Below are 287,428 nucleotides of genomic sequence, written 5' to 3'. Positions count from 1 at the left end.
TCAGTGCCTGAGCAAGTTCTCCAGCCAAGCCTTCTAATTCCCTACCTGGCATTTCTCTTGGTCTTCCAGACTACTTTTATTTTAAGAACCTTAACATATTTGAACAGTTACAATAATAGCTTCCCCAAGGAATGAAACTAATTTTACATACAATGTTTTTGTATTTGTAGATGATAAAGTGCTTCCCAGAATTTACATACTTCATTGAGTCTCTCTCCCACTGTCAGCCCAGTAGCAATTCCCTGACTGTGTATTTTTTGCTGTGTAATCCAGGGTGCATTTGGGGGGCTATGCTCCTTGTTCTGTGATCTAGGTTTGAAAAGTCTCTCGCTCATTAGTGTCCTGAATGAACCACATAGATATAATAAATGAAACCTAAGGCCTTACAGCAAGTCATGTGAAGCCGCTCAGTCGTGTCTGACTCTTTGCAACCCCATGGACTGTAGCCTACCAGGCTCCTCTGTCCATGGGATTTTCCAGGCAAGAATCCTGAAGTAGGTTGCCATTTCCTTCTCCAGGAGACCTTCCTGACCCAAGGATTGAACCCAGGTCTCCCACATTGTAGGCAGATGCTTTACTGTCTGAGCTACCAGGGAAGTCCAGCAAGTCATATGTCCCCTCATTTGGACATTTGTATGATCACTGATGGAGAAGGAAATGGCAACCCACTCCAGTATTCTTGCCTGGAGAATCCCATGGACAGAGGAGCCTAGTGGGCTACAGTCCATGGGGTCTCAAAGAGTCGGGCATGACTGAGCGACCTTACTTACTTACTTAGTTATGATCACTGAATCCTTGGTGGTCTGAGTTTATTTATCATGAACTCTGGTCTTGACCATTTCAGTCTATGAACATCTCCATCCTCCCCAGACTGTAAGGACTGGCCTTCCAGGAACCCAACAATCAGAATTAAAAATCAGGTGGAAGGCCAGGATCTACATAGGTAGAATTGATAGATGTTTAGTCAGACATGAGTGGGTCTCTGCATCGTTCTGGATGGAGTCATCTTCCCCTCTCCAATCCGTACACTGGTGATCAAAACATGCCCAGAGTTCCTCCCCTTTTTGTGGTCCAGGACTGCTAAATTTCCAGCTTTATCAGGACCAAACAAGATAAAACCCACCAGCACAGGTTGGTGGAGGTGCAGCAAGACCTAAAAGGTGACTCAAAGTAATCCGGGGCTCATCATGCCATATTTGTAATAAAGTAGCATTGTGGTTTTTGACCACCTCCATGGCTTTCACTTGGGTGCTTATGGATAAATGCCCACATACAAGGAGAAAACATATATCGTAAACATATAACGTAAAACTGTCAGTCACCTTGTCAATCAAATGACCCGGTACAGAGGGAGGGACTTTCTAACACTCAGAGAAACCTACTCTACCCCCATTGCCGGGTGCGCTCTGGTATCCAGACAGCCTGTTCTCATCCTGTTTGGGGAGTACACTATCACTTTGCTTCATACTTAATACTTAATACTCTTGCTACTTGAAACTGCTCTATGTGTCCCGTCTGAATTCTTTCCCTCCAGAGGACAAGAACCAAGGAAATCACCATTCTGCCAGTAACAGCACAAATGTCAAGGAATATGCTGTTGCTGGAGGTCAAGAATAGATCAGGAAGCTGGGGGTGGGGCAAATCACAAGTTAAAGGATAGGCAGAGTCTCAAATCCAAGCACATTGGAAAATCAGGCCCAAAGGCCAGCACTCAGAACACTGTGATGGAAACCTCTCCCTGGGGCAAATCAGAAATCTAGGTGTATACGGGCCTAAGCTTGAAAGTCATTTGTCACTGTCACTACCTGGTCAGAGAGGGGATCAGATTCTTGGTAGGGTCTGCTGATAGAATTAGAGAATAGCTTTGAAAAATGTCATACTTCCTTCTAACTGACTAAGGAAAAAAGTCTATGGTGATACTTACAATACGTGCTCAGTTGTGTCCGACTTGTTGTGACCTTTTGGACTATAGCCCACCAGGCTCCTCTGTCCATGGGATTTTTCAGGCAATAGTACCGGAGTGGGTTGCTATTTTCTACTCCAGGAGATCTTCCTGATCCAGGGATCGAGCCTGTGTCTCCTGTACTTCCCACATTGCTGGCAGATTCTTTATCTATTGAACCATTAAGGAAGCCCTGATACTCATAATACTTTGTGATTACAGAGTACTTCTTCTAGAAACACCATTTAATTCATTCCCTTAAATTTCAATTGGAGAAGGCAAGTTCATTCTTGGAAAGTAAAGGGCAGTTGTGATTTTAAATTCCTATGCTGCAGTTTTAGGAACAGATGGGGCAAATTTCAAAACAGCTTTTCCTGACCATCAGAAGTAAACCAACACTCCTAATAGCAAGGTCCTGTTTTTTATCTTCTCCTTTCTCTTTGTCTGTAGGTAAAAGCAGAATAGCACCAATCTTTTTGATTGGACAAAGGTCAGGAGGTTACAGTAGAGAATAATAGTCAGTGAGTAATAAGGAGAGACTAAATATTAATTCCTTCATGCGCAGGATGGGTGACCACAGATGAAATGCCCTGTAACCCATGACCAGGCCACGGAGTCATCCTAGCTTGAAATGACAGGCTTCTATTAAAGTAAATCACACAGTCATGAAAGGAGACCAGAAAAGCAGCACTGACCTTCTTATTTATAAACCTTTCCATTTTCTTAGCTTAGCCTCATTTTAGGAAGTATCATTGTTCCTCTCGATCCAATCAAATAAGAGTTTCTTTTCTTACATTTTTGGCAAGACTTGAATATGCTAACCTTATCCTAGGAGACTTCCTGATTATCTTTGAAATGAGAGAGGGAGGCAAACGTAAGAGAATTAAAAAGAAAAAACCCAGTGGTTTGGAAAAAATCTTAGAGATTATTTAATTGAACTCTGCTACGTAGCAGCTTCACTTGAAACCTGAACTATTTCAGGAAATAGAATTTATTTTCTTAAAAACTCTCAAGGAAAGACTTATAACCATTTTAGGCACTTAGGCAAGTACTTAGGGGTTAGGTTTCATTTAAGTTCATCCCAGTGTTTCTTGCTCCTATAAAGGATTAAACTCAGTCATAATCTGTAGAGCCCTTTTGGTTTTAAATGATTCCATAGGGAAATTAATTCTTAAAGCTACAGGTTGTACTACTGTCCTGAAATTTTCACTTGGAACTCGTTTTAGTATTTAAAGTGAAGTGAAGTGAAGTTGCTCAGTCGTGTCCGACTCTTTGTGACCCAATGGACTGTAGCCTACCAGGCTCCATCCATGGGATTTCCCAGGCAAGAATACTGGAGTGGGTTGCCATTTCCTTCTCCAGGGGATCTTCGAGACCCAGGGATCGAACCCTGGTCTCCCGCATTGCAGGCAGATGCTTTACCATCTGAGCCACCAGGGAAGCCTTAGTATTTGTAGTACACTTTAAACACCAGCCCTAGGGCATTCATACAATGGGCATGGCAGGTTACAGATGAGGAAACTGAGGTACAGAGAGCTCTGGTAACACTATTAGACAATCTTGCTTTTACAGCAAAGATAATTCTTTCTGGGTAAAGATTTGTCTAGACAGTGGTTTTTGTTAATGGAAAATGAGTTCAAGAAGAGCCTTCAGCCTTTCATTTGCTCCTTATGATCAGAATCTAAGCTGTCAACCTGGCAGTGATGAGTGAGGCTTGCTGTTCACTGTTGCTTGGAATAAATTAATATTTCAGGGAATTTTTCATGATAAAGGTCAATAACTGACTTTGAAAACATTAAGTTAAAAAAAGGAAGGAAAATTGCCCTTAAATGTGATCAAATAGCAATGGAATTTTCCGACCAACTGCCTATATTTGGGATGGTTTAGTGGTTTGCTTAGGTTGTAACTTCCTTCTCATGTTCTCTTATCTTTTACTTCCTTTCAATGTGTGTGCTTAGTTGCTTAGTTGTGTCCCACTCCTTGTGACCCTTTGGACTGTAGCCCACTAGCCTCCTCTATCCATGGGGTTCTCCAGGCAAGAATACTGGCGTGGGTTGCCATTTCCTTCTCCTTTCAATATCCTCCCCAAAAGATGGCATGAGGAGACTTTCTGGGAGGTGAGAACATGTTCATTGTTTACTATGAGCAATCTGTCTCTTACAGAGGGCTTCCCCGATAGCTCAGTTGGTAAAGAATCTGCCTGTAATGCCGGAGACCTGGGTTCGATCCCTGGGTTGGGAAGATCCCCTGGAGAAGGGAATGGCTACCCACTCCAGTATTCTTGCCTGGAGAACTCCATGGACTGTATAGTCCATGGGGTCACAAAGAGTCAGACACAATTGAGCGACTTTCATTTTTCTTTTACAGAAGGCACTTAGATTTTCTTTTAGGCTTCTGAAGTTATTGCCACCCATTATCTTTTTACTTTATTTTATTTTTAAATTTTATTGAGTTTCGTTGATTTACAATTTGTGTTAATTTTTTATGTACATCAAAGTGACTCAGTTATGCTTGTGTGTATATATACATATCAGTTCAGTTCAGTCACTCAGTCGTGTCTGACTCTTTGCGACCCCATGAACTTTAGCACACCAGGCTTCCCTGTCCATCACCAACTCCTGGAGCCTACTCAAACTCATGTCTATCTAGTTGGTGATCCCATCCAACCATCTCATCCTCTGTTGTCCCCCTCTCCTCCCACCTTCAATCTTTCCCAGCATCAGGGTCTTTTCCAGTGAGTCGGTTCTTTGCATCAGGTGGCCAAAGTATTAGAGTTTCAGCTTCAGCATCAGTCCTTTCAATGACTCTTCAAGACTGATTTCCTTTAGGATTGACTGGTTTGATCTTCTTGCAGTGCAGGGGACTCTCAAGAGTCTTCTCCAACACCACAGTTCAAAAGCATCAATTCTTCAGCGCTCGGCTTTCTTTATAGTTGAACTCTCATATCCATACATGGCTACTGGAAAAACCATAGCTTTGACTAGACAGACCTTTGTTGGCAAAATAATGTCTCTGCTTTTTAATAGTTTTTCTTCCAAGGAGCAAGCATCTTTTAATTTCATGGCTGCAGTCACCATCTGCAGTGATTTTGGAGCCCCAAAAAATAAAGTCTCTCACTGTTTCCACTGTTTCCCCATCTATTTGCCATGAAGGGATGGGACTGGATGCCATGATTTTAGTTTTCTGTATCTTCTTTTCCATTATTGTTTGTCACAAAATATTGAATATAGCTCCCTGTGCTATACAGTAGAACCTTGTTGTTTAATAATACTTGCCACTGCTAAGTTGCTTCAGTCGTGTCCGACTCTGTGCTACCCCATAGATGGCAGCCCACCAGGCTCCCCCATCCCTGGGATTCTCCAGGCAAGAACACTGGAGTGGGTTGCCATTTTCTTCTCCAATGCGTGAAAGTGAAAAGTGAAAGTGAAGTTGCTCAGTCGTGTCCAACTCTTCGAAACCCCATGGACTGCAGCCCACCAGGCTCCCCCATCCATGGGATTTTCCAGGCAAGAGTACTGGAGTGGGGTGCCATTGCCTTCTCCGGTTTAATAATACTTAGCCTCTGCTAATCCCAAACTCCCATTCTTTCTCTCTCCTCCCTCTTAGCAATCACAAGTCTGTTCTCTATATCTGTGAGTCTGCTTTTGTTTTGTAGATATGTTGATTTGTATTGTATTTTAGATTCCACATATAAGTGATATTGTACATTTCTCTTTATCTTTCTGATTTATTTTGCTTAGTATGATAATCTCTAGGTTCGTCTATGTTGCTGCAATTGGCATTATTTCATTACTTGTGATGGCTGAGTAGTAGTCCATTGTACATATTTACCCCATCTTCTTTATTTATTCCTCTGTTGAAGGACATTTGGGTTGGTTCCATGTCTTGGATATTGTAAATGGTGCTGTTATGAATATAGGGGTGCATGTATCTTTTCAAATTATAGTTTTGTTGGGAGTATATGCCCAGGAGTGGGATTGCTGGATCATACTCCATTATCCTTTTTTCTTGGCTGTCCTGGGTCTTTCTTGAGGCCCACAGGCTTTTTTCCTCTAGTTGTGGCACCCATGTGGCACTAGGGCGCAATCTCTTGTGTGATGCCTGAGGTCTAGAGCATGCAGGCTCAGTAGATATGGTGGGCCTGCTCAGTGGTCCCCGCAGCATGTGAGATCTTACTTCCCAGATCTGGGATCGAACCCACGTCCTCTGCACTGGAAGGCAGATTTTTAACCGTTAGACCATCAGGGAAGTCCCTGTAGTAGAATGTCTTCTGATGTATGGCTAGGTTCACGTTTGCCTCTTTTTGGCTGGAATAGTACGGGAGTGCCGGTGCATCCTGCCAATTGCATGATGTGGGGAAAACTCAGACTGTCAGTTTGTCCCACTAACTACTGGTGATGTCAACTACTTTCTGGTGTTTTGATCATTGACCGACACAGGAAACACTAAGGGAACAATGACTAATCAATATGTTGGAATCCACTTAAGCGGAAGACTTCTTAGACTAATGTCATACGTTTTCTGGAGTTTTTTGTGTGTCTGTTTACAAGTTTCTCTTTGTACACATCTTCCAGTTTTCAATTAGTTCAGAAAAAGCAAATAATTGTGGTGCTGTAACAGGGTGGATTTCAGGAAAGAGGATTTGAAACACTATGAGGCTGGGAGGAGATCAACTAGAGGGTTGATGGGTTCCCCACCTTTGAGTGGAGAAGGTGTGCTCAGGTCCTGGGACTCATCAAAGCTGTAGATGGACCTGAAGAGTGGGCCTGACCCCCCCACCCCACCACACACACACACTCACCTCCCGCAACTTCACCTCCTGTGTGATTGGTGCTTGCCATCCTGCTCATACTCCCGAATTTTACACAAGTGTGCCAGTTCAGGTGGATGAGAAGGGAAGGGACTGATGTTTACTGAGCTCCTGCTATGATCCATGTACTTTGATGATGCAGAATGAAAAGCTGAGTCATCGGGAAGTTGAGGTCAGTAGAAAGAGTAATCAAACAAAAGCTAAGATAGTCATGTGTCAACATCCAGAAGTTCCTTTCCAGAGAGACTTTCCTGTCTTTTTAAGGTCTGTCTTTCTTTCTTTCTTTTTTTTAATTGACTGTATTGGGTCTTCGTTGCTACTTCTGGGCTTTCACGAGTTGCTGCAAGCCGGGGCGGGCAGCTCTTCGTTGCGGTGTGCAGGCTTCTAATTGCGGTGGCTTCTCTTCTTGTACAGCGTGGGCTCTGGGTGTGTGGGCCCAGTAGTTGTGTATAAAAGCTTCCATCTGCTAATCCCAACCTCCCACTCCATCCATTTTCCCAACCCCCTCATAAAGTGTATTTATCTTTGGGAATCAAGTGCTACTTTATTATGTCTAATAATAAAATATATTGCTGTGTTTCTGAAGATGAATTAGAGAATATGCTAGGGCAAACGGGTGGTTTTCTTGTCATTAAGTACTAAATCTCTATCACTCATATGCAGTAGTAATGTATCCTACACGTGGCATTTCCAGGGGAAAGATAATAGAGAGAGGTGTATTGATTGAGAATGACAGAGTGATTGAGAACCCTGGTGAAGATGAGCGGAAGCAATAAGATTAATAGGAAATAGCGATGCTAAACCAGGAGCCAGTAAGGTGCTTTTGTGCACATGGAAAGGTGACCAGAAAGTGGCGGTGAATCCAAGTCCTACTTAGCTTGTCTTGCTACCTCTAACCTCCAGGAATCAACTGAAGTGTAATTCTCCAATGCAGCCACCAGGTGGCCATAAACTCCCTTGGGTGTGCACAGGCAGCCACACTGCCCTTGGTGCCAAAGGTGGGACATCAGTAACCCAACTGAAAAATTCTCTCCTCTGCTGGTACTGACCTATTGCTGTGCCCATCTGCTCCTCCCTGTTCGCTCGTAATGTCGACCAGATGGATGGACTCTGTCTTGAGACCTGAAGCAACCGTTCAACCATAACCTAATGAAGATTTCATTATAAATTGTTTCCACTCCTCCACACTCATTTTAAAAAATCTTTGACAATTCCTCTACATAGGCTTATGTAATGATAACAAATGTTTATCTACTATTTGGTTTTCTGTTTTTAATTCATTGTTATTTCACATATTCAAATTAGTATTGTCTACATGCATACATTTTAGAAAGTTAAATATTGTTTCAGTGCATTTCACAAGTTTTCACTATTATAAATAGCAGGAGTAAAAACACGAGCATTTTGATCCAAAGTCGTTATATATTGCCAGGTGACTTTACAGGAAAAATTTTTTTTCAACTGTTGCTTTCCCTGAAGCCTCTAATTCCTGATAAAAAATAGGTTGCTGGTATCTTGAGAAGCTAAAAAATACTCCCTCACCTTTCCTGCATTATGTATGATCTGCCACCTTCTCTACTCAATTGACTGTGAACTTGCTTCTTCTGAAAGATTAGGTAGGATAAGAAATGTATTTCAGCCGATACATATCAGCTTTGGGGAAAAGTGCTCAGACACCATTTGAATGATAGAACCATTTTGAAAGTTCCAGGTTTTCGTCTTTGATAGTATGTTTTCTGCTTTGCCTGAATCTTTCTTTCTTTCTTTGGTAACACGAGTTGGCCCTCCCTGGCAATAATTACCTCTTTTCTACTTAACTGTCTGAAAATGACTCACTGGCTCTGACCACTCATTACAGGAAATCTAACCACCAACATTATTTGTTTTTTTAAAAAAATATTTTGTTGATGTTATGTTTTATACCTTATATTCCTGACTTTCAATTTTCATCAAAATTTTTAAGTTGCATTTTTCTTGGGAAGGAGCTGTTTGAAATTAAATAATTCATTACTCTCAAATAGGTTAATAAAATCCAAAAGTATTCATAGAGTATAAGTAAAAAGAAAGTGTCCACCCTTCACCAAGTCTCCCAATTTATTTTCCCAGAACCAACCACTGTTCATGTTTTTTTTTTAATATTCCCCAGATATAGTCTATGTATAAAAACATGTATATATTTGTATTTATACATTTAAATGGGCTTCCCTGGTAGCTCAGGGGTAAAGAATCTGCCTGCATTGAAGGAGACTTGGGCTCAATCTCTGGGTCAGGACAATTCCCTGGAGGAGGAAATGGCAACCCATTCTAGTATTCTTGCTGAGAAAAATCCCATGGACAGAGGAGCCTGGCAGGCTACAGTTCATGGGATCACAGAGAGTCAGACATGACTGAGCACAGCACAGGAAGTCTATGAGTAGCAAATCTATACATTTAAATATGTGCTTTTGTTTTTAAATACTGAGAATAACTACATACACATGATTTAGTTTCCTGCCTATTTTTAATTTTATGCTATGTCTTGGAAATCTTCCCATATCAAGATGTTTGACCTGTCTCATTGTTTTAACAGCTACATGGTATTTCATTGCATGGCTATATCATAATTTATTCAACAGTGTCCTTTGGGTATACATTCATTTTATTTCCAAACTTCTATTACTAAAGAATCCATCTGCAATGCAGGAGACCCCGGTTCGATTCCTGGGTCAGTAAGATCCACTGGTGAAGGAATAGGCTACCCACTCCAGTATTTTTGGGCTTCTCTTGTGGCTCAGCTGGTAAAGAATCCGCCTGCAATGTGGGAGACCTGGGTTTGATCCCTGGTTTGGGAAGATCCCCTGGAGAAGGGAAAGGCTACCCACTCCAGTATTCTGGCCTGGAGAATTCCATGGACTGTGTGAATATCCATGGGGTCGAAGAGTCGGACATGGCTGAGCGACTTTCACTTTCATTACTATAAATAGTAGTGCAGTTAGTATCCTGGTATTTATGTTTTACATTCACTTGCAAGTTTAAATGTTTAGAAGAGGAATTGCTGGGTTAGAGATACGAATTTGAAAATTGATAGCTATTGTCTGTTCCCCCCACCACAGAGAATTTTTAATTTGCATATATAACATTATAAGTAAGGTCAAGTAGCTTTTGATAAATTAAGAAGCCACCTGTTTTTTCTCTTCTTGAGAAAGATGTTTCAAAAGAAACATCTTTTGTTTTCTTTTTAAAACATATTTTTTTGGTGTGAAATTCACATAGCACAGAATTAACCATTTTAAGGTGAACAGTCCAGTGGCATTTGGTGTATTTCCAATATTATGCAACCACCACCTCTGTCAAGTTCCAAAATGCTTTCATCATCCCGGACAGAAGTCTCAAACCCAGTAAGGAGCCACTCCTCACTCCCCTTTCCCCCAAGCAGTCCCTGGCAACCACTAGTCTATCTCCTGTCTACGGATTTATCTATTCTACATATGGCTCCTTGTTCTTTTTCAAATTTAATATATTGGAATTCTTTAAATATTAAAGAAATTAGTTCTTTGTCTCATGTGTTATAAATATTTTCTTTTGTTTCTTGCTTGTCTTTTGTCTTTGTCCATCATATTTTCCTACAGAATTTTAATCTATATGAAATTAAGTATGTGAAATTATTACCAAAAAGTGGGATCCGGCTGCTCAGCGCTCAAAAGCCAATAAACAGGCCAGGTTGGTGGGAAGGAAAGTTTGCTTTATTTCAGATGCTGGCAGCTGGTGGGGAGGGCAGACGTCTGTCCAAAGACCAGCTGTCTGCCACTGACAACCGTGGGCCAAGAGCTTGTATAGGCCGAGGGAGGGGGCTACATGCAGAAACAGCACAGTCAGCTCTGACAGTTGTCTTGAAATCTGTCCTTGGCGGTCTGACCAACGTCATCTTGATTGTTTTAGGAACAGTTAATCATCACTCCCAGGGTCAGTTTGTTTCCATTTCTTTGAGGCCAGTTCTTGGAGTTGTGGCAGCTTATGTCGTGGGTGCAGTCTGGTCATCGTGTAGTTAACTTCTTCCACCTGGTGGGGGTTTCAGTATCAATAAGACCAGCTCACGGGATGTGGCGCAGAATATTATCTATGGCCCTTGAGAAGGAACTAAAGGTCCTCAACTATGCTCAGTGACTACATTATTTTTGTTTGGTCTCCTTTGTTTTCCTTTGTTTCCGCATGTTTTCATGTCTCTGATTAAGCTTATTCTTTGACTAAAGTTTTCCACAGCAAAATGCAGGCAGAGGACATGGGGGGCAAGGACCGTAGGGTCCTGCTTCCTTTCAAAATTAAAATACATATGTACATATATATGTATATGTATTATGTATATCGTGACCATTGAAATCTGACATCACAAGTTTTTCCCCTGCCTTACCAGTTTCTCTATTGTATCTCCCTTTTCCTACAGAAAATCCTGTTCCTGAAATAGTAAATTTGCTCACCAGTAAATTGACTCATTGCCCTACAAGGCAAACAAAATACCTTTGGATGTATCACCAATGCAACTACTAAAAATAAATCTATTAATTAAAATTCAATGTTTGTAGTTCTTTTTGTTCTTAGTATATGTCCCACTAATGATGTATTGTGTTAGTAATTACTTTCAACACATTCCTTTCTCTGTGTCCAATGGGATCACTTTTAAAAGATGTAATTTAATTACTCAATCTTTAAAAAAAAAAAAATGGCATCTGAGTTTTGTGTTGCTCCCACTAAGGTTATGGAGAACTTTCCCCATGTTTCTTTAAGTACTTTTAACTTTTTATTTTACATCCTACTGCTGCAAGGAACAAAATTTAATAGACTAGTAACAGAGGAAAAAGAGAATTTAAAAAAACAATTACTAATAGAGACAGAAAAGTAGAGCCAAGGCAGACTTCCAGTCTTGCAGAATCCAATGTGGTGACGAAATGAGCAGAGCGTGGATCTAGGGTTGGGAACCAGAGTCTGCCTGCCAGGAGAAGGGGCACAGCGAACAAGCCCTGTCCCAGGAATGGATCAGGCCTGGGAAATGTGGTATCATTATCACACAGGTATGACTTCTAAGCATTCTGATGTGTAAAAGGTTTTTTTTTTGAGGAGTTGATGGGGAGAGAGGTGGGTGTGGTCGTCACTGGTGGGAATCCAGCAGGTCACACTAGGGGCACCTCTGAGAGATCCCTAAGGTCAGGACTCAACTCAGTCCTTGGTTTTTGGGTCCAGTACCCAGATTTTCTTTGGCCAGCCGGTGATAGATTTATGCTTGTTAAACATTATGTTGTTGCTGTTGTTGTTATATTTCAATAGGACAGTGCTGTCTACTCTCTCTCTCTCTCTCTTTTTTTTTTTTTTTGGCTTTTTTTAAATTACTTATAAAGCTTTATAGAAAGAACACATCTGAGTATCATTCTATTTGATGATGACAATTGAACAATACTCATAAAACATAACTATTCTTGAGTAACTAATAATTATCAAAGATTGTAATTGACTGGAGTTGTATCAATACATTTTTAGAGAGTGATGCAATTAACATCACTGCGTGAAGTTGATGGAGCTTAAAATAGCTCAAGGGTTCATCACACAGCTTACGATTGTGGTTATCATTCACATTTTGCTCTGTTAGGGTTTTGTTCCAACCTTGTGTATATTATAAACACAAACTTACCGTACAACTTTAAAAAAAAAATGACACGTTGCAAAATTTTGAGTGAAGAAGAATTTTTTGGTGAATTTTAAGCAGATACTTTACCCAATATATATACTAGTGTCTCAGAAGATGATAGTTCTTCGGAATATAGTTCTGATTCAGACGATGTGAATATTAGACCCACAAAAAGACAGAAAGCCTTAGAGATTCATCTTGATAAGGAAAGTGAAAATGAAACTCATGGCTCTGGAGAAGACTTTACAGCTGTGTCAGGTGTAACTGTTGAATGGAATAACCCACAAAGTGTTATGATATAATGGAATTAATTAATATCTGGCCGACCAAAATAAAAATCACCAGCCACAGGTATTAGTTTCTGCAAAAATGCCCCGGTCAATAATGAGTTAAACTGACGGTGGACTGACTTGTTCATTAGAATTCAGCAAAATGATCACAACAGGGTTTCCCTTTGCAATGACCAAGATGCCTGAGTCTCCAAGCCTTGCCTATGGGAGCAGAACCATCATTTGTAATAGAAAGGCCATTGCTTCTCGGCCTTCTGGCTAAGATCCAGTGTAGTAATAAAAGGGCCCTGGGTGACCAGATTATTAATCAGAAGGCTGTTTTCTGTGAACAGAGTATAGATAAGAAAGCATTCCACCTGTGGGGAACTCTTCATCTATGTTCCTATAAAGCCTGATGAAAAATCCTTTCTCTTCATCAGAAGATACTTCTCCGGTGATAAGGCTGTTTGTCCAGTGACCCCAGAAGCAGGGTCTTGGATAGAAATAGACGCTACTGGTTTCTTTTGTCTCCCTGAATCCATTCTTTCTCCCTAAGTCACCTCCTCTCTGACACTTTCTTCTTTAGGCGGTTTTAGTATCATTCATTGAAGCTACCATCGAGGGCTATTTCTGTCAGCCTGGCACATGATTCTGGAAAGCATATCAAGCTTTCCAGAATTTGAGGGGTGGATTTCTGTCTCAGTTAATAGTGTTTGTTAGATCAGGAGTTTGGGAAGAATTTCAGCTACCCTGAATTTTTTTCCGAATTGACTAATCTGTTGTTTGTGTTGAGAAATCTACATGACTCTTTTTTCCCAGCAGCCTTGACTATTCTCTCTGCAGCTCCAGTAAGAGGGGATAAGCCAGAGGGATGGGACATTCTGGCTTCTACACCAGCTCGTAGAACACAGCTTGGATTCACCTCCACTAATTTCCCATTTCTTCATCCGCAGGAGGAATAGGTGGCTTCGCTACTAAGAGGGGTCCCACACATTTCTCTGGACCACAGTTTCCATCTTTAGCTCATGTTACTCTGGCCCTGTTCAGGGGCTCCCAATGAAATCCTAACCTTTGACGCCTCTTCCAGCACCCCACTCTGTTGTAGGGTGTATACGTGAATGTTATGGTGGAAAGACCCTTCTTCCCACTGCAACCCTCTCACGAGCACCAAGCAGGGAGCCTGCAGTGAACACTGAGGCAGAATGTCTTTCAAGTGGAAATTGCAGGGCGGGGAAGGAGGTGCAGGTCATTGGATGAATGCCTTCAGGGTTGCTGGCAGGTTGCTACATGGATGAGGACCAGAGAGGATGAGTCACCTCAGGAAACATAATCCATGGGTGGAGACGGGCGGTAATGTCACACTGAGCACACTTGTTTTAGAGTTAACTTATTAGTATTGATCCCCAGGGATTTAAGGAAATCATTTACCTCTGTTTTTCTGGAAAAACATGGAAAACCTCATATAATCACAAGAATGAGATTAAGGGTCATTGACCCAAAGAAAATAGTGCTGATCTGTCTTCTCTTTTGTGGCCTATCACTCTCGAGCTACCAAGACCCCAGGTAGGTCAGGATTATGTAGCAGAAAGAGTGGGATTTGACATCAAGCAGACCTGGGTTTTAATTATATTTCCACTTATCTGGCTCACATTACTGTACCTTTTTGAGTGTTTGTTTTCTCTGTGAAATGGAGATCTAATAACTACTTCATGAAGTCATGAGAATTAAAAATAATACCATAAAAGTTCTTGATAAATTGTAAGCACTCAAAAAATGAGAGCCCTCATTATTTGAAAGGCGTAACAATGTAATTTTGTTCTTTTGGTTAGCTGGGAGAAAAGACATTTGGCAAAACTTGAGGTTTTAAAGTGAGAGACTTTATTTTTTGGGCTCCAAAATCACTGCAGATGGTGACTACAGCCGTGAAATTAAGACACTTGCTTCTTGGAAGAAAAGTTATGACCAACCTAGGCAGCATATTAAAAAGCAGAGACATTACTTTGCCAGCAAAGGTCCATCTAGTCAAAGCTATGTTTTTTCCAGTAGTCATGTATGGATGTGAGAGTTGGACTATAAAGAAAGCTGAGTGCCAAAGAATTGATGCTTTTGAACTGTGGTGTTGGAGGAGACTCTTGAGAGTCCCTTGGACTGCAAGGAAATCCAACCAGTCCATTCTAAAGGAAATCAGTCCTGAATATTCATTGGAAGGACTGATGCTGAAACTGAAACTCCAATACTTGGGCCACCTGATGCAAAGAACTGACTCATTTGTTAAGACCCGAATGCTGGGAAAGATTGAAGGCAGGAGGAGAAGGGGATGACAGAGGATGAGATGGCTGGATGGCATCACCGACTCAATGGACATAGTTTGAGTAAACTCTGGGAGTTGGTTATGGACAGGGAGGCCTGGCGTGCTGCAGTCCATGGGGTTGCGAAGAGTTGGACACGACTGAGAGACTGAACTGACTGACTGAAGGTTTCATCTTTGATTCTATTAGAATCTTGAGGACTTGGTTTTGTTTTTGTTTCCACACAATTGAGGTTAAGTTATAATACAACAGTTTTGCTGGAGGCTTGGAAAACACACACTTTTTGTTCTTCTTGTTATTTGTTTGCAAGTAAGAATAAAATAAAAATCTTGCATCTTCCTACCTAGGGAAATAAGCTCTTCATTGGTTCTAGCAGATTGTGAAAAGTCTGGTGCTGGGTACATTGGTCACATATTAGAATTCCTCTGGGCACAAGACAGTGGGAAAGACCAGGGAGGATGTGACCACCATAGGCAAAGCCACCGATGTGGCCCATGGAGGTGTGTGATATTTTAAGAGCTACTGGTACCATCTGGAGCTTTTTTCTGTACCCCAACTCCTTTACACAAATAACAGTTGGTATCTATGACTTAGTATTTTACGACAAAGAACAACAGGATATAGGACATAAAACATGACATTAATTATGGTGTATGGCTCTATAGTTTGTATATATATATATATATATTGATGTTAAAATAAATGTTGGTCCAAGAACTGCACAAATTATATGTTTTTACTCCATAGTTGACTTTTCTGTCAATGACCCTCAGGTTTGAAGCCTTGGTATCCTCCTGGGCTCGTCTCTTTTTGTTGTCTTCACATCCCAAGGGTTTGGTCTACTGCTCAATTAGCCATGTAGTGTTTCTATCTCTTTCTCATCCACACTGCCAGCCTGGATTCAGCCCTCTTCACCTGGGTGTTTTAGTGTGGGTTTTCCCCACAGAAGAGCCTGACATAAGGACCTGGGTACAAGAAGCAGGAGTGAGGGGGATGGGAGAGAGGGAGAGAGGAAGGGAAGAAAAGCCAGTATTGGGGTGTGTTACTGAGGGTCCAGATCGCTTTGAACAATGGAGATGTGATCCCACTGGGACCTTTTAGAAAGGTAGAGAGTAGCTACCAGAAGAGTCCACCTAAAGGACAGAAGACAGACATTTATTCAAGGCTTCTGGGCCTGGTGGACTCTCAGAGACTTATAGAAAGCCTGAAACAGTCACCTGAAATTGTTACCGATAGGTGCGGCCTCTGGTGGCTCACCACTCAAAAGCCAATAAGCAGGCCAGGTTGGTGGAAGGGAAAGTTTGCTGTATCTCAGACGTCAGTAATTGGGGAGGAGGATGGACATCTATCCAAAGGCCCACGCCACCCCTGACAAGCAGCGGGTGAGAGTTTTATAGGCTGAAGGAGGGGGCTACATGCAGAACAATGCAGTCAGCTCTGACAGTAATCTTGACATTGGTCATTAGTGGTCTGACCAGTGTCGTCTTGGTTGTTTTAGGTATGGTTAATCATCAGTTCAGGGGCTTCCCTGATAGCTCAGCTGGTAAAGAATCCACCTGCAGTACAGGAGACCCTGGTTCGATTCCTGGGTTGGGAAGATCTGCTGGAAAAGGAATAGGCTACCCACTCCAGTATTCTTGGACTTCCCCATTGGCTCAGATGGTAAAGAATCCACCTGCAATGCGGAAGACCTGGGTTCGATCCCTTGGTTGGGAAGATCTCCTGGAGAAGGGCATGGGAACCCACTTCAGTATTCTTACCTGGAGAATCCCTATGGACAGAGGAGCCCGGTGGACTACAGTTCATGGGGGTCGAAAAGAGTCAAACATGACACAGCACAATCTTCAGTTCCAGGGTCCATTTGTTCCCATCTCTTTGAGGCCAGTTCTTGGAATTGTGGCAGCTTATGTTGTGGGTGCAGTCTGGTCATCATGTAGTTAACTTCTTCCACCTGGGGTTTCAGTATCTATAAGACAGCTCATGGGATATGGCTCAGAATTTTATCTATTGCCCTTGAGAAAGAACTAAAGGTCCTTGGCTGTGCTTAATGACTACATTATTACTACTTCATCTCTTTTGACTGCTTTCCTTTGTTTCTGCATGCTCTCATTTCTCTGATTAAACTTATCCTTCGACTAATGTTTTCATAGATAAAAGGCAGGCATAAGACATAGGGTGGGGAGCTGGGCAAAGGCCATAGGGTCCTGATCTTGTTTCAAAATCACAGGTGTGCTGAGGGGATGGGATGTGGGCCCCATGGTGTCTGGTTCTCTGGGCAACTGTGATAACTTCCTACCTCGGCATCTCTACCTCCAGTCTACCCCTTCCTGTGATGTCAGCTTCATCTTCCTCAAGAACAGTGCTTATCATGTACTCCTCTTCATCTTCAATGTCTCCTTACGACATCCTGGAAAAAAGATAACCTTCTTGGGATGGCATTCTGGATCCCGGGAAAGTGACTGAAGAGACTTCAGCCTCACAGGAGGCCTGGCAGCAGCGTTATCGGTGCCTTCTTGAAGACTTCCCAACACTTCCAGCTCTCACCTTTGGCTGTGCTCTGCCCTCTGCCTGGAGGACTTTTTCCCCCTCTTCTTGAGATTTTGAAATCCTATCCCTCCTCAAGGGAAAGTTCAAATGTCACTGTATTAGTTTTCTACTGCTATGTAACAAACGCAATGGTTTAAACCTACAGCCATGTACTACCTCCTGGCTTTGTCAGTCAGAATTCTGAGCAGGCTCAACTGGATTCTCTGCTCAGGGTCTCACAAGATGGAAACTAAGGTGTCAGCTGGAGTAGGCATTTACCTGGAGGCTCCCAGGTAGAATCTGTCTCCAGCTCATCCAGGTTGTTGACTGAATTCTGTTCCTTATGTTGTAGAAAGAAGATCATTTTTCTCGCTGGCTATTGGCTGAGGTTGCTCTGACCTCCTAGAGGTTGCTCTCGGCTTTTTCCACGTGTCCTCCTCCATCTCAGCTACAGAAAACCTCCCTTGAGTCCCAAGTTGCCCTCATGTTTAAGTTTTCTTCTTCTAGAAGATTCATGTGATGAGACTGGGCCCACTTGGATAAACTCCGTTTTGCCAAAGAAAGTAACATGATCACGGGAATAATATCTCAACAGTTCTGCCCATACTCAAAGAGGATGAAATTATAAAAGGGTGAGGATCACTGGGGTCATTCTTTAAATTTTTCCCATCATACCACCTCTTTGAGAAATCTCTTCTGATCCCTTCAAATGAATGCCAGACCCTTCCTCTGCACCTCACAGCATGTTGTGACAATGAATTCACTGTCTGCAATGGAGCTACTATGACCTGTTCTTTCTCCACAGAAAATAAGAGCCCATTGGTCTTCCTTACCTCCTATTTGTCTTTCTTAGTCTTGGCTTTTCAAAGCCCCTGAGTTATTTTTGTGCCAGAATATATTTTGGTATTGTACTATATTTAAATACTGAAAGACACATGAAGGACTAAACCTTAAAATGTTAAAAAAAAAATGTACAGAGCCATGAAATAAATAAAGTTCTAGAGAAAAGGAAGTTCTAATATAATTTTTACAAGGGTTTTCCATGACATTTTCAGTTATGTCTTCTTGGTGGGTTAAGTATGAAATACCCCTCTTTATTTCTTTTATTGCTATTCCCTTAAATTCTATAATGTTTTAATTAAGGTATTAATTTTCTTTTTATAAATAGTAAGCTGTATGTCCTAAAAAGAGTTGGAATTTTTAAATCCAGTCCAAGAGTCTGTCTTTTATTTGGTGTGTTTTACCATGTACATTTATCATGATTACTAAGTAGACATGTTATGCTGCTGCTAAGTCACTTCAGTCGTGTCCGACTCTGTGCAACCCCATAGACGGCAGCCCACCAGGCTCCCCCGTCCCTGGGATTCTCCAGGCAAGAACACTGGAGTGGGCTGCCATTTCCTTCTCCAATGCATGAAAGTGAAAAGTGAAAGTGAAGTCGCTTGTCGTGTACGACTCTTAGCAACCCCACAGACTGCAGCCTTCCAGGCTCCTCCGTCCATGGGATTTTCCAGGCAAGAGTTTTGGAGTGGGTTGCCATTGCCTTCTCCGGATATGAGATGACTCAAGCTTAAATCTGAATTAGCACTTACATGCAAACTAATCCCCAAAGTTAAAGACCACTTGACTTCAGAAGTGACTTTCGAAGTCACTTCGAAAGTCACAATAAAGTTATAATGGCCCTTCTTGGAAGACTAGAGTAAAATACCCAGCCATAGTTGTAAGAAATCTTTCAAAAAATGCAGCCCTTTGTGAATGACACCTCAATTAAAAAAAAAAAAAAAAAAAAAGGGCAGCCCCTCAGAAGCAGCTCTGGAAAGAGAAAAAATATATAACTTAATGTATCTTAAAGACCAATGTGAATATAGGTTCAGAAGATAGTTAAAAGAGATATTTTTATAAGGCTACCTAGGATTAGGCTTATAACATAGCCTAGTCTTTCAACTTTTGCTCTAAAGTAGACATGTTACTACCATCTAATTTTGTTTTCTTTTTTCTGTGCTTTTATTTACTACTTTTTTCCTTCTTTCCTGCTGTCTATTGTGTTGACAAATTTTTCTTTATTCTTTTTCTTAGAACTACACCAGTTTGTTTTTAAGAAGATTTATCTGTTTTATTATTTTCTTGACGGCGCAGGTCTTCGTCACGCACGTGGGCTTTCTCTGGTTGCCGTGTGCAGGTTCTCACTGTGGTGGCATCTCTCGTTGTGCAGCACAGGCTCTAAGCACCTGGGCTCAGTAGTTGTGGCCCATAGCTGCTCTGAGGTATGTGGCATCTTCCTAGACTAAGGATCAAACGGTGTCCCCTCCATTGCAAGGCAGCCTCTTAACCACTGGACCACCAGGGAAGCCCTCTTTATTCTTATAGCTCTGGGTGAGGTATTTTTGTGATGACCTTAATTTTTAACATGCATATCTAGTTTTTTTCCAATAAAGTTTGAAGTTAATCGGTGTTTTTATCCTCTTCTTGCGTGAGGCAAGAAGGCCCTTGAGTTTAGTGCCTAGATCCCCTGGAGAAGGGAATGGCAACCCACTCCAGTATACTTGCCTAGAGAATTCCATGGATCGAGGAGCCTGGCAGGCTACAGTCTGTGGGGTCACAAAGAGCTGGACACGACTGAGCGACTAACACTAAAACATTGTATCACCTTCTTGAATGAGGCAAGAATTTAGTGCCTGTCAACTTCTTGCAAACTCTATACCTAGCCAGATATTGGTGTTTGTTTTAGTTTGTATTTAAACATTCAAAAACTATTTTTATTATTACTATTAATGATTTAAACTTAGTTTTAGATTTAGATGTATTACCATATACTACCAATTTCTCCCTTCAGTCTTATTTTTTATTTTATTTTTTTTACATTTTGGCCACCCTGTGTGGCATGTGGGATCTTAGTTCCCTGACCCTAGGGATTGAACCCATGCCCCTGTGGTGGAAGTGCAAAGTCATAACCACTGGACTGCCAGGGAAGTCCCCGTTCTTATTTTTATTTTCTACATCTTCCTTTATTCTTTTGCATCTTTTGACATTTTTTCAGTGAGAATTTTAGGCAGTAAACTTTCTATGTTATGTATTTTAAAGTATTTATTTTTTGTTTTGTATCTTAATTTTTATAACACAAAATTTCAAACATGTACAAAGGCAGAGAGTTTTTTGTGTCATGTTTCATATGTTCATCACAACTTAAACAACTACCAATGCATGGCTAACATAATTTCATCTGTGTGTCTTCCCCCACTTCCACTGGCTACTTCCTCTTCTGAAGCAAAGTCCATGTTATTATCAAACTGAAGATAAACAGTAATTCCTTAGTATCATAAAATATCCAGTCAGTGTTTAAATTTCCCAATTTTCCCTTTTTTACTCTCTCTCTGTAGTTTGATATTCAAATCAGTATTGCTAAGTCACTTCAGTCGTGTCCGACTCTGTGCAACCCCATAGACGCAGCCCACCAGGCTCCCCCGTCCCTGGGATTCTGCAGGCAAGAACACTGGAGTGGGTTGCCATTTCCTTCTCCAATGCATGAAAGTGAAAAGTGAAAGTGAAGTTGCTCAGTCATGTCCGACTCTTAGCGACCCCATGGACTACAGCCTACCAGGCTCCTCCATCCATGGGATTTTCCAGGCAAGAGTACTGGAGTGGGGTGCCATGGCCTTCTCCAAAATCAGTATTCATACATTACAATAGACTGATACGTCTCTTGTCTTGTTAATCTATAGATTCTCCCCCTGCCTTACCCTTTTTTCTCTGCAGTGTATTTTTTTTTTAAGAAATAGCATTGTTTGACCTATAGTTGCCCGTAGTCTGAATTTTGCTGATTGTGTTTCCTGGATGTCATCTAACCTGTTCTTTTGTCTCCTATATTTCCTATAAACCAGTAGTTAGCTCAGAGGCTTGCTCTTCTAGGTACAATTGATTTTAGCAAGGATTTATATGCAGAATATATAAGTAATTCTCAAAACAATAATACAAAAAAAAAAACCCCACTCAATTTTAAAATTGGGTAAAAAATTTAAATAGGCACTTCACTAAAGAAGATATTTAGTTGGCAAATAGTACATGAAAAGATCCTCAATATTATGAGTCATTAGTATTTTAATTTTAACTACAAGCAAATACCACAAATTACGCCTATTAATTAGTGGTCTAAATTAGAATGGCTAAAATGAAAAAGAGGGTCCTTGCCAAGTGTTGGTGAGGTTGTGGAGGAATTAGAACTCTCATACACTGCCGGTGGAATGTGAGATGTTACAACACTTTGGAAAGCAGTTTGGCACCTTTTTTAAAAGGTTAAGCATACATCTATTATACGACCAAGCCTTCTACTCCTGGTTATTTACCAGAAATGAAAACATGTGTCTATACAAAGACTTGTATACTAATGTTTGTAACAGCTTTATTTGTGATAGGCCCAAACTGGAAACAACCCAGATTTCCATTAACAGATTAATAGGTAGACAAAGTGTGGTATAACCAGACAATGGAATATTACTAAACCAAAACCACAGCAAAAAATTAGGGTGAAACATTGATACACATAAAAGCATAGGTGAGGACTGCCCTGGTGGCATAGTGGAAGAGAATCTGCCTGCCAATGCCGATCGCACGGGTTTCTTCCCTGGCCCGGCAAGATTACATGCACCTTGGAGCAACTAAAGCCTGTGTGCCACAATTGTTGAGCCCGTGTGCTCCAACTATTGAAGCCTGTGCACCCTAGAGCCCGTGCTTGAGACAAGAGAAGCCACCAAAATGAGAAGCCTGCACACTTCAATGAAGAATAGCCCTGGCTCACTGTAACTAGAGAAAGCCTGTTCACAGCAATGGAGACCCAGTGCAACCAAAAATAAATAGATAAATAAATTTTTTTAAAATGCTGCACCTTAAAAAAATAGGTGAATCTCAAAATAATTATTCTGAGTGAAATCACACCACTCCCCCAAAAGCACATACTGTATGATTCCATCCATATATAAAATTCTAGAAAATGCAGACTGATCTATCCCAACAGAAATCAGTCTGGTAGCCACATAGGGATGAAGGGGGAAAGGAAGAGGAAGGAAGTAGAGATTATAAAGGGGCACAAAGAAACTTTTGAGCGTGATGGATATGTTTATTATCTCTTAAAAAGATGTTTTATTTTTACTTTTTTGGCTGCACCATGCAGCATGTAAGATCTTAGTTCCCTGACCAGGGATCAAACCTGTGTCCATTGCATTGGAAGTTTGGAGTCTCAGCCACTGGGTCTTCAGGGAAGTCCTATGTTTATTATCTTGATTGTGGTGACATTTTCAGAGATTTGCACATATGTTACAATTCATGGATGGTACGCTGTAAATATTGCAGTTTTTAGTATGTCAATCATATCTCAATATAACTGGCAGAATAGTGACCCTCTCAGAACCAGTGAACACATTACATAGCAAAAAGTAATTATGGCTGCATATAAAATTAAAGTTATTAATCAGCTGACCTTAGAATAGGGAAAATTATCCTGGATTATATGGATGGGCCCAGTGAGATCACAAGGATCCTTAAAAATGGCAACCCTTTAAATATTTGAAGACCTTTTCTTACCTTTTTACAATATTGTGGAAAAATTTAAACGTATACAAAAATGTAGAGAATAGTATAGTGAATTCCCAGGTACCTATCACTTTTCTTTTCTACTTCAGGCAAATCTCATTTCAGTTATACTCTCATCTACTCCCCCTTTATTATTTGAAGCAAAAGTCAGATATCGTATCATTCTATCCTTATCTATTTCAACATGTATAATTAGAAGATAAGGACTTAAAAAGATAGCCACAGTAGTATCATTATCATTCTTTTTCTTTTTTAAAAGACCTTTGGATATGAACCATTTTTTAAAGTCTTTATTGAATTTGTTACAACATTGCTTCTGTTTTCTGTTTTGGTGTTTTGGTGGTCCTGAGGTATGTGGGATCTTAGCTCTTCGATTGAATCCCATGCCTTAGAAGGTGAAGTCTTAACCACCAGATCACCAGGCAAGTCCCTGTCACTCTTAAATCTGTAATGACCTCATGATATCATCAATTATCCAATAACATATTCTTAAATGATAGTTTGGTTGGGCATGTCACCTTTTTTGGGGAGGAAACAATTCGCATGAAGATTTTTTTAAAACATCAGACACTCAGAAGAGGGGTACCAGCTCCACCTCTAAGTTGCATGTGTGACAAATTTTGTGCAAGTAATAGTGGAAAACGCCTCACCTGGAAAGCTGAAGAACCGTGTTCACTTTGGTATATGGTAAAATGTTTATTCAGACATGTGAAACAATCATGTTAAAATTTATTTTTTATTTTTAAAAATTCTTTTGAAGTAGTGATATTCAAATTTAAATCTAACTCCTTTACAGAGTTCATAGTTACATAAAATGTCATTTTTCATTCAATGAATGTTGAGTTTTGCAAATGTTTTATTATTGTTGTTGTTCAATGGCTAAGTCATGTCTCACTCTTTGGGACTGCAAGAACTGCAGCACACCAGGCTTCCCTGTCCTTCACTGTCTCCCAGAGTTTGCTGAAACTCATGTCCATTGAGTCAGTGATGCCATCCAACCATCTCATCCTCTGTGGTTTTATTAAGTTATAACATTTGTTAATTCCATTTCTTATAATCTGATGGAAACTCTTTGTAGGATCTGAAAACATTTACAAAGTGTTTCTACATCTGGTGCAGGTATTTTCCTGGGCTCCTCAGCCTCCAGAGGCACTCAAATTGTGATATGATAAGAAATCTCTTATTCCTGGGGGCGGTCTTGCAAACCACCAAGTCCTACACATCCTGACATGCCTCTTAGCTGCTGAGTCTCTGTGGGGTGCTCTCATTGCCCCTAGATTACCTCTGTCTGCAGTGCCGCTACTGATGCTGGGAGCATCTGTCTTTGCACAAACACCACACCCAGAGGTTCTGCCTGCCCTCTCTGCAGCCCCTGTGTGGGGCAAGCGCCTGTGCTTTGAGGTACAGCCAGCAAGCAGCTGGATGAGCTTATTCCCAACCTGCCTGTCACTTGCTTGGGTCTCAGGACTGAGCTGACTGCCTCTCACACATCTTATCTTACTCTCGGGCCATGTTGATCATTGGGAATCAGGTTATTTTCTTTCCCTTTTCCAGGTGGCCAGTCTCCTCACTGGATTTTGCTCACTCACTTGTCCTTTCCTAAAAGCACCCTTTCCTTTTTGCCCACCTCTTCCAGCTGCTGGTTCTAGAGCTGAATCAGTCATTTTGACCTAAACCTCATGTTTCTTGGTGAGGTTTCACTTCATCTACAGAGTCATATGGGCTTCCCTGATAGCTCAACTGGTAAAGAATCCACCTGCAATGCAGGAGACTGTGGTTTGATTCCTTAGTTGAGAAGATCCACTGGAGAAAGCCTAGGTTACCCACTCCAGTATTCTTGGACTTTCCTGGAGGCTTGGACAGTGAGGAATTCGCCTGCAATGTGGGAGACCTGGGTTCAATCCCTTGGTTGGGAAGATCCCCTGGAGAAGGGAATGGCTACCTACTCCAGTATTCTGGCCCAGAGAATTCCACGGACAGAGAGCCTGGGCTACAGTCCATGGGATCACAAAGAGTTGGACACGACTGAATGACTTTCATTTTTTATAGAGTAGTATCTGATCCCCATGGCAATCTCATGAAGTAGGAAAGGCAGGCATGATTATCTTCACTTAAAGACAAAACTGAGGTTTAGAAACAGTCAAGCAGGGCTTTGAGGGAGCATAAACCTGTGAAGGAACAATTGGAGTCAAACACTGAGGTAAGACTAGATAGCCACTTTGCTTGGGACATGAAGGGCCTGAGGAAGACAATCACAGAACTGGTCCTCTGAGCTGGAAGAGACACCCCTCCTCCACCTCCCCCCCACCCCCGCCTCCCCTCCACCCCCCACCCCCACCTCTACCCTGACAGAGACATGCAGGTCAGATTTCCCTGGAGGGTTTGCAGGCTTGCTCTGTATAATGAGAAATGACAGCTGTGGTTGGGGAGCACAAGGTCTGATTTCGATACTAGGTAAAAATATGTGTAACCCCCTTATTGAATGCTTACTAAGAACCGGGTTCTGGGCTAAACCTTTTTTTTTCCCCTTGGACTTCCCTGGTGGCTCAGATGGTAAAGCATCTGCCTACAATGCGGGAGACCTGGGTTCAATCCCTGGGTCTGGAAGATCCCCTGGAGAAGGAAATGGCAACCCACTCCAGTACTCTCGCCAGGAAAATCCCATGGACAGGGAATCCTGGTAGGCTACAAATGGCACCCCACTCCAGTACTCTTGCCTGGAAAATCCCACGGATGGAGGAGCCTGGTGGGCTGCAGTCCAAGGGGTCGCAAAGAGCTGGACATGACTGAGAGACCTCACTTTCTTTCTTTAGTTTTTTTTTTTTTGGTTGTGCTGGATCTCAGCTGCAGCTTATGGGATCCAGTTCTCTGACCAAGGATTGAATTCCAGCCCCCTGTGTTGGGAGCTCAGAGTCTTGGCTGCTGGAACACCAGGGAAGTCCCTGAGCTAAATCTTTTGCATGTACTACCTCCCTTGATTTTCACAGTATTGTGAGAGCAAAATAATATTGTTCTCATCTTAAAGCTGAGAAAACTAAAGCTTCCAGAGGTTTCAATAACTTCTCTGATGCGACACTGATAGCCAGTGTCAGAGATGGCTTCCAGTATGGTCCTGTGTGTGACACCGAGTCCATAATTCTAGTCACTCCGCTATGTTTTCTTACAGGAACTGAAGCCCCTGAACACAAAGTTGGCTTTATTCCAGTGGTAGTTAGATAGACTCAGGCTGTCTCTAGTTAAAGAGACTAATTTTCCCTTGCTTGTGGCTGAGAAACAGTTATGATCAGAGACTCAGTGGCTCTTAGATTTCTTAATGAATCAATCTTTTGCTGCATGGCAGTTCTTGGTGCCCTGGAACCAACATGCTCAGTGGAGGTTTTCTTTTTAGCTTGTTGAAATTTCTTCTATTTATGTTTACCCTGTGCACGTGTGCTAAGTCTCTGCAGTCGTGTCTGATGCTTTGCGACCCTTTGGACTGTAGCCCACCAGGCTCCTCTGTTTGTGGGATTCTCCAGGCAAGAATACTGGAGTGGGTTGCCATGCCTTCCTCCCGGGGATCTTCCCAACCCAGGAATCGAAATCTTGTCTCTTATGTCTCCTGAACTGGCAGGCAGGTTCTTTACCACTAGACGTCGATTGCCCTGTACCCCTTTGAAAAAAAAGACAACGAAACTTATTCTCAGACTGACTTAAGATTCATGACTTAGGCTATTGGTGTTAACCAGAAGGATCCATTTACTTGATCGCTGTCCATGCAAACATCTCTCGCTGTCCTCAGGTTTAACCAGTTTTTGGTAACATAGGCCCAGCTTACTACTCAGCTTGGTGTTTAGACTTGAGACATCTCCCCAGCATTTCCCTTTCAGGTTGTCTTCTCTGAACCTTATCCCGGCCCCAGACATCCCCGGAGATGATGGTGTCAACTCGCCTTCTGCTTCTCAATGTAACTGTGAGGTCCCAGTTTTATCCCAACTTTGCCATCTGGGGGCATCCAGGCTGTTTTCTGGTTCAACAAGTTCTATCAGTGAACCCCAGGTCCAGGATGGTACTCCTTGCTGGATGCAGGTGTGTTCTCCAGGACTCTTCTCAAGAGTGGTTTATAAACCTTTTCGTGGTCACCTAGAAATTTTGATGACCTTCAATTTGGAGACAGCATCTGCTAGTTAGTGGATACCTATGCATTTGTGTCTATATAAAGAATCAGATAAGCTGATCAAAAGAAGGCCTCATATAATTCCAAGAGATGATGGAGCCCTTCTTGAGGGTTTGATGCATCATCTTTGTCCTAATGGCACATTTCAGTTTTTGCAGCCATGAGCTACTAACGAAAGTGACAGACTTGAGGGTCTTCCCTGGTGGTTCAGTGGTTAAGAATCCCCTGCCAATGCAGGGGATATGGGTTCAATCCCTGGTCCAGGAAGATGCCACATGTCACAGGACAACTAAGCCCATGTTCTGCAACTACTGAGCCCGAGCTCTAGAGCCCACGCTCTGCAACAAGAGAAGCCACCACAGTGAGAAGCCCACATATCAAAGCTGGAGAGTAGCCCTCACACTCCTCAACCAGAGAAAGTCTGTGCACAGCAATGAAGACCCAGTACAGCCAAAAAAAAGTGACAAAATTCAGGCCCTCCCACGGCATTGTAGCTGCTGCTGTTACTGCTGCCATGGTTGTCGCTCAGGTCTTCCTCCAAGGTTTCTTTACTTATGGTTAGCAGTGTAGGCTTTAATTCTGCTTCTGGCCAAGATGTACTAATTGGTACTAGCCTAGCCAACCTGCCATAAATAAGCATAAAACTAGGCAAAATATACGCAGCAACTGTTTCAGGCATTTAGCAACAGACACTATAAGGCTTGCACTCATCTCACATGCTAGTAAAGTAATGCTCAAAATTCTCCAAGCCAGGCTTCAATAGTACGTGAACTGTGAACTTCCAGATGTTCAAGTTGGTTTTAGAAAAGGCAGAGGAACCAGAGATCAAATTGCCAACATCTGCTGGATCATCAAAAAAGCAAGAGAGTTCCAGAAAAACATCTATTTCTACTTTATTAACTATGCCAAAGCCTTTGACTGTGTGGATCACAACAAACTGTGGAAAATTCTGAAGGAGATGGGAATACCAGACCACCTGACCTGCCTCTTGAGAAATCTGTATGCAGGTCAGGAAGCAACAGTTAGAACTGGACATGGAACAACAGACTGGTTCCAAATAGGGAATGGAGTATGTCAAGGCTGTATATTGTCACCCTGCTTATTTAACTTATATGCAGAGTACATCATGAGAAATACTGGACTGCATGAAGCACAAGCTGGAATCAAGATTGCCAGGAGAAATATCAATAACCTCAGATATGCAGATGATACCACCCTTATGGCAGAAAGTGAAGAAGAACTAAAGAGCCTCTTGATGAAAATGAAAAAGGAGAGTGAGCTTAAAGCTCAACATTCAGGAAACATAGATCATGGCCTCCGGTCCCATCACTTCATGGGAAATAGATGGGGAAACAGCGGTAACAGTGGCTGACTTTATTTTTCTGGGCTCCAAAATCACTGCAGATAGTGATTGCAGCCATGAAATTAAAAGACACTTGCTCCTTGGAAGAAAAGTTATGACCAACCTAGACAGCATATTAAAAAGTAGAGACATTACTTTGCCAACAAAGGTCCATCTAGTCAAGGCTATGGTTTTTCCAGTGGTCATGTATGGATGTGAGAGTTGGACTATAAAGAAAGCTGAGCACAGAAGAATTGATGCTTTTGAACTGTGGTGTTGGAGGAGACTCTTGAGAGTCCCTTGGACTGCAAGGAGATCCAACCAGTCCATCCTAAAGGAGATCAGTCCTGGGTGTTCATTGGAAGGACTGATGTTGAAGCTGAAACTCCAATACTTTGGCCACCTGATGTGAAGAGCGGACTCACTTGGAAAGACCCTGATGCTGGGAAAGATTGAGGGCAGGAGGAGAAGGGGACGACAGAGGATGAGATGGTTGGATGGCATCACCGACTCAATGGACATGGGTTTGGGTGGACTTCGGGAGTTGGTGATAGACAGGGAGGCCTGGCGTGCTGCAGTTCATGGGATCCCAAAGAGTCGGACACGACTGAGCGACTGAACTTAATTTAATGATAAGGCTGTGATTCTTGAGAACAAGGAAGCTCATGGGGTGAGCCCCACGTGCCCTGCATGTGTGTGTGCTAAATTGTTTCAGTCGTGTCTGAATCTTTCGACACTATGGACTGTAGCCCACCAGGCTCCTCTGTCCATGAGATACTCCAGGCAAGAATATTGGAGTGGGTTGCACGCCCTCATCCAGGCAATCTTTCTGACCCAGGGATTGAACCCGCACCTCCTGCAGCTTCTGCACTGAAGCAGATTCTTTACTACTGAGCCCCTGGGGAAGCCCTCCTTTGCCCTGATTTGGGCAAACTGCATCTGGGGATAATTTGTATGGCATCATGATATAGAGCCCAAACAGAGTCTGGGGGTCCCTCTGAGCTGAGGAAGCAGAGATCAGAGTTTGGGGCTGTGAATGTGGCTGGGAGGCAGGAACTATGGGACATCGACAGGATGGAGTGGAAAGCCCAGAAATATACCCACACATATATAATAAGTTGATTTTTGACAGAAAAGCCAAAATAATCAAATGGGGAAAGGATAGTCTATTTCACTGAAGTCAACTGAATAGCCACATGAAAAAAAAGAACTTTGACCTTATTTTATCTCATACACACTATAGGTCATGGGCCTAACTGTAAAAAGTAAAATTATAAAATTTCTAGAAGCAAATATAGGAGAGAAATCTTTGAAAGCTTGGGTTAAGCAAGATTTCTTAGGACAGAAAAAGCACAAAACAAAAGCATGATAAATTGAACTTCATCAAAATTATAATTTCTCCTTTTTGAAAGACACCATCAAGAAAATGAAATGACAAGCCACATAATGGGAGAAATAGTCTCAATGCACATGTCTATCAAAGGGCATTTTCCCAGAATATACAAAAATCCTTACAACTCAATAATCATAAGCCAAACAGCCTGAGTAATGGGCTAAAGACTTGGACAGATACTTCACAAAAGAAAATATACACATGGCCAAAAGCACAAGAAGATATTTACCATAAGAAATGAGGCAATATCAAGAATCCTTTTTTAAAAAAAATAATTTTATTTATTTATCTATTGGCGGTGCTGGCTCTTAACGGCAACATGGGCTTTTCTCTAGGTGTGGCCAGCGGGGGCTACTCTCTAACTGTGGCGTGTGGGCTTCTCACTGTGGTGGCTTCTCTCATAGTGGAGCACTGGCTCTAGGGCACTTGGCCGCAGTAGTTCCAGCACGTGGATCCAGTGGTTTCAGCTCCCAGGCTCTAGAGCACAGGCTCAATAGTTGTGGTGCCTGGGCTTAGCTGCTCCAAGGCATGTGGGATCTTCCTGGATCAGGGATTGAACCCGTGTCTCCTGCACTGGCAGGTGGATTCTTTACCGCAGAGCCAACAGAGGAGTCCAATACCAAGTATGCTCAAATATGTGGAGCAACTGGAACTCTCGTCCCTTGCTGGCAGGAGTGTAAAGTGGTCTAACTACTTTGGAAAAGAGTTCGGCAATTTTTTATAAAGGTAAACACACAGTAACCAAATGACCCAGCAATTCTATTGCTAGATTTCGAGATATTTACCGAAGATAAATGAAAATACTTGCTCAGAAAAAGATTTATAAATGTTCACAGCAAGCTTATTCATGATAGTCGGATCATGATATAGCCCAAATATCAATCAAAGGATGAAGGGTTTGACAAATAATGGAATGCTACTCAGTAGTAACAAGAATGCACTATTCATACATGCACTAACATGAAGGAATCTCAGAAATATGCAGAACAAAGGAAAGCAGACATGAAAGAGTTCAATGCTATCTCATTTTATTTCTCTAACCTTCTAAAACAAAGCCAAAGTACCTTTTGGTATAAGAAAATAGATTGGTGGTTGCCAGGTGTGGGAAGATTGATGCAAAGATATAAGAGGCAGGTGAAGAAATTATTAACCTTGATTTGATGGCATGGTGGGCTGCCATCTGTGGGGTTGCACAGAGTCGGACACGACTGAAGCGACTTAGCAGTAGTAGTAGCAGTGCATGGTAAAGAATCTGCCTGCCAATGCAAAAGACATGAGAGTCAGGTTTGATCCCTGGGCTGAGAAGATCCCCTAGATTAGGAAAAGGCAACCCACTCTAGTACTCTTGCTTGGAGAATTCCATGGACAGAAGAGTGTAGAGGGCTACAGTCTATGGGGTCACAAAGAGTCTGACACAGCTGAGCAACTGAGCACGTATGCATGCATACACAAGAGTTTACATATTTGTCAAGACTAAAATGACTGCTCACTTCAGGTATGTGCAATACACTGAATGCAAATTATACCTCAATAAAGTGGACTAAAAAAAATAAAGAGCACAGACCTAGCCTAGGTAAGGAGACCTTTGGCTGTTTCTCACTAATGAGTGATCTTGCATGAGTTAGTTATCTAAGTCCAAACTTCTTTATCTGTAAACTGGACTATTAATAGCATCAATTTCATAGGGTCATGGTGAGGATTTCATAAGATATAATGTGTTGTTTTAGGATCTGGCATGAAATTTAAAATCAGAAGTATTGGGCTGGCTGAAAAGTTTGTTTGGATCTTTCTGTAACAGCTTACAAAGAAAGCCCAAAGAAACTTTTAGCCAACCGAATAGTTCCTACTACTACTATTCATGGATTGTTTTTCCATGAAGTTTTTTTTTCCCCTCTAATCAACTCATGAAAGAATGTGGTTCATGATTCATCTCGTTTTTAGAAGGGCTGACTCTGTAGATCTCAGAGGAGATCTGTATCTTTGCCCACCACCCACAGATCACACCAGCAGAACATACAAATCACACCCTGGAAAAGCACCTTTTTAAAAATGCCAACTATCAGCAGGAAAATTAGGCTAATCTTCTTCCCCTGGCTGAGCTGGAATAGAACGTTCTGTGTGCCTGGATACAGAGGAGAGGTCCAGCCCTTCAGGACTAAGTGAGATTTCTTTGGGTTATGCCATTAAACCCAGGCTGACCTGCCTTACAGTGGGCTTATTTGACCCAGCAAGGTGTTAGAAAACTTGTCGCTCTTGGATTCACAGGTGGTGTTTCATTTTGATGAAGTTTTCTGCCCTCTGTCTATGACAGCTTGCTTGGCAACTTGAGCCTCCCCTGCCCACAATTTGGCTCTCTGCCACTTACCCGATGATGACTATCTCAGCAACAGCTCCCGTCTACCACCCTCTCCCGTGCATGCACTGGTTTCATCACACCTGACCAGCCAACCCTGCACGATCTCCTGCAGAAACTCTCACCCAGATGGCTCCTGCCTGCCAAGGGCTCGTCTCATGGAGCCTCCAGAAGTAAGGGGCCCTCCACACTGAGTACTTCTCTGCTGGTATCCGTGAGAAACTGGAAGAATTTTGGACATTAAGTTTATCTGAGCTCCTAATCTGAAGTATTAGAGCTGCCTCCCATTACCCCCAAGGGATTTCAGTCTGCGATAAGAACTGTGAATGCATAATGGGCTGAGGTTAAGATCAGGGTTAGATGAAGCTGGGTTTGATACAGCTTGTGCAATACAACGCCTTGTTTGTCTTGGGACCTCCTCTCTGAGAGAAGCCTTTCTGCTTACGAGACTTCTATTCTGACTTTTGTATTCCGTGTGTTCCTTTTTCTTTGGATTTTCTTTGGGTTGTTCAAGTTAAAAACACACTTCTACATGTTGATGACAACAGGTAGAACATTTGATTTGTTCCTTCAGGCAATTAGTTTAGTGGTAGTATGTGGGCTGTGGCTGTAGGCAGAGCTAGATTTGACTGTCTTCTGTGCATCTGTGCTGGTTGTTGTCCGTATGACTTGGGGTAAGATCCCCTGCTTCAACCTCCCTGGCTTTCCTCTTGCTCATCAAACATGCCAGGCTCACTTCTTCCTCAGGGTCTTTGCAGGGGTTCTTTCCTCTGCCCGGGACCCTCTTCATTCAGATCTTCTGAAGATAGTTTCATTTACATCTCAGTTCAAACATCATCCCCTTTAGACAGAACTTTCCTGACCACCATTTCTAAAGTGCTCACTCCACTCCAGTCACTTACATTGTCTTAATTTCTTCATAACATCTGTCCTATGTACTTCTTTATCATCTGCCTCCTCCATTAGAACAAAAACTTCTAGAGAGCGGAGCAGGTACTTTCCTTCCTATCACTGTATTTCTAGAGCTTAGAGTTGTACTGACAGGACTTCCCTGGCGCTGCAGCAGATAAGAATCCACCTGCTGATACAGGGGACACAGGTTCGATCTCTGGTCGGGGAAGATTTCACATGCTGCAGGGAAGCTGGGCCTGTGTGCCGCAACTACTGAAGCCCACGCGCCTGGAGCCTGTGTTCTGCAGCAAGAGACACCACCACAATGAGAAGCAGGTGCCCTGCATTGAAGAGTAGCCCCCACTCACAGCAAAGCCCCTGCAAAGCAATGAAGACCCAGTGCAGCCGAAATAATGACTTGTACCTGCATATACATAGTACACAAAAGACTCTACACATGGACATAGCCAGATGGTCAATACTGAAATCAGATTGATCATATTATTTGCAGCCAAAGATGGAAAAGCTCTATACAGTCAGCAAAAACAAGACCGGGAGATGACTGTGGTTCAGATCATGAACTCCTTATTGCCAATTTCAGACTTAAATTGAAGGAAGTAGGGAAAACCACTAGACCATTCAGGTATGACCTAAATCAAATCCCTTATGATTATACAGTGGAAGTGAGAAATAGATTTAAGGGATTAGATCTGATAGAGTGCCTGATGAACTATGGATGGAGGTTCGTGACATTGTACAGGAGACAGAGATCAAGACCATCCCCATGGAAAAGAAATGCAAAAAGGCAAAATGGTTGTCTGAGGAGTGACAAGTAGCTGTGTCACTTACAAATAGCTTACAAATAGCTTACAAATAGCTATGTAAAGAAGAGAACCGAAAGGCAAAGGAGTAAAGGAAAGATATACACCTACCTGAATGCAGAGTTCCAAAGAAGAGCAAGGAGAGATAAGAAAGCCTTCCTCTGTGATCAATGCAAAGAAATAGAGGAAAACAATAGAATGGGAAAGAATAGAGAGCTCTTCGAGAAAATTAGAGATACCAAGGGAACATTTCATACAAAGATGGGCACAATAAAGGACAAAAATGGTATGGACCTAACAGAAGTAGAAGATATTAAGAAGAGGTGGCAAGAATACACAGAAGGACTATACAAAAAAGATCTTCATGACCCAGATAATCACGATGGTGTGATCACTCACCTAGAGCCAGACATCCTGGAATCTGAAGTCAAGTGGGTCTTAAGAAGCATCACTACGAACAAAGCTAATGGAGGTGATGGAATTCCAGTTGAGCTATTTCAAATCCTAAAAGATGATGCTGTGAAAGTGCTGCACTCAATATGCTAGCAAATTTGGAAAACTCAGCAGTGGCCACATGACTGGAAAAGGTCAGTTTTCATTCCAATCCCAAAGAAAAGGCAATGCCAAAGAATGCTCAAACTACCGCACAATTGCACTCTCTCACACGCTAGCAAAGTAATGCTCAAAATTCTCCAAGACAGGCTTCAACAGTACGTGAACCGTGAAGTTCCAGATGTTCAAGCTGGATTATAAAAGGCAGACGAACCAGAGATCAAGTTCCCAACATCTGTTGGATGATAGAAAAAGCAAGAGAGTTCCAGAAAAACATCTACTTCTGCTTTATTGACTATGCCAAAGCCTTTGACTGTGTGGATCACAACAAACTGGAAAATTCTTCAAAAGATGGGAATACCAGACCACCTGACCTGCCTCCTGAGAAATCTGTATTCAGGTCAAGAAGCAAGAATTAGAACTGGACATGGAACAGCAGAGTGGTTCCAAATTGAGAAAGGAGTACATCAAGGCTGTATATTGTCACCCTGCTTATTTAACTTATATGCAAGGTACATCATGAGAAATACTGGACTGGATGAAGCACAAGCTGGAACCAAGATTTCTGGGAGAAATATCAATAACTTCAGATATGCAGATAACACTATACTTCTGGCAGAAAGGGAAGAACTAAAGACCCTCTTAAGAAAGTGAAAGAGGAGAGTGAAAAAATAGGCTTAAAACTCAACATTCAGGAAAACTAGGATCATGGCATCTGGTCCCGTCATTTCATGGGAAATAGATGGGGAAACAGTGGAAACAGTGACAGACTTTATTTTGGGGGCTTCAAAATCACTGCAGATGGTGACTGCAGTCATGAAATTAAAAGACACTTGCTTCTTGGAAGAAAAGTTATGACCAACCTAGACAACATATTCAAAAGCAGAGACATTACTTTGCCAACAAAGTAGTCTAGTCAAAGCTATGGTTTTTCCAGTAGTCATGTATGGATGTGAGAGTTGGACTATAAAGAAAGCTGAGTGCCGAATAATTGATGCTTTTGAACTGTGGTGTTGGAGAAGACTCTTGAGAGTCCCTTGGACTGCAAGGAGATCCAACCAGTTCATCCTAAAGGAAATGAGTCCTGAATATTCATTGGAAGGACTGATGCTAAAGCTGAAGCTCCAATACTTTGGCCACCTGATGTGAAGAACTGACTCATTTGAAAAGACCCTGATGCTGGGAAAGATTGAAGGCGGGTGGAGAAGGGGATAACAGAGGATGAGATGGTTGGATGGCATCCCCAACTCAATGGACATGAGTTTGAGTAAACTCCGGGAATTGGTGATGGACAGGGAAGCCTGGTGTGCTGCAGTCCATGCGGTCGCAAGGAGTCGGACATGACTGAGTGACTGAAGTGAACTGAGCATTTAGTAAGTGCACAATAAATGGTGGACTTAGTTATTATAATTTCTACCCACATTTCCCCCTTCACCAGTTTCACCAGTTTCTGATCAAGGGCCCAGATCAAGTCTATTGGTATATTTTATACTGCTATGCATATAGTAGACACTCAATTTCACTTAGTTTAAATGAAGTAAAATTTACTATTTAACCAGCGATTCAAATAAATGAAATAGAAAATACAAACCCTTCAGGTAAGTTCATCTTTTAGACTCAGCTCCTGAGCCCTTCTCTCTGAGTGTTTTCCAGACTGTCCTAACCTGGGAGGGTCAGGGGCTTAGGTACAAACAGTTCCCCATGCCAACTTCAACCATTGCACCTGTGTGTTAGATTTCATGCATGGCTCATAAGGATGCACATACTAGGCTGTATATGCTCTGAGTCCCACTTACCTTTATATCCTCACTGGCTGGTCTGGTGCCCCAGGCACTCAGGGTAGAAGTGCTGAAGGAAAGGAGACCATAAAGGAAAGTAGGTTAAGAATGCAGACTCTGGACTCAAGTACCTTGGCTCAAATCCTAGCTTCTGCAGTGCACCCTGCTGTGAGGCTTCTGACAGTTTACTTAAACTCTCTGGGCCTCAGACTCCTTGCCCTTAAGACAGGATAACAGAAGTACCAACTTCACAATTATTGCGGAGATTAACTAGTTTAAGATTCCCCTATGTGTAGCTTTCTGGAGAAGGCAATGGCACCCCACTCCAGTATTCTTGCCTGGAAAATCCCATGGGCGGAGGAGCCTGATAGGCTGCAGTCCATGGGGTCGCTAAGAGTCGGATATGACTGAGCGACTTCACTTTCACTTTTCACTTTCATGCATTGGAGAAGGAAATAGGAACCCACTCCAGTGTTCTTGCCTGGAGAATCCCAGGGACCGGGGAGCCTGGTGGGCTGCCATCTATGGGGTCTCACAGAGTCGGACACGACTGAAGTGACTTAGCAGCAGCAGCAGCAGCAGCAGCATGTGTAGGCTTCAGTCCTATATCTGTATCTCATTTCATTGTATCCTGTATCCCAGACAGTTCATGGCTCATAGTAGACATTCAGTAGTGTTTATTGAATTAAACAGAAAAGCTGTGTGTAAATTGAAAGGTATAAATACCTACCTGTTCAGGAGACAAAAGAGACTAGGTATGAATCCTGGGTCAAGAAGATCCCCTGGAGGAGGGCATGGCTACCCACTCCAGCATTCTTGCCTGGAGAATCCCATGGACAGAGGAGCCTGGCGGGCTACAGTCCATAGGGTCACAAAGAGTTGGACACGACTGAAATGACTTAGCACACACACAAAGGCATGTTTAAATGGACTACGAGACCTTGCTGTAGTTGGTCCCGCAAGCATGCCTTAATTGATTTTTTTCAATTGCATGTTTATTCTATTAGATGTGGTAAATGTGAAGTGTATTTGAAATGAGATTTCCACTTTTCCCCCAAACCAATTTATAAACACTTTCAGAGAACAAATTACTTAAAGAAAAAAAATTAATCTTTAGTGCTTACAGCTTGGGGATTCATTAATTTGAAGTGAAAATTCTCTCTAACCAGATAATACTCTCTTTTTTCAGTTTTATTGTCTTCTAAGTATACCTTCTCTGTGGGTCTTTTTTAAAGCTTCCTCTGGGGCTTAACAAGAGCACTAAGAACTGAGTTCAGCCAAGACTTTTAGAAATGAGTGTTCTCAACTGTCAATTAATAACTAACTTGAGTGTTGCAAATAATTGGTACTGAAACTGAGTTATGGACTTCACATAAATGGGGTTTAAATGACAGTACAGAAAATCCAATTCATTTCTCATTCAATTGGTTATCTTTAGCTATTGGCAAAAAATTTATAGTAGCAACATGATTGCATTCATTCAATACTTGACAATGAAACACTGTGTGCTAGGCTAAAAGGAATATCAAAAACTTTAAGAATTGGTCCTTTCCCCAAAGGAACTTTGGTCATGAATCTGTAAAACCACAGTGGTTTTCATGGGCACTCTTGAAAAATATTTGAATAAATCCCAAATTTAAAAATCGTTTTAAACAGACCATTTAAAATGGTTTTAAATAGAACTGACTAGACCTCAGTTCATTCTGGGCTAACATAGAGTATTTTAATAAAGACCAAGAGGAAATACATGTACTTTTCTCACAGTGAAATAAAAACCCATCTGCACTGGGGAGAAAGCCACAGCAGGCTCTGTTGATGGCCAATGTCCTTGGTGACATCTCAGCACTTAAAAGTGTCCATTTTCAGCATTTCAGGCTAGACTTCTCTTGCTTGCTCACTAACTTTCTGAAATCTCATCAGGTGGACTGACTTTCTTTTCAAATGCTGTGCAGTAATTATCAATAGAGTCATTCTACGGATGATGACGTCATAGACAATCAGCAGAAGGGCAAGCACCTCAGTTTGTTTTTCAGCAATGGGTTTTATTTAGTTCCATAGATCCTTTGACTCTAACTCAACTGGAACATTTTATAGGCATTTATGAGATGGCTTTTTGGGGTGATGAGTATACTGTATGGCCATAGGATTGGAAAACTGTACAACTATGGCTGTTACAGATAGTTATGTACTGAATTGTGTCATCCCCTCATTCGTATTTTGAAGCACTGCCACCCTCCCTTCCACACTCCCATCCCCCCCAAAGCTCCCCTCCATGTGATGATATTTGAGGGTGGGGCTTTGGGGAGATAATTAAGTTTAGCTCAAGTCTTAAAGGTGGAGCCCTCGTGATGGGATTCTCCCTCTTATAGGAAGAGACACCAGAGAGTTTGCTTCCTCTTTCTGTCTCTGCTGTGTGTGGATAAATGCTAAGACATAGTTTGCCAGCTAGGAAGAGGGCCCTTACCTGGAAACCAGACTGGCTGACACCTTGGTCTTGGACTTCCCAGCCTTCAGAACCATTAAAAAAAAAAAAAAAGTAAACTCCTATAGTGTAAGCCACTTATTCTATGCTATTTTGTTATGGCAGCCTGAGCTGACTAATGCACTGGCTTTAATCACATGCACTGCAGACAAATGAACAATTCATTTATTCACTCTTTTGTTCATTCAAACACACTGGGCCCTATTTTAAGTACTGAAGAATCAGTGGTAAACAAGGATGAGTTGAAATTCCTACCCTATGGTTCAAAGTCTTGTGAGAGAGAAAGCATTAATTGAATGACACTTGAAACACAAATCATCTGAATATCCTGTGGTGACACATGGCATAAAGGTGAGGTCCTCGGAGTATGCTGCCATATGTCCTGGAGGAAGCACAGAGGGGGAAAGGGATTGAAAAAGGATGGTGCGGCTGAGTCTCAGGAAGGGAGGGGACTGTGGTACCTGTTAAGGAGAGGGGATGGGCGGGGACAGACAATCAGGGCTTGGAGGCAATGTTAAGGAAAGACTCTAAGTAGGGCTGTCTATGATAAGACAAGTGAGAAATGGTGGTGGCTTTAACAGGGTGGTGGTGGTGATGGAAAATGGGGAGTTTGAAGAAATGTTTAAGAAATAGAATGAACAGGGGACTTCCCTGGTGGTGATCGAGTGGTTAACACTCCATGCTTCCACGGCGGGGGATATGGGTTTGATCCCTGGTTGGAGAATAAGATCCTACATGCCACATGGCATGGCCCCCCCCCCCAAAAAATATATATATATCCAAAAGCGGAAACAGAATGAACAGAGTTTGATGACTGAATACATGTTGGAGATAAGGAAGAAATAAAGTTAAGCATGATTCCTGAGTTATTGGCTTGAGAAAATGGATGAACACATGTGCCATTCACAGAGACAGAACATACTGGGGAGAAAGACTATACCTTTGGTTTTAGAGCAGTTGAACTTGCAATACTTTGAGACAGCCAAGAGGAAACATCTAATGGACAGCTGGATATAACTGAATATAGATATTCAGCACTCTTCAGTAGAACTTTCTGTAATGATGGAACTATTCTGTATCTATATTGTTCACTATTTTAATCACTACTGGCCACTTACATTTGAATGAATTAAGGTTAAAATTTTAGTTTCTCAGTTGCACTAGCCACATTTCAAAGGCTCAGTAGCTATATATAGTTAGTGACTTTGCCCCTGGATAGCTAAGTTCTAGAGCCCAGAGAAGCAGTCTGGTTTGGAAATACAAAAATTCACACCATGTGTATATGAGGTTTAAGACTGAGGATAAGATTGTCTAGGAAGAAGGCAGTCAGTGAAAAAAGAAAACAGCTAGGATTGAGCCTTAAGGACCTTCAACATGTAAAGGCTGGTAAGGAGGAAGGAATCTTCAAAAGACACAGAGAACAGACTTCCCTGGCAAACCAGTGTTTGGAGTTTGCCTTCCAATGCAGGGGATACTGGTTCAACTCCTGGTTGTGAAGCTAAGATCCCACATGCCTGGTGGCCAAAAAACCAAAATGTAAAACAGAAGCAACATTGTAACAAATTCAATAAAGAATTTAAAAATGGTCCACATGAAGAAAAATCTTGGAAAAAAAAAAAAAAAGAGAAGAAGCAGGGAGAGAATTAGGAGGAAAACCACGAGAACACTGTCCTAAAAGGCAAGGGAGAGGGGTGTTTTGGGGTTTCCCAGGTAGCTCAGCGGTAAAGAATCTGCCTGCAATGCAGAAATCACAGGAGACATAGGTTTGATCCCTGGGTCGGGAAGATCCCCTGGAGAAGAGAATGGCTACCACTCCAGTATTCTTGCCTGGAGAATTCCATGGACTGAGGAACCTGGCAGGCTACATTCCATAGGGTCTCAAAGAGTCAGCACAACTGAAGTGACTTAGCATGCAAAGAGGTGTTTTGAAAGGGAGAGAATGAGCCATGGCTCCATGCTGGTGGAAGATCAAGAAAGAGGAAGACTGAAAATGTTCATTGCATCAGTGGAATAGAGGTCACCAGTGACTGCAGCAAAAGCTCTTTCAGAAGAGGGATGGAGTTGGAAGGCAGACTGGGTGCAGGAGTGGGAGGTGGAGTATGGAAAGAGAAATGACAACAGAAGCTAAGAAACCCGGAGCTCCTAGTTCCATGACTTTCAGTAAACAAGGAATTATTTAAACCAAATCAAGGTACACAGATATATGTTTTCAAAGCTCTGAGTTTATCTTGCCAAGTTAACAATGGAGAATATTTTTTCCATGTATTTGGGGAGGTATTGTTTCTCCTTTCTACCCTGACTGTCTTGGAAAGTAGGTATGAGTTGCTGCTGCTGCTGTGTCGCTTCAGTCATGTCCGACTCTGTGCAACCCCAGAGACCGCAGCCCACCAGGCTCCCCCGTCCCTGCAGTTCTCTAGGCAAGAACACTGGAGTGGGTTGCCATTTCCTTATCCAGTGCATGAAACTGAAAAGTCAAAGTGAAGTCGCTCAGTCGTGTCTGACTCTTAGCAACCCCATGGACTGCAGCCTACCAGGCTCCTCCGTCCATGGGATTTTCCAGGCAAGAGTACTGGAGTGGGGTGCCATTGCCTTCTCCTAGGTGTGAGCTAGACCAAGCAAAAGCTGGGAGGCCATGTATGGAGTATTCTTTACCCTAATAGCAAGAGTAAGCAATGGAAGGGTTTTCTTAAAAACTTTTTTATTATCCAGAATTTAGAGTAAACACAAGAAGACAGAAAAGCATAATTAACTTTGATGTGCATTTATCACCTGGCTCCAATGTTCTTCAGCCCTCAACTCTACCCTATCCATGTGCCCATCCCCTTGGATTAAAGACTTTTAAGCATGGGAGTGACACAATTACACTTCTGTTACAAAGATCATCCTTATTGCTCTTAGAGCAGGAGTGGCAAATTTCCTCTTTAAAGGGCCAGATAATATTTTAGGCTTCGCAGGCCATACAGTCTCTACCACAACTACCCAACTCCCCTGTTGTGGTGTGAAAGCAGCCACAGACAATATGTAAACAAGTGTGACTGTGTTCCAATAAAACTGTCCTTAAGGACACTGAAATTGGAATTTTGTATAATTTTTATGTGTCACAAAGTGTTCTTCTTTTGCTTCCTCCCCTCTGCCCTGAGCATTAAAAAAAAAAAAAAAAATGTAAAAACCATTTTGCTCATCGGCAATACAAAAACTGGAGGAGGATAGATTTGGCCAGTTATCTGCCAACTCCTAGGGTGGAGGGTGGACTGGAGGGGCCAGGGCAGAAAGCCCCGCTGAGGCTATTGCAGGGGTCAAGAACACAACCTCACTATGCCCAGCAAAGAGAAAAGAGAGCATGGTAAATACTGACTTGTTTTGTGGTTTTGTTTAGTTCGTTTAGTTGCTCTGTTGTTTCCGACTCTTTTGTGATCCCGTGGACTATAGCCTGCCAGTCTCCTCTGTCCAAGGAATTTTCTAGGAAAACTAGAGTGGGTTGCCATTTTCTTCTTCAGGGGATCTTCCTGACCCAGGTGTCAAATCCCTGTCTCCTGCATTGGCAGGTGGGTTCTTTACCACTGAATCACCAGGGAAGCCCAAACACCGATTAAGTACCATCAGTTTTACATTTATTGAGTACCTGTTATGGCCTAGGCACAACATTAAGGATGAAGATACACAGATTTGCCACTGAGTAAATAGATGAATAGATTTTGCCACTGAGTCTAGCTGGAGAGACAGATATATTTTTCTATATCATATAGTAAGTACAACAATACATACATTTTATATATACATATATAGGGCTATGGAATATAGATGAGATATTGATTAATTCTGGTGGAGAAACAGCAAACATGAGCTGCAAGAATGACATTTAGGTAGGCACTTAAAAGGCTAGCAGAAGTAGGATGAGGGGGGAGATAGTCAAAGCAATGAGAAAAGCATGGATGGCATTAAGGAGGCTTGAAATGGAAGCTTCTGTCCCATCTCTGTCTTTTGGTTACTGTTAATTTAAAGAGAATGCAGGAGAGAACCAGATAAATTTGATGGGAGTATCTGAGGTTTCAAGAAGGAGCATAATGGGTAGAACATCAAATGGTCCCACATGATACATCCAGACCGTGGCTACATCTTCTACCTCCCTGACCACTCTCCTCCTCACTCACTCAAGGCCAGGCACATTGGCTTTTGTTGCTGTTTCTTTAATTGCACACTCTATGGGGTCACACAGAGTCAGATACGACTGAAGCGGCTTAGCAGCAGCAGCAGCAGCCTCAGACTCTTCCACTGCCTAGAGTCTGATTTTGTCCTTCACTTCATCCATAAGAGGGCTTTTCTAAGCACTCTATCCAAAACAGACTTTACCCTCTTTTGTGTACCTAGCTGTTCCCCATCCCTGACCCAAAGCATTTATTATAACCTCATTCATTTATTGTCTAACTCCCTGACGTGAACACAAGCTTCATGAAGGCAGAGTCTTTGTTTTGTAGGCTGTTGTAGCTCTAGAGTCTAGAACAGTGCCTGGCAAAATACAGGCACACAGTTGTAAAGTGAATCCACAGGAACTCCCTTGGTGGTCCAGTGGCTAAGATTCTGCACTTCAAATGCAGGGGGCCTGGGTTTGATCCCTTTCACTTTTCACTTTCATGCACTGGAGAAGGAAATGGCAACCCACTCCAGTGTTCTTGCCTGGAGAATCCCAGGGACGGGGAGCCTGGTGGGCTGCCGTCTCTGGGGTCGCAAAGAGTCGGACACGATTGAAGTGACTTAGCAGCAGCAGCAGGGAACTAGATTCCACATGCCACAGCTAAGAGTTTCTTTGCCTTCTGCCACTTAAGATCCTGCAAAGAAGATAGAGGGTCCTGAGTGCTGCAACTAAGATCCAGTGCAGCCAAACAGAATAAATAATTTTCTTTTTTTTTAAAGGAAAGAATCCACAGTAGGAGAGGGAAGGAGAGGAAGAACGCAGAGAAGGCCACATAGGTTGGAGGTGGAGAAAATGATATTGCAGGAGTGTAGTGCAAGCCCCAGTAGCCTCAATATCATTGGGTAAGGAAGATGGGAGTTCATCTCCTGAGGGGGAGAGAGAGGGATGCAAGGTTTGCGACACTGTGGGAAACGGGAAAGAATGTAACATGGGGAGGAAGTTGGGAACACAAACATCTGAACTCAAGCCAAACAGGTAATTGTACTGTGCCTGGGGGTGAGGTGAGATCCAAAGAGAAGACAACAGCTCCCCACCCAGCGAGTGGTGATTTATCTTTCTCAGAGTTGACTGCAGAATTATCGAGTTAGGAGAATGATAGGTTCTCCACGAATAAGCAGGTGAGAGTGGGCATGAAGAAAGAGATGGAAGGAAGAAAACAGCTTATCTGAGAGCTCAGTATGATGGCACAGAATTTGAACAAATGAAACCAAAGCACAGACAAGGTTTCTTTGGTTTCATGCTTCTATGCTAAAAAAAAAAAAAGAGGAGAGAAAGAAAACAAAACAAAACCCTCAAACAGAAACATACCTGCTCTTTGGCAGCAGGGAATTCTCAATTGGCTGGAAGTAGGTTTCGGGACACACTGCCAGGTGCTATCCCCTTTTCTTTCCTGTTCTTGGGAGAAACAAGCAGCAAAACAGCCCGTTCGTGAAAAAAAGGCAGTAAAAAAATAGACCCGGGCCATCATATCCCAATTCTCTCCTTTCTTCTACTTTGGTTATTATTTTATTAATAAGTCAGGGCTGCCAGTGCTCCCTCTAAATATAATTTACTATTGTGTGTGACCAGTAACACACAGTGTTTTTTGGATATGAAGGAGAGATGTTTTCTCATTGTTGAGAATGGGAGGTTTAGTGATTGATACCCAGAATTCTTCCTCTGGATGACCTAGATCGTGGTCGTTTCTGAGACTTTATTTGTAGTTGTTTCTGATATTTCTTTGCATGCAAGAAAATAATGAAAGTCAGTGGAATACGAGATAGGTTTTTTCGGTTATATAGTCCCTGCAGGTTGCCAATAGGCAGTCTTGGTTCCCATAAATGTGCTAAAATCCAAGATTAGGGCTTTTTAAAATTAAGATTCTCAAATTTAACGATTGCCTCTTCCTGCAACATGCTCCACTCAGGGTTTTTCTCAGTCTTGGTGGGTAGCAATTTCCATTCTTTAGGACAAAAGCCTTGGACTTCTCTTTGACTTTTTACTTTCCTATTCCATATCTACCTTGTCACAAAATTCTATGAGTTTGACCTTCAAAATACATCTCACATCTGACTACTTTTCACAATGTTCACCATTACTGCCCAAGCCACTTTCATCTTTTTCTTGGATTATTGCAAGCTCTTCCTACAGGTTCTCTGCTAAACTTTCAGTCTGTTTACCACAGCAGCTAGTGTGATTCCATTAAAACAGAAGTCATATCATGGTAGCCATTGGTTAAATTTTTTCTATGACTTAACCACTTCACTCAGAGTAAGAGCCAAAGTTCTTATAATGGCTCGTAAGGCTGTACATTATCTGGCTCTTTATTTCACTCTACCTCATCTTCTGCTTCTCTCTACCTTATCCAGTCCGCTCTAGCCATCCAGGCTTCCTTGAGGGTCCTGGAAACACCAAGTAGGCTCCTACCTCAAGGCCTTAGCACTGGCTGTTCCCTCTGCTTGGAAGCCTTCATGAAGGCTGTAGTTTACTCCTTCAAGTCTGTGCTCACATATCATCTTTTCAGTGAGGTCTACCTCGACCACTTGATTTAAAATTTCACCTGCATGCCTCATCCCCTTAATTTTTGTCTTATATTTGGTCATTTTTTTTTGGACTGGCTGAGATAATTGGTAATTTATGTAAATATTAATTATTAATATACTCAGCTACTGATTTTACTGTCCACCTAATTTTGTTGTCTTCATTAATGTATCCCTATACTTAGAAGAATACTCAGCATGTAGTAAATATTAGACAAATATTTACTGAATAAAAGGATGAATTTCCTTTACAATTTAGGACAATCCTCTTAAAATAACTAGGCTTTACACTAGATTTTTGGAGAATTTTTGATTCTAATTGAATTAGCCATAGCTTAATACATTAGTATTTCCAGATATGTAGCTGGGATAAGAAGGCTAAGAGTTTGATGATGGAGATTCTGGTTAGTGATATATTGGACTATAAGACTCTTGAGAGTCCCTTGGACATCACACCAGTCAATCCTGAAGGAAATCAACCCTGAGTATTCACTGGAAGGACTGATGCTGAAGCTGAAGCTCCAATATTTTGACCTGATGTGAAGAGTCAACTCATTGGAAAAGGCCATGATACTGGGAAAGATTGACGGCAGGAGGAGAACAGGGCGACAGAAGATGAGATGGTTGGATGGCATCATCGACTCAATGGGTATGAGTTTGAGCAAGCTCTGGGAGCTGGTGATGGACAGGGAATCCTGGCGTGCTGCAACCCATGGCGTCCCACAGAGTTGGACACGACTGAGCGACTGACCAACAATATTGGACTAAGAAAGATCTGTCCATGCTTGAGGCTAGGTGAATGCAGGGGCTTTATTCCACTTAATCTCGCTCACAAGGACAATTTAAACAGAACTACAGTTTCCTGTAGTTAGGGTTCCAGGAATCTGTGTCCTTGGAAGGTGGAAGAAGGTGCCTAAACCAGCTCTGCTGCTCTTTCAAAATGAGCCACTGCAATTCTCCTAGGCAAAGGGAGCAGAGTGTGTGGCCATTTCCGAGACTGTCCTGAGGGTGTAACGAGTAACCTTCAGAGAGGAAATCCAGGACTTTTTAGAATAGCAGAAAAAGAAGCTCCTCGGAAAGCTGCTTCAAACTTTTTTTGGTTTTATTTACTTATTTTTATTGTGGTAAAACAAACAAAATTGATCATTTTAGTTATTTTTGAATGTTCGGGGTTTTGTTGTTTGTTTTTAGTTACAGAAAGTCACACAGAGTTCTAAACTAGAGTTTGGGCGATGCAGAAGAGAGGGAAGGCGACAGCCCGAGGACTCCTCCACCAGGAACTCTCGGAATGCAGTGCCGGCTGAGACGGACCCGCCGATCTCCATTTTGCTGGGACCGGGCCGTCGCCGGAGCCTCCAGGGACCTCGGCCACTCCAGCCCCGCGGCTGGGTCCTCCCAGGAGGTACGGTCGTCTGGCTCCGGCCGAGGCCGGCGGCGGTGCTCCGGGGAGGAACCGTCCAGGTGCCGAGTTTCCGCCCAGGATTCAGCCCCCACTCCCCCCGCTTTCCCCCACCCCGACCCAGTTCGAAACTGCGGGGAGGTGACGGCCGCAGCAACACGGGGGTTCGTCCGGCGCTTTCCTTATTTTGTCTTCCAGAGGCGGCCTCAGAGTCCTCGGCTCCGCCTGCGGGCGCGCGCGCGCTCTGGTGGCTCCGCCGCGCGCGCCCCCGGTAACTTGTCATCCCGAAGGCAAATAAAGGCGGCGCGGCCCCGCCGCCCCGGGCGCGCTCCCGCCCCCGGCCTCCCTCCCGCCGCGGGCCCGCGCGGCTCCGTCCCCGCGGCCTCCCCTCCCCCACCCCGCCTCGCGCGCCGCGGGCGGGGCCCCGCGCGGGGGGCGGAGCCGGCGCGGGCGGCGGGGGCCAGGCCCGGGGATTAGTTGGTTTCGGAGCCGAGGAGGGAGTCCGGGCCGTGGCGAGCGCGGAGCAGACAAAGCCACGTACGGGGGGGCCTGGCCGGAGGTGCGCTCGGGGCTCGGTGGCGCCCCAGCCCGCACTGAGAGCTTTGGGGACCCGCACGCCGCCCCGCCACCCGCCGCCTCTTTGCAACAGGTCCGCCGCCTTCGGGCGGCCTCCCTCTGCGCTCCCCTCCCCCGCACCGTGCGACCCCCACACTCCGGGGTGCCTCCGCTTGGCTCCGGGCCGTCGTCTCGCCACCAGCTTCGATGCGGTTCGGGTCCAAAATGATGCCGGTAAGCGGACGGGCGGTAGGGGCCGGGACCGGAAGTGTGCGGGGTCGCGGGCAGGGGTCTGGTGCCCGCCTTCGTGCGGGTCCTGAGCAGAGCCCGGGGATGGCGGCGGCGGGGGGCTGAGTCCGCGTCGCGGGTGGTCCGTGCATAGCTCACCTCCCGCGAGCGGCTCCATCCTCCCCACCCCAAGCTCCCGCGTGCGGGAACGGGGAGACCCTCACCGAGGGTAGGGGTCCCAGCAACTGCTCCCGAGCCGGTGCGGCAGCCACTCTAAACTTTTCTTTTTCTGTCTGGCTGGGTCCTGACTTTTTTTTGCAGTTCCTGAAGGTCAAGAACAAGGGAACCGGGAATCTTATTTGCTTTGTCTTAAAAAAAACAAGAAACAACTTCAAGTTGGCATGAAATACACGTACCGAAAAGCGTACCTTTTGTTTTTAGTTGAATTTCGATCTTGATATCGGTGATGGCCAACTCTTTTTATCTGGAAACTGATTTTAATAAATGAAGCCTCAAAGTTTTTGATAGCAGTAAAAACGCATTTGCCTGGCTTCCACCGTTTCCACAGCTTGTTTAGCGAGCCCTCGGAGAAGGTTGGTGAGTTCTTTATAGACTCCGTAGGCTTTCGACGTGTCCACCAGGCCACACAGGTGAACAACAGGTTTGAGACGTTTGAAATGCCCTTTTTCTTCAACGGTCGCAGAAGCTGGAGGGTTGCAGTGGCTTATGCAGATTTCAGTAGCGTGTTTCCTCGAGGAAATTGTATGTACTTTACACTTCTGCCACTGAAGCAGGATTATCTTGCAGTCGAGCGATGTTTTCTTATGGCTTCATTTGTGGAAACAAAGAAATCACTTTTCTTTTACTTTTATAGAGTCTGTGGAATGAGTGAGGACAAATTTTGTGTATATGCAGTCACAGATGCAGAATACACTATCTTCTGGCCCCTTAGCTTGTGTTGTGGGAGGGTTTCTTAAACTTTCACATACTGGACACATTTGATTGATTGGTTTTGATAATTCAGTTTAGATGGTTTGGGATATTTTGTCCTGCCAGGATTCAGAGAATTTGAAAGTGTTAATAGCATTATGTGTCCTTTTTTAGTTTGATACCTGGTTATGAAGTTAGGTTTGTGATGTGAATGACCAATATTTAAAATATGGAGAAGGGTGAGGGATTTTGTCATTAAAATGTTTCATTCCTTGTATTTACATTTCTTTGCCTAAAAATAACTTTCACAGTTTGTGATTTTTTTCCTTAAAAATAGGAGCAAGACAAGTGTTTGTTGTTGCGGTATGCTTTCTTTCTTAAAGATCAGTTGTATGTTAAGGTATTCTTTGGCCATTATTAATGATGATGAAAGTTTTCCTTCTTACATACCAGATCATCACAATGTATAGAAAGTTATATAGCTCTTTAGGCTATTGCGTTTCCTAACGTCAGTAGAATCTTTTTAAAAAAGATTTATTTTTCTTAGACTGTGCCGGGTCTTCCTTGCCGCCCGTGGACTTCGTCTAGTTGCCGGGAGCGAGGGCCACTCTTCGTTGTGGTGCGTGGGCTTCTCATTGCAGTGACTTCTCTTGTTGTGGGCACAGACCCCAGAGTGCTGCCTCAGTAGCTGTGGCACACGGACTTTGCTGCTCCTTGGCATGTGGGATCTTCCTGGACCGGGGATCAAACCCGTGGCCCCTGAATGGCAGGCAGATTCTTAACCATTGGACCACCAAGGAAACCCTGTCAGTAGAATCTAACAGGACTCATGATGTGGTGGCATGTGCAGTATTTGCTCAGCTCCTACCTTTGTGACCATAGCCTTTTTTCTTTCTTAGTGTTTTGTTTCACCATCTGTAAAATGGGGGTTTTAGTAGTAACCTAGCTTTAGGATGTTTGTGAGGATTAGAGTTATTGTTTATGAAACAGTTAGTGCCTCCTTGCCTCTCTCGGGATAGTTGCTAGATAAGAACTTCTCTTGAATTTGTAACATTGGTTAGGTTAAACTGGAGATTCTTATACTGGTGACACATAAAAAATATGAAAAAAAATTTCATTTATTAACCTCTTGTTATATCTTTATCCTGTAATAGTTGGGATATTTGAAAATAAGACTGTTTTCTTAAATATATCTCTTCTCTTTAGCTTTTAATATGGATTTTTATTCCATCATCAAGTGAGGTTTTAAATTTATTACTTTGAAAAACTAACCAATTTATCAAAAAAAAGCACTTTGCTTAATAGGGAAAAATGGATAGTCTCAGAATGTAGACAATTACCTTGATATGCTTTCTTGTTGAGGTGAGATGTTCATAACATAAAAATGACAGTTTTAACCATTTTAAAATGTACAGTTCTGTGACATTAAGAATACATTTTTAAAATTGCTTTTACAGGAATGCTGGAGATAACAACTTGCTATTTAGACTGCATTATATTAAAGTTGTGCAAATAAATTATGTTCATGTGTTTTCTCAACAAATGGTAGAGAATCAAGTGAATTTCTTTCATGTGGGACATGAAGTGATAATTGGATCCCAAATCAGAAGGGGATGATGCATTTTAGTAGGCTAACTAAAAATAAGTAGGCAAGTGCTGAGAATCACAGTAGAGATAATGATAGGGTACTGCAGAAAAGGGTGTAATAATTACACTCATTTTGAGATACCTGCCATAGTTGGTATGTCTGGTTCTGTGATATTTCCACAACTTGGTGAGGAGAAACTGATTACTCCTTCCTACTTGACACTGTATCTTTTTCTTCATTAAAGAAACGTTATTTGTAGTTTGGCAGTATGGCTGTTTAATGAGGCATTCTCATGTTGTATTTATCAACTAAAGGGAAATCGTCATTAAAAGCAACATTTCTCAGCTGTTTAAAATTATATCAGATATCTTTTTTCATTACTTTTCATTTTGTGAAGTGTTGTATTCAAACAAGAATATTTTTATGAAAGAGCTTGCTGCTGCTGCTGCCAAGTTGCTTCAGTCGTGTCCGACTCTGTGCAACCCCAGAGACGGCAGCCCACCAGGCTCCCCTGTCCCTGGGATTCTCCAGGCAAGAACACTGGAGTGGGTATGAAAGAGCTTAGCTAACTCTAAAAGCATTCCCTGTTCTTTTTAGATACAGTTTGATAACAATTTCTGTTTGTACCTGCTGCTCAAAGGTAAATGAAAAAAACCTGCTCACAAAACCACACAGTGTTCCACAGTGCCGTGTGGAAGGCCAGAGGACTTGAATTTGCCTGTCTCAGTGGTTGATGTCATATATGTGGCATTTATATTCAGCTGTGATAGAAAATGAACTGTATCTGTGCTGTCCAGTGTGGTAGCCACCAGCCACCCGCAGCTACTGCACTTAAAATGGGACTAATGAGACCAAGGAATTGAATTTAAAAAAAAATCTAATTATATCTAAATAGCCACATATGCCTGATGGTCACTGACTGTATCGACAGGGCAGTTGGTTTGATGAAGGGGCACAAAGGAGCATTTTACATTTGAATCCCATATTTGCAGCTTCACATTTACGTTAATACTTTAAATGAAATTGTAATGGGTCGTTTATCCCTAATGACTTGGAGAATGGGTTTTCCGATTATTTAATTTAGTGTTCTGTTTAAATGAATTTCACCACAAAACCCTAATATGGATAATATTTTGGAGAAAATAATAGCTTATTTTAAAGAGCTCAGTTGAACTAATCATGATTTATTTTTAGGTTTATGGCATTTTATCTTTCAATGCTACAGAGGTATCATAATTACGCCTAGCAATTTCATTATGCTGTGAAATATCATCTGATTATTGGAACTTATAATTTTGGAAGTCTGGGACCAAAAAAATGGGATATTGCAGTAGCTCCTTTAGAAGTCTCATTCTTGGTCAATCAGATTTATGTATTTCTAAAGGCAGCTTAGTCAGCTCCCCAGCCTGAGAGCTTAACTTCTGCTGAAATACTTGTATTATTTTCATGTTTTAAAGTATTATTTGTATTATATACTGGTTTTATTTGCACATACTTTCCCAAACTGAAATTGTGTTTTGAAATGACAAACCTTTTCAAGTTGTAGCTTTGGAACATTGTATTATTATGATTATACCATGTTCTGAAAGAATTCCTTTTTGTTGTTGAGAAGTAATGCAGTCCATTAGCTTAGGTTTTATTTCAGAATAAAGTTTAAGGTAGGTTCTCTATAGAACTATAATTCTCAAAGGCTGTTAAACAAATCATCTATTTAAAAGAAAATGTGCAAAGTATCTCACATTTCCTGTGCTGTAGTGAAATTTGTTTCTTGTGACTTATGCTACACTAATTAAAAGCCGAAAAGAATTTTAACAATTTCTGTATTTTTACCTGTTTGAGAGAAACTGGATTTAGACTTTATAAAGAACTGTAGCACAATCATACACCTGCTTATATTGTAAAAATTAACTTAGAATTTATCTTAGAGGGACACAGAGGGTCATTTATTCATACACTGCTTCTAGGAAGAACTGTTTTCTCTCTCTCTCTACGTTCCCTGTCCCCCAGCAGCAGATGGTAAAAACAAGAAAACAAAACCTCTCTTTTCTGGAGCTTTTAAGGAACACTGTAGACCTTTATCTCTTGGTAATCTACCATAGTATGTGAGACTTCTTAAAACGTCTTTCTAAAGTGCACCTAACACTGAGCCATTCTTGCAGCTCATGTAAGGTCCAGCCTCTTTCTAGTTCAAATAGGGTAACAGCGTACCAATACATATTGATATGATTTCCATCATGTACCATAAACCTCTGAATCAACCTGAATATTCATTGGAAGGACTGATGGTGAAGCTCCAATACTTTGACCACCTGATGTGAAGCGCCGACTCATTGGAAAAGACCCTGATGCTGGGAAAGATTGAGGGCAGGAGAAGGGGACAACAGAGGATGAGTTGGTTGGATGGCATCATCGACTCAATGGACATGAGTTTGAGCAAGCTCCGAGAGATAGTGAAGGTCAGGGAAGCCTGGCATGCTGCAGTCCGTGGGGTCGCAGAGTTAGACATGACTGAGCGATTAAACAACAACCCTGTAAACCTCTCACCAGCCTTTTCTACTTACAAGTACTGCAAAGAACATGAAGAGTGGGATAGAAGAATTCAGGAATCCAGAGTGTTCTTTTCAGCTCATGCCACTTTTTCAAGTCAAACATTATTTAAATATTTCTCTTTTTTCATGATACTGAAGCAGGTACTGAACAGAACATTTTCTTTTAATCAGATGTCATTGAGAAAAGCAAAAACAGATGACAGACCTTGTGAGAGGTATACTTAGGCTGGAGTGGTAGGTGTGACAGTAAAGTTTTTCATCTTGTTGGGGAGAGCTGAGAAGTCTTAGTCATTAGGAGAGCCTTCAGGAGCACTGAACATTAAGGACACAGTGATTCTTAAAACATTCTGCATACTCTCTTATCAGAGGAAAACTCTCTTATCAAAGAAATGCAAATTCCCAACATAGTTAGAGCCTGTGTAGGAAAAGTAGCTTCACAGACTCTGCGACTGTGGCCATTTTTAGCTTTTTTCTGCTTAATATTTATCCAAACACAAATGATTCATTTGGTTAACGGAACCAGATTTTTCATTGAAAATTTTCACGGGACCAATAAATACTGAATTTTCCCTTTTGAAATGCGTACTTCAGTGGTTGTTCTAGAAACAGATTTGTGACTTAGTACTATTTATTTAAATTTCCAACATTTCAACCAGAAATCCTTAAGACACAAGTTTAGAAAAGTAATAGAGAATCATAAGGAGTAAACTATTGTAAAATATTGCTTTAAACTACTAGTGGTAATAATAAGAAATGATCCAGACAGTGTGTTAATCTTCCGTAGTGGAAAGAATAATTTCTCTGTCAACTGGTATGGTTGAAAGCCCCATGCTTTTATTTTCCACCCAGGGTGGAGAGGGAGCTTCTGCTGGAACCCCTTGTGTGCCCAACACCTGCCCCTCTGTTGGGCTGCTCATCTCAGATAATCCGGTTTTGACCCTGTGAAGCAAGGCTTCCCTCTTCTCATGTAACAAAGAATTTGAAGCCCATAGGGTTTTGGTAATTTACCCTGGGTCACTTGGCAGAAATGAGATGAGAACCAGGTCCACCTGTGAAGAAATGCTCTAGAATGTTTCTGTATACTTATCAAGACAGTAGTCATGGTATTCTTTTGGCTAATGACAACTTCAAATACTGGTTTATAGAGCATAACACTAATTATTTTTGACTTTAAGGAAAACAGAGATATCTTCCCATATGTAAATCCACACTGGGTGATAAATTATCAAGTTTCGACTGATGTGGAGCTGACTTCACCCTGTGCAAAGGAAATGGCTCAGTGACTATTATTTTTTTCTACCTTTAATGCTTCTATAGAGATCTCGGCTCTTTCGCATCATCTGGGAAAGAGAAGGGGTGTAATGATTCCTTTTTTCTTCTTCTTCTTTCTTTGATACAATTGCCTTTTGTCTGAGGGGTATTGGATAATCTTGCTTTTGATGGTATGTTTAAACAGGGTGTGAACGTTGTGAGGTAGGAGAGTAAGGGTCAGAGTGGAATGGGTGGTTAAGAGCCACGGAGGGCAGGGAACTAGAGAGTCTGCTGTGAGGTTGCCGTCTTTATTGTGCAGTCTTTTCCAGGGGCTTGAGAGGTGAATCTGTGACTTGGAGGAATGCCCACTGCTGGCAGAATCTCCAGATGAGGACAAAGTGACAGCATCTCCCCTTGCTGCCCCAGGGTGGTGTGTATAGTGAGGAAGAGTGATTCCATTTAATCAGATGAATTTATTGGAAATAAACTGGAGACTGGTATGGAATGAAATCATATTAAATCAGTGATCTTCCTTCTTCCTTATTAACCTGCTGATTGTTTTTGGATGGCCTTTTGGGGACAACATCTGTTCAATAAGTGTGCAGTGAACACCCACTATATTCCAGGCACTGTTCTCAGTGCCATGGATACAGGAAAGAAGATGACAGTTTTCAAGGAGCGTACCTCTCCTGAAGCTTAGTGGGAGGCTTGGAGCGGAGAGGATATGGAAAGTAGAAACAAAACAAAAGAGTTATGTAGGATTTAAACAGCATGTGACTAGGACGGCTGCTGTAGATTGGTGGTCAGGGAAGTGACATCTTGGCTGAGACCTGTGCAGATCTGTGGGAGGAGCAAAAAGCTATGACAAACCTAGACAGCATATTAAAAAGCAGAGACGTTACTTTGCTGACAGAGGTCCATATAGTCAAAGCTATGATTTTTCCAGTAGTCATGTATGGATGTGAGAGTTGGACCATAATGAAGGCTGAGTGCCAAAGAATTGATGCTTTTGAACTGTGGTGTTGGAGAGGACTCTCGAGAGTCCCTTGAACTGCAGGGAGATCAAATGAGTCAATCCTAAAGGAAATCAACCCTGAGTATTCATTGGAAGGACTGATGCTGGAGCTGAAGTTCCAGTATTTTGGCCACCTGATGCGAACTGACTCATTGGAAAAGACCCTGAGGCTGGGAAAGATTGAGGGCAGGAGGAGAAGGGGATGACAGCGGCTGAGATGGGTGGATGATATCATTGACTCAATGGACATGATTTTGAGCAAATCCCAAGAGATAGTGATAGGGAAGCCTGGCGTGCTGCAGTCCATGGGGTTGCAGAGTTGGACATGACTTAGTGACTGAACAACAACAACATATCAAGTAGGCAGAATTCCCAGGGGATGGTGCAAAGGCCTGGAGGAAGCAAGGGGGACTATGAGGCCGGAGCTTAGTGGTTGGGAGCGAGTGACTGGAGTGGAGGTAGAGAAGTGCAGCCTGTAGGCTTTCCTGGGCGGGGCGAAGAGTTTAGTTGCCAGGGGAAGGGATGTGACAGCCCCTGGAAAAGTTCTAAGGAGTAAAAGTGACATAAATGGAGAGATTAGAAAAGATGCCTCCATTGCTGTGTGAGAACAGATTGTGGAGGTGCCACAGCCAAAGAACTGGGAAATATGGGGGGAGCCTGACAGCCCTTGTGGTAGGAAGACGATGGAAAACCACCAAAGATGGATAAAAGCTTTATCATATACTGTGAGGGCCCAGCAGTTAGTGTGAACTGGCTGTGAACTCAGTCCATGCAGTGTGTGACTTGCTCTAGGCGTTCATAAGCCCCAGGGATGAGAGAAGGGTTGATCTTACCCCAGGGTTGGGCATAAGATCAGGACAGGGATGGGCAGGGTTACTCCACGTCCACAAGCTCCTCCTGTGAGACTCAAGAGAAACCAGACTTGTTACATCCTTAAAGAGCTCTGCAGAGCTTTAGAGAAAGCTTGTCGCCGTGCGTGGAGATCAGTTCCTTTGCGGATGCCTTAACCCTACAAGTATTTTACAACTGTGCCTTCCACCCCATGATCATCTACTTTGAAAGCTTCAAGTGCTTTCACCTACAAGTTCCTTCACCTTTTTTTTTTTTTTTTAATCAATGGTAATCCTCATTTTATTGACAAAGATACAAAACAGCCAATGACCTAGGAAATTGAAATCAGAGCTGACTTAAATTCTAGAAAGAGTCTCTTCCTGCCAGTGTTTTTCTGTATCACAGCAATATCTAGTTGCTAACTGCTAGCTGTTGATAATTTGTGACGTGTAGGTTATTACTGGACTTCCCTGGTGGCTCTGATAGTTAAGAATCTACCTGCAATAGGGAGACCTGGGTTCGATTGCTGTGTTGGGAGGATCCCCTGGAAGAGGGCATGACAACCCACTCCAGTATTCTTGCCTGGAGAATCCTCATGGACAGAGGAGCCTGTTGGGCTACAGTCCATGGAGTCACAAAGAGTCAGAGATGACTGAGCGACTAAGCACAGCACAGGTTATTATTATTATTATTATTTTCTTGTAATTTGTTGATCTGGAAAAGGGGACTATTTTGGATACTAATTTTATTTTAAAGTTAAATAGGATCTTTCTCTGGTAGGTGTTGATCGCTGCTTTCGGTCACTAAGAGACCTGGATGTTATCCTGCATTCCATCCATTCTTCCATTTTCTCCCATGATGGTTTCATCACTATGTCCCGGACTCCTCCTCTCTAGCCCCTGGTGCTCTTCTTCTGTGTTACCCCTCTCCTGCCTGGAAGGGGTGATCCTCTCCTTATTTATACCTTTACTGTCCTTCACCCCGTCAGTCCATCTCCACACTACTTCCATGGTGATCTGAGATAGTGTCTGTTGCTCCCCCTGTCCAGAATTCTTCAAGACTGACTTGTATTACGTATAGCATACCAACATAGTCTCATTAGCTAGATCCAAAGTTTCCTTATCATCTGGCCCAGTGGATTTCAGCCTTTTTTGTGTCCAAATACACTTGTAGAATATTTGGCATCTCAGTGGGGAAGGGAAGTGATCGAAAGACTCAAAACATGAAGCAACTCAGCCCTTCACACCCAGCGCCTGCTGCGGAGGGAAAGTAAGTGGTGCGTGTGCCTCGTGCCTGGCAGAAGGGCAGCCCCCTTCGCCCTGCTCAGCCGGCCTGCCTTCAGGATTGCAGGGCAGTTGGGGAAGAAGATCTGCTCACTGCCTCCTTCATGCTCCCAAGGGACGCTGTGTTAGGACTCTGTGGGGCTTGATGATCTGTTTTCCTCTAGCTGGCAGTGAGTTGCACCTTCTTGTATATTGACGTCCATCACCTGCTCTGCGCCGTCTGACTGGGCCTTAATTGTCAGTGTGAAATAAGTCGTGTATGTCCCGAGTTTCTGCATCACAGCTGTGACTCAGGGGTTGAGAGGTGACCTGTTCCTTCTGTCTGACCTCCCACCTTCCTGGTTTCAGCAGTTCCGGGGCTGCGTGACGATAGCACGCCGGGTTTCCTCTCACTGCTGTGCCTTTACATGTGCCATTTTTCTGCCTGGACAGCCCTCTTCTTGTCTGACTCATCCTACCCTTTTCGGTTCAGTAGTATTCCTTGAGAGGGGTGGTTTTTTTTTCCTGTTCTCACTGGACGTCATCTGAACCTCCACCAGGAAGGTCTCCGGTTGTGTCACGTGTTTGCGGGGCCCTGTGGGGCTTTGTGCTCTGTGTGCAGCTTGAGGGTGTGACCCATCCTCTAGTCTGTGTTTCTAACACTGAGCACAGTGTTTGACACACAGTGGCATTTAATAAATGTAGTTTGGGTGAATGAATGTTCTTATTTTTAATTTTCCTTGGGGAGGGTAGTGCTTGCCCATTTAAATATATGTCCATTGTTGGGAGAAGTTTCACAGAGGTGAAATCTTTGAACATAGAGGACCACTTCCATAGCAGACTGCCAGGTAGAAAGGAAAGAACTAGAAATCATGGATTGGTTGTGCTCAGGCGATCATGCATGGATCTTAAAAATACGGTGCTTACAGGGAGCTCTACTCTAGGGAACTTTTCCCATGGGTCTGTAATGACCTATATGCAAAAAGAATCTCAAAAAGAGTGGATATGTGTATATGTATCAGATTCACTTTGCTGTACTGAAACTAATACAATTGGGAAATCAACTATACTCCAGTAAAAATTGGTTAAAAATACAATGCTTAGTGAATAAAAGCAACAGATAGAGTGAAGTCTATGATGGTGCCTTTGTGTAAAATTAGACATGCTCCTAAGACAGCAGTGCTCAGCCTAGAAGAAAGTATACCAGCCAACATGAAGCTTATACAGAAGGGTTGAGGTAGGGATGGAGAATTAACTAGTCAAGTATATTTATTTAGTTCTTTTATTTTGTTGTTTGTTTATGGCAGACACTGAAAGCAGAGTAGCTTCAAGTGAGCGACTTTGATAGATATTTTGGAATTTGAAATCTTGCCTAAATCAGGCTTCTGGCATAGTTGAAAAGGAGAGAAAAGATTTCTTAGGTTATCCTAAAGTAAGCAGAATGCTTTGTTTTCTTCCCTTGAGACATGGTCTGGCTCTGAGAAAACTCACTTTGCAGTTACACCGCGAGGTCACGTATAAGTGCTTCTTATGCCTGATGACGTGAACACACTGTTCACATCTGTTTCCTGTTCACATTCCCATCTTCCGGGGAACTTTGAGTCTCTGAGCCACAGTATCGGTTCAGTTGAACAATCACATATTCAGATTTGCTGTGTGTCAGACAGATACTGAGATTGTGTTTTTCGGGAGAGGAGAAAAACTGGGAGGAAGCATTTGAGGGCCAGAACTTCTGTACCAAAGGAATTTATAGACCAGTAAGACAGATAAGACCGGGATCCGGACAACTGTGATGTGAACAGTCGTCTGAGAAGCAGAGAGAAAGCGTCCTCCTGGCTCGAGGTGTGTGTCTGTGGGAGGGACAGGGCTGGAGGCAATTTTATGGTTTTGAATTATTCCAGAAAGCTTTTCGAGATTTCTCATTTGGTGATTTGAGGCTGTGACTGTGGAGCAGATAACTTCTATGTTTTAAGTCTTTATATTTCTTATAATTGATTGGAAATTCCTTGAAATTAAAAATAGGCAAAGATAAAATACCACTGTATATGAATCTGATTTTTTTTTTTTAATTGAAGTATAGTTGATGTACAGGTAAGTTACAGGTTTAAAAGTCTGTGAAGTTTTGATTGTCACAGGGTTAACCATTGACGTTTTAAGTTAATATACACTATACAGGTTAATATGCACTGCTGTTATCTATTGGTAAAAGAACTAATGCTGTAGTTCATTTACCCAGAAATTTAGTTTCATGTTACATCTCTGCTTATAAGCCCCAATGCAGTGGTTCTCAAACTTCAGTGGGATTGCTGGGCCATACCTCAAGGTTTTCTGATTCAGGAGGTCTAGGTGGGGGCCTGAGACTTTCTGTTTCTGGCAAGTTCCCAGCGATGCTGATACTGTTGGTCTGGGGACCATGCTTTGAGAACTACTCTAGTGATGTCCCTTATTCTTCAGCCTGTGTCCCTTATACTTGACCTCAAGGCCCTTTATCAGCTGTTTACCTGTCCATCCTTGTTCATATGTGCCTATATTCCTGATACACTGGCCTTCTTAGTGGTGACGGCACAGACCAAGCCTGTTCCCATCTCAGGGTTGTTGCCTGGAATGTCTTCCCTGGATGTTTCAAGAGGCCGGCTCCTTCCGCCTCAGTTCAGCTGCTCCTCTCTCAACCGTGATTAGCCATGTCCTGCCATCACCTGCATCTTTCTCTATCACATCACCTTTTATTGTGCTCATTGATCAGTCTCTTCTCTCCGCCCTGAAGAATGCAGACTTTCCCATTCTCTGTGGGTGAATGAAAGATGTTGAAAACAACAAGAAGATGGGACTGAGAGGAAACCAAACCAGGAGCTCCTTTTGAATGACTGACGTTCATGAGAGAAGACTCTATGTCTCAGGGGAGGTGACTGCTCTCTGTTTCTGTAGATGAAGTGGTTATGTAATCAAACATCTAAAACCAGCTATTTTTCAGTATGTAATGAATTTTTTTCCCGCTATTAAAGTAACCATATTTACTATGTCATTTTTCTCAGAATGGTAGTTGTCTCAGAAAATGATTGTGTACTCTAGAAGATCCTGAATGAATGGCTAGGAAATGTGGTGAACTTTTTTAACTATTCAAATTTGTGTCATTGATTTCTAGATTCTACTCATTTGCTCTAGTGACCGAAGAAATAGTTTATAATATAAAGAAATCCTTTGAATATGATTTTATGGTTTTTCTTTATTTTTAATGAATCCTTTCTATTTAAAAAATTTATTTAATTTTATTTAAAAAACTTTCAGGCCACACCATGCAGCATGCAGGATCTTATGAGTTCCCTGATGAGAGCTGGAACCTGTGCCCCCTGCTGTGGAAGCATGGAGTATTTTTTTTTTTTTCTTTTAATTTATTTTTTAATTGGGGGAAAATTGCTTTACAATGTTGCGTTGGTTTCTGCCATACAACAGCAGACATCAGCCATAATTATACATATATCCTCTCGCTCTTGAGCCATCCTCCTCTCCATGCATCCCATCCCTCTAGGTCATCACAGAGCACCAGCCTGGGCTCCCTGTGTAATAGCTTTTCACCAGCTATCTGTTTTACACGTGATAGTGTATGTACGTCGATGCCGCTTTCTCTGTTCATCCCACTCTCTCTTTCCCTTACTGTGTCCATGAGTCCATTCTCTACATCTGTGTCTCCTCCATTCCTTCCCTGTGGATAGGTTCATCAATACCATTTTTCTAGATTCCTTATATATGTGTTGATATACGATATTTTTCTTTTTCTGACTGACTTCACTCTGTATAACAGACTGTAGGTTCATCTACCTCACTAGAACTGACTCCAAGTGGTTCCTTCTGTGGCTGAGTGTAATATTCCGTTGTATATATGAACCACATCTTCTTTATCCATTCATCTCTAGAAGCACATCCAGGTTGAGAATTGTGGAATCTTAACCACTGAACCGACAGGGAAGTCCCTGATTTTTCTTTAAATAACTTACATGTCTGATAGAAACTGACGGGCTGATGTTTAAAGTATTCCGTGAGCAAAATGCAGTATATTTAGTGAATACATGCTATACTTAGTGTAGAAATGGGTTTAAATATCATTGATCTTTAATGGAACATTAGTAGATGTGACCCATGGTAATTGATGAAGATTTTATAAAGCAGTGTAATGGCCTCAGGAGTAAACTCTGGGCCGGAGAGATGGCACATAAGCCTCTGTCAGCAGTGATCGCCGATAGCGGTAGCAAGGTTGGACGGATCATCAGGGAGGCTGGGGAGTGTCTGAGGGAAAGGACTCAAAGACTAAGTGTCCCTGCTGCTCCTCAGGGAGACGTCACGGAGACCTCTGTCGGGATGCCCACTGAACTACTGGGGAGGGGTGGCAGGGTTGTCCAGGCTGGGGTGGCTGGGTGGCACACCCCCTGCAGAAGGAGGGCAGCCCAGCCCGCCCTTGGGACGGAGCAAGTCCAAGTCAGGGAGCCAAGCAAGCCGCCCCGTGTTCTTGGTTCGTGGCCCCTGGAGCAGAGTTACCACAGGAGCAGACAGCGAGGCCTCTGAGGAGCAGGAGGCTGAAAATGCTGGAAGATTGGAATGATCTGCATCTCATTTCTGACCCCTTTCTCGGGTTGGAAGCCAGAGTTGGGCTGAATGGCTCTGTATGTTTGAGAGACTGAAAGAAGCTTTGGTTGTTGCTGTTTCTTAATCCCTTTCTATGTATCTTACTGTTAAGAGAGGTGTTTTTCTTGACCAGGTTATAGGAAGCCTAGTAGCAGCATCCTCTTCTAGAAGGTAGTCTGGGGTCTTCCTTCCTTCATTTCATTTCTGTCTCCATAGGGGAATTATTAAATACAAAAATCATCTTGACTTTTCTCTACTCTCTACTACCATTATTATCTGATTGCCTCTATGGTGAGTTTCCTGTGAGTTGTAAGATTGGGGAGGATTTATGTCACTCTTTTTATAGATTGTTCATTTTCCTCTAAAGGACAAATTTTTTTCTCATATATGAATATATATATATATATATATATATATATTTTCTTAGGTAAACCTAAGTGATTTGGGATTTTATAAATCAAAACTCTGGTGCTTTTATTGCAAAGCTTAAATTCCTTTCTATGACAGGGAACATCCTAAACTCTTAGTTCTATTTTTCTTTCTGTTAAACTTCACATGGTTTTTCAGTCAAAGGAATAAATTTAGCCTCTGACACAAAGTAAATTTCTTGTAAATGCCCTGGTCAGTTTTTTTTTTTTTTCAATTTCCTTTTGGAAAAGTCTTCCAAATTTTAATCTGAAATAATTCCTCTTTGAAATGAGTCATCCTTGTATTAATAGCATAACTTTATAGTTACAGTGCATACATGTCCTGTTAAAATGGAACTCTTAAAAATAAATCTTTGATCTCTTCTTTTTTAATGAAAATTGTCTCTGACTTTGGATTTTTGGAAGGGCAAGCCTTCTTCAGACATGACTTGGGCATGAATTACTGTGCAGCGCGTGTGGGGAGGCCTGGTGCAACTTAATGTAATGGTGTTTGGTCTTTCCCTGAATCTTTCTCTTCAGATTGATCACTTTAAGAATCAAATCTTATTTGCTGTTTTTAGGGAAATATTTTCACATTATCACAGTTTGTATTGTGTTATGTATACTTTTAAATTGTACATTATTATGAAACTATATTAACATTGATATTTAAACAAATTTAAAGTGACATCTATACCCGATCTCTGGAGAAGGAAATAGCAACCCACTCCAGTGTTCTCACCTGGAGAATCCCAGGGATGGCGGAGCCTGGTGGGCTGCCATCTATGGGGTCGCACGGAGTCGGACACGACTGAAGCGACTTAGCAGCAGCAGCAGCAGCAGCATACCCGATCTCATGATACCAGAGTTCTCTTACGTATTCTGTACAAGACAGTTCCTGTGTCTGTATGTTTAATTTTTTATATTTTGGCTGCGCCATGCAGCAGGTGGGATTTTAGTTCCCTAACCGGACATCAAATCTGCGCCCCTTGCAGTGGAAGTGGAGTCTTAACCCCTGAACCACCAGGGAAGTCCTGTCCATATGTTTTAAATGGTTAAAATCTACAACTTAATATTTCTATTTTGTAACCTTATCTTGCCATTTTCTAACACTGTACTTACAGTAGTTGGTACCTGGGTCATAGTCCCTCCAGCAGCTACCCTTCCATGGTTAACTTATTGGATGTTAGTTTCCTATCTTACTGTTCATAGCTCCAACACCACAGTGAAAAATCTTCAGCCATTTACAGGTTTTCTTCATTTCAGTTATTTCTGTAAGGGTAATTCATGGGGTATACGTAAATTTACGGGTTTTGATAACATGATACACTTTACTTTCCAAGTGGGATTTTAAACAATTTTTAGTACCATCATTATATCTTTGAATGAATCAGTCTCATCTCTGTTGGATCTTACGTTTTAATCACTAATTTAATAGTTGTAAGTGATGACTCATTGTTTTAATTTACATTCATCCTTCCCACTCTGTGTTTTACCTTTCGTATTGCCCTATGGTCTGTCCCTGAGAGCCTCTGCTCCTAAGTATATATTAGATTTGATGCTTACTCTTTTTTAAAAACATGAAGTTCTTGATGTGCAAGTTGGTAAGAAGTGAGCAGTTCATGTCTCTGTTAATGGGAAGGGCTGACCTGGTATCAGGGGAAGAAAAGCCATCTCTTCTGTTCTGTCCAAGCTAGACTCTGAGCATTTTCAGATACCCCAGCAATTTATCGTCCTCACAGCTGCAGGTTCAGCTGTGAAAGCTGATGTGTTGTTTTGATCTGATTATTGCTGTGCTTGTGATGAAAATAACTTACGTCACAAGTTCCCAGGAACACATTTGTGAGTCAATGAAAATAACCAAGTTTCTCACAGTAGCCTCCCATGCGATTTGACGCCAGGAAACTCCATTCTCCTTTCTTCCTTACGGGAAAGGAGCTAAGGGAGTCATCTTTGTTTTCTTGAGAATATGGTGTTTTCAGAAATCTAAAGAGTCAGGAAAAGATGGCATTTTTAGAAGTAAGGTTACTATAGATTATTATTTTTCTTTTTATTATTTCCTTATGCATGCATAAGCCATTTCAGTTGTGTTCAACTCTTTGTGACCCTGTGGACTGTAGCCGGCCAGGCTCCTCTGTCCATGGGATTCTCCAGGCAAGAATACTGGAGTGGTTGCCATTTCTGGCTCCAGGGGATGTTCCCTACCCAGGGATCCAACCCACCTCTCTTCTGTCTCCTCCGTTGATAGGCAGGTTCTTTAGCCCTGGCGCCACCTGGGAAACCCAGAATTTCTTTCTTTATGCTTGCCATTAGTTTATGCCTGTTTGCTGAAACCTCAGTCTGCCTCAGATCACATTCATCTTTCTCCTTTCTGAATTTTCATTTTACTTACAGCCCCACTCACGTAATTTGGTACTAAGTTGTTCTTAATTTGGTATTAAGTTTTTTTTATGAGTAAATTTTATTTCCCTTAAGAGATTCTTGTATCTGTCACATAGTAAGCATGTAGTGGGCATTTAAGATTGTGATATAATTCACATACCATAAAATTCACCCTATGAAGTATGTAATTCAGTATTTTTTTTGTTTTGTTTTTAGTATGTTCACAGTGTTAACCACTGGTAATTCCAGAACATTTTCATCACCTTAGAGAAAAACATCCTCTAGGGTTACACGCTATTCCCCCTCCCCTCAACCCCTGGTAAACACTAATCTACTTTTAGTCTCTATGGATTTGAATATTGTGGTGTTTCTTTTTGTGCCTGACTTCTGTCACTTAGTATAGTGTTCTCAGAGTTCATCTATGTGTAGTATGCATCAGTACCTCATTCCTTTTATGGCTGAATAATATTTCATTCTAATGCAGTGGATGTTTAAGATGTGTTTCTTGTGTGTGTGTGTGTGTGTGTGCGTGTGTGTGTATTTGCAGGCTCATAAGTGCGGCACACGGGCTTAGTTGCCTCACAGCACGGGGTACCTTAGTTCCCTGACGAGGGATCAAACCTGTGTCCCCTGCACTGGAAGGTGGATTCTTAACCACTGGACCACCAGAGAAGTTCCAGGATATATTTCTTGATTGTTAGGTTTTAGTCCCTGGCTAAAGTTGAGGCAGTATGGTGACCCTAGAAAACAACATTGTCAGACAGATATTTGCCATATATATCACATAGCAAGGACCAGGTAATAAGAATGTTTGCCTTATTAATTTAATTATTGATTCTTTATCAGTTTTATTATCCAAGTGATGTTTAATCATTCTAGAAAGTTTAAGCATAGATAAGTCCCCCCAAATTCATTTCATAATCTTACCGCCAAACATTACTACTGTTAATTTGGTGAGGTCTTTTTTTGTTTGTACTACATGTCTGTGTACACGTATTATATTTTTCCATTTGTATAGTGGGATATGGTGAATACTGTTTTGTAACAAAACAGTACATACCTGACCATTCTTGAAAGTTTCGCTTTTTGTGCTTTTTCCTTCTGGAATGTTTTGGTATTAGATGCTGAAAAGTTCTCTAAGATTTAGCCATTTTATTTTTTATCATTAAAGATCATGAATTTTTGGCCAAAATTATTGTTTTCAGAAGGACTTAGTTGATAGAGTAGGTTAAAATTTTTTTCTTTAGTAAGGTTTCAACATGCTGATAAAACTGCCTCATCAAAATGAAATAAAAACAGCTTCATCTTTTTATTTTTTAGGGAATTAAGTTACACTTCAAAGAGCGATGTTTTGTAGCACAGTCCACTTATGAAACAAAGATAAAAAGAAAGTACAGTATAAAGAGCCCGTGTGCCTACTTTTCTCAGGTTAGCATGATAGGTTAGTTTAACTAGCCTTTTCTTTTGATTTGGCTCGCTTTTCTATATATTTAAGAAATACATATATTCTTTCCCAGTATGGTTTATCCCAGGAAATTGGATATAGTTCTCTGTGCTGTAAGGAGGACCTTGCTGTCCATCCCTTCTAAGCGTGATAGTTTGCATCTGCTGCTGCTTCTGCTGCTAAGTCGCTTCAGTCGTGTCCGACTCTGTGCGACCCCATAGACGGCAGCCCACCAGACTCCCCCGTCCCTGGGATTCTCCAGGCAAGACCACTGGAGTGGGTTGCCATTTCATTCTCCAATGCATGAAAGTGAAAAGTGAAAGTGAAGTCGTTCAGTCGTGTCCGACTCCTAGCAACCCCATGGACTGCAGCCTACCAGGCTCCTCCGTCCATGGGATTTTCCAGGCAAGAGTACTGGAGTGGGGTGCCATTGCCTTCAAGTTTGCATCTACTTGACCCTGAACTCCCAGTCCATCTCTCTCCTCCCACCCGACTTAGCAACAACATCTTTTTATGTTATTGTTTTTCCTCTTCCAAATAAAGAAAAGATATTCATTGAGAAAATGCCTGATTTACTTCCTCTGTAAAATTTGGAACAACTATGAATTATCACAGTAAAGCCTATAATTGTGGGCAGATTATAATGAAAAGATTTTAAATTATAAGTGATATGTAAATGCAAGGGGACATACTTAATGTCTATAAATTTAAGATGGGTGAAATGAGTTTAAACTATTTATTTCAAGTGACGTGATGCCTTTTTGTTCTAATGGAAATATTCTAGGGGGAAATGTGGCATTTATAGGTCTCAGGGCCACCAGGCGCAGCTGGGGCTGGTGGGTGGTCCCTCTCTCCCACCCCTTCTCTGGGATTGTCAGGAAGACACCTGCCCTCGGCTGCACATCAGCTGTCACACAGTCACGGCTCAAAGCCACCTCTTCCCAGCTGTATTGTTGTCACTGTGCTGTGGTGTCCCATTAAGAAATTGTCAAACTTGATAAACTATCTTTGTAACCTAAAAAGTAAGATAATCACTACAGCAAAGAAAGTCAGTGCAAATGGGACTGTGCTGGTTTGGCCAAGCTGAGCATGAAGCATTTGCGGGTTCTCCAGACATAGATTGCCACTGGGCAGTGAGTACTGGCCTAGGAATAGAGACTAGAGATACAGAGTCAGCATCATCAGCAGCATTCCCCTCTCGACTGAATCAGTCCATCCATTAAAATGCTCTGTAAAAACTCCATGTTGAAATAAAGAAGAATCAAAGCACCGCTTTTACTCTGTCTTCTTCCATCTGTGGCTCCATATTCTCCACCTTCCTTTTTTTTTGACCGCACCATGCAGTTATATGGGATCTTAGTTCCCCAACCAGGGATCGACGTGCCCCCTACATTGAAAGTGCTGAGTTTCAACCACTGGCCTGCCAGGGAGTCGCTGTTTTCTCCATCTTTCTGTTCTGAGTCTCTGCATCCTTCCCTTGGGCTCTTAGCCTGTCTCAAACAGGCCTTCGACCTCGTTCCTCAGACAGCACTGGTCAAGGCATCCAGCAGCCTCCGTCTTGTCCAGCCTGGAGAACTGTCCTCATTCTCGTTTCTAAGATCGCTAAGCTTTATTTGACTTAGTTGAGACACTGCTTTGCATGGTCTCTGGTATTCCACACTCCTTTGTGTTTCTTTCCATTTTTTATGGTTGGATCTTTTCTAATCCTTTACTGGGTCCCTGTCCTCTATGGGACTTCTGGCCGAGGCCCCAGTCCTGTGGCCCCTTCCCTAATCTGTTCCTCCTTCCTCATAGTAAATGACAGCACTATTTACTCTGTTGCTTAGACACCAAATCTACGTTCATTCAATTTCTATGGTTGCATCCCACATTCTGTCGATTAGGCAAGTCTTGTTGACTCTGCCTTCAAAATATAATCCGGTCCAGCCATTTTTCACCACTTGCTGTTACCTGCAGTCTGTGCTACCATTATATCTCATTTTATGTGCTTCGTGTGTGCGTGCTAAGTCCCTCCAGTCGTGTCTGACTCTGTGACCCTATGGACTGTATCCCACCAGACTCCTCTGTCTGTGAGATTCTCCAGGCAAGAATACTGGAGTCAGTTGCCATACCCTCCTCCAGGGGATCTTCCTGACCCAGGGATCAAACCCATACCCTTATGTTTCTCAAATTGGTAGATCGGTTCTTTACCACTGAGCCATCAGTGAAGCCCCTTTATGTGCTACATTTCCTCTTAATTGGTCTTCCATGCCTGCCTCTCTGTGGTCTATTCATATAGTAGCCAGAGTAATGTTTAAAAAAATGACTTCAATACTCTTTTCAGAATCCTCCAGTGACTTATTTTTTAAAAAATTGAGATATGATTTACATACCACCATTTTGAAGTATCCAGTTCAGTGGATTTTAGTATGTTTACAAGGTGGTACAACCATCACCACTATTTCCAGAACATTCTCATCACCTCAAAAAGAAGCCCTGTACTTGTTAGCAGTCAGTCCCCCAGCCCCTGGCAACCACCAATCTAATCTTTTTTGTCTCTAATGATTTGCCTCCAATGGCCTCTTAGATTAAAATCCAGATTCCTTGCTCCAGCCTTTGGGTCTTTGAACAATGGTTTTTGGTTTGCAGTTTCCAGAGCCACAGTATCAGCATCTCAAGGGAGCTTCTTAGAAGTGCAGAATCTCTGTCCCCACCCCTGGTCTACTGAATCAGAATCTCTGAGGGTGGGGCCTTGCCATCTGTGATGAATAACCCTCTGTTTGCACCACAGCTTGAGGACTCAGTGGCTTCTATGCGTGATCTAGTCTCTTTGAGTTAATCTCCTATAATCCTTTCCTCTTGCTCACTCTGTCAGAGTGACCTTCCTCGTCCACAAATATGACAAGCTTGATTCCTCCTCGGGGCCTTGACATTTGTTCTTCCCTCTGCTTGGGCTGTTCGTTTCCTGTACTTTGTGTTCTCTCATTCTGTTTAGATTGTGGCTCAGGAGCCCTCGCTCACCATAGAGGGGTTGAAGTCATTGAGTTTGAGGATGGAGTGGGGAAGCATCTTTTGCTTGCCTGTCTCCACCCTGCTTTGTGCCCCAGGAAGTTGACTTCTATAAAGGCATCAGTAGTCTCCCTTTCCATCCGACTTCTAGTTGGGTTTTTCCAGTGAGGAGGGGTAGCACGGATGACCTAAGAAGGAGGAAGCCAGGTTGGGGTATTTATTCCCCTGGGGTGGTTGTGTCCCTCTCCACACAGCGCTCTCTGTCTCTCGTTCTGTACCGTGTGCTGTAATGGCTACTTAATAAAGATTATGTCTGTATTAGAACTTAAACCATAAAATAGATAGCCTATAAATCTTGCATAAATGAACAAGATGTTGAAACAAAAGTAGGATGGCATAGCATGATACAAACTGAAGAGGAGAGGACACTAACTTCTGTCGGCGTGTGTAGCTGTGCTGAATACTGTCTGCTCTGCTTTCTGTCAATACCTGTGGGAAACTTACTGTGAAAATAAATCAGAGGTGAATCTGTCAAGTGCAGTAACAGCTGCGGTATTTATTCATTCCTAAACACACACTTACTGTGTGTTTGTTACAAACCAGGCACAGTTCAAGGTGCTAAGGATGCCGTATTGAACAGACAAAACCCTGGGCCTCATGGACCGTCTGTTCTAGCAGGGAAGACAGTAAAAGCAAGTGAAATAAATACAATACATGGTATGTTGGTCACTGTGCCAGGGAGAGAGAGAAAGTAGGGAAGTGCATGTGTGTGCATGTGCATATGTGGGTGCACGCATGCTGTGCAAGTTGAGGGTGGTGGTGGGGTTTTAGGCAGGATGACCAGGGAAAGCCTCCCGGGAAGGAAGTGGTTGTATCAAGACCCAGGGAAAGGAGCGGCAGGCCGTGCTGGCACACAGGGAAGAACATTTGTCGGGGAAGGTCATCAAGAAGACGTGACCTCAGGCTCGACCTGCAAGCTGACCCAGGCACTTGGAGGCTGTTCACCCACCTTCCTATCCTTGGAACGTGCTGCCTGCTGTCCCAGGCTCACGCTGCCCAAGGACGCAGGCTGGAGACTGAACCCAGGGGGACCCTCTCCATAAGCTTTTACCATGCTGCTGGGCAGGGGTCGGGGGAGCCACTGGCCCTGCAGCCCCCAAGACCAGTCTCCTGAGCAAGCTGCCTTGCTTCCGGAAAGGCCAGTTGCCAGTCTGGAGTGGGCTGCCTGCCTTCTGTCTCTCCTTGCCCTCCGCGCCTGGCGCCAGTTTCAGAGTCCACCCCAGAAGCTCTGAGGACGTTTCGAGCCAACAACATGGCAGTCAGAAACAGGATGCACAGGCTCCAGGGGGTGGGAGGCAAGGAGGAGGATGCTGGTGGAACCGAGCTTGAAGGTCCGAAGGCCGTGAGGGCTGGAGAGGGGGTGGGGACAGGTGGTCCCAGATCAGCTCATCCATATGAAACTCCTGCTTTTCTCTCATCCCCTGCCTGCTGCTACCATAATCTCAGAGTGGAGCAAGCCTGGTTTTCCTCCTGAATTTGCTATGAATTGTTTAGTTCACCGCCCCCCCCCCCCCCCCCCGCATCCTCCCACATTTAGTCACCAGATCCAGTCTTTCTGTTGAATTTGTTCTTTCCCCCTCTGTCCATTGCCTTCATTCAGGTCCTCACTTCGCGACTGAATTGCTACCTTCCAGGTTGTGGACTGTTGTGAAGAAGTTGGCTCTTACAAACACCCAAACTACGTGGCAGCTCTCAGGAACTTAGGACTCTTATTTTGAAGACCAGGAGGCTGGGATTCAGAGAGGTGACATTACTTCCCTAATAATGATTAACAAGTCTGGGGTAAGAACCCAGATCTCCCACCTGGGCGTCAGGAGCAGCTCACATTGCCGGCCTGGCCTTGGAGCACTCAGCCCAGAACAGTCACTCCAGAGCTGTCTTCAGGCATGCCTGAATGAAGTCCACTCACCACTCACACCAGTGTTAATCCTGTGGGATTTTGGGGGAAAAGTGCAGTGATCTTAGAACACATTTCTCATCCTTCGTATCTATAATTTGTACTTTTAAATAAATGAAGCTGTTGTCTTCTAAAAAGTAAAACACCAGATCTCTATACAAGTTTGGTTGTGTGCTTAGTCGCTCAGTCGTGACCAACTCTTTGCGACCCCATGGACTGTAGCCCACCAGGGTCTTCTCTGTCCATGGGGATTCCCCAGGCAAGAATACTGGAGTGGACTGCCTTGCCCTCCTCCTGGGGATTTTTACCAGGGTTCAATAGAGCATTTCCTAATACTCTTCTGCTATAAGGAACAGCTGAAAGAGTAGAGGATGGGTGGAGAACAGAATTGTACGCTCATCCTCTCATTTTAGTAGCCAGTATAAAGACTCTTTATAAAAGACTCTTGCTTCATTTATAGAGAAAGTAATATCTGCTCTGCTTATCTGAGAGTTGATGTAAGTTTCTGAGATAATGTGTGTGAAAGGACTCTTTAAGATGAGGTTTACGAGGTAAGGCACTTTTATCTTGGGAAATAACCTCTTATTTGTTGATACAGTGTGTGTTTTGTATATAGGGGTACTCAGTCGCTCAGTTGTGTCTGACTCTGCGACCCTTTGGACAGTAGCCCACTAGGTTCAAGGGGTTTTCCAGGCAAGAATATTGGAGTGGATTGCCATTTTCTCCTCCAGGGGATCTTCCTGACCCAGGGATCGAACTCTCATCTCCTGTGTCTTCTGCATTGAAGGCAGATTCTTTACCTGCTGAGTCATTGGGAAAACCTGTTTTGTGTATATACAGTATATTAAATATTTCTATAATTTGATAAATGCCTCTTAGTCTCATATTTACAATGAAAACGGTTCCTATGTTTGAAGTGTTAAACTTCAGAGAAAGTTCTGATGTGGGTAGGGAGTATGGAGGAGGAGTACTCTTTAATACTAAAGTGTAAATTATTTACACTGGTTACATGTGCTGTATATGTATCCAGAGTCGCACCAGGGTGGAAACCTGTGTTCATTTTGTGTAACAGTTTTAAAGTGCTGCCTTGTTGGCTGAGCTGAGGCCTGGAACTATGTATCTTTATGTAGCACAGTTTATCAGAATGTGAAGAACCTGATACAGTTAGCTTGAAGGCTTCTGAGCTCATGCTGACAAATTTTGCAGCTTTGTTTTCATATGTTTTATTTTTTTGATAGCATCCGCTTTAAAATTTATTTCTGAGTTGCCTTCTAGCTGTAATGGGTTCCTGTCTATGTTTTCCAGTTTGGGGGGTTCCTTTCTGTGTTACATGTGTTTCTGTGAATGAAGAGCTTCAGTTGCAGGAAGTGGAGACTTGGCTTACTTTGGAAAAGCATAGTTTTACTGCAGGGAGGAGCAGGGAAGCCCCGTGGGCAGAGCCCACGGACCCAGGGGGCCTCCTTCTCTGTGCATTTTCTTCTCCCCTTACTCAAACCAGATCCTTGAGGCGGCCAGTCTGCTGTTTCAGCCAGTTTCCATCATCATCCCTGGTCAGATGCTGCCGCTCTCCTGCTGTCCCCTCCCCTCCCCCACGCCCCCCAAAAAGAAGAGCCTAATGCAAGCAACTCTCACTTCTGGGGTAGTGGGAGAGAGGTTTATGCTGGGTGAGACGCCATGTGACTGAGGGCACTGTGGCTTGTATGTGTCATTGTGACCACAGTGCAGATCCTACTCATTCTGCCTTTAAAAGAAAAAAAAAATTATTTGTTTGGCTGCTCCAGTTCTTAGGTGCAGCGAAGGGGATCTCCATCTTGTTTTTGGCATGTGAGATCTCTGGTTGTGGCGTGTGGACTCTTATTTGCAGTGTGTAGGATCTAGTTCCCTGACCAGTGATTGAACCCAGGACTCCTCCTTTGAGAGCTTGGAATGTTAGCCACTAGACCACCAGGGAAATCCCCTTCTGTTTTGTTATAGCCTTAAAACCCAAACTCCTGCAGTGTTTGGCTTGGTCTCATTAATTCTTTTTACAGAATGTATACTGGTCCATCAAGTTCATGTTTCAAAGCCATTGCATTTTCTTTCTCTAATAAGAATTATTTTCACAGAATATAAAGCTCACAGTGGAATTACACTTTCAAATTGTCTGGGTTTTGTTTACTTGTTTTAATCCCGATACACATTAATCTGCCCAGAGTAAGTCCTCACTGAATGAATGAGCTAATGGGTTTGCAGACTTGAGTTGTCATCAACAATTTATTTGCTCAGTTTTCTTCAGTGCTAGGAATTAACAATGGTTGTTTTTTGTTTGGTTGATTTTTTTTTGTTTTGTTATTTGATAGGTGTGAACACTTGAATTCTTTAGCGAAGTGAAGTGAAGTTGCTCAGTCGTATCCGACTCTTTGTGACCCCATGGACTGTAGCCTACTACGCTCTTCCGTCCATGGGATTTTCCAGGCAAGAGTACTGGAGTGGGTTGCCATTTCCTTCTCCAGAGGATCCTCCTGACCCAGGGATCAAACCCAGGTCTCCCGTACTGTAGGCAGATGCAGTGTTTTTAAGATACAGTATCTGTTTTTACCGGGAGGAAGACTGAGTTTTAGATCTAAATCTTCTGGTCTGAGTGTTTATATACAAGGTCATCTCAGCTTTAGCACGACAGCCATTCATTTCTACTTACACCTTATTGATGAATACTTAAGCTTTTTAAAAATAATTGTATTTATTTATTTTTATTTTTGGCTGTGCTGGGTCTTTGTTGCTGCCTGGGCTTTTCTCTAGTTGCTGCCTGGGCTTTTCTCTAGTTGCCGTGAACAGGGATTACTCTCGAGTTGCCATGTACGGGCTTCTCATTGGGGTGGCTTCTCTTGTGGAGCATGGGCTCTAAGGTGTATGGGCTTCAGTAGTTGTGGCCGGTGGGCTCTAGAGCACAGGCTTTATAGTTACACGTGGGGTTAGTTGCTCTGAGGCATGTAAGATCTTCCTGGATCTGGAATTGACCCGTGTCTCCTGTATTGACAGGCGGATTCTTTACCACTGAGCCATCACTGACTTATGCTTTAAAGTATGTATCTAATCTGATTAAAACATCTTAGATTTGAAAATATAATTGTTTGAACAGGTGATACATTGTACGTGGTATAAATATTAGATATCCCTCTGAATTCTGTCCCCTTTTCCCATCCCCACCTTCAGCAGCAACACATGTTTTGTTTATGTATCCTTCCTGAAAGAGACTTTGCTCAGTTAAGCATGTGTTTGTGTGATCATCATCTCCTGATCATACTCACGGGGCTGATGGGAGAATCTCTTTGTAGTATGGGCCTGGCACATCATATACTAAGAACTACAGAAGTCTTGGTAAACAAATGACATAAATAAACTGTCAGAGGAAGATTTAACTTGACCTTTTGTGTGCACTGATCCATTTACTGTGCTCCAGGGATCCCCTAGGGTTCTTCAGGCGCAGCTGATGGAGGGAGGGCAGGGGCCATCAGCAAAGCTCCGGGTCCCTCTCCACCTTGGGCCTGGAGACAGCCAGATGGTCCTGTTGTGTATTTGCATTTCAGTTAAGACAGTCGGGGAAAGGAATCTAAAGTAAGCGAGAAGTGACCAGCGCTAGTGTAGGTGGTACTGATAACCCTTGTGTTTCTCCTTCTGTTTCCAGATGTTTCTTACTGTGTACCTCAGCAACAATGAGCAGCACTTCACAGAAGTCCCTGTCACTCCAGAAACCATCTGCAGAGATGTGGTGGACTTGTGCAAAGAACCTGGCGAGAGCGATTGCCACCTGGCTGAAGTGTGGTGTGGCTCTGGTACGTCTTCTTCATCTGTGCCATCTTTATTATAAAAGTTTTAGAGAAGGCAGTGTGTGCCTCTCATGTTTATCCATGGAGAAACTGGAGAATAGGGTGTCTATCAGAGAGACAGTTTTATCTATTCAGTCCAGTTTTGTTGCCTCCTCCAAAGTCTTTTTTTTTTTTAAATATTTATTTTGACTACGCTGGGTCCCAGTGCAACACGTGGGATCTTTAGTTGTGGCATTCCAGCGCTTGGTTGTGGCATGTGGGATCTAGCTCCCTGACCAAGGAAGCAATCTGGGCCCCCCGCCCTGTACTGGGAGCATGGAGTCACGGCCGTTGAACTGCCTGGGAAGTTCCTCCAAAGTCCTCTGCTGTTTTCTTTTTCCGCAGCACATCATAGACACTACAGTATTAAAGGTCAAAGGATAAGCAGCTGATACATGGGGTGGAAACTTCTGGAGGTGTTAGGGTAAAATGTACTGTGCTCAGAAGTGTTTTGGGTATGCTTAGGTGGTTTCACTTCATTAGAAATTTGAGGCATTCTGAGCTGTTCTGATTGTTTTGCCGTCTCTAAGTCTTTGGAGGTTTTTAGGGAGAGCTCTTCGGTATTGAGTTAATTATGGTGGCAGGAGGCAGTGGTGAAATCATAGTCATTATTTTAAGCCTTGAAATCGGTCCCTTACTTAGTTCTTTGGAGCCCTAAAATGGGACAGCCTGGTTTCTTTTTGGCCCTTCAGGAGTTTGTAGATGGAGGAGTAATGTTTCACGAGTTGTGCGCTATCCCTGTACAGCTTGGGTGAGCCTTTACTGTTTCTTTCTTCTCCCCTTTGGTGCAGTTTATCTCAGTGCAGGTTTCCCACTGTTCACTGCATTCACACCGTTCATGGGGGTGTGACTTCAGCTAACACCCTCTGCTTCCCAGGCAAGTCTTCTCAATCATCTTCGGATGATTTTCCTACAGCTGGGTGTTCAGGAAGACTTCCTTCACTCTCTCTGAGCTGCTTACTTCACATAGGAACTAGATTAGACCATTTTCGTAAAGAAACCCTAGTGATCCTTTTTGTAAAAAAAAATTAAATTTATTTGACTGCGCCAGGTTTTGGTTGCACCATGTGGGCTCTTCCTTCGGTCTTCCTTTTGGCATGCAAGATCTTTTCGTTTTTTTCAGCATATGGGATTTAGTTCCTGACTAGGGATCGGACCTGAGCGTCTAACATTGGTAGCATGGAGTCTTGGCCACTGGACCACCAGGAAAGTCCCTCCAAGTGATCCCTGTTAAATGAAAATTTGATAGTTTGACTTTCTTGTTTTAACTTTTTTATTCTACTTAGGACAAAATCCAGAGTCTTGGTTTTAAATTGTGAGGTCTTTAGATTTGTGAGGTCTGGTACCATTTTCCTCCTTGCTCACCTTTTGCCGCTTTTTTATGTTCCTGGATAAATGAAGCTGTGTCCCACCTCAGAGCCTCTGGTGCCAGCTGCTCCTTCTGCACTCCCAGATTTTGTTGTTGCCGGTCATTTGGATTGCAGCTAACACCTTGGCTCTTCAGAGATGTTTCTCCTGAGCTTCCCACTAAAGCAGGCACGAGGTTCTCTATTATGTCATCCTGGTTTGATCCTGTGCATGAGACGTGTCTGTCTGGTTTTTGTGTGTGTGTTTATTAATCTGCTGCTTCTTTAATCCGTGTAGCCTCACACACACGCACGAGAATGTAAACTCCTTAAGAGTGGAGACCTGCTTGTCTCATTCTTTGCTGTGTCCTAGCTTCGAGGGAGTGCTCAGGAAATATTTACTGAAAGAATAAACGAGCTTCTAGCTGCTCTGGTGGCCTCCCTGCATTCTGCAAATAACTTGCCCAAAGTGAAGTGATTGAGACCATGCACTGTGCGCTTCCTCAGTCTCCTCCCCGCTGCTTACCTCAGGTTCCTCTGGATGTGTGCCTGCCCTTCTTTCTGACTTCCTTCCTTTGCCAAGGCTCACCCTCTCCCTTGAAACTCTTGATTCCACTGTTTCCCTTTCCTCTCTAGTATCTTGCTCACTTGAGTTCAGTAGCCCTTGCTATGTAATGAGGGTGTTTAAAGGATATTCTTTCTTCTAATTTTTTTAATTAAAAAAAAAGACCACATGAATGGATTCTTTTTTGTAAGGCAAATAATATAGATGGAATGGAAACCTCTCCCACAAGCCCATCTTGTGTCGCTTGATGTATAATTGCTTATAATTTTAGCAGATAACTTTTCAGACTTTTCTCTGTACTGTAACTATAGAAATAGTTTTGTGTCATCTCTATTTTTTCTTTATGTAACAGTATCATACATCTTGCTATCTACAATTTATCGTTTTACCTTACAGTATAGCTTGGAGGTCTTTTCTGATTAGCTTGTGTAAATCTACACCATCGTACCATTGTTTTTAATTATCATAATTTTCCGTAGTATGACCCACAAACTGCATTTCTTTATTCACTAACATTTCAATTAATTCTCTTATTTCTATAAATGTTGCAGTAGAAGGCCTTGTAGAAGCCTCTAGATCACGTGCAAGCATTTCTCTAGGGTAGATAACCAGGAATTGCTTGCTTAAAGGTTCACACATTTTAAATTTGAATATATTTCACCAGATTTCCCTCAGCAAAGGCTGTAGAAATTCACACTTCTACCAGTTATTTCTAAAAGTATTCCTCATCAAAAAAAGATACTAATACAATGAATTCTTACTTTTGCTTAGCTGATGCTGAAGTTGATCATTTTTCATTTATCTACTGGCCACTTGGATTTCCATTAAAAAAAAAAGATTGTTTCGTTATAGTCTTTGCTCAAGTCTCTTTTGACTTTTGCCCTTTTCCTTCTTGATTTGTAGATGTTATAGAAAAACACAACTCTTCTAGAACTCAGGCCTAGTTGTGTGTTGTTTTAAAAAGTCTTTTCTGTATGTTAAGGCTGTAAACATAGTCTCCTGTTGTTTGGTACCATTAAATTTAAAATTTTTTTCCCTACCCTCCCCACCCTTCCCTTCTTCTTTGTCATTAATTTTTCTGACTAGTGTGAATTAGAGATCTAATATGTTCCCCCCCCCAGGTGGATAGTGAATTTTTTTAAGTGTCTTATTGAAGACACTTGGTTTCTTCCTTACTGATGTGAAACTTCACTTCATAGTCTTGTTATATCTCATAGGAAGTATGTTTCTATAAGCTTCAGCCAGTTACTTTTATTTTTTTCTTCTATTTATGATAGGATCAAATAGTTTTCTTAAATTTTATTTTTCTTAGTTTTTAAATTATGAAAATACGATAACTCATTTACAGAGACTTGGAAAATACAGAACAAAGTTACATATAGTTCCACTATATATTGCAATCATTTTTTTAAATAAGTAAATTAAAGTTTTTAGTTGGAGTTTCAATATCAAACTCTCAAAAATTAGTAAAATGAATATACAGAGAAGTAGAAGGATATAGTAGGCCTGAAAAATACTATGAACCAATTCGAGATAATTAAGATTTATACAGTTTTTACACAGCAGTAACATACTCTTAAGTTCCCATAAACTAGGAGACACTAGAATATATCCAGTGACATGAGACCAGATGCAAAAATTTGATGAGGACCAAATAGTTTTAATTTACTCTAGTTTTATAATAGATTACTACTACTACTAAGTCGCTTCAGTCGTGTCCGACTCTGTGCGACCCCATAGACGGCACCCCACCAGGCTCCCCCATCCCTGGGATTCTCCAGGCAAGAACACTGGGGTGGGTTGCCATTTCCTTCTCCAATGCAGAAAAGTGAAAGTGAAGTTGCTCAATCATGTCTGACTCTTCGTGACCCCATGGAATGCAGCCCACCAGGCTCCTCCGTCCATGGGATTTTCCAGGCAAGAGTACTGGAGTGGGTTGCCATTTCCTGTAAAGGCAACTGCTTATTTCATTGTGCTCCTGTACTATTCTTGTGTATTTTCTTTTTCAGATATGTTTTAGAATTACCTTGAAATGTTCCATGGAAAGTTCTTTGGGGATTTTGATTGGTTGCAGGGAATTCATAATTAATTTGAGGGTTATTTGTATGATGTGATTAAGAGCAAGGTCGTGGGTGTCAACATCTTGTCTCTTTCATTTACTAGCTTTATAATGTCAGACAAGATACTTAATCTCTATGATCCTCAGTGTTTTTCCTACAGAATTGGGATAATAAATGAATCTATTGCACAGGATTGTGTGAAAATCCTAGGCGCTGACACTTGAAGGGGGCTTAGCATAGCCCCTGGCACATTTAGTGTTCACACTCAGCAAGTAATAGCTGTTACGTTTTCAGCTCCTTTTTTTTTTTTTTTTTTGCTATAACTTGTCCAAGGTGTCCCATTTTAAAAATAGTAACTATGTTACTTCCACTTTGTTTGCTTTTCAAGTTTCCCATTTCCTTTAACTGTCTTTTAAAATAAGTAGCTTTTGGGACTTCTCTGGTGGTCCAGTGGTTAGGACTGCTTCCAGCGCAGGGGACACAGGTTCGATCTCTGTGCAGGGAGCTGAGACCCCACATGCTGTGTGGTCAGAAAGTAAAATTTTAAAAAACGATAGCTTTTACTTGCCATCTCCATTTCCTTACTCCCCTCTGGTTTATTTGCTGAGAGAACATATCTTGGATTCTTGTTGTTTGCTAGGAGCTGTGCTTGATTGTAAAGAAGAGAGAGATGAACGTGTGCTGTCAAAGTAAAAACAGGAATCAGCAGACATTTCTCTCATACAGAGTGATGACTTCAGGAATAGATGGAGGTGCTCCATCTGCAGAAGGAGAAGAGGGTACTGGGGACAGTTCTCAGTGCTGGGAATGGCTTGTTCAGAGTCACATAGGCATGGACGCCAGGACGAGGGATGGATGTCGTTGGAGCATGGGTTAAATGGGCGGCTTTGAGAACCTTTGAAGTGTATTTCCGCTTGTGCTGGCCTAAACTTGATATATGTATGCATGTTGTCACTGTAGGCCATTAGGACCTTAGCTTCTAGACCTAGAAGGTCCACGCTCAACATGGACTGGAAGTCATTTCTTTTGAAATAAAGTGTATGTGTATGTGTGTGTGTGAGATTTTTGTTTTTGTGAGGAGGTAGAGGGTCTGCATGGACTGGAAGTCACTTCATTTCTTTTGGAATAAAGTGTGTGTGTGTGTGTATGTGTGTGTGTGTGTGAGAGATTTTTGTTTTTGTGAGAAGGTGGAGGGTCTACATGGACTGGAAGTCACTTCTTTTGGAATAAAGTGTGTGTGTGTGTGAGAGAGATTTTTGTTTTGGCGAGGAGGTAGAGGGTCTGCATGGACTGGAAGTCACTTCATTTCTTTTGGAATAAAGTGTGTGTGTGTGTGTGTGTGTGCGCAAGATTTTGTTTTTGTGAGAAGGTGGAGGGTCTACATGGACTGGAAGTCACTTCATTTCTTTTGAAATAAAGTGAGTGTGTGTGAGATTTTTGTTTTTGTGAGAAGGTGGAGGGTCTACATGGATTGGAAGTTACTTCATTTCTTTTGGAATAAAGTGTGTGTGTGTGTGTGTGTGATTTTTGTTTTTGTGAGGAGGTAGAAGGTCTGCCCAGAATTTCTTTCAGGAAGGTGTCCGCTCAGCTCCGAGTGTTTCCTCTTGGGGGGGCGTCTTGGTTAGACTTTCTCTGGTTTAGAGAAGAGGGTATCTGTGTCTGCTCATTATGTCATGTTGCTGTAAATAGAACCCAAGCTGTACTTTGTTGCCACCAAGCCGATTAAGTTCAGGGGTTAGTTCACAGAATTGGCTGCTGAATCTTTGGCTGCTCTCTTCTGTGCCCGTGTTGTTTATTTAAGGTACTCAGATAGTGTCCTTGGTTACTGACAAGTGCATTGAATTTTTTGGGGGGCCACTGCAGCATTCTTACATGAAAAATGATTAAGTTCTTTGATTTTAAACTGTTGGCATCCTCAAACAGTATATTTGGTTTTTATGTTCAGATTCCTTAAGATTGGAAGATTACAGTTCCCATGTAGTATTTAGCTATGCCTCTTTTTTTTTTTGTCTCAAGGAATATTTTCAAGGCAGTAAACAGACTTTTGTTTGGAAATACATGTGTATGATTTTTTTTTTTAAACATGGTTTGTAAAATTGTCAAAAAAAAAATCCCTAATAGAAAGACAAGGCTATTTAGAAAGTTGTTTTTAATTTTTCATTTGTATACTTGGAAAATCATAGAACCATTAGAGTTAACAGAGACCTCAGAGACCATCCTATGAAATAGATAACAGGAACTTTGGAACCTGCAGAGCTTCACGGCCTGCCTGGAACTAGTGAGGGGCTGCTGAATCTGACTCCTGAGCTCTTGCCAGTGGCCCTGACCCAGTCCTTTCCTATCCCCATATTCCACCCAGCTTTGACCCTGATTATGTGGGTGGTAAGCTGGTGATACTTCATTTTCTAAGGGTTCTTTTTTTTTTAAAAAAGATCTTAGATAGTATTTTCTGCATTCATAATGCATAATTTGTATGAAGGGTAGACAGTAAGTGATGTGTTACCAGGTAACATGACTTGTACATGATTTATTCATTTCTTTTAGAACGTCCAGTTGCCGATAATGAGCGAATGTTCGATGTCCTGCAGCGGTTTGGAAGTCAGAGGAGTGAAGTTCGGTTCTTCCTTCGCCACGAACGCCCCCCTGGTAGGGATGTTGGTAGGTAGCATCCTGTTGATCATGACAAAGATTCGGACTTCAGTTTCATGCTCGGGAGAGGTGACCCGTGATCAGGAGCAGGCAGTGTGATGGATAAGTGAGCAAGAAGCAAGGGGGAAAAGTGAGGATAGCCGTCTCTCCCAAGCCCTGACTCTGTAGGGTGGGCAGAAAAGGGTGCGGTTCTGTTTGTTGTGTTTTGTTGAAAGATGGAAAAGTTTGATGACAGTTTTTTTTTTTTTTTTAATGTTTTATTTTTGGCTGCACCATATGGCACGTGGAATCTTAGTTCCCCGCCCAGGGATCAACCCCGTGTCCCCTGCCTTGGAAGCACAGAGTCTTAACCACCAGACCACCAAGGAAGTCCCTTGACTACAGCTGTTAATATGGGCGGGAAAGAAAGGAGTCAGTAGAGAAGGAGTTTGAAATACAAGGAAGAAGGGAATGCTCGATGGGCAAGTTAGCCAAGGGGAAATTCAGGGTCGAGGGGGTCGAGGGGTGAGATAGGAGGGTAAGAGAAGGGTCTGTTCCATTTTAACAGGGTGGAAGGGAAGCTTCCCAGAGGCAGGAAATGTGTGCTCTCTATGGGAGTAGTGGGAGGGGCTTCTCATTTGAAAACATTTGTTTTCTCTGAGGGAGGGAGGCCCTGGTGGAGAATAAGAGAGAGTGTGGCCAGGGAAGCTGGCACGCCAGGGCCCCTAGAGGACAGTGGAGATTAGACACCAGGAGACCATGGGTGATTTTGCTGCAGTGGTGCTCTGCAGCCCAGAGGGTTGTAAGAGGAGAAGATGGTTGGATTGACCCAAGGTTGGAATTTGGCCAGACAAGTTCAGTGGAAAATTGGTGAGACAAGGAAAAAAGAGGATGTTGGTGATATGGCATTCAAGCCGAGATGGGGATGAAGTGAAGGCGGAGGGGCTGCAGAGAAAGAAACACAAGTTTCAGGTTATTGAACAGGTGTAGCGAGAGGTAATTGTGGTCAAAAAGTAAGAAGATTGAATTTAACATGTCAGGAGTAGAGCATTTCTAGATAACGTGGTCTTGTATTGGACCATGAAATAAAGCTGAATTAGAGAGGAGACAGGAAGTTGTGGATCTGAGAGGCGAGCTTTTAGATGGTGAGGTCATCCAAAATGAAGGGGGGGGACTTGGGCAAAGAGAACAGAAGGGTCAGGTGGTCACGTCTGTGTGACCAGAGTTTCTAGATGACAGTAAGCAGAGGGTAGAAGGTGATAAGTGGAGATCGGAAATAGTGGGCTGAAAGCAGACTAGACATTGAGAACACAGTCAAACCTGTGACCCTGAGGTCTCTCTCATAGGATGTAGGAGAGAAAGCAGTTTCAAGTCTTGAGATCTGTAGGGAAGCCTTTGTTCTCAGTGGAAAGTGGTTGCAGCAGGGTTACTAGGTGTTTCTAAAAATGTTGGGATTCTTAAAATGGAAAGTTGACGGTTTGTGACTTTAGTATATATTGAAAAATTCTTGGGAGTAAGAATGTCAATAACAGAGGTTAATTATTACATGTTATAGAATCTCAGTTTTATTCCTTTAGTCAGAGGTCCACATGGCAGCCATTAGACATTATCAGAGGTGTGGGAGACCCCAGAATTGACGTAGTCTAGCCTCTTCTGCTCTACAGATGAGAAACGCTGATACTTAGGGGTTAGATGACTTGTCAGAGGCCACATACTAGGAGGCAGAGCCAGGAGGGGAACCTGAGTCTCCTTATCCTGGCTGGTTCCTCGGCCTTTGAGCTTCACTGTGTCTGTAATACTGTTTTAAATAAACATGCATTTTTTTCCCCCCAAAGCTGCCTTCTTTTTTGTGGTTTTGACATCTGCATCTTATTTTTATTTTGTTCTTTATTTACATTATTGCATATATCTCCTTTTACTCAATTAGTTGAATTTTCTCCCTTCATCTGTCAGTTCAATTATCTTCCTCTGTGGTACCTGGTAAATTATTAAATAGCTTCTCAATAGTGCAATATGCAGTTTCAGTGTGTCTGTAATGTGAGAAATACAATCTGAAGATAAAGGCGCTGTTTTTACTTTGTTGCAAAACACCAGTGCCACACAGTGTCAAAACTGGGATAAAACAGGATTGCTGTTTAGTGTCAGCCTTTGTGGTTGTAGACTTCTAGATTACAGATTAAGAGACTGTTACTGTATTCTTTTTCTGGTTTAACTAGGACCTGTGACCCAGAATGTATATGACTTTTTTTTTTTTGGCCATGCCATGTAGCATGTGGGTTCTTAAGTTCCTCAGCCAGGGGTCAAACCCATGCCCCTTTCAGTGAAAGTGCTGAGTCTTAACCTCTGGACCACCACCATGGAAATCCGCTACGTTTTTCTCTCTTTTTTTTAATATGACACTATTTTCAAAGCTCTTGCTTTTTATTCTAATTATGTAACTGAACATGCCAGTTCAGTTGCTCTCTCTTGGAGGCAGCAAAGAAAGCAATTATTCCGGAATGGTAGATTTTTTTTTTTTTCCTTGCAGAAATATTGTGACAGATACCTGAGCTATTTTGCCAGAAAATTGAGCAGTTTTAAAAGTAAAGCTGAGAAAACGTTGGAGTTAGGTATAAGTGTGACATGTGGCTCTGAGGATAGACATATTTATTATTTGTGGGAATTTGTGCCAAGCTTCCAGGCAGGTTCAACAAACATTTGATTCAGAAGAAATTTTTATCTAAAGCTTCTTGGGAAATAGTATTTTTTCTCTAACATCTGGGAAGTACAGTTATAAGCTTAATTTCATGTATTTAAGAAACTCTCTTTGATATTTTTCATCAGTTTAAGTTAAAACTATTTTCTTATCATGATACATTAAGTGATGCTGAGAAACATATATTTGGACCTGAAAAGTTCTTTTTACCCCCAAAAAGCAGAATGTACAATGTTTTCCAACTAGTACTTTCCCATGCTAAGAAAATGAAATTTTTTTTACTTAAATGGGGAAGTACTTGCTAGTACTTAGGAATTACCACAAAATTCGAATTACTACTTGTTCTGTTTCGATTGCTTCCTTCCTGTGGAAGTTACAAACACTTTAATGAGTACAAGGGTGGGTTGATTAATTTTCACCTATTTCTTTCAGTGAGACTATTCCCAGTTTTATTTCTGGGTAGCTAAAGAGAACTGGGAACAGACACTGTAGGCATATGGTATGAATGACCCAAAAGAAGAAGTATATTTATATTCTTAATTTTTCTCCTCTAGCACCTAACTCATGCAGCTTTTCTAGGGATTGGTTAGCATGTGACATTTTCTAGTGCTGACCATTCACTGTTCCAAGTGAAGTTTTCTAGAACAGGTTGAATCTGTGAGACCTTAACTTCATTGGTATTAGAAAGTATTGGTATTTTAAGTATATTTTCAACATAAAGTATTAGCATTAAAAACATAACTGAGAAATGAACTGGTACTTAAAATATCTGTCACCTCTAGTGTTAATGCATACTTTTTGAATTTTGTGCTTAGTGAGTGGACCAAGGTCTCAGGATCCAAGTTTAAAAAGAAATGGTGTAAAAGTTCCAGGTGAACATCGAAGAAAGGAGAATGGCGTAAGTGATCGTCGTTACCCATTCTGTGTTTGGACCACAGTGATGCTGCTTTTTTTTTAACTTTTAAATCTCATTCACTGTTCATTTTTTATTCAGTAGGTGATTAAGGGAAACCCTTTTTTAAAGGCTTATTTTAAATTTATTTCATGAAAGTGATTAATGGTCTCTATGGTTGTTGAAATATCCAACAACCTTAGATATGCAGATGATACTATTCTAATGGCAGAAAGTGAAGAGGAACTAAAGAGCCTCTTGATGAAGGTGAAAGAGGAGAGTGAAAAAGCTGACTTGAAACTCAACATTCCGGGGAGGGAGGAGGGAGGAGGGTTCAGGATGGGGAGCACGGGTATACCTGTGGCGGATTCATTTCGATGTTTGGCAAAACTAATACAATATTGTAAAGTTTAAAAATAAAATAAAATTAAAAAAAAAAAAAAGAAACTCAACATTCAAAAAAACGAAGATATTGGCATCCGGGCCTATCACTTCATGGCAAATAGAAAGGGAAAAAGTGGAAGCAGTGACAGATTTTATTTTCTTGGGCTCCCAAAATCACTGCGGATGGTGAGTTCAGCCATGAAATTAAAAGATGCTCGCTCCTTGGAAGGAAAGCTGTGACAAGCCTAGACAGCAATTGAAAAAGCAGAGACATCACTTTGGTGACAAGCATCTATGTAGTCAAAGCTGTAGTTTTTCCAGTAGTCATGTTTCGATGGGAGAGTTGAACCATGAAGAAGACCAAGTGCCAAAGAATTGATGCTTTTGAACTGTGGTGCTGGAGAAGACTCTTGAGAGTCCCTTGGACTGCAACGAGATCAAAACAGTCAATCCTAAGGGCAATCAACCCTAAATATTCATTGGAAGGACTGATGCTGAAGCTGAAGCTCTAGTACTTTGGCCACCTGATGCGAAGAGCTGACTCACTGGAAAAGACCCTGATGCTGAGAATGATTGAAGGCAAAAGGAGAAAGGGTGGCAGAGGATGAAATGGTTACATAGCATCACTGACTCAGTGCAACTCTGGAAGATAGTATAGGACAGAGAAGCCCGGGCTTCTGAAGTCCATAGGGTCGCAAAGAGACACGACCTCATGACTGAACAGCAACAACATGGCTGTTGAAAGAAGTCAGATGCTGGATATGTCACAAATACAGAACAAGTGTTGAATAAGTTTGAGGAAGTATTTGTTTTTTTGGTGATTTTATTTGTTACTGTTACTGCTTTTAGCATTAATGTGAATAAGTTCGAGGAAGTATTTGTTTTTTTGGTGATTTTATTTGTTGCTGTTATTGCTTTTAGCAATGTGAATAAGTTTGAGGAAGTATTTGTTTTTTTGGTGATTTTATTTATTGCTGTTATTGCTTTTAGCATTAATGATATATTAATGCTCTTGCTATTGCATATGAATTTTAGCAGGTATCTTTGGGACTCCTTGTAGACATTTTCTTTTCAGAGCTTAGAATTTTTAACCTTGTTAGGGATTAGCTAAATTACCTCTCCAACGCACACTGCTTTTATTCCACCTTGCCCAAATTCTTCCTGTTTCTCTTCTTTGATCTCATAGTTATCTTAGTGATGAAAGGCTGATACAAGGATAATGGAAATGGTCTGACCATTAACGAGATTTCAGTGCATATCGACACAATGTATCTTTCCCCATCACTGGATTTTTATTTTTTTAAAATGATTTATTTATTTTTTGGCCTCTCCATGAGACATGCAAAATTGTAGTTTTCCAACTAGGGATCAAACCCTTGCCCCCTGCAGTGGTAGCTTGGAGTCTTAACCACTGGACTGCCAGGGAAGTCCCATCACTGTTTTTTTTTTCTTATTTTTTTTAATTATGAAAGTATTACAACACTTAAAATTAAAAAAATAAAATTTATGGGTTGTTCTGGGTCTTTGTTGCTGCTTGGGCTTTTCTCTCATTGCAGCAAGTAGGGGTTTCTCTCTAGTTGCATCGTGTGGGCTTTTCATTGTAGTGACTTGTTGCGGAGCATGGGCTCTAGGGCCCACAGGCTTCAGTGGTTGCAGTTCCCAGGTTCTAGGACACAGGCTCAATAATATTTGTGGCACACAGGCTTAGTTGCTCTGCAGCATGTGGGATCTTCTGGACCAGGGATCAGACCCGTATCTCCTGCATTGACAGGTGGATTCTTCACTACTAAGCCACCAGGGAAACCCCTTCACTGGGTTTTTAAATAACATCTTTATTAATGTATAATTGACATATAATAAACTACACATAGGGCTTCTCTGGTGGCTCAGATGGTAAAGAATCTGCCTGCAATGTGCGAGACCTGGGTTCATTCAGTCCCTGGGTCAGGAACATCCCTGGGAGAATAGGGAATGGCAGCCCCCTCCAGAGTTCTTGCCTGGAGAATTCCATGGACAGAGGAGCCTGGCGGGTTCTGTGGGTTCACAAAGAGTTGGACATGACTAAGTGACGAACACAACACAATAAACAAGCTGCTCACATGTTGGGTATATATTTTGATAAGTTTTGACATGTGTACATCTCTGATGCTGTCACCATAATCAAGATAATGAACATATTCGATCACCCCCCCAAAAAAAAGTTTCCTTATGTTCTTTTGTAATTGTTCCTTCTTGCCTCCCTTCCCATCCTCAGGGAACTGCTAGCCAGTCTGCTGTCTGTCGCCATAAATTAGTTTTGTTTTCCAGAATCTAGGATAAATGGAGTCATCCAGTATATACTCTTTTCTGTCTGAATTTGCTCAGGATAAATAGTTTGAGGTTTATTCATTTTGTTGTGTATCAGTAGTTGATTCCTTTTTATTGCTGGGAGATATTCTATTGCCTGGTTATACCACTCCTTATCCATTCATCTGTTGGGCATTTTGATTGTTTAGTTATTCTGTATCACGCTGTGATGAGTACTTGGGTATACATCTTTGTATGGACATATGCTTTTATTACTATTTCCCTAAAGTAAATACTTAGGAGTAAAATGGTTGGTTCATATGTTAACTTTTTAAGAAGCTGTCAGACTGATTTCCAAAGTGATTGTTTTATTTTATAGTCCTCATCAGAGAGTTCTAGTTTTTCCACATCCTTGCCAACATTTGGTATGGTCAGTGCTTTTAATTTTGGCTTCTGGTGATGGTAGTACATTCTGGTTGTATTTTGTATTTCTCTGATGGCTGATGGTATTGGGCATCTATCATGTGCTTATTTGCCATTCATATATTGTCTTTAGTGAAGTGTTAATATTTGTTCACTTCTTTTTTTATCATGTTGCAGGGCTTTTGGGATCTCAGTTTCCCAGCCAGGTTTTGAATCCAGGCCAGGGCAGTGAAATAAATGAATCCTAACCTTTAGACCACTAGGGAACTTCCTGTTCCCCTCTTTTGCTTATCTTTTTCATGATTGGGTTGTTTGCTTCATTATTATTGAGTTTAAGAGTTCTGTTATATATGCTGAATCCAAGGTTTTTTATTAGATAGATAATTGGCAAATATTTTTCCCAGTCTATGACTTCAATACAGTATAATTAATCAACTTAGAAGTTTTAGATCTTGCATCTGAGTTTAGGATCCATTTTGAATTAACACTTGCATGTATTGTGAGAGAAGTGCATTTTGTTTATTGTGTGTGGATATCCAGTTGTACAAGCAGCATTTGTTGAAAAGACTCTTCTTTGTCTACTCAACTGCCCTTTCTCTTAAATCAATTACCAGTGTAGGTGTGGGTCTGTTTTTGTACTCTGTCTTCTGTTTCATTGATCTGTTCATCTGACATGATATCAGTAACACAATGTATTGATCACTAAAGCGTGTTTAGTCTTGAAGTCAGGCAGTGTATGTTTTCTAACTCTTCTTTTCGAAGTTGTTTTGGCTATTCTGTCTCATTTGCACTTCCATATGAGATTGTATAATTCGCCAGTTGATTTATTTTTTTTTAAAAAGCCTGCTGGGATTTGGGTTGGTATTGTCTTGCCTCTGTAGGTCATTATGGGAAGCATTGCCATCTGACAATATTGAGCTTTTTAGTTCACAAGCACCACAGTATTCCTCCCCAAATAGGTCTTCTCTCTCTCAGCCATGTTTTGAAGTTTTCAGTGTCAGGCCTGAGCATCTGTCAAATTTATTCCTGAGTGCTTCATGGTTTTTATGCTAATCTTAATGATATTACAAAATGTCTTTTTTCAGTTTTCTGGGTTTTGCTAATGTATAGAAATATCGTTGATTTTGGCTATTGATGTTTTATCCTGCATTCTTGCTAAATAACTTATTTATTTAGTAGCTTTTTATAGATTCCATAGAATTTTCTTCATAGATGATTATGTTGTCCTTGAGTAAAGACAGAAAATTTTTCCCTTTGCAATCTGGATATAGTTTCTTTCTTCCTGCCTTCCTTTCTTTCTAGCGAGAACCTCTTAGGACCATGTGGAATGGATGTTTAGGGAGTATAGTAGACATCTTGCTTTGTCTCTGATGACCTACTGTGTCTTGGATTTTTTAAATTCCAGTGTTACATTTTTAAAGGGTGTTTTAATGACTGTATTCTAAGTTTGCTGCCAATTCCCAACATCATGTTTGATGTGGTCAAATACTGCCTTCCTAATTTAACTGCAGAACAAGGTGATTCCAGATGGTTCCATTTGTGTCAGTACTGAAACTATTTAATTTAAATTTACAACTTAAAAGAGTCTGTGTATCATTATGTTTTAAATATTAAGTCAATATGGGAATAGTAATATAAAAATTAATGAGTTCTTTAATATGATGTGAGAAAAATAGCTAAATAATTTTGTCATGATAACATGATTTGAGGGAGGAGTCTCCGTGATCATTTTATAGTGAGTTGGATTATTTGCACTTTTTTTGGTAGGTTAATAGTCCTAGAATGGATCTGACACTTGCTGAACTTCAGGAAATGGCGTCCCGCCAGCAGCAACAGATTGAGGCCCAGCAACAAATGCTGGCCACTAAGGTAATGGCCATGTTTTCAGAGACCTAACAGGCCACTCCCGTTCCTGTGTAAGTAAAGCTGTTTACAGTACACCCTTGCTAGTAAGCTGGTTCCCTCACATATGAGTTGATAACATCAGCCCAACAGGTATCTGCTGTGTGGTGCTTTCTTCTCTTCACTGTAGCGTTTTGTAGAAATGCTAAAATCATTCAGTTGTTTTAGATCCTCCTTGGCCCGATCCTGATCAAAGTTAACCACGCTGTGCTGAGTGTCGGTAAAACAGGGAAGGCGTAAAGAGCCTTTCAGCTTTGCTTGCAGGCACTAGTCTGGGCTGACTTCATCTTGAATCAGGAGGAACTTCAAAGTCTCATGCTCACCTGTCCCCAGCTACTGCTTGGCACCGAAAACAGGCTGCTTGCCTCTACTTGGGGACATTCTCCACCCACAAAATAAACCTTGTCCTCTCCTTGAACAGAGAAAATATGGGAAGTTTCTCCATCACTCTCAAAACCAGTCTTCCTGCGGCTGCTCCTGCGAGCCTTGGGCTAATAGTCTAAACCAGATGTTGTCAGACTTTCTGAAGGGCCGAAATATTTTAGGCTTTGCAGGCTGTGCAGTCTCAGCTCTGCATCTGTGGCTGGAAAGCAGCCATAAACAATAGGTAAACGAATGGATGTGGCTGTGTGCCAAGAGAACTTTGTTTATGAACACAGACAGAAGGCTGTGTAGTCTGTTAGCCCTGGTCTAAACACTCAATATTTTCGCTTACCAGTCTTTGAGGGTCTGTAAGCTGGGGTGGACACCTGAGAGTTTGAGTAGCAAGGTCCCCAGCATGGCTTTGAAGTGATGGCCAAGGATTCTTCAACCTCATTCTCAGCATGCACTGTGGCTTCCCTGTAATACTTCTTAGGGTTCCTATGCATCCTTTTCTTTTCTTTTTTAACACTTAAAATATTTATTGAAATTACAAATTAAACTTTTCCATATGGTTCCCAAGTAGAAAACACAATATTTAAAGGCATTTAACAGCTGTTTTTTTTACATCAGAGGGTTAGTGGCACCAAATGTACCTATGCATCCTTTTCTACTTTTGATGCTAGACACCAGCTTTTTCAAAATCCTGTGTATTGTTGCTTCTCATACTTTAATGTGCGTATGAATCACCTAGGGGTTTTGTTAAAAATGCATGTTCTGATTCAGTAGGTGTGGGTTGCGGGTCTGACATTTTACATTTCTAATGCGATCCCATGTGGTGCTGATGCAGCATTCCTTGAGTAGCAAGGACATGAATTCAAATAAAAAATTCGATTGTTAACAGCATAAATCTTTAAAATCAAGGTCTTATTTTGAAACTATCTGTGTCCTTGTATGTGTTAGCCATACAAATCTGAGAAGTTTACCCTTGAGTATAAATTGTGTGGCTCTGTTTTCCTCAGTTGAAATTTTAGATATAATAGGAATAAAATTGTAAGTTGCGTAATTGCAGTTTCCTAAAGGCATTCTTTAGAAAGTAGTTCTTTGGCTCTTTTCTAAGCGTGCCGAGTGTGCCCTAACTGTGTAAGATGCTTGGCTCTTTTCTAAGCGTGCCGAGTGTGCCCTAACTGTGTAAGATGCTGGTCACAGAGATTTCCACTACACGTTGCATTGATTCCTCACTGCAGCCCTGGAGGGACTAGTGATCATCTCATTTTATAGGTGAAGACACAGACTTGTGGACTCAGTGAGGTTATATAATTTGCCCCAAAGTCTCATAGCTAATAAGTGGCAGGGCTTGAGTCTGAATCCAAATTTAACTTCAAAGTGTGTCATTTAATAGCTTTCTTTTACCGCCTCCCATCTCTGCATGAGCTCCTTCTTAATATTAATGGCTGCAGCTCATAAAAACTAGTTCACAGATCACTGCTTGCTCGCTGCAAAAGGACCACTTGGATAACAGTACTGATTCCTGGATCTTACGACCTTAAGTAGATCCTAGGGTAGAGCTCAGGAGCGTCTGTTTTTCACAAACGCCCCAGGTGGTTCTGATGGCAGCGTGAGGACAGATGGTAAGACTGGAGCAATGCCACAGATGCACGTCAGTCTGGGCATCTCAGGGTGATTGTAGGTTAGTGGTCTGCTGTTTAAAATGACATGTCTGATGATGGCTTATATCTTTAGGAACAGCGCTTGAAGTTTCTGAAACAGCAAGATCAGCGTCAACAGCAACAAGCGGCTGAACAAGAAAAGCTTAAGAGGCTCAAAGAAATAGCTGAGAATCAGGAAGCGAAGCTAAAAAAAGTGAGAGCGCTTAAAGGCCACGTGGAACAGAAGAGGCTAAGCAATGGGAAACTTGGTAAGTTGCTCCCAGTCAGTTTATGTCAGTGCTAAATGCCACAGACTGTTTGAGTATAGAAAAACACTGGTGTAGGAAGTTTGTATGAATTTGTAGTAAGAGGGCTAAGATGAGACTTTGTATGTAGGTCACTTAAAAAGGATTTTTGGGGAAAAGTATAACTCACTGCAGTTTCGAAGCTGCTGGTTCCCCTGAGTTGAATTCAGCTATTGAATGTTCTAGACAAGGTTCTTTTTTGGAATATAGAATATTTTTTTTTTCCTCTCTCTAAATAGTTTCTTGACTGAAGGTTCAATGAAGGCAAGGATTTTTATTCATATTAATAGCTCCATCGATTATAATGCCATTTTAATTAAAACTTTAGTGATTTGGTTTATAGATGTCTTTGTTGACTTCAGTTGATTATATAGGAATTGGTTGGTTCTAGGACATTTCTGAAAATTTTCTTTGCTTTTTATGAGGAAGTTTATGGTACATCTTAGGTTGCCTGGGAAGCGATCCCTTCTCATTTTTCTTTTCAACAATTGTTGCTTTTCTCGTTCTTACTTTAGTGGAGGAAATTGAACAGATGAATAGTTTGTTCCAGCAAAAGCAGAGGGAGCTTGTTCTGGCTGTGTCAAAAGTAGAGGAACTTACAAGACAACTGGAGATGCTGAAGAACGGCAGGATTGACGGTCACCATGACAACCAGTCCGCGGTGGCTGAGCTTGATCGGCTCTACAAGGAGCTTCAGGTAAATGGTGGCCTCTTGTGACATTTCGGTGGCACCTCATCTCCAGCACCACAGTGTTGTCCACATACAGGGCAGGAAGTCCTGGATTTCCACCTCTTTTCCTTAAAGGGGTGGGGACAGGGAGGAAGACCTAAACTCCACAGAATCCAGAATAAACTTTATGGTACCTCAAACAGGAAACTTGAGGCGTTCATTGTGACCACAGCCGGTGGTCTAACACTTCATTTTAAACCATGAGATGAGAAGTGTGGAGGGACCTTACATTTTTAGAAATTATATAATAGTGAACCATGTGATTATCTGTTTGAGAAATTTTTCTGCCTACTCCTTGGCTACCTTTTTCTCCCCTAATTTTATTCAGTTAAGAAACAAACTGAACCAGGAGCAGAATGCCAAGCTGCAACAACAAAGGGAGTGTTTGAATAAGCGCAATTCAGAAGTGGCGGTGATGGACAAGCGTGTTAATGAGCTCAGGGACCGGCTGTGGAAGAAGAAGGCGGCCCTGCAGCAGAAAGAGAACCTTCCAGTAAGTGCGCGGTTGGCCAGGACCAGGAGGAGGGGACAGTGACCATCCCAGTGAGGTCAGTGCTTGCATATTTCAGAAACACTGCTGGGCACATCCTCGGAAAAGAGACAGGACCTTGTGGCTCCTTGAAAGAGAGTCCACTCTTCTTGTACTTTTAATATAATCCCCTCTGTAGCTCTGCTCTTCTTTCTAATTCTTGTAATGAAGTGTGGGTGAGACTTCACCCAGGAGTGTTTTTGTCGGGGGATGTTTCTGGTACACTCAATGGCTAGATCCTGAAAGTGCTGGATTTTAGCAGTTAAAATTATCATGGTGTCACAGGCTTTTCTGAGTTGGATCCGGTCTGACTTGGAATACTAAAGGCCCTGTGCTTTCTCCGAATAAGGTCTCATCTGATGGACACGTGCCCCAGCCGGGGGCATCGGGGCAGAGTCGAGTGGCGGCAGTTGGTCCCTATATCCAGTCGTCGACTATGCCCCGGATCCCGTCACGGCCTGAACTTCTGGTGAAGCCAGCCCTGCCCGATGGGCCCGGGGCCACGCAGGCTTCCGAGGGGCCCATGAAAGTCCAGACGCTGCCCAACATGAGATCTGGGGCCGCCTCGCAAGCGAAAGGTAAAATCAGGCACTTCCTAGTCCTTCCATGGCCTGGCTGTTCCCCTCCTCACTGTGATTTTCCCTCAAGTTTGAGTTTTATTGATTTATTTATTTTGGCATACCTTTCTTTTATTTGTGCTTCACAGCAAGTTTTTTTTTTTTTTTAATTTAGATTTTTTTTCCCCCCCGCCAAATTTTGAGTTTTAAAGGTGTCTTCCTATTTATTCCTTGTTCGTGTTGAAATTCTAAAAACCTCCTTGTGTTCTTTGGGGTTAAGAAATGATAATTTTCTTAATGCTCAATGATATAGTTCTGCTCAGGAAATGAAATAAAACATCAGGTTTTTTGAAAACCTAAACATTGGTTTGAATTTCTTCTCATTAATAAAGAAATTTTGATCTGATGTTAACAGCTTGAGAACCTTCCCTGTTGTGTAAAAAGGCCAGATATGTGTTAGTGGCGTCATCTGTGCAGACTGAGGTGGCGGGTCCACTCCGTTGATGGTTGGTGTTTTCTATCCATATGTGCTTCTGCATGAGAATTTGCCTACGGATAATGTTTAGAATAAAAGGAAACACTGGGAGATAAAAGTGAGGATAAAAGGAGGGAGGTTCAAAAGGGAGAGGATATTGTATACCTGTGGCTGATTCATGTTGAGGTTTGACAGAAGACAACAAAATTCTGTAAAGCAATTATCCTTCAATTATTAAAAAATAACAAATTTTTTTAAAAAGTGAAGGTAATAGAGGCTGCTTGTGTTAGTGACCTTTGCTTTCTGTGTGTAGTCCTCAGATATTTTGGAGGGTGGGGTGCACGCCAGAGTGTTATATTAGTAAGAGGAGGAAATGAAAGGAGAGTTGTAGCAAAAGCTGGGTGAAAGTATCCTTTAATGAGCTTATTATTCAGGAGAAAAAAATAGAATTGTGTCTTTTCCCTAGCCACTATCATGTGTAAATAATAGCTAACTTTAAAATTATTTATTATTTTGCTGCAATTACCACTGTGACGCAGTAGTGCTGTGTAGTCTGGGTTTTATTGCAGAAAGAGTTACTTCTGTGAAAGAAAAGCTGCGGCTTTGAAACTTAAATGCCAGTGTAGAAAACACTTGAATATTTTGATTTATCCAAGGCTGTGGTCAGAGTCACGGGCTGAAAGCCCGCGTTTCTGCTTTTGTTGTGCATACATCACTCGTGGCCGTTACGTAAGACACACCAGCGAGGCCTTGATTTGATGAATTGGAAGTCGTTTTCTGGGTGTGATGGTGATGTTTCCTTACCCTGTGAGAAGTCGTGTCCTTCCTGCTTCAGGCAGACTTTGTGTTGATCGTGATTATTTTAAGTAAATGAGAACACTCTTACATTGTTAATACAAGTATAAAATCTGATGTTTCTAAGTAAGTTTACTGGGCTTGTTGTGAGTCTGATATTTAAACCGATTTTTAGAGATAAAGTGCTTTCCTTGTGGCTCAGCTGGTGAAGAATCTGCCTAAAATGCGGGAGCCCTGGGTTTGATCCCTGGGTTTGGGAAGATCCCCTGGAGAAGGGAAAGGCTACCCACTCTAGTATTCTGGCCTGGAGAATTCCATGGACTATGTATGTATAGTCCACGGGGTCGCAAAGGGTCAGGTACAACTGAGCAACTTTCACTTTCACGGGATTAAATGTCTTAGCAGCAAAGGGAACCTTTAAAAATCTTAGCATCCCGGGTTATTGCAGCTACTTTTCTGTGTTCTAGGCTCTAAAATCCATCTCCTTGGCCCTGATTGGACTCCTCCGAATGCAGATCTTTTCTCTAGCCAAGCCTCTGCCTCTGTGTCTAAAAGCTCTGGGAATGTTCCAGACCAAGGTGAGGTTTACTTGTGCTGTTCCTGAGTATCCTCTTTTGGCTGTCTGAGGGCTCTAAGTATTCTTTTTTAGATTGCTACTTTCTAGTGTGTTAAAACCAGGGACCGTGTTAATTTCTAGAACATCTTCCTTTAGCAGGGGAATTAAGGTACTAGCATTGTAGTGTGGGGTTATTCCTTAATCGACTTAATTTAAAAATAGAGCATTTAATGACTATAGGATTTCAAAGAGATTGTGGAGAGAGTAACGTGAATAAGAAATTTTTATCACAAGCAGTTTGATTATTAGAATGATTTTTTTTTTTTCTGTCATCTTCAGTGGATGATGGAGAGGTTCCGTTGAGGGAGAAGGAGAAGAAAGTGCGTCCCTTTTCGATGTTCGACACCGTGGACCAGTCTGCCGCCCCACCTGCCTTCGGTACCCTGAGGAAGAACCAGAGCAGTGAAGACATCTTGCGGGATGCTCAGGTATGTGAGGATGTCCCAGTTTTAACATTTAATAGTAATTCTTTGTGCATTTTTCAAAAGAGAAAGTATTAATGTGAGGGAGAATAAAGAAAATCTGGAAGATTAGAAAATATAACTGCATTCTGTTATTTTCAGTTCTGTTACTTAAGTGTGTTTGTGGTCTCCCATCATACAGGAGGAGCATGACTGACTGGCTTGTGGGTATTATTTTGTGCGACTCTCTAAAAAATACAAGTGCATTAAAGAACATCATGTTCACACTGCTTAGTTACATTGTCTCTTCAAAATTTGGGGTTAAGGCAGTATCAAGCAATTTGACGGTAAATCTTCCATAACTGTTAGAATCCCAACCTTTGACAACCAGACTGTGGCTGTGTGATCCAGTTAGGAGTTTTGTTTTTTTTTTTCTTTTCTTTTTACAACACGGCCCAGATTGCATGAAGTTCCATTGAACAGGAATGGTTTTCAGTTATTGGTGCCATCTGTGAATATGTAAAATGGCAATTAAAAGGTTTTCAAGTGGACACTTAAACAGTTGTCCCAGTAGGAAGGGGTAACTTGGAGGAAGTCGTACCGGGTATAGGAATTGTATTGCATTACTGAAGGTCCTTTTACATGTGATTAAACTCAGAGATTTAAAACTTTTTAATGACCTTTCAATGTAGAGCTAATCTTTTCAGTCTATATCGACACTTGTAAAACTTAGGTTATCTAGAACATTCCATGTACCCAGTTACACAGTATTTTAACTGGATATGTGTGTGTATGTTTACAGGCTGCAAATAAAAATGTGGCTAAGGTACCACCTCCTGTCCCATCAAAACCAAAACAGATAAATTTGCCTTATTTCGGACAAACTAACCAGTCACCATCCGACATGAAGCCAGATGGAACTGCTCCGCAGTTGTCAGCAGCTGTTGCATCCATGGGAGGTAAACCCAAACCCACCGTGCAGCAGCAGAGGGGCCTGCTGGCCCCCGGCGGGCCTTCAGTGGGCCCAGCAGACCAGACCCTTCCTCCAGGTTCTAAGCAAGAGAGTCCCCCTGCTGCCGCTGTCCGACCCTTCACGCCTCAGCCTTCCAAGGACGCCCTCCTTCCACCCTTCAGAAAACCCCAGACGGTGGCCGCCAGCTCCATATACTCCATGTATACACAGCACCAGGCTCCCGGGAAAAACTTCCAACAGGCCGTGCAGAGCGCGCTGACCAAGCCCCATCCCCGAGCGCCCCACTTTCCAAGCGGTAAGATTCTGGGTCTCATCTTCACCTCCGTGGATGTGTTTCTGTCCTTCACTGGAGCTGCCCTCTCTCTGTAAACAGGACGGTGACTTGTACCTGCTTTGACTGATGCTTTTGTCCTAAGAGTTTTATTTCAGTATGGCTTCTGTTCTGCATACGGCTTCCCTGGTGGCTCAGATGGTACAGAATCTGCCTGCAAAGCAGGAGACCCTGGGTTTGATCCCTGGGTTGGGAAGATCCCCTGGAGAAGGGAATGGCTACCCACTCCAGTATTCTGGCCTGGAGAATCCCCATGGACAGGGGAGCCTGGTGGGTTACAGTCCATGGGATCGCAAAGAATCAGACACAACTGAGCGACTGACTTCACTTTCACTTTTTTCCTGTTCTACATGGAGAGTTTAAAGGAGTTTGTGCTAAATGCCAGCTGTTGTGGTAGCTGAAAATGATAGGTAGATAAAATATGAGTAAAATGAAATGAATGAAATAGATAAGTAAAACCTGTAGGGATGACATCACCTCCTGTGTTGAATTTCCCACGTGTTTATTTCCTGTTCACGGACAAGCCCCTTGGTGAGGGGGGAAGAGTGCCTGTGGGTAATTACCGTGCAGAAGGCTGTGTCTTCCCTCGAGGTCTGACCAGACATTCTTGGGGCATAGAGGATTGGACAGCTGCCTCTGTGAATGGCTTTTTTTTTTTTTTTTTTAATGCTCTCTACTATATTTTAAGTTGTTCTAATGAGGACACAGCTACTACTTATATATAAAACATCAAAAGATTACTTTGTGTTAAATGTACATGGTCTGGTCATTTGTTCGGTCCTTTTTAAGAGTCATTACTTTACGGGACTAGAATACAATTCAATAAGTTTTAAATGAATGAAAAGGCTTTCTAGTTATGAAATAAGCATGTAGCTGTGGCCCCAGATGTCATGGAACTAATTACACAGCAGAGAATTTGTATGCATACTTCATCTTTCTCTTTTCATGAGTCTTTGGTGTGAACTGCTCATATAATAATTTGGGAATTAGATAATGGTAATAGAATGTCTAAGGGGACTAGTTTTGGTAAATATAGGTGGTTATTAATAATTTTGTGAGCCAGATGATTTCTCACATTGACTTACTTTTGAAAACTAAAAGATGGGATCACGCATGTTTAGTTTTAATTTGGACACATGAAAGGATTACCAGTTTTCATTGATTCTAAATCTTTTTCACAGTTTGACATTTTATTTATTTATGTATTTCACATTTAAACAATTTAAATGTGGATGCTATGTAAGTGATTTCTTACAACTGTACTCGGCAGCGTTTTCTTATTGATACGTAAAATAATGGGCCTGTTTACAATCAGTGAGGGTTTTGATTTAACCTATATGTATTATGCAGTGGTGGAAACCTTGCTCTGTTTATTATTTTTAAAAATTAGTTGTATTGAAGGGTATTTATGTAATAACTATGAAATTAAAAGAGGCTTTAATTATTGTTACTTCTGTCTGTTATTTGCTAGTTTTGTTTAATATTAATCAAGGCCTTTTTTCCCCCCCCAATTCCAATTAGTGTATGGGAAGCCTGTGATTGCTGCTCAGAACCAACAGCAGCTCCCAGAGAACGTTTATTCCAATAACCAGGGCAAATCTGGCAGCCCAGAACCCGAAACAGAGCCTGTTTCTTCAGTTCAGGAGACCCACGAAAATGAAAGGATTCCTCGGCCGCTCAGCCCGACCAAATTACTGCCTTTCCTTTCTAATCCTTACCGAAACCAGAGTGATGCTGACCTGGAAGCCCTACGAAAGAAACTGTCGAACGCCCCACGGCCGTTAAAGAAACGCAGCTCTATTACAGAACCCGAGGGTCCTAATGGGCCGAATATTCAGAAACTTCTGTATCAGAGGACCACCATCGCCGCCATGGAGACCATTTCTGTCCCAGCCTACCCATCCAAGTCTGCTTCTGGGACTGCCAGCCCGGAAAGCCCGCTGGAGATTCAGAATCCATATTTGCCTGTGGAGCCAGAGAAGGAGGTGGTCCCTCTGGTTCCTGAGCCGGCGTCCCCGGAGGAGGTCGGGAGCGCCAGTACAGAGAGCAATGACGCGCCAGCTCTTTCTACAGGCCTCGAGTATGTGCCTGAAGGAGTCCCAGACAGCAGCCCGAATTTCCAGAACAGCGTGGAAGAACCAAACCCAGAGGTTCCCCCTTTGCTGGAAGTGTACCTGGAGGAGTACCCCCCCTACCCACCCCCGCCATACCCATCTGGCGAACCAGAAGGCCCGGGAGAAGACTCTGTGAGCTTGCGTCCACCTGAGATCACCGGGCAAGTTTCTCTGCCTCCTGTAAGTAAAACCTTTCATCGCAGAAAGCTTTTATCTTGTCACAGCCTTCTCGGTGGCTGATGGTCACAACTCAGCAAAACACCAGCGAGTACTTACGGCCATTCACAAATGAAGATCTGTGTTTAAACTGCTGATTATAACAAATGTCTTCCACAGCTTCCCTTTTATTTTGCAATTCTCTTGGTACAGAGTGGGTCTTACAAATGTTATCAAAATGCAGTATATTCAGTATCATGAACATTTTCACTTTTTAGGAAGACCCCCTTTCTTTATGGAGGAAACAAAAGTTTTGTTCTTAGACCTATAAATACCACGTCTGCTGTTTCTTCTGTAGCTGGTGTTGTATGCATATTAGGGAAGCAACACTGGGAATGAAAAGACTGCATTTGGAACTTTTGATCATTAGTTTAGCTCTGTGAAATAAGGCAGATGGTTTAACTTCTTGTTGACATCACTCTTTCAAATTTTACTTTTGAAAGCATTGAAATTTATTTTCAGATTTTTCAGTGTCATATTTAGATGGAACCTCAAACTTCTGACATCGATAAAATTGTAATGGTTCTGGAAGAATTGGGTTCTGCTTGAATTGGGGTGTAGGAGAGAGTGGGGTATACAATCTTTAGCCTCATCCTCACCTTCGGCCTGGTTTGAAGTCTCCGGGTATCATAGTGATCCCTTAGGTTTCCTTGTGCTCTGACATTAAGTTATTCTGTTTCAGCAATTGTAATTGGTCTGTTCATATTTTCTATTTCTTCCTGGTTCAGCCTTGGAAGATCGTACCTTTCTAAGAATTTGTCCATTTCTTCCAGGTTGTCCATATTATTGGCATGAATTGTTTGTAGTAGTCTCTTAAGGTCCTTGGTATTTCTGTGGTGTCAGTGGTAACTTCCGTCTTTCGTTTCTAATTCTACTGATTTGCGCCCTCTCCCTTTTTTCTGGATGAGTCTGGCTAAAGGTTTATCGATTTTACCTTTTCGAAGAACCAGCTTTTGGTTTCATTCATTGTTTCTGTTGTTTCTTTTGTCTCTATTTCATTTGTTTCTCCTCTAATCTTTGTGATTCCTTCTGCTGACATAGGGTTTTCTTTGTTCTTCTTTCTCTAGTTGCATTAAATATAAGATTAGGTTGTTTATTTGAGGTTTTTCTTGTTTCCTGGGGTAAGTGTGTAAAGCTCCCTCTTAGATCTGCTTTTGCGCATCCCATACATTTTAGATGACATGAAGCTATTCCAAAGCTTTGTATGTTTTGACTTGGGCATGTCTCCCAGACTCCTTCCAAATATTAAGCTTTTCTTTGGGAGTTTATTATGCCTCTTTGACGTAGTGAGAAGATCAAAACCTGAGAATGTCTTTAAAGTCGGTTTTTTCAGAGTTTAATTTGAAGTCAATTTTATTTCAGTAGGAATGCAAGCTATCAATTTTTAAAACCTGGGCAAAGCAACATAGTATATTATAAGGATTTCTAAAAAACCGCTCTAGGTACTTTCCTGGCAATCCAGTGGTTAAGACGCCTCGCTTCCATACAAGAGGCATGGGTTTTTGATCCCTTGTTGGGGAACTAGGGTGCCACATGCCACGTGGCTAAAAAATTTTAAATAAATAAATATTGCTAAAGCTTCTTTTTTTTAAGTGCTTTATACATTTGATCCCTTATTACATCTTTAGATGTGGTAGTATTCAAAAATAATGATTATCCAAAGTAGCTTTAGCTACTAGTTTACAGTCAACATTTGTTTAAAAGTTTTAGACAGTGAACATTGAATTGTAAGGGGAAATGTTTTAAAATAGAACTTAAAACTTTTTTTTTTTTTTTAACAAATTCGTGCTTCTAAGTTCTGAGGCATGATTCTCTTAGTGTTAAACAAGCAAGATTCTGTCATTCTCTTCCTAGGAAAGTGATTTATAAAGTTTTTCCTTCTTAGCTCGTGTTAAGTAGGAACCTCTATTTTGTACTTTTGTTTGAAAGTGGATATGACTGTATTATTTATGAGTTGTATTATCGCTGCCATGTAATATTTACATTTCTTTTTTTTCAAGAGACAGCATTTTAGCCATTGCACATTTGTGAAATATATTGATTGCCACTTAATGTTTTTCAAAACTCAGTAGTTTCCATATCTGAAATAAAAGAAAGAAGTGTGGTATATCATACCCTAGGAAATGTTTCTACTCTGTTGGTTGTGTTTAAGAAACCTACCTTAGGGAGAATGTTAGGTCTGGTTGCCTAATTTTTTTAAGCCTGATGTATTAAAATGTAGAGAGGACTTGATTAATTTATTCACGTATCTTGGAATACAGTTAAATTTTCAAATATAAAATAGTGATAGCATTTTAAGACTGGTAGGATTCTTCCCTGGTTTATCTAAGTCAGACTGATCTTTATATTTTTCCTTACAATATACTTTCCCCTCCAACCCCACAAGAGGCTTTATGTTGTGAAATGATTAAAAGAAAGTGTTTTGAAGAAGCCTGATTACTCGGATTTGATTCCGTCTCTGACTGATGTTTACAGGCTGTGTGCCTCAATTTCCTTATCTGTAAAACAGGATAATAGAGTTTTCGTGAAGAATAAAAGAATAATCATTCAATACATGTCAGCTATCACAATTTAGAGTTTGTGCTCTTGCTCAGGTTAATCATGTGGGGTTTGTTCTACTATATTAGGTAATTTAAAGACCAGTCTTGGCTAATTTTGATCCTTGACAAATAATCCAATCTGCTTTACAGATTTTACTCTTAGCCCAGTGTTACCCAAATGTGATTTCACTAAGTTTTAAAGAGTTAAGTTCTTTCCACTCTGTTATATGCATATATAAATATTAAGCTATGTATTATGATTTATATACTTTCTAATATAATGTTACACTTTAATAAAATGTGCTAAATATATATATTTTAAAGTTCTTTTTACTAACTCAGCTGAGATGTTATTCCTCTCCTTTTTGTTGTTTTTTGGTCTCCTAAATCTTCCCTGTGTTTCTTCTGCAGGGCAAAAGGACAAACTTGCGTAAAACTGGTTCCGAGCGGATTGCACATGGAATGAGGGTGAAATTCAACCCTCTCGCTTTGCTTCTAGATTCCTCTTTGGAGGGAGAATTTGACCTTGTACAGAGAATTATTTATGAGGTATGATTGAATTAGTTAATTTCATAAATATGACCTTTATTTTGTTTTAAAGCTCTGATCAGAAAGCTACTGTAATTTACGTTGTTTTCTCTTTTGGGAGTTGGGTTTGTTGAGAGGAACTTTTGAGCATGCTCCACAATCAGCTTCTCTGTTTTAAGAGTGTGGCTGTAACAGTTTCAATAATGTGGACGTTCAGTTTTCTCTGGGGTTACTTTGCTTTCCCAGGGAGATCATGACCCTCTTTTAACAATTGTTCATGTATGGATTTGTACTCTGCAGTGGTTTCAATTGTGGTCCCTACTTTTCAGAAGCCTGCTATTTAAAATATTTTTAGTTTGACCTTTCTTCCTCTTTATGGCAAATGTGACTTCTGCTTAGACACTAATTTGTGGTGGGAAGTTGGAGGATAAATAAACAAAAATGACTGTAAGGTTATAGTTTCTGGGACGTTTTCAGTTTTTAAAAAACCTTTTTATAGTGAGTGCCTACTTAATGTCTATCTTGCTTCTAGAACTGTTCTTGGTACAGTTTTTTTGGCTTCTGTAGGTTTTAATTATGATTTTCTTAAAAAAATTACTACAAGAGTTTCTTTCAGTTCTCTTAATCCTAAAGAGCCAGCTAATGTTTGATCATTTGGGCAACAAGAAATTTGAGTAACAGTCGCCCTTCTTATTGACGTTATAGGTTGATGACCCAAGCCTGCCTAATGATGAAGGTATTACAGCTCTTCACAACGCTGTGTGTGCAGGTCACACTGAAATTGTGAAATTCCTGGTGCAGTTTGGTGTAAATGTCAATGCTGCTGACAGTGATGGATGGTAAGACTTTCTTTTAAACTCCATTCTGGCTTCAGTTGTATCTGCTGTGTAGGCAGCAGAGGAACGGTGTTGTAGGTGCTTCTGGAAGGCAAAGAAGTATGTCAGTGCGTGTCCTCATGCTATTTATAATCTAAAAGGGGAGACGTGGGAGACACTTTCAGGGAATTAATATGTCCTCGTGTTAACAGTCCTCTCACTCCCATTCTGGAAGCAGATGGAGTTTTAGAAGTTTAGTAGTTAACTAATAAGAAATGTCCCAAGGTGGTATACAGTTCACTGGCATGTTTCTGCAGATCTGAGAAATGCTGATTTAAGCATGTTCCTTCCACCTCCCTGAAACTACCATATGTCTCTTAAGAGGGAGCGTATTGAATAATTTATAACCTTTCCCAAATATTTTTGACTGTGGAATCCATTTTTCATGGAACATTTTGTGGAACTGGTTTATGGATAATCCCAGGAGATACTATTGCAAATGATAAATATTATTGTTTATAAGATAATACATTATTATTATCTAATAATGTCAAAGGCCCAAATAAGTTACTGTTACTCCTGATAACTGTAGTTACCAGGATAACTGAATGGATACTAAATTTTGTATTTAATTTTTTGAAAAAATAAAATTTTAAATTATGATATGCTTTTTTGGGGGGAAAAATACCAAAAATCTACTTCTTTCTATATGGGAAATTTTTTTAAGTTGTAAATCACACCATGGTTACTCAAGTATTTTAATTTTATAGGCTGTTTTTTCTCTTGATGTGGAAATAATTGTGATATAAAATTTACATGTATACACATAAATTGCAGACACCCAGATGCATGGGTTCTCCTCACTTGGCTGTGACTTGTTTACTGTGGCTGTCTCCTTCTTGTTAAACATTTAGACTGTTTTTCCAATTTTTTGTTTTGTTATAAATGATACTCTGAGAAGCATTTTGGTTGCAGTTTTAAAAAATTAATATGTGTAAAATATGAGCCGAATACGGAAACATGCAAAAATAGAGAAATGAGGAAAACAAGCCATGTGCACCCCACCATCAGTATTTTAATATACTTCCTTCAAGCTCATTTGTGAATGTGTGTGTATATATATAGCTTTTTATGTCTCTCTTTTTGTTTTTTTAGTTTAGCTCTCAGTGGAGTTTTTTTTTTTTTAATTGAGATATAGTTGAGTACTATATTAGTTTCAGGTGTATAGCATAGGGATTCAAAGGTTTTATAGATTATACTCTGCTTAGTTATTTTTAAAATACTGGCTCTGTTTCCTGTGCTGTAGTGTATTTATTTTATACATAGTAGTTTGTCTGTCTGAGTCCCTTATCCCTGTCTTGCTGTCTTCCTTGCTGCACTCTCCTCACTGGTAACCGCTAGTTGGTTCTCTATATCTGTGAGTCTCCATGTTTTCTTGTATTCATTTGTTTGTTTTATTTTTTAGATTCTGCATATAAGTGATAACATGTAGTATTTGTCTTTTTTATGCCTACTTTTTTAGTTTAACTTTATACCATAAGCAAAACAAATTCTTAAGGTGTCATAATGCCTTTGTTTTCCTAATATTGGGAGTTTAGATTATGTACAATTGTTCACTATTAAAAAAGCCATGCAGTTCAAAAATCTACAGTAATAGTCACCAAACTATTGAACACATTGTTTGGGATGGGTGATAGGAAATAAATTTCTATTCTGAAAGACCTAAAGGGAATAAAATGACTAGGGGAGGAGAGAAGAGGGTAAAGAAGTGAAATCTCATGTACTTCAGGGCCTGATTACTGTCCTCAAGCCTGTCTTCTGAGTTTGAGCAGTGGTCCTGACTCTTCCACCTTTACTATGAATCTGGAGTCATTTATAATACATTACAAAACATTTGAGATGCTAGGGAAGATTCTCTGTCAGGGTATTCATAAGTGTCTGCTCACCATAGATTGAGATGTGTATTTTACAGTCATTTTTTCTGATCCAGATTGAATTGGCATTTTTTTTTCCCAATTAAGTTTCAGTAAGGATTTTAAGTGTTGGATGAAGGGAGTTATTTAGGTGCAATTTAGTTCCTTCAAAAGGGATCTTTAAAGGTGCATGTTTTGAGAAAAGGCCTGTTATTTAAAGAATTACAACCTCCACTGTGGCAGGAATAATTAGACTGGATGCTCCAGAGCGTGGAACTAAATACATTTTATCCTGCTTTAGATGATCAGACCCTTCCATGTCCTTTCACTCCTGTGCTTGATTCCTCTCACCTGCTGGGCTGCCCTGGCCCTGGTGTAGTCCAGCACCCTGACATTTACCTTCGTGGCTCTGTAATTCTCAGATGGGCTCAGATATATGTGTTTAACTGATTTTCAAAAATCGGTGTGAAAGGTTTTCAGGAGGAGCTTGGTAGATGACAGACTTGAGAACTCTCTTTTCAGATACTCTGTCATAGCAATTGTCATTCAGTTTGGGAAGCCGTCTCTAGCCCTTGCTGTGTCCTTCTCCACAGGACCCCGCTGCACTGCGCTGCCTCCTGTAACAACGTCCAGGTGTGTAAGTTCTTGGTGGAATCAGGAGCCGCTGTGTTTGCCATGACCTACAGTGATATGCAGACAGCTGCCGATAAGTGCGAGGAGATGGAAGAAGGCTACACCCAGTGCTCGCAATTTCTGTATGGTATGGAGCAACTAGATACACCTGTATTGATTACTGCATTCGTGTATCCTGTATCTCTAGGGTGTCATTTGATAAGTGTTCTTATTTGGGGGTTCCCTGATAGCTCAGTTGGTAAGGAATCCGCCTGCAATGCAGGAGACCCTGGTTTGGTTCCTGGGTTAGGAAGATCTGCTGGAGAAGGGATAGGCTACCCACTTCAGTATTCTTGGCCTTCCCTTGTGGCTCAGCTGGTAAAGAATCCATCTGCAATGTGGGAAACCTGGGTTTGATCCCTGGGTTGGGAAGATCCCCTGGAGAAGGGAAAGGCTACCCGCTCCAGTATTCTGGCCTGGAGAATTCCATGGACTATGTAGTCCATGGGGTCGCAGAGTCAGACACGACTCAACGACTTTCACTTATTATTTGGGAAAGCATTTTGTGTTGGTACATTGTCCTAGGCATTGAAAATAGGGCAGCCTTGATCTCAAATGTGAATGCAGCTTTTGTGTGTGTGTGTGTGTGTGTGTCTAGAAGCAGCTATTGTCCGGGACATCTTTACCAACAAAAGACAGTGATGCAGCATTGCATCTAGCAGGATTAATAGCTTTTGACTATCAAAAGATCCTCTAGTAAGACCTCAGTACTTGGCAAATGATGCTGTATCTTGCTGTATCTTTGCGCATAAGTACACAGAACTCTCCTCCCCACTTCTAAGATGAGCAAGAGAAATGCATTGTTGGAATAAGAATCCAACTGATTCAAGTTTTCCTGCTAAATCAGACTTGTCACAAAGTAGATCACATGTACTTCAGAGCTAATTTTTTTACTCTTTTGTTCTCTTATTTTTGCGTTTATTATTCTAATGGATAATACCATCAGTGCTGTACCCAGAGAAAAATGGACTTGAGATTTTAGATGGATAGATGTTGGTTGGCATTGTTATTTACAGGGAAAAATTTTTTTTATTTACAAATCTTAGAAGTTGAGGTTAGTATTTGTTTTTAGACTGGCTTGAGAGGAAGGGAGAAGTGATAAAGCGAGAGACAAATGAGGCAGCGGGTCCCAGGACCCCAAACCACTCAGGCATCAGACATGGGAAGATGCCCAAGGTGAAACGTCTTCTCTGGCTGTGCTCGGGGTGTGACTAGGCCTGTTTTCAGGCTCTAGGAGAGAAGGGAGAGAGTCAGAGGAAGAACCACAGACTGTAGATTCTCTTCTTTATCTCTCAGCTCTTAGTTTTTATTGTTGATATTATGATCATTTACTGTTTGTGTTCTGAACTCTAGATCGAAGAATAATTTTGATGTATTACTGTATTTAAAAATCAGTGTTATGTAATATGTGTTTTGTTTTGTTAAAAACATATATTGAAAAAATATAGCTCATATTGGTGATTGAGCTATATTTAAGTAAGGAATGTGATTTTTAAAAACATTTAAGGACATTTGACCAGAAATTTTAAAAATTTGTGAAATGTATCGTGGATGTTCAAGCTGGTTTTAGAAAAGGCAAAGGAACCAGAGATCAAAGTGCCAACATCCACTGGATCATGGAAGAAGCAAGAGAGTTCCAGAAAAGCATCTATTTCTGCTTTATTGACTATGCCAAAGCCTTTGACTGTGTGGATCACAATAAACTGTGGAAAATTCTGAAAGAGATGGGAATACCAGACCACCTGATCTGCCTCTTGAGAAATTTGTATGCAGGTCAGGAAGCAACAGTTAGAACTGGACATGGAACAATAAACTGGTTCCAAATAGAAAAAGGAGTTCGTCAAGGCTGTATATTGTCACCCTGTTTATTTAACTTATATGCAGAGTACATCATGAGAAACGCAGGACTGGAAGAAACACAAGCTGGAATCAAGATTGCCGGGAGAAATATCAATAACCTCAGATATGCAGATGATACCACCCTTATGGCAGAAAGTGAAGAGGAACTCAAAAGCCTCTTGATGAAAGTGAAAGTGGAGAGTAAAAAAGCTGGCTTAAAGTTCAACATTCAGAAAATGAAGATCATGGCATCCAGTCCCATCACTTCATGGGAAATAGATGGGGAAACAGTGGAAACAGTGTTAGACTTTATTTTTCTGGGCTCCAAAATCACTGCAGATGGTGACTGCAGCCATGAAATTAAAAGACGCTTACTCCTTGGAAGGAAAGTTATGACCAACCTAGATAGCATATTGAAAAGCAGAGACATTACTTTGCCAACAAAGGTCCGTCTAGTCAAGGCTATGGTTTTTTCTGTGGTCATGTATGGATGTGAGAGTTGGACTGTGAAGAAGGCTGAGTGCCGAAGAATTGATGCTTTTGAACTGTGGTGTTGGAGAAGACTCTTGAGAGTCCTTGGACTGCAAGGAGATCCAACCAGTCCATTCTGAAGGAGATCAGCCCTGGGATTTCTTTGGAAGGAATGATGCTAAGGCTGAAACTCCAGTACTTTGGCCACCTCATGTGAAGAGTTGACTCATTGGAAAAGACTCTGATGCTGGGAGGGATTGGGGGCAAGAGGAGAAGGGGACGACAGAGGATGAGATGGCTGGATGGCATCACTGACTTGATGGACGTGAGTCTGAGTGAACTCCGGGAGTTGGTGATGGACAGGGAGGTCTGGTGTGCTGCGATTCATGGGGTCACAAAGAGTCGGACACCACTGAGTGACTGATCTGATCTGATCGTGGATACTGAGAACATTTCTGATATGTAGTTTAAATACTGATGCTACTAGACTGAACACAGTGAAGCATCCAGGTATCCAGCCTGGGAAACAGAAGCTGAGCGCTCTCAGCCATCAGTTGGGCCCCTCCTGACATAGCCCCTCTCACATCTTTGGTGACTGCCCCCTGGAATTGATAACAATAGTTGTATCACCTCTGTATGACTCCTACAACTAATATTGTTTATCTTCCTGTTTTTGACCTTTACATAGAATAAACCATACTAGTGATGCCCTGGCTTCTTTTTTCATCCACTGTGGCTTTTGAGAGTCATTGGTGGTGTTGCCTGTAGCTGACGTTTCTTTTCACTGTGCTGCTGTTCCATTTTGGGACTCTCCCACAAGCTATATTTCCATTTTACTTTGGGTGGACATTGGGTTGTTTTCCCGCTTCATGCCTCCCTCCGTCCCTCTCTCTTGCTTGCTTCCTTCCTTCCGCCCTGGTGACCATTTTTGTCCTCGTCTCCCAGTGTCCCTAGAACTAGCTGCCAGGTCACAGGGAGGCCTGTCAAGCAGAGTGTTCTCTTTAACCTTCAGTGGGTTTGGAATCCTATCCCACTGTGGCTTTAGTTTGCATTTCCCAAATTACAGTGAGGGTGGAGCAAGTTTTTAGGCCCTCAGAAACTGTTTAAAACAGTAATTTGTAACTCTTAGTTTAATAAACAATGAGAAATTGTCTTTCACGTCTAATGATTTCCTGGAATTGAGACTCGAGTTGTTATTTCGAGTGCATCATTCCATCCCAAACAGATAACAAATCTGGCCAGCTTTAAAATTGAGTGGAATCATGGTTGTATCAAGTCTTATTGTCCTTGTGAATCTCCCGTATTTTGCATGTCTTATATAAGCAGGAAAGTTGGAAATTCACTTGTCCCCATGAGTAGAAACCTGACCCTCTAGATAGGCAGAGCCTTCTTTTGGAAAAGAATGATTTAATTTCTAGTTTTGCCCAGAGTGAGAGACAGGCAGCGTGTGCTGCATCATTAACTGACACAAGAAAAATAGGTTTATAATCAATAACTTAGGTTCACGTAAGTTGAAAGATCTGACTATTTTCATAAGCAAGCAGATACTTTCCTGGCTTTTCTAAAAAAGTGAAAATAATAATGAAGTCTGCCTTGCTCAGGAGATTGTTGTCTAATTCCTCTTCCCCTTCCCCTGTGTTGCCTGCCTATTGATGATTGCGACTCCTTATTAGCATCACCTTAGAGGATGCTGCTGCTGCTGCTAAGTTGCTTCAGTCGTGTCCAACTCTGTGCGACCCCATAGACGGCAGCCAACCAGGCTCCCCCGTCCCTGGGATTCTCCAGGCAAGAACACTGGAGTGGGTTGCCATTTCCTTCTCCAATGCATGAAAGTTAAAGGTTGAAAGTGAAGTCGCTCAGTCGTGTCTGACTCTTCGAGACCCCATGGATTGCAGCCTTCCAGGCTCCTCCGTCCATGGGATTTTCCAGGCAAGAGTACTGGAGTGGGGTGCCATTGCCTTCTCCGACCTTAGAGGATAGGGAGGTATAAATGGAGAAAGATGAAACCTACAGTCCTAGTTCATCTGCAAATCTGGTGTTAACTCTGGTAAAAAGTGAGCATTTGGGGATTTTTTTTTTTCCTTCCCCCAGTTTGTGGACTTCAGTGACTTTTAGAATTCTGATTCAAGTTGACTATACATAGACTTTTATATCCTAATACCTGTCCCTATATCTGCATTCTAACATTTTATATATATATTTTCTTCCATCTTTCCTTATTTGGAAATTAATAGAAACCACTTTAACAGGCACAACATTCTGATCTTTTTTCTCTGCCTGCTTTAAGTTTTAGGTAGAGAACAAAAATGATCCCAGAGTTCCTTGGTCATTACACTTAGTCTGCTAAAATTTGACAGATGTCTCATCCACTTTTTTAATATTCTAGACTTGAACAGTTGTTTTTTTCATTCCTGGGTTTGTAATTTTTTTTGTATTCTGAGTGAGAGTAGTTTTGAGAGCTGCTTATAAAGTGTTGGTTAATTTTAGAGCTTGTTTAAAGCTAATAGCATACATTAATTTGTCTTTTATATGTTGCTTCTACCCTGCTGGTGTTCCTCTCCTTCCCCAGCCCCGGGAAGTTTATTTATTGAATGTTTAATGTAGTAGCTTCTCCCATTCCAGCAGGTCCCCATTACTTCTCATTTAGTTTCATGGAGCTGCAGGTTCTGAGCGTGGTATCCTCTGAGTTACTTACTCTGTGCTGTATCTTACATGATTTTAGGAGTTCAGGAGAAAATGGGCATAATGAATAAAGGGATCATTTACGCACTTTGGGACTATGAACCTCAGAATGATGACGAGCTGCCCATGAAAGAAGGAGACTGCATGACAATTGTGCGCAGGGAAGACGAAGATGAGATTGAATGGTGGTGGGCCCGCCTGAACGACAAGGAAGGATATGTTCCACGCAATTTGCTGGGAGTAAGTGAATGATGTCTTTATGTGTGTCAGAGAGGGGCTTGGGGAAAACGGCTGTGTATTGTAGGTTCAGTGCAGCCTGCTGCCCTTTGTTAATGAGAAGTGGAATTTAACATTTTGTCTTAAATTTAGATCCAGAACCTCATTTCCAGTGATTCCTATTATGATCAATAGCATATTTACAGGTTTACCAGCCCCCAGAAGTCTGGGGTTCTGTCTTCATTTATAAATACAGTGAAGATAATTGGACAATATGATGGAAATTGAGCTTATGAAATTTGAAATACATTTTGGATTTAAGTCGGGATTTGTGAATCTGCTAGAGAGTTTGAACAGGGCACCAGAGGCAAGATTCTTTGTTCTTGCTCTACTGTTGAATTTTGTTTCATATAAACCAAGAAAGTAATCAAATCACACCAGCACATATAAACCCATAACATATCTATATTAGTCTGAAGGGGCTGCTCTCTTTGGGCAGACATTCTGGGGGTATTTTCAGGGAAAGGCTAGTATAGTTGGACGGAGTCTAATGTACAGCAAATGGGAGATATTTTTATTGTATTTTCATCATTTGTCAGGCCAGCATGGTCTGTGCCTGCAGAGTGCTTCTGCTCAGCTTGAGGTCCTAAACCAGGGAGCACTGGGAGTGTCCCTCTGCCCGGGCATTACTCTCTGGGGAGATGGCTAAAATGACTCCAGTGTTGGGATCTGGAGCTTGGATTCTGGCCCATGTCTCCTCATTCTGACTCAGTCTTCTCCTTTGTTGTTTGATGTACAGTATAAATGACTTCATACATCTTGACTCCCTCATAGCTCAGTTGGTAAAGAATCCGCCTACAATGCAGGAGACCCTGGTTTGATTCCTGGGTTGGGAAGATCTGCTGGAGAAGGGATAGGCTACCCACTCCAGTATTCTTGGGCTTCCCTTGTGGCTCAGCTGGTAAAGAATCTGCCTATAATGTGGGAGACCTGGAAGATCCCCTGGAGAAGGGAAAGGCTACACACTCCAGTGTTCTGGCCTGGAGAATTCCATGGACTGTATAGTCCATGGGGTTGCAAAGAGTAGGACACGACTGAGTGACCTTCACTTTCACTTTCATCTTGATGCCTGTCTTCCTGGGAGCAAAATTTATTATTATTAAACATTTGGGGTTTGGATAATATTTATTCATCTGATCGTAATGAAAATGGAAAAAAACCAAAACAAGCCATGGAGCCCTTCAAAAAAGCTTTTCAAATTAACAGACAAAAGTAGAAATATAGAGATGCTTCTCTTTCAAGCCCTCCTGTTTGCTTCTACAAAGACTTTAGTGCCAGAGAAGCATAATCTCTTACATGCAGCCACTTTCCTTCTTTAATGAACACCAAGAGGAAATATGTACTTTTACTTCTTATAGTTTCTTGGGGAAAGCTCTGCGCCTTAGAAGTAGTTGATTATTTGGGTCTTACTTTAATTTTCTAACAGAGAGGTCCAGTGGTTACTGAAACGTGGGGAGAATGATTCGTTCCCAAGTGTGGAAGCACTTGGTCAGAGATCAAGCTCTCCTCCTGAGGATGGCTTTCAAAGATTCTGAAATCAGTGGACTGGATTGAAGATTTTCATTTTAATCCAACATTTAAATATTCTTAGTCCTTTGGAAATCTTTCCTGGGTACATGTGGCCTCTACACAACTTCTTTGGGTTTCTCTTGAAGTTTTTTTGAAAAGGAAATTGCCTAAATGTTGAATTTTTAGTCAGAGGCTCACATACAAGTTTTGAAGACTGTATTGGCCAAGTATCTTTCCTCACAGAGAGAAGCAGTCCTTGATATAACATTGATCCCTCAGTTAACTTTTCAGTTTTGGCTTGAAGTCCGACTCGATTGTCTTTTTTTTCCCCCTTTGTCTGGAGGAGGAGAAGGAGGGAGGAAGGGTTGGTTTTGTTTGCCAGTTGAATGACTAGTCTGACTTGCTCTTGGCTTCATGAACACTCTCCTTCCCAGCTCTTGTTATGGAAAAGCACGAGATCCTAAAACAAAAAAACCCCACTATCCTCCCTGAAATCTGTAGACTTTTAGTCTGTGGCATTTCGTTCATGACGGTCTCCAGTCCCATGACACCATGTGACGTCCATTACGCATAAAGTTCAAAGAGACTTTTCCACTCCTTATCTTTTCCCTCAGAACAGAAGTTCTCCGTGTTGGAGTTACAGCGTATTACAAGTCATTTCTTCCAGTCCTTTGTGGTCCTCGTTGGACTTGATTTGCAGTTCAAGGCTGCGTAGAGGAAGTTAATGCTCTGAGCCATCCCAGATTTTATATCACTGCACCAGGAGTGTTCCTGTTGAGGGAACCCCTATGACAACAAGAGTTACTCAGCTACTCTGGTTGCTTCACATGGCAGAGAGTCCTTTCTTTGGTTTAACTTCTCTCCTGTGACATCAACATCCCACTCCCCCCCCCGCCCCCATAATTTCCTGAAGGTGTGTTATACTCCCATGTCGTGCATATGTAAATATTTTAAAACTTCTTTTAACAGCTATACCCAAGAATTAAACCAAGACAAAGGAGCTTGGCCTGAAACTTTGCAGATGTTTAGTTCATGAAGAATTCATCTCTGTTACCACTAAGAAGAAACAGTATGATCGTTTGCAGCAGAAATTTCTCAAGACTGATTTTAATGACAGAGTAACTTGAAAGCCATGAAGAAGGAGCTCTGGAAGCAGATGAAGGCTTGGAGCAGCCACTGTTGGCGAAGGATGCTCAGCTCGCTGGAGCAGAGCTTGGCAGGAAGCTGATGCGCTGTGCTGGGCAAGGTGCCCTGTGTTGTACTCCGAAAGATCCATGGTGACAATCCTGTTCTCTGCAAGAAATGGGACCACTTACTGGACTACTAGGAGGTCGGCTCCTTGGCCTGCTTCCGGTGGTGTGTTTCAGCGCCAGCCACACCCCTGTCCTCCCACCAGGACCAGTGCCACCACGGTGCCATCTGATTGTCCCCCAGAACAGCAGGCCCGCGGGGGACTTGCATGGAGGCTCAAAGGCGCCGCAGACTGTGTCTTGTCTGTGAAGAACTGTTTGATGGTTGTCAGTGAGCAATAACCTGATGGTATGATTCCTCGTAGCACCGTATCTTTGAAATATTGAAACCACACTACACTACAGGTAGATTTAGATTCTTGTTTTTAGGCTGAGATTTGAATCTATATTTATTGTCTTTTGTATCTCAGAAATTAGAGACTTGCTATAGACTTAACTCATGATATTTGTCAAGATCATAGTTGACTTTAAAAATAATTGTAATAAAATTAAACTTTTTGACTCTAAGCTTTTTACTGGCTTTAGTTTTTTATGTCATTAACAGCTGTGTTTCAAGTTCCTAAGTCATTGGAATATCATACTCTGCTGAAAAATAATATTTCTTTACCAGCCATGTGATTAAATATTTCTTTGCTCAGTTTTGCAATTTGTGATTTTTGTGGTGGTCTTTGATATAGAGTTAAGACTTTTTATAAAAGATCTTAGAGGCCATGGTGATAGAAGCTTGTACCTTTACCTAGAGCTTCTGACAGGCTGTTTGTGTCCTCATTTCATTTCAGAGGCTTCATATGGTTATATACACTGAGTTACAGGATGTAAAGTTAATGTAGCCCCAGCCTGCACATTAATATGTTACCAAGTTTGTGAATTGTTGGGGACCTCATTTTGCTTAGTAAAACTGTTTCATTTATTAGAAGATACAGGTGAGAAAACGAGTGGTCACGTTTCCTTAGACATTTTTACGAGTAGTAGATTCTAGCAAGAAAGGAAGGTAGACAGCAGAACATACTGCGCCTTTCAGACTAATAGTGAGTAGAGAAAACATGGACGAAATGTCAGAGGACCTGTGTGGTAGACAAAATTCTGAAGATGCCCCGCCAGTCCCCCATATTCTTGTCCTGTTGTGTTGTGGACTGAATATTTGTGTCCCCCTAAAATTCATGTCGACACCCTAATCCCCAGTGTGATAGTATTTGGAGGTGGGGCCTTTGGGAGGTGATTAGGTTTACATGAGGGTGGGGCTGCATGAACTTAGTGTCCTGATAAGAGGAAAAGTCTAGTATACTCTGTGAGGATACCCCAAGAAGGCTGCCATTCTCACCTGACACTGAATCTGCTGGCACCTTGGTTTTGGATGTCCCAGCCTCCAGAACCATGAGAAATAGATGTCGTTTAAGCTACACAGCCTGTGGTATTTTTTTACAGCAGCCTGAGACACCTGGTTATTTAATCAAGCACTAATCTAGGTACTGCCAAGAGGGTTTTTCAGATTTAAATTTCCTAATCAACTGACCTGACAATAGGGAGATTATCCTGGATTATCTCAGGTGGGCCCAAATGTGGTCATAGGATTTGACTTTGGGAAGTAAGTGGTGATCATCAAAAGAGGTCAGGCCAGTAGCCAGCGAATGCCGTTTACCACTTTCCTAGTCATCTTTCCTAGTCATATTTCCCATCCACCATTCCTTAAGGATCCCCAGCAGTTGACCAGGGCTTTAGTTGCATGCCTTTCCGGATCTCTCTTACTCCCTCCACCAAAGGACACTCAGTGGCAGGCACAGCCCGAAACCGCCGGTACCTCTTCAGGAGACCAAGAAGCAGCAGACATTGGAGCTAACTTTAGGGTCAATTATCAGAGCTTCTGAATTGGATTTTTACAAAGTTTTACAGTTCCACGAAATGGTAGATGAGCAGGCCCCTCCTCCCAATACAGGCAGTTTCAGAGGGAGGGAGCACGCCTTGCTGGAGTGGGGTGGGCTGTGACTAGGGGTGCTCACTGCTGCGCCTCTCCAGGAAGAACAGCACCCACGTGGGATTGCCTGAGCGACTCTTTATTGAACAGTACATTTGGAAGAAGATAAGGCAACAAGGCAGTATTTGTATAATGTCATTAGCATTTTCCCCAAGTTAAAGCCAGGAAACAAGCTTGGGTGGTTTCCCTGGGGGTTTCTATGAGACGTTCCCCCCAGTCCATGCATGGATGCTAGTGGGGAAGTTGGGGAAGATTTGAGGCGGGTGGCAAACAGCTGTGCTGTCTTCCATCACAGTGGGCTTGTAGACAGATGCCCAGTGTGGGTCAGTGCTTCAGCTGAGCCAGAGTAGCATCCTTTTGGTATCATAACACTCAGTGTGTTAAGACCAGATGTGCTCCAGCACTTGAGTTAAGACATGCTGGTTAACCAATCAATGTTATATAAAATCTGTCTCTTAACCCAGTGACTGAGATGTGCTTCTCACCTGGCCTCTTGAGATGCCTTCATGATGCATCATGTTTTCCCATTATACCCAAGGGCAATAAGGAATCCCTGGACAGCTGTTTGGTAGATGTCATAGCTGCATTTTTAAACTTGAAGTTGCTTTAACTATTGCTGGCAAGGACGTTGTGTCCTTTGAGGTTGACTGAATGTTCAATTAAGCTCAGCTGTTAAACACCTCCCTGCAGTTTTTCCTGATTTAATATTGCTCTAAACAGGAAAGTGTGTAAAAGTAAAAAGTATATACTATATACAGATGGAAGATTTTTCTCTAAGTTTGTCAAGGGTTTAAGTGACTCGCATTTAGTATGATTATATGCAAATCTTTTACTTGGATATCTGAAAGTTCTGCTTTCTCAAGTCGACAATATCATTTTCAGCTCTAATCATCAGTTTAAGTAAATGTTCCCATAATTTCAAGATCTAGATAAAAAGTTTCTCCGTGGAAGCTTAGTCCTCAGCTGATTTTCTTTCATGAGACATCTTCAGGCAGATTGGTTATCACTTCAAAGTACTGAAAAAGACAGCCACTGTGAGGAAAGGAAGAAAAAAAAAAATCAGGGATCACTTTTTAAACTCAAAGGGTGTAGATTATTTTGAAAGATTGCCTGTTTTACCAGAAAAGCTGATTAAGGCTTAAGATGTGACTGCACTAACTCACATTTCTTTCTACCTGATTTCTAGAGTCTAGCTTTTTACAGGGCAGTGAAAAGTGGTTATTTGAATCAGGTGGTCACGAATCGAATTACAGGGTTGACTGAAACGATGACACTTGGACACTTGAATTAGCATTTCCACCTCTGTGCCTCAGAGTGTCACAGCAGAGGTTAGCTTGGGGTGTGGATAAACCCTTAAACTAGTGGTTTCCAACCTTAGTTCTATATTGGAGGAATCTGGGAACTTTACACCAGATTCTAATGAAATTAAGTCTGGAATGGGCCTGGACATGGGACTTTTTGAAGTTTCCCAGGTCTAGCCTGCAGGCAAGGTTGACCATCATGGCAAACCAAAGGGGAGATCTTCCTGCTGTTACCACCTTAGCCAAAAACAAAAAAGACTGGGGAACTCCAGGGACCTGTAAGAGGAAAGGCTAAGAAAGGATGGAAAGCCAGTGGGTAAGATGCTTCCTAGAGGAAATGGGGATGGTGGTGTGAGTAGGCTGGTCATAGGGAACAATGGCAGCCGGGGAGGAATAGATTTCCATTGAGAATGATAAAGGGGGCTACAGTTGCAAACTTTACACGTGGCATGTTTGGCCCCAACTGGAATGCCTCTACCTTAACTGCAGTCTCAGGGGAGGGTTATTTCCTGAGCTACATGAGTTTCAAGCAAATTAGTTCTTTGGAACCAGCTAAAATGTATCTGCAGTTGGCTCATGTTACTTTAAAATGCATAATAGCAGACTGAAAGAGTCATTTAGTTTCTGGGTTCCTCCAGAGTTCTAAATTCAAGGAAAGAAGTGACAGTCCCTCATCCCCCGACCCCACCCCCTGTCCTTGACACTCTGCTCCTCTCTGGCCCATGGGATCCGGTCATCCCCACTCAGCACTGGTCATGCCACCCCACCCTCTGTAGGTAGCCCTGTTCCAAGCTCAGCTCCCCCTCAGACAGAGGAAAAGCAGGCTGGGGCCCTGTGAGGATGAAAGTAACCCCAGTGACCTCCTTTGAAGTGAGTACGTCACTCACTTTGTCGTCTTTGGATGACAAGAGAACATTTTGTGCTTTGCTTTCTGTGGAACTGGAGTACCAACTGAATTTGGATTGGTGATCATTTTATAGGTGGCTGTCACTGGGGTTCCAGACCATATGAACACAATTATTACATATGGCACGCTTAGTCACTATTGTTAGTTTTACTTCAAGGGCAGAGGAAATGGAGAAAAGTAATTTGCTCACAAAGTCCTTTTAAGCAAAACTAAGAATGATGGCTCTTCCTAACACCCACTTAACTTTCAGCCAAAGGACTTCTTTGCATAAGCACCTTCTCCCATGCATGCTAATTAGCAGGTCATTTTTCTAAGAGGCCTTCTGCAGCCACCCTCTCCTTATTCTAACTTTGTGCTATTCTCAGGGCAAAGTTCTTGGGAGGAGGAGCCACATGTATTTCTTGGATTGGAGAATCAATAGGTAGTTGGGAACAACCAAACAGAAGTGCAGTTTGGGATCTCATAACCATTTATAGCCTGTCACTAACAGACCAAAAGCTTCAGGCTTCTTTCGCCCCGGTAACAGCCCTTCTCCCCTAGGAGTCTGGGCTGGGAGGCTGCTGACTTACAGAGATAAGGTCAAGCTGGATCATTCCAGTATTCTCGGGGTCCAGCTGCTTAAATATCCCTGTGGAGGAAGAAAGAGGATGTCACATAAATGAGTGAACTGAAACAAAGATCACATTATCCTCTTCCCCAGACTGGCAGCCGATTTCATCGAATGTCACAGCTATGATTTCTTCCCACTATCCCCAGATTAAAGAAGGAGTTTCATTCCCAGCTGAACAGACTCGTCTCTGGCTCAGGTTGTTTCACCCATGAAGAAAAGTAGGCTGCTTTCCTGCCGAGAGAACTGAAATGGGTCTTTTCCCCCAATGGGCACTTACTGAACAGTGTCTCCAGTCGAATCAAACACCGGACAAAATTGTCAAAATCGATGATGAGGTCGTCATCTGCAAACCGGGCGACAATCACTTGGTGGAGCTGACAGGGCATCTTGAAACCTGAAGTTAAATGAATAAGCAAACTGATGGCAAGGTGTTCGATTGCACCCGTGGGCTCTGTGCATGGGCTGTGGACCTGGCGGGGCGGTTTAGATGACAGTTGTCTTTGCTTTGGTCCTCCTGGTTGCTCTGCTGTGAGATTTTTTTTTTTGCAAACCTAGTGCCTCTGGCGTTGCTGGATGGATGTGGCAGAAACTGTTCATGCTAAACCAATATTAATTCTCCCTTTTTCCATAGTAGTAGAATTTTTTTTTTTTTTAAATTTGGCTGTGCTGCGTCTTAGCTGCAGCACACGGGATCTTTGTTGCCACATGCAGGATCTTTCAGTTGGGGCACACAAGCTCTTTAGTTGTGGCATGTGGGCTCTAGTTCCCTGACCAGGGATTGAACCTGGGCCTCCTGCATTGGGAGTGTGGAGTCTTAATCACTGGACCACCAAGGAGGTCTCCCACAGTAGTAGAATTTTTAACAGGTCATGGCTGCCTAGAATTCAGGCTACATTTCTCAGTTTCCCTTACAGTCCTCTGAGGCCTTGTGACTAAGCCCTGGCACTGGGATTTGTGTAGAGTGATGTATGCCCTTAAAGGCAAGGAGATTGGGACTTCCCCGGTGGTCCACTGGTTAAGAATCCACCTTGCAATGCAGGGGACACGCGTTCATGCCTGGTTGGGGAACTAAGATCCCACATGCCTTGGGGCAACTGAGCCCGCACACCAAGAACTACTGAGTTCACATAACATGATGAAAGATCTCACACCACCCAAGGAGGATTGCAAGCAGCCAGATAATAAATACTTTATATGTGTGTGCGTGCACACTTACTTGCTCAGTCATGTCCAACTCTTTGTAACCCTGTGGACTGTAGCCTGCTAGGCTCCTCTGTTCATGGGGATTTTCCAGGCAAGAGTATTGGAGTGGGTTGCCATGTTCTCCTCCAGGGGATCTTCCCAACCCAGGGATTGAACCCAGGTCTCCAGCATTGTAGGTAGATTCTTTACTGTCTGAACCACTAGGGAAGTCCATGAATACTGGAGTGGGTAGCCTATCCCTTCTCCAGGGGATCTTCCCCACCCAGGAATCGAACTGGGGTCTCCTGCATTGCAGATGGATTCTTTACCAGCTGAGCTACCAGGGAAGCCCATATATATATGAAGACAAGGAGACTGTCTTTCCCTCTTTCTGTCAGCCTGTTGCTAGCATGTGGCTTTGGCAAGCTGTCCTGGTCCTGCAGATACAGGCAATGCTCTGCAGGCTGGTGACACAATATGACAGAGGGAACCTGGGTCCCTGACAGCAGGAGACACCATCCTGGCCTTGGACGGCTTGAGCTTGAATTGCTATGTGAGAGAACGGTGTATGTTGTTTAAACCACTCACTTGGGGGTTCTCTGCTGCAGCATTATCCCATCGAATGAACAACTCCATGTTGTCATATCTGTCCCCACACCAGTCTCCCACTCTGCAGGTCTCCCACAGCTCGTGTCCTTTTTTACGGACATCACATTCTGTTAGGGACTCACTCAAGGATGGAGCTGGACATCCCACTTCTGCTGAACCAGCTCTGCACCTGAACAGGGTGGGGAGTGGGGAGTGGGGGTGGTGGGTCTGTTGAGAACTGACTTTGCCTGCAACCCAACAGGGCCCTCAGAGGGAAATGGGATTCAAGAAGCCTTAGAGAGCAGACACATCCTGGACTCCATTTCATTTTACCAATTCGTTTTTAAAAGGCAAATGAAAAGGAGGTGTTTGTATTGAACCAGCGCCTACTTTTGGAGAAGGCAATGGCACCCCACTCCAATACTCTTGCCTGGAAAATCCCATGGACGGAGGAGCCTGGTAGGCTGCAATCCATGGGGTCACTAAGAGTCGGGCACGACTGAGCGACTTCACTTTCACTTTTCACTTTCATGCATTGGAGAGGGAAATGGCAACCCACTCCAGTGTTCTTGCCTGGAGAATCCCAGGGGGAGGAGCCTGGTGGGCTGCCATCTATGGGGTCGCACAGAGTCGGACACAACTGAAGCGACTTAGCAGCAGCGGCAGCAGCACCTACTTTATTTCAGTTTACCAAGCTTTGTATCACATAGTCTTAAGTTTTTGCATGTTCTACAGATAAAAGAAAGAAAATACAGTGAGGAAGTATTACCTGCTTCTTCTAATGCTTTCCGCATCTCATAGGAGTTCATGGTTCCAGACCGGTCCACATCAATTTCCCGGTAAATTTTCTGGAACATACAAAACAGAAAATCATGACCTGAAAGGCAGCAAGTTACCTCTGTGCTATGTGCTAAGTGGGGCTGGGGTGTTTCCAGCTCTGTAACTCTACTTTGGCCTTGGAAAAATCATCCACGTTTCAGCCTTAAATAGTATTTTGCCTCTGTGTGTGAGCTGGATTATAAATAAGCCCATCAAATCACCTAGCCAACTCCATGAGTCCTGTTACTATCTTCTGTAATCTTTGCACTTGAGCTGTCAGAAACCCAAACTACAAGGGATTACAGTTACACAAACCTTTTCAGGACGTTTGATGGTGGCTTTTAGATGACCCCGTTTCCAGTCCATAAGGAAGTATGCCACTTAATTTGCCCCGACCTGTTTGCACCCATTCTGAGCTCCATCACAGGTACAATCCCCTCCCCTTGGAGCTGTTCCTCCACATCCCAACACAGACCCACTGCCCCTGCCGCCCGGCCCTCATGGGCTCTCACTTGGTATTTCTGAATCTTCGTCCAGAGAATGTAGAACTCCTTCAGACCCAGTTTGCCACTCCCATCCGACTGCCTTCAGTTAAGGAAAGCTCCTGGAGTCTGGGTCCACCCGGGCTGAGTCACCTCGTCTGTCCTCTCCCCTGGGGAGTCTGGTAACCCCAGTCATCCACGAGGAGCTCTCGTAGAAGGCCCTTTTCCACTCTTCACACTGGCTAGAGCTCCCTCTAAGGGCTGGTGGACAGGCCCAGTAGAGACCTGCAGACCCCCTGACCCTGCGTGCTGACTGGTCTGGGGTAATCTGCTGAAGGCCCCAGGTGCTGCTAGCAATGAGCCCTCGGATGATATGCAGAGGCTTTGGGTGGCTTTTAATGGCCTGGCCCTTGCCTATTTGGGGAGAATTATTATTTCTAAGAAGACTTTTGTGAGGGGAGCTCACAGCAGGTGCCAAGGGCCCACCAAATGAAGCTTCACAGCAGCTTGGACCATCCAGGCCACTCCTGCCCAGCACCTCCCAGGAAGCAGGAAGGACACTGGATGGGTGAGGAGTCGGCCTTGGGGCCAGGTGGTGGCCTAGGAAGGGGCCAGAGCAAAGACGAAGGACTGTGCTCTTGTTGGGGGGCAGGGGCGCTCTTAGGACGGAAAACCATGCCTGGGGAAACATTCACATCAGAAATACCATGGTTTAGGGACTGTTCCCCTAGAGGTAACAAGTCCAAACTGCCCTGGCAGGTGACGGTGGGTGTGCTGTTGGGCACTTTCTGCAAGAGCCCAGGAACCACTCAGCCTGTGGTGTGGGTGGTGGGAGGGGAGAGGGCTGGAGTGAATGTGGCATCTCGCATTCCCTCATTTGAAGCTTCCCGAATTTCCCCAGCGAGAGAGGTCACTGCTGACAACAGTCCTACACCTTGGCCGGCGGGGACCGCTGGCCACTGTTCGGGGAAGGAAGCATGTGTTTGAATCTTCCCAGAGTGCAGTTTCACACTCCCCCAGCCTCTGTCCTCGGGGCCTGTTAAAGGATACGTCGAGCATGTCCACCATAATTTTGCAGGTCTCAATGCTAAAGCCGTCGGACTTGATATCTTGGCCTAGGATCAAAAGAAGTGTGAGAGGAGCATCTTGTGGAGCAGTGCTATTCAACATGACCTTCTGGGAGGACAGGGAAGTCCTGTGTCTGCACCCCTGATGTGGGATCCACTTGTGTGTGCTAAGTCGTTGTCACATCTGACTCTTTGTGACCCCATGGACTGTAGCCCACCAGGTTCCTCTGTCCATGGGGTTTTCCCAGCAAGAATACTGGAGTGGGTTGCCATTTCCTCCTCCAGGGGATCTTCCCCACCCAGGGACTGAACCCAGTGTCTCCTGCATTGAAGGTGGATTCTTTACCGCTGAGCCACCAGAGGAGCCACTTAAGTTATTTTAAATAGCCACATAAGGCTGATGGCCATGATACTGGGCCAGTGCAGAGATGTGTAACCTTTTTTTGACTTCTCTGTATATTAGCCACGGGCACCCAGGATTTTAATAAGAGCTTTCTAAAATTTTTTGACTGTGCCGCATGGCATGTGGTATCTTAGTTCCCCAACCAGGGGTTGAAACCTTGGCCCCTGCATTGGAAGGTGGAGTCTTAACCATAGGACCGCCAAGGAAGGCCAAGTGTTTTTTAAATAAATAACAGGATGATAAGGATCTGGGCTTTTAAGTGCAAAGCCACCTGTGGACAGATGGGAAGCCCCATGTGTTCATTCTAGGCTGGGCCCTGAAGAAGAAGATGTTTACTTAACTATCTCTTTGTAGGTGTTCAGGGGTCCTGTGTGTCCCCAGCTGGGTGGGAATTGAGGGCTGGAGCCTGTATTCTCCTGGGTGAGTCACTTGCAAGGTGAGTCCCGTGTAGTTGGTGGTCAGTAGGTGGAGTGAGCACCTCGCCACAGACATGAGTCTTCCCACAGCCTTCAGGGGAGCCCACCCTTTTTGCCATCAAAGGTTAGGACCTAACCTGTCTCAAAGCTGCCCTTCTGGGCACTGACCCCTTCTCCGTGTGGGCATGAGACTGTGCGTGGGCCCCTTGGGGAGAAGGAGGAGTCACCAGGCATTGCTTGGGGGGAGGTACCGTGCTCTGAGGTGTGGGGGAGGCCACTGCTGTGCCCCCAACAAAGAGCAGCTGAATCTGAGCTGGCCATACCCCTCCCCTCCCCTCCCCACATCTGTGCAGAAACAACGAGCCTCTGTGTCCCTGGGCTTATGACGGCCACACAGCTGAAGAGCCCGTGACCTCACTTGTGCCTGGCGGCCTTGAGGGTAAACACCATCTTCTCGCCACCCCCAGATCAGAGGAGGGGAGCCTAGGACTGGGACGCATCTTGGGGAAGCCCTGCCCTGGCCCAGCCTTTCTGGCCGATCGACCCCCTAACTGCAGCTCCTCGAATCACAGACGCTCAAAAGCAGCCATTTGTTCCAAGGCCACAGATGGTTTCCATGAAGGGTGTGTTGTTTGCATCCACTGTGATGGAAGACCCTGCAGGCCTAGAACCTTCTTTGGCTTCCAGAGGAGGATTTTCATCTCTTGGGATTGAGCCAGAGTGAAGTCCCCGGGACTTCTGAAGACAATCCCCAGACTGACACTCAGACCTGACAACATACTCACTTGTTTCTGATTTGGTCTGAGAACTGATACTCGACAGTCCCTGCTCAGTGGACTGCTGCTGTCTTATCAAAGCAGCATAGTTCTCGGGATAACTTGAGGGGGAAATGCCTCTATGTGTACATGTGTGTGTGAGTGTGTGCACATGCGTGCACACCTTCTCCCTAACCTCTGCAGTGGTGATCAACACTGGGGAGGTGGACTATCCAGGCCTTGTTAATTTTTGCTTGCATGTGTGCTAACTCGTGTCCGACTCTGTGTGACCCTATGGACTGTGGCCTGCCAGGCTCCTCTGTCTATGGGATTCTCCAGGCAAGAATACTGGAGTGGGTTGCCCTGCATCAAACCAGTGTCTCTTATGTCTCCTGCATAAGCATGTGGGTTCTTTACCACTAGAGTCTTCTGGGAAGCCCTAGTTTTTGCCTAAGAAACAGTTAAACCTGAAAGGGTATGTGAGGACCATGGCTCTCTAGTTCCTTCTCAAGCTGCCACCCACTTCTGCCCACTCTTTGTGGAAGCCCGTCAGCCCAGGCTGAAAGTAGCCATTTGGGCAACCTTGAAGCCACTTGCCTGGCCCACTGGGTCAACTGAAGTGACATTTCTCCCAATAAGAACTGGCCTGACCAGGCACAGTTAAACACACATTTGGGAGATGAGCCTTTTTAATGCCATCCCCTTAGTTTGAGTGAAAGAGAGATCATGCATTTTTCCATCTTTTGGCTAATCAGTGAGCTAGTGCCGCTCCGTCAGTCATTCCCCACTGAACACAGCTGGGAGTCCAGCGATGGGGAGTGCTTTCCGGCTCCCTCCTTCGTCTGGACTTACTCACTCTTTCTTACCAATTAATCATGGTAACAGCCACCATTTACAGAGCCCAGACTTGGTGCTACACAATTGCTACATGTCATCTCAGTCACTCTGAAGAGATAAATAATAATGTGCCTATTTTGCAGATAAAGAAACGAGAGTCAGGGAGGTTACCTAATTTCATTTAGACCGCAGAGCTAGTAAGTCATGGAAACCTGGATATGACTTTTGACCTCCAGACTCCAGAAACATTTGCCTTTTTAGGCCAAGCCACGTGGCATGTGGGATTTTAGTTCCCTGACCAGGGATGGGAACCCATGCCCACTGCATTGGGAGTGAGGTGTCTTAACCACTGGATCACCAGGGAAGTCCTACCTTTGCCCCCCACCTTTTTTTTTTTTTTAATCACATTGAGTAGAACCTCCTTCATCCAGTTCTTTGTTGGTGGTGGCAGTATTTGAGCAGGACTGGGAATGATGGTTCAGCCATCACAGTGTCTGAGATGGGAAAGGGAAGGATCCCCGTGTTCCCTCATACTGCAGGAGGACGAGCAGGATGAGGGATTTGCAAGGAGGGGATACTCACGCTTTGCTAGCACTCTTCTCAGGATTGTCTGCAACTCAAAGGCAGAAATCTCTGCGTCCTGTGGAAACACACAACCAAAGTGTCATTACTGGCTCCCTTGGAATGCATGTAGCACAGAGGAGCAGGTGTGTGACCGGTGTCCAGAGGAGCTGGGCTCCAGCGGAGCCCTGTGAGGTGCGTTAGATCTGGGATCTATGCGTGCGCATTTCTGTTTTTTAAAGATGCTAATGTTTTACTTTATTTTTAAAGCACTTAATTTTTTCTTTACTCGTTTATTTATTTTTTTGGCCTTGTGTGGCATGAGGAATCTTAGTTCCCCAACCAGGGATCGAACCAGTGCTCCGCTGCAGTCTTAACCACTGGACCACCAGGGAGGTCCCGCATGTGCATTTCTAACAAGCCCCCAGGAGATGATGCTGCCGCCCCCATATGGCACTATGAGTAGCACAGCCACAGCCCGAATTCTAGTTAGTGTTTCAGTGTACAACATTAAAACAGGCAGAGTTCATTCACCACTGCCTTGCTGTAGAGAACGTAAAGAATAAATCCTCCACTCTATCCATGTTTGTGGTCTTTAGACTCGGTTCTTTACACTATTCCTCTCACACAGCATGCCTTCCCCTCCCTTTAAAACCAAGACCTGTGGCGTTAGTTGGAACCAGCTGTCTCCAAGAACTGGCCCAGCACTTTCTCTGTGGCCTCTGATGCCAGAGCCCCTCAGGAGTGGTGTGGGTGCCTCTGTTCACGTACACATATTGTGTAACTGGGGGACAAGCCCTATTATTTGAGACCAAGGTTGACACTGTGCCTTCGTGGGGGGTGTGTGTATGTCGGTGTGTATGATTCAATTAGTGGGGAAATGGATCTCTGTGATGCTCCTTCCATTAGAAACCAGGAGGCATGCAGGAGCAGGTGGTGCCTGCTTCAGCTCTTTGATGAGGAGGCCTAGGTGAGTCGACAGCGGACACTGGCAAGAGTTAGCATCCTCCATATATGGAGGAAAATGCATTTTTTGAAGTTGTTGGAACAGGAGGCCCACTAACTTTGTAGTGGACCGAAGCCCAAGTGGCTGAGAGATTTCTTGTTAAAGAACAGGGATGTCTGGTACTCTGTTGCTTACATCCTTGAGATTAAAGACCCGCCATCTCCCCAAATGTTTTTGTGGGAATCAAGGAGAAGGGGCCAAGTTCCACGCCTCAGTCACAGTGGCAGAGAGCAAATGACACAGCCACAGGAGAGGCCCGGAGTCCTCAGGTAGTAGGAGCTCATCGAGAGCTGACCGGACAGCGGAAGGCCCTGTCGACTGATGCACAAAAATTCTAGGGAGGCCGTTAGCGAGGAATCTCAGCGGAAACCTCAGTTACATTTGCAACTCCTCTTCGCTTTTGTTCTGTTTGTCTTTTGTTTCTGCTCCCCGCTTAAATGGCAGTCTCCTTGAGGACAAAGACTGTCCCATTTTTGGTATCAAAGCAGGACACATAACAGGGACCTGGGGACCACTCACCTCTCCGGCCAGCTGGGCGAACAGTCTCCTGAATCCATCATCGATGTCATCCTCGCTGATGTCAATCTGGAAGGCGAGGGAGACCCAGGAGTGAGAGAGGGTGACCAGCAGATGTCTACTCTCCCTTCCAGGGTGGCCTCCCCTCCCTGCTCAGGAACCCTCTCTCCCTCTCTTGGGCCTGAATTCTAAGGTTACTGAGATTAAGGACAGGTGAGGAATTAATAAAAGAATTTTTTCCAGTTAAAACCCACGAGAGGAAATATGTATACTATGTGAGAGGGAATTACACTCTCATTTCTCACATAGACATCTTCTCTGACATTCCACTAAAATGGACTTTCATGATCTAATTAACGAGCGCTCAGAAACATAAAGACTAGCTGGCAAGTTCTGGAAGGACACTGACCACATCGAGAGCACAGATATGAGGCTGTTGGAAATCGTTCTGTCTCTCACTGTGACGAGTGTGGAGCCTCGGCAGCTGAGAGTAACAGAATCACGGAGCCCCGGCGGGCATCGGGACGGCCGAAGAGTGCTCCTTCCTCTGTGTGGTCCCCTTCCTCCACCTGGGCCAAGTCTGCAAGGCCTGAGCTGTAGCCCTCAAAGCCCTCAGGCCTTACCCCGAATCACAACTCTGGGGACTCTAGGGACCCTGAGAAATCTTGTGCAGCACTTTTGTTTAATCAGTGAGAAAACTGAGGTCCAGAAAGGGGAGTGACAAGACCGCCCGCTGCTCAGAGCAGCTGGGGTCCCATCCTCCGTGGCACCCACGCCTGTGGGCTACGCCTGGGGCGCCGCCCAGGCCCCACGTGGCAGCCAGAACCGGTGCAGGAGGGGCCCTCAGACTCCCAGGCCAGGGCTGCACCCCAGCTTCAAGCTGTGCTCCTGAAGTCCCAGGGGCCTCGGAAACCCCTGGGGTTATTTTCTGCTCCTCTCCTCTTGGGCTGTGTGGGACACAGGCATGGAATTCGAACAGTTACAGTACCTCGTCAATGTTGGCCTCGATTTCATCGTCGACAACTCTAGAAGCAGAAGGAAGGCGGGTGTTACTGCAGAGGGAGTGGGCAGAAATCCCTGCTAAAATGGAACTGGCATATTATACCCAGCATGGGGTGGGCACAGGGGGTTTCTCTGCATCCCAAGTTTCTGTGACAACACATCCCGTAATTTCAGCAGAAATTAAAGCAGAAACGATCTAAAAAAGTGTCATCACCAAAAAAACTTGGAGCATCAGAATGTTTTTGGTCCCTAGTTTTTGGTCTTTATCAAAGAACACAGGCTTCCCATGTACTATGGCGGTGGTGCTCTGGCCTGGAGAACAGTTTTTAGGTTCCCTTGGAAACACTCTTTGCCCTCGTGAACACACCGAGAATCAGCATACCCTGCTGCCTAGGGCGGGAGGAGGCAGGCAGCCGGGGAGGCCTGGGGGAGATTTCAAATGAGGCTCGGGCACTGGCTGGTTTATCCCACACCTGTGTGAAGGGCTGGGTCCTTCTGCTCTACAGTGAGGCAAGTTAAGCCCAGGAGGGTCTCCCTCCGGCCCCTGGGATCTCAAACTAGACCACCAAGAGTCCCGTCTACCGTGCTGATGCCTCACAGAAGGATGCACTCGGAGACTTCTTGGTGCTGACAGTTAGAATCAGGATTAATATCCTGGGACAAGAAGGTGGACACCTTTGAGGGATGGCGTGTCCCCTTGGGGGAGGGAGCTCCCCAAGAGATGGCAGAGTTGGTGGCGGGGCAGGAGGTGGTTGAGGTTTCCCCGGGAGGGGACTGAGGTTGACATAGGACCGTGTCATTCCAATGCACTGTGTCACGTCCCCATTTCCTTGTCAGTGGGGACCACAGGCTAAATACCAGTCCAGCCCCGAGGATCCTAGGAGCTGAGAGCAAGGCCCTGCCCCACGGCGAGCTTAAGCAGAGGAAGGGAGCCTGTCAGAGGCAGGAAAGCTACAGCCATGGCAGTGATGTTACCCGTTCGAAGCTCTGACACTTTCCCTCACTTTAACAACACCCCAGTTTTCTCAAGAGGAACTCCTTCTCTGCCGTGCACTGTCTTGGAGCCTGGGCCATCATCCTTGGCCCCCCTGCCTGCTGCCCTCCCCTTCTAGGCAGCTTCTAGAGCCCATCCAACGGAGACACTCTACTGAGTCTCTTGACCTTGAGCATGTGACTCAGGTCAGAGGGGACACGGCAGCCACCACACCCCCTGCTTCCCACACCCTGGTCCTCGGGAGCATCTGAGGTCCCTGCACTTTTCTATCCCGTTGTCCAGCCTCCCGTAGGTTCTAGAGAGTTCCATGGCCTTCCAGTAATCTCCATCTGCTTAAGTTACCCCACGCTGATTACATCGCATGCAGTCAAGGGCCGAGCTGAACAGACACAGTTGGGCAGCAGCCAGAGAAGCAGAAGCCACTAGAATTGAGGCTGTACTGACAGTGGCTTCAGCTAAAAAGGATCCTGGACAGCTGGGCTCCAGTGAGGAAGGGGGAACGCCTTGAGACCTAGTGACTGCCGAGGGGAGACTGACTCACACCCTTGGCTCTGCCAGGCCGGCGGACTGGGGACACAAGGATCCCACCAGCACTGCCCTAGTTGGTGGACATTCGGAGACACGGCTGTAAAGTCAGGCTCTGCGACTGGCTCTGCCACCACCCCTTTCTAACCCCAAAGATCCTGAGTGGCTATTTTCTTTGCTGACGTGATGACAGCGCTAGAGTTCTTCAATAGCTCGCCCCTGAAGCCGGCAGGTGTTATAGAAAAAGAAACTGACGTTCAGAGGAGTGAGGTTGCTCCAGGCAGGCCAGGAACAAGGGGCGCAGAGGAGGAGGGCTGAACGACCTACTGGTAGTCGGCTTTCTTCTCGGAAAAGACCCGGATGCAGAAGTCGCCGTCCTTGTTGGGCTCGAAGGTGGAGGGCACCACGATGTACTCCCCGGGGGGCAGCTTGAAGCGGTTGAGCACCTCCCGCAGGTTGATGAAGGTGTCCGACCGCTCCCGCGCTCTGGTTGTCAGGAAGAATTTTTTGCTGAGGTGGATGTTGGTCTGTCCAGTCAACTGGTGAAGAAAGAGGAGCATGTGGGAGTGGATGGAGGGAAGGGCTCCAAGCACTGCCCTCTCCACTCCTTGGGGTAAGAGGATCACAGCCATAAGGCTGGAGCGTTACAGATAAAAAGCAAACCTTTCAGCCCAAACAGCAGCTCAGAGACACACGTAAGAGGGGACCCACATTCACCCACTGTCTGCAGACACCCTATCTCTTCGCTCAGACAGAGGTCCTCAGCCTTGCTGCAATGACTCGGGGATATCAGAGTCCCCGTGGCTGGGATCCGCTCGGTTCTGTGTGGTGTAGACACACTGACACAAGCAGACAGGTGAGGAGGGGTCCCAGCTCCCAAACCCGGGGTGTCAGTCTGTCCACAGCATCCGCAAAGACCCAGGACGCTACCAGCTGCTCTGCCTCGTTTGTGTTGACTTGAATAACCAACCATGGCCTTTAAAGACACACACCGCAACTGTGCATCTCACCAGCTCAGTGAAGCCTGACTGTGGGCCTGTTAAGTGCTCTCACGTATCTCAATGCATCCCAACAATCTGGTAAGGTGGATGGTTGGTCAGTTTTACTGACGAAGAAACTGACGTTCAGATAGGGCAAGTAAATTGTCCAAGGTCACACAGCCTGCAGGTGGCAGAGCTGGGAACGGGGTCCAGGTCTCTTGCTATGTCCCCCCATCTCCTTATAATACCACTTGTAGGGCTCATCATTTCTCTTTAGGCCAGTTTTTTTGTTTTGGTCATGCCATGAGGCAGGTGGGATCTTAGTTCCCTGACCAGGGATTGAACTTGCGCCCCCTACACTGGCAGTGCAGAGTTCTAACCACTGGACAGCCAGGGAAGTCCCTCTAGCCTATTTTAGGAGCACTACAGGACTCTTGAGAAGAGTCTCCTGCAGTTCCAGGACCAACGAACCTCCACCCAGGACTAAATGTGTCTGACTCTGCGGGCCTCAGGGAGAAAGTACGTTCCATGGGGACTGTCCCGGACCCCTCCCCATGTGCTTAGACCGTGAGACCTAGGACCTGAGCAACCTCACCAGGGCTCAGGGGGCGGGGGTGGGCATTCACTCTTCATAGACATGAGCCCCTGCCCAGACTTCACGAGACCCCAGAGCCAGCAGTCTAAGCCTTTTCCTTGTTGGTGAACCTGAGCCCCAAGGATGGGGGCTGTCGCGTGCCAGACGTACCTCCTCTGGAACCTGCAAATAAAGGAAAGCATGTGTAATTCAGACTCTGGAAGAGCTCCATAAAGAAATGTCCCCACTGAGATGGTCTCCTTTGTGACTCTACTTCTTCTGTAGCCTTAGCAAGAATAACTAAGTCATCAAAATAAGTATTTTCCAAGGAACTCAAAGCATTCTCACATTTTAAAAAAAATTCTTAGGACTTAGCAATAATGAGGATGAGCGCTTAGCACCATTCCTAACTTACAGAGCATGAAACCAAGGCTTGGAGCTGTGAAGTGGCTGTCTACAGTTACCAGCTGCCTGCAGCAAAGCCTACACCCCTCCTTCCCCCAGGGAAAACAGAGCTGAGCTGCTTGAAGAAGCAGCAGGATGTGCTCTGGCCTGGAGCCAGCAGGTGTCAGTTCTAGGATCCTATTGGCCACCTCCATCTGTATTTCCTCAAGTAAGTCTCTTTCCTTCTCTGGCCTCAGTTTCCTTATCTCTAAAATGGGATCAAATGACCCCCCAGGTCCTTCTCAGCTCTCGCAGCCCATGGCTAGATTTCCTGGCCTGTGAGTGGTGGGGGTAGGGTGGGCTGGGTGTCACAATTCAGTCTGCATTTTTCTGGCAGTTATTCTGTCCCAGCTCTGAAGTTCTCAGCTCCTACTTCAGAGACTGAGGAGCTTGGAATTGTGTGCATTTTTAGCAAAGATGATGTTTGCCCAACTCCACCTGTTCGTGCGTGAGAAGGTAGATCACTGCCCTGATGAGTGAAGTGAGCAGAGAGCCTTCTCTCTGACACTGTGCCTGACTCCCACGTGCTGTGCTGGGAGCCTGGCTCTTGAGGGATGGTGGGAACCCTAATTTGCAATATTTCCTAATTTCTACAGTGTAAATACTGCCCACTCCTTGCCAAGGTCATTTTTGGGCTGCCAAAGTGACTTCACTGAAGGGTGGGGCCAGGGAGAGTGGGCCAGCTCCAGCACATCATCAGGGCCCCCCACCACACCGATGTGCACCCCACTTCAGCAGCTCTGAAGTCCTCCTTTCACCCCTCTTCTCCCACTGCTCACCCCAGGCTGGGAGAAACTCTTCTCTGTGCTGTAGAAAGGAGTGGGGAGGGGACCCAGTAGTGGCAATGACATGGCTGCTCTCTGACTGTGGCTGAGCTGGGCTTTGGTTTACTTTGCAAAGTTCCAGAGGAAAGGACATGGGGGCAGTCACCATGCCTGTGTGGGGGCCGGGCTCCACCTGCGGAGCCCTGGTTGGAGCCTAAGGCCAACTAACTGCTCCCCTGCCCAGCGCTCTGCCATAAAAGCAGACACTCTGTGGACTCAGACCAGAGAGCACCTGCCGGCTCAGTTCTTGCCCTCACGCTGGTGCCCCGTGTGGTTCCATATGCTCTGTCCTCAGTTCACATCTGTTCGATTTTCTGGAGGTTGACGACCAACCAGAGTGCCAGGCCTGGGGATGTGAGAAGGGCCACAGAGGCTATTTGATACCATGGGACCTCCGGAAGCTGGCTGCAGGGAAAGGGGGGCCTCCAGCGACACAGACCAACTGCACGGACCTCCCTGCATGACTTCTCCTAAGACTGGCCTGGACCCTGGCTTTGGTTTTCTTTGGCCAAGCTTCTGGTTTGGAGCCCCCTCCCCAGGTCTGCTTCTGGGGTTGGCAGAGGTTAAGAGCCGAGAAGGAAGGGAAGGCGGAGCCCCGCCCCCGTGGATGCCCCGCCCCCGTGGATGCCCCGCCCTGCGGACACCCCGCCCCCATACCTCATAGATGCCGAAGCCAATGGTGTGCATGTCCTCGCCCATCTTCCTCTGCCGCCGCCGGTGCTTCTGGATGAGGCCCACCAGGAAGGTGCAGCCGCTCTCCCCGTCCTCCTGGTCCTCGTCCTCTTCCTCCAGCTTGATCAGGTACTGAGGATTCATCCAGAACGTGTCTGCAGACAGAGAGGGGCGGGGTCAGTCACCCAACACACAACACACGGGTGGGGGAGATGGACGAGGAACCAGAGACCAGGACTGGAGGGGGGCGTGCATTTCTCACCCTGGAACAGGGTGGTCAGAGCTGAGGCCCAGATCTCCTTTGGATCAGCTATGACATCCCCTACTTTTTCCTCCCCTCACCAGGCTCTAACTCGGGGGTCAGAGATGGCTCGGACGGCATGGCTAGGGAGACTTGGGGACTAGCTCTGCAGCCCCCTCAATGAACTAAGGACCAGGAACATCAGTGCACAATCTCAGCCTCTTGTTCTGTGTCCCTGTCCTCCTGGGCCTGTGTCCTTGCCCACTCCCATGGTGCTGGAAGGAGCTGAGATTCATTCATTTTAAGGATAATTAATATGATTGCCTCCCCTACCTTGATGGGATAATACTTGGATTCTGGAAATAAAGGCATCATCTAGTATGTGTTAGTCACTCAGTCGTGTCTGACTCTTTGCGACCCCATGGACTATAGGTTGCCAGACTCCTCTGTCCATGGGATTCTCTAGACAAGAATACTGGAGAGGGTTGCCATTGCCCTCTCCAAACATCTAGTATAGGGCTTGGCAAACTATGGCTCTATGAGCTGCTAGATGCCTGTTTTTACAAATAAAGTTTTATTAGCACACAGCCACATCCATTCATTAAGTATGGCTGCCTTTGGGCTACAGCAACAGTTGATAGTTACCATAGAGACTGGGTGGTCCACAGAGCCAGGTATCAACTATCTGTCCCCCAAGAGAGAGTTTACCAACCCCTGAAATAAGGGGTGGAAGATAGTCTTGTCTGAGGCAGAGGACAGTCTCCTAGAACCTCTGGAACTTGCTTGGTGGCTGCACACATGAGGTGAAGGATTAAAAGCACCAGAGCTACAGGCACCAGCTAGTCCCAGTCTGACTACTTGTTCTGTGGCCCGAGCATGCCACTCAGAGCCTCGGTTTCTTCATCTGTAACAGAGAATCCATATATGACCATGACTTGCCACTGCAGTGCTTAAAGGCTGACTTCACAGCCAGACTGCTTGGGTTCTTAACCCTAGGCACAGTCAAGGCTCTGTGGCCCTTGGGCAAGACATTTAATTTCACCAAGTCCCCTCATCTTAAGGATGGAGATGATAATAAAGTGCCTGCCCCAGAAGTCTTCTGTGAAGACTAGCACCCAATGTGTCTTCCACAATCGGCAGATGTCATCGTGATGAGACAGTTTCTGAGGTAGAGAGGGCAGGGGAGGACTGGGTCATCGAAGCAGAAGAGTCAAGGGAATCAACAAAGGATGAACCACTAGAGGAATCCTCACTGCCACCTCCTCTGAGCAGGGCCCCATCAGCACTGGCTGAGTGAATTGGGCACAAAAGTGTTGCCAGGCAACAACCAGGGCCTGGATGTGCAGAGACCCAGTGGGTGAGAACCTCTGCTGGGCTAAGCTGCTTGGGCTTTGGGTGGATAAAGTAGCCCATGGGCATGAAGTGGGGTTAGTGCTACCTCAGTGTGAGGTCATGGCATCAGGGAATCTAGGGCCTGGAGAGGAATCACAGACTCAGCACGTCTTGGGTTCTGCCCAGGCAGGTAGAAAGGTGAGTACAGAAGGGAAGGGGCTGAGGAGACCGAGAGGGTGTTGAGATGGAGACTCAGGAAGGAGAGACAGAGGGCCCCAGTGGTAGGAGCAGCCAGGCTGGGGTGCAGCACCCCAGGGTAAGGTTGAGGGGGGCTCACTCGGGTAGTTCCTGCAGCCGCCCGCGGTGGAGCCCCGCCTCCAGTTCCCATCCATCTTGGTGAGCTTCCACTTCTTGTAGCTGTCACTGGTGAGTGTGTCAGGGGTCAGGTTGCAGATTTCCAGGCGGGAATAGTGTCTCAGGAAGTCGTTGAAAGACATCCTGCAAAAGCAAGGACTCATGACCCAGGCTGCCAGAGGATGTACTGGCAAGCCTGGACCTTCCACCCAAGGCCAGACTAGGACGCAGTCAGGGCAGCCAGTGGACAGCATATCAGGGCCGCATGGCCACTAGGTCAGCCATCAGACAGCGCCGGTTCCGGTCCTGGTGCTGCCACCTTCCAGCTGGTAATCTTGAACAAGTTACCTAAGCCTCTCTGAAACTCAGAACTCTCATCTGTAGAAACGGGGGTGTCAAAGGAGACACGAGTATCAAATGAGACAAAATATGGACACTCAGTTGGTAAGGTGCCAGGACTGTACAGATGTGGGTGATCTCAGAGCAGCACAGACACAGATGCCCAGGCCCATCCCTGTTCTCCCAGGGACCTGTTTCTTGAGGCCTTGGGAAGATTCTCTAGGAACTTGTTAGGAGTGAAGTCATCTTTCCCCTCTTTTTCTCATGTTCTCAGGACCTGAACACTCCTGCAGGAATTCATAGCCTTCTCTGCTCAGCTGCTCAGCTTTGAAACCCAATTGTTGAGATGGATAAATTGAAGAGGTTCAGGAACTTTTTTGTTCAAGGTCTTACAGTGAATTTAAAACAACAAAACCCTGATCCCACACTCCTGTGCCCTCCACACAATAATCTCACTCAATTTTGAGTAAAGATCAGTCACCTTTTTTCTTAAAGCCCAAGAATCTTACCAGAATTCCCCATCCTCATGCTGTCTAGTCAGCGTTTCCCTCACCTCGGGGTCGACTGTGTTCCAGTTTGGGCAGCTGGAAAACCAAGCGATGGGACAGACATTAGAAACTAGTGTGGAGCAATGACTTCTCCCCAAGTTGCTCCAAATTTGAGGACCAGGGACACGTTCTCTCATCTGAGGGCCCAGACCCCAGTAAGGAAGGGAAGTGACACCCAGGTGGCTGAGAGGTGCAGGGCAGTAGGGTGAGAGGATACCTTATCCTGGAAGATGGGGGCAAGGAAGATTCCAAAGAATGAACACAGCCCATTGGATAGACAGGAAGTAGCATCAGTGACCCAAACTGAGAAGGGCTTGGCAGCTCTTTTAAGGGGTGACTAGAAATCCAATCGGAGAAGGCAATAGCACCCCACTCCAGTACTTTTGCCTAGAAAATCCCATGGACGGAGGAGCCTGCTAGGCTGCAGTCCATGGGGTCGCTAGAGTCGGACATGACTGAGCGACTTCGCTTTTATTTTTCACTTTCATTCATTGGAGAAGGAAATGGCAACCCACTCCAGTGTTCTTGCCTGGAGAATCCCAGGGACAGCGGAGCCTGGTGGGCTGCCATCTATGGGGTCGCACAGAGTCAGACACAACTGAAGCGACTTAGCAGCAGCAGCAGCAGAAATCCAATGGAGGGGGGAGGGGGTGCTCATCTTGGCCTCTGCAGCTGACCTGCGGGCCCTGGCGGGTGTCTCTCTGCCAAAGCAGAGGCTGCCTGGGAATTGGCCAGGGAAAAGGTGGAATTGTAGCTGCTGGGCTGTGGAGGAGGACGGGGAGATAGGAGCAGAGGAAGACCAGGAGAGGGGCTCATGGGAGATTTCACCCTAGAGCTGAAGGTTGAACAGGCCAACCAAGAACCCTGGACATCAACAGAGGACTTCTATTGGCACAACGTTTACATCCTTGGGATAGAACGAGTGCTTGAAGGAGGAAAGGTGTGTATTTTCTCTGAAGATCCAATAGCAGAGTGACTTTGAGCCAGCGAAGGGGTGGACCATGAGCTGATGAAAGGATGAGCATCCCGGGAGCTTGGGCCTTGAAAGGCAGCCAGGTGGCTGGAGTGTTGTGGTTAAGAGTCCTGAGGGGCCACCAGCCCCATGGGTCCCACTCGGGGTGGGGGAACCCTGTGCTCTGGGACTTTATTCTCAGCACAGCCGCCGTGCGTGCTCTCCTTAGCTCCCCTCCCAGAGCTTCCTGGCCGGACGCCCCCCACCCAGACCCCCACCACCCTCCTCACTTGTCATTCCACTGCCCGGTCCACTCCACCTCTCCCCAGGGATTCCGGATGCGGATCAGCTTCTGCAGGCTTCCTCTGCTTTCCACCTGAAGGATGGGTGGGTGAAGAAGAGGAGGGAGATGCTGAGTTCAAGCCAGGCCTGGAGGTTCTCCGGCCCAAAGCCCCTTTCTCCATGAGGCAGGGATGGGAGCCATGTTACAAGGGGGATCACAAAAGGGAGAAGGGTTTGACCCCTAGACTCTTGCTGCTGCTCAGCTTGTGGCAGCTCCTGGGTCTAACCCTCAGAAGACCAGGGCTCTTCAACCTCGGTTGTGAGCCGGAGGCACAAACGCCCTTGTTCTGGGCTCTGCACTGGCACGTCACCTGTGAACCTCCGTTCAGCTGACTATAATAGGATGTATTTTTGTCACAGGAGCTCCGTCAAATGAACACTGGTGATGACAAGCAAAATGGTACATGGATCTTGACTAAACCTTGGACTGGGGGCATTGAGGAGGCTATAAAAGACATTTTGGAGCAACTGGGGAAATGTTTATATGCACTATTTATTGCATCACATTATTGAATTAATGTTTATTTCTTCAGCATGAAAACAGTACTGGGATTATGTAAGACAGTGTCCCTGTGGGCAGGAGATAAATACTGAAATGTCAGGAGCGAGTGAAGTGTTGTGACATTTGCGATTTCCTTCCAAATGGCTCAGAAAGCAAGTGCACACTAAGCGATGAAACAGCTGTGGAAAATCTTAACCATTGTTGAATCCAGGGAAATAGCATTTGAATGTTTACTGTATGATTCTTTCAGCTTTTCTGTAGACTTGAGATTTTTCAAAATACAAAGATGTGGGGAGTTGGATAAAACAAAGATTCAAGGTTAAAAACAAAAAACCGCACTGGGTATGTCAGACGACCTAGGATCTAGTCTTCATTCAGTGATTAGAAGATGGCTATCTAACAACATTTATAGTAATGATACGGAGAAGGCAATGGCACCCCACTCCAGTACTTTGCCTGGAAAATCCCATGGATGGAGGAGCCTGATAGGCTGCAGTCCATGGGGTCGCTACGAGTCGGACTCGACTGAAGCGACTCAGCAGCAGCAGCAGCAGCAGCATGGTAACGATAATAACAGCCAAGTCAAGGAGAGCGATTTGTTTATACACAACTTGTCAGGAAGTCTGAGCGCTTTACACGTATTAACTCGTTTGATTCACCTCAACAACCTTACAACGGGTATCACTGTATTATTGTTTCTAATTCAACTTTGAGGAAACTGGGGAGTAGAAGAGAGTTTAAACACTTGCCCAGGCCAACAGCGTGCAAGGGGCAGAGTCAGATTTGAACACTAACTGGGGCACTAATGCTTTTGTGAGATCAAATGTGAAAGCACTTTAAAGAGGCTGGAACACGACACTGTCGTGTTCTCTTTAGCTGGTCTGGAGGAGGGAGGCGATTCTGGAACTTGATGGCACTGCGCCTGGCCCCACTCGCGGCCAGCAGAGGGCAGCGCGCGGCCGGCAGGCGCTGGGGAGGGCCACCCGTCGCAAGCCCTGAACTTCAGCAACTCGGGGCTGCTGGGAAAGGACCGGGAACGCGGGGCCCCACCCTCGGCAAGCAGGCAAAAATGTGCTTCTGCCATCGAGTGAGGGAGAGAAAGATCCCCAGGAATGCTTGCCGGGCGTTACCTCCTCGGCGCCGGTCACCGAGTACGCGTGCCCCTTCACCAGCTTCTGGAACGTGATGGCCTCCGAGTCCGCAGCGCTGGTGATCTGCAAACGCGGGAGAATCAGTCCGGCCTCCACATCCCGCCTTCTCCCTCCTTCCCTCCCTCGCTCGGGTCCTACCGCAGGGCGGGGGGCCTGGGTAGTGGGTGAGAGAGCCGCCCCACTCCCTCCCAGAGCCCTCCCGCCGTTATTTACAACCAGAGGAGAGGCTGCAAGCAGCCCTCGGGGGGCGCCGCACCTGCACTCGTGTGTGTGCCCCGCGCAGTCACAAATTCCCGCAGGAAAAGGGCACGCCGTGCAGAGGGGGCTCAGGGCACACACCTGTGCGGCCCAAATGCGCTGGGTCTCCGGAAACCGCGCGGATCGCCCTGCCCCGCCCCGCTGCAGGGTTTACACGAGGGCAGTCCTCCGTTTCTGCCTGACTTCAGAATTGGAGTCTGGCCAGTCCAGGTTCAATGCACGATACTGGATGCTTGGGGCTAGTGCACTGGGACGACCCAGAGGGATGGTATGGGGAGGGAGGAGGGAGAAGGGTTCAGGATGGGGAACATATGTATACCTGTGGTGGATTCATTTTGATATTTGGCAAAACTAATACAATTTTGTAAAGTTTAAAAAAAAAAAAAAAAGGCTTCCCCAGGGATCCCATTCCCCATCTGTTGTGATGGAGGTGGTTATTTTTGTCTGAGTCAATGAGAAGGGCTGCTAGTAGAAAGGGTCTATGCCTGGACATGGTCTGCAGAGAAGGTTTGCAAATCTCCGCCTAGAGTCGCACACAGACTTGGACCCCCCAGAGCCAGGCTTCTTATGCCTGATCCCAGAGCAACCAGCTCCTCCTGGTTAGGACAGGGCTGGGCCGCTGGGCACAGGCTCCTTGCTGACAGGATGTTGCACCCACCTCCCTTCCCCTGGCAAGGTGTGCCAGCAAGGCTTGCATGAGGAGATGGTTCCTCCCTGTGCCTCCTAAAGTATTCCTACAGATCTGCTAACCCTGCACCAGTTTGGGTGAGGCTGCTGGGCTCTGGGCATAGGCCCTGCAGGTGGGCTGAAGGTGAATGGGATGGTGCTGCCCTTGGGCCCAGCAGAGGGCAGGGGACTCTCACAGAAGCTGTGATCTGGGTGGTGAGTCACAGGAGGCTGAGGGTTGTACGTGGGCTGGAGAGAGAACAGCTGGAGGCTGGAGTCACCATTTGGGCAACAGTTGTACCCCCAGCCAGCCTGACTGTTGCCTAGCCACTCCTGGGCGGACAAAAGATGGGCTAGTCGTTCGGGGAGTAAGGGCAGTGGGACTTTTCAGTCACCGTGGAAGCTCACTTCCACTAGAGCAGATTGGGATGTGGCTAGGGAGGGAGGCCTGGACTTACATCGATGGAGCAGCCCAGGAGAGAGCCTTTCTGCAGAGCCTTCTGGATGATCCTGAACAGGTTGGGAGGGGCCTTCCTCAACTCATACCACTCAGCGATGCCTCCAGTGAAGTCCTCGAAGCCCTCGGTGGTGGCGCCCCCCGAAAGTGCTTCATAACACCCATTGATCCTGCGGGAAGGGGAGAGACACTGTGGCCTCCGGAGTTGAAACTTCCGCTTCTCAAAGTGTCCCGCCCAACTCAGGCCTCTTGTTGGATGCTCCAGGGACCCTCTGCTCAGTCTCTCCTTGGTTTGTCTCCAGATCAAGTTGCCCATGAGGGCCGGTGACTGTCCCTGTGGTTACTTTTTTGGAAAAGTCTCACAGAACCTTACAGCTGGAAGGACCTGGATGTTTATCTGGCCAACCTCCTGTATTGATTCTCTCTGCATCCTGGCAGGAAAGGGGTCTGCTAAATGGGCTGTTTGGCGGTTATAGCTTAAAAGGGGACAGCAGTTCATTAATGAAAGTAGGTTCCCTGAGCATCCTCGGCACTGTCTTAGGAGGTGCTGGTTGCTCCTGATGGTGCCCTGGTCACAACGTTGCTGCCCTGTGGCTTCCCTAACTCTACTGCTTGTGTGTAGACTTAGCAGCAATTCAGGCCCCAGCTTCTCACAGCTGGTGTCTGACTCCTGGCCCTCCTCCCTGGCAGGGGCTGGAGGGAACAGAAATCCTCCTGATGCCTGAGAGCTGCTCACTTTCCTAGAGGGAGCCCAGGCAGCAGGGCCAGGACCGGGCACACTCTGGAGGGGGCTGGACAGATGGGGGTAGCGGGTGGGATCCTGCTGGGAACAGGCAGTGCTGAGCACTGGACAAGGCAGCTTGTGGGGGATGCAGCTTGGGAGGGCCGGGGAAAACCTTTTCTAATCAGTGTATTATGTATTCTGGGCAAATTTCCATAATTTTCATACCTCTGCAATGGATCGTTTTGCCCATTTGGCAAAAAAATCCTTGATGCATTTAGCTGACAAAAATGTAACACGACCTGCCAAGGAAGTAGAAGTCCTCAAGGCCGGCACGATCAGTGCCGTGCGTGTTCCTGTGCATTTGGTGAAAAATGGCAATAGCCACGTGCATTATCTCCTCGAATTTCGAGCCCAGTTTTGTCCAGAGTAGTCCTTCTGTAGTATAGGACTTTTTTTTTTTCAAAATCGTCCTTGAATAGTTTCTGTCTTTTCCAGAATGCAGGGCAGCTGGGGGCAGGCTGGCGGGGGCAGGGTGCAGGCACTTACTTGGCGTAGGCCTTCTCCAGCAGCGCACTCCAGAACTCGCTGCCCTCTGCCGAGTGCACGAAGAGCAGCTCCCCGTCCTTGGTGGGCAGCCTGTCGTCCACCACCACCTCCACCCACTCGCCATACTGCCAGAACTGCGGGGCAGGGAGAGAGAGGGCTGGCCTGGAGAGGGAGCTCGTGGCAGGTGGCAGCCTGGGGTCCTTCCCACCCCACGAGCCTCAGCTGCACCTGGTTCTTCCCATAGGAGGCCCTGGGCGTAGGCTCCATGAGCCCACCCTGAAAAGAGGTGCTCCCTCCAGCCCTCGTCCTGCAGGTTCATCCTCACTGAGAAACCAAGGACATATGCTTGCCCCTCCCTCCGAGGCCACACCCTCCCCTCCTACCCTCTACCCTGCACCTTATACTTTAAAAAGTACTATTTCTCATTTACCAGCGTACAAGGAGGACAGTGAGCCTTACCTTAACATTTTGTCTCAGATCCCAAATAGCACACTTTTTTAAAAACTTGGGAACCACTTCCTGAGAACCCTGCCCTACCACCCTCCTCGCCTTTGCTGTCCTTACAGGGTCCCAGGTTGGTCGCAGGTCAGGGAGCTTCCTGATGTTCCTCAGGGTGCTTAGTAGAAGAGTATTGTTCTCGGCCCCTAGCATCTGCTCCTGGCCCCCAGGATCCATTCCTAACCTCCACACTTGCTCCTAGTACCCAGGACATGATCCTGGCCCTCAGGACCTGTTCGAATTGTGGTATTGGAGAAGACTCTTGAGAGTCCCTTGGACTGAAAGGAGATCAATCCAATCAATCCTAAAGCAAATCAACACTGAATATTCATTGGAAGGACTGATGCTAAAGCTCCAATACTTTGGCCACCTGATGCAAAGAGCCGACTCACTGGAAAAGACCCTGATGCCAGAAAAGATTGAAGGGAATGAGATGGTTGGATGGCATCACTGATTCAATAGACATGAGTTTGAGCAAACTCAGGAGATAGTGAAGGACAAGGAAGCCTGGTGTGCTGCAGTCCATGGAGTTGCAAAGAGTCAGACATGACTGAGCAACTGAATAACAACAACCAGGACGTGATGAGAAGCTTGAGCCAACTATTAAGTTACCTGGAAGTGGAAGATCCCCGCATAGTTCTCCTGGAAGCTCTGGTCCAGGGGGACAACTCGAGCCAGGATTTCTTCATTCAAAGTGAGGGAGGCAATTGCGGCCAGCAGCCAGCAGTCACCTGTGAATACAGCACAAGGAACTCTCAACAGAGGGGTCTCAGTGCCGAACAGCTTGTCACCAACTCTAGTGTTGGAAGCCTAAGGCCAACCTGGCCCAGATGCTCCAGCTGGTCCTCATGTGAGGGGTGTGGAGGAAGGCTGGGGTGATGCTTTGAGGGGACTGCTGAGGGAGAGACGTTTTCATTGTGATAGCAGTTGGGTGGAGATGGGAGAATTCATTCCCTGAAAGACGTAGACCCTGTGATGGCTAGACTGTGTCCTCACAGCTGGCTCCGTGCTCGGTCCGCTGGAGGTGCTCAGCAGTGAGCATGTGTGCAGTCAGGACGCCAACCTGGCAGAAGAGGCTGCTGAGAACACAGGCTTTAAAGGTGAGGTTGAGTGACAGGAAGAAAACATCGTGATGGATGGGAAGGGATCGAATATCATGCATCCTCTCCTGGGAAAAGGATGTAGCGGCAAGGGAGGAGAGGCCAGCAGGTGGCCCGACGGATGCAAATACAAGGGCCTGAGTCTGAGAAGGCACCTTGGGCTGGGCTGTCTTCGAGGATGGACAAGGACGTAGGAAGCCCTCTGCGGGGGGTGTGGGCACCACGCATGGGGAGTAAGGATGGAGACAACTAGATGGGCGGCTGGTCTGGCAGCCTGGCCTTGGTCTCAATGCCCTCCTCTCTGATACGTGGGTCATTCACGAGGTGTGATGAGAGCACGTGTGTAAAGCACGCACTCATTTCACGTGGTCAGAAGCAAGCTGATGGTGGGGAGAGGTCATGTTTTCCATGAGACAAAAGGTCTGACTGATGGAGGCTCTGGGGAAAAGATAAGGAAGTTTACTCCCTTAAGGAATGTGCACTTTCCTACAATTTCCGATGACAATAATAGGAAATTGCCTCAGATGAGTTTGATCTCCATGGCTGGGTTTCTTTTTATTAATTGGCAGATCTATTAAAAGTGTCGTGGGCTTCCACGTGGCACTAGTGGTAAACAATCTGTCTGCCAATGCAGGGTTCGAACATGGGTTCGATCCCTGGGTCAGGAAGGTCCCCTGGAGGAGGAAATGGCAACTCACTCCAGTATTCTTGCCTGGAAAATCCCATGGACAGGGGAGCCTTGCAGGCTATATATAGTCCATGGGGTCGCAAAGAGTTGGACACAGCCTAGTACACGTGCACACACACACACACGCACTAAAACTGCCACTGAAGTTCACCGTGATCTCTGATTTCTGCAGACTATTCGGTGTCCTGGTAGTTCTTGAACTGGATTGTCCTGCTAACACTTAGCAATGATGCTGTATGAGTAGCTCTGAGGCCTCTGTGTGCTACTGACAACCCTGTGGAAAGAGGGGGTCCACCCCTCCCTAATCAGTCAATCAGTAACCAAAGGAAGTTAAGTCACTTTGCTCCTTCAGTTGGGCAGGTGCAGTGGGTTCTCTGTAGTTTCCCACTCAGAGGCCATTGCTCCCCTTCTGGCACCACCAATGACCCTCTGAGAAGCAAGCTTCCCTGCCTCCTCCTTGCCTGTGAGGTTTGGGTGGCATGGACACTGCCCCCAGGTGGGAGGTAGGTGGGTCTCTAGCAAATAAGCAGCACGTTCCCTGGCTTCAGTGGTTGGCTCAGGGAAGGTGCTGTAACCCAACCAGAGCCAGGGGGAGGTATGAGGAGACCTCTCCTGGGGCTTTGGGGAGAGTGGACAGGTTCCTTCTTCTACTTCACTGGCTCTACAATGGTGTGTGGTCTACTGCTGCTGAAGCCATCTTGCAGCCAGCTCAAAGGAAGAGGGGCTGAAAGGTGGAGGAAGAAACCAGGCCCTGGTGTTATCGCTGGCTAGTTCCCTGGATCAAACTGTACCTGAAGCTGTATCTATTTGGACATCTATTACATGAACTGATCATGTCCCTATTTCCTTACCCATTAGCCCAGTTCCTGCCACTTGACTGCAAGGGGTGCATGGACGCTAGCCATTACTTATGAGGCCTTCCTATGTGCCAGTCACTGTTCCAAGAGATTCGGGTTCATCATCTCATTCATTTCCCACAGAAGCTCCATGATGGTGCTGCCACCATCTCCATGTTAAAGCTAAGGATAACAGGGCTTAGGTTAAATGCACTGCCAACTGTGAAACACTACAAGGAAGAGTTTAGAAGGTATGTTTGTCAGATCTCAGAAGACAACTTGTGGGTCAACTAGATCTTTATATAAACCAAACTAGAGACTCTTTGACACACTTAGAATAGGATCATGCAGAAAACTTGGCATTGAGAGGTTTTACTGCTGGCCATGGGGAGGAGCCCCTGATTGGTGGGGATGGAACTCTACACAGAGGAGCTTTCCTGGCCTGATTCCATATGCTGCCAGACAGGAACAAGATCGTCATTATAACAAACAACATTCAGCCTTTTCTGAGAACCCACCCTTCTCTCAGACTTTATCATATTATCTATCATTCCTAGAGGATGACGTCACCAAGTGCCAGCTGCTCTCAGAGTCAAGAGATCCTCCTTTTCAATCTATTCCCTCTCCTCCAAGCCAGACCTTCTTCTGACTCTAGTCCTTTGAGAACCTGGAGATGCCTGTGATTCTTATCTTTCTTGAGGTTATTTGAGATTTTCTCGGAATCTTGGAAAAGGATTTGGGTCTCTCAATACATGGAGGCAGACAGCCTTGCGGATAACATGGGCCCACGTGTAGGAATTTCAGTGGCATTTGTCCTGAAACCAGTTATTCCCATGGCTCCTGTGGATCCACCATAAAATCCCTGAGCATCCTCCGAAGAGCTTCCCTATCTGTCTGACTCTGGAGGGGCCATCTGAACGCCCTCCCAGTTCTGTTTCCCTCGGTACCAACAGGAGGATGGCCTTTACCTTGTGCATGCGTGTGGGCATCACACTGGTGTGTGTCTGCATGACCATTTGGTTGCTTTTTAGCCCTGGAGATCACAGCTGTCTATGCTGCTACTCAGGGGACAGTGACTGAATGCATGAAGGACTGGATTTGGGTAGTGGTACCATTTCTTTTTTTTTCCCTTTTTTCCTTTTTGTGGGTCATCCATCTAGGTCAGTGCTGGCCACACACCTCTCTCAGATTACTGCTCACCACCAGACCTGGATGCTCTTGCCACAGCCCAGAAATCAGTGGCCATGCCTCATGGCTCCCTGTTTTCTTTCTTCATGTCCCAGAACCTTTTTCCTGGTCACTCCAGGAAAGACCTCATCTCCCCTGGCCCTTCAGAGAGGATTGCTTTTTTGATCCTTTTCTATTCCAATCTAATTTGTTTCCTCTGATTATAAATTCTAGGATTTGTAATCCTAGAATGTTTCCTAGATGACAAAACTGTCCAAGAGGCAATTAAGAGATTTAAAATACTTTAAGAATTAAGTTACTTGCTTGAGGTTGCAGGTACTGGAAAGGGCAGAGCAGGGACCAGAGTCTGGACTCTTTTGCTTCCGCCAAAAGAAATGAGAGAAATAACAAGTAGCTAATATTTTGTGTGACATTTTGGAATTTACAAAATCATGGTTTACATTTTATTTGATCCTTACAGATATCTTTTGAGATGATTGTCCTTACAGTATTACTAATCACCTTTTTTGGATGAAGCTCAGGAAGTTTTGTGTTCTACCCAGTTGACAGGTCTTACATGCAAATTGTCTGAATCCACACCCTGGGTTTTGTTTAAAAAACATACCTTGCAAAATACTTCCTTTGGTTAACAGCATGACTCGTAACTAGGGAAAGAACCCACTAGGAATATCCAACTGCAATTCAAATTTAAAACTCAGTGGTAGGGGCTTCCCTGGCAGTCCAATGGTTAAAACTTTGCCTTCCAATGCAGCAGGTGGGTCCAATCTCTGATCGGGGAGATAAGATCCCACATGCCTTGAGGCCAAAAAGCCAAAACATAAAACAGAAACAATATTGTCATGAATTCAATAAAGACTTTAAAAATGGTCCATATCAAAAACATCTTTAAAAAAACCCCAAAACTAAGGGGTAACAAGCAGCGGCCTTCTGAAATCCTATATTGCATGTTAATATCCCAAAATCCTTGGCTCAGAAATATTAAAACATGTCACCTATTCAATGCAATGCAGTTCCCTAAGGCAACAGGAGGATGGCCTGTCATTGCACAGCCAAGCCCCTAGCACTAAGATCACAGCACAAGCAAGGGTAAACAAGAGTTAGATGCACTTTATGGTCAAAGGTTCAAAGGTTTTCATATATACACACATATAAGTGGCTCTAAGTCTTATTTCTAATAAGGTAGAAACATTTGAAATCCTATTTTATAATAGTATCAGTTCAGTTCAGTTGCTCAGTTGTGTCCAACTCTTTGTGACCCCATGAATCGCCACATGCCAGGCCTCCCTGTCCATCACCAACTCCCGGAGTTCACCCAAACCCACGTCCATCGAGTCAGTGGTACCACCCAGCCATCTCATCCTCTGTCGTCCCCTTTTCCTCCTGCCCCCAATCCCTCCCAGCATCAGAGTCTTTTCCAATGAGTCAGATCTTCGCATGAGGTGGTCCAAAGTATTGGAGTTTCAGCTTTAGCATCATTCCTTCCAAAGAAATCCCAGGGCTGATCTCCTTCAGAATGGACTGGTTGGATCTCCTTGCAGTCCAAGGACTCTCAAGAGTCTTCTCCAATACCACAGTTCAAAAGCATCAATTCTTCGGCGCTCAGCTTTCTTCACAGTCCAACTCTCACATCCATACATGACCACTGGAAAAACCATAGCCTTGACTAGATGGACCTTTGTTGGCAAAGAAATGTCTCTGCTTTTCAATATGCTGTCTAGGTTGGTCATAACTTTTCTCCCAAGGAGTAAGTGTCTTTTAATTTCATGGCTGCAGTCACCATCTGCAGTGATTTTGGAGCCCCCAAAAATAAAGTCTGACACTATTTCCACTGTTTCCCCATCTATTTGCCATGAAGTGATGGGACCAGATGCCATGATCTCAGTTTTCTAAATGTTGAGCTTTAAGCCAGCTTTTTCACTCTCCACTTTCACTTTCATCAAGAGGCTTTTTAGTTCCTGTTCACTTTCTGCCATAAGGGTGGTGTCATCTGCATATCTGAGGTTATTGATATTTATAATATACTTTTATATTATTTTATACTTCTGATTTCTTAAGTCCATCCCTCACCACACGCAGCAAAATATTTTTAACAAAGTTGGGAAGCTCCCTTACAAAACCTATTTTTTTTTTTTTTTGGCAGACAGCAAATTCCCTTTGGCTTTCTGTTTTACATATGGTAATGTATGTTTCCATGTTACTCTTTCCACACATCTCACCCTCTCCCCATGTCCATAAGTCTATTCTCTATGTCTGTTTCTTCACTGTTGCCCTGAAATTCTTCAGTACCATTTTTCTAGATTCTGTATATATGTGTTGCTGCTGCTGCTAAGTCGCTTCAGTCGTGTCCGACTCTGTGCGACCCCATAGACGGCAGCCCACCAGGCTCTGCTGTCCCTGGGATTCTCCAGGCAAGAACACTGGAGTGGGTTGCCGTTTCCTTCTCCAGTGCATGAAACTGAAAAGTGAAAGTGAAGTCGCTCAGTTGTGCACGACTCTTAGTGACCTCATGGACTGCAGCCTACCAGCTCCTCCGTCCATGGGATTTGCCAGGCAACTGGAGTGGGTTGCCATTGCTGGTATTTATCTTTCTCTTTCTGACTCACTTCACTCTGTATAATAGGTTGTAGGTACATCCACCTCATTAGAATGGCCCTCATCAAAACCTATTTTTAAAGTTTATTTATTATCTGTCCATATAAGCTTTCTCAGTAACAAAATCTGAAAACAATGGTTATAGCAGTTTGCATTCATGCAGACTTACTATGTGCCAGGCCCTGTGCTAAAATGCTTTACATGTACTGTGAGCAAAAAAAGTATCACCTGTCACTTAGTAAACAAAGAATGTTGTTGCCGTCAAACCATCAGCCACTGCAGCGGCCCTGCCAGTGAGCCCTGAGGGAAAATCAGCATGGAGAAGACTGGGACACTGGTCCTAGACAGTTAGGATGCATACCTAAGGAGTAACTTCAACGAGCCCAGACTCTTGCATCTTCTCATGCATAGAAAAGCACTGAAATCATTAACTTGAGAGTCTGCTTTTTATGATTAGCAGTAATATTTTAATGTTCAAATCCATGTTTTGTTTTGTTTTTCAGCAAACCCCCTATATATCCTGCATATCCTCCCTTATGTCTTTGGAATGATTCCTCAGAGCTAGCTGAGAGGTTGTCTCCCAGACTACAGTCCTCAGTAACGTCCCCGAATAAAACATAACTCACAACTTTGAGGTTGTGTGGCTTTTTTTTTTTTTTAACTTGAAAGTATCATGAAGTTGCCACAAAACAATTTGAGAGGGACTTTCCTGTTGGTCCAGTGGTTAAGAATCTGCCTGCCAGTGTGGGGGACATGGATTCAATCCCTGGTCCAGGAAGATCCTACATGCCGTGAGGCAATTAAGCCCAGCCACAGCTGCTGAAGTTTTCACTCTAGAGTCCATTCTCTGCAACAAGAGAACCCACCACAAGGAGAAGCCTGCGCAGCGCAACTAGAGAAGACCCTCACACAGCAATGAAGACCCAATGCAGCTAAAAAAAAAAAAAAAAAAAAGCTAAAAACCAAAACAAAACCCATTTGATATCGGTGGGCACTGTTACCACCTTCTGTAAGGAGACTGGGTGGCTCACCCCAAGGCCCCAGCTAATGAATGGCTGTCAGGCCTGTCTGAGCAAAGCACACTCTGTTAATGCATAATCGGAACAGTCTCCTTGGCAAATAGGTGTCAATTTCTAATTCACTTAGTTCCCAGGACATGGTCCTGGGGGCTTTTGTCCTTGAGAGGTGACTCCATTATGTGTCAGCATTTGGGCTGCTCAGTGTTTTTTCTTTCTAGTTTCCTGCTCACTCCACCTGGATGGCCACACCTGCCTGAGGGTTTTCTCGCCACAAGGAAACCTGCTGGGTTCCCCCTACCAAGGTCAGAATCTACCCATCCTACAATGGTTTAAAAAAACCCATCTGCTCTGGGTAACCCCATGGTGACCTGCTCCTGCAGAGGTGAGCAGGGTGGAGAGGAGGCACTGGAGTCTCCTTCTGGCACAGCCTGTTTGGGTCGGCCACGTTGGGGTCTGGGTAAAACCAGGCTGGCTGGTACAGGCCAGGCCAGATGATCCACTGACCTCTGAGGCTCCAGCTCACCTGTGGTTCTAACTGGTTTGAGAGGATGCCTGCCAGTGACCAAGGCCTCTCCTGGAATGCTGCCACATGGATGGGGCTTGAAAAAGAAAGATCCGGTGTGTACTTCTATAGATGTTTAAATTACATGTCTATAAGAGACTCTGAAAGTAAAAATGGCTCAGTCGTGTGTGACTGTTTGTGACCCCATGGAGTGTAGCCCACCAGGCTCCTCTGCCCATGGAATTTTCTAGGCAAGAGTACTGGAGTGGGTTGCCATTTCCTCCTCCAGGGGATCTTCCTGACCCAGGGATCCAACCCATGTCTCTTGCATCTACTGTATTGGCAGGCAGGTTCTTTTTTTTTTTAATTATTTTTAAATTTTAATTGGAGGCTAATTACTTTACAATATTGTGGTGGTTTTTGCTACACAGTCACATGAATCAGCCATGGGTGTACATGTGTTCCCCATCCTGAACCTCCCTCCCAACTCCCTCCCCATCCCATCCCTCAGGGTCCTCCCAGTGCACCAGCCCTGAGCACCCTGTCTCATACATCGAACCTGGACTGGCGATCTATTTCACATATGATAGTATACATGTTTCAGTGCTATTCTCTTAAATCATCTCACCCTCACCTTCTCCCACAGAGTCCAAAAGTCTATTCTTTACATCTGTGTCTCTTTTGCTGTCTCGTATATAAGGTCATCATTACCATCTTTCTAAATTCCATATATATGCCTTAATATACTGTATTGGTGTTTTTCTTTCTGGTAGGCAGGTTCTTTACCACTAGCGCCATCTAGGAATCCTGGGAGGGATGGTTATGCCTCCTCATTCACTTGCAGAGGCTTCCAGCCAGGCTGTTTATGTCCAACAGTGTTCAAAGCTTCTCTGACTAGTGTGATCTGTCCTCCACCAGCTGTTCACCCTTAGAATTAACTCCAAGGGCATCATACAGCCTGCATAGACAATCATTTACTCCATTTACACTGTGGCCCACATTCTTGGCTAGAAAAATTCATCATCATAAAATTGCTACTTCCTGTTAAGCCAGTCTATAAATCTAATGCAATCCCAATAAAAATAGCAAGAGGATTTTTAAAAAATTGGAACACAGCTGATTCCAAAATTTACTGGGAAAAAATAAACATGAAGCCTAGCCAGCAAAAAATCTAAATATCTATTAGATATTAAAACACACACATAATAAATAAAATAGTACAGAACTTGTGCATGAACATAGAGATACATAAATGCACTGAATAGAAAGTCCAGAAATAGTTCCAAACATAGAAATTTAGTAAAGATAAGTTATTCACAAATGAAATTGGAATAACTGAGTACCCATCTAGAAAAAAAGTCAAATTATAGCTCATCTTGTCTTGGGAATAAATTCTAAATGGAATAACATTTACATATAAATATAATATTATACATCTTAACTATATACTTTATATTTTTATGTATTATATGTAAATATTATAAGTCTATCCATTTGTATTATCTACATATTTTTGCTTATGTATTTATGTGATATACTGTTATATTTTAATACAGTCACAATATGATCAATCTAGCCATTTGTATTATTGACATGTTTATTCATGTATTTATATGATATACTGTTATGTCTTAATATAAATTCATGCTATGATAGCATTATAATATTTTTATAAATCCATATATTCTATAAGAGATAATGGGAGAATTCTTTTATAACCTTAGAGTGGAGATATCATCAAATTACAACCTAGAGGTCATAAAATATTCTAAGAAGTATTCTTTAGGTCTTTTTATTTCTTGTGGACAGTACAGTGTTAAACAGTCTTTATTTTTTTTGGCTGTGCGAGGTCTTCGAGGCTGCAGGCTTTTCTGTAGTTCTGACAGTGGGGGGCTACTCTTTCGTCGTGGTGTGCAGGCCTCTCCCTGTGGGGTCCTCTCCTGTTGCAGAGCACAGGCTGGAAGGCAAGCTCACTTCAGTAGGTGCTGCGCATGGGCTCAGCAGTTGTGGTGCATGGACTTAGCTGTTCTGAGGTGTGTGAGATCTTCCCAGATCAGGGAAGGAATCCACGTCTTCTGCACTGGCAGGTGGATTCTTTACCACTGAGCCACCAGGGAAGCCCACAACAGCTTTTAAATTAGTCCACTGAGTAAGGTTGCTGCTAATGGATTTTAAAAGCCATAAAATGTTTAAATGATAAACTTAACTACATTAAAGTAAAAAAAAAACAAAAAACGACATGCTAAACAAATCACAATAAGCAAAGTCAAACTAAAAAATAACAGGGAAAAATATCTGTTACTCAGATCCCAGACCAAAAGTTATGTATAAATCTTCTCAGTATTTAATGAGAAAAAAATGAAAGCTCAATAGAAAAATGGGCAACGGCATCAACAGAGTCAATGGGAAAAGGAAAAATTAATGGCTCTTAAACATATTAAAAGGCACTTACCCTCACTCATCATAGAAGAAGCATAAAGTAAAACTACACTGAGATACCATTTTCACCCTTGGGATTGCCAAGGTCAAAGCGTGATGACCTGGAGAGGTTGTGGGAGAATGTACATCCTCAGTCCTGACAAAGGCAGTTTGAGGCTATTGTTGATGTGCTCCAGTAATATCATATGTAGTCATCTCCCTACAGACATTCTCACAAGAGAAATGATGTATGTACAAGTTTATTTACTGCAGCGCTCGCTGCAACAGAAAAGTCTGAAACAAGGTAAATCTCCATCCACAGAGGAGAGGTGAAACAAACTATTGTCCTTCTCCAGGGATAGTCTATGCGGCCATAAGAAGGAATGAAGACGCTCCCTGTTGATACAGAATGATCCCCAAGATGTGCTATGTGAAACAAAGCAAGTGCAAAACAACAACAACAAGAGGAAACAGAAAAAGAGAAGATGGGGGCGCCCTGTATTTGCCTCCCTTTTCTAATTCATATCTTCACAATCTGAAGTTATTTGGGAGGGATTGGGGGCAGGAGGAGAAGGGGACGACAGAGGATGAGATGGCTGGATGGCATCATTGACTCGATGGACGTGAGTCTCAGTGAACTCTGGGAGTTGGTGATGGACAGGGAGGCCTGGCGTGCTGCGATTCATGGGGTCGCAAAGAGTCGGACACGACTGAGCGACTGATCTGATATAGAAGAGAAACATGTTCTTCTATAAGCTTAGATTGTGGTTTTATTACCATAAACTCTAGTTTATTGCCCTCAATAGATAATTGGTTAGGTTAATACTTGCAGTGAAAAAAAATGAAGCTTAATATCAATTACTCTAAATGAAAATTATTTTTGGCAGAAGTTTTCTATAATAATTGCTCCATAGTCAATAAGAACCCTGGAGGAGGGCATGGCAACCCACTCCAGTATTCTTGCCTAGAGAATCCCTATAGACAGAGGAGCCTGGTAGGCTGCAGTCCATGGGGTTGCAAAGAGTCAGACAGGACTGAGCGACCAAGCACAGCACAGTCGAGAAGAACAGTCGATCAAGTCACTTACTCCCGTGTCCGCCAAAGTGTGTTCTGTAGAAACCAGTTCCTCAGGTTAACAGATGTTCCTTCAGAAATGTGTTCAGTGGTCAGATAAGTTTGGGAAATGCAAAGCTAACTAGGTCAGGTGTGGAGACATTCAGACTCTTTCAATAATTATACATGGTGACCTCCCCAAAGCAGGGCCGTGGATGGCTCTGCAGTAAAGTACCCGCCTGCAACGCAGGAGACACAGGAGATGCGGGTTTGATCGCTGGGTCGGGAAAGATCTCCTGGAGGAGGAAATGGCAACCCATTCCAGTATTCTTGCCTGGAAAACCCCATGGACAGAGGAGCCTGGCAGGCCGTAGTCCATGGGGTCAAGAGTTGGACACGACTGAACTCATGCACACATACTTTAGAACTTGTTTTGCTATAAGACACACACACACACACAAACATGTATATAAATATATGCTTTTGGGGTGAGGGGGTAAAGCCAAAAAAATTTCTGAGGAATGAGGCGTGGTATATCTAAATACCAATACATTCTGACTCACCACCTCTCCTCTGCCTTTCTCATCCTAGGAGCCTGATACCTGCCTTGGTCTGTCCTGAGGCCTGAACACAAGCAGGGACGAGTGTCAGAGCTGGGTCACTATGGGTCCCTGACTGCCCTGGCTGCTGGTGACATTTCCTTTCAGCAGGCGGCTCCTGGCCAAGTCCCTCCCTGAGGCAGCATCAGGGTCCTGCCCAGAGGTTCCCAAACCACACCAAAGCCTGACCGCAGGCTGGACAGACCGGCTATTCCAACATCCGGGCTCCCCCCACACTCGGCTCAGCCTCTGCTCCTCCTTTCAGTCCTGGGAGACACTCGGCCAGTCCAGGCCTGCCAGGCTGGGGAGGGGGGCTGGGGGATTTTCTGTTCCGCTTTGCACCCTTAAAGCTCACCTGGTGCCCAACAGCCTCCTGCCTGGTCAAGCAGGGGCTTGCTGGCCCTTCCTCCCAACACCGGCACCACATCCAGACTTAACTCCCAGGAAGAGACAGTCCTCACTCCACATGGAGAGGGGACCTAGAATGCAAGTGCCCCGGGAAAGGGAACTGTGGATTCAAATGCCCTCACGTGAAAATGACTGAGCCCAGGTCAGTGGGGGGGATGAGAGAGGTGGTGTTCTGGGAATCTGGAGCAGGCTGGGGGTGGGGGACAAGTGGAAAGCAGGATAGAAAGGAAATCACCCAGGGGAGGGGATCCAGGGCCTCAAGCCAGACTTGCCCCTTGATTTTGGACGTAGGCGGGCACTGCCCTGCCCAGTGGGGACCTCTGGATCCCTGTAACGGGCGTGTCTCACTGGAGGTTGTGTTCATGCCTATTTCCTCAAAGAACTGCCTCACTGCCCCCTCATCTTGCCTTGCACCGCATTCTCTCGCCTTCCCACACCCCTTTTTGCCTCCAGCACCAGGAAACCTCCGTGCCAACTCCACCCTCTGGGGATTCCTCAGAGGCTGGCTCTTGGCTGCCCTGTCAGTCCCCTTTGGCTGGGTTTTCTCCTCCAACCCAGGCCCTTGGGATTGTCCTTTCAGCAAGACTTCCTCTACAAGTCGGGTTCATGATGTCCTAGGGGCCTGCTCTACAGCTAAAAGGAGGTGCACAAACCCACAGGCAGGGTGCCTGCCGCCTGGGAGCGCTGACCTGCTGGAGGAGAACCTCGGGGCCGGCAGCACCTGGGTTGATGGTTCGCCTACCGAGGGGTTCGCCTACCGAGGAGGTTAGAAGAGCCCCAGCCACCAGACACAAGGAAGGGGCTCCGTGGGCGCCCACACTCCCCCCAGGCAATCCCAAAACCAGAAGGGAAAGACCCCCTGGATAGAGCTGGGAGGGCAGATCTGGATATGAATCCTGACCTCGCCACTTAAGACTGTGTGATCTCGGACACCTTTCTTAATTCCTCTGAGACCATGTTTTCTCAGCTGTGAAGTGGGTAAAAGACACACATACCCTCAAAGGGTTGTTAGGATCCGACGGAAAAGGGAAACTAGGGTTCCTGGCTGGGTTTCAGAGATCTGTAACCCAGAGACACGGTGTGCACATTTTGCCTGTAAGCAAACACAGGCATTTTCCAGGGAGGAGTCAGGTTTCACCCCCCTTTCATACCCCGAAAGTTAAATAACACCAGAGCTGACACTGAGTTCCAATCCTGGCTTTGACTGGGGGCATACTACTCTCTGTGTGCCTGTTTTCTCATGTATACATGGGCTTCATAATAGGGAGCTGTCTCGAGTTGAGAATTAAATGCAAGAACATAAGCATTTAGAACACTGTCTATAGGTGGTGGCTGTTTTTAATCTTCTAACATTATAGAAGAGAAACCTGAGGCCTGGAAGAGGCGAAGTCTTGACCGAGGATGCGTTATGCACCAAACATTGGCCACAGCAGGCTGCGCTGTTTCGGAAAGGGTGACAGCTCAGGATGGGGGGGTGCAGGAAGATGGGAGTGAGGAGGGAGGGGAGCCCCCAGGGTGGGGAGGAGGAGGGGGTGAGAGGGGAAGGACTGAGACCACTAGCGCCTGTGGGCCTGATCATTGTGAGCCCCGGAAAACTCGTCCAAAGTAAGGGGGCGGGGAGGAGGTGTAAATAAAGGTGAAGCGTGAGCACTGATGGGGGTGTAGATCCAAATGCATTCACTCAAAACCCCAGAAAGACAGAGAGATTCCCTGCTGGCTCAGTCGGTAAAGAATATGCCTATCAATGCAGGAGATTCAGGTTTGAGCCCTTGGTGGGGAAGATCCCCTAGAAAAGGAAATGGCAACCTATTCCAGCAGTCTTGCCTGGGTAATCCCATGGACAGAGGAGTCTGGTGGGCTACATACAGTCCATGGGGTCACAAGAGTCGGACGCAACTTATCGACTCAACTGCCACCACTCACCTTCACCCCCCCCACCCCTGCCTCGCCTGGGACTGTGGCAGCTGTCCCTCTCTACTCCCAGTGCAGGACTGGGAACTGAGTACCACCCCTCTGGGCTGAGGCTGGTTTGGTGGTCTCTTCTCTGCTCTGTCCCCTCGCAGAACCCAGGAGCCTCCTCCTGTGTCTGCAGTTTGATAATCGCTTTCTCTCCCTGCACGCCTTTCCCAGGCGTTTTCCGCACAAAACTTCTACTACCTTTGTGCCCACAGCAGAAGAGGATTCGTCAGTTCAGTTCAGTCGTTCTGAACTGAACGTCAGTCGTTCAGTCGTGTCTGACTCTTTGCGACCCCATGGAATGCAGCACACCAGGCCTCCATGTCCGTCACCAACTCCCAGAGTTGACTCAAACTTATGTTCACTGAGTCGGTGATGCCATCCAACCATCTCATCCTCTCTTGTCCCCTTCTCCTCCCACCTTCAATCTTTCCCAGCATCAGAGTCTTTTCCAGTGAGTCGGTTCTTCACATCAGGTGGCCAAAGTATTGGAGTTTCAGCTTCAGCATCAGTCCTTCCAATGAATATTCATGTTAGCTTTAATTTTTTTACTTTAATTTTTTCAGTAGTTCAATGACTACCTCGTGTCTTCTCTCTGGCCCACCCTCGGGCACCTGCCAAGATTACTTAGGCCACTTTTGCTCAAGGGACCCCAGGGAATACCCTGAAAGTTCAAACTTCCCCCTCCCTCCCCTTCTAATTTGTTGGGAAAGGAGGTCTGAGCAGGATTTTGGCTGTTAAGCACAGCTGCCGCACCCTTCTGGACTCAGGCACCTGGATAAAGGTCTAACTGTCCCTAGCCGGGCTGCCCTCCCCCGGCTCCTGCACAGCCTCACCGTGACCCTGACCATGTACACACAGGCTTCCCTCTGCGGTGCACACTCGGCCACACCCAGACCCCCACCCGCTGAGCACACAGCACCCCCAGGCAGACCTCGTGAATGGCTCCTTTAAGCTCCAGAGCCCTCTTCTGTAAAGGTAAATACATGTAGAGCCATGTGGGTAAATTTCCAGAGCCGTGCTCCCTGGGCCTCTGTGTCTGGTCCTGAGGGTCAGCGCTGAGCACCGGCCAGGCCACCTGGGGCCCGCTGCGGGGAGTGGAACGGTGACGAGGATTGTATTTGCGGCTGCTGGAAATTTTTCCAAGAGCGGAGCAGGCTATTTGTTTATGCCTTCTCCTCCTTTCTCTCCCACCATCACTGTCTTCCCTCCAACCACAGGGAAGTGGAGCAGAGAAGCTGGGAGATGCTGGCTCCCTGCTCACCTGTCCCACGGCAGCTCTATTACTCTAGGGAGAGGTGCCTGCTGACGGTCCCAGGAGAATGGCAGCTCTACGAGGGGCCGGGACCCTGTCTCCGTGGAGCACGTGCTCCGGGAAGCAACAGACGTCTCAGAGAAAGAGACAGAGTCCGAAGCCCAGGGCTGGCCTCCCAGGGCCCTCTCTGCCTTCTTGGCCAGACCGGCGCCTCTGAGCACCTGTCCTTGCACTGACCCTGCATACGTGCTGCTTTTTTTCCTCCCATCTGGGCTCAAACTCCCTGTTCCCGTGGTCCCTCCTGAGCCAGGTCTAGAGAAGGATAGAGCTTCCTCTCCAGGGTTCATCAGACAGCAAGGGGGATGATGATCAAAGAAGATGGATTAGAAGAGATGGGGGCGGGGGGAGGTGAACATCGAGCCTCAAGTCCAAACAGGGCACATGGGCTGTAGCGGGGTGGGGCTCGAGGAGGGGAGCTTAGACTGGTCCTGAGAGGGAGTGGAGGTGGGGCGGGAAGAACTTGCAGGGAGAGGCAAGGTCCAGTGCAGATGCCGAAAGGTATGGGGGGCGTGGCACCATCCAGGAGCGTGGAAAGCAGGCCAGAGCCTCAGTGAGGATGCTGGGAGGATGGAGGCTGGACACGGGTTATCCAGAGTCTGAACTGACCCCCGAGGGAAATTAACCTGAGGTTCCTTTTCACCCTTTCTTCTTCTGCACAGACCCTCCAGGCACAAGAAAATAACACTTGCACCTTCCAGAAAGGGCTTCTCCCGGCTGGGGAAGAAGGACCCAAGGATCGAACCCGGGTCTTCTGCGTTGCAGGCAGATTCTTTACCAGCTGAGCCAGTAGGGAAGCCCTGGAGAGAAAGTAAGGACGCAGAACAGAGAGGACTGGATGGATGGGGGGAAAGTGGTGGTGGGGGGGAGTGGGGAGAGGCAGAGACAAGAAGAGGCCGGTGTAGAGAAAGGACTGTGACGTTTTTTGTTGTTGCTGTTTGTTTTCTTTTGCCTAAAGTCCAGTCCACTGATCTTCCTGTCATGGGCACCCAGTAAAGCTGGCTGAATGGAAGCAGAGAGGGTCTCAGGGCTGGGCGGGGTGTCCCAGGAAAGCTCGGTGGGTGAAGGGAGTCCAGAAACTGGGAGCACCAGCCCAGCCAGCTCAGTGCCCCTCCGCCCTGCACACCGGGAAGCCCCGGAGAACACACCCGCCCCAACCACAATGGGCTTGTGTCCGAGCAGCCTTGGGTCACCACTGTGGTGAAGGAAGGACAAGGCCATTATGCAAAGGGGAGGAACCGTGGCATCTTCCAAAAATGGCAGCCTCAATATTTCTGGTTGCACGTGTTCTTCTGGAGCCTTGCCCATCCCCACCACGGGGTGGAATCTGCGTTCTCCCCTTGAACCTGGTGGGCCTCTGTCTATCTCGATGAACAGGCATGGCAGGAGGGATGCTTCCTGACTTCTAGGGCTCTCTACAACTTCTGTGTAAGAGGGTGAGCTCCCTTAAAGCCCCCGTGGAAGACACCACACAGGAGGCAGAGAGACCCCGGAGCTTCAGCTGACCAGCCTCCAGCCTAGACACCAACCTGTGGCTGAGGGATCTTCAGGTGCCCCCCAGCCCCATCCACCCCAACCCCATGGGAGACCCCAAGAGAATGCCCTGGCTGAGCCCAGTCATCCTTCAGAACCACAAGAGAGAACAAGAAAATGATTGCTATTGTTTCAAGCCTTTGATGGTGGGAGGCAGGTTGCTAAACAACAGATACAGGTGTAAGGAGACCAGGACCTTCCTGAAATCTGTGCCTGGCCAGGGGCAGTGAGATGTACCTGCCAACTAACAGAGAGGAGTCCACATGGAGAGATGTCAGTGCGAGGATGCTGACATCCAGTCACTCCAAGGTCCCGGGGGCACCCCAGTACCCGAGATGCATTGCACATGCCTGGTCCAGGAAGCTGGCACGATAGATGGCCCTGCCAGGGGGAGTATCCCCGAGATGCAGGAGGGCTAATCTCCTTTGCTGCAGCAGCTCCCCAGAGGAGGGCTGGAGCTTTTCTCCCACAGGGTCAAACATCCCAGCAATGCCGCCCTGACTGCGGCTCCATATTGTTTCCTCTTTCCCTAGGATGACGCCTGCTCCTAACTGTGGCTGGCACTGTGTGGAGTCTTCACCAGTTCCCAGCACAGGCATCGCACCCTGGGTGCCCAGTGACCACCCTCCATCTGCCCCATGGTACTTAATGCCTCCCTAGTCTCCTTCTCCTCCTGGGTCTATCACGGTATCCCCCAGGAACATTTTTGCTCCCTCTACCCCCAAGGGACGTTTGGCACTGTCTGGGGACATTTTTGGTTGCCATGCTTGGGGAGTGGGGTGCCAGTTCATCTTGCAGGCAGAGGCTGGGAGCGTGCCATGCAGCCTGCAGCACTCAGGACAGCCCCCGGGACGGAGAATGACCCAGTCCCAACTGTCAGCTGTGCTGGGGCCAGGAAACCCTGCTCTCTCTTGAGTCCTGCTTGCCTCGCATTTCATCCCTATAGTACTTTGTTCCTTTGCTTTCCATGGTGACGGCTAGATACATGACCCTTCCTGAGACTGAGATACTGGTATGTGCTTCCCAGGTGGTTTGGTGGTAATGAATCCACCTGCCAATGCAAGAAATGCAGGTTTGATCCCTGGGTCAGAAGATCACCTGCAGAAGAAAATGGCAACCCACTCCAGTATTCCTGTCTGGGAAATCCCAAGGACAGAGGAGCTTGGTGGGCTACAGTCTATGGGGTCACAAAAGAATTAGACACAATTTAGTGCAGAAACGAGACACTGGTATCTAACAATCTCCAGCAGGCCTGATGCCCTGCTGACGGGACGAATCTCTTTTGGCCGAGGCAGCCTGGTGAGTCTCAGCTTTGGAATGGAGGGGAAGGAAGTCCCAAGGAGCCAATGGTGCCCCCACTCTGGGCGCTGGTGGTGGTGGGGGGGTTCCTAAACGAAGCGTACACTCTGCCAGGACCCGGCCGGAGAGATGAGTCCCAAGGGGCCGCCCCTTCCGTGACTGCTTCCTTGCCTGGAGCAGCCCAGAAAAGGGTGCCCCCAACCAGAATGATGCTTCCATACAATCACATCACATTGTATTAGCGCTGTCAGGGGCAGGAGGGGGAGTGGGGCGGGGAGGGGGGTGCTCCACTCTGCTCACATCCCAACCCTGGCTGTAACACGGGGCTTCAGCCTCCTTCTGTGAGCCGCACACAGAGCTGGAGCAAGAACAGATGATCCAGGCCGGATGTGTTCCCTCCCTCCCTCCGCCTGATGCTCCTGCGGAGAGCTCTGAGAGGGAGAAGGAGAAGGGAGGATGGAGGGGGACAGGGTGCCAAGGCCTCAGGGGCACACTGTCGCACACCAAGCTTGCGTGTACGACCAGAAGGAGGCTGGGCTCCGTGCACCGGGAAGACACAGCCTGTTATCCATCTCTGCTCCCTAGCTCCCTGTGAGAGTGGCCCCCACGGGGACCCCCTGATAGTAGCGTTACCTGCCAGCTCTCTCTTGCCTTCCTGCCAGCCACAGCCACATCCTCGCTGTCCTCCTCAACCCCTCTGTGCCCCAGGCCCCCACAGGAGAGGAGGTGGAGCCAACCCTCCTTCTAGACTCCTACTTCTCAGAGCTTCTTCCTCACTCCAGGAGGATCCAGCCAGCAGGGGTCTACTTTCCTGACTTCCTGGGGGCCTTCACAGTGTCAAACTAAAGGAAAAGTCTCACCGTGGCTGGGGCAGCAAATGCAGGGGAGAGATCACATAGGGGACTGTGGTAAGAATGAACACAGGAGGGGCTTCCCTGGTGGCTCAGGGGTGAAGAGTCTGTCTGCCGATGCAGGAGGCACAGGTTCCATCCCTGATCTGGGAAGATCCCACATGCCGCGGAGCAGCTGAGCCCACGCGCCACAACTACTGAGCCTGCACTCTTGAGCCCGGAGGCTGCAACTACAGAAGCCCTGGCACCCTATAGCCTGTGCTCTGCAACAAGAGAGGCCACTGCAATGAGAAGTCCATGCACTGCAACCAGAGAGCAGCCCCAACTCGCCACAACTAGAGAAAAGCCTGCGCAGCAATGAGACCCAGCACAGCCACAAGTAACTAAAAATTATTCAAAAGAATGAATGTGAGAGGTTTCCTCAGTCTGATCCCCAGGGAGAGAAGAGACCACCAGTGACACACCCGTAAGGTTCTGCACCACATGGGAAAAGGAGAGATGCAAATGCCACCTTGTTTCCATTTCCCAGGTGGGTAAGTTTTTGAGGCTGAAAACAGCAGAGGCACTGCAGACAAAGTGGGTGCTGGGAGAGGAAAAGGTCCAGGCAAGGGGGAGTGAAGAGCCTCCCAGCTTCTCCTGGAAACATCAGGGAGAAATGGCCATTGCATGAGCCCTGAAAGCTGGGGCAGGAGACTTCACTGAGTTTCCTGAACTTTCCTCCAAACACTAGCTCCTCTGTCATCTCCTCTCCACAGCTTCAGTGTCTGTCAAAGCCAAGTGCTAGAGCCGACCCCGTGGGGTATTCAAAACCAGCCGCATGTACCTCGTCCCCTCAAGCCTTGCTCTCCCCAAAGGTAATGTGCAATTTGCAGCTATTAAACCCTTACTAAGTGTCAGCCTCTGGCAAGTAGAGCTTTCCACGCATTATTTAATTCCATCTTCATAGCCCTATGATGTAGATACTATTATCATCCCATTTTATGGATGAGAAAACTGAGGCTTGATGAGGATGGTGATTTGCCTCATGTGACACAGCCAAGAAGTGGTGGAACCAAGAAGCCAACTTCTAACTGATGGACACTCAAGTCCTCACTCTGGACCCTGCTATTTACAGATATTTGCTGATGTCTGGGGCTTCCCTGGAGGCTCAGGCGGTAAAGGATCTGCGTGAAATGCAGGAGACCCAGATTCGATCCCTGGGTTGGGGAGAAAGGAATGGCTACCCACTCCAGTATTCTTGCCTGGAGAATCTCATGGACAGAGTAGCCTGCAGGGTACAGTCCATGGGGATGCAAAGAGTCAGATGTGACTGAGCAACTAACACTTTCACTTCTTCACTGATACGTGTGCATTGCTTGGCTCTGTGTGGAGACATACAGGCCTGTGAGGATCATCCCACCCTGAGAAGTCGAGGATGGGGGGCTGGATCCCAACAGCAGTAGCTATAATGCTATGGTAGCTATAGTGCACACATGGCTTTTTCCATTCAAACCGAATAAGATAAAAAATTCAGCTCCGTGGTTGGATTAGTCACACTTCCAGTGTTCCCCATGTAGCTTGTGGCTACCATACGGACAGAGCAGAACATTCCCATCACTTCTGAAAGTTCTGGTGGACAGTGCTGGCTTGGAGTCTGCCCCACTGCACACCGGCCATGCAATGTTGGGCCAGCCAGCAGACCACCCTCCTCCTGGGGCTCCTGTGCCTGTACTGTAGCTGCCGAGGGTCCCACTAGACCTCACAGAACATGTGGCCCTTCATTTTTGAAATCCCCTGGATGAGGGCCTCGCTGGGCCTGATGCCATGTGGGGGGATGATCTGAGCAGGGGTCTCAGACCTTGTAATGGAGATGTTATTGCTCAACATACATGAACTGAAGCCCAGTGCGGGGGCGATGTGCGGCTGCCAGGGGAAGCCACAGAATGTAGGAAGTAGTGAGACCTCAGGGAACTCAGATCCAATCCCCTCATCTCAGGAAAAGGCCAGAGACCACACAGGGATGTGGCCTGGCTCCTGGCTCAGGGAGCAGCGGAATAAGCGAAAAGTCACACTCTGACCCACAGGCCCACGGGGAGCAGAAGAACCCTGTCAACTCCTCGGGCGTTTCCTGAGATTGCAGAGGACCCTGTACGCGACAGTGGGGTGGGGGAGAATTCTTTGGGGAGAATTCCTACTGCCTCTGGAGAGATGAGGTCAGGGGCAGCAAGGAGAGATGTGCTCAACCTTGGGCATCTGATGGGCAGGAACCCCGCTGTGTGACGGCCAGGGCAGGACGGGGCCTCTGGGCGATCCATCCCTGCCCTGTTTACAGACCTGTCTCAGGTGCAGCCGGAAAGGGAGCTGGGAGCACAGGCTGCTGCCACAAGGGAGACGCTGTGAAAGAGCATTTATAACCAGAAGAGCTGGGAGAGGAAACGATGACTCATGGACTGCACACATCTGCCCCAGGAGGCTGGGGAGGGGGGTGGGGCAGTGCGGGCAGTGCTGGGCTGGTGGTGAAGCCATTGTTTTAAGAAAGAGGAGAAACCAGCCAACACTCATTTTTAAATTTTTAAAAAAAAAAACTATAAGCACTATCTTTAAAAAACGTATCCTACAAAATCCTGGCCCAGGACTCCTGAAAAGTGGCAAGCTCATCAAAGCTGTCTGAGAAACTGTCACAGCCAAGAGGAGCCTTAGGAGCCGTGACAACTAAATGCAACGTGGTATCCTGGATGGGATCCCGAGACAGAAAAATGACTGGGGAGAAACTCAGGAAGGTAAAGGATGGACTTTGGTTAATGATAATGTATCAGTATTGGTTCATTAATCGTAGCAGATGTCCCACACTAATAATGTAAGAAGTTAACAATCAGGGAAACTGGGGGTGGTGTGCATGGAATTCTCTGTACTTTTCATCTCAACTTTTCTATAAATCTACAACTGTTCCAACAAATAAAGGCTATTAAATTTTTTTAAGGTGCTTATTAAAGTGGCTTTTAAAAATTATAAGAATCACTTTTAAATGATTATTATTATATAACCTTTAAAAATGGGAAAATAGGGAGAGGCTGAATTTGCTCAGGATTCTACAATTTGCCAAGTGCGTTTGCCTATATTAATTGCATTTTTCACCATGGCCCCGGGAAGGAAGTATTATCATGATTCCCATTTTCTAGAAGAGGAAACTGAGGCTCAGAGTGCCTGGATAACCTGCTCATTGTCACGCGGGCTAGGAAACAGGAGAGGAAGCCGAAACTGGAGACCTCCTTCCTGGTGCTTTTCCCACTGGCTCTGGGCTCTCCACTCTCTGCTGAGCTCGGCTGTGAGGGGAGACACCCTGTGACACCTCTCAGCAGGTGCTGTGGGGCTTGTGTGACCCTCAGCGGTAGGGTGAGGGTAGAGGCTGGGTGATCCACCTTTAGGGGCCAGGTTACAAAGACACAGGGCTGTGCGGTTTCAGCACTGGCAGCCTGGAGCCCTCCCTCAAGAAGCTGAGGGCCTTTGCGGGCACCTGGCCAGGGCAGCCACCTTCCCCTGAGAGCCGTGAGGGCAGTGGGGACCGTGGGGAGCTATGTAAAAGGGGCAGTGTGAAAGCTCAGCAGTGGCCCAGTGAAAATCAGAGGCAGAAGGAGCTCGGCTCTCGGGTCTCCCAGCCCTGGGGGCCACCATGGCCATCACCTGTCACAAGAGGCTACCAGCAGCAACTCCAGGCTGTATTTAGCTGCAGGGCAGCCTGGCTGAAGGTCAGCCTGGATCTCCAGCCCTTCCTCCAGAGAGGCAGACTTTTCTTCCCTGACTCAGTGCTCAGCACAGCCAAGGTCTGCAGTACAAGTGGCTCACATCAGAGCCGCCTACAACAGTTAGGGTTACTCTGGTGCGGCTTTGAGCTGACCCTCTGGGAAGGTGGTAGAAATCTGTGGATTAACTACTGCCAGGCAGCCCTGTGAAGGAAGCCCTGTTGGGAGATGTACAAGTCCAAGGACAGCCCCGGCCCAGGTTCCCTGGCAAACTGAGTGAGTCTCCGGGTAAAAAGTACAGGTAAGGAAATACAGTTTGCTTTGAGAATGTTACCTCCATATTTCCTCAACAAAGCCTCATGGCAACTCGTGATGGGAGTGAGAAGAGTGTAGAAAGATTTAAAATCATATTCGAGTTCTTTCCTTGGGCCATTTTTAGCTTTGTGGCCTTGCATGGAGTCCCCACCTGCTGCCGCAGCTTTCTTATCTGCATAGTGGGGTGAAAATATTTATTTGGATGAGATAATAATAATATCACTACATGTAATAATATTTATGACATGAGATAATGAGATGAAAATGCTCCACGAGTTGCACACTGTTTCTTAGTCACAGGGGCTTCCCAGGTGGTGCTAGTGGTAAAGAACGTGCCTGCCAATGCCGGAGACGTAAGAGACACGGGTTCGATCCCTGGGTCAGGAAGACCCTCTGGAGGAGGGCATGACAACCCAGTCCATTCTTGCCTATGAAATCCCAAGGACAGAGGAGTCGGGAGGGCTACAGTCCATAGGATTGAAAAGAACTGGACATGACAGAAGCAATTTAGCACAAATACACAGGGTCACAGGGGCTGTTATCACTCCTCGGCTAAGATAAAAGATCTGGTGGCCTAGCCCAAGATCTCCCCTCAGTGTCCAGCATGAGGAGTGATTCTAGAACAGTTGAATGCCCCATAGTAGGGAATCTTTGAGATCACCCTGCTGACCCTCCCCACCTTCCCTTTTTAGAAGAGGCTGAGGTTCCTAGTGATGACTTGCCCACGGTCCTCAACTGTGGGGTGAGCCCCGACATCCCTCAGAGGTTGAAAACTTTCCATGCCCCTTCTAGGGAGTCTAGCTCAGGGATTAAACACAGACCATCTGCATTTGCATTCCAGGCCCTCGCTTCAGCTGTGGGATGACCTTAAGCAAGTCACTCCCAGGACAGAACCTCTCTGCTGGGTGGGCCAGTCGAGTGGCAGGCATTGCTGCCATTTGTTCCTGATGCTTCTGAACCTTCGGGGACCGGGTGACAGCCACCACCCCACACCCACCCTCTGCCCAGATGCCAGAGTCAGGGTGAGAGTTCAGTTCACCACATTTCACAGTTCATAGTCAAATCAGGATCCTCCAGTACAAAAGGCCAAGAGAACAAAATGGCCAATGTGGTATAAAAACAACAACAAACAAACAAAACTTAGAAACGGCAAACCTAATTACTGAGAAGTTTTTAAAGGACTTTAGCTTAAACTTGTTTTTATTTAATTCGGTGCATATCATATGGATTTTTACCCCAGGAATGTAAACTTTTTGTGTCTCCTCTCCAAATGGCCTGACAGTATTCCAACAGGACTTACATCTTACAATTCGGTCCTTGAGAGATCATTAAGCTCTGAAGTGGATGTTTAGCCCAGGTGTGGAATTTAGCCCAGATATGACCGTTGCCATTTCTGTTTCCAGATTTTTCTAAAACCCCCATGGTTAGCTGTAATCTCCATCAACTTCTAGCTCAATTAACTTTCATTTTCTCTAACCAATGGACTTTTCTGGAGTACCCACCTTAGGTGCCTAAGGGCCCCTGGGTCTATCTTTTGTGAAGGAGAGAAGGCAGGAAATGGGAGGTAGGTATTCTTTAGGTAAAAGTATGCTCTGGCATCTCAGGAATTTGCACACGGATGCTGAGCTCAGATAGTGGGGTTTGCACGCCTAGCTCTGAGTCATGCTCTCCATTTCCCAAGGGGCCCCCAGCATACCCTGTCTTAACATCTTAATGATTCACAGAGCGCCCCGACATCCCTCAGAGGTTGAAAACTTTCCATGCCCCTTCTAGGGAGTCTAGCTCAGGGATTAAACACAGACCGTCTGCATTTGCATTCCAGGCCCTCGCTTCAGCTGTGGGATGACCTTAAGCAAGTCACTCCCAGGACAGAACCTCTCTGCTGGGTGGGCCAGGAAAGAAGGCACAATTCAAAGATGCTTAACTCTGTTACTGATGGACTAGTCTGGAAAACAAGTTGAAGCTGATGGCTCAAAATTAGGTTTTGGTTTATCGCAGCAAATAAGCTGCTCCAGCGATCGTAGGCTCATATCTACTAGGAGTAAAACATAATAAGCGTGGATTCTATGAGAATCTTAAACAGTGGTCGCAGGCCCCTTTGTTAAGACTTCTTCAAAGAAACCCTGGGGGCAATAAGCAACGAGGTCCTACTTAGAGCACAGGTAACTATACTCAAGGTCCTGTGATAAACCATAATGGTAAGGAGTGTGAAAAAGAACATGTATATGTGTAACTGAGTCACTCTGTACAGCAGAAATTAGCACAACATTGTGAATCAACTATCCTTCAATAAAATCAATTAAAAAAAAAAAACAAAAACGCAGGTGCTTTCATGTCAAAGCAGCCTGTAGGTTCCAGTCTCAGCAGGCACTGTATTCAGAAATCAGAGCCCGGCTTCAGAGAGCCTCACAACTCAGCTACTCCAGTTAAAATTACTTAAGTGAACATTACAATTGCCTCTGTGACAAGAGCACCATGTCCACTGTTGTGATACCATGGTGAGCTCGTCCTGCAAACACTGAGGACACCCTGGTACGTTAACTTCCTCCCCCCAGTGACTACTAGGGTTTCCTCTTCCTTTACAATGAGTCACCATCCCATCCCTGAACCACAGAGAACTGATGTCTCAGTGCTGCAGCTGACCCGGGGGAGTCCTCCTAACTGGTCCTCAGCCTGGAGCCTGACTGCTCCGTGGGCCACTAGTAACACTGGCTCCGGGAGATGCAGACGCTCCGGGTGGCTGAGATCCAGGAGCTCCTCTGTCTCCCAGTGGGAGCATCTTTGTAACTTCAGCAACTAGCCCAGCACTTCCCTGGTGTTCCAGAGGCTAAGACTTCTCATTCGCACTGCAGGGCAGGGGCCCGGGTTTGATCCCTGGTCAAGGAACTAGAACCCATGTGCCACAACTAAAGATCCCGCATGCTGCAACAAAGATTGAAAAGTCCATATGCTGCAACTGAGACCCAGCACAAAAATAAATACATAGTAAAAATAATAATAATCTCAACTCTTTAAAATGACAACAGCAACAAACAGCCCAGTCTGGTGCAGGGGACACAGGGGGCCTCACTGCACCTCTGTCTATTTGTCTACCACAGCACAGGATCCTAAGGAGACAAGACATTCCAGGAAGCTTCTGGAAATGGAAATTGCCAAAGGGTTTAGCAAGAGAGCGGAATCATAACTATCCCTCACTCTTTCCACCCACAGCTGTGTCGACAGGCCCCTGTAGCCTGCTTAGATGCCATCACTTACCTAGGGCTCCTTGGCAGATGTCTGTGCGAGTGGCTCCTCCAGTAATAAATTGGGGATTATCGCAGATCTCCTGAAAACGAGACCCACAAAGTATTGTCAACATATATGCCATATGCTTTTGTAGTTAGGACACCTCAGTTTCCAACAGATGCACCAAACCCCTTTGTCTCTCCCCTCTCCTCTAGGGAATGCCTGGCCGTTAGACTGCCATGGGGTCCTTCTCTGACCCCTGCTCTGTGGGTCCTGATAGGTGGTAGGGGATCCTACTGCTCCACCAGATCCCAATGCCCCATACTGCTTGGAGCCTACTTCATCATGCCACTTCCTAGGGCCAGGGCGGTGGCAAGTCCAGCCTCCTCTGGGGGCCTGGAGATGCTCCACACTCTAAAGTTGCCCTGCCCACCACGCCCGCCCCTCTCCTCTTTTCCTGCATGGGATTTCTCCTCTCCTACCCAGTTCCCTCCTTCTCCACATCTTAACATATCTCAAGACTCACTGCCACCAATTCCATGAAGCCCTCCTTCACAGTCTGGCCCTCACTCATCCTTTCCATCCTGAATCCCAGAGTATCTGTACTCTGCAATTCAGCAGCTAGATGTGTGCTGTGCATGGTGCTGGATACCACTATGTCTTCCTAACACTTATGCTTCTTGAGGGCAGGGGGAGGTATCTAGCTTTCTGGATTTGCCCACAGGCCATGATACTTGGGGCGGAGGGTTCGCATACTATGAGCCTGCTGTATGTCAGTACTGTGTGTGGTGCTTTATCTCAGGAACATGGATGGGCAACAACCCCGTTTTATAGGTGAGGAAACAGGCTAAGAGATGAGCCACGTGTCCCAAGATGCATCGCTCATGGCTGTAGACAGCAATGGGATTTGACTGCTGTAAACCATATACTCCTTCCCCTCCTGAACTGCCTCTAAATGATTACTAACAAGCCAAAAAGGGCTGTCCCACAGGTCGCCTACTGGAAGCCAACTTTGAGCAGGGCTGGCCCCTCTGCTGCCCTCTCTGAGCACGCTTCCTGATTCTGAAGAGCCGCACCCAAAACCACAGAGGAAGCACAGAGCATAAATCTGGGCTTCCCTTGGCCGGGACCCTTTGATTTGGAGGAGCTCCACCCCAAAGTGCCCGGAGGGCCCCCTCTCTGTCAAGCAGAAACGTTTCCTGGGTGAGGCCAGGATCTAGCCCCTGTCCATCGTGGCTTAGACTGTAGACCCTTCTGGAATCCACAGCAGAGCACACTCCTCTCATGCCTGAATTGTCCCTTCCCTGTTCGGGTGGGTCTGTCTGGGGGAAGACAGGCACAGTGAGAATGTTTTTTTGCTGAGGCAGAGGAAGCCAGCTTTGCCCGAGGCCTGCCAGCCAAGCACTTATCCTGCTGATGGAATACACGGAACTTGGTGCTGGGAGCCTAGAAATCATATTGATAATCCTCGGTGCGCCAGGCACTTATCCCAGAAGGGTTTTTCCATTATTTTTGAGAAATTTTTCACGCCTTTGGCAGCCTCTCCAAAGAAGGCAAAGTTTAGAGTGGCTCTTAGAGATGCTTCAGGAAATTTGTACACAGCATGAAGGGCACGAATTAAATACGGAACATCACAGTCTCAGGAAAGGGGTTGAGAGCCTGGGCTTTGGAGTTAGCTGGAGTGTGACTCCTGGCTCTGCCACTTCTTATATAGTGGGTTCTATGACCCTGGCAAGTTACTTCACCTCTTTTAGACTCAGTTTCAAAAAAAAAAAAAAAGACTCAGTTTCCTCATCTGTATAATGGGGATAGTGATGACAAGTGTACCTACGACATCTGAAGGTTAAATGAGATGACTATGGATGTGTGTCTCGGTAAGCACTATATCAGTTACCGACTATTATAGCTATTGAAGGAGTATCATAATCACTGAACTTGGAGGCAGGAGATGCAGGCTTGAGGCTGAATTCAGCTAGCTGAGTGTAAACAAGTCATTAAGGTCTCAGAGGCCTTAGATCAGAGGTCCCTAACCTTTTTGGCACTAGGGACTGGTTTTGTGGAAGACAAATTTTCCCATGGGGTGGGGAGATGGTTTGGGGATGATTCGAGCATGTTACATTTATTATGCTGCCGCTGATACACCAGGAGACTGAGCTCAGGTGGTAATGTGAACAATGGGGAGCAGCTGTAAACACTGATAAGCTTTGCTTGCTCACCAGCTGCTCTCCTTCTGCTGCATGGCCTGGTTCCTAACAGGCCATAGGCACCGGTCAGGGCAAGGTGGGGACTGGCATGTCTGCCCTCGCTCCAACCTGACTGGTGCCATCCCTGATGGTGACCAGCCCACAGTGACTTTAGCCGTGTCCTCTTCCCGTCTGCGGAGCCCTCTGTGGCTAGTGTTGAGAAACCCCCTCTGAGGAAGGGCAGCCCTTTGGCTCCAGGGCTGGCCCGCTCCCCTCCCTCCTCTTACTCCCTCCTCTCACTTCCTCGGGGCCTCCTTTTCTCTTTAGTTCCTTTCTCTCTGGGGCTTGACATAAGCTTGTGTGCATGCTCAGTTGCTCAGTCATGTCTGACTCTTTGTGACCCTTTGGACTGTAGCGCACCAGGCTTCTCTGTCCATGGGATTCTCCAGGCAAGAATACTGGAGGAGGTTGCCATGCCCCGCACCAGGGGATCTTCCCCATCCAGGGATCGAACCTGCATCTCCAGTGGATCCTGCATTGCGGGTGGATTCTTTACCACTGAGCACCAGGGAAGCCTGGGACTTGGCACATAAAACATTCCAATTGCTCTCGTCTGAAAACACAACCTCTCAAGTCCCAGGTCCCACTCTCCCTGCCACCTTTCCTCCTTTCCTTTCGCAAGAACGCTTCTGGAACTACACGAGCACACTCCTCATTTCTGGTTCCTTACTTTGGGGTCTACAGCTATCTGGCTCCTACCCACTGCAATTCGGTTGTTGTTGTTCAGTCACTAAGTTGTGTCCAACTCTTTTTGACCCCATGGACTGCAGCATACCAGGCTCCTCTGTCCCCCATTATCTCCCAGAGTTTACTCAAATTCATGTCCATTGAGTTGGTGAGGCTACCTAACCATCTCATTCTACCCCATGGCAATTGCTCTGTTAAAGTCACCAGTGACTTGCTTTTGTCTAGATCCAGTGGATACATTTTTGATTGTCTCACTTGACCTGAACTACAGCGGTGTTTGAGAAGGCAGAGAAGGTGGCTATGAGCTGTGGACTCTAAACACCCCCAGGCGGACAGTCCTGGCTCCAGCCCAAGACACCTGAATAAGCAGATATTTAACCTTCTCAAGCCTCAATTTCTTCAGCTGCTGAATGGGTCTATACCTGTTGCCCTCCCCATTGGTTGTTCAGCTCATACCCCTTTCATGCCCTAACCTGGGGCTCTAAAATGGGCTTAGATTTCCATTTTCCCATCTGGAAATCCTACAGGTATTCCCAACTGTTGGGTGACCTGTCTGTCTAGCCCCTAATGCCTTCAGAGGCAAAAACCAATATGCACTATGCCTAGCATACAGTAGGTGTTCAATATAAGCTTACAGAATGAATGAAAGAATAAGCAAAGAAGTATATAAATTCACTCCACAGACTGTCATGTACTATACAAACGTAAGGCAATTACATTCTCGTTTATCACTTTCACGGTCGTAATTTTTTTGAGGCTTGTTACAATCTTGCATTCATTCATTCATTCCACAAAGAGTCTTTTTGTTCACAAATGTATCCCAAGCATTTAAGACAGTGCCTGACATTTAACAGGCACTCAACAAATACTGTTAAATGAATGAATGAACAAATGAATGCTTACTCTGAATGCACCAGGGATTGACTGGTGAACAATACACACACGGTCCCTGCAGTTCAATAGGAAGAACAAGCAAATGTATGTAATTATGTGAACAAACTGTGAAATGCTGTAAAGGAAATCAGCAGAGTTCATGATAAAGAATGACAAGATGAGAAGCGGGGCTGCAAAGAATGGTCAGGACAAAATCTCTTTGGGGAGGGAACACCTAAGTCCCAAAGAATGAGTGAGCCAGATTCCAGAAAACTGAGAAAGAGCATCTCTGGCCAGTGAGGCAGGAAAGAGCAAGGTGCCCTTGAGAAACTAAAAAGTGCTGGGCTTGGTGAGTCAGTGGAGAGAGGAAACTCTCTCTTTTAGATAAAGAAATGGAGGCACAGAGGTTAAACAGCTCACTCAAGTTAGCAAGAATTGAACTCAAGTGCTCTGGGCCAAGGGTACCTCCTATTGCACTTGCTGCCTGTGGGCTGGGTTTGGGGTAACAGAAGGTGACTAGCCGATGGGGGTCGGGGTGGGGGTTCAGGGGAGGGGAAGCAGGACAGGAAGGCTTATTTTCCTAACAGGAATCTAGAGGCTGGATTTCCCAGGAGGCCTCCTTGAGGTGTGGTGGGAGAAGGTCAGCGAGGTGTCTGTCCCATAGGAGGTGGGGCCAGGAGGGTTCCCAGGGACACAGGATGTACAAACTGATCAGGGAAGCAAACTGCACCCAAGGCCTGCCAGGGCACGGAGGACAGAGATCCAGGGCCGGTGGGAAAAGGGAGCTCAGAGGAGGCCGGGAGATTCCCGGATGAGGAGCAGGAACCGGCTCCTGGCTGCATCTCCCCTATCCTTTTGATAATCACCAGGGTAAATATTACAGGGAGCTGTCTTGCCAGTTTCCATCTGGAAAAATAAACAGGAAACTGAGTGGATAAATCTAACCATCACTTCAAGAGACAATCCCTAGTCACAACGTCCAGGCCATGCGTGGACTTTCTCCCTGAAGCAGAGATAACCGAGTTAGAGACCGACTTTCCCCGTGAAATACCGTAACACCCACGCCCCGGTCTCCCCCCCCCCCCCAACCCCCGGCCTCCCTTCTCCGCCATCCGGAATCCAAGAAGTTTCCTCCAGGTCCCCTTATGTCACCCGCGTTTTTGTGAGTTTTTGCCGGTGGGCCTGCTAGTGGGATCTGTAGGCAGTGTGCACCTCGGCGCGTCCTAAGGGCCCCGTGGGTGGCAGATGGGACGCGGGCGACCCCGCGCCAGCGGAGCCCCGGATCCAGGCCGCGGGGCTCGCTCCCCGCGCATCCGCGGCTCCCCGCGCGCGGGGCCGGGTTCTCGCCCGCTCGCAGGCCCGTCCGCCGCACCTCCGGGCCCCGCATCCCGCCCCGGGCGCGCTCCCTACCGTGGGCCGCTTCCACTCGATGCCCCGGGTCTTGCTGGAGTAAGGTCCCAACTCCTTGAAGCCCAGGGAGGACGGCAGGGCCGGGAAGGAGGGGTCCTGGAACAGCGCCCCGGCCTCCAGGCACTCGTCCCGCAGCGCCGCGTAGTCCTGGTTGAGGTACTTGACCGCCCTCTCGTGCGAGCCCAGCCCCTCGGCCGCCTCCCGGTCCTTCGCCAGCTTGGCCGCGATGCCCGCCATGGTTGGCCCGGTGCCGCCGGACGAGCGAGCGAGGGTCTCGGCTGCGGCTATGAGCAGCGCTCGGCAGGGGCGCGGCCAGGTTCCGACGCACGGCAGCGGGACTGTGAGCTGCCGCCGCCGGCGATGATTCACCGGGTCCGGCAGCGCCCTCCGCCCGGCGGGCGTGGCCTGGCCGCTCCCGGCCTGCTCGGCGCCCCTCCCGGGACCCTAGCGGCCTGCACAGCGCCAGCCGGACGGCGGTGGCCCGCGGGGCCGGTGCTGCCACCTGCGGACGGCTCCCGGGATGGCCGAGCCGGCCGGCTGCGAGCATCCCGGGCATCCCGGTGGAAAAGCGGGGACTCAAATCCAGCCTCACTTTAGCCGGTTTCCCACTTGCTGGAGAAGGCTGGCGAAAACCCAAGGCTGGGGCTATCCTGACTCTCCAGGAAACACCCTGTGAGTCAGAAGGGGAGAGAGCTGGAGGAGACGAAATCAGCTCTGTAAGAAGGTGGTTTCTCTGCTATAGACCCCATTTGACAGATGGGAAAACTGAGCAACAGTGAAGTTAGACGACATCACCCGGTGTTGCTCAACTAGTTTGGGGTGGAACAAGGACTCCAAGTTACCAGAGGCATGATACAATCAGAAGGCTACACACTGCTACTGGTTAGCTGTATGATCACAGATAGCGGGGCCAGATTTGGCAAATAAAAATATATCCACTTGTAATCAGATCAGATCAGATCAGTCGCTCAGTCGTGTCCGACTCTTTGCGACCCCATGAACCACAGCATGCCAGGCCTCCCTGTCCATCACCAACTCCTGGAGTTCACTCAGACTAACGTCCATCGAGTCAGTGATGCCATCCAGCCATCTCATCCTCTGTCGTCCCCTTCTCCTCCTGCCCCCAATCCCTCCCAGCATCAGAGTCTTTTCCAATGAGACAACTCTTCGCATGAGGTGGCCAAAATACTGGAGTTTCAGCTTTAGCATCATTCCTTCCAAAGAAATCCCAGGGCTGATCTCCTTCAGAATGGACTGGTTGGATCTCCTTGCAGTCCAAGGGACTCTCAAGAGTCTTCTCCAACACCACAGTTCAAAATCATCAATTCTTTGGCTCTCAGCCTTCTTCACAGTCCAACTCTCACATCCATACATGACCACAGGAAAAACCATAGCCTTGACTAGACGGACCTTTGTTGGCAAAGTAATGTCTCTGCTTTTGAATATGCTGTCTAGGTTGGTCGTAACTTTCCTTCCAAGGAGTAAGCGTCTTTTAATTTCATGGCTGCAATAGGGAAGAACAAATATGATTCCATATTAGATCTGTTGTGTTGCCTGTGCTTACTCATATTGGTTCTGCATCTTTTGTTAAAAAAAAAAAAATGTTGCCTATAGCCTGAAATATATAGGGGAGCCTAGTTTCAGGGCTCTCACCTAAAAGAGTCCATTCATATAGAGATAAAAATTTGGGGAACAGAGAATAACATTTGTTTCATTGAAGATTTATGGGAATGTCTTGACCTGACCTACATGGACAGCTAAGAAAGGAGTCCAACACCAAGAAGTTTGCAACAGCTAACCATGTCCCTCCCTCAGCTTGCCTTTAAAGGTGCTTTGCTCAATCCCTTCAGGGAGTTAAGGGCTTTTTAACAATGAGACACCCCGGTCTCCTTGCATGACCCTGCAATAAACCTTCCTCTGCTCCAAACTGTTTTGATTTGTTTGGCTTCACTGGGTGTCAGGCACATGAAATTTCATTCAGTAAAACACCCAGCTAAATTCGAATTTCAGGTAAACACTAATGATTTTTCACTATACGTATGTTCCAAATAGTGAATGGTGGCATACTTATACTAAAAAATTATTTCTTATTTAAGGGAGCAAAATTTGCCACCTCAAAATGTCTTATTTGGCATGCGGATTATTTTGAGCTGAAAACAATGGAGGCTCAGAAGACTCAGGAAGAAACTGACCTTCCCGATAATGGCCTGAAGAATTTAGATAAAGGACCTGTTTCCAAAACAGAGCAATCAACAGAGATATCTGCAAAGATTATAGGCTCAGTGTGGTGGGGACCTTCGAGGCCTAGAGATCAGATACCTCTCTGTGTCCCATTGTCTCTGTTGTTCAGTCGCTAAGTCCTGTCCAACTCTTTGTGACCCCATGGACTGCAGCACACCAAGCTTCACCATCTCCCGGAGTTTGCTCAAACTCATGTCCATTAAGTCGGTGATGCTATCTAACCATCTCATCCTCTGTCACCCTCTTCTCCTGCCCTTAATCTTTCCCAGCATCAGGGTCTTTTCCAGTGAGTCAGCTCTTCGCATCCAATATTTTGTGGCCAAAATATTGGAGCTTCAGCTTCAGCATCAGCCCTTCCAATGAATATTCAGAATTGATTTCTTTTAGGATTGACTGGCTTAATCTCCTTGTAGTCCAAGGGACTCTCAGGAGTCTTCTCCAACATCACAGTTTGAAAGCCTCAGTTCTTTGGTGCTCAGCCTTCGTTATGGTTCAACTCTCACATTCATGCATGATTACTGGAAGAAACCATAGCTTTGACTATATAGACCTTTGCTGGCAACATGATGGCCCTGCTTTTTAATATGCTGTCTGGGTTTGTCATAGCTTTCCTTCCAAGGAACAAGCATCTTTTAGTTTCATGGCTGCAGTCACCATCTGTAGTGATTTTGGAGCCCAAGGAAATAAGTATCTCACTGTTTCCATTGTTTCCCCATCTATTTGCTGTGAAGTGATGGGACCAGATGCCATGATCTTGTTTTTCTGAATGTTGAGTTTTAAGCCAGCTTTTTCACTCTGATCTTCCAACCTCATCAAGAGGCCTTTTAGTTCCTCTTAGCTTTCTGCCATTAGAATGGTAACATCTGCATATCTGAGGTTGTTTATATTTCTCCCAGCAATCTTGATTCCAGCTTGTGATTCATCCAGCCCAGTTAGTATATATATGTGATTTTGGTGACAGGAGATGAGTGTAGTCAAGCCCACATTTTGGCAGAAGGTTTCTGTCAGTCACCAGGAGCAGGTGTCTCTGTTAATGACTTTTGTGCTTTCCTAGATATAGGGAATGGCAAACAACTTCAGTTTTCTTGCCTTGAAAACCCTGTGAACAATATGAAAAGGCAAAATGATAGGATACTGAAAGAGGAACTCCCCAGGTCGGTAAGTACCCAATATGCTACTGGAGATCAGTGGAGAAATAACTCCAGAAGGAATGAAGGGATGGAGCCAAAGCAAACACAATACCCAGTTGTGGATGTGACTGGTGATAGAAGCAAGGTCTGATGCTGTAAAGAGCAATATTGCATAGGAACCTGGAATGTTAGGTCCATGAATCAAGGCAAATTGGAAGTGGTCAAACAGGAGATGGCAAGAGTGAACATCGACATTCTAGGATCAGCAAACTAAAATGGATTGGAATGGGTGAATTTAACTCAGATGACCATTATATCTACTACTGTGGGCAGGAATCCCTTAGGAGAAATGGAATAGCCACCATGGTCAACAAAAGAGTCCGAAATGCAGTACTTGGATGCAATCTCAAAAATGACAGAATGATCTCTGTTCGTTTCCAAGGCAAACCATTCGATATCACAGTAATCCAAGTCTATGTCCCAACCAGTAACGCTGAAGAAGCTGAAGTTGAACAGTTCTATGAAGACCTACAAGACCTTTTAGAACTAACACCCAAAAAAGATGTCCTTTTCATTATAGGGGACTGGAATGCAGAAGTAGGAAGTCAAGAAACACCTGGAATAACAGGCAAATTTGGCCTTGGAATACAGAATGAAGCAGGGCAAAGACTAATAGAGTTTTGCCAAGAGAACGCACTGGTCACAGCAAACACCCTCTTCCAACAACACAAGAGAAGACTCTACACATGGACATCAGATGGTCAACACCGAAATCAGATTGATTATATTCTTTGCAGCCGAAGATGGAGAAACTCTATACAGTCAGCAAAAACAAGACCTGGAGCTGACTGTGGCTCAGATCATGAACTCCTTATTGCCAAATTCAGACTTTAATTGAAGAAAGTAGGGAAAACTACTAGACCATTCAGGTATGACCTAAATCAAATCCCTTAGGATTATACAGTGGAAGTGAGAAATAGATTTAAGGGACTAGATCTGATAGACAGAGTGCCTGATGAACTATGGACATCGTACAGGTTCGTGCACATTGTACAGGAGACAGGGTTCAAAACCATCCCCATGGAAAAGAAATGCAAAAAAGCAAAATGGCTGTCTGGGGAGACCTTACAAATAGCTGTGAAAAGAAGAGAAGCGAAAAGCAAAGGAGAAAAGGAAAGATATAAGCATCTGAATGCAGAGTTCCAAAGAATAGCAAGAAGAGATAAGAAAGCCTTCCTCAGCGATCAATGCAAAGAAATAGAGGAAAACAACAGAATGGGAAAGACTAGAGATCTCTTCAAGAAAATTAGAGATACCAAGGGAACATTTCATGCAAAGGTGGGCTCGATAAAGGACAGAAATGGTATGAACCTAACAGAAGCAGAAGATATGCACAAGATCAAATGGCCAACATCCGCTGGATCATCGAAAAAGCAAGAGAGTCCCAGAAAAAGGTCTGTTTCTGCTTTATTGACTATGCCAAAACCTTTGACTGTGTGGGTCACAATAAACTGTGGAAAATTCTGAAAGAGATGGGAATACCAGACCACCTGACCTGCCTCTTGTGAAACTTATATGCAAGTCAGGAAGCAACAGTTAGAACTGAACATGGAACAACAGACTGGTTCCAAATAGGAAAAGGAGTACGTCAAGGCTGTATATTGTCACCCTGCTTATTTAACTTCTATGCAGAGTACATCATGAGAAACGCTGGGCTGGAAGAAGCACAAGCTGGAATCAAGATTGCTGGGAGAAATATCAATAACCTCAGATATGCAGATGATACCACCCTATGGCAGAAAGTGAAGAGGAACTAAAACGCCTCTTGACGAAAGTGAAAGTGGAGAGTGAAAAAGTTGACTTAAAGCTCAACATTCAGAAAACTAAGATCATGGCATCTGGTCCCATCACTTCATGGGAAATAGTTGGGGAAACAGTGGAAACAGTGTCAGACTTTATTTTTCTGGGCTCCAAAATCACTGCAGATGGTGACTGCAGCCATGAAATTAAAAGATGCTTACTCCTTGGAAAGAAAGTTATGACCAACCTAGACAGCATATTGAAAAGTAGAGACATTACTTTGCCAACAAAGGTCCGTCTAGTCAAGGCTATGGTTTTTCCAGTGGTCATGTATGGATGTGAGAGTTGGACTGTGAAGAAGGCTGAGCACCGAAGAATTGATGCTTTTGAACTGTGGTGTTGGAGAAGACTCTTGAGAGTCCCTTGGACTGCAAGGAGATCCAACCAGTCCATCCTAAAGGAGATCAGTCCTGGGTGTTCATTGGAAGGACTGATGCTAAAGCTGAAACTCTAATACTTTGGCCACCTGATGCAAAGAACTGACTCATTGGAAAATCCCCTGATGCTGGGAGGGATTGAGGGCAGGAGGAGAAGGGGACGACAGAGGATGAGATGGCTGGATGGCATCTCCGACTCGATGGACATGAGTTTGGGTAAACTCCAGGAGTTGGTGATGGACAGGGAGGCCTGGCGTGCTGTAATTCATGGGGTCGCAAAGAGTCGGACATGACTGAGCGACTGAACTGACTGAGATGTGAGAAGATGCATGAAATTTGGCTCATAAAACCTTCTGAAAATATCTAACTATCTCAAGGCCTGTTCTGCCAGTTTTCCCCAGAGCAGTGAGTGCCTCATTTCTGATCCCTACCCTGAACTTCTTTCAGAGTGTGTTGAAGGTCAGCGACTGCAGTGGCTAGTGGAAACCAGATGGCAAGTGACAATTTTTAGTCAGCATCCAAAATGTCAGTAATCCCTGAGGCTGAGAAAGTCTGGTTTTGAGCACCTTTACCCAGGTTATCTGATTCCAGCTTTTCATTGTTTTTAAGTCATTTTACAACCTCAAATTGTAGACAGCTGTAGCAGTGCAAAATAATTTTTCTCTACATGCAGATTAATTCTGTCCAGTGGGGGGATCTCTCTATCCATCTTAGAGAAGCCTGTTGAGTCCATTTGCACATTCATTTTTAATATTCTTTATTCTTTACTTCATATAAACATGTGGTTCTTTGACTTTTTTATTTGAATCAGTTATTGTATCACTTAGTCGCTTCTTATTTTAGGTCTTCCCTGTAGCTCAGATGGTAAAGAATCATCTGCCTGCAATGCAGAAGACCCAGGTTGGAGTCCTGGGTCCAGTAGATCCCCTGAAGAAGGGAAAGACAACCCACTCCAGTATTCTTGCCTGGAGAATCCCATGGACAGAGGAGCCTGGTGGGTTACAGTCCAAGGGGTTACAAAAAGCTGGATACAACTGAGCAACTAATACTACGCTGCCACTAGTTGCTTCATTTAATTAAGTTAAATAAAAAATTTAAAATGTGTCCATTAAAATGGGTACATCTATATGAGTTATGATTTTACCATTTAAAAAAATTATCTTTTAGTTCAAGGAAAGGAGACCAGATAAAGTGGCATTTTAGTCAATCTTGAAGGATAGTTTGAGATTTAAACATTCAGAATTTTTTAGTGAAACAATGATCTTTAGGGATAGACTTAAAAGTCTTTGGAATTAAAAAAATGTTCCTGGTGCCCTGTGGAATTGAAACTGGTTTCGGGGGCTTCAAGAAGCTCTGATCCTTTAAGTCTCAGTGCAGAAAGAATTCAGCAAGAGGTAAAGTGATAGATAAGAAGTGATTTATTAGAATAGGAACCTTGTGAGGCTTACAAGCGGGGGAGGAGGACAAGAGGGTGCTGTGCATTGAGCACTTAGTGGGCTACAGTTTTATAATCAAAGGAAAAGCAGGGAGGAGGGAAAAACCTCCTTCTTCCTCATTTTTGAGTAGATGTCATGTTTCCACCATCAGTTCCTCCTCCAGGTTGGGCAGGGGAGTTTTCTTGCCCCTATATGGCCAAACCAAGACTGTCATGGCACTATGAAAAGATTATTTCAGGTCTCAGTACACTCAGGCCTTTCACTTTGAAGAGTCGCCTTTCTGTAAGTTATTATTATATTTTTTATGTGTGCAGAGAGCATGTCTAGGGGTCATTAACTTATTGAGCTCACTGGTCATGTGTGGGTCTCCTGCCACCGCTGTTTTATTGTTTTGGGGGTATGTCTGATGCTTCTGTTGCATGGTTTTGTTACTAAGCAAGCCTGCTTGATTTTGTGGTTAAGCAAACCTGGCTTTCTTGAGTGATCATAAACTTACTGTGGTCTCCCAAAGCCTCCTAAAGTTGCTTCTCTATCTAGTGATGTAATCTCATAATGGGATTTCAGAGCTATTTGATTATCCTACTCTGTCCCTATCAGAATTAGATGAAGCCTAATCACCTTGCCAGGGTCTGTGCCTAAGCATCCTTTCATAGTCTTCAGTATATTTTACTGCTCTGTGCAGTGTAGACGTTGATAGTAATGCAAATAATTCTTGTCTGTGTATATGCAAATGAATTTCTTGGGATAGAAGTGCAATCAACCATCTTTCCTCCCTCAGTTTTGCGTATATTAACAAATTCCATTTAGTATTCCTAATTGTTCTTTCAGATTCTCCTTTGAACTAATTTTTCAAGAACATATACTGGTTCCCTCATTTGTTCATGAGTTAAATCAAAACTAAATAAATAAAATGGGTAAGAAATAGTCAAAGAAAACAGAGGCATTTTTCCTTGGATGGGCATGTGTGCATGCGCCATCCTGTCTGACTCTTTGCGACTGCATGGACTGTAGCCAGCCAGGTTCCTCTCTTCTTGGGCTTTCCCAGGCAGGAATACTGGAGTGGGTTGCCATTTCCTTCTCCAGAGAATCTTCCCAACCCAGGGTTTCAACCCGTGTCTGTTGAGCTGCACTGGCACGTGGGTTCTTTACCAGCTGAGCCACTGGGGAAGCAAGAGAAGGATATTGGGCAGGTAACACTAACTTCAAGTGTTTGCAGGATTGTCCTGGAGAAGAGGCAGCGTATTCATTCTGTGTTGCTTCAGAGGGAGAAAAGGAACTAGTGGCAGATTTAAAGGGGCATGGATTTTAATTCACCATGAAAACTAATTAAATAGTGGCTGGAGCTGTGCCATGTGCAATGGGCCACCTTGTGATGCTGGGAGTCCAGCACCACTGGTTGTGTTCAAGGGGTCAGGAGTTCCCCAGCTTGGTGAGTATCAGAATCACTTGGGTAGTGTGTTAAAAATACAGATTCTGGGCTGGGCAGCCAAGGCTCTGTAGGTCAGAAAGTGTTTGGTCTTTAATGATTGAGGGCCAGCCAGTTTGGGGTCCCTCTGCCAAAGGGGGCTCAGCGATGGGGGGTGGTGACCTCTGGGGTCCTTTCATAGCCAAAGATTCCATGACCAGAAGGTTTGCTGACAGGCGGTATGAGCCAATGCTGTCGCTACTTTCCCATCATCAGGGTGCCAGCTTCTTCTTTAAAGTCAGCACTGATGTTGATCTTGAGGGCCACACATCTGTTTTATAAGGGGTGGGGGGTTGCATTCGAAGGAACTACTTCTCTGCCCCTCAGAATCTTTTGGGGACTGCCTGTTGCTCCCCACTTTCTAAATTTCCTGGAGAGGAGGAAGAGCCATAGGATATGTGAATTGCACTGGCTGCACGAGTATATTTTCATATTTGAGGACTGAGCCCTTTGCACCAAATGCTTCAGGAGTGTACTTCCCAGGCACGCCTGATTTTGTGGAATCAGCCTGCACTTGGTTTGGTTTTGTATTCACCGACTTTACTCCTCCTCCTTTATCTATTCTTGTCCTTGACCAGCTGTTCAGGAGTCCATTTCTTACCCTCTGCTTAACCAAACTTTATCAGGTTTCTCTCTTGCTTCCAAGCCCAAGCCAACACAGAAAAAAATGGACCGGGCCCCCCTTATCAGCTTCTCCCGAGAATATGCTGACTCCAGCATGACCCTTTCCTATCCGACCCCGTTCGTTTCGTTTCCCCTTGTTTGTCTGGCTTCCCCTCCAAACATTCTGCTTATCTCTGTTGCCCCTCCTTTACTCTATTAAACACACACACACACACAAAGTCCTTTTTTGTTTGATTTTGAGACTGTTGCAGCTTTCTGTGACCAGGGAGTTCCCCTGATTGCAACAGCCTTTCTTTCTGATTAGTCTTCCCCGTCTAAGTCTGAATGTGTTTCATACACTACCAGCACTGGGCTTTGCTTTCTGTATGCTTGGGTGAAATGGGGGACACAGGCATTCATTTCTAGCTCATGGGTTTCTGATGCAAGAGTTTCATGAAACCATGCCAGTGGAGAAGAGAGGGAAGAGACAGCTCTTCATGGAAATTGTTAATTTCCTGCACTATTGAATTTCCATTGGGGCACTGAGCTCTGGGCTCTTGAGAGAAAGCTCGTGCACCCCTCCAGCAGCCAAGTGGGCAGACTGCTTCTCCAGCCGACTGCTGGAGGACAGCTGGTTCCAGGAAAGCACCTTCTCCCGGTCAAGTGGCTGAGGTCCCCCAGGCCTTTTAGTGACAAAGGCAAACCAGCCCTAACAGAAGTTCCCTGCAGCCCTTGGCAGAGGAGCCTCCTTGTCACCCTGGACTGCCTCCCTCTGGGCTGGTGCAATGCCCAATTTTCTCTGCAGCCCTGGCAACTGATTGGCCAGCCTTTAGGGCCTCTGCACACAGGACTCTCACAAAGGAACTCACATTTACTTGTAATTACACACGGTGATGATCACGCCCACCATTGGAAGAGATCCAGTTTTTAAAACCTGAATAACCACTGCCCTGTACTTCTCAGAGCCTCTCACATAATGCTATCTCGCTGGATCTGGAAAAACCTCATCTCTCTCTGACCACACAATCCCTTCCTCAGGGCTCATCAGCACAGACATACATACACCCCACCAGCCTCACCGATCCAGTGAGTCACCAGTCCTGAGAGCAGGGGTGAGTCAGTGCTGCTGGGATTACCCAAAGCTGCCTAGGGGTGAAGCACAAGTCTGTGCATCAGCAGGAGTGTGTGTGACAGAGAGAGAGAGGGAATGTGTGTGTGTGTCAGAGGGCCACAGCAAAGGAATTTCTTTTAGTAGGTTTTCTTTTCTTGATCAATATATTTTTAATTGAAGTATAATTGATTTACAATGTTGTGTTAATTTCTACTGTACAGCAAAGTGATTCAGTTAAATCTATATATACATTCTTTTTAAAATATTCTTTCCCATTATGGTTTATCATAGGATACTGAGTACAGTTCTCTGTGCTATGTAGCATGTGCTCAGTCACTCAGTGCAACTCCATGGACTGTAGCCCACCAGGCTCCTCTGTCCATGGGATTCCCCAGGCAAGAATACAGGAGTGGGTTGCCATTTCCTCTTCCAGGGGATCTCCCTGATCCAGGGGTTGAACCTGCGTCTCTTGCACTGGCAGACGGATTCTTTACCACTGAGTCACCTGGGAAGCCCTGTCCTATATAGTAGGACATCCTTTCCTAGATTTTTTTCCTGTAGATTATTTTCTGCAAGTGAAAAGAAGAGAAAATAAAGCACCTAGGTCATACCAGCTCCACAGCACGGCTGCTTGAGAGGTGACAGGGGCACAGTATGAAGGTCCTGGGGACACTCTTCCAAGCCAACTTCTTAACTGACCCCTCTATGTGCCAGGCTGATCTCCGCTCATTATACACGTTTGCACATTTAAATCTTTAATTGGTCAGGGAGATCTTATTTCCTCATTTGACAGACGAGGAAACTGAGGCCCAGGAGAGTGACAGCTATTATGTAATAGAGCCTTAGTCCTGTCCAGTCTCCTTTCCTGGCTTAGGAGGGCAAGGGGCCGCCTCTCCCTTAGGACTCAGGCTGAGGCAAAGTGAGTTCTGTCTTCTCCTCAACTTTCAGGTCCGTGATCAGAATCTAGCGGAGAACAGGGCGAATACGAATTCTGCAGTGTTAACAACATATGGTTTTGTTTTAGAGATTTCTCCTCGCTGGAGCTGCCACAGACCTTATTCTTTCCTCATGCTTCTCCCATGAGGGTTGGAAGGGCCTGCTGGATTCCATCGAGCGGAGGGGGTGTCCTGTGTGTTTCCAAGGACTGGGCTGGGCCGTGCCTGGCAAAGCAAGCTTCCAAAAGCCCAGTTTCCTGGGCCCTTTGATGATTTTATCAGTCGGCTGGAACTCCGAGGTTCCAAGGTATTTTAACCGACTCTTGCCAAGAGGCCAGGGAGGCAGGGCTGCTGGTACCTACCACACACCATCTCTGGGAGCAGCTTCCATAGAAGGGGTCCCCTGGTGATAGCTTTGCTGATGATGTTATATCTTGTATTTGTGGGGTCCTTTGGAGTTGTCAAAACACTAACCATCAATTCTCTCATAGCTTCAAATGGGGAAAACTACCTACGTCACAAAGTTCACAGAGTTGTTTGTAAGCGTCGAATTGCAGTGTGTGTGAAATTGCTGGCACTGGACTACCTTGGCCGATTCACCAGCAGCCGCGCACCCTTGTCTTCAAGGCCGGGGTGTCCTTGACACTCTGGGAGCGATTCCTCTATTTTCACGCCGCCCGTAGCAGGTAAGGACCGCAGGGCAGGTGTTCTCTCCTCTGCTGGAAGCAATAAGCTCCAATGTCTGCACCACAGGTGCTGGGAGGGGGGCTGGCCCCAACCATAACTTCCATCAGCAGAACCTCTAAGCCCCCACATTAATACGTTTCTGAGCTGGAACAGGGGACTTATTAGGCAAAAAGGCCTCAAGACAAGGCCCCAGCGCACCCCACTATACCTACCACCCCCATCTCCAGCCCTAAGTTCTTTTATGTAGAAATTCTAGAACTGCCCCACGTATGCTCCAGCTCAGACGATGAAAAGTGTGTACTCGGCCCCCTCTGCCCTCCTTGTCTGCAGGCTTGGTGGCTGCCGTGTGGTTGTCCCCACCACGCCCACATGAGCTGTGACAGAAACCAGCTTCCCCAGTAATGTGTGGGGCTGTTCAGAGCAATGAGTAAACATCACCCGTGCTCATTTGTTTACACTGGGATGTGGGTAACTGCATCTTGAGAAGCCTGGCTCTGTCTGGTCTCTTGGATTCATTACTTCTCCCAATTCCATTCCTGTTTTTTTCAGCCAATTCGTTAACAGGCTTGTTATTGGAGAATGAACTTGAAAATGTTTCATAACCAGTGTCTCCAGATACCCACCCTTTGGAAGGGAAGCTGGTGGCCGCACTGATCTAGCCTCTGCTGGGTTAGGTGGTAATCCTACAGTGCGTGGACTGGGTCGACATGGGGCTGGGGTGGGTCTGGGGACTGCAGACTGGGCTAGAACAGTGAGCGGACATGGATGGGGCTGGGGCAGCCAGTCGCCAATCCTGCTCATTGGACAGGATACAAAGACAAGGTCATAGCCCTCTCTCCTAATCCCTCTGTGTTAGTCGCTTGGTCGTGACCAAATCTTTGCGACCCCATGGACTGTAGCCCATCAGGCTCCTCTGTCCATGGGATTCTCCAGGCAAGAACACTGGAGTGGGTTGCCATGCCCTCCTCCAGGGGATCTTCCCAACCCAGAAATCAAACCTGGGTCTCCGGCACTGCAGGCAGACTCTTCACCATGTGAGCCACCAGGGAAGCCCCATGCGCCTCCACATTCCCCACACTCTGTTACAGATGCTACTTGGCAGTTTTCGGTATTTTTTTCTCCTCTGTGCGATATCGCATTCCACCTGGGCTCAGGCACCACTCTCTTGCTGTTACTTTTTACCTTCTTTCTCCTTTAGGCACAGGGCTCGACCTAGTGACATCTTGTTTTTGCTGTCATCCAATTTATTCCTGGGACCTAGATTTAGGAACTTTTCCATTTCCCCACTCCCTTTGGCCGCCCATCAAGGCAACGTCTCAAAATGATCATGACTCAGTGTCAACACCAGGAACTTGAGTATGGATCTGAGGCAAGTGTCTTAATCTTCCTAAGCCTCAGTTTTTCCGTCTGTAAAATAGGGATGATTACGTCGGTATTAATAAAGTACGGTGTGCAAACAAAGGAGACATAAATATCTCTTGGGTTGTTGAGAAAAATCAAGTGAGGACTTGGGACTTCCCTTCTGTACAACGAAGCCCTGGAAGCACTCTAATTACAGAAGTGTTTCACCTTTTGAGAGCCCTGAGACAGAATCCCAGGGTCGGATGGAACTGTAGAGGCCTTCTCCTTCAGTGTTTGCCAAACTTTACTTAGCAGAGCGTAAGTTCCATGAGATGTCAATGGATGTTCTGTGGTGTTGTGGGTGTGAGTATGTGTATGTTAGCTTTTAGACATCAAATAAATTTGGGACACATTTCAGATTATGTTCCCCTCTTGAAAATCATAATGTATATTCTTACGTTAAAGACTTTGGCAAGTCCCATAGCGAAGAATTCTGTTTTGCCTAGTTTGTCAATTTCGGTCCTCCAGGAAGCAAATGCCAGCGTGAAATCAGACGTGCAAGACATTGATTGGGGGTGATACCATGAAAGAGAAGTGTGCAGGGGGCAGAGGACGTCGGGGAGCCTTCCAACCACAGTACAAGCCTGACACCTGTGGAAAGAGAGAAAGAGAAGGAAAGATGACAGGGTTGGGGGGCCAGCAGTGCCACCCAAGAAAGTCCCAGCCAACCCACGAGGGACACCTGAGCAAAGTCGGCCTGTTAGAGGTGGACAGAAATGGCCAGCTCGGCGCCTCTGCTTTATTGTCGGGGGCTGGAGCAGCCTAGCGAGAGCTGGTCTTCATCTTGAATACCCTGCACATTTGTTTTTTCTTTTATTCCTCACAGTAACCCTTGGAGATGGGTCTTGTCGTTTTCCCCACATTTACAGATGAGGAAACCGAGGCACCAGGAGTTGCAGTGACTTCCCTGGGGTCATCCAGCCAGTGAGTAGGGGAGTCCAGGGCCATGTGATTTGCAGAACCAATGGGGTGAAAAATGAACTTTCTAACCCTTATTCACCAGTATGCCCCAGACTGCAATGGCCACAGTCACTGATGGCTTCCATATTCTCAATCAAAGATCTTAGTTCTGGGGCTTCCCTGGTGGTCCAGTGGTTAAGACTCCTATTTCCACTAAATGGGACATGGGTTCGATACCTGGTCAGGGAACTAGATCCCACATGTGGCATTGCTGCTGCTGCTGCTAAGTCGCTTCAGTCGTGTTCGACTCTGTGCGACCCTATAGATGGCAGCCCACCAGGCTCCCCCGTCCCTGGGATTCTCCAGGCAAGAACACTGGAGTGGGTTGCCATTTCCTTCTCCAATGCATGAAAGTGAAAAGTGAAAGTGAAGTCACTCAGTCGTGTCTGACTCCTAGCGACCCCATGGACTGCAGCCCACCAGGCCCCTCCATCCATGGGATTTTCCAGGCAAGAGTACTGGAGTGGGTTGCCATTGCCTTCACTGCACATGCGGCATAGCACGGTCAAAATAAATAAAATTTAAAAAGACATCTACATTTCCTAATGGCTCAAAAAAATTTTTTTTTAAAGAAGATCTTGGTTTCTCCAAGGCTATCGATGATATTCTGAGCCACACCCTTTGAGCTGTTTGGCAGGTTGGAAGGCTTCTCTGTTCTTGCCTCGTCCTGTGCAGCCCTTTCCCTCCTCAAAACCTTTCTCCTGCTCTGTTTCCATGGACACTCCCTCCCCTGGCTTGCCTCCCAGGTCTCAGCCTGTTCTTCCTCAACCACCTTCACCAGCTCCCCTTCCTCTGCCTGTGCCCTTTATGTACAAGTGATTCAGCTTTTCCTGTTTCAGAATCTGCCTGGTCCATCTTCCACTCTTGTTTTCAACTTCTAGCCATGGGGGCCACGTGTACATGCAGCCAGCGCTGGGAGTAGAACTAAGGTATTTGCACTGCCTGACGCTTCCTCCTTGGAGAGGTTGTTTGTCTTCTTTAATACACACACACACACACCATGCACACACACAAGTGCATACTTGCACGGCTTTTCTACAGAGATATTTAACTTTCAGAGTGTTAATTTGGGCTTCCAGGCACAGTGAATCTTAATGGTGCCCAAGTCATTCTCCAGACAATTTATAACCTACATTTCCGTATGATTTAAAGCTTGGGAAAAGCTTCCTGAGCACTAGTCCCTCCTGAGGATGAGCCAGTCAGTTATGGAGCCTGTGACCGGCTGTCCCTGCCTGAGTGTTGGGCACCCAGGTTCTTCCTTGGCCCAGAAAGAGGCCTTGCCCAGCAGCTCCCAAGAGAGCCCCTGCCTGGGGCCAAATAAGGGAATATTACCAGAGGAGCCTCCCAGCTGAGTCCGGGTCTGAGTCATGTCCTAGCGATGTAGCCGCACAGGGTCTGACTCAGAGAGTGGAGGTTCTTCAGCATCTAATGGCAAGGATGAGACTCACCAAGGCCACCGGCTTGGAGGTGGAGAAGAGGGCAGGACCGTCTCCTCCCATCTCATCACCAGATGAGAGGCCGAGGCTAGAGAAGGGCTGTGGCAGCCGTAGGGGAGGGCTGGAGCTGGCACGGAGGCCCTGCTTCTCAGAGTGGGGTCTGGTCCTGCTACCCGCCTCCACCCCCACTCAGGCTGTGCCCAGACTCCCCTTGGAACCTGCAGTGGGGCCCAGTCACCCCCGCTCTGACCCAGTTTATGCCGGAGAGGCCTCAGCTTCCTGACTCATACTCAGAAGGGAGTGGCCTGGAGGAATTCTTTTCTAGAGACTGATCAGAAATGCAAGCCATGTCAAGACATAAGTGCTCTCTCGTGTATATTCTATGTTGTGGACTTGAATATAAACCAGAACACACGATAATGAATAATTAGAGCTGTTACCTTAGCACTTTTTGTGTGACTTGTTACAGCGTTTATAACTGGGTGTGACAAATATTTATGGGTCTGACCCCCGCCTGGCCTGTAAGTCCCTGAAATGGAGGACTGGGTCTTTCTCATTCACTTTGTGACCTTGGCACGGTGCCTGGCGCCTGATGGGTCCCTGGTAGAGGTCTGCTGACTGAAGGACCATAGACACAAAGCTTCCCCAAGGCAAAGCCTGCTGTTTTCTTCAGTGTCTGCGTTGCCTACATGCACTTCCCTGTTGGCTCAGCGGTAAGGAATCCTCCTGCAACGCAGAAGTTGCAGGAGATACAGGTTTGGTCTGTAGGTTGGGAAGATCCCCTGGAGGAGGGCATGGCAACCCACTCCAATATTCTTGCCTGGAGAATCCCATGGACAGAGGAGCCTGGTGGACAACAGTCCATGGGGTTGCGAAGAATTGGACACTACTGAAGCAACTTAGCATGCACGCATGTCACTTACATAGGGTAGAAGGAGATGCTACTTAGGGCCTTGTGTCCTGCTAAAGCGATCCCTGAATTCAGAGTTTTTTCTCTGAACTGAGTTTCAGTCAGTTCAGTTGCTCAGTCGTGTCCTACTCTTTGCGACCCCATGGACTGCAGCAGGCCAGGCATCCCTGTGCATCACCAACTCCTGGAGCTTGCTTAAACTCATTTCCATCAAGTTGGTGATGCCATCTAACCATCTTATCTTCTGTCGTCCCCTACTCCTCCTGCCTTCAATCTTTCCCAGCATCAGGTCTTTTCTAATGAGTCAGTGCTTTGCATCAGGTGGTCAAAGTATTGGAGCTTCAGCTTTAGCATCAGTCCTTCCAATGAATATTCAGGACTGATTTCCTTTAAGATGGACTGGTTTGATTCTCAGAGTTTTTAGGAGCCCAGATTTAACATCCATGATGATTATTTCTCATGTCCCTGTTTTTCGTGGGGGTGGGGTGCACCATCCCTCTCTAGAGGAGAACCAGAAGGTTTCTTCCCCAGGGTGGGGCCTGTGACGTCTCCTCTAGGAGAAAGGTGAGAATGTTCTTGATCAGTTACCTTCAAGTGTCTCCTGCTGCCTCCCTCCTCCTCCCATGCTCTGTGGCTGGACTGGTCCTTCCTTCAGGTATGGATGCTAATGCTGGTATGTGTGTGTGGCGGGAGAGCCTTTAGAGAGTCTGCTTGGGACCAGACTGGCCATCACACAGCCCAGTCTCTCTACCCCATTTCCACCCACTGGGGGCATGTAGGGCCAGTTACAAACCAGAGACCCAGGGCATTCTCTCTTGACCTCTTGCAGGGGCGGGGGGTGGAGGGTGGGGTGGTGGTGGGTCGGGTGGAGGGGAGTGGGAGTGTGGAGGTGGGCAGAGGGCCCAGAGGTGAGCCTGGGAGGTGGGGAGGGGCTGGCTCCTCTGCAGGCCCTCAAAGGAAAGGAAAGTGAAGTCTCTCAGTCGTGTCTGATTCTTTTCGACCACATGGACTGTAGCCTACCAGGCGCCTCCATCCATGGGATTTCCCAGGCAAGAATACTGGAGTGGGTTGCCATTTTCTTCTCCAAGGGATCTTTCTGATGCAGGGATTCAAACTCTGGTCTCCCGCATTGCGGGTAGACGTTTTCCCGGCTGAGCCACCAGGGATGCTGGTCCTCGAGGGAGTCATAAAAAGATTAAGGAGATGAGTGTGAAGGTCAGGCTGGGTCGGGGAGGGATCAGGGTGAGGGTGGAGGGGGCCCCTGAGCCCCATGGCAGGAAATGCCAGAGACACTGAAGGCTCCTTCCAGAAGCAGAATCTGGTCAGATTGCAGACTCCACCCCCCTCCTACCCCTCCTCTCAGTCCCTAGAGCCTGCTTGACCTCAGAGGCAGGCCCAGAGGGAAAAGTACTTGGCTTTTTCAAAGACAATGGTTTCTCCTCATTCCCAGTGGAACAGCTTGCTCACTTATTTCTTCCCAGGTGGCTGACAGGTTCTTGGAGAGAAAATACCCCTCTCCACCCTTTTGTGAAGCTGGGATGATTTCTTTGAGTCTGAGAATTTTAACTATTGCCGTGATGACTCGAATAACAAAATACAAGCCCCTCCAGTATTCTTGCCTGGAAAATCCCATGGACGGAGGGGCCTGGTAGGCTGCAGTCCATGAGGTCACTAAGAGTCGGACTCGACTGAGCGCTTCACTTTCACTTTTCACTTTCATGCATTGGAGAAGGAAATGGCAACCCACTCCAGTGTTCTTGCCTGGAGAATCCCAGGGACGGGGGAGCCTGGTGGGCTGCCGTCTATGGGGTCGCACAGAGTTGGACATGACTGAAGCGACTTAGCAGCAGCAGCAGCAGCAGCAGTAAAGTCTTTACCGTAATAACCCTGTCCACCGTTCACCGGGGTGGGTGACTTCACACTCAGCCAGAAGACGAGGCGAAACGGCGCCGCTGAAGGCCTCTTTGGTGTTGTGCTGGCGCCACCACGTGGCAGAACGCAGTATTGTCATTTCAAAGCCACAAAACCCCCAATATAGCTGCGGAAAAGGAAATCTCTACCTCAAAATCCTTTGATACTTTTCGGTATCAATGAGTAAAACTGGTAAAGCGTTTTGCCACGGATCTCAGGAATTTAAGTCCAGAGTCCAAAACACTCTGGAGTTTGATACTGAGTTATTTTGTTCATTTATCTATCCATCCATCTCTATCTAATGGGTCATCTATCTACTATCATCAATCAACCAAGCATCTATCGATCCATCCATCTATCCATCCATATATGTATCACTATTCTGTCAAGGTGTAATGTGCCAGGTAAAACAATGAGCACTGAGGCCTCAACCATGAACAAGACACAGAGGATGTAGACAAGTAACTAGGAAATTACAGTTCACCACCACAAATTACCCCATCCAGGACCATGAAGCGCTTTTAGTCGTTATATCCTTTTAGAGTTCTTTAAACTAGAACAGTTCTTCAGTCTTTTTTGTCTTTCATGACTTCAACATTTTTGACGAATACAGGCTAGTTTCAATGTCCTTGAGTTTGGGTTTGTCTGATGTTTCTTCATGATCTGAGCTGTGCCTTTTGGCAATAATGTCATAGAAATGATGCTGTATCCTTTTTAGGACTTTACATCCTGGAGGCATATGATACTGATTTGTCCCATTACTGGAGATGTTGATTTTGGTTACTGAGGGAAGGTGGTGTCTGCCAGCTTCTCCACTGTAAAGTTAGTTTGTCCTCTGTAATCAATCAATCATTTGATAGGAAATATTTTGAAACTGTATTAATGTCCTGTGCCTAATCAAACTTTTGTCCACTAGCTATAGCATTCATTGATATGTCTTGCCTGAAACAACCATTACTATGAGTATTACAAAACAGTGGTTTCTTGTCTTATTATTTCTTCTGTCTTCCTTGGCTGGCATTCTGCTGTTACGAAGAACTTCCCCTTCTCCTCCAATAAAGACACACAAATTCTTATTTTACTCAGTGGATTCTAATCCATTACTATCATTATTTATTTCTATCCTCAAGTCATCCAGTTGGAGTTCAAGTTGGTTGCTATGTCCTTTTAACATATCCCCACCATGCTTTATTGATTATGCCAAAGCCTTTGACTGTGTGGATCACAAGAAACTGGAAAATTCTAAAAGAGATGGGAATACCAGACCACCTGACCTGCTGAGAAACCTGTATACAGGTCAGGAAGCTACAGTTAGAACTGGACATGGAACAACAGACCAGTTCCAAATAGGAAAAGGAGTACATCAAGGCTGTATATTGTCACCCTGCTTATTTAACATATGCAGAGTACATCATGAGAAACGCTGGGCTGGAGGAAGCACAAGCTGGAATCAAGATTGCTGGGAGAAATATCAATAACCTCAGATATGCAGATGATACCACCCTTATGGCAGAAAGTGAAGAAGAACTAAAGAGCCTCTTGATGAAAGTGAAAGAAGAGAGTGAAAAAGTTGGCTTAAAGCTCAACATTCAGAAAACTAAGATCATGGCATCTGGTCCCATCACTTCATGGGAAATAGATGGAGAAACAATGGAAACAGTGTCAGACTTTATTTTTCTGGGCTCCAAAATCACTGTAGATGGTGATTGTAGTCATGAAATTAAAAGACGCTTGCTCCTTGGAAGGAAAGTTGTGACCAACCTAGACAGCATATTAAAAAGCAGAGACATTACTTTGCCAACAAAAGTCTGTCTAATCAAGGCTATAGTTTTTCCAGTGGTCGTGTATGGATGTGAGAGTTGGACTATAAAGAAAGCTGAGCGCCGAAGAATTGATGCTTTTGAACTGTGGTGTTGGAGAAGACTCTTGAGAGTCCCTTGGACTGCAAGGAGATCCAACCAGTCCATTCTAAAGGAGATCAGTCCTGGGTGTTCCTTGGAAGGACTGATGTTGAAGCCCAAACTCCAATACTTTGGCCATCTGATGCGGAGAGCTGATTCACTTGGAAAGACCCTGATCCTGGGAAAGGTTGAGGGCAGGAGGAGAAGGGGACGACAGAGGATGAGATGGCTGGATGGCATCACTGACTCAATGAACGTGAGTTTGAGTGAACTCCGGGAGTTGGTGATGGACAGGGAGGCCTGGTGTGCTGCGGTTCATGGGGTCGCTAAGAGTCGGACATGACTGAGCGGCTGAACTGAGCTGAATTGAACCATTCTTTGAGCACTTTCTTACTTTTTGGCACATAACTAGAGTCCAGATTCCTCTTAAATGTTTTCTGCCCTAGCTCCATTACTTCATGGAGTCTTTGTACCTTTTAGTGGAGAACGGTGTTTGGAAAGATCTAGGTGCTTATTGCTATTGAAGCAGCGATGCTCTGTGACCCTCATGGCAGACATATCTTGTCCTCGCTATAGAGGACACTGTCCTGTCGCCAGCTAACAGGTCCACGCAAGGATTTTTTAAAAAATTCTTTAGGGAAATGAACTTTTGTTTGAGCCGTTATTCACCACTGAATAGAGCCCAGACTCTATAAGTTTACATGCTAATACATAGATTTTTGTCTGGTACTGAGGCAAATTATTTCTTTCAGGTAAAAAACAAAACAAAAAACCAAAAAAATCAGAAACTAAATCCTCAAATCCCTAAGGTTATAGTTTCCTTGCCCTGTATGACATTAACCAGCTTTGTATCTAACCCACATATCCTATTTTATCATTCTTTATTCAGTATCTGCAATATTTAATCTCTCAAATTCTCTTTGAACCACCTTTTACCACCTTGCTGGTTTTCTTTTCAACAGGAAAATAAATTAGTTTAAAAATTGGGTAAATAAATGCATCTTCACTTTTATGTTTATGAAAGTGAATAAATGAAATAACATTTTAACTTATAAAAAATTATACCTTGCCTCATGAGTTCATACTGATCTTCAATTTCCAAACAAATGCCATGTGGTTTGTTTTAAAGTTCCCTCTCTCCTTATTTGTAATTCCCTTCACCAACAGTGAAGAACGCCAGCAATGAGAACATCATTCTTAATGTATTTCTTCATTTACTTAATCCAAGAATACTCTGAAAGTAGTTTTAAATTGCTAACTCATTCTACTGTGAAAAAAGTCAAAACTACCAATCAGTATTCAATATTTGTTTACAATTCTTTTTGTCTTTACTGAGGATATATGGTCAAAATGCTGTAGATAAATCTGTTGGATTAGTTATCCTTCTGCCTGACAGATTCTTTCTGAGTCTGAAATCTGTTTATAAAAGGCCTGGAACGGCACCCATAGCTAAGAGTGTTGTTAACTGTGAAAGTTCCTTTCATATGAAAATGGATCCTCACTTTTTACACAAAGCAGGCATGTAAGTAGAAATATCAAATGCACACTGAACAGAATGTAAAAAAAAAAAGTTGTGTTGTGATCATATCCTTGGAGCTGGGCACTTAATTTACTAGTGAATAGCATGTTTACTAGCCTTTTGCTGATATCCTAACTACACATTAGAGTTCTTTGTGCCCCATGGAAAAGGACAGCATTGACACATTTTAATTAACTCTCGATATTTTTCTCTATTTAAAACTCTGATCAGAGTTGATATCCCTCCAGAGAATCCCAGACAATAAAAAGCAGCTCCAATTCTCCAGAGTTCGGCAATTCAAAGCCAGTTTTAAACAAGAGGTTGAATGATGTTCCTGACTGTTCACTCTTATATGTGGTATTAGCTTACGTCTGGTGGTAAGGGGATTTTTTTATGACTCATATAAATAATATCTTAATTTTTAGTTTTTAAAAGCTGGGCTGTATGTTTTGTTCACATTAGTGTTGGGAACAACAGTCTAACAAAGCCTGCTGCTGCTGTTGCTAAGTCGCTTCAGTCTAACCGGCTACAAAATTTGGAGTTTATTGTTAACCCTGACCTGACCCATTTCATCACCCTTTCTCACTTTGGTGGTGGCGGTGGTTTAGTCGCTAAGTCGTGCCCGACTCTTGAGACCCCATGGACTGTGGCTGCCAGGATCGTCTGTCCATGGTATTCTCCAGGCAAGAGTACTGGAGTGGGTTGCCATTTCCTTCTCCCTTTCTCACTTTAATGATATTCCATTTTCCAGGTACACAGTGCCCCTAAGCTCTCTTCTTACACATTTTTAAATGTTTAATAAAAATGAAAGAGTAGGGAAGGGGGCAGGCACAACCTTTAAAAGAATGACAGCTAGCTACAACCCTCTTGAGGGGTGAAACAGGAAGAGTAGTACTACACACTCTCTGTTACACCAAGCACTTGGTTTCAAATGAATCAACAAGGCAGGTTGAAATGAAACAGGGATCTAGGGGGCAGCAAAGACCACCAGCCGCTGGAGTCACAACACCTTGGCTCTGACACCTTTAAAAATTCCTTGCCACTGACGGTTGTTGCTTGCAGCTCTAATTTCTGCTAGCTATCATCTCAGCTGATTTGAGAATAACATCCCACCCCAATCAAGCCTCAGCTGATTGTAGCTTCCCATCAACATCTTACCTGCAGCCTCAGAAAAGACTCAGAACAGAACCACCCAGCTAAGTTATGCCCAACTTCCTTACTCACAGAAATGGTAAGGTAGTAAGTAGTTGTTCTAGGCCAACAACTGGGGTAAATTGCTAGCAGAAATAGATAACTAATACACAGGCTGATTTGTCTCACACTCTATTGATAATCCAGAAAAGGCAATGGCGCCCCACTCCAGTACTCTTGCCTGGAAAATCCCATGGACGGAGGAGCCTGGTAGGCTGCAGTCCATGGGGTCGCTGAGGGTCAGACACGACTGAGCGACTTCACTTTCACTTTTCACTTTCATGCATTGGAGAAGGAAATGGCAACCCACTCCAGTGTTCTTGCCTGGAGAATCCCAGGGACGGGGGAGCCTGGTGGGCTGCCGTCTATGGGGTCGCACAGAGTCGGACACGACTGAAGCGACTTAGCAGCAGCAGCAGCTATTGATAATCACTGACTCCACTGGGCTCTTAATACTGCCTGGCAACCATACTATTATGTTTCCATCTTTCCCTCCTCCCATTCCCCTTCATAACTGCTCTCTTTCAGATCTCCAACACTTCCACCTCATTCTCAGTTTCACCTAAATGTCCTAATTCCTACTTCCATGAGTAAAAATTAAAGCAATCAGAAGAGAACTTTCTGGGTCCCACGGTCATACCTGCACTCATACCTGTTCTGCCTTCGCTCCTGTGACTAAGGACGGGCTGTCTATGCTCCTAGCTGTGCCCAACTTTTCCCCTTGGGTTTTAGATCGGATCCTGCCTTGCCCATTCAAAGACATCCCTCGTGAAATTCTCCCCCCACCACCATCTGTTTCTGGAAGGAACGAGCATTGATCTGTGTCTATTTGCGACTTATAGTTCAAGTAAAATGAGAACTGAGAAGTAAGCATTGGTTTTAGCAACATCATGGTCATAAGGTTCTTCACCCCGTGGCTTATCCTGAAAATCTGACTGGAAGAGAGACTGGAGGTGAGCATTGGACACAGTGAGTGTATACACCTCTTTGATGACATTTTGTTGTAAAAAGAAAGGGGAAAATGAATCAGAAATATGGATTCAAGAAAAGTTAGAAACAAGAGAAATTAAAGGAAGGCTGTATGCTGAAGGAAATGACCTCATAAGGAAAGAGAAAACTGACGATGCTACATCCATGGTTACCTGGCAGCGGGGACGGAGGGCAAGGGAGTGTGTGGCCTAGTGATACTCCGAAAGAACCACCTCAAATCACTAAGCTCTGGCAATTACCCGTGGCACTCTGTGGCAGCTTCCATGATAAACTAGATAACGCATGCACAGTTCCAGCCTTCCATGGCCTTGTTTTCTGCAATAGACTGCGCCAGGACAGTTCTCACCTTTCCCCCCAGCCTTTTCTTTTCTAGGAAGTCGTTTCCTTTTGGAGGAAATCACATTGCCCCTGTTACTCAAAACGTGAATCCTGAACTGTCAGAGCTCTAGGGCGGGGGTGGAAGAGGGTCTCCACAAGGCCACTGTTCATCGGTACCCTGGCAGTTTCCCCCCAGCCACTCCAGGACACGCAGAGGGGGGAACCTTGGCGATTCATCTCTCCAGCTGCCCAACCCCACGGGCACTACCTGGCTTAGACTGTCATCCGCTCTTGCCTGGTTTAGAGCAACTGCATCTCTTTAAAAAATAATTTTATTTATCAATATTTATTTATTTTTGGATGCACTGGGTCTCTGTTGCTGTGTGTGGACTTTCTCTAGTTGTGGCCAGTGGGGGCTACCCTTCCTTGTGGCGTGTGGGCTTCTCATTGTGGTGGATTCTCTTGTTGCGGAGCGTGGGCTCTAGGTGCTTGGGCTTTGGTAATTGTGGCTCACCAGCTTAGTTGCTCTGTGGCATGTGGAATCTTCCCAGATCAGGGATCAAACCAGTGTCACCTGTATTAGCAGGAAGGTTCTTAACCTCTGTACTACCAGGGAAGTTGCTGCTGCTGCTGCGTCGCTTCAGTCGTGTCTGACTCTGTGCGACCCCATAGATGGCAGCCCACCAGGCTCCCCCGTCCCTGGGATTCTCCAGGCAAGAACACTGGAGTGGGTTGCCATTTCCTTCGCCAATGCATTAAAGTGAAAAGTGAAAGTGAAGTCGTTCAGTTGTGTCCAACTCTTAGTGACCCCATGGACTGCAGCCCACCAGGCTCCTCCATCCGTGGGATTTTGCAGGCAAGAGTACTGGAGTGGGGTGCCATTGCCTTCTCCAGGGAAGTTGCTAATTGCTTTTAACTAGAGAAAAATTCCACGTCTGAAGTACCTACTTGCCCTGTCATCTTGTCCATCACCTCATCCCTCACTCCAGCCGCTCTGGAGCATTAATCATGCATGCTAAGTTGCTTCAGTTGTGTCTGACTCTTTGCGACCCCATGGACTGTGGCCCATCAGGTTCCTCTGTCCATGGGATTCTCCCGGCAAGAAGACTGGAGTGGGTTGCCATTTCCTCCTGCAGGGGATCTTCCCAACCCTGGGATCGAACCCGCATCTCTTACGTCTCCTGCGTTGGCAGGTGGGTTCTTTACCACTAGTGCCATGTGGGAGCATTAATAGTCCTTGCCTTTATTCTCAATGCTCCTCTGGGCTCAAATGCGGTTTTCTTGTTTCCCTTTTTCAAATCCTAATCATCCTTTAAGTCCCTTAAAGCTTCAGGATCCAGCTGGAATGCCATCTTCTCCATGAAGCCTTCCTTATCATCTGTCCCTTCGGAATCGGCCACTCCTTCCTTTGAGTGGCCTGCCCCGTCTCTCCTGTAGCATCCAAGTTCTTCATGGGCAGGGGTGCTGTTTGCTTGTCCTTTGATCCTGCTACTTGGTGTCTGCTCACGCACAGCAAAGTGTTGGTGTGGAGAAGGCTTGTGGGTTGAAGGACTGAACGGTCAATAGCCTTTTTTGTCTCAGGTTTCCTGCCTTGTGGCCTATTGCCCAGACCTGGGCTTCCTACTAGTAGGCAGGGTAGGTCCTGTGCTGTGGAGACAGCGTAGACTTTAAAATCAGAAGGCTTCGGGTCATGTTTATCACGTGAATGACTTTGGGTTAACCTGACAATAGGCTGCTGCTGCTGCGTCGCTTCAGTCGTGTCTGACTCTGTGCGACCCCATAGATGGCAGCCCACCAGGCTCCCCTGTCCCTGGGATTCTCCAGGCAAGAAACTGGAGTGGGTTGCCATTTCCTTCTCCAATGCATGAAAGTGAAAAGTGAAAGTGAAGTCGCTCAGTCATGTCAGACTCTTAGCGACCCCATGGACTGCAGCCTACCAGGCTCCTCTGCCCATGGGATGTGCCAGGCAAGAGTACTGGGGTGCCATTGCCTTCTCCCCATAGACTTGCTATGAGTCTCAAATTGGTCATGGGCTTGAAAGTGCTACCTCTATTCAGATATAACTTTTTAGAGCAATAGTCATACTGGGTCTGCAAGATATAGATTGGCCACTGGGGGGCAGTCTCAGCTGGTCTCTCAGCTTGGCTTGACTGGGTCCACCCCTTCCTGCCAGCGATGAGGGCCTGGGATGGTATGTGAACCCACATACCTGGCCTGCCCAGACTTCTGTATTCTCGGGGCTGTTTTAGGGTTCAGTCTTTCAGCTCTGGCACTTTTTGGTATGATGGGATTCTTGCTGTCCTGGGGCAGACCAGAAACCCATCTTTTTCCTTAGAGAGCACAAATGAATGCATAGATCACATCAAACCATCTTCTTTGTAATATTATTTTCTTCTATTTAAAAAACTTAACTGTGAAATAATTCACATATTAGACAACTCGTTATTTTAAAGTATACAATTCTGTGGCTTCCGTTACAGTCACTATGCTGTGTAACCATCACTGCTCCCTAATTCGAGAAAATTTCCATCACCCTAAAAAGAAACCGCATACCTGTTTGTAGTCAGTCCCAGTTTCCCTCTCTGCTCAGTTCCTGGGAACCAATAATCTACTCTGTTTCTGTGGACTTGGCTAGTCTGGTTATTGCATATAGCTAGAACCATAGCTTTTTTGTGACGGCTGTATTCATACTGGGCCTGCGGGATCTCGGTTGGCCGCTGGGGGGCAGTCTCCACTGGTTTCCCAGCTCGGCTTGCCGGTCCGCCCCTTCTTTCACTTAGCATAGTATTTTCAAGGCTCAGCCACGTTGTAGTGTGTGTCCGTTTTTTCGTTCCTTTTTATGGCTGAATGATATTCAGTTGCATGGCGATACTACATTTTGTCTATTCATCCATTGATAGACACTGGACTGTTTCCACTTTTTGGCTATTGCAAATAACGTGTTCTGAGCATCGGAGTACACGTTTTCCTGTGGACTTGAGTTTTCAATTGTCTTTCAATTCCCTGGAGTGGAATGTTCCCAGGAATTACCCTGTCACTCTGTGTTTAGCATTTTGAGGAACTGCCAGACTGGTTTCCAAAGTGCCTGTACATTTTCCATTCCCACCAGGGGCGTATGGGAACTCTGTAATCCTCTTGACGTTAGATTCACCCCATGCTTGCCTTAGAAATCTGAAATGGGAAGGCCCAGGAGAGAGACAGAAGATCGGGTTCTGCATGACAACAAGCTTTGCAAACTTCGTCTGAAAAGCACACTTGGGCTTTGGGGTGATTTGTCTTCCTTGCTGAGGGTACAAGGCAGCCTGTCCTTCTGGCTGAGAGGAGCCCCTGGGTAAAACAGTGCTCTGTCTGAACCGCATTGACCAGTGCTGTTTGCCAAGAAGGGTTCTTACTAGTCGGTGCCGCCTGGTGTGTTTCTGCAGGCCCTCGTCAGCCTCTGTCATGGAACTTGGGCTTCCTGGGTGGAACTGGCAGCAGCTCTTGCTGGGGTGTCTGGGGTGTGAGGCTGGGGAGATGTCTGTCCAGGTTGACAGGGCCAGCGGGCGCCTGGCTGGCTAACGGGGAGACGCTGGCTGTCAGCTCAGGTGGGGCTGGTGAGCAGAGACTCTGCCTGACTTGGGAAATGAGGGCTCTGTTCACAGCGGTGCAGACCTGTCTGCCTAAAATGAAGATGGGTTTCTTCGTGCAGAGTCTGGAGGTGATTTAGGCAGGTGGGGTGGGAAGGAGATTGCTAACCCCAAAGGAGCCACTTATGGATAAAAGAAGTTACCAGCTGCACTCACTCTGCCATTAGATGGTGGGGGGGGGGGGACTTGTTTATTTCAGTCCAGATGGAGGGAGGGCTTGTCTATTTCAGTCCATCTAAGGGGAGTGTTTCAGGGAGGCTTGGAGAGAAACAGAGGCAGGGAAAATGATCCCACGAGCTATCTGCCTGAAGGTACTGGGTCCAGTATACCTGGTGTGTATCTCTCCAACCACTGGGCATCTTATAGCCATGGGTGTTTATTCATTCAGCAAATATTTATTCAGTCCCTACTATGCTCCAGGAGCTTTCCAGGATCCAGTGACACAGTGATGAGCAAAGCAAACACAGAGAGTTGTCCTTGTGGAGATCAGAGTCTGCTGGGGTGGAGAGGCATTCATCAAATTCACCCTGCCTGGTTGCCAGACAGGGTACCGCTGGCTGCTGTGAGAGCCTACAGAAGGTGGATGTCTCTGGGTAGGGGGTCCAGGAAGACTTCCCTGGGGCACTGGGCATCTGAAGGCTGAGTAGGGGTGGGGGTGAGGAGAGGGTATTTCCGGGGGAGGGCATAGCAGGTGCAAAGCCTTCAGTGGGACAGAGCATGGCATTCCAGGACCAGAAAGAGGTCAGGAAGTGGAAAGCAGAGAGGGAGGGGGGTTTGGGACAGGGGGCAGAGAGGGAGCAAGGGACCAGTCTGCTGAGTGGTGGGCAGACTTGTTCTCCTGAATGATGGGCAGCTGTTGAGGGGGCTTTAGGTTTGGAAGAGACATGGTTGGATTTGTATTTGAAATGACTGCTCTGAGTAGAGTAAGATTGGCCATGGACGTCAGTCACAAGCTTCAGATAATTAGGCAGTAAATTAAAAAATGGGGCTTCCCTGATAGATCAGTTAGTAAAGAATCTGACTGCAATGCAGGAGACCCTGGTTTGATTCCTGGCTCAGGAAGATCCCCTGGAGAAGGTATAGGCTACCCACTCCAGTATTCTGGCCTGGAGAATTCCATGGACTGTGTAGCCCATGGGATCGTGAAGAGTTGGACATGACTGAGCGACTTCCACGTTCACTTTCAGATTCAAAAGCAAAATAAGTATTTCCTTGCCTTTCGCACAGAGTTGCTAGATTGCCCCTGGAATCCCATGTGCTTGAGAGGATTCTGTGTTGACTGAGTGAAGGAATTATGGTTCTGGTTTTAAAGGAGGATGGGGCCACCCAAGTGAGACCGGGAGCAATGTTAGTGAAATGAAAGTCACTCAGTCAAGTCCGATTCTTTGCGACCCTAGAGGCTATACAGTCCATGGAATTCTCCAGGCCAGAATACTGGAGTGGGTAGCTTTTCCCTTCTCCAGGGGATCTTCCCAACCCAGGGATCTAACCCAGGTCTCCTGCATTGCAGGCAGATTCTTTACCAGCTGAGCCACAAGGGAAAAGCTAATCTTGAAATTCGGATGAGCTTACTATTGGGGCAGATGGTGAATCAAGGTGCTGTTGAGGAAATGCAGGTGGGACCCCCCAGAGAGATGAGGGCCTAGCCAAGACTGTGATGCTAGCTTGAGCCTCTGAGGGTCATTTTTTGGCCTTGAATTTCTGGTGAAACCTGAAACCATGTCTTATGCTGGATGCCTGGGGAGCAGACACTTCTTTCTCTTTGCCCAGACCCTGGTGAACTGCTCTATACGCAGTGGCTGGCTTAGAAGGTGGGAACCCGGGGGACTCAGAGTTCAGCTGGTTCAGAGCTTCTCAGAGTGTGGACCGTGGACCCCTGCATTTGACATCATCTTTAATCCCAAAGAAAGGCAATGCCAAAGAATGCTCAAACCAGCACAATTGCACTCATCTCACATGCTAGTAAAGTAATGCTCAAAATTCTCCAAGCCAGGCTTCAGCAATACGTGAACTGTGAACTTCCAGATGTTCAAGCTGGTTTTAGAAAAGGCAGAGGAACCAGAGACCAAATTGCCAACATTTGATGGATCATGGAAAAAGGAAGAGAGTTCCAGAAAAACATCTATTTCTGCTTTATTGACTATGCCAAAGCCTTTGACTGTGTGGATCACAAGAAACTGTGGAAAATTCTGAAAGAGATGGGAATACCAGACTACCTGACCTGCCTCTTGAGAAACCTGTATGCAGGTGGAAGCAACAGTTAGAACTGGACATGGAACAACAGACTGGTTCCAAATAGGAAAAGGAGTACGGAGAAACGCTGGACTGGAAGAAACACAAGCTGGAATCAAGATTGCCAGGAGAAATATCAATAACTCCAGATATGCAGATGATACCACCATTATGGCAGAAAGTGAAGAGGAACTAAAAAGCCTCTTGACGAAAGTGAAAAAAAGAGAGTGAAAAAGTTGGCTTAAAGCTCAACATTCAGAAAACTAAGCTCATGGCATCTGGTCCCATCACTTCATGGGAAATGTCAGTGTCAGACTTTATTTTTTGGGGCTCCAAAATCACTGCAGATGGTGATTGCAGCCATGAAATTAAAAGACGCTTACTCCTTGGAAGGAAAGTTATGACCAACCTAGATAGCATATTGAAAAACGAAGACATTACTTTGCCAACAAAGGTCCGTCTAGTCAAGGCTATGGTTTTTCCAGTGGTCATGTATGCATGTGAGAGTTGGACTGTGAAGAAAGCTGAGCACCGAAGAATTGATGCTTTTGAACTGTGGTGTTGGAGAAGACTCTTAAGAGTCCTTTGGACTGCAAGGAGATCCAACCAGTCCATTCTAAAGGAGATCAGTCCTGGGTGTTCTTTGGAAGGACTAATGCTAAAGCTGAAACTCCAGTACTTTGGCCACCTCATGCGAAGAGTTGACTCATTGGAAAAGACTCTGATGCTGGGAGGGATTAGGGGCAGGAGGAGAAGGGGACGACAGAGGATGAGATGGCTGGGTGGCATCACGGACTCGATGGACATGAATTTGGGTAAACTCTGGGAGTTAGTGATGGACAGGGAGGCCTGGTGTGCTGCGATTCATGGGGTAACAAAGAGTTGGACATGACTGAGCGACTGAACTGAACTGAACTGTAATAACAGTATAAAAACTATAGACCCTTGGGTCCTACCCCACACCCACTGAATTAGAACTTTGGAGGGAGTGGGGAGCAAAAGCAGGAGTCAGCATTTTATTTTTTAAAAAACTTAAAAAAAATTGTATCTATTAGGTTGCACCATCGGGTGGGATCTTAGTTCCCTGACCAGGAATCAAACTTACACCCCCTGCAGTCGAAGGTGGATTTTTAACTCCTGGACTGCCAGGGAAGTCCCAGGAATCAGCATTTTAAGCAAGTGTTTCACAGGAGTCTCGCACACCCTGAATTTGTTTCCTGGGGCTGCTGTAACCAGTTAACAAACTTTGTGGCTTAAAACAGCAGGAATATGTTCTCTCTCAGTTTAGGAGGCCAGAAGTCTAAAATCAGTTCCATGGGGCTGAAACCAAGATGGTGGCAAGGCCACAGCGCTTCCAGAGACTCTCGGGGAGGATTCATTTATGGCCTCTGTCTGCTTCTGGTGGCTGCTGGCATTCTTTGGCCTGTGACAGCATCACCCCACTCTCTCTGCCTCTGTGGGTACCTTCTCCTGTTCTGTCTGTTGTTAAATCTCCCTCGACCTCTGTCTCATGAGGATACTTATAATTACACGTAAGGCTATGATAGTCTCCTCATTTTAAAATCCTTAACTTAATCACGTCTGCAAAAATCCCTTTTCCACATAAGGTATATGCTATTCACAGGTTCCAGAGATTAGGACTAGATGTCTTTGGGAGACCATTTTTCAGAGTCCCCCACCCCCAAATTTCAAAAATCACTGATGTTCCCATCTTAGGGTAGACAAGACCTAGAAAATTGGAGCCCTGAGAAAAACGATCAATGCAAGGTCCCAGGGCCTATTTCTCTACCGAGATTAGAACCCACAACTCTTTTTTTTTTAAGATGATACTTCCAATCCAAATTGAGGACTGGCAGAATTTTTATTTAATCTTTTTGATCTTAAGTATGAATCTCCCTTACCCCATGCCCAGAATTTGAGTTCTAACGGCACCGAATTATAGAATTAGAATATCAGATACTTCTCATTTGCTTTCTCCCATAATATGCACGCAATAATTTCAAAACAATGATGAAAATTTTACTACTAACCGTATGATTAGTGAAAATAGTGTAAGATTTTTTCTTGTGGTTTCAGAAATTTTTCTTCCAAGATATGTTGTATTAAAGGTTGTAACCAAATAACTTGTGTTTTTTAGCCACTTTGAACTTCTGAATGGTGTGCTACCAATATGTTCATCCTATTTTATTTTATGGATTTTTTTAATGACAATTTTTAGGATTAAATATTTACACGTTCCAAGTCAAACCTATAAAATAAGTCTAGTTTCTATTTGGGACCGCCCCTCCCTATTTCCTTCCTCCCCTGTACGTAACCACTCTTCATATTACATTTTGTTTCCTGTATTAATTTTCTATTTCTGCCATAACCAATTATGACAAACTTGCTGCTGCTAAGTCACTTCAGTCGTGTCCGACTCTGTGTGACCCCATAGACGGCAGCCCATCAGGCTCGCCTGTCCCTGGGATTCTCCAGGCAAGAACACTGGAGTGGGTTGCCATTTCCTTCTCCAATGCATGAAAGTGAAAAGTGAAAGTGAAGTCGCTCAGTCGTGTCAGACTTTTCGCAACCCCATGGATTGCAGCCTACCAGGCTCCTCCATCCATGGGATTTTCCAGGCAAGAGTACTGGAGCGGGGTGCCACTGCCTTCTCCGATGACAAACTTAGTGGCTTTAAAACAACACAAGTTTGGTTTCTATAGTTACATTGGAGAAGGAAATGGCAACCCACTCCAGTATTCTTTCTTGCCTGGAGAACTCCATGGACAGAGGAGCCTGGCAGGCCACAGTCTATGGGGTCGCAAGAGTCGGACACGCCTGAGCGACTAAGCACAGCACAGTTACATAGGTTAGAAGACTGACGGCCTTCACTGCGCAGAAAGCAGTGTCAGCAGGCTCTGCACCTTTCTTAAGGCTCTGTATGGGAAACCCAGCTCCTTGCTTTTTGCGGCAAGGATGGCTTTTAAAGGCTATCCACAGAACCCACAGCTCTTGATCCTCAGGCCTTCTCTTTCTGGTCCTGGTTCCCAGGAATAATGATGACGGATTATTTACTGAGTGCTTCTTATGTACTCTTCTAAGCAAGTTCTATGTCCTATCTCATCACCCTTCCAAACAACCCTATATAAGGTAGGTCCTACTATTACCTTCTATTTTACAGGGGAGAAAATTGAGGGGATGAGAGGTTAAATGACTTGCCCCAGGTGACAGAGCTAATGACTGGTGGAGATGGGATAGATGCCCAGGAAAAGGCCAAACCCTTCACTCATAGGTGGGGCCCCTTTGCTTGGGGTTACTGATGCTTTCCATGACTCACCCTTCTCTGATATTTCTATCTTTCTAGAAAATATGTAGCCAAACTTTTCTGGAAAGAAGGGTGACCCCTCCAACCCCTTTCCCTTCTGCTGAGAACCAGTTCTTTGGTAAATACTGGCCTTAAGCTACCCAATAGGCCTTCTCATCTCAGCTGATGGTGCCAATGACGGGTAAGCAGGTCTTGCAAAGAGATGGGGCTGGGTGACTGTGATCCTCAAGAATGTCTTAGGCTTATGGTGTGGGAGGGGCCCTGGAAGGTTCCGAGCCTCCAAACTGTCTGCTGAAAGGCAGAAGGGGAGGGCAGGGCAGGTTCACCTGCACCCTGGGTACATATTTGCTCCTGGCCCTGACTCACTGCCCTCTGGAGCAGGGGGGCCAATGGGGCGGGGGCCCTCAGGTGAAATGTTTACCTGCTCCACCCGCCCCTCCCCTGCTTCACGATGCCTTATAGCTTCCCTCCCAGGGGGGCAGGTCTCTGAGAGCACGGAGCAGCCCTGCCCTCTGTCTACCCCACTGAGCCCTCAGCCATGGCAGCCCTGGCGGCCCGAGTAGCCCGGCAGCGTGCAGCCGCCGAAGGCCTTGGCTCCAGCCAGAAGGCTGTGAGGTACTTGGGCCAGGACTTCGAGACCTTGAGGCAGCAGTGCTTGGACTCGGGGCTCCTATTTAAGGACCCAGAGTTCCCAGCGTGCCCGTCAGCTTTGGGCTACAAGGATCTTGGACCTTGCTCCCCTCGAACTCAAGGCGTTGTCTGGAAGCGGCCCATGGTAAGGAGGTGGGCTTGCTGCTGAGAGTCAGGATGGAGGTCCCTCGCTTCTGGGCAGTAGTTGAGGAAGAAATTATGATTCTTGATCCTGTGTTCCTGGATCCCGTATTTCAGACAACCACCCCCCTCCGCACCCCCACTTAAAATTTTTTTTTCAGAGACAATAAAGTATAGAGGGAAGAGTATGCATGGGTTTTGGAACCAGACAAGTTAGATTGGAATCCTGGGATCAGAATCATCCCTTACCTCCAGCAATCTCTTCCCTTTCTGTTTTCATCCTATCAGTTTTACAAAACAGTTACCTCTCCTGGAGAAGGAAGTGGCATCCCACTCCAGTATTCTTGCTTGGAAAATCCCATGGGCAGAGAAGCCTGGTGGGCTACAGTCCATGGGGTTGCAAAGAGTTGGACATGACTGAGCACAGCCTCTGAGCATAACTCCTTGGCCTGGCCTCCCTCCAGCCCTTCCATGGCCATTTCCCACCCCTCTCTGGAGCCTATCTGGGTACTTTGAGATGTTCGCAAAATCCAGGTTGGGTTTATAGTCTAACGTCAGGAGTTGACAGCCATGTTTCATTTCAACAGATGGTTTTTTTTTTTTTTTTTTCTTTTTTTAGGCCTGTTTTGGGCCAGGCGTTGGCTCTGCCCTGTTTGGGAAGGTGGTTGGGGAGAAACTGAGGGATCAACTGTGGTCTCAGCTCTGATGGAGGTTGTGGGAAGGCAGACAACTGAATAAAGGACTGACATCCTGGGCAGAATGAAGGAAATGATAACAGAGACATAAACCATGAGTGCGGGACCCTGGGTGTTAAGACTGAATGATGGAAAGGGAAGAGGATGCATTCAAGTGGGATGAAGGGCCCCAGGGAGCCTGGGGCAGGCGAGATGGGTAAGGTGGGAGGGGAGAAAGCTTCATTTGGTGACCAAAGTCAGATATCGTTAGCCTTTGCCTAGTGTTTGAAATTCCATATATATATATATATATACTGTGCTTAGTTGCTCATTCGTGTCCTGCTCTTTGTGACCCCATGGACTATAGCCTGCCAAGCTCCTCTGTCCCTGGGGATTCTTCAGGCAAGACTAGTGGAGTGGGTTGCCATGCTCTCCTCCAGGGGATCTTCCCAACCCAGGGATTGAACCCAGCTGTCCTGCATTGCAGGTGGATTCTTTACCATCTGAGCCACCAGGGAAGCCTATGTGTACATATATATATATATATATACACACACATACATATATATATATTTGTGTGTGTATATATATATATTTCAGAGAAGGTGATGGCATCCCACTCTAGTACTCTTGCCTGGGAAATCCCATGGACGGAGGAGCCTGGTAGGTTGCAGTCCATGGGGTCGATAAGAGTCGGACACGACTGAGCGACTTCACTTTAACATTTCATTTTCATGCACTGGAGAAGGAAATGGCAACCCACTCCAGTGTTCTTGCCTGGAGAATCCCAGGGACGGGGGAGCCTGGTGGGCTGCCGTCTCTGGGGTCGCACAGAGTTGGACACAACTGAAGCGACTTAGCAATATATATATTTGTGTGTATATATATGTGTGTGTGTATATATATATTTGTGTATATATATGTGTGTGTGTGTGTATATATATATATATGTATATATATATATTTGTGTGTGCCAGGACTTAGTTGTGGCATGCAGGCTCTTTAGTTGTGGCATGTAAATGCTTAATTGCGGCACGTGGGATCTACTTCCCTGAGCAGGGATGGAACCTGGGCCCCCTGCTTTGGGAGCACAGAGTCTTGGCCGCTGGACCACCAGGAAAGCCCCTCCTTCCTGTGAAATTCTTAGAGCCCTCACCTCCTCAACCACGTTCTGCCCTAGACTGTGTCTTCACCTGGCCTCACTATCCACATAAATTTGGTAATTTCAGAATGGAGTGCTGATTTGTGCCTGTCAGCAAAATGCTATAAAATCCAGACGATGAGGTAGTAAGTAGAACCTGATTAATGTGAAACCTAAGTACTCCCATTATTGAGAGTTTTCAGATGAGTGAATAAAAGCCTGTCAAAATTTACCCTCTCCATTCCCAGTCATCAGTAAGGATTCTCACACGGCTGGTTTCGGCTAGGTTATGCTCACACATCACTTGGCATGCTATAGGACCCAGCTTTATCCTCTACGATCTTACAGGTTTTTGAATAGGCTCCTGAGTTGGTAATGACCCTGATTCTGTTATTAGAGATGTGCCTCAGGATCTGGGAAAATCAGCCTGTTCCCAAATGCTTCATTTCCTTCTTCCTTGAGGTCTCTCAGGGGCCCGCAAGAAGGTCGGGGTGTCCAAAAATGAGGTGCATCAATGAGTTCATTTGCCTTTTTCCCTCCCTCCCCTCTCTTCTTCCCGTTCCCACTCCCTCTTTCTTCCATCTTTCCTTCCTTCCTTCTTTTCTTTTTCTTGCTGCTGCCGCCGCCGCTAAGTCGCATCAGTCGTGTCCGACTCTGTGCGACCCCGTAGACAGCAGCCCACCAGGCTCCGCCGTCCCTGGGATTCTAGAAGCGGCTTCTCATCTCCCAACTTCCCCATGGCCCTGGGTTGATGCCCAGCCCAGCCTCTGTGGTTTGAGGGATGCTCAGTGTGTGCAGGCCCCAGTTTGGCCCAATCGATGATTTTCTTCTCTGTCCTTTTTTTTTTTTTTCCCCTTTCTGTAATTAAGAAGTTTATTGATCCTAAGGAGAAATACAGAGAGAGAGAGAAGTGAGACAGTGTCAGCTGCATGGTAAGGACTCATGGAACAGCCAACTCCAGTTAAGAGAAACCTGCTGGGTTGACCCTTGGGAGGTTTGGATAAGGATGAGGGGGCGAGGCCTCAGTGTGGGGCTTCCACTCTGCCTGCCGCTTAGGTGAATGAATTTGGGAATTTTCAACTCAGCCTTGATTTATTGAGTGCTGGTCACGTACAGATGCTAGCATGGAGCCTTTGTGAAGTTTTGCTAGCCGGGGAGACAGTCAAATAGTGGACCAACAGCAGAATGGCCAAAAGCTTGGGTTTGGGCAACAGGTGGGTCAGGATTCTGGTTCCCTCTCTGCCATTTATTAGCTGTGTGGCTAAGTTACTGACCTCCCCAGGACTCAGTTTCCTTGTCTATAAAATGGGAATAACATGGGACTTCTCTGGCAGTCCAGTGGTTAAGACTCTGTGCTTCCACTGCGAGGGATGTGGGTTCAATCCTTAGTCAGGGAGCTAAGATTCCACATCCCACATGCCATGCAATTTGGCCAAAAAAAAAAAAAGGAGAAGAAGAATATGACTTATCTCATTGGGTTATTGGGAAGTTTGAATGAGAGGATGAATTTAGCCCAGTGCCTGGCATGTAATAGATGCTTGATTCTATGAGCTGTCTCTAGCTATTACCGTAAGACAAAATGTCCAGAGAGTGAAATATGAATATGGACACAATGTACAGGAGTTCAGGGCAGAAACAGTGAAAGTGACTGTGGGGTTGGGGCAGGTTAATTACTGCAGACATCTGAAGGTGGGAGGGCATGTTGGTGAAAGAAGAGGGTCATGTCAAGACCGAGAAGGCACGGTGTGGGCAGAGGCACAGGGCCGTGGATGTGCATTCAGAGGACGACAGTGGCCTGTAGTCAGAGGAGAGAGAGCACCGTGGGAAGCAGACAGCAAGCCTGGAAACGTCAAATGGGGCCAGACCCTAGAGGGACAGGAGTGCTGGGCTGAGCCCCATGGGCATAATCAATGCTGCTGCTGATGAAGGTCACAGCATCATTGGGTTTCCCGGAAGTGCACAGCCAGGGCTCCTGAATTGCCAAACATAGATTATCAGACATGGACTAATATCCTGGGGAGCAGCATTTCCAAGTCATCAAGTCACTGAGAGTGTGATTTAAATCACTTCCTACCTTGAATTTATTACTAATACCGGTGGTTCTCTTGTGACTGTTCATCAGAGGCTGATAGGATGCTTGAGTAATTGAGTTTCTGGTGTGTTTTGATTATCAGAGAAATTGTAAACATTATTGCTAAAAAGACATGTTTGTTCTTAAAGAAGAAAATATAGTGTCCCAAGTGTAGGGAGTTGGGAGCCTGCCTCTTTGCAGGGGCTTGCCTCTTTTAAACGTCTTTGACTGCCAAGTTACTTTGTATCTCTGATCTGATCTGAGTTCTGATAGAAAGTAATGGAGAGAAGACTTTGGGAATATTCTTCAGGCATAATGCTGAGATGTGATCTTCTTGCAAGGCTAAGGACATTCTGTGGCCCCTGAGAGATTCATACAACATATAAGTCAGGGAATTTCCTGGTAGTTTTCTCTTGGGGGGTGGTGGTGTATATTTTGAGTTATGCTAGTGAATAACATGTAATCAAATGAGCAGTCCATCACCTCGGAACCCTCTTGGGCTTCCCAGCTGGCTCTAGTGGTAAAGAACCCACCTGCCAATGCAGGAACCATATGAAAACATGTATTTGATCCCTGGGTTGGGAAAATTCCCTGCAGGAGGGCATGGCAACCCACTCCAGTATTCTTGCCTGGAAAATCCCATGGTCAGAGGAACCTGGCAGGCTATGATTCATAGAGGTGCAAAGAGTTAGACACGGGTCGCAAAGAGTCGGACACAACTGAGCGACTGAACTGAACTGAACTGAAAGTGACTTAGCGGGCACACACAGGAACCCCTTAGCACCACTCTGGTTATAACGCTTTCTGTTGTCTCTAGCCTTTGCAAACCACTCTGTTTTCCAAGCCAAACTTACATTTTAGCTGAGCTTGGTAGACCTATTAGGTATGAGTCTAGTGCGCTTCTACCATATAGACAGTGTGACATGGGTAATTGAACGTACAGCTCGGGGGAGTGCTTTGGGAGCATCAGCATATTCTATAGTTAGTAACTGAAGCCACAGGTCTGGATGGCATCACCTAGGGAGAAGGCTTCAGGCATGTTATTGCTCTATGAGACGGGGTCATGCCCAGGACTGAGGACCCAGCTCAGGGGCTCCCTGGTCCTGAGGATGAACAGAGCAGAGGAACTCTTGAAGGAGACTTGACAAGGAGTAGAGAGGTGAGAAAGTCAAGACCGAGTGAGGATACAGACGCCAAGAGAGGAGGGTTTCAGAAGGTGGGAACAGGCAAGAGTATCAAGTGTAAAGAGCAGTGAGACGGAGGAGAGCGAAGCTCAACCTGTGAGTGCTGGTGACTCAGGTGAGAGGAGTTTCATGGAACCCTGGGAGACTGGAGCCCGGCTTCAGGAGACTGACGGATGGACGGGAGATGAGGCGCTGGAGACTCTTTAAAGAAGGTTTTTAAGCAGAGATTCTGCCCAACCTCTGTTCAGCGTGCTCTCAGCCCTCCCCCCCCCCCCCTTTTTTTTTTAAACAAACAGATTACATTCAACATTTCTTTTTGTCTCTCCATTTCTATTAATTAAAATTTCAAATCTCTCTACCTTCTGCCCACAAAGAGAGGATGTCTGGACTCTGGGATATTCTTGATCACTTGGGATTAGAATTTGCTGCTGCCCACTTTTAGAACCCCTAGTTTGGCTCATGCCACTTCTGTCTGTAAATTGCCGCTAGAGGGACAGTTGGTGATCCAGTGGTTAAGACTCCGTGCTCCCAATGCACTGGCCCCAGGTTTAACCCCTGGTCAGGGAACTAGCAATGGCACCCCACTCCAGTACTCTTGTCTGGAGGATCTCATGGACGGAGGAGCCTGGTGGGCTGCAGTCCATGGGGTCGTGAAGAGTCGGACCCGACTGAGCAACTTGGCTTTCACTTTTCACTTTCATGCATTGGAGAAGGAAATGGCCACCCACTCCAGTGTTCTTGCCTGGAGAATCCCAGGGACGGGGGAGCCTGGTGGGCTGCAGTCTCTGGGGTCGCACAGAGTCAGACACGACTGAAGTGACTTAGCTGCAGCAGGGAACTAGATCCTACATGCTGCAACTAAGACCTGGTGCAGACAAATTAAAAAAAAACAAAAAGTTGCCACTAGAGGTTGAAACAAACAAGCAGAACTATGCTCCATCTTTGGAAGGCTGGCTAAATAACTCAGGTACTTACAATGAAATGATAAAGCTCTATATGTGCTGAGCAAAGATATACAAGATAGAAAATGTATATGTATAAAGTGTTAGTCACTCAGTCGTGTCCAACTCTTTGTGATGCCATGGACTGTAGCCCACCAGGCTCCCCTGTCCATGGAATTCTCCAGGCAAGAATACTGGAGTGGGTAGCCATTCTCTTCTCCAGAGGATCTTCCCAATTCAGGGATTGAATCTGGGTCTCCTGCATTGCAGGTAGAGTCTTTACCATCTGAGCCACCAGGGAAGCCATATATATGTAAATATGCTTTTACATCAAAAGAGTTACTGGAAGGGTATACAAGAAATGTTAACAGCAAGGAATCTAAAGTGAAAGGAGTTTTTTTTGTTTTTATAGCATTATTTGCTGTTACATTTTTTTTTTTTTTACCCATGGGCTCACACTTTTTAAATAAAAAACAAGTTAATGATTTTTTTTTTTTAATATTTGGAAGAAAAAAAAAAGTCAGCCCAAAGGCTCTATCTCTGCCCATTTAGGCAGGAGCTTTATTCAAGGGTGTTAGGGCTGCCACTCGGAAGCCTCCGCCCCTCATGGTCCCAGAACCCCAGAATCCCAGCTCATGGCTGCACACCCACTCTCTCTGTCTGCCTTCAACCCATCATTCTCTTGCTTCTTCTTTCCTTTTTGATCCACCATTTCTTTATCTCTGTGGAGTAAGATGGGCTTCCCAGGTAGCGCTAGTGGTAAAGAACCTGCTTGCCAATGCAGGAGACATAAGAGACTCGGGTTCAATCCCTGGGTTGGAAGATCCCCTGGAGGAGGGCATGGCAACCCATTCCAGTATGCTTGCCTGGAGAATCCCATGGACAGAGGAGGCTAGCAGGCTACAGTCCGTGGGGTCACAAATAGTCGGACATGACTGAAGTGACTTAGCACACGGTCACTCATGGAGTAAGATGGAAATATTTCCCATTCTTTGTGGTCAGACAGTCCCTGATGTAGCAAAACCAGGCTGGCTTCCTTTTTGTCCCTTGGGGTTCCACCCTTTCCCCCTAAGAGTGCGCCTGGTGGTGAGGCAGACCCACCTCTCCTTTGGGAACCAGTCTTCACATCTGCTAAGTCATTTCAGTCATGTCCAACTCTTTGCAACACGATGGACTGTAGCCTACTTGGCTCCTCTGTCCATGGGATTCTCCAGGCAAGAATACTGCAGTGGGTTGCCATGCCCTCCTCCAGGGGATCTTCCCCCCCAGGGATCGAACCTTTGTCTCTTATGTCTCCTGCACTGCAGGCAGATTCTTACCACTAGCGCCACCCGGGACTAGTACCACTAGCTTGTCCTAGATTCTGCTTTTCTCACGCACAGGCATCATCTCCCATCTAATAAGTCTTTCAGGCATAATCCCTCATGGGCATTTCTCCCTTTTCTCCTTTTGTTTTCTGTGGTCTACATGGCAGTATTAGGCACTAGGCTTTTCCTCTGATTTTTTTAAAGAAAATTTTTATTTATTATTTTTATTTTTTGGCCATGTTGCATGGCTTGCAGGATCTTAGTTCCCCAACCAGGGATCCAATCCGAGCCCCCTACAGTGGAAGCACAGAGTCCTAACCACTGACCTGCCAGGGAAGTCCCTTCCCTCTGATTTTTACCATGGATGTCTATCTCGGTTTCCCACGTAGGCTGAAGGCACTCTGAGGCCAAGAACCACGTGTGTTCTTTCCCTCTGTGTCACCACGCTCCCATCTTTCCCCTGCCCGATATGGAGCAACTAGTACCATGTATCGGAGAAGGCAATGGCACCCACTCCACTACTCTTGCCTGGAAAATCCCATGGACCGAGGAGCCTGGTGGGCTGCAGTCCACGGGGTCGCTGGGAGTCGACTTCACTTTCACTTTTCACTTTCATGCATTGGAGAAGGAAATGGCAACCCACTCCAGTGTTCTTGCCTGGAGAATCCCAGGGACGGGGGAGCCTGATGGGCTGCCGTCTATGGGGTCACACAGAGTCGGACACGACTGAAGCGACTTAGCAGCAGCAGAAGCAGCAGTACCATGTATAGAACAGGCATTGAGTACATCCTTGCTGGGTAAACCAGAAAGAAAGAAGGCCTACAGGATGCCTTCTTGTGCCCTAATAGAGCTCTAGGGCTATGAGCTTGCCTGTGACAAGTGCCACTCCGAGATAGATGAGCAGGGAGGTGGCAGATGTGGGAGTGAGGTTGAGTTCTCCTCTCTGGACAGACACTTCCTGAAGCCCCAGTGTTTCCATCAGCACACAGGGTCCTCATCACTGAGTCAATGAGTGTCCGCAGGGCACAGAGCATTTTCTTAGAGTGTAAACATTAGCCTCATCCTCTCCCTAAAAGTAGGGGTGTTGTCTGAACGGTGAGATCATATTTTATCCCGTCATTATCTCAGCCTTTGTCTTTCTCCTGCCTCCCCCGCCTTCACACCCACACACCCACACCCACACCGTATGTATAGTGATAAAAAGCCTGCTCACGAGGGGACCTGTGGGCTCCAGCTCCTGCTTTGCCACCCCTGGCTGTGTGACTGTGGGCAGCTCTCCTGCCTTCTCTGGGCTTCAGAATCCTCAGTGATAAAATGCGGTACATGCAATAGATGATCCCTTGGGTTTCTTCCATGAATTTTGTGACGATCAAGCTCCTTCACCCTTGGTGCCACCATCACTGGGCATCTTTGTGACTTGTGTTTTGTCCCTGATTGTTTCCAGGAATTGTGCCCCAGCCCTCAGTTTATCGTTGGTGGAGCCACGCGCACAGACATCTGTCAGGGTGCCCTGGGTGAGTCACTGGGGAGAGTCCTATTTGTTTTGGGAGAGGGCAGGTGTGTGTGTGGTGAGTAACATCAGATTACGCTGTTAGACTTGACCGTCGACATTAGGTCTGTCACTCACCTGTATGGGTCTTTGAGACTGCACTCTCCACTCTGGGTCTGGAATACTGGAACTCCCTTTGGTTCCTTTTAACCAAGAGATTTTCCATATGCTCATTTAACCCTTTTTAATGCTAGAGTCACAAGCTAGGATTATAGGCATATGGTAGATAACTGTGCTCGGAGAAGGGCAATGGCAACCCACTCCAGTATTCTTGCCTGGAGAATCCCAGGGACGGGCGAGCCTGGTGGGCTGCCGTCTCTGGGGTCGCACAGAGTCGGATACGACTGAAGTGACTTAGCAGCAGCAGCAGCAGCAGCAGCAGCAGATAACTGTGCTAGCTGTGTCTTTTTTTTTTTTTTTTTAATATTTATTTATTTGACTGCTTCGGGTTTTAGTTGCAGCATGCTGCACTTTAGCTGTGGCATACAAACTCTTAGTTGCAGCACGGGGATCTAGTTTCCTCACCAGGTATCAGACGTGGGCCTCCTGCACTGGGAATACGAAGTCTTAGCCACTGAACCAGCTGGGGAGTCCCTGTGCTGTGTTTTGATAATAGTTTCCTGTAAATGGACATGATTCGACCTGTGGAGTGGGCACATGTATACAATTAAGTGTGCTAAGTTTCTTCAGTCATGTCAGCCTCTTTGTGACCCCTTGGACCACAGCCTGCCCAGGCTCCTCTGTCTGTGAGAGTCTCCAGGTAAGAATACTGGAGTGGGTTGCCATTTCCTCCTCCAGGGGATCTTCTCGACCCAGGGATGGAACCCACGTCCCTTAGGTCTTCTGCATTGCAGGCGGATTCTTCACCACTAGCGCCACCTGCCGTCACAATAGATGCTCTTATCATGAGTAAGAAAACAAAAATCCTAGCTTTGTAGCCAAGCTTTCTTTCCTAGGCCAGGAATCATGGGATTCAGAACCTTCACTTCCCAATCTTCCATATTCCCTCCAAATCAGGCACAGTTAAGTTAGAGGAATAATGTATTTTGTTTTGTTAAATTCTAGCCTTAAGTGTTGGAAACCAAGGTTCTGTTTGATAGCAGATTAGCATTGTTGATCTCATAAGCCCTCCTGATCCCAGGATCTCACGGTTTCTGCATTGAGTTGGACAACACTGACATTTTAGGGACAACATGGCTCTGAATTGAATTCGCCAGCTTTTCAAACGGCCAGCCGGTGACAGCCGCAGGATATAGAACTGGAAACGAAGACAGGAGGAAACAAATCCTGCTTGCTTGAAAGTCAGCCAAACAAACAAAGTCTCCGCGTCCACGTGTCCCCATCGCCCTTTATCTTTCCGGAGATTTCCCCTCTGTCTTTTTTCTCCTTGCACCGCAAACCTGTTCTCTTCAGCCTGCTGGAAACCTTTATGATTTTGAAGATCACTGGCATTCATTTTAAATGCTTCCGATGTTCTCTCCTTTAATGAGTATAGCAAATATCCCCTTAGCCAGAGCTCATGGAGCGTGAGTACAAAGCAGTGAGAACCATTCGGGTACCACATCCTCGTGTGCCCCAGGCCCTGAAAGCCACAGCCTCCGTGTCCTCAGCCTTTGAGCGAGGTGAGGGCTCCCAGAGGGGTTGTGTTCTGACCTCTTCTTGTTCTGGTAAGTGTGCTGTGCCTTTTTACTTCAAGTGAAATGTTTAACCTAATATAGCACACATCTCAGGGAAACACAACTTCACATTTACGCTTTTAACAACTTCTTGTTGTAGATGGGTTGACTTTGGAAAAAGGTATTTAGTAAGTATCTTTTAATTGATTGACTTGGAGAGATCCTCCTTTGAATAGTTTTAAGCTTGGAGGAAAGAGAGTTTCCCAAAAGAGGCCAGAGCGTTACCATGGTGAGCGTGTGCTGCTGATGAAGCCTGCAGCTGGAGGAGCAGGAAATGAACCCGACTCCCCGAATCCAACTCACATCAAAGTGCTGGGGCGACGCCGTGGAGGCCGCCCTGGGTTAGCCCGGCGCTGCCTTGGTGGATTTTAATGAACCGAGCGGAAAGGCTTGTTGAGTCCAATTTCCTGAAGGGTGCTTGGTATGGGGCCAGAGGGCCTGTGGACCAGATGGAGCTGCAACAAGCATCGAAGTGGGTACCTTGGCGCTGGGCCTGCAACTTGGCCCCAAGGTGGATGCCCGGGGCTGAATGGCAGCAATCCGTGTGGCCTATGAGACTTGGGCCTGGCGGCTTTAACAGTGGGTGGATCGTGGAGAGATTAAGAGGTGGTGTTATGTGGCACCTGTCAGGGAGTGACAGGAATTAATACTTGCCCAGTGCCTTGCAGGCTTGACAGAGTCCAAAACAGCGCAGTGGGGCCTAATGCAGATTTTAAATATTACTGTTACTTTTTTACAGCTTATCTATATAATATATAGATATATATATCTATATAATGAAAATGATGTCCTTTACACAGCTTTGTGTCACTGTAGTTTTACTTTTATTTTCATTACACACTGTTCAAAAATGACAACTGAAAGGTCCAGAGTGAAAATTCGGCTTCCCATATATTTCCATCTATTCTACTGTTTCCTTGCAACCTTTTTAAATTCCATCCAGTATTTCTTTATGCAAATTCAAGCAAATCTTAAAACATAGTCTAATACGTATCTCTTTTTTGCCTTGAAGATAGCATTCAGGAAATACTGTTTGGCACCTTGCCATTATTTGTCATTATTTCACTTAATAAAATGTCTTGGAGATCTTTCCAAGACAGTGTATGAAGGGCTTTGTTCTTGTTTTTTTTTTTTTTTCATTTTTATTTTTTTTTGGCTGCACCTCATGCTATGTGGGGAAAGAAATGGCACCCCACTCCAGTACTCTTGCCTGGAAAATCCCATGGACAGAGGAGCCTGGTCGGCTGCAGACCATGGGGTCGCTAGGAGTTGGACACGACTGAGTAACTTCACTTTCACTTTTCACTTTCATGCATTGGAGAAGGAAATGGCAACCCACTCCAGTGTTCTTGCCTGGAGAATCCCAGGGACAGAGGAGCCTGGTGGGCTGCTGTCTATGGGGTGGCACAGAGTCAGACACGACTGATGCGATGCAGCAGCAGCATATATAATCTAGTTCTTAGGAGAGCTTCATGTGAGTTCTCACCCTGTGAGAGTCCTTGGCTCCCACCAGAGTCTGTGCTCGTGTGCAGTCCAGGAGCTAACTTTCTTTGGAGACATCATTATAGGATGAAAGATTGGGAAGTCTGCAATGCTAAAGGTTCAGTTGCTCCAGGTAATTACTCACAGTGTCGTATGCATTTTGTTGGGTGACTCAGTCTCTGCCAGAGAACACGGTGGTTTGCCTTCACACATTATCAACTGGGGGTCTGGTGATGAAACAGCCCCTAGACAAAAGGCCTCCTCAGGCCTAGTGCACCTTGGTGCACTAAGAAGGGGTCCCCTTCAGCCTCAGCCTTTCCATGCTCCATCTTCCTGGCAGAGCCCACACTCACCAGATCTAGCAAGGGCCACACACGCGGTGTCCCTCCAGTATGAGGGGATCTAGGGGCCTCACTGTGTCATGAGCGAGTAAGTTGTTAAGTGTGGGATTCCCTGTAGGGCACGTCTGTGGTGCCCATTTCCAGCGAAGGCTCATGGTTGGTGCATCACCCAGGGAACTGCAGGCACCTCTCTGGTCCCTCTGCTGTTTGTCCCTGCACTGTCTGTCTCTCTCTTGTTGACCCATTCGTGTCCGTCTGAGGCCACAGAAACAGATCCTGTCCCACCATGAAGTTCATGTTTCTGGCTTCATTCACCTCATGCAATATGTCATGACCATGCACCACGCAGAACTCCTATGGTCACTGGCTTCAGAAGTCCAACTCAGTCAACTTAAGGAAAAAGAAGTTGTTGGCTCATCCCATTGGACCATGGGAAGGGAAGGGCTGCGCTGGCGTGGGGAAGGCTGGGTCCAGGGATCTAGGTGTTCCTGGAGCTCTCTCTGCCTGTCACGTCTCCGCTGGTCTCTGTGTGCCAGCTCCACCCTCTCCCGTGCCAGGCAGGCTCCAAGCAGCAGAAGAGATGACCACTAGGGTTCCAGATGTCAACTTGGTACGATCATGAACCAGCTTTGGTTTAATCCCAGAAAAAGCCTCTGGTCTGGTGGTTGGGTTCTTGGCCCACTCCTTGGGGTCTTTTAGTCGGAGGGGTGAGGGACTCTATGGTTGGTTGGGTCATGGGCTTGCTTTTGTGACTGCAGGCCTTCCCCCCAAATACTTCTTGGAAAGGAGGCGGCAGTGGGCCAGCAGGCATCAGGTCTGGCCACACTGCGCTCTCCCCACCCCAGGTCACCCCTGCTTTTCAGACTCATTGGCCCTGCCCTCTTCTCTCCCCTCCCCCAAGCCCTGCCCCTGAATCCACCACCCTGCAGCGCTCTGGGAAATGCTCCTCCCCACCGTTCTCCTCTCTCTCTGGATCTGCCACCAGCAGTACATAGTTCACAGCTGGAGTGCAAAGAGCCCTGCAGGGAGACCTGGGTCTTCACGGTCTGCCTGTGGCCACACCACCTCAGTTAGCACAGCTGTACAGTGGGGATATAATCAAACCCAGCTTGCCTGGTGGTTGTGATGGGTAGGGAATTGACACGGCTCCTTGTCCTCCCAGCAGTGGGCAGTAAGTGGGGGCGGAAGTGGATGTAATAACCCTGGGTGCCCTGCCTATACGCACCATGGGACTGACTCTCTTCTGCGTCTCTATAATCCACAGTGCCTGGGGGTGTAGCAGGGCTCCATGAATGTTTACTTACATCTGATCTGTTTTCTAAAGCCTTTGCCTTGTATCAGTATTAAATCATGGAAACAGGGTAGCCTAAATCAGAAGCTACTTGTGTTTTTACTTCCTTTATTGCCAATATCACTCTTAGCAATCAGGCTGGATCGGGCATTTGGAATATATTTGGAATAAAAAAATCCCATCCTGAAGTTGACAACATGTCTTTATTTTTCAGTTCAGTTCAAGTCACTCAGTCGTGTCCGACTCTTTGTGACCCCGTGGACTGCAGCACACAGGGCTTCCCTGTCTATCATCAACTCCCAGAGCTTGCTCAAACTCATGTCCATCAAGTTGGTGATCCCATCCAACCATCTCATCCACTATCGTCCCCTTCTCCTGCCTTCAATCTTTCCCAGCGTCAGGGTCTTTTCCAATGAGTCAGTTCTTCCCATCAGGTGGCCAAAGTATTGGAACTTCAGCTTCAGCATCAGTCCTTCCAATGAATATTCAGGACTGATTTCCTTTAGGATGGACTGGTTGGATCTCCTTGCAGTCCAAGGGACTCTCAAGAGTCTTCTCCAACACGACAGTTCAAAAGTATCAATTCTTAAGTGCTCAGCCTTCCTTATGGTCCAACTCTCATATCCATACATGACTACTGGAAAAACCATAGCTTTGACTAGATGGAACTTTGTTGGCAAAGAAATGTCTCTGCTTTTTAATATGCTGTCTAGGTTGGTTATAGCTTTTGTTCCAAGGAGCAAGCATCTTTTAATTTCATGGCTGCAGTCACCATCTGCAGTGATTTTGAAGCCCAAGAAAATAAAGTTTGTAACTGTTTCCATTGTCTCCCCATCTATTTGCCATGAAGTGAACTGATGGGACCAGATGCCATGATCTTAGTTTTTTGAATGTTGAGCTTTAAGCCAATTTTTTTCACTCTCCTCTTTCACTTTCATCAAGAGGCTTTTCTCTTCCTCTTCACTTTCTGCCCCAAGGGTGGTATCATCTGCGTGTCTGAGGTTATTGATATTTCTCCCAGCAATCTTGATTCCAGCTTGTGCTTCATCCAGCCTGGCATTTCACATGATGTACTCTGAATATAGGTTAAATAAGCAGGGTGACCATATACAGCCTTGATGTGCTCCTTCCCCAATTTGGAACCAATCTGTTGTTTCATGTCCGGTTCTAACTGTTGCTTCTTGACCTGCATACAGATTTCTCAGGAGGCAGTTCAGGTGGTATGGTATTCCCATCTCTTGAAGAATTTTCCACAGTTGGTTGTGATATACACAGTCAAAGGCTTTGGCATAATCAATAAAGCAGAAGTAGGTGTTTTTTTGGAATTCTCTTGCTTTTTCAGTGATCCAATGGATGTTGGCAATTTGATCTCTGGTTCCTCTGCCTTTCCTAAATCCAGCTTGAACATTTGGAAGTTCATGGTTCACGTACTGTTGAAGCCTGACTTGGAGAATTTTGAATACTACTTTCTAGCGTGTGAGATGACTGCAATTGTGCAGTAGTTTGAATATTCTTTGGCATTGCCCTTCTATGGGATTGGAATGAAAATGGACTTTTTCCAGTCCTGTGGCCACTGCTGAGTTTTCCAAATTTGCTGGCGTATTGAGTGCAGCACTTTCACAGCATCATCTTTCAGGATTTGAAATAGCTCAACTGGAATTCCATCACCTCTACTAGCTTTGTTCGTAGTGATGCTTCCTAAAGCCCACTTGACTTCACATTCCAGGATGCCTGATTCTAGGTGAGTTATCACACTATTGTGGTTATCTAGGTCATGGATATCTTTTTTGTATAGTTCTTCTGTGTATTCTTGCCACTTCTTAATATCTTCTGCTTCTGTTAGGTCCACACAATTTCTGTCTTTCATTGTGTCCATCTTTGGATGAAATGTTCCCTTGGTGTCTCTAATTTTCTCGAAGAGATCTCTAGTCTTTCCCATTCTGTTGTTTTCCTCTATTTCTTTGCATTGATCACTAAGGAAGGCTTTCTTATCTCTCCTTGCTATTCTTTGGAACTCTGTATTCAAATGGGTATATCTTTCCTTTTCTCCTTTGCCTTTAGCTTCTCTTCTATTCACAGCTATTTGTAAGGTCTCTTCAGACAACCATTTTGCCTTTTTGCATTTCTTTTTCTTGGGGAAGGTCTCGATCCCTGCCTCCTGTACAATGTCACAAACCTCTGTCCATAGTTCTTCAGGCACTCTGTCTATCAAATCTAATCCCTTGAATCTGTTTGTCACTTCCACTATATAAAGTGTAAGGGATTTGATTTAGGTCATACCTGAATGGTCTAGTGGTTTTCCCTACTTTCTTCAATTTAAGTCTGAATTTGACAATAAGGAGCTCATGATCTGAACCACAGTCAGCTCCTGGTGGTGTTTTTGCTGACTGTATAGAGCTTCTCCATCTTCAGCTGAAAAGATATAATCAATCTGATTTCTGTTTTGACCATCTGGTGATGTCCATGTGTAGAGTCTTCTCTTGCGTTGTTGGAAGAGGGTGTTTGCTATGACCAGTGCATTCTCTTGGCAAAACTCTGTTAGCCTTTGCCCTGCTTCATTTTGTATTCCAGGGCCAAATTTACCTGTTACTCCAGATATCTCTTGACTTTCTACATTTGCATTTCAGTCTTCTATGATGAAAAGGACATCTTTGTTGGTGTTAGTTCTAGAAGGTCTTGTATGTCTTCATAGAACTGTTTAACTTCAGCTTTACTGGTTGGGGCATAGGCTTGGATTACTGTGGTATTGAATGGTTTTCCTTGGAATTGAAGAGATATCATTCTATCATTTTTGAGACTGCAACCAAGTATTGCATTTCAGACTCTTTTGTTGACTATGAGGGCTACTTCATTTCTTCTAAGGGATCGTTACCCACAGTAGTAGATATAATGGTCATCTGAATTAAATTCACCCATTCCAGTTCACTGATTCCTAAAATGTTGATGTTCACACTTGCCATATCCTGTTTGACCACTTCTAATTTACCTTGATTCATGGACCTAACATTCTAGGTTCCTAGGGAGTATTGTTCTTTATAGCATCGGACTTTACTTCCATCACCAGTCACATCCACAAATGGGCATTGTTTATGCTTTGGCTCTGTCTCTTCATTCTTTCTGGAGTTATTTCTCCACTCTTCTCCAGTAGCATACTGGGCACCTACCAACCTGGGGAGTTCATCTTTCCAGTGTCATATCTTTTTGCCTTTTTATACTGTTTGTGGGGTTCTTAAGGCAAGAATACCAAAGTGGTTTGCCATTCCTTTCTCCAGTGGACCACATTTTGTCAGAACTTTCCCCCATGACCCGTCCGTCTTGGGCGGCCCTACAGGGCCTGGCTCATAGTTTCATTGAGTTAGACAAGACTGTGGTCCATGTGATCAGTTTGATTAGTTTTCTGTGATTGTGGTTTTCATTCTGTCCACCCTCTGATAAGGAGAAGAGGCTTATGGAAGCTTCCTGATGGGAGAGACTGACTGTGGGGGAAACTGGGTCTTGTTCTCATGGGTGGGGCCATGCTCAGTAAATCTTTAATCCAATTTTCTGTTGACGGGCAGGGCTGTGTTCCTTCCCTGTTCTTTGACCTGAGACCAAACTGTCCTGGAGGTAATGAAGATAATGGTGACCCCCTTCAAAAGGTCCCAGGCACACACTGCCTCACTCAATGCCCCTGACCCTGCAGCAGGCCACTGCTGACCCATGCCTCTGCTGGAGATTCCTGGACACTCACAGGCAAGTCTGGGTAAATTTTCTGGGGGTTCTCAGTCCCTTTGCTAGATCCCCAGGTTAGGAAATCTGTTGTGGGTTCTAGAACTTTATTAACAGTGCAAGAATTTCTTTGGTATAATTGTTCTGCAGTTTGTGGGTTGTCTTTATTTTTCAAGGATTTCAAAGTTCACGCAAACCAGCTTGTTGGCATTCTCAGATCACCAAAAGTACTTAGGTCCCAGGGACATCAGGAATGACGTTGTCCTAAGGCCCTGTGGTGGCTGTGAGTAAAGAAACATGGGGAGGAAGCCAGCTCCTTCTGTTTTCTGGATCTTGTGGCCCCCAGGAGAGGACTCTGCTCTGAGTCAGCCTGTCTCTCCCAGGCTCAGCAGAACCACACAGGCCCACCACCCTCCCCATCCTGCATCCTCAAGTGGGGAAACATTGAGTCAGGGTATCACTTATGCCTACAGTTGTCAAAGTGCAACAGGACTTTACGTGTCTTTGGGCATCTTTTGTGCCCTGCTGCTCTCAGGAATGAGGAGCAGGAGATTTTCTTCCTTAACAAAGGAGAGACAGAGACTTGAAGAATTTAGATAGGAATTAGCATGCTTTCTGAATAACAAATGTGAAACTATGTTTATCTAGGCTTTTGATCTAGTGGTGGTTTATTTTCCATTTGGAGCAGGATTAGTGAGGGAGCTAAACTTTCCGTTGAAGGGTTTGGTGAGTATTGGGGTCTCTCTTTTTATCCTGCTGTTTTCCACTCTCCGACTTCTCTGTGTGTGTGTGTTCATGTGTTCTTATCTCTTTCTTTCTCTAGTGACTTGGTTTTCCTCTTCACCTTTATGAAATTGATGTCTTTTTCATCTTTGTTGTATTTCTCAAGTAGGGTTTTTATATTTGATATTTTTGTTTCAAAAAAGGAATGACTGGCTGGTTTCACTTGTCTCTATAGACAAAAAAGAGTGAACAGGGACACCTAAATCCAGGCACCTTCTCTGATGCAACCCTTGCATCGATTTTTCTCTGTGAGTCACACTCCCCCCACCAAGAGAGGCCTGCTCTCCTGCAACAGAGGCCAGGCCCCCACAGCCCTCAGCAGTTGGGGCTGATGTCAGTATCTTCACAGGCATTTTTCTTGATACCTTTTGATCTGTAGCATCCTTTGAGGGCTGGGGCAAAGTAAGTCAATTCACTAGTTACTTTTAATGAGAAATCCAGGGAAGCCTCAGAGAACTCAAAGGGACCAGAGCCCCTCATTGGTTCTGGAGAGTACAGGGTTAGACTTCTGCAGATGACAGTAACTTGTAGCCCAGTCATTAAGTGACATGGGGAAGTTTGCTTTTGTTAATGGTCTTCTTCTGCTTTCAGTGATTCCCCTTCTTTGTGAAATATCTTTCCCTCTATTTGATCCCTAGTGCTTACTGTCCTCATGTTTGGTCCCGCTAACACCATTGTCTCATCCACTCTGAGAAAAGGGCCCAGGACAGCCATTTACACTTTAGTATGAATTTGAACCAATGTATTAAGGAGGATTTGTATGTAGAACAGAATCTTAAGAGCATGAAAGAATTGTACTCTTACATCTTTAGTTACACTAACCTTCACTAAGTTATTTCCTTTTGGTATGAATGCAAGCAGTGAAGCACAGTAATAGAAATTATGGATTATATTCATATTACATTACTATTGTTGCAAATATCTCAAAATACCACTTATATTCATCTTACTTCATAATTATGCTATTTATTAGACCCCACTCCAAATTTTTTATATAGAATATTAATAAAGAAGTAGAAACCTTAGTATAATTTTAAAACATATTTCAATAATAGTTTCAATATAGTTTCTGTAGTCCTATATTTTATTTTATCCATTTAGAAATATTATCCTGGGATCAGATCTTGATTTCACTAAACTGCCAAAGGGTCCAGACATAGGAAAGATTAAGAACTCTGCATTACTAGGATATTAGGCTGCTTCTACCAGGAGTAGATTTCTTTTTGCAGCAAAGGGAATTTTGTCAGTGCCCTTCAGTTTTACTAAGAGATGTCCTGACTATCTCTCACTTCTTAAGAGAGATGCAAAAAGTGCAGGCCAGCCTCTGAGTCCCTAGGGAGACCCACTCTTGCCCTGGAGGTTACTAAACTGATAAGAAGTGGCAAGTGGTACCAGCCGGTGGAGGAAGTGCTTGTTGAGCTCCGCCTTGGCTGAGCAGCCTGAGGTTTGGGTCTGAAAACCCAGTTCAGAGTCTGGCTGACTCCTGCTCAGAGAGGTGGTGGCAGACACATTGGGTCGGCCAGAAAGTTTGTTCAGATATTTCTGTAGCAGCTTACGGAAAACCCCAAACGAACTTTTTGGCCAACCCAATACTTCTGTCCTATATTTTTAGAGGACCATAATTGTAGCGTCATCCACGGACCCAATAGGACCCCCACTGTTAAGGCCCGACTTTGTGCCTCAGGGAGCTCCCATCTCTGGGTTAGGTCCCCACATTTCAGACACCACCCCAGGGCCCAAGGACAATTTCCCCATCAGGCACCGGCTGTGAGTCTTGGGTTCCTTCCACCCTCTCTGGCTTCTTAGGGGGCACACCGCTGCCCCCCCAAATGAGGCCGGTCAAAGGGCATCATTCCAGAAGCCCGGGGGCCGGCGGCAGACAGGGTCGTTGACGGAGCACTGAGGATGCTACATCGGGTCCCCAAGCCTGCAGGGAGCCTGTGTGTGCTGTGTGCAGGGGCTCCTCACCGAGAGCAAGCAGCTGAGCTGGAGGCCACCTGGTGCAGGAGCAGGAAGCACGAGGCTACCGGCTGTGCTTGGGCCTCCATGAGGTTTGGTTCAGTCTGGGGGCGTTTACTAGAAGCTTCTGCAGGTGCATCTGAGCTGCAGTCCACAGGTTATACCTTTGGTTCCCACCACCCGCAGGACAGAAACATGGGTCCTCCTTTCCCCTCCTCTGCTCTCTCCTCCCACATGAGCTGGTCCTCCCGGAAGCAACACCATGCCACCTGCTCACTGGAAGGACAGATGCTTCCTTTGTTCTAAGAGGCTGCACTGATTTGAAGACAGAGAACAAGCAGTGTCTCCATTGCCCTGGTTTAAGCCTTTTACAAGCCCTTCCCAGATGCCTGTCTCTTTCAGGGACTTTCTCCTGGCCCTGCCAGTTTCTGTTGCCTCCCTCTTGCCATCTTGCCCTTTTGCCTGCTCCTCTAGGCCAGGAGTAGGTAACAAGAGAGAGCAGTGGTGACTGTGGCAAGCTGGAGACCACACTCTGCACGACAGGGAGCCATCCCCCAGCTTGAACGGGATGGTACCCAAGGAACCAGGAGGCTAACCCCGACTGCCCTACCTTCAAATGCAGCCCCCTTGTGACTCTCACTCATCCCACCTGGCTTCCTTTTCCTTCATGGCATATATATATGCCACCAGGCACATGGGTTTATTTAGCTTGTCTACCCCACTAAAATGGAAACTCCATCACATGGAGGATTTCCACCCCGCCCACTGTTATATCCTTAGGGCCTAGAATATTGCTTGGCACAGAGTAGATGCTTAATGAATATTTGCAGAATGACTACAGGAATTTTGGCTGGATTTGGTAGTTTTTAAGAGAAGCCAGAAATCCGGTTGTTTATGTGAAAGCTCCCAGTTCAGACATGCTCATCACTATGCCGCCCAGCACTGCCCAAGCCCAGCAGATCTGTGAGCCAGTTGTGACTGGTTTATCCTCTTTTCTCTACACTATGGCCCTACTGGGCTCGAGTTATGCCATTGGCCCTTTGGATTTTCTGCATTCTAATCAACTTTTACCCTGCTGAGCCTCTTGAACTGCTGCTCACCGTCCTTACTCTCGTCTTCGAAGAAACCCTATTCTTTTGTAGACCAGCCCCAGGCATGCCTGCCCTGGCTGCTGCTGGAAATTGCTTTCTCTGTGGTCCCCTGCCCAGAGACCTGCCCAGGGTCACCTCTGCCCCTCCTCCTAAGAGCTTTGATTCCTTTCTGTCTCTTTTTCCATCTTTTTGCTCTTTGTCATTGTACTCAGGATGTTTCCCCAGCATAAAAATACCTTGTTTTCTGTTGACAACACCCTACTGGGCTCCAGGCACTTTATATCTGAGCTCACTTACCTGCTCTCTTTTTTTTGTTTGTTTCTTGGCTGTGCTGCATGGCGTGTGGGATCTTAGTTCCCCAACTGGGGATTGAATCTGTGCCCCCTGCAGTGAAAGCACCATGTCTTAACGACTGGACTATCGGAATATCGGGAAGTCCTTCCACCCTATGTTTTAATATGTGGAAGGCCATCCTCATCTTGTGGAGACTCTCCTTTAGGCTGTGTTTCATGTTTGTCGCACTTTGAGGACCCACAGGTACATTTGAAGCCCAAGGATCCCAGGACCGATCTGGGGGTGCCACACCATTTACCATCGTTTTTGGAATTAGGCGTTTGATAAGCCATGGACTCTGCTTCAGGCTTCCTAGGTGGCACTAGTGGTAAAGAACCCAATTGCCAATCCAGGAGATGTAAAAAAGCAGGTTCGATCCCTGAGTCAGGAAAATCCCCTGGAGGAGGACATGGCAACCCACTCCAATATTCTTGCCTGGAGAATCCCATGGACAGAGGAGCCTGGTGGGCTACAGTCCATGGGGTTGCAAAGAGTCGGACACGACTGAAGCGACTTAGCATGCATGCATGCTTATTCTGCCTCAGCACAAACAGTGAAAGATCACTTTTTACCTCATTGTGTTTCAGCCTGGGCCAGAGCTTGTGATGAATCTTTAGCACTTATCTTTTTATTTCTCTCTCCATTGGAACCTGGCTTCTGGCGTTTGAATCCAAAGGGTATTATAATTAAACTCAGTAAGCAAGCCAGTTCCTGGAAACTAGCTCTGAGATGTATTTACATAAGCCCCAAATGTATTTACTTACTGATTTTTTTCCCCTCCTTTGAATCAATTTCATTTTTATAATCTATATAAGAAATTTCCCCTTCTAAATAGCATTTAAGTTATGATTTGAAACAGGGGGTTTGGGGATAGGATGACCTCAAGCAGTGTCATGTTATCAACCTTATTCCTTCAACAATAGAAGAAATTAGATGAGAATTGGCCTGGGGCGGGGTGGGGTGGGGCTCCCTGAACAACTAGAAAGAAATTCTGAAATAATTTAAATAAGTTCCCTCAACTATGAAGAGTTTTCTTTTTTCTTCCCCACTGATCACTTTGAAGGTAAAGCAAGATGGCCTCTGACTCAAAAGATGACCTGCCAACCTTTCCCATTTTCTTCTTCTTTTTTGATGCTGCATTAACTCTCTGGGATGCTCTGAGCTCCTGGAAGCTGAAGACCAATCCCCCCACCCCCATCGCCTTGCCCAGAATTACCCTGTGCCGAATGTAGTGATGGGTTCTGGCTGCCTTGGGTGCCCAGCTCTGCTGTCAGATGTGAAGGCTGCCTTCTGGGTAGTCATGGGAACCAGGAGTGGCGATGCGAGCTGACCTATGGGGGGAGCCGCAGAAGTGGATTATTTAGTGTGCTTTATTATATATACTGCAGCTTGAAGGGAGTGATTTTGAGGATGTAAAAATTATACTTGCCATAAGGAATCACGCCACCATTGTTCAGAAAAATACCGATAGGATTTGGGGGCTAATCCTGGAAAATGTATTGGTGATATTCCTCCCAGGGTTACCCCAGTATCCCACCCCCTGCTTCTGGACATTCAAAATACTAAGGATTGACGTGCTCTGGGATCCTGCTTCTAGAACAATGGTACCTTGCTCTAACGCAACCATAAAGTGAAGATGTTCCAGTAAGGTGTGCTGCTGCTAAGTCGCATCAGTCTTGTCCGACTCTGTGCGACGCCATAGACAGCAGCGCACCAGGCTCCCCGTCCCTGGGATTCTCCAGGCAAGAACACTGGAGTGGGTTGCCATTTCCTTCTCCAATGCATGAAAGTGAAAAGTGAAAGTGAAGTCGCTCAGTCGTGTCCGACTCTTCGCGACCCCATGGACTGCAAGCCTCTCAGGCTCCTCTGTCCATGGGATTTCCCAGGCACGAGCACTGCAGTGGGGTGCCACGGCCTTCTCCAGTAAGGTGTGCTAGGTTCATTTACAGGCACAGCAGGAGGTGCGGATTAGGTGGCAGATCCAGGGGTGGTTGACAGTGGGATGCTCCCAAGAGTGAAGTGATGTGTGTCTTAACAGACATTTAAATCTGTCACAATCAGGAAGAACTTTCACAGTTCATTCCTTCATTTTACCCATATTAAGTGTCTTCTTTGAACAAACTGGCACTGTGTCTCCTCTCCCAGTGAGGAGGGCTTCAGGCAACAGAAGGAATATAAGCAAGGGTCCTTTATCTAGGAAAAGCGGGACACCAGGGAGCACTTGAAGGAAAGTGGAGGGGCTGCAGCCCAGACGGAGCAGGGGCACAGAGGCTGGGGGTGGAAAGCAGGGAGCTGCCGGACGGTGCAGGGCCGTGACGTTGGGGGAAGAATTCGGGGCTCCGGTCCTGGGCAGTGGGCCCATGGGGAAGCTTGTCACCAAGGGCAAGTTCCACCAGGTGTGCTGCAGTAGTGGGGAGAGTGGAAACACCCTTCGACAGACGAGCCGCAAGACGAGAAACCCTCATTATATGAGGATGAGCTGTATCAGAAGAGGCCCACCTTCAACGGTAAATAGTGTCTAAAAAGGTTTGGTGTATGCCACTTTGAACAATGATACAAAAAAATTCTGAAAAAATGTTTTCTTAGATTTTTGCAGCTCTCATGCAATAACTGCAGCTTTGTGCTAGATCTTAGAATGAATCAACTGTTGGCTTCTTTTCCCGGTTTGTGTTTTTGTTTGATCTATAAGGACGGTCCTTTCATCCTTTTTCTTTCATGGGCCTCACAAATCCAGGTACTTCCAAAAGGCCATGTTAGATCTCCGTGACTATAGTTTTCTTTTTTTCTTTTTTAATGTATACAGTTTAATGAGTTTCGAGACAGCATACACCTGTGAAACCATCACCACAATCAAAGTAATATCTCTCACCTCCAAATGTTTCCTCATGTTCCTTTGTTTCATTTTATTGACTTTTCTGGTAAGAACATTTCACATGAGATCTACCTTCTTAAACTGTTAAGTGCACAATAGACTATTGTTAACTATAGGCACCATATCAGATATAGTATGTCCTGTAGCAGATCTCTAGAATTAATCTTAGACAACTGAAATTTTATACCAATTTAATATCTCTCCACTTCTCCCTTTCAATAGACCTTGGCAGCCACCAAATGGCAAAAATTCAGTCTTTTTAATAGCCGCATAGTATTCCATTGTATGTATCGGCTCCATCATCTTATATCCACTCATCTATTGATAGATATTTAGATTGCTTCAATTGTTGATGTTTTTAAAGAAAAATATTATTTATTTATTTGGCTGCACTGGGTCTTAATTGTGGCACACAGAATCTTTAGTTAAGCCATGCAGCATCTAGTTCCTTGGCCAGGGATCAAACCTAGGCCTCCTGCATTCAGAGCTTAGAGTCTTACCTGCAGACCACCCTGGAAGTCCCAGTTGTTGACTTTTGAGGGGTGTGTTTTTTCTGAATAATAATAATAAAAAAAGACAAGGCCATGGGATGTGACACCTTCCACTTCTCCCTTGACTTTTGATGCAGAATCATGGAAACGTTCAAGGCTTCCCCACTTTCCCCAAGGTCCATTTTCAATCCTTTGATGCTTTCACTGTTCCCTTGCAGCGCCCACTGTGCCTGGAACCCCGTCTTCTCTTCCTTAGCTGTCACTGATGTCACTCTGCCAGGTTCTTTTTGGGTTTGGTTGAGGAACAGGCCTCCAAAGTCACTTTCATCAATTTCATGAAATCCTGCAAATGAGCCTCTTGCCCAGACATCTAGGGCATAACATTTCATATGGTGGGATAATTCCATTTGCTTTGGCTTCTGAGGGCTCCGCGGGGTGCGGGAATGCAGCAGGCTAATCATCTTGCTGGGCTAGACCTGACTCTGACACTGACTGACCTTGAGCTGCTCAGGGCCTCAGTGTTACGAATCTGGAAAGTGGGGACTAGATGCCTGCTTCACCCAGTGCAGAGCTGGAAAGGTTCAAACGCAGGAAGATACCCTCCTGCTGTGGGGAACACTAACAAGGACGGGGGCACTTATGCGATTTCAGGGAAACTCTTGGAAGATGAAGGGCTGAGTCTGGAATGCCTTTTCCTCTCATTTCCATTTTGTAAGAACTCACAGAAACCATCGGATTAATCTACCTCAGGACTTGGCAGGGTTTACTGGGGACGGGATGTGCACAGTCCTTTAGCCCAGAGTACACCCGCAGGTTCCGAGAAGGTGCAGGCACTTTACATGAGACTCACATCGGGAAGTGCTAACGCTGCACGGACCCGGGCAGAGAAGCCGGATGTAGGGCTCATGTCTGCTGTGTGAGTGTGACCTGTTCCCGGATGTGTTTCCTTTGACCCAGGAAAGAGACAGCCGCAGACAGAGCCTGAGAGCCCCCGGCTGCTATTCCAGGAGGCACAGAGGCTTCTGTTTGGCCTTAGAAAGGCCACTGGAGTCGTCGCTTCTGAGCAGAAATGTTGCTTATTGCGGGAGACTTCCTGAAAGTTCATCTCAGGCAGCCTCTCTGGAGTCTCTGGGTTTGGCACTTAGCGCATGTCTGAGATCTAAAGCTGCTTTCATCTTCCTCAGGAGCCCTGCCTAGCGAAGTGGGGGACTACACTTAGTCCAGTTCAGCCTGAAACTTTGTCCAACCCAGTAGTTGAAAGAGCCTTCTTTGGTGTAGCTCATTCCCTTGGGGTAACTGTTTAGCCTTCCAGATCGCTCTCCTCTGCCCTCTCCTTCCCAAGATGGTGACGGAGGCCCAAGATGGTGCCAGAGGCCCGGTTGGCTGGGGCCCCGTGTGCAGACTAGCTGTGTCTGCCAGGGTTGCTCAGCCTACTTCCTGCCTGCACTGGCCTCTGCCTTTTTTCTGTTGAGGTCACAGGGGAGCTTGGGGGATTTTCTGAGAGTCAGCTCATGGCTCACCACATTCTTAATTCTGTGGAGGCTGCCCACTCCCTCTGTGGTGTAGAAGATTCCCCACAGTGGTTTTCTCTGAATCCCAACTGGGGAGGGTCCGAGAGACACTGTCCTCTGGGCTCATCTCACCCCATTCGGGCCCCTGCTCCTTGCTCTGGAGTTTTAAAGCCCACCTCTTATTGCTCATCCCTCTCTGCCCTCCCTGAAACTGTATTGGTAAATGGGGTTGAGGTAGAGAAAAGCTGGCTTACCCTCAGGAGACCATTAATCAAGATACTCAAGAGACCCTCAAAAATATGTCTGCTGTTACATGTACATCCGTATGCATCTCTTATATTTTTTTATGTCCTGAGGTCCTATCTACCTAACTAGAAGTTGCTATTTATGTTTAAACATCCCTCTTGCTACAAATAAGTTCTTTTTGCTCAAATGATCCTGTACGATAAATTGTGAGACGTAAACCCATTTTACAGATGAGAGAACCGCGGATCACAAGAATTAAAGAATTGCTACACGTTACTTGGCAGGCAAAGTGGGGCCTGAGAATTTAAACCCAGGCTTTCTGAGGGCAAAAGCCATGCTATTTTGACTCCTTTAAGCTTGCTGGCTTCCTGAAGGCAGGGGTCATGTCTTTTGCATCTCTCTTGTCCCAGTGTCCTACACCAGCAATGCTTGCTAAGTGCTGGTGAGTGATGGTGACTGACATACAAGACATACTCCCTAAACTTGAGGGAAGGGAACCTCACAGAGATGTTTTCCAAGGAGGGCTGGAGGCAGGTATGAGGTGGGGGAGATATACTAAATGATTCAAAGAGGACTGGAATGTCAATGGAGGGTTCTGGTAGGATGCAGGGAGTGTGAATGTGGCTGATTCATTCATTCCCCTGGTCCTGTGCACCACCAGACCAGCCTGGGCAGGCACTGCTTCAGGGAGGGAGTGATGTGGCTTGGGGGAGCAGGGAGCAGTTTACAATAATGTCAGAGTAAACAGGACCCCTGAGGATGCCAAAAGACCCTTGCAGAGCTGGAGCCAGACTCTCCTGGGCTGGCAGGCATCTGTGATCCTGGGCCAACCCTAGAGAGGGGGTTGGAGGCTAGGATGGAGGCTGGCCACCGAGGCTGCAGAGAGGGGGTGAGGGGACCCAGTGGCACTGATGTCGTGCAAGTTCAGGAATGTCTAGCTTTGCCTTGGCCTGCAACAGTGAAGGTCGGCGTCTGTATGATTTGCAGAAAAGAAGAATGGTAGAATGATATAGCTCAGGAGGTCTGCAAGAGGTCAAACAGTCACTCTTCCAAATCCAGGTAGAGGGGCCTAAGTCTAATCATGCTACGCCTGGGATCCTGAGATGAGCAAAAGCTGGAAGCAGGCTAAGATGACACCCTACTCTGGCTTGGGTGCCAACCTTGAGGAGCAAGTCAGAGCTTTCCTTTGGGTGTTAACAATTTTCTTTAGTGAAGACAGGTGTGAAAGAAGGAAGGGGGAAGAAGAAAGTGGCTTCCAGAAGACTCTAGGAGTAATGGACTAAGGAAACATCGTTATCATTCTCGTCAGTGACATTTTCATACTGAGCCATTGTTGAGAACTGGAGACATATGCAAAGCCATTTTGTCCAACCTTCTCCAACGCAGACTTCCCTCACCCCCCGATTTTGCTGTGGATGTTCTGGCTCATGAGGTCTCAATGGGGGTGGGAGATGATCCTCCATCCCCTATCCCAGGGCATGTTGGCAGTGTCTGGAGACATTTTTGGTTGTCCTGCTGGGAGGCAGGTGGTCCTGGCACCTGGTGGGCAGAGCCCAGGGGTACTGTTGAACATCTACAGAGCACAGGATGGCTGGCAACACAGAGCCATCCAGCCAAGTGTCAGCAGTGCTCAGCTAGAGAAACCTGCTCTGGCTGGATATACTATGTTATGGGAGATTTTTTATTTTTAATATTTTTCCTTTAAAAATATTAAAGTAAGTTGATTTGTAATGTTGTGTTAGTTTCAGTTGTACAACAAAGTGATTCTGTTTGAAGAATCATAAATAATATATATGTATCCTTTTTCAGATTCTTTTCCATTAGGTTGTTAGGTTCCATTATGATGTTGAATATAGTTCTCTGTGCTTCCACTATGTCCTTGTTGTTTATTTTATACATGATAGTGTATATCTGTTAATCCCAAACTTACAGGAGCTTTATTAACTAGGATGCTGTGCTGTGCTTAGTCGCTCAGTCATGTCCGACTCTTTGCAACCCGATGGACTGTAAGCCCATCAGGCTCCTCTGTTCAAGGGGATTCTCCAGGCAAGAATACTAGAGTGAGTTGCCATGCTCTCTTCCAGGGGATCTTCCCAACTCAGGGATTGAACCCAAGTCTCCTGGACTGCAGGTGGATTCTGTGCCATCTGAGCCATCAGGGAAGCCCAAGTATACTGGATTGGGTAACCTATCCCTTCTCCAGGGGATCTTCCTGACCCAGGAATTGAACTGGGGCCTCCTGCATTGCAGGCAGATTCTTTCCCAGCTGAGCTACCGGGGAAGCCCCTATTAACTAGGCTAGTAACTCTAAATTCTCAATCTGATTCTAGTCTTATGCAGCATGAATGTATGCTGTATTATTTCTCCTGGTTCAAGATCTCAACTGCTAAATGGGCTAAGTTATGAGACTTTCTTGCTCGTAATTAAGGTATGAGTTTTCAGATCAGGCCGGCCAGAATGATTTCATTCACTGAAGCATTGTATGCTGAGGTCTACGAAGACAGGAGCTCACTGCCTGCCTCCAGTCAGCTTTTGGTCTAGCCAGAGAGCTGGGAATTGTCAGCAAAGCGAGAATGGCCACAAGCATGTGCGTATGTGCTTCAGTTCATCCAAGAAGGCAGGAGTTGAATGCAGAGGGCGGGAAAAGGCCTGTCCACCCATGGGAGGGAGGGGAGGAGAGAGGCGTCTGCGATTGCTTGGTGCTGATGTGCAGAGTGAGAACAGCAGCCCGAGTGTGAACCCCTGCAGCCATCTTACAGCGAGGAGTGGACGCAGGAGGCCTCAGCTGTGAGTAAGGATGGGTTTTTAGGAAACAAGCACACAGAGGCGTGTCAGAGTCTCTGCATTACATTCAGATATGCGATCGTCACGCATTCTGTATCCTTCTCGCTTCTCTCAGCTTGCTGGGGAGCCCCAATTTCCACTGACCGTGAGTGGGAGGGACCCGGCAACCGGCCAATAAAAGGTATTTCTGCCTCAGCCTGTTTTGGGTTCTTGTCCCTTTTTGGTAAATGCTCCTCCTTCAGTCTCTCTATTCAGGTGATTTTTTTTTTTTTTTTTTTTTTGCTTCTTCAGGGCTGGCCCCTCTCCAGCCTCCCCAGGACGGCGCCTGCACGGAAGGAAAGGCCAAATGTCCTCCAGGCTATTTGAGGAGGGTGGCTGGCCCCTGTGTCTCCCTGGTTTCATGGAGCTGGAAATGGTGTGCGGTGTGCGGTCTGTGCTGCTGGTGCTGTTGGGGTCTGGTGGACCTTCTTCCCTGGCTGACCCAGGCTTGCCTCAGTGTGCTGGCACACCTCCATGGCCCTGAGCCAGGCGGTCACCCATGGCCTCTGTGGTGGGATTGACCTGCCTTCTCTTCCCTGCCCTTAGCCCTGATGGCAGAGGAAGACTTGAGGGTGCTCTTTTTTTTTTTTTTTAAAGCATATTAGTATTTTTATTTATTTGGCTGCAGCAGCTATTAGTTGCGACATGCAAACTCTTGGTTGTGACATGTGGGATCTGGTTCCCTGACCAGCAGTCGAACCCTGGCCCCCTGCACTGGGCGCATGGAGTCTCAGCTGCTGGAGCGCCAGGAAGTCCCTAGAGGGCGCTCTTTACCACCTTCTCGCATCTCCCCGCGCACCGCCCCCCACCCCCACCTCCAACCCCGCCAACTCCGTGCTCTCGGTGGTGCCATTTTTATTCTGCTCCCCGTGTCCTCGGTGGGAAGCTGGGCATAAATCCTCTCTGCTCTGGCTTCCTCTTTAAAACTCTCTGTGGTTTTGCTATTGTTGCTGCTCCAGCCATTGGTCAACCTCCTGGTGGAAGAGGAATGATGACAGGGGTTCCAATGTCTGACCTTTTCTCTCTTTTTTTCTCTTCCTCTCTCCTCCCAGTAGCCCAGAAGCATCTCCACTTCTTCCCTTGATGCTTGAAAAATTCGTTTAGATTATAGCCCCAGTTCATGATACCTAGGGCTTATCCTAACACTGGGTGTTTAGATCATCAAGCTTTGATGGTAACATGTAAATGGAATTTTTGAATTTGGAGTTTTTCGTTTGTTTGTTTTTAACAAAGCCTGACTCAGGATTATCATTTCCTCAGTGGCTTAAAACATGTTTTTCACAAAGCAGGGCAGCAGCTCCATCATAATGACTGGGATCTACCTGCTGTTTACTAGAGCCCTGAAGCCTGCTCATGCAATGAGTGGGAAGTTTGAGTGGAGTAGAAAATAAGTCAGCTTATTATTTTAATACATATTAAACCTGAAGAAGGAGTGGGAAGAACAAAGCTCGGGTGGTTCCAGACTTCCCACGAGGACAGGGATGCAGGAGCCGTTCTCTAGCTCCCTGGTCGGTGACTCTCTAATCGGAACCTGCCCTCGTTGGAGGGTGGCTGGGGAGGAGGGCCTTGACCGTCAAGATTCTTTCCCAGTTTTTTCTGTCATCTTTTTCACCACTAAACTGAGATTCAAAAGCCGCTTGGTTGCTTTTGGATATTAACATTGTGCTCAAAGATCAAGCTGTGAGTCCACGGAGGAGAAGTCGATGTATATGTGCAGGTGTCCAGGCAGATCCCCAAACACATCTCTGAAATGTTTTGAGCGACAGCATAAACGTCTATCCTCCCAAGAGGGTTCTCGGAAGAGGAACACGCTCATTTGGATCCGTGCCTTAGAGAAAGCATCTTTGTGATGATTGTGCATCAATATCTTACGGAGCCCCTGGCAGGCATCCCGGAGTCCTGGTACCCGCTGCATCTCCTCGCAGCCCTGTGCTGGCTTCGAGAGCCAGGCAGACCCGGGGAAAAGTCAGGAATGAGGCAAATTAAGAACAAATTAAACTGTCCTCCAGCTGGGCAGCCCCTTTGATGTCAGCAGCTGAGGGACACTTTGTGTCCTTGTGGTGAATTGTAACGTCTAAGGAGTACGCTAGGTGGGCTGTTGGAAGCAGCCTGTCTGGCAGCACAAGCATTGGTATCAGAAGAGAACCAAGGCGGCAACTCGTTGTGAAGGCAGGTGTGCTCAGATCTCTGCGAGAGGCCACCAGCCTCAGGGAGGGTTGCGGACCAGTCACTGCCCACTGCCAGAGGCCTGCGCCTCTGCGGTGGTCTTCCCTTGTCTCCCTCTGCCCTCTGGCTCTAGAGGCTGAGGCCCCCGATACTGGCAGAGCTGACTCTTGTCACGTTCAGGGCATGTCCTCGTTGGGCTCCACCTCTCCACACACCAGGGATGTTCAGATGCAAACATGTGAGGTGCTGCTGGGAACTTGCACAAGAACAAAAATATGAATCATTGACTCATTTGGTCATGTATGTGCGGGCTAAGTCACTTCAGTCGTGTCTGACTCTGCGACCCTCTGGACTCCTCTGTCCCTGGGATTCTCCAGGCAAGAATACTGGAGTGGGTTGCCATCTCCTTCTCCAGGGGTTCTTCCTCCACCCAAGGATTGAATCTTCGTCTCTTATGTCTCCTGCATTGGCAGCTGGGTTCTTTACCACTAGCACTACCTTCACATATTTACAAATTTTTAAAAACTCTTAAACATTTTTTAAGTTATAGTTGATTTACAACTTTTGTGTATAGCAAAGTTATTTGGTTATACATATATAAATTCTTTCTCATATTCTTTTCTACTATGGTTTATTACAAGGTACTGAATATGGCTCCCTGTGCTATGGTAGGACCTTGTTGTTCATCTGTTTTATTTAGTAGTTTGTATCTGCTAATCCCAAAAGTCTAATTTATCCTTCCCCATCCCCCTTTGGTAGCCATTAGTTTGTTTACCATGTCTATGAGTCTGTTTCTGCTTTGTATATAAGCTCATGTGTATCATATTTTAGATTCCACGTATAAGTGAAATCATATGATACTTGTCTTTCTCTGCAAACATTTATTTTTATTCATTAAACATTGAGTCCCTGCTATGTGTTGGCTACCTGCTGGGGATGCCAAGATGAAGGGATCCATGTGCCTGTTCTGAGGAAGAGATGCAGAGGACTGGGCGGGAGATGGGGTGGGGACGACGGTGAGGAAGCCAGTCTTGTTCAAGTGGCCCAGAAAGGTGCTGGGGGCTCTGGGGATGGAGCACATGGAGCACCGAGGTGCGTCAGGAATTGGACAGGGAAGAGCTTGTGCACTGAGAAGTCCTGGATTGGCCAAAAAGTTAGTTCAGGTTTTTCCTTAACAGCGTACAGAAAAATCTGAGTGAACCCGATATAAACAAGCGGAGAAGGCAATGGCACCCCACTCCAGTACTCTTGTCTGGAAAATCCCATGGATGGAGGAGCCTGGTAGGCTGCAGTCCATAGGGTCACGAAGAGTCGAACACGACTGAGCGACTTCACTATCACTTTTCACTTTCATGCATTGGAGAAGGAAATGGCAACCCACTCCAGTGTTCTTGCCTGGAGAATCCCAGGGACGGGGGAGTCTGGTGGGCTGCCGTCTATGGGGTCGCACAGAGTCGGACATGACTGAAGCGACTTAGCAGCAGCAGCAGCAGATATAAACAAGGTCTTTGGGAAACACAAAGAAAAAGAGGTGACCTGCGCCTGGAGGATGAGAAGCATCAGGGAAAGCTTCATGGAGGAGGAGAAAGGGGATGGTGTTACAGCAAGGACTCTACAAGCCGGGGGGATGGATGAGTGAACACGTGCGCTGGGAAAGACCAGGGCATGGTGTTTATGCAGCTCCGAGTTCATCTGGAGACCAGACTCACGGTGGGAGGACGGTGGGAGGCAGGCAGCGGAAGTAGAAAGGAGGCATGTCGTGAAGGGTCTTGATGCTCCATTAGTTTTTATCTTGCTCTTGAGCAGTGGAGGAAGTCGAAGATTTCTGAGCAGAGGAATGAGATGGTCACATGTGTTAACAGGAAGAAGGCTGGAGTGAGAGAAGGGAATATGTTATTTTATCTACTCTTTGGAAGTTGTCTTTGAACGAGGTACTGGCCCCCTCGAGTCTTCTTTAATGAGAAGCTGCAGTCTCAGGCCTGCTGTACCAATTTTTATCTCCTCTGGCTACTGGATCTGGTCCCACCTGGAGGCCCTGCTGCTTTAGGGAAGAGGGCATTCGTCAGTGAGAGTGGGAGGCAGGGAGTAGGCTGCCTTCTGGGTCAGAAACGCTCTTCAAAAAGTAACTGTGTGAGAGAGGGAAAGAGAGAAAATACACGAGCCTGGTTGGGTAAAGGTAGAGGGAAAGGAATTACTATGGGACCAAATCAGAAGCCTCTCTGTTGAGAGAGATGAGGGCAGGTAGACCAAAAGGCTTTCTGGGATGAGCTGGTGATGGAGCTGTTCTGAGCAGGTGACAGATGCTCGGAGGTGGGTTCCTGGCCCACTATTCACTTACTGCCTGCTCAGATAGCCTGCATCTGAGAGAACATCTTGGATTATGTATGCAACCTGGGCCACAGCATTGAAAGAAAACAGGGAGTTGGACAAAGTCCTCAGAGGAGCTCTGAAAGGTTGAAGGGACTTCCTCTGAAGATAACCTGAGGATGTTGAGATTTTGTTTCTGTGGACAAGGTGAAGGCTGTGACACGCAGGCTGGGTTTTGGAGCCATTTGAGTGGGATAGGAATGGACAAACTTGTCACCAAACCCTAGACTCCTAGAAGCAGGGCTCTGGAATGAAACGGGGAGGAGGCAGCTGCTGGACTGGGAGGATGGACTTACTCGTTCATGCAACAAGCAGCACACATGGGACATTGAGATCTCAGAGACTGGTGTAGAATAAGCAGGTAGATGGATGTGGCACAAGTGTACATCAATTCCAGGATGCTAGATCCACCCCAGGATGCTAAAGTCAGTAAGGGGTTTCTGGGGCCTGTGGTTCACCTTTGGAGTCAACACCATGGGGGATTAAGATGCCCTCCAGGGAGGCAGTGCTCAGGGGCTTGGGCATGGGGGTGTCCTGACTTGTACAGAAAGCATTTTTCTGTTTTCTTTTACATTTACTTGGATCTCCAAAGTGACCAGCGCTGAGCCCTATCATTTTTAACCTCTCTTAATTTTTATTTGCTGTGCGTAAAAGTATGATAATTTCATGCTAATTAATATCTCAGGAGTGTTATAAGCAATGAGAGATCAAGCCTGTCATGGTGAGATGTGAAACGTAAAAGGGCAGTCCTCCAACAGACACCAAGAGGCAACTCTGTTACACAAGGCCAAGGAGCAAGGAACACACACACACACACACACACACACACACACACACACCCCTGCACTCACCACATCGCTTCAGTGTTTCCCCCAACCAAACGTTTCCTCTTTTTAATATTTATTTATTTGGCTATGTCGGGTCTTGGTTGCAGCATGTGGGATCACGCAGGATTTTCATCGCATCACATGGGTTTTTCGTTGCAGCGCACAGACTCTCTACTTGTGGCACGTGAGCTCAGTAGCGGTGGCGTGTGAGCCTAGTTGCTCTGAGGCATTTGGGATCTTAGTTCCCTGACCAGGGATCAAACTCACATCCCCTGCATTGCAAAGCAGATTCTTAACCACTGGACCACCAGGGAAGTCCCCCAGATGTTTTCTTAACATTGCTGTTAAGGAATCAAAGAGGCTGGTTTTTGCTTCTTCTTTTCTGTTTTCTACTCCACTCTTGAGTGCTTAGGACATGTGGAATGGTCAGCGTGTGTGTGTGTCTGTGTGTGTGTGTGTGTGTGTCTGTGTGTTTGGGAGGTGGTGAGGGAGGATCTAAGAACTTCCAAGAAGGCTGTGGGACCTTCACACACTAAGGAAGAGAGTCCGACTATCTGACCTAGAAGGGAGTCACATGACTCTGGACTGAACGGGCCAGTGAATCAAAGAAAGCAGTGAGCCTGCAGGCCTGGCCTGACCAGTGTGTGTCCCCCTCGACCCGGCGCAGGTGACTGCTGGCTGCTGGCGGCCATTGCCTCCCTCACCTTGAACCGAGAGCTGCTGTACCGCGTGGTTCCCAGGGACCAGAGCTTCCAGGAGAACTATGCAGGAATCTTTCGTTTTCAGGTATCCTGCCTAGCTCTTGGCCCCTGACCCTACTTTCCATAGTCTGGGGACCCACGCCAAGAATCGGAAATCCGGGTTTGGGGCCCGCCCAGTAGCCTAGGTTCTAACAATCCCTCCAGGGCATTCTGATGCGTGCTTGAGTTTGAGAACCATTGCTTTGCTGCGTTCCTCCAATCATCCACACGCCTATCCCCTCCCGTCTCCTCCAGGGCACGTGGCCCTGAGGAGAGCACTTGGAGGGAGGGTCAGGAGATGTGGGCTCGAGTCACACACTGCTGCCGCAGCGAGATGCAGGTTCTCTTATTCACAAATTCGGCCTCTGGACTTCTTTTCCGCTTTCACTGGCATCTCCCATGGTCAAATGGTCAAATAAGACAGATCCTGCTCTTAAATGACAGATCCAGTTCATTAAAGGCTGGAGCATTAACCAGCTCCGAGGCTCCTTCCGAGGTCCCCTGAGGACGCGGACTCTGCCTGTCGGCTCATCCCTGTAAGCGGATGCTGTATTTCCCTCCCCCAGTTCTGGCAGTATGGAGAGTGGGTGGAGGTGGTCGTGGACGACAGGCTCCCCACCAAGAATGGAAAGCTGCTCTTCCTGCATTCCGAAGAAGGCAGTGAATTCTGGAGCGCACTGCTGGAGAAGGCCTATGCCAAGTAAGTGGTGCAGGTAGGAGCTGGGAGACCATGCAGAGCTGGGGGAGCTTGCCCCCTCCCCCCGGCTCTGGGTACCCTGACCATGTCTTTCCCAGCACCCAGACACCACAAGTACAGTATCCTCAATAACTAAGAGAAACAGAAATTTGGGCTAGGAGTTCAAAGCTCAGCTCTGTCCCAAACGAATGTGTGAATTGGGACGTTGGCTTTGTCTTCTTAAAGCCTCCAGGTCAGTTCTTAGGTCAATGTGAGTTTTTTAAAGAGTGATGAAGAAGAAGAAGAAAGCAAATATGCTTAGATATCAGACTCACCAAAGTCTCTACCCTTTGTTTGGGAGTCATTCTTCTTCACTGGCATTCAATGTTCAAAGTCTTCTTTGGGGTTCTTTTAATTCATTTTATTGATTGGTCCCCTTTTCCTGTAACCTCTGTTCCTTCCCAGCCCTATTCCCAAAGCAAGCCCCAAAGGAGGCCTCTCAGCCTTGACGGAGGGTCCCCTTCGTCCTTACCCATGCCCTCAACTCTCCCAAAACCCAAGATGTCAAGGTCAGCTCTGGATTACACTTTGCTTTTTACTTTTATGTATTATTTTTTGGCTGTGCTGGGTCTTCATTGCTGCGCTCAAGCTTTCTCTAGTTGCAGCGAGTAAAGGCTGTCTATTTGCAATGCTTGGGCTTCTCATTAGGGTGGCTTCTCTTGCTGTGGAGCATGGGCTGTAGGCAGGCAGGCTTGTGTCCTGTAAACCCGTGTCCCCTGCATTGGCAGGCGGATTCTTAACCACTGGACCCCACCAGGGAAGTCCTGCACTTTGCTTTTTGAAAGAGCACTTGGCTTTGTGAGAGGTGTTCTGAGATCCATGCCTGGCAGAGTGCTGAGCTGGCCTTGTGAAACTGTGCCTAAACTCCTCCTTGGCCCACAGACGAAACTGACTAAGGCCCTCCTGTGCCCTCCAGGGCGCACCATGTCCTAGCAGCACCCCTGCCCCATCCCACGGGACCCCCTTGCTAACGGCTGTGGATGATACCCGTGTTCTTTCTCGTCCAACAGGCTCAACGGTTCTTACGAGGCTCTCACTGGAGGGTCCACGGTGGAGGGGTTTGAGGATTTCACAGGTGGCATCTCTGAGTTTTATAACCTGAAGAAGCCACCGGCCAGTCTGTTCCAAATCATCCAGAAGGCCCTCCGCTCGGGGTCTCTGCTGGCCTGCTCCATTGACGTGAGCTGGGATGGTTTCTCTTTGCTTCTCCTCCCTGCGTGTGGTAGGGAAGGGACCAGATCGGGGGCTCGAGGCTGGGTAGGCTTTGGGCCAGAGTCAGGGGCTTACGGGGTAAGTCCCATGATATATTGGTCCCTAGCAGGTGGGAGCTGGTGGCAAGACCTAATTAATGGATAGGGACCAGAGTTTGGTCTCTTAAACTCAGAAATTTTAGGAGCCCTAAGTGTCAAGCCCCTTTAGTTCTGCAGGAATTGCCCTAAGAATGTAGTCTTGACCCCTCGATCCTGGGCCCTACTTTTGCTACCCCCTTTTGGCTAAGTAATCTTGGGATTTTTGGAAATACAGTGATCAACAGTATATGATGGGGGCTTGGAGCTCACTGAAGAAAAGGGAAGAGGTTTTGAACGAGGGGTGATGCTCTGGATGCCACCAGCCCCTCCACCTGCTCTTTCTCTCCTTACCTGGTGGTCTCACACATATAAATGACCAGGCAGGAACAATCTCCCTTTCTGCTCTCTATAAAAACCCCAGCAGGATATGTGTGATTTTTGGTAGAGAAGTGATGTGGACCCTGGGGAGGGTATGGGACTATTGAGGAGGGACTCTGGGGACCCCCACTGGTGAACTGGGACCGGTCCAGAGGGGTTGTCATGGTTAATCTTCTGCAGGCAGTCGTGGGATCCCTCTTGGGGAATAAATGACTTCCCAGCTTCCTATGTCATTTTAAAGGCTTGTCAGTCATTTCCCAGGACTGGCAGGCAGGCCTGATCAAAGAGGAGTAGATGGAGAGAGCTCTGTTGACCTGGGGTTAATTGCTCCGCCTGCATATATCCCCAGTCCTGCACTGGGACCCTCTGGCTGTGCAGCATATGCTTAGAAAGCCTTGTAGGACTGGTCCCAAGAAGGTCAAGGTCAGCCACTCTGAGTGGACTTCTTTATTCTCAATTCAGATCTCCAGTGCAGCCGAAACGGAAGCCATCACCAGCCAGAAGCTGGTTAAGGGTCATGCATACTCTGTCACTGGAGTCGAAGAGGTAAAATTGGGCCGGGATAGATGGGTAGGGTAATGTGTGATGGTGTTACCGTAAATCCCTGGCATCCTAGAGAGAAAGAGAGGGGATCACCATCCAGTGCTTCCCTGCCCTGCTGGGGTGCAGCCTCTCTGGTTGCACAGAGCCCCTGACACTCTCCTCCTCATTACAAGGGCCCTTCTTCCTCTTACCCACTCAGAGATGGATTTCGTAACCTCTCTGAGCCACAGCTTTATGGGTTCTAACTAAATGCAGGCTCTCCTCTGAGATGTGGCCAGGAAGGGACAGAAGGTTTTGGAGGAAAGTTGTAGAAATTGTCAGTTAGATCCACACTCTTTCTAAGAGGTATGTTTGACAGGTAAAGCACTGGAAACCCATAGGATACTCAAGGTGAAAAAGGCAGTAATACGTGCCCCAGCTTTCAAGGTGGGGTGTGATAGTGAGAGGAACGCAGATATTCCTTACTCTCCAGCCCAAGGAAAAAGCATGGGTTAAGCTTTTCATTATTTTTATTTACTATAGTCTATTTCCAAAAAGGATGTGCAGTGGTTTGCAATGAAAAGCACAGACTCAATAAAACCATACAACAAAGGCAAAATACAGAAGACAGTCCGGGCTAAAGACAGTAGAGAAATTAATTTTGCTTTGGGTTTCCTGAGGGCTAAGGCAAAAAGGGAAATGCAATGGTGTCTTAGTTTTTGTTATTTATTAAAAAGGCCTTAATGTTCACTCTGTGTATTTGTGTTTCACAAATACGCTCCTTAATGAAGTCAATTCCAAACATGAATTCAGCATGAATGTGTAAACACTGGGCTGAGGGCATGATGGAGGATACAAAGGGAGGTCAGATCCTGAAGACTGAACAGTTCATCGTGTTTGTGTGTGTGAGCAAATACACAAATGGGGTTCCATAGAGAGTAGGGGGAGGTGGCTGAACGTATGGGCTTTCAGACAGGCTGCCTGGGTGCCTGTCCTCCACCTACTACTTACTAACTAGGTAATCTTGGATAATTCAACCCCTCTGTCTAGGTCTCAGAAGTGTTGTTTTTAAAATTTTTATTGGAATATATTTTATTTACAATGTTGTGTTCGTTTCAGGTGTACAGCAGAGTGAATCAGTTATCCATGTACATATATCCACCCTGTCTGAGTCTCAAAGTTTTGAGGGAGATTAAAATGAAGATGATAACAGCACCCAACTTATAGGATGGTTGTGAAGTTTAAATGAGGTGATAATGCATTTGAAAGGCCGAGCTTGGTGCCCAGGTCATAGCACCGGCTCATGAAATGCTAATTGCTCTGCTCTTAGTATTTGTTGGAGGGCATTTATTATCAATGGGTCTCATATATTAAGAACTGAGTCAGTCAACTATAAAATTTTAAGTCAAGTTAAAGCCGACAGATGCTTGTTTTTTTATGCTAGACTCACTATTTATTCAACCAGATTGTGAAAAACAGAGCTAAGCCCTGAAAAACTGTGTGAAAAGAAGAATGTTTAGGGGCCTTTGAGGAATTGAATGCAAGTCCCTCAGGTGCAGACAGGAGCGCAGGGCGGCAGGGGTGGGTGTGGAGATTCAGATGCCTTTGTGTGTGGCCCTTGCAGGTGGATTTCCGGGGCTGTCCTGAGAGGCTGATCAGACTCCGGAACCCGTGGGGCGAAGTGGAGTGGAAGGGGGCCTGGAGCGACGAGTAGGTTCTCCCCTCCCTCCATGCCCGTGCCCACCTCCCTCTGCAGGGAAGGCATCAGTCGAAACACGCGCAATGATTCTGAGACCCCCAGGGCAGTGCGCTCGCAGCGCTTCCTGTCCGCAAATCACAGCCTGTTTAGAAAAGAATGTTAGATGGTTCCAGGTGGGGAAAAGCCAAACAAAACCCACTCAGCAGTAGTCTTTAATTCCTCGCTCTGCTCTGGCATTTGCAAGTTTGGCAGCTCAGTGGAATTTTGCTTAGCGCCCGAGGGTTTGCTTGTTTGCTGTGTACCACGGCGGTCATCCAAAGGTGAGACCCATCACTCTCCATCCAATTCTTTCCACTTCGCAAAGTCTGGTTACTCTGACAAAGGCCAAACCCCTTGGCATGAGGAAGAAACGCGCTTAGAAAGAGGAACTGAATCTTAGAGGAGCCACTGGCCACCACAGGCAGGAGGATGAACGGAAGGGGTGCCCGCCCCCTGAGAGCTCATTTCTGGCGGGTACTGATCTCTCCTGACAAAGCCATTAATGACTGGAGGGACCCAGGCCTCTCAGAGATGGTGCCTGAACCCAGACAGAGGCCTCCCGTGGTGTCCCGGGACAGCTGTGTTCTGGAACCAGTGCCACCGTGGTGTGGGAGGATGGAGAGAGCCTGGTCTGGTTTCCGCCCTAGTTAGCGCTGCTGGCACGGGGGAGGCAGGAGGCAGGTTGGCGCCGCTGGGGGAGGATGGAACACTCACCAGTGTCATGGATGAAGAGCTGCCAGAAATGGGAATGGTCATAAAAACAACCCCCCAAAAAACACATCCTTAAGCCTCACGTGCACCCCATGTGCTATCTGTACTACATGACGCCACCAGGGCTTTGGAAGGGAACTTTATTACTTTTATGAACTAATCACACACCATTACTGCTCATAACTGCAGTCCTTCCCTTCAGGTTTGTGTCACGAAGAAACACACGTCCCCAGGGCCACAGATGGTCTCCTGTATTAAAGACTTGTCATTCTACTGCCTGTGATGGAGCAAAACCCAAAACCTTACCCAAACCCAACACCAACTGCCCCAAAAGCGTGTAATGGCTGAATGAAATCGAAATCCCGAGTTTTGGCCTTTTTAAGCAGCAGCTGTTTCCCAAGCTGTTTACAGGGCGTATGGAACTTTATCTCCTTTCCCTGATGCTGCTCAGTCTGTAACAGGCTGGGACAGGTCCAGGGGTTCAAGGTGATGACTGGCAGGCCCCACCATCTGGAGACGCAGCCTGGGGTGTTTCTATATGGATGTTGTGGGGGAGGGTGCTGCAGCTCTGTGAGACTCCTCCTAGCCTCAGCCCAATATCTTTAAATTAAAATAAATTTTTTTTCCAATTAGTTTTAAGAGACCAACTGGGATATTTAGGTCAGATCTCAAATTCTCCAACTTGTCTCCTAATCTTTGTTTATGACAAGCACATTCTGAGCTTTGGTTCTGATTCAGTGACTGTTTCCATGAATTACAGAGGCCCTAAGAGCTTCCCTGCCTGATCCTTAGGGGACCTGAGAGCCCCCCTGGAGGAAGAGGCTGGGCTTAGTCCTGGTGTTCATGCAGCCAAGAGGAGGTCTTCACGTTTTGCTGAAAACATTCAGAGAAGGGATGGATTTTTTTTTTTTAAAGATGGATCTCGATGCTGCTTAGTTATTTAGACACTGCATACATATTTCAGGGAAACCTCACTTCTTAAAGGTCAGGTAGCTGGAGATGGCATTTGAACAAAGTACGTGGGTATTGCCATGGAAAGGCTGCCAGCAGGGGGCCTTGCAGGGTGCCATTACTCCAGGGAAACTGTCACAAAACTGGGTGTGATTGGCATTCCGCAGGCTCAGGAAGGGGGCTACGTTGATGTGTCCGAGATGCTTAGCCCCTCTCATGGTATCTTCACCTCAGACAGATAAGCCAGAAGGATGTCTCCCCAACTGAGAAGAGGAGGAGGTGGTCTTTCTCTGCTGGCCATTCTCACAGCTCTTCCCCTGGACTTGCCCAGGCCTGTGATCCAGGGCCTGGGGGGCTGAATCAGACATGAATGTAGAACTTGGCTGGAGAGTGAAATTAGAGCAAAGCCATGGCCCAGGGTTCCTCCTGCTGCATGTCTGGGGTCACCCTGCTAGTGCCTGTGAAGTCCCGTCCCTTCCCCAACCGCATCCCCTATCATCTCATACCCCTCGCCCACCCTCAGTCATTTCAGTATTCCCCATGTCTGGGGTTGGTGGTGGGGCAGGAGGTGGGGAGGGTGGGAAGCTGAGAGCTGCAGTAAACAGCTTGCTCTGCAGCAAGCTCTTCAAGAACTATCACCTCTGCTTCCTTAAAACAACATCTTTATTCTTTCTTTCCCAGTGCACCGGAGTGGAATTACATAGACCCCAGGCAGAAAGAACAGCTGGGCAAGAAAGCCGAGGATGGAGAGTTTTGGTGAGAGGGTCTGCAGGAGTGCTGTCCTCCTGGCTGTGGGTTCCTTCCTGGATTGCGCATGGGCAGTTCTCTCTAGGTGTTCCAGGAATTCAATGTGGTTTCCTGCCAGGGGTCTTCTTTCTTCTTCCCCTTTTACTCCAGTAAAAGGTAGAAACCAAGATATCTGGGCCTCAAGATTAGCTATCAGCCTGACTTTCTCAGTTTCTGTATCTTTTCAAAGTCCAAAGTTTAGATTAGCATCAAAATACAATAACTTCCTTCACTCCCTAAGGAAGATAATAAGGACACGGTTAGACTGTGTGGCTTAGGGACCATCTCTAGGCTGGACACCAGAGTTAACCAGTCACCTCAAGGTGGTAACTTGGTTCATTTTACCTCCGAGGATCTCTGCAGTTTAGGGTTCAGTCTCTTTGCTGGTTGGTTGGATATAAGAGGGGAGCTTTTTAAGAGCAGAGATGCAAGCAATAGTGAGGAAGTTGCCAATACTGTACACTTTTTTCACTGCTGTTAAAATACCATTGTTTGGTAAATTATAAGTCATTTAAAAAGAAATACTGAGACATTTGGCCAATGATCACTGCGTATTTGTACTGTGGGGTGTAGGAAAGATTTAGCTGGCCCACAGCCTCTGCTCTGTCCTGTGCCCACTGGGCCACACTTTCCACCACCTTTCCTGCCCAGCTCTCTTGACCAAGAGCTCACTGATCCCTTTGCCCCCAGGATGTCTTTTTCGGATTTCTTGAGGCAGTTCTCTCGGCTGGAGATCTGCAACCTGTCCCTGGACTCATTGAGCAGCGAGGAGGCGCACAAGTGGAGCCTGGTGCTGTTCAATGGGCGCTGGACTCGGGGCTCCACGGCTGGAGGCTGCCAGAACTACCCAGGTGAGATGGGGGGCGGGGAGGGTGATGCTGGGTCCACCTCGTCTTCTGTCTTGTCCTCCCTGGGCTGGGCATCCTTATCCGTTAATCTTGGGACAATGCCTTTGCGCTCTGTCCTCCGGCTCCTGACACCACTTGGTGGCCCAGACTCTTTCTGGGGCTTGGAGGCCAAGGCAGCAGGGGTGGGTGGTGACTCTGCAGCCCCTTACCTGCAGCTCGATCTCAGGTAATGTCATTCTTCAGCATATCTGCGTGTTCAGACTTTCTGTTCCACCCACCTGCCCCTTGCCCCAAAAGGCTATTCTTCTTTGTACTAACCATGCACTTGGCATCCTGCACCAAGGTCTGTTGTTCTTCTCTGGGGCTTCCTCCGTCTCCACCCGGCCCAGCTGGCTGGCACCTGGCCCACTGCGCCCTGGGACAGGTGCAGCGTCGCTGTGTCGGTAGACCGCATCCGAGTGGCTGTTCTGCTTTGTTTGCACCTAAGTTGGAGGTGGCGGGGGCCTGACAGCCTGATCAGGGGTGGTCACACGCAGGGCGTGGGAATGGCCACTGTCCGCTCCCCCTGGGAGTCATCGGAGCACCCTCCCTGGTGGGGATAGTCTGGTGCAAACCACTGCTGCTGTGCTAACCTGGGCCCTTGTCCTATTAAAGGTGGGAAGCCTTCCCGTTGGCGGGAGATCACTAATGTCTACACATACAGGCTCCTCCTAGGTCGAATCACCTGAGGCAGCAGCAGAGGAAGAAACTCCGAAAAACAGCCCCACATCTCTCAGGAGAAATGAAAGAAAGCAAAACCCACCCTCTCCACTTCCCACCTCCCCAGGCTCCATGCTCCCTCTCCTAGTTTGATGTCGACATTGTTGATGGACTTAGACGTGTAAGCGCTGGGCCTCGTCCTCAGGACAGAGCTCAGTGCAGGCCTGTGCTCAGGGTGTGAGAGCAGCATTAGAACAAAGTCCCACGTGGGTGGAATCCTGGGGCTTGACTGGGTCTTTGGTTCTTTGTCCCCCTCCAACCTCAGCTCCCATTTCTGATGGCCGAGATGAACACTGAGCAGAGAGGGAGGAGGGAGTTCCTTTCCTGCCACAGTTGCTCAGATGCTCAGTCTAATGGCTCTGGGACCCTGGGAGGGTCATTTCCCTGTTCTAAGCTTCAATTTCCCAATCGTCAAAGTGGAGGGATAATACCAGCTTTTGGAAGTGCTTTGTAAACAGTGTAGTGTTATACAAATGGGATGTATTATTTTTATGACCCATTCTCTTCTTCGAGCTCCGTTAAGGAGTAAACAAAAATATGTAGGGATTGCAGTAATGTTGCATTTGGGAGAAATTAAAATATGCTCACCATTAGCAAGCTCTTAGAAAATGTGTTGGAAATTTGCATGGATCATTTTGGGAGCTTGGCACTGTAGGGGGTGCCTAAGGTATCTGTATGCATGAAATCGCGACCCCATCTGTGCCGCCAGCTAGCTGTCGAGAAGAGATGAATGGTTCCTGCCCTTTGGTAATGATGTAAGTACAGAAGATTACAGAACTGTCTCTGGCTCCTCTGGAGTCGGCAGATATTTGGCTTTAAAATCTACACACTTGTGTCCTTAAAAAAAAAATTGAAAGTGGAGGTTCTGGGAAGGTGGGATTGTAATTTTATTGTTAAGAAAATATAATAACCAGTGGCTGTTGGTCATTTGTGAAAGCCTTGTTATCTCATCAAGTTGGACCCTTATTTAGAGGATCCCTTCTTTTCCTACCACTCCCCCCCACCCCCTGCCCCGCCTGCCCCCAGGCACATCATTATTGACTTTATCGAGGCCCTGGCATGGAGATGGCCCATCAAGCCCGTCTTCCTCAATTATGTTTTGCTACTTGAGTCTGTCATAGAATTGCTGTCTGCCCCTGGGTGACTCCTTTGCCGTCTCTGTGCCTTAGCTTGTACAGTCGCTATTTGGAGAGATTTTTTTTTTAAGATTTTTTTTTTTTTTATATTTGAAATGAAGCAGTCTTTTTAAAATATCCACAGGTGGCGTGGCAGACATGCTTCTTAATTGCCAATTAGGCTTCCCAGGTGGTGCTAGTGGTAAAGAGCCCGCCTGCCAATGCAGGAGACATAAGACACTTAGGTTCGATCTCTGGGTCAGGAAGATCCCCCGGAGGAGAGCATGGCAACCCTCTTCAGTATTCTTGCCTGGAGAATCCCATGGACAGAGGAGCTTGGTGGGCTATGGTCCATAGGGCCACAAAGAGTTGGAGACTACTGAAGTGACTTGAAGTGCTAGTCACTCAGTCGTGTCCAACTCTTCTCGACCCCATGAACTATAGCCCATCGGGCTCCTCCATCCATGGGATTTCCCCGGCAAGAACATTGGAGTGGGTTGCCATTTCCTTCTCCACTGTACTCTTGAGGGAGTGTGTCTCATCACTGGCTGCAGTGCCGAGTCATCTAGAGGGGCCCCGGGGCCTCTGGACAGAGGATCTGTAATCAGGGCTGTTTCAGGCTGTGATCTGAAGCAGGGGCCCATCAGAGGGGGCTTCCTGGGGGCAAGAGTGGTCATCTTTACAGCCTGTCAGGAGGGGCCCCCTTGGTTCCTAGTCTTCACTGGACTTTTGTTCTCACCTGAGCCAGAGACCTGCTTGTTCCCCAGACACCTCCTTCCTCCAGGAGTTGGGTTCATCTTAACAGGCCAGGAGCTGGGAACAAGGAGATGTTAACCATTTCCCCAGGAAGACTTGGCCTTCCCCAGAGGGACCTTGTGTAGCCCTGGGACATCGGGACCTTGAATATCCCAGTCAAGCACCCAGGGCCCCTGGTTGATGAAATGGACAAGTGCAAAGTTTGCACATGCTGGGGGTGTGTGTGTGCTGGTATGTGGGGAGGGTAGGGAGATAGGAGGAAATGCCGACGACCTTGGAAAGCAGTCTTGCTGAGGCCAGCTTACCTGGCACAGTTTGGCCAGAGTTATGCTTTCTGGGGATGATCACGTTCCTCCCTTTCATTCTGTTCTTCCTGATCTCCTCACCTGCCTTGTGGGGAACCACCGTCTCCTGGGTGACTTCCAGCCACTTACTGGACCAATCCCCAGTTCAAAATCCATTTGGACGAGGTGGACGATCACCAGGAGGAGGGCGTCAGTGAACCCTGCTGCACGGTACTGCTGGGGCTGATGCAGAAGAATCGCCGGCGACAGAAGAGGATGGGACAGGGCATGCTCAGCATCGGCTATGCTGTCTACAAGGTACTCCGCAGCTGGGGTCAGCCATCATGGTACACCTAATGTCTTTGGTCGGAATATTTTGGCCAGCAGTTGAAGTGCATCTTTCTTTTTGTTTGGCTGTTCCTAATCAAGCGTTCTCCTTGCTCCCCTAAAATGCTTCTCTCAATGGCCTTACTGAGGCCTCAATTTCACAATTAGATATTCATTCCTTTGGCTTAAATCTCTATTATTAACATCGAGATGTGTAATTCATTAAACTTTTCCCTGTCATTGCCTATTCAGTGTAAACACACTTATTAGACTTTTTCCAGGTATAGGCTTCTCAGGGTACAGGAGCCAAGAAGGTGACACAGGAGTTTGAGGACATCACAGAGTAGGGAAAGGGAAGATTGTTATGGGAGCCAAAGACAAACACCCTCCTCTCGGGGTAACCCCAAGACACTTGCTGGGACACACCAGGCTGGGGTAAAAGGAGCCACAGGTCATTTTCAGTTCTGGTATCTCTGGACTGAAGGTCATAGCTGGCTCTTGGCCCAGGCTGCAGTGCCTGGCTTAATACCCCAGTTTGCCCTGGTAACCACCTCAGTATAGATTTCACAGCCTCACAGATACGTTCGAGCAAGACCTCTGGGTCTTGATAAGCCTAGCCAGGATCAAATTGGAATCCACTTTTTAATACAGGCAAAGACTTTCTATAACGAATTCTGGAGGGATTCATGGTGGTTGTTTTTATAGAATTTTGTTAAAAATGAATTTCTTGGGGAAAATACAATTCTTTTTTTTTTTTTTGAAAATACAATTCTAATCAGAAGGACCAAGAGCTGGCTGGAGGCCCAACACCTCAGTATAAATTACTGCATGAAAAAGAAGTATTATAATAAGAAACCAGTAAGGAAAACTGTGACTATTAAGCTCATACAACTTCCAGCCCCTTTCTTTCTCTTATTTAGGAATTTAGGGCTTTGGAGTTTAGGGTGTGTGTATTTTGTGTTGGAGAAATGGGGAATTGAAAAATAATTGCTGTTTGATGGCTGGAGAAAAGAATTTCAAATAAATAAGCTCCAATTCTATTCCAGCTTAGCCCTTCCACCTCCACCTAGAATGTAAGTAGCACCCAACCAGATTCTTTTTTTATAGAAAGTGAAAGTGTTAGTCACTCGGTCACGTCCGACTCTTTGTGATCCCATGGACTGTAGCCTGCCAGGCTCCTCTGTCCATGGAATTCTTCAAGCAAGAATACTGGAGAGGGTTGCCATTCCCTTCTCCAGGGGATCTTCCTGACTCAGGGATTGAACCCAGGTTCCCCACATTGCAGGCAGATTCTTTATCAAAACTGAGGAAGCACTTACCCCGTGCATATCAATTCAACCCATCTTTAGTGTGTATCCACCAGGTGCCTTGCTGAAGGCTGAGATGCAGAGGAATAGCACAAGGCTATTGCCCTCAAGGTGCTCATAGTCTCAAGGGGAAAACCACACACACACCACTAACTGCAGGGTGGTCAGATCTGCAATGATGAGGACCTACACTGTGGGCTGAGGTGTCCCCACAGAGGGATAGCTTCGTGGAGAAGACTTTGATCAGGGCATCAAAAAATGAGCTGGATTTCAAAGATGAATGAGGGAGAACTTTCCAGCCACAGGGGACAGCATGTGCTTCTTGACAGCAGGAGAGAAAGCGACAGTTTTGGAGAGCGAGCAGTAGGCAGGTATGGCCGAAGGGTGGGCTGCAATGGGGACTGTGGCCACCAGCTGTCATCCACAGGCTCTACCAACTATAACAGGATCAGAAAAGCTTTCTTTCTTTGGAATGTGAGCTAACACACGGAAATAGCTTTGTGGGCATGGCATTTGCTCTCATAAATAATATATACAGCATGTCAGTTTTTCAGACATCAGTTTATAGCTGCTTTTAAAATAACCCCATGTATGTGATCCATGGACCTGCTTATAGCCAGAGCCTTCTAATCTAGAGCATGACACCTGTGAACACAAACTTTAGGGTTAGGATGAGGGCATGTGCAGCGCTGTAGGGATGTCTGAGGGTGGAGGCAGTGTCTGAGGGTGGAGGCAGTGTCTGGGCTTGTTCAAAGGACCTGGTGTTGGACAAAGGGAATGCAGGGGTTGTAGGGGGTACTGTTCTCTGACCCTTGGAACTGCCTCCTCTGGCTTTGAAAGTATTAGCTGCTGAGTCGTGTCCGACTCTTTGCAACCCCATGGACTGTAGCCCACTAGGCACCTCTGTCCGTGAGATTCTCAAGGCAAGAAGACTGGAGTGGGTTGCCATTTCCTTCTCCAGGCGATCTTCCTGATGCAGGAATTGAACCCTCATCTCTTTTGTCTCCTGCATTGGCAGGTGGGTTCTTTACTGCTAGCGCCACTTGGGAAGCAACCCCTCCTGTCCTCCCCTTTCTGGCTTTAACTGTCTGTAAACTGGAGTCTGGCTTGAGGTTGGAAACTTGACACTGATTGAGAAGCAGCCAGAAAGCCCCGAAGGCTAAAGAGCCCTGCTTGTCTGGCCTCCATTCTCTCCCCTGTTATCTTCCTGTGGTGACAACAGGCTCCTGCCAGGCAGGCCTGTCATTTGCATTCAGGATCCTACGTTTCAAAGGTGACTGTCCCTTTTCATCCATCACTGGGCGAGGCTGGCCTTGTCTCCTGCCTGGATGCTGCCTGGCTAGCTGGATGGCTCAGATCCTGTCCAGGGACTCTTGGCTGTGGATTCAGAGCATATTGCGGTGGGCGGGTTAAATGGAAAGACCTCTGAGGTGGTTAAGGGAGTCCCTGCTGAGGGGGTGGTGAAAGCAGTTAGACAGGTACTACGAGGCAGTCCCCTGAGGACCTCTGCTCTCCCGGACAGCCAAGGCCTCTGCATGCGACTCAGCTTTAGACGCAAAGTCAGAGGAGTGACAGTGGCCCCAGACTTTTCCACCTCTGCTGCTGATTATAAACGGGGGCTCCAGAGTGAGGATGCCAGCTGATCCAAATTTCCTTTTTTTCCTTCAGTGTTGGCAGTTGCCCACAGACCTAAGCCACAAACAATGCCCTTCCTGCTCTTCTGGTCTAAACAGCCTGTGTGGCAGGGGCAAAGTTGGGGGTTGAACCTTCTTCTCTATCTGGGCACATGGGGCCTCCCACTCTGCATCCGAGATTTCCTGTGGGCATTACAGTTTCCAGTTGCAAATAATAGACCCAACTAGACTAGGGGCTTCCCTGGTGGCTCAGCTGGTAAAGAAACCTCCTGCAATGCAGGAGACCTGGGTTTGAGCCCTGGGTTGGTAAGATCCCTTGGAGGAGGGATAGGCTACCCACTCCAGTATTCTTGGGCTACCCTGGTGGCTCAGATGGTAAAGAATCCACCTGCAATTCAGGAGCCCTGGGTTCGATCTCTGGGTTGGGAAGATCCCCTGGAGGAGGGCATGGCAACGCACTCCAGTATTCTTGCCTGGAGAATCCCTATGGACAGAGGAGTCTGGTGGGCTACAGTCTATGGGGTTGCAAAGAGTTGGTCACAGCTGAGTGATTAAGCACGCACACAGACTAGCGAAAAGGAATCTACCAGTTCATGTAAGCAAACCCAGAGAACGACAGGAATGCTTGGGACAAGGGACTTGCCTGCTCTCAGGACCCTTTCTCTCCACATCTGCCCTCTGGTGTCAATGCCATCCTCCCGGTCTAGCTTTCTGCACAATCTCCCTAATGTTGTCCACATAAAAGAAGAGCCTTCTTCCCTTAGTTCCAATTTGAAAATCATAGAGAAGTCTCTGATGGACTTGACTTGGGTCACGAGCCTCTTCCTGGACCAATCCCTGTTGTGAATGGTGATTAAATTATGTCTTGACTTGAGTGACACCCTCTTCTGGACAAGCCCTTGATCTGGAGGCCAGGTCTGTAGGCCTGTAAGATGTTAGTTCTCATGTAAACCCCAAGGCTATTACTCTTAAAACATTTGGGATCCTGGTAGATTATACAACAAGAAAATTAAGTAGAACTCCTTTTTTTTTCTTTCTTTCAGATTTCTAGGGCTCAGTAGTCTACAGATGGTACATTGCTATTCACCAATGACTTTCCAGGTTCAGAAATGCTGATGAGTCTCTCACTTTAGCACAGGCTTCCTCCCAGTGGCCCAGGACTGCACAGTCTGCGCTGGATGTGGGGAGGGACGAAAAGGCACAAGGGGAGGGGTGAGGAACACTTGGGTGACCTGCTCTTTTCTCCTTCCCTGTAGATACCCAAAGAGGTATGTTCACGCTGATGGAGATGTCCCCTCTTTGGTAAGGAACAGCTGGGCAGCCTCTACGGATAGGCACCTGGCGACATCAGCTTCCTCTGATGGAAGCTGGCTCTCCCACAAACCAACTCTACAGGATCTGGTGAGCTGGTAACCTTGAGACCTGGTAAAGATACTTGGGACCCACCCTCCAAAAAGGGCACAGTGGTAACCTTTGCCCCCGTGTGCCTGATGCTCTGATCCAAACAGGATGACTGTAGCTCACTCAGGCTCCTGTTTATCTAGCTAACAGGAATAAACGCCCTCATGTCTGATAAGAAAAGGAAGCACCAGTTTTATCTTTTTGGCTCCTGGCTGTTCCTGTGCTCCTCAGTGATTTACAGCTGGGTTTGAGAGAAACATCATCAAGGTCTTACTTACCGCTGGGGTTTCCTGTTGCCGTCCCAGACCTCAGCCAGCAATGCCAGTGGCCTCATGGGCAGGGGCTAGCAGGGCACACTTATAAGAGTGCCTTGTCCACACAGATGGTACCCAGTCAGGCCCAAGCTCATCCCAACCCGGCAGGCCTCCCCTCGGCTGCATGCTGGGGACACCAGGGAACTCTTAGACATCTCATGCCCGAGCAATTATAGCAGAACCTCTGCGGTGATTCCCGTGTGCAGCTGAGGTTAGGAAATGCTTCTGTTTGGAGTTCCCCCAGCCAGTCTGTTATTCTAGTTATGTAGAAATACGTTTGCCTGCTGTGCTTACCCCTACCCCCCGGGTTCTCAACCTTGGCCATCTGGTAGCATGTACCAGTGAAGCCCAAGTTCACAGGCTCCAGCCCATGCGTTGTTCCAAAGGTGCTGACCACTGATATACCCTGCCCGCTGACTCCCAAATGCATATTATTGGTTATGGCGGTGACAGAAAGCGGGTATGGATGATTCAAGGCAAGCCCTTGTCACCACTCAAAAGTAAATAAACTCAGACTTGTGTTAAGTCTGATGGGTGGCGATTCCCATCAGAAATGGCCGGTTCCTGGGAAAGGCCCCTCTGCATGCCTGGAGGAGCCTCTACCTGCAGTTTCCCTGTGCCCTCTGTGTGACTCTGTGGATCCCGTGATCCCCAAGTGCTGTGGAATCTTTGGTCAGTGGTTCCAAACCACTGCTCAGAAGCCCCTGGGGGTTTGTGAAAGCATTAGCCCGCTGCCCCCCACCCCAGAATCTCTGAGTCTGTAGGTCTGGCGTGGGGCTCAAGAACTTGCGTCTCCAATGAGTCCCCCAGAGCTGCCCATGCTGGTCCTGGGCCCACACACTGGTAGCTGGGCCAGGCCACGGGGAGGTGCGAGAGCCGGGGGCCTGGAGCACGTGTGTGTGGAGTCTCCAGTAAGACGGAGGGGTGCCAGCTCCTGCCTCTGTGTTCTCCACCTCTCACTCTGGCCTCTCGAATGAGGCTTCTGTACTCTGTCCCAGCCCTCGGTTCTTACTAGAACTCAATTTGCCTTTTTCCCAACACAACCCCCACCCCCACTTCTACATTACTGGTACCTCCCCCTGCTGATTGCTGTCATCAGGGATGGCAAGAATGACTTTTAGCCCAGTAATGCTTCGTCTTGGCCAACACCTTGCTGGCATGCCCCCAGAGTATAAAAATTTTCAGGGAGGGATCCCAAGGCTGTGGCTGCCCTTGCAGCCAGGTCATCAGGCACTCGCTGGTGGGTCCTGTGGAGTCCTGACCAGGGCAGTGGGGGCTGGTGGCCCTGCCTTCCTTCTCTGTTTAGCAGACCTGGGATCTAAAGAGGCTCTGGTGACCATGAGTGGACACTGTGACTCTGGGGTGGGCAATCCAACTCCGGGTCACACAGAAGTCACTGCCCTTGTAGCTTACCAGCACCTGCCCTCTGCCACAGGTATCTTGATGAAGATTGATCATAAAATACAGTGCTAAGGGGAGGCTTAATTACAGCAGTAATAACATGAGCACCTATGTTTTCGAAGCACTCTGCAGCCACTAATTAGCTGGTGTCATCACTCCTAGCCTCCGCCTCCCTCCAACAAACAAGTGGGTCATGGGAGCATCTTTTCCCTCAGATGAGAGCCAAGGCACCAAGGGCGGTCTGGCTGTGGCCGCCCCCTCTGTCTGCCTCCCTGACCGTCCAGCCTAACGCCCTGGTTACCTGGCAGGGCAATTTTCCCAGCCAGATAAAGATGAACAGGCCCTACTGGCTGCTGATGCTTGAGAACTGGGATTAAAGCCACAGGCCTGTACTGGGTAGCTCAGAGCCACTCCCCAGGTATAGATGCAGAGAAAGAGTCTGTTGGATTCAATGAGGGGTGATTCACAAGGACAAATATCCAGAGAGAAGCCAAGCACACAATGGAGACCCTGTTGAGGAACCTTTATTTAGCTGGGAAGAGGGCAAGGGGTCAGGCCAAGGTCGTGTAGTCAAGGTCAGTGCCTCGACCGGGCCGGGCACCCAGAAGGTGTTCAGAATACACCTGCTGATGGACACAGGGTGAGTTTGCAGAGTCCAAGGCCTATGGATTCTCAGTCAGTCAGTTCAGTTGCTCAGTCCTGTCCCACTCTTTGCGACCCCATGAACCGCAGCACGCCAGGCCTTCCTGTCCATCACCAACTCCTGGAGTTTACTCAAACTCATCTCCATTGAGTCGGTGATGCCATCCAACCATCTCATCCTCTGTCGTCCGCTTCTCCTCCTGCCCTCAATCTTTCCCAGCATCAGGGTCTTTTCAAATGAGTCAGCTCTTCGCATCAGGTGGCCAAAGTATTGGAGTTTCAGCTTCAACATCAGTCCTTCCAGTGAACACCCAGGATTCTCAGCCCAGGGTTAAAGATCAGCGAGCCCAAAACCAACGCAATAGAGCCCAGCTCCGCGGCCCTCATCTTCCAGGATGTGGGCAGACACTGACCCTGACGTTGCTCTGCGCAGCTGGAGAGTCACACGGACGCGCACCTGGGCCGGGACTTCTTCCTGGGCCGCCCGCCTGCCACCCGCTCCAGCACCTACGTCAACCTGCGCGAAGTCTCTGCGCGCGTGCAGCTGCCCCCCGGGGAGTACGTGGTGGTGCCGGCCACCTTCGAGCCCTTCCAGGACGGCGACTTCTGCCTGAGGGTGTTCTCGGAGAAGAAGGCCAAGGCCCTGTGCGTGTCCTTTCCCTGCGGGCTGGTAGCGGGGGCCGCAGAGGGACCTGGCCCCGCGAGGGTGCAGGGCGCCGTCGGTGTGTGGGACCCACCCCCAGCCTCCGGAGGAAATCTGTTGCCCCTGCAAGGGTTCTTCATTAGGGGGGCCCGCTCCTGCCCCTCCGCGTTGGTCTGTAGGACGGGGAGAGTTTTCCTTCTAAAAAGATCAAGAGAGGGCATCAGTACAGCTGGGTGAAAGCATTTTCCTCCCAGCAGGGATGGGCGCCACATAGAGGAGGAGCTGGGCGAGACACTGCCTCTTCTCTTACACTTCTCTTACACACCACACACTCATACTCTACATACACACACCACACACTCATGCACATGCTGCATGTACCATGCACACACACATCACATACACATACCACACACACATATCACACACCACACATATCCAATGCACGCACATCTCACATACACACACCACACACACATGCCACACACATCCCATATACTGTGCACCTGCATACCAACACATTACAGACACACCACACATGCTACACACACACCATGCGCATATACACACATACCATACATACGTGCAGACCGCATGTCCCTTACATATATATACCAGACATACACGCCATACACACACCTGATATACTTTCTGTACATACACACATCACATATACCACACACCTATGTACACATAGAACCACACACACACAAATACCACGTACACACACTTAACACATAGTATCGCCCCCCCCATACCCCCTTCCCCTCACACACATTGCACCACATACCATGTACATGTATGCATGGACTCGTGGGTTGTGGGCTTGGTGACTCATTCCCCAGATACCATTTCAGCAGGGATTCACATAGCTGGGAAGATGATATTAGTAACTGGGAAAGGTGGGGAGAGAATTCCCCAGAAGAGTGGTCCTCCAGGGTGAACATTCTAGATTCCACGAAGGGCCCACTGAACTTGGCAGCTCTTGTCTCTGGTGAAAAACTCAGGGTGGGGTGGGAGTTGGAGACTTGAAGGGAGGGATCCTGGTTCAGTTTATGCAGTTTGGTGAAAGTAGGAACCAGGTCGTGTGTTGGGAAGCTGGTCCCTCAGCTGGGTCGCAGACTTCCTGAAAGAACCTAGCCATTAGCTATACGTTTTGTTAATACTTATCCATGTTTGCTATTTCCTTTTTCTGTGTTTCAGGGAAATTGGGGATGTGGTAGTTGGAAACCCACATGAGGTATGCCACCTTTAAAATGCCAAGCTCTGACACTGACATGTAGCAGTCATTTGGGGCTTCTTATTGATGGCCTAGGAATCCCCTTGACCCCTGAGCCTGCCTGGCTGGATGGGCAACTCCTGGGGCCAGGATCTTGGACCCCTCCTGTTTATCACCATGCACCCCCGATCCCACCTAGTGCCCAAAACACAACAGACTCACAACAGATGTAGTGAATGATGCACGAATGAATTTTAAATCTTCATCTTTCATTTTTCTCAGTGAGTCCCATCTTAACTTTGTAACTGCCCTGCCTTTTAGCCTCGGCCCAGCGAGGTGGAGCAAGAAGATGGCCAGCTGAGGAGCCTGTTTGAGAAGTTTGCCGGGAAGGTGAGTAGAGGGCGAACACGAGCTCCCACACAGGCAGGAGAGTGTTCGAGAAATCTCAGGTCACCTGAGTCTTTTGTCCTTTGCATCTCCTTGCATAGCAAGGGCCACAGGTCTCAGGCCTCCCAGGCCTGTCTGTTGCCTCTTCCTGTCTGAAGCCTGAGGTCTTTCCTACACTGCTGGTGAGAGGACTGTGGAACTGACCTCGGCCACTTTTCTTGCTGTGTCGTCTTGCATTTTGAGAAAGTAGAAAATTTGAATCTCCAGGTCCTTCCAAAAGCCTTTCTGTGTGTAAACTGACCCTGGTGGATCAGAACCCTGACTAGAAAACCAGAAGGCAAAACTTCCCTACATCCTTCAGAGATGAGAGGAATCGCCCAACCCAGGTGGCTGGCAGCTCAGTCAACCAGACCTGGGCTAAGTGCTTCCTGTCCTGCTGCCTCGCCTGCCCCCAGGGACACGGGCAGAACTGGGCTTGTGGAAGTCAAGCTTGGCCCAGGTGCCAGCGCCGCTCCAGGGCTTGTGGAGCTGGTGTGCCCACTGCTCCTTCCCGCCCCGTCCTGCTGACTTGGCTTATTGTGATTCCGGTCCTGAGGGGCTGTAAGTCAGAGCAGACTCAAGACTCCAAGTGTCACAACTGGCCCCATAAATACAGCGAATGCACTGCTCTTTGAAGGATAATAGGTTTGCCAGAGGGCCTGGAAAGGCGTCCATCATCTTGGACTGCTATAACAAGGTACTGCAGACTGGGAAGCGTTTGAACAACAGAAATTTATTTCTCACAGTGCTGGAGGCTAGCAGTCTGAGATCAGGGTGTTGGCCTGGTCAGATTCTGGGGAGGGCTGTCTTCTAACTTGTGGACTCACGTCTCACTGTCTCATGTGGCAGAAAGAGGATTAGGAATCCATCTGGGGTCCCTTTTGTAAAGGCACTAATTCCACTCATGAGGGCTCCACCCTCATGACCTAATCACCTCCCAAAGGTCCCTCCTCCTATACTTTAACATTGGGGGTTGGATTTCAACATACAAATTTTGGAGATGCAAACATTCATTCTGTAACAGAAGGAGAAAAACAATGCTCTCCATCCCTGGAAAGCTCTGAGCCACTTTATAGACTTAAGGACGGAGTAGAAGAAAATACATTAAAATCCTTTGCAGAAAATAAAACCTGGGAACACAATTCCTTTATATAGCCATTAAAGAAGTCTTTGCAAAATTGAGGCAATTTATGTTCAAGACAGACACTTAGACCAATGTTTTGCTAACAAAACCTTGTTGCCTTAGCTTCCAAGGGACCATATTTTATTTGGAACATCAAGACTGATAACAAAATGAAAGCTCCTATTTGTGTAGTTCTTCATGTACCTTATCTTTTCTCGCTTGCCTGGTGGGGCAATATCAGTCACTGTCGCTGTTCTCCTGGTGCAGGGTCAGGCCCAGAGAGGTTAAGGAGCTGGCTGGGGCATGAGGCCTTGTGAAGGACAATCAAGGTCTCAACAGCCCATTCCTGGCCTGGAGGCTTTTCAGGATGTCCCCAGGTCTTATTATTGAGACTGACCGTTCTGTGCCTGAATGAGGCCAGCTGCACTCACAGGCAAGCTCACAGCTCCCACCTTGCTTATTTCCAGTTGAGCAGCCTGGGCCTGGCTGGTGGAAGAGGGGAGAAATGGGGCCCTGTGCAGACAAGTGTTAAGACCACACCTCACCAGGGGAAGTGACTTGGCTAAGGTCCCATGGTGAATAAGTTGTGGGGGTGGGGGTTACAACTGGAACCCAGAGTTTAGCCTGGGGCCCCTTCTCTAAGCCTCACTGTCTCTGAGCTTCATTCGGCATCCTGCCTGAGGTCTGTCCTTCAGCTGGTTGTTAAGGGACCAGTAATCCTGAGGCTCAGTGTTTATCCCCCACCCCGTGCGGGTGAAAAACCCTAGTCCCCCAAATCTCTACTTCCGGGATGAGGTGGGCTTTATGTGAAATAGCAGCTCCCACAGATGCAATGGGGAAAGCAAGTGCTTTGGAGTGAGACAGACTTAGGTTTCGAATCCCAGTTCTGCCACTGGCGACTGTGAACTCCAGCAATTATATTGCAGGCAAATGGCAATTACATGGTAAAGGTAAATGGCGTTTGGTGGTGGTTTGGTCGCTAAGTCATGTTCAACCCTTGCGACCCCATTGACTATAGCTCTCCAGGCTCCTCTGTCCATGGGATTTCCAAGGCAAGAATACTGGAGTGAGTTGCCTTCTCCAGGGGATCTTCCTGAGCCAGGGATTGAACCTGGGTCTCCTGCATTGCAGGTAAATTCTTTACTGAGTTACCAGGGAAGCCCATATGGTGTTCAGCAGTTTACAAAGTCACAGCTCCCTTCACCCTAACATGAGGACAGTCCTGTTGTGAGGTTTTGCGGATGCTCCACCCCAGGCACGTGGCCCTCAACACTAGCTCCTTTACTGCTTCTTGCCCCGTCTTGGTCTCGGGTTGGACAAGTCTGAGAAAGGCAGTAGACCCTGTGTGCAGCCTTCTGCTATGAGTGTACCCTGCTCACGCCATTAATATACACTTCTCACTGGGCTATGGGGGCCCCAGAGAAGCTGTGAATTCGATTTTTTTTTAAAGCTGTCATAACCTTTTAAAAATCATAGGGTCAGTGGACCTGGTGTCTGAATCTACGTTAATTTTGTGTCTTGAAACACTCATTAAGGTGTGACATGCTTTGCATTTGGATTCCTCTTTCTAGGATTCTGAGATCAGGGCCAATGAACTCAGGACAGCTCTGAATGAAGTGTTTTCCAAACGTAAGTTCTTGATGGGGCCTTTTCAGGAAGTCTGGGAGCCTAAGAGAAATGGTGGGAGCCAGTGAGCGTGGGGGCGGGCACTGGGTCAGGGGCACTGCAGATGGGGACCAGGGCCCTGATTCCATCTGTACCGAGAATGTCTGGCAGGTGGGAGAGGCTGGAGCAGAGGGGTGGTGGGCAGGGTGAGAGCGGGGCTGATGCTGGGGCCAGTCGGCCCTACAGCAAAGAGTCCTGAGTCTTGGCGGGAAAGAAATTGGGCTTAGAGTGACTTAAATGAAATTCTCCCACAAAATTAATAAGTTGGTACTGTGGAAGCTATGCAGCTTGAAAATCCTGTTCTGTAGTGCACCTCTGGGGAAGGCGTGTGGAGGGGAGGATTCTGCCTGTCCTCGATCATGACAGTTCTCGGTCTTCAGACTTTAGCTAAAGTCCTGAGGGCTGGCAGAGGATCAAACTGCACCCAGGCTGAGAAAAAGCATGTTCCTCCCCTATGAACTGCAGATCCATGGAGCTGGTTTCTTGCCCAGCCCGAGGATGGGCCAGGTTAAGGCTTCTGGCTGGTTGAGCGATGGGTATGTTCACCCATGGCAGCCAGAAAGGGTCCGAGCATGAAGGACACAGGGGCAAGGCCGGATGTGAGCCCACCCTGGGCTGAGCACTTCCCTGGGGTTGAGAGCCCAGGCCTGGAGGCCCTCCCCACCCTCTGCTCCAGCTATTCCTCCCGCCTGGCAGAGAAGGAGCCCAGGGAAGTGGAGAGGGCTGCAGGGTCTTTGGCGTCTTCCTGCCTTGGTTTTCAGGTGTGAACAAGTTGAGCACGGAGCCAGGGATGGCTGTAGATCCCAGAGATGCCTGCAATTTAGCAGTAACATTAACAGTTACTGTTTGAGAAGCTGTGTGTTGTGGTTAAAAGCTTGGGCTGTGGAGCCAGATGGCCTGTGTATAGATCCCAGCTCGGCCTGGGTTCTGTGATCTTGAGCAAATTATTTAACCTCTCTGGGCCTCTGTTTCCTTATCTATAAAATGGGTATGAAGGTATTTACCACATGGGGTACAGTTCTTAGAGGGCTTCCCTGGTGGCTCAGTTGTAAAGAATCCACCTGCCAACGCAGGAGACGCAGCTTTGATCCCTGGGTCGGGAAGATCCCCTGGAGAAGGGAATGGCAAGCCACTCCAGTATTCTTGGCTGGGAAATTCCATGGACGGTGAAGCCTGGAGGGCTGCAGTCCATGCATGCGTGCTAAGTCACTTCAGTCGTGTCTGACTCTTTGTGATCCTATAGACACAGGCTCCTCCATTCATGGCATTCTCCAGGCAGGACTACTGGAGTGTGTTATCATGCCCTCTTTCCATCTTTCCAATCCGGGTATCAAACCCACATCTCCTGAGACTCCTGCATTGCAGGCAGATTCTTTTCTGCTGAGCCACTTGGGCTGCAGCCCAAGGGGTCTCAAAAGAGCTGGACTTGACGTAGAGACTAAACAAAATAGAGTGCTTCGAACAATACCTGACCAATAAAAAGTTAGCTGATTTATTAAGACCTTGTCATAGACCAAGCACCATGCTAAGAACTTCACTTACATTATCTAATTTTATCACCAGTTAGCTTTGGGGGTAAGTATTATTGTTGTTCTTATTGATGGAGCAGAAAAGCACAGCTCAGAGATATTAGCTTGCTGAAGTCCGTGGCTTGTGAGTTGCAAAGCTGAGATTCTGACACTGAGCCCCGAGGCCAGCATCCACCTCTGGGACCCCAGGGGGCCTCTTCCCAGGAGCCCGCCACCAAGCTCACTCGTTTATGCGGCGCTCACGTTCGGCTCTGTACTCTGGCTGGTGTCTTTGGTGGCCTCCTACCAGGGCAATTATTTCCCGTGCTTTCAAATGATCCTGACTCCCCTCACCCCTTTCTATTTAAATATTTAGGAACAGACATCAAATTTGATGGATTTGACATCAACACTTGCAGAGAGATGATCAGCCTGATGGATGTATCCTTTAAATGTCACATTATTTTTACTTTGATCCTGGTTTTCTCGACTCCTCCACCTGAGATGGAGGCAGGGGAAAGAGAAAGAAGGGAACCAGCATTTTCTGAGCATATGGCAGGTACCCTGCCTGAGCTGGAAAGAAAAATGTCATCTCATTTTTGCTCCTCAGTAAGCCTGAGATGCTCTCTGTTTTACAGGTGAAGAAACTGAGGTGTGCCATGTTTAAATGACTTGTTTAAGATCCTCTTTTTTTTTTGGTGATTCACATTTTTTTTTTTCATTTTCACCAAGAACTTAAATTTTTTTATTGGAGCATAATTGCTTTCCAATGTTGTGTTGGTTTCTGCTGTATAATAACGTGAATCAGTCATAATTACATATATATCCGCTCCCTTTTGAACCTCCTCCCTACCCCGATCCCACCCCTCTAGGTCATCACCAAGCACCACGCTGAGCTCCCTGTGCTATCCAGCAGCTTCCCACCAGCTATCTGTTTTGCACATGATAGTGTATCAGATCAGATCAGATCAGTCGCTCAGTCGTGTACGACTCTTTGTGACCCCATGAATCGCAGCACACCAGGCCTCCCTGTCCATCACCAACTCCCGGAGTTCACTCAGACTCACGTCCATCGAGTCAGTGATGCCATCCAGCCATCTCATCCTCTGTTGTCCCCTTCTCCTCCTGCCCCCAATCCCTGCCAGCATCAGAGTCTTTTCCAATGAGTCAACTCTTCGCATGAGGTGGCCAAAGTACTGGAGTTTCAGCTTTAGCATCATTCCTTCCAAAGAAATCCCAGGGCTGATCTCCTTCAGAATGGACTGGTTGGATCTCCTTGCAGTCCAAGGGACTCTCAAGAGTCTTCTCCAACACCACACTTCAAAAGCATCAATTCTTCGGCGCTCAGCCTTCTTCACAGTCCAACTCTCACATCCATACATGACCACAGGAAAAACCATAGCCTTGACTAGCCGGACCTTTGTTGGCAAAGTAATGTCTCTGCTTTTGAATATGCTATCTAGGTTGGTCATAACTTTCCTTCCAAGGAGTAAGCGTCTTTTAATTTCATGGCTGCAGTCACCATCTGTAGTGATTTTGGAGCCCAGAAAAATAAAGTCTGACACTGTTTCCACTGTTTCCCCATCTATTTCCCATGAAGTGGTGGGACCGGATGCCATGATCTTCGTTTTCTGAATGTTGAGCTTTAAGCCAACTTTTTCACTCTCCACTTTCACTTTCATCAAGAGGCTTTTGAGTTCCTCTTCACTTTCTGCCATAAGGGTGATAGTGTATACGTATCAATAATTCAGAGACAGCAAAAATGGCATTTGTGGCCTTCCCCCCACTTATCACGGCATTCCTCCCACGGGGCTCGGTTCCTCTCCTTCCTCTCCCTGGCTCTCTCCATCCCCATCTGTCTCTGTCTCCCAGCCTTGACACCAGTTGTTGAGAATTTGATGACACAGGATAAAACCTGTTTGTTTGCTCTGACCTGATTTAACCCTTGTTCTATGTTGAAGAATGAGAAAGGGATTTGGGGAGGAATGGAGAAGGTTAGGGCATTCCAGGTGGAAGGAACACCTTCAGCACAGAGTGGGGAAGGGCAGGGCGCCCCTTCCTTGAAACTTGGTCTTGGGTGGGTCCAGGTTACCGTGTCCCACGGTGCTGCTGGTGAAGGCGATTTCTTTGAAAACTGGAGCTTTGGAGAATGTACTTCAGCTCTGGGGGCTTCATCTGTGATGAGATATGACGACCTCTGGGGTGGGAGGAATGAGTTGTACTTGCCCCGTGGCCATGCACAGAGGGCCTGGGTGGCCGGCTTGAGTGTGCTGACCTCTGCTAGGGAGTGTCAACTGTGGAGAGCTGGTTCTATCCTTGTGGTCCCGGAGTTTCAGATGCTGGGCCTGTCCAGCCCTGCAGCCTTCTATGAGGCCAGTGTGGTCCTTCAGTGAGGTCCACCTTTAAGAAACCATGGGCCATGAAGAACTGTTAACTGTTGATCCACTTTTCTGCAAACAGTTCCTTGATTTCTGAGTCATTCTTCTCGAACTTGCCTATGAGCTTTCATTTAGATTTGAGGGTGACCTTGTGGTCCCTCAAACATTGTTCCCAGGGGTGTTTGCATTCTCATGGCTCTAGGAGGACTGTAACTCAGCCATTCTTCAAGAGTGTCTGTTTCACCATTTGGATGCTTTGGGGGGCAGTGGTTTTGAACCAGAAAATACAGCAGAACTGCCTGTGGTGAAAGTTGCTCAGTTGTGTCTGACTTTGTGACCCCATGGACTATACAGTTCCTGGAGTTCTCCAGTACAGAATACTGGAGTGGGTAGCTGTTTTCTTCTCCAGGGGATCTTCCCAACCCAGGGGTTGAACCCAGTTCTTCCACATTGCAGGCGGATTCTTTACCATCTGAGCCACAAGGGAAGCCCCATGGAACCTTGTGTAGCTTTTTGCGTGTTTTTGCTCATTCAGTGGCGTCTGACTCTGCAGCCCTTTGGACTGTAGCCCACCAAGCTTCTCTGTCCATGAGATTTTTTCAGGCAAGAATATTGGAGTGGGTAGTGATTTCCTCTTCTGGGGGATCTTCCCGATTCAGGGATGGAACCCATGTCTCCTGTGTCTCCTGCATTGCAGGTGGATTCTTTACCTGTTGAGCTATCGATATTGAGACATAATTCACATACCATCCCATGTACCCATTTAAAGGGTACAATTTCATGTTTTTTTTTTAGTATATTCACAGAGTTGTGCAAACACCACCATCCATTTTAGAGCTTTTTATCACCCCTAAAAGGAACTCTGCACCCATATTTGCCGTCACTCACCTTTCCGCTCAACAACCCCAAACCCTCTGCCCTACTACCTCTTGCTGTCTCTATAGATTTGCCTATTCTGGATATTTTCATGTTAATAGAATCGTTTAACATGTGGTCCAGTGTAGCATGTATCATCACTGAAAAATCATGGGGTTTTAAAAATCCAGTTGCCTGGGTCTCACTCCTGGAGATGCTGATTCAGGGTATTTGGGACAAGGCCTGGGAGTGGGAAGCTCTGTCTGGAATTGAGGATATGTTGGTGCTCTGAGACAGGGCTTTGGAACAGACAGGAGATCCAAGTTCTGGCCCCACCACAGTTATTGAATACTGTGAACCTCATGTCTTCTCCTGGAAAATGGGATAACGAAGTGTAGCTCCTGTGGTCTTGTGAGGCTGAAATGAGATACAAGTATACACAGGTCTGGCTAGACCATAGCGTTAGCCCTCTTTGTGGATTACTATCCTCAGGCATGTTGGTAGACATATTAGTGAGGATTTGAAGGCTGTGGTTACATCCAACACTCAGCATAGATTGTGGAGACAAAAGACACAGACTTCCTTAAAGGGTGAGGTTTACAGTCTTGAGTGCAAACATGACTTTTTGTTTGGCTAGTTGAAGGAGGTGAGAATGATGGTCTGTTTCAGAATTTTAATACCTGAGTTGTAACACGCTGGTGTCTATTGATTAATTGAAATGGCTGAGAAAAGGGTAGTTTCAAAGAGACCGAGCTTCACAAACAGTTCAAAAGCACCCCCCAGGTCTAGCCCAGTGCTTAATCAGCAGTCACAGGACACAGAGGATCGCACAGAACCCCTGGCCCATTTTGGCTGAGCCAGCTGTCCTGCTGGGACCATGTCTCAAGATCCCTGGGAATCAATGTTGAGAAGCTCAGAGCCCCTTTAAAGCACCAAATACGTGTAGACTGTGTGTGGCCAGGAATCCCAGTCCTATGCTCCTGACTCTTCTGGTACCATTTTGCCGTCAACTCTAGTATCAATGGCAGACATTTAAATCTGGAAGGGAATTTATTACAGATTGCTTAGCTCCACGCTTTCAATGTCCCACGATGATGAGGATGCTGGACACTAAATGAATGATATTGTAGGAGGGCTTTAGGCTCCTGACTTGCCCTTTGCCCCTAGCTCTGTGCCTGACCTCAAACGAGGGCCTTTGTGAGCGTTTGACTCTTTAATCTTTATTTGAACTTGTCTCCCACCAATCCTTCCCACCATGACCCCCAGGGCCCTGCTTACCGCAGACATGGATGTTCACTGAGGTCTTAAGACACTCACTGTGCAAGGTCACAGAGAATGTGATCCATAAAGCATGTGGAATCTGGGCTTGATCGTGTTGGCCTTAACCCGCCTAGAGCAATGGGACAGGCTCCCTGGAACTGGTGGAATTCAAGACGCTCTGGCTGAAGATCCGGAAGTACCTGGTAACCCTTTTCCCCCTGTTGGGTATCCTCTGGGCTCTGGTCACTCTCCTCGGTTCTGTTCCTAGCGCCTTGCTGACACCCATTCCTGATCAGTTTCCTGCCCTGGTCTGACCAGATCCTTCATCATGGTTAAAGTGAACCCCAGAACTGGACACATTGTCTGGGAAGGACTAAGCAGGCCCCTGCGCCAGTGCCGCCAGAGGAAGTCCCACTGTTCACAGAGCACAAGGACTAGACTGGCTCTGAGCACAAGCTTCTATTTTTGTTCTGGAGACTTCTTGGGAGGAATCAGTGAAGCCTCTGAGGGTGTCCCTGGCCTGTTGAGGAAGCAGTGGGGGTGGAGGGAGATGGTTCTGCAGGGGCTGCAAACAGCTGTTTTCACCTGGAATTTTTCTCCTGCTTTAGGACATCTTTCGGGAGACCGATCATAACCACTCGGGGACTATTGATGCCCACGAGATGAGGACAGCCCTCAAGAAGGCAGGTGAGGACACATCCTGAAGGCAAGATCCCGAGACTGGGATGTGCTCATTGTAAATGTGCTTAATATGATGGTGGTTGCTAATGACCATCAGTGGTAATTGCCTTATGTTGGATGTCAGTGTGATAACAAAGATGTGTTGAGTACCTTCCTTAACTGGGGAGCAGGGAATGTTGCTGGATTCTTTAGATTTTTTCCAAGGACTTTGCCTGTTCCTGGGAAGGTGACAGGAATCACAGGACTGGGCTGTGCAGGGGATGGGCAGGAGAGGCAGTCCCTTCACCTTCCCTGTTTTTTTTGCTGTCGTCCATGTGATGCAAAGCTAAGTTAGTGCTGGAGCTCCAGGCCTATTTTTGGACCAAGGAGGAGGTTCATCCTGTTGAGGATTTTCTAAAAGGAAACTGATTTGATTACCAGAATCCTCTGGAATCCTTTGAAGGGGGCAGTATCAGGCCAGAGTTAGCCCTGAGTTCTGTTGGAGATAGAACTGAGCCCCCCATTCCATCTGTGACCCTGGCCCCCCTCTGCCCACAGGTTTCACCCTCAGTGACCAGGTCCAGCAGACCATCGCCATGCGGTACGCATACAGCAAACTCACCATGGACTTTGACAGCTTCATTGCCTGTATGATCCGCCTGGAGACCCTCTTCAGTGAGTCACTCTCTCAAGTGAAAGTGTTAGTCGCTCAATCGTGTCTGACTCTTTGCAACCCCATGGACTGTAGCCCACCATACTCCTCTGTCCATGGGATTTTCTACACAAAAATACTGGAGTGGGTTGCCCATTTCTTCTCCAGGGGTTCTTCCCAACTCAGGGATCAGACCGGGGTCTCCTACATTGCAGGCAGTTTCTTTACCATCTGATCCACCAAGGAAGCCCCTCACCCCCACCCTGACCCATCCCACTTCTCCCGAGGTATAGGAAGGGCAAGGGGGCAGGGCCAGAAGGCAGAACCAGAAAGGCTTAGGTAACTGTGGCATCCTTGGGGGAGGAGCAGCAGAAACAAGGGGCTGAGGAAGTCCAAGCTGGCCATGCCCAAGGTGTTGCCTTCTCTGGGAGATTTTTGTGCACCTATTGTGTGCAGTCACTGCAGCAAATGAACGAGTCCTGCAATGGTCCTTAAATGGCTTTTGGTATCTGTTCGCATCTATGGGAATCATATTGAGAGCAGGTATCACCTCCCAGAGAGGGAATAGGGGTCTCCTTCTGGGAGGCTGTGGATAGTCTTCTGCCCGCTTGGGCTTATGCTGTAATGCTGTGCTTAGCCCCTCAGTTGCGTCTGACTCTGCGACTCCACGGACTGTAGCCCACCAGGCTCCTCTGTCCTTGGGACTTTTCAGGCAAGAATACTGGAGTGGGTTGCCATTTCCTCCTCCAGGGGATCTTCCTGATGCAAGAATCAAACCTTCATCTCCTGCATTACAGGCAGATTCTTTACCCACCCAGCCATCTAGGAAGCCCCATGCTTATGCTAATATATCCTATTAAGGGAGGGAGTTTGGGGAAAGGTCAGGCAGCCAGAGGCGAAGCTTAGTGTCTGGATTACCCACACATGGAGCAACCACCCCTGTTCCATGACCCCAGCCCTCCCCACTGTTGAAAGAATTGCAAGTTTCTAGAGCTCTGAATGTGCAGATGGCCAAAGGAACTTCTCTGCTCACAACTGGAAGTTTGTCTAATTGGGCGAGTGGACATCTGCTGCCAAAAGCTCACTGCTCTGGGCATTGGATCCAGATCTACCCTTCTGGGGTCCCTGAAGCAAGGTGGGAGCTGGAGAGGGTGCCAGAGATGGAGGGAGGATGTCAGGTGGGTGTGGGGTGGACAGAGGCAGCTCTCCGGCTGTTCCAAAGTCCAGGAGCATCCTTATCTGACTTCATTCCTTCTCTGGCATTCTAGAACTGTTCAGACTTCTGGACAAGGACCAGAATGGCATTGTCCAGCTCTCTCTGGCTGAGGTAAGTCGTTTTGGTAAACTGCTTGTTCGTGGTACTTGAAAATTCTTGGATGGTATTGCTGCCAAGCGCTGTTTATTCACACTGGCCTGTCTTATTTCTTTGTGGAAACAATGCATGTTCTGTGGCAGGCATTTCTGGGAGGAGTGTGATTGTCATCAATTATATCTCAGATCATTTCAAGGATGCAAGCTCTTATTAATTTGGATGAAATTGGGGGTGGTGGGTACAGTTTAAAGCGCCTAACTTCTCACACAGAATGTCTTTGATTGACATATAGAAGGAAATCAGAAACAAAGAATTAAATTGCAACAAGGTAGAGTAGATACTGAAGTTCTAATACTTTGGCCACCTGATGGGAAGAGCCAGCTCATTGGAAAAGACCCTGATGTGGAGAAAGATTGAGGACAGGAGGAGAAGGGGGCATCAGAGGATGAGACAGTTGGATAGTATCACCAACTCAATGGATGTGAATCTGAGCAAACTCTGGGAGTTGGTGATGGACAGGGAAGCCTGGCGTGCTGCAGTCCATGGGGTCAAAAAGAGTGGGACATGACTGAGTGATTGGACAGCAACAAGAGTAGATGCAAAATAAATGGGTGTAAATTATTGTGTACAAGGCCCACAATATCTTATGCAGAGAACACCAGGCCCTTCCCCTGGGGAAGGCTGCAGCCTATGCAGCAAGGCCTTTACTGGCCTGTGGAGATGCAGGTATGGGCGTGTCCCGAGGATTCAGGAGTAGGGCATTGCCCTCGACCTGCTTCTCAGGCAGAAGAGCTAGAGCACCAGCTTATTCCTGGTCCTGCCTAGCTGTCTGGGTACAACCACTTCTATTCTGCTCTAGAATAGTAGTGTTGCTGACCCCTTTCCAGTGATCTAGGAAAGGCCTTCCTAGAAGCACATTAGGCTCAATTGGGTTGAATCTGAAATTTGTGGAAGTCAAGCTTTTCCTAAGTCATATTTCCTTGGGGCTCTGGCTGGGGAGCAGTGACTTAGCAAAGGGCTTCCTTGCTTCCTCTTATGGAGTGAGGCACTTCCTGGGGAAGGAGCTAGAGCAAGTCACACCCATGTGAGGCTGGAGAACATCTCTGGTGCAATCACACCAGCTCCCAGAGGACCCCTGAGCTTACTTCTATCTCCTTCTTTTGCAGTGGCTGTGCTGTGTGTTGGTCTGACCCAGGGTTTTGGTCATCGGTGATGCTCCATGACAACCTGCCTGCATCTTTTCTCCCCTTCTTTGCAGTTTTGTGAACTTTCATCCTTAAGGGGGCATTCATTAACTTTTCATCTCTTCCTTGTTGTTTATTGTTTCCTGAAATCCTGGCCTGTCTCACCGGAGCAATCAGGGAGTCTGAGATCTCTTTCAACAGCATTTACGCTGATCCCAGGGCACCACAGAGGGACAGAAATTGATTAAAGTTGTGGGCCAAAAGGGTTTCTGCCTTTCTCTATTGATACACAATCTGGGGGTTGCTCTGGGGTGTTCCTGCTTTAGGAAACAAGATGTCCTTGAGAAATGACCGGGCCCAAAGCTGCTGCAAGATGAGAAATGCGGGTGGATTTCTTGAAGAAAAGGCCTGCTACAGATTAAGCTACCTCTGGGGACCACCTGCAGGAGAGGAGCTGCTCCCCACCCTTCTGAGATAGGTGCTGGGATGAGCTACAAGGGGAGGAGTTCTTTCTTCCTCACTCGCAGATGGATAAGTTGCTACATTGCAAGTCAGCATTGCCCAAGGGAAAGGAAAGGAAGGGAAAATTCTTGCTGCGGGGAATTCTTACCTGAGGGGAGGTGAGGTTCAGGTTAATTTTGCTCACAGTGAAACAGGAGGATCTTTGTTATTGGTAAGAAAATAGATGCTATAGCCCAGCGTCCTGATAGGCACTTGGGGATGGAGCTGACTCTCGTGCACTGACTGTGGAAATGAAGTATAAAGGAAGATGAATGTCTTAGTCTATTTGGGCTGCGCTAGCAAATACCAGAGACCAGGTGGCTTATAAAACACAGACATTTATTTTCTCACAGTTCTGGAGGCTAGAAGCCTGAGATTGGTGCAGCACACTTGGGTTCTGGTGAGATCTCCTTCTGGGCTACAGACGGTGGACTTCTCATTGTGTCCTTATGTGGCAAGAGCAGAGGGGAGGCAGGCTCTCTCGTGACTCTTGTAAGGACACTAATCCTAATCCCGTGGACAGAGGAGCCTGATGGGCTAGTAGTCCATGGGGTCACAAAGAGTCGGACATGACTGAGCTACTAACACTTCAATCCCATTCATGAGGGCCCCACCCTCATGATCTTACCTGTGTGTGTGTGTGTTTGTTAGTTGCTCAGCTGGGACAGGGGAACCTGGTGGGCTTCCGTCTATGGAGTCGCACAGAGTCGGACACGACTGAAGCGACTTAGCAGCAGCAGCAGCAGTTGTGTCTGACTCTTTTGTGACCCCATGTACCATAGCCTACCATGCACCTCTGTCCATGGAATTCTCCAGGCAAGAATACTGCAGTGGATTGCCATTCCCTTTTCCAGGGGATCTTCCTGACCCAGGGATTGAATCTGAGTCTCCTGCATTGCAGCAGATTCTTTACAGTCTGAGCCACCAGGGAAACCCCGATCTTATTTAACTAACCCTAATTATAACCTACAGTCCGACATCCTAAAACTACCACAGTGTGGTGTGGGGTTTAAACATCTAAATTTGAAGGGGGCACAGCCATTCAGTCCACTGCAGTGAGCTACTGGAGAGAAGACACATACTCACACCTTGGTCTCCGTAGTAGTCTCATTAAGGGTTAGTATTTGACCTCTATAAATGCAACTGGATGAGTCTTCTTTATAGGACCATGACTTATAAGTATGGAGTAACACAAGTCAGATTTTTTTTTTTTTAATTGAAGTATAGTTGATTTACAAGATTGTATTAGTTCAGGTGTAAGGCAAAGTGATTCAATTATATATATATTTTCAGATTTTTTTCTATTATAGGTTATTACAAGATACTAAATACAGTTTCCTGTACTATACTGTAAATCCTTATTGCTTATCTATTTTATGTAAAATAATTTGTATCTGTTAACCCCAAACTCTTAATTTATCTCTCCGCACCACCCTTTCCCCTTTGGTAGGCATAAGTTTGTTATCTATGTCTGTGAGTCCATTTCTGTTTTGTATATTAATTCATTTATATTATTTTTTAAGATTCCACATATAAGTGATATATGATATTTGCCCTTCTTTGTCTGACTTACTTCGCTTAGTATGATATTAGGTCCATCATGTTACTGCAAATAGCATTATTTCATTATTTTTTATGGCTGAGTAATATTCCATTGTGTATATATATATATATATATATATGTGTGTGTGTGTGTGTGTGTGTGTGTGTATATACACACATATATAAAATACATATGTATTTTATATATGTGTGTATATACCACATTTCCTTTATCCATTCATCTGTATATGGAGACTTGGTTTGTATCTATGTCTTGACTATTGTAATCTTTTCAAGTTCAGTTCAGTCACTCAGTCGTGTCCGACTCTTTGCGACCCCATGAACCGCAGCATGCCAGGCCTCCCTGTCCATCACCAACTCTCGGAGTTCATTCAGACTCAAGTCCATCGAGTCAGTGATGCCATCCAGCCATCTCATCCTCTGTCGTCCCCTTCTCCTCCTGCCCCCAATCCCTGCCAGCATCAGAGTCTTTTCCAATGAGTCAACTCTTCGCATGAGGTGGCCAAAGTACTGGAGTTTCAGCTTTAGCATCATTCCTTCCAAAGAAATCCCAGGGCTGATCTCCTTCAGAATGGACTGGTTGGATCTCCTTGCAGTCCAAGGGACTCTCAAGAGTCTTCTCCAACACCACACTTCAAAAGCATCAATTCTTCAGCACTCAGCTTTCTTCACAGTCCAACTCTGACATCCATACATGACCACAGGAAAAACCATAGCCTTGACTAGATGGACCTTTGTTGGCAAAGTAATGTCTCTGCTTTTGAATATGCTATCTAGGTTGGTCATAACTTTTCTTCCAAGGAGTAAGCATCTTTTAATTTCATGGCTGCAGTCACCATCTGTAGTGATTTTGGAGCCCCCCAAAAATAAAGTCTGACACTGTTTCCACTGTTTCCCCATCTATTTCCCATGAAGTGATGGGACCAGATGCCATGATCTTAGTTTTCTGAATGTTGAGTTTTAAGCCAACTTTTTCACTCTCCTCTTTCACCTTCATCAAGAGGCTTTTTAGTTCCTCTTCACTTTCTGCCATAAGGATGGTGTCATCTGCATATCTGAGGTTATTGCTATTTCTCCCGGCAATCTTGATTCCAGCTTGTGCTTCTTCCAGCCCAGCATTTCTCATAATGTACTCTGCATATAAGTTAAATAAGCAGGGTGACAATATACAGCCTTGACCTACTCCTTTTCCTATTTGGAACCAGTCTGTTGTTCCATGTCCAGTTCTAACTGTTGCTTCCTGACCTGCATACAAATTTCTCAAGAGGCAGGTCAGGTGGTCTGGTATTCCCATCTCTGTCAGGATTTTCCACAGTTTATTGTGATCCACACAATAGCTTTGGCATAGATCCACAAAGGCTTTGGCATAGTCAATAAAGCAGAAATAGATGTTTTTCTGGAACTCTCTTGCTTTTTCAATGATCCAGCGGATGATGGCAATTTGGTCTCTGGTTCCTCTGCCTTTTCAAGTTAGTGTTTCTATTTTTTTCTGGACATATACCCAGGAGTTGAATTTCTAGATCACATGGTAGCTCTATTTTTGGTTCTTTAAGAAGACTTCATACTGTTTTCCATAGTGGCTGCACCAGTTTACATTCCTGCCAACAGTGTGGGAAGGTTCCCTGTTCTCCACATCCTCTCTAACATTTATTGTTTGTAGCCTTTTGATGATGGCCATTCTGACTGACCACCGGTCAGCTTTACTACTGCCTTCAACTCTCCCAAGGCCCGGGGGGAAGCAGGGGTAAGCCCTTAAGTGACGGGGATGCTGGGAGCTCTGGGACCTCACTTCTAGGGAGAGGCTTTGGGATGGTGCCCCTGCAGAGAAACCTCAGTACATTGGAGGGTGGAGAAGGAGCTCTAGTTGGTTGGCAGCCTGTGGGTCCCAGAAGGAAAGAGGCCCTTCCTCGTCCAGTCAGAGGTATGAGGGAGCTTTCATCACCAGAGCTGCCATCAGTGGGACCCAGGAGGTGTTATGTCCAACTGCCCTAGGCTACCTGGAGATACCGCCCAGCCTGCCCCTTCAGTCCCCGTGGTGTTAGTCTGACGCTCACTGACCAAGGACAGGTCCCTGCCCCCCCCGCCCCGCTATTTAGAAATAAAGTGCTACCCTGTGTAGCACAGGGAACTATATTCAGTATCCTGTGATAAACCATAATGGAAAAGAATATGAAAAAGAATATATGCATGTATGACTAAGTCACTTTGCTGTAAAGTAGAAATTAACCCAACATCATAAATCTACTATACTTCAATAAAATAAATTAAAAAAATATAAAGCGCTACAAAGCAATTCTAATATTTTACATATAGCATGGCTGCCTAAATGAAAAGTACTGTGTTATAATCGACTTGCAACAGTTCGCTTTATTTTGAAGGCTTACAGGCTACTTTAGGGGATAGTTTGCTAACCAAAAAACTTACATACTTTCAATACAAAATGGATTTGCTTTAGGGGTCTTGGGTCCCAGGTAAGGTTCATCCTGAAGACTTCTTACCAATACAGCCCATGAGGCCGGTTAAGGATCTTAACACCGCATGGCTTCCCTGTTAAACATTTGAGAGTTTGCTTCATGCTCCTTTCTTTCCCCTGGATTAAGGCAGTGGAGCTGCAATATTTTGGTGTGGCCTCTTCACTGCCCCAGATGTGGCTGTGTCTCAGGAAAGCTCAGCCCCTCCTGGATGGTGGCTCCTGGATGGATTCCCCATGGAGGCTCCCCTGGCTTCCTGCACTCTCCACACGCTGTTGCATTAACGTGTTTCATGGCTTCCCTGTTGCCATGGATGGTCCCTGAATGCAGAGTGTTCCTAGTTCGCCCAGAGCCTAGTACAGTGCCCGCGCAGAATAGGTGCTCAGTGAATGAAAACCATGTCCTTTCCTTTGCAAATGAGGAGGCTCTGTAGCTTGGGTCTCACTTGGTTTTCCCAGTAGACACTGGGTTTGCACTGGTCCCTCACAACAATTTCCAGCAGCAGAAGCCCTAGGGGGACTGCTGATATTTGGATTAGAGCCAGCCTCTGTGGGTGGGTGAAGGGCTAGGGGGATGGGAAGAAGATGTGTCCCCTGGGGGGGTCCCCTGATGAGCTGCTCTCCACCCCCGCCCGACCACATACAGACTCAGGGTAAGGAGTAGAGGGAGCCGTTGCCACCAGTGACGTGGCCACTTCCTGTGATTTGTGCAAAGAATCCTTGGGGGCTCTTGGGTCCCCCACTTTCTGGAAGGAGAGTAAAGTGGCTCAGTGGAGGCTCAAGATAGTCTTGGAGGCAGCTGTGGGGCTTGGGTGACCCTCCTCCCTTCCTGTCCATTCTCCCCCACCTACAGAGCCCTGTCACCTCTCAAAGGCAGAGTTTGTTTCCTCATTAGTAAATGCGGAGACATACATGCCCCATGCAGCCCCCAGACTCAACTGAGACCTCAGGGAACAGGGAACCTGATGATGGGGCGGGAAGTGATCACGGTGTAGCAAATTTTCTGGATAATTCCACACTAGCAAGGCATCTCTAGCAAGTCCCCTTTCCTGTGAGAGCTCAGGGCCTCGCGTTATTAGCTTTCTCCTCACATTACGCGACCAGGTAAGGCTTTTTGTGGTTATGCACAATTGCAGAAGCCACGTTGAGCAGGGTTGGGAGAACCCGGCCAGTGGCCCTGCCACATGCGGCAGGGGCTCTTCCCACCAAGGTCCTGATAGTGTCGGGTCTCATAGCATCCTGTGCATCCTGCCGTTGTAGCTGGTGGAGGCCCCTGCCCTGCCTAGTGCTCCTGTTGCTCCTCTCTGCCTCCCTAATGCCAGCCGCTCCTCTGGGCTGGGGCAGCGGGGCCACGGGACAGAGTCCTCCCTTCCTTGGTCAGCCGTGCTCAACCTGCCGAACTAGGGCTGGCTTCTTTCCTCTCACTCCAAGCTTCAGGTTGTCTAGCCTCTCAGATGCCCAGCGTCTTTTCAGCTTTAGATGTCCCAGTTTCTCATCCTGTGATTGCTTCTGTTCTGGCTTCAGGACACAGCCACCCCCTGTACCAGCCATGCTTCTCTAAGCTTCTCCTATGGGGGGCCCCATTTCCCAACTGTCATCTCCCTTCATACATGAACTGTTCCCTTTGACTGATGGGCTGGGTCAACCTGGAGAGTTCATATACTTGACAGCGGACAGTCAAGACCCTCTGCCCCAACGCCATTCTCTGCACTTCAGAACAGACAGTGTCTGGAAGGACCTCATGAGGGGACACTTGCCCACTTTGTTCTGTTCCTCAGCTCTGTGTTATAGGTGGGGTGATGGGAAGCCCATCTGTGTGATACAGACAAGGATGGAGATACGCATCCTGGATCCCACCTCCATCAGTTCTGTCTGATGCACACCTGTCAGGTCTGTGAAATGGAAGCAGCGGTCACTTAACTGGGCTTCCCCGGTGGCTCAGAGGTAAAGAATCCACCTGCAATGCAGGAGGCTTGAGTTCATTCCCCAGGTCGGGGAGATCAGAGCATGACAACCCACTCCAGTGTTCTTGCTTGGAGAATCCCAAGGACAGAGGAGCCTGGCGGGCTACAGTCCACAGGGTCTTATGAGTCAGACACATCTGAGCACATGCACAGTCGCTTACTAGTGGCAGCTGTGTGGAGACAGAGGGCCCCTCAGAGGGGGAAAGGGTGATGATTTGGAGTTTGCAAGTCATCAAGACAGATGTCAGCTCCTTACGATTTTGAGAGGCCCGTGCTTGCTTCACCAGTTGATTAAACATAGGGCTCTACGGGGGATGGAAATAAGGCAGGAACACTGTCCCACACTGACCTTCACGGAGTTATGAAGGTCTCATGAAGGCCAGTGATGCTTCTCCCACTCCCTTCTGTGCCTGGTGCAGAGCCGGGGGGCAGGCATGTGGCGATGCCTGGCGGTTTACTGCCTTCTGCTGAAACTTGCTTTTTCTTTTTGAAAAGTTTTATATTCATTATATTCACATTCTTTATTTATTTCTATTAAAATGATTTTATGTTATGTATTATTATACATTTATGTGTTTATAAATTATTGATATATAAATATTAAGATACATAATATCAACAACATATAAGGGAACTGTATACTGAAGTCTCATGTATTATTCATTAGAGTGAATAATTTTTAATATTTTATCATACCTGTTTTATCATTTTTTTACTGAAGAAGTTTTTGTTAATCACAGATATCATGATATTTCATCTTCTGCTATGCATCTCTAGCAAAGGACATTATTACACAGCCACAATACTGTTATCCAACCTAACAAAATTAGCAATGATTCTGCCACGTCTAATAACCAACCTATACCCACATTTTCTTGATTGACTTTAAAATGTACTTTTACAGTTGGTTTATTTAAGTGGGAATTCAACCAAGGTCCTCATTTTACCAGTTTTGACCTACAGCAATGTTCCCTTTCTTTGAGGTCTTGAATGACTGATACATAATTGCAGTTTTAGGGAAGAACTTTGGTGATATGAATCGGCGGTCTCTTGCTTCTCAGTCTAATTAAATCTCTTGCAGCGTGCCCATCCTCTCCAGCTTCCTCCCTCTCCCCAGGAGGGTGCTGGATGGTTTGTAGGGACTGGGATCTCAGAAGAGGGTGTCTAGTGTTCCCTGCACTGTGCCTGCCATCCAAGCATGCCCAGCCTTGCAGGCGGCATCTCTTGCTGGTGGCCCTTTGGCTCCACGATCATCTAGGCTGGAACCCCCCCTTCTGGGCCTTACCTGTGTTTTTGTTCAAGTTGTCTTGTTCTCTGACCCCAAGGTTCAGCCAGTTCCCCAGAGCCCATGCACCAAGGCGTTCCTTTCAGCCAGTGGATCTGGGCAGTACTTGTTCTGGCCCTGAGGACACCAGGCTCTGGGAGGCAATGGGTGGGTACTGTAGACCAGCAATGTGCCTCTGAGTATTCACAGAGGGGAATGGCTCTGTTAGTAAAATCACAGGAAAGCGCATGGGAATTCTCTGGGGTTTAGAAGGCACGGTGGTTCCGTGTGGAGTGTAAGCCTTCAATTTCGGCTTGTTGAATTGAATTCAACAAGGAAGAGAAGATTAGGAGATGAGAGACATTATCTGGTGATGAAATTCAAGCCAAAATGTCCCTGTAGTCAGCTACTCTGTTTATGCTCTGGCAGGGGGGATTGGCAGGCAGCTCGTTCCACAGCCTCACAGACGCTTAAGCGTGGGTTTGCAAGGTGGGCTTTCCTGGTGGGCATGAGGGGCTTCTGTTTGGTCCCTAGGCCCCTCCTGGAGACCTGGAGTGGAATCCCCTCAGCCTTCTGAGGGCAGTGGTGTGGGTGCTCAGGAGGTGGAGCCACGCTCTTCAGTCTACTCATTAATTCAGTCAGTGACTGTCTAAAGCACCAACTACCAGCCAGGATCAGTGCTCACCTTGGCAGGTGTAGGGGAGTTGCGTGGGGGTGAAGTGAGGTGGGCAGTGCAAATACGAGTAAGAGGTTTCTGCCTCCCAGAAGCTTACAGGAGAAGGGGGAGACAGATTCACACACAACTAACAACAATTTAAAACAGTGTAACATCACTGCTGGAAGAGGTACAGAAAAGTCAGGCCACAAGAGAAGAGAGGTCAGTGCTGTCTCAGGAGAGGGAGCAGGCTTCCTGCGAGATGGATAGGAACTGAGCAGCTAGGACTTCATTCATTCATTCATTCGGTAAATGTTAAGCATCAGCTATTTACTATTCTAGTATATATGTATGTATATATGTACAGATATGTACACATATATGGCAGTAGGTTGCTCAATTGTGTTGGACTCTTTATAACCCCATGGACTATAGCCCGCCAGGATCCTCTGGCCATGGGATTTTCTAGGCAAGAATACTGGAATGGGTTGCCAATTCCTTCTCCAGTACATACACACACACACACACACACACACACACACACACACTATTCCAGGTATATATAGTCAAAGCTATGGTTTTTCCAGTAATCATGTATGCATATGAGAGTTGGACCATAAAGAAGGCTGTGCACTGAAGAACTGATGCTTTTGAACTGTGGTGCTGGAGAAGACTCTGAGAGTCCCTTGGCCAGCAAGGAGATTAAACCAGTCAATCCTAAAGGAAATCAATCCTGAATATTCATTGAAAGGCTGATGCTGAAGCTGAAGTTCTAATCCTTTGGCCACCTGATGCGAAAAGCTGATTCATTGGAAAAGACCCTGATGCTGGGAAAGATTGAGGGCAGGAGAAGGGGGAGACAGAGGATGAGATGGTTGGATGGCATCACTGACATGGACATGAGTTTAAGCAAGCTCTGGGGGAGAGTGAAGGACTGGGAAGCCAGGAGTGCTGCAGTTCATGGGGTCACGAAGAGGTGGACATGACTTAGCGACTGAACGACAACAAATATTCTAGGTATTATGCAGGCACCTGTCAGCGAGGGGGAAAGGTGTTCCAGATGGAGGGAAAGGCATGAGAGAAGGGAACAGCATAGGAAGAGACAGTCTGTTTGGAGAGGCCTGGGCTCTTCTGGAAGATTCGGGGCTTTGCTATGACATTGAGGCCATCACTGCATCCCCATAGGACCTCCTGGGCCAGAAAGCAGCCACCTTCCTTACTCATTCCTGTCTTCTGTGCCATGATCCTGCGGGGGTGGGGGGGTGGGGGGGGCACTTTGCCTTTCTACATCCCAGGGAAAGAATTTCAGGCTATTCCCCAGAAAGGGCAGGACTCTTGGCCTCCTGAGGTTCAGTTGTGGGGTAACAGCCATTCCCTCTGCTCCCAGGACCAGAGGCACCCCCGGGGCTCTTTGGGCAGCAGAGAGCCATCTTCTGTGGCTGCTGTCCAGCACTGGGCCAGAGCACCTTGATGTACAGCCTGCCGTGGCCTCTGCAGCTGTGTTCTCACCACCCAGGGTGAAGAAGAGAGGGCCAAGCCCCAGAAAGCCCCTGAAGGAGGCAAGAAACATTCCTCTGGAGCTGAAAGCAAAGACGAAGGACGTGCAGCCAGCCTCCCAC

The 287,428-nt window shown here is 46.1% G+C and overlaps 3 protein-coding genes across 5 annotated transcripts; 2 read left to right on the top strand and 1 right to left on the bottom strand.

The window, feature by feature from the left end:
- Positions 1 to 47,673: 47,673 nt before the first annotated feature.
- On the top strand, positions 47,674 to 115,183 carry TP53BP2 (tumor protein p53 binding protein 2). Of its 3 annotated transcripts, XM_061382310.1 has the most exons (19): positions 47,674 to 47,759; positions 70,678 to 70,821; positions 74,639 to 74,786; positions 81,335 to 81,448; positions 84,929 to 85,011; positions 89,866 to 89,967; positions 92,104 to 92,278; positions 92,830 to 93,011; positions 93,373 to 93,537; positions 93,923 to 94,151; positions 95,868 to 95,978; positions 96,296 to 96,444; positions 97,220 to 97,685; positions 99,243 to 100,015; positions 103,003 to 103,140; positions 103,825 to 103,958; positions 106,441 to 106,607; positions 111,552 to 111,751; positions 114,266 to 115,183. In XM_061382310.1, the coding sequence occupies exons 3-19, from the start codon at positions 74,639 to 74,641 to the stop codon at positions 114,305 to 114,307; spliced, it is 3,378 nt and encodes a 1,125-aa protein (XP_061238294.1). In that variant the 5' UTR covers positions 47,674 to 47,759; positions 70,678 to 70,821; the 3' UTR covers positions 114,308 to 115,183. The 3 variants fall into 3 exon arrangements, with proteins under 3 accessions (XP_061238294.1, XP_061238291.1, XP_061238292.1); XM_061382307.1 differs by lacking the exon at positions 70,678 to 70,821 and having other exon boundaries at positions 47,676 to 47,759; XM_061382308.1 differs by lacking the exons at positions 47,674 to 47,759; positions 70,678 to 70,821 and having other exon boundaries at positions 97,220 to 97,376; positions 97,467 to 97,685.
- Positions 115,184 to 116,581: 1,398 nt separating this feature from the next.
- Positions 116,582 to 174,982, bottom strand: CAPN2 (calpain 2). Its single transcript, XM_061382311.1, has 21 exons — positions 174,720 to 174,982; positions 169,537 to 169,606; positions 143,506 to 143,624; positions 142,396 to 142,529; positions 141,127 to 141,295; positions 139,724 to 139,807; positions 138,040 to 138,125; positions 136,759 to 136,833; positions 135,894 to 136,054; positions 133,969 to 134,138; positions 132,215 to 132,226; positions 130,817 to 131,028; positions 128,957 to 128,993; positions 127,972 to 128,037; positions 126,468 to 126,525; positions 123,458 to 123,522; positions 122,438 to 122,506; positions 121,876 to 121,954; positions 119,614 to 119,730; positions 119,296 to 119,354; positions 116,582 to 117,550 (listed from the first exon to the last, which is right to left on the bottom strand). Exons 1-21 carry the CDS (start codon positions 174,954 to 174,956, stop codon positions 117,527 to 117,529), a joined length of 2,103 nt encoding a protein of 700 aa, XP_061238295.1. The 5' UTR covers positions 174,957 to 174,982; the 3' UTR covers positions 116,582 to 117,526.
- Positions 174,983 to 208,741: 33,759 nt separating this feature from the next.
- Positions 208,742 to 279,442, top strand: CAPN8 (calpain 8). The gene is made up of 21 exons (XM_061382306.1): positions 208,742 to 209,038; positions 217,797 to 217,866; positions 244,536 to 244,654; positions 245,175 to 245,308; positions 246,355 to 246,523; positions 247,474 to 247,557; positions 249,158 to 249,243; positions 251,615 to 251,689; positions 252,410 to 252,570; positions 255,624 to 255,799; positions 260,006 to 260,017; positions 262,941 to 263,152; positions 264,354 to 264,390; positions 264,691 to 264,759; positions 267,490 to 267,547; positions 269,468 to 269,532; positions 273,719 to 273,787; positions 274,193 to 274,271; positions 274,803 to 274,919; positions 276,165 to 276,223; positions 277,375 to 279,442. The coding sequence occupies exons 1-21, from the start codon at positions 208,802 to 208,804 to the stop codon at positions 277,396 to 277,398; spliced, it is 2,112 nt and encodes a 703-aa protein (XP_061238290.1). The 5' UTR covers positions 208,742 to 208,801; the 3' UTR covers positions 277,399 to 279,442.
- Positions 279,443 to 287,428: the final 7,986 nt, after the last annotated feature.

This window comes from Bos javanicus, chromosome 16 (assembly GCF_032452875.1).
Source record: "Bos javanicus breed banteng chromosome 16, ARS-OSU_banteng_1.0, whole genome shotgun sequence".
Taxonomy (NCBI): domain Eukaryota; kingdom Metazoa; phylum Chordata; class Mammalia; order Artiodactyla; family Bovidae; genus Bos; species Bos javanicus.
The sequence above is the reverse complement of the archived record's forward strand: the minus strand, read 5'-3'. Positions and strand labels throughout refer to the sequence as shown.

Excerpts from the sequence above, each read along its gene's own strand:
- TP53BP2 (XM_061382307.1), top strand. The coding sequence starts at position 47,733 with ATGCGGTTCGGGTCCAAAATGATGCCG. Across the intron at positions 81,449-84,928 it reads CCCCCCTGGTAGGGATGTTG|TGAGTGGACCAAGGTCTCAG; the intron begins GTAGGTAGCATC and ends TTTTGTGCTTAG. Across the intron at positions 89,968-92,103 it reads AACAAATGCTGGCCACTAAG|GAACAGCGCTTGAAGTTTCT; the intron begins GTAATGGCCATG and ends TTATATCTTTAG.
- CAPN2 (XM_061382311.1), bottom strand. The coding sequence starts at position 174,956 with ATGGCGGGCATCGCGGCCAAGCTGGCGAAGGACCGGGAGGCGGCCGAG. Across the intron at positions 134,139-135,893 it reads CGGCTGCAGGAACTACCCGA|ACACGTTCTGGATGAATCCT; the intron begins GTGAGCCCCCCT and ends CTCTGTCTGCAG. Across the intron at positions 126,526-127,971 it reads TCGCCCAGCTGGCCGGAGAG|GACGCAGAGATTTCTGCCTT; the intron begins GTGAGTGGTCCC and ends GTGTTTCCACAG.
- CAPN8 (XM_061382306.1), top strand. The coding sequence starts at position 208,802 with ATGGCAGCCCTGGCGGCCCGAGTAGCCCGGCAGCGTGCAGCCGCCGAA. Across the intron at positions 247,558-249,157 it reads CTGTCACTGGAGTCGAAGAG|GTGGATTTCCGGGGCTGTCC; the intron begins GTAAAATTGGGC and ends TGGCCCTTGCAG. Across the intron at positions 276,224-277,374 it reads TCCAGCTCTCTCTGGCTGAG|TGGCTGTGCTGTGTGTTGGT; the intron begins GTAAGTCGTTTT and ends CTTCTTTTGCAG.